We start from the raw sequence: 221687 nt of genomic DNA, 5'->3' as shown, positions 1-221687 counted from the left end.
TTTATGTGTGAACAAAATGTGTAGCGTAGCGCCCGTTCGACAAAGCTACTTACATATTAGCAGAAAGACGGCAGTTTTAAAACTACAATCGCTTTCGAGAGCGGGATGTGGGAATTGTGTGCTGGCGATAATGCAAGACTCGACATAGACAGTTGTGCCACGTACACTCTTTGAAAACAGTCTTGATATAAAACAGCGGGACATCACTATTACTCTCTAGTTTCGTGAGCATATTTCTTCATCAGTCTCTGACAGGCTCAACACAGACTGCATCAAAGTCCGCGTCTCAGCAACAATCCTGAAAGGTGAAAATCTGTGAAAAACATAAGCGTATCAGTTGTTTTCGCAGTTTTTCTCTCCTTTGTCATTTTTATAAGCCAACCAGAAACCACATACACGCGCACAGCGGGAACAGAAAAAAAGCAGGTGCCACAGGTGTAAACCATAACAGGGGTTGGGAATATGAACTTTTACATGTTTTAAAAAGTTTTACATGGTAAATAATGGCTGATTTAAATACAATAGTCGTACATAGGTTGCCAATATCTATATCATGGATTAGCTCTGTTGAAATACATTTTACAAGGAGTATGTTTGAAAGTTTAAGGAAGGTCTCGAAGGGTCTATTTCTGTACACTTAACACCTTTTTCGGTCAGTGTTACCTGTGTCAATGTGACACGGGTAACATCATTGAGATTACAGGTAAAGCTGCACTTTAACCAGCTCATTTTTCACACAGAAATGGCGTTCTGCCACGCCACGACATATACACGTGCACTTTATAAAGGGCGCCTTTCCTGACCTTCAGTCAGGGTGTGTTTTGTGGAGCATAGATGCGTGTCAGTTTTGGGAACAGCTGGTGTCTTCTATAAGTAATTACGGGGAGTTTTAACTGTATCTTTAGCTGTGTCCTTATATAAGTGTGCGTGAGAACAGTTTTACGCCGTTTTAGCATTATTCCAGCAATACGATGCCAAGAGTCAATAAACTTAGTCTTCACGCATGGTGGGGAATCGAACATATCTCTTAGAATTTAAGAGCTTTGCCCATGAGGCTACTTCACTGTTCAACTTATGACAGAAAATAAAAATAGTAATCACAATGTATTGAACTTGTTTCTCTTCATCGTAATTAGTCATGATCATAATAAATAATATCAACATCACAATGCTGATAACGAGTTGAATACACTACCTCAGATTTTTTTTTTTTTTTTTTTTTTTTTTTTTTTTGAGTATTTGTAATGTAGGGGTTTTCTTCCACATTAATCTCCAGCTCGTAATGTGACTTACAATTGAGTGTAACATAACCTCGAATCGTTAGATCTTAATGGCCGCTCCATTAAGCAGACATTCAAACCTCCATTTAAGCCGAGTTAAATTTTTCGTCCAACTTGTATTTGAGAAGGGGTGCGGTATCATGAGTATAGAGGGCTTAAACGTATCACCATGATTCTCCATTTCGTATTAATTTGCCGTACAAACGTATCACCCACACCTGCACTAGCTGTTCCTCTGCCTGCACAGATAGATCAAAACAGGCTGTGTTTGTTTAACACCTGCAGATTCCTGCTGACAAGACCATCCCGCGGTGTTCCGCTTTATCTGACTCAGCAAAAACGTCCAAAACCTCAAACTCCTCTAAAACCAGTTCCTCCGCACCGGGGATGCACATGCTAGCTGAAACACATCCACTGTGACCTTGGGGAGCAGAAAAAGTCTCTAACATCTTCAGTCGACCTTTAGACGTTTCTGACTCTTTAGGAGGCAGTGGAATCCGATCGCTTGCTGCAAGTCACTGGAAAGGGTCCCCGCAAAGCTTTGCACCGCGGGCGGTTCTACAAAGCATTGATCTTTAACTGGCTGCAGGGTCTGTTTTGAAGAGTAAATACGGACGTTTGTCCTTAAGCGATGTGGAATATTGAGAGCAACCCTTTGACTCCCTGGTCGATCATGGTATATACTTTGCAAGGTATCACGACGCTCGACCTACTGTGAAGATATTTTGGATGAGGAAAGCCGGATGGCATTAAGCGTCCTAAAATAAACTCCTTGTACGTCCCCGACTTCACCCTACTATCTGAACTCATTATATATTCTTTTCGAAACGAGTAAATTTTTTCATAGATTTCAGATGAATTTCAGCTCTCCCGACACAAGCAAATCGTAAATCCTTATCACTTGTAAATGTTCCGTTAAAATCATCCTGATTTCGTTGTAAACTTATCAAATGCATTACCTCAAGGGACAGAAATTAGATTGGTTAAAAGCAAAACGTGTGAAACGTGTAATTTTCAACCATTAGTTTTACTGCATTTAAAGTTATTTAACAGTCTGTATATTTGTGCTGTATCCCGGTGGGATTATTGTTTGGATCGGTAAATCTAGAGTAACGTTCCCTTACCCTTGTAAATTGAAAAGAATCCTCAGTCAGATGGGATATTTAGAACCCAAAGCAAAATCTAAATGTGTTTCATCAAGGACCTTGCATGGCTTCCCTACGCGGATTGTAAAATTGTGGTTCAGCGACTGAGAAAGAGTGAGTTAGTGAGTTTTGTTTTATGTCGAAATATACTAGCAGTATCACAGCAACGGACACAAAATGGGCTTGAAGCATTGAAGTCAGAATATTTTGTGACATTGAACTCATATAATGTAATTTTTCTCTTATATTCATCAGAGGAAGCTTTTTTCTAGGTTTCGGGTTTCGGTAGTATTGTAGCAACATCACTGAGGGGGACACCAGAAATGGGTTTCATCCATTGCGTCCAGTGGGCTCGAACCCGGGTCTTCGGTGTGACGAGCGAACGTTTTAACCACTAGGCTACCCCCGTCCCCCATGAATGTACATAATATTGGGCATTGTTATAAATCCACTGACCAATAACGATGTGATATATTTGGGATATCTGTGGAAGATTTACCAAATACTCTCCTACTCGTAACTAGAATCGGATGCTTCTTCAATGCTTGAACCTGTCTGTTAGAGTGACACAGGCAAAGGTATTCCAGCTTAACAGACTCAAACAAACATTTCCAATTACCTCAAGGAATATGCAATAGTTGACTTGTAGGCAACGAGGATCTAGCACCTTATTAACCGTGCGAGTATCAAGGGAGCACTTGGATAACAGTGTATGTTTAGTGATGTATGGCTCTTGCCCCATGGGACAAATAACGTTACGCTTTCCCCCGTACTCAGTGTTGATTTGGGTCTCGGTAGAGAAGATCACGTGTCTCTGTTGTCGATGGCGTAAAACAGTGACTTGTCTCTCAACACTAGAATCACCAGTGACTAGTGACGAAGCTCTATTATATATCTTTATGCGAACAAGCTTGGGTTTATGTTCCACTTGGGTGTTGTGAAACTTTTGTACAGCTGTACCTGGAATCGCGTATTGCCTGAAGAGATGGGCAGATGTCCAGGACAAGTTTGTCCATGTTGCATGTACCGGAACCTTGCTTGAGCGGTCCCAGATAACCCGGAAGTTGCAACAATTGGCATGATTTCATTTTTAGTCCGGAGATCCGTAAATAGCGTAAGGATAAGACCTACTAATTCACAGATTCACTGACTCGCGATTCACTTTCACCGTTTCACTGACTCGCGATTCACTAAACTTGGATTTACTTTCACCGTTTCACTGACTCGCGATTCACTAAACTTGGAGTCGATATTTTATCATGCAACTGGTATACTGATGGACTGCTTTCATCAGTTCGAGTCTATATTCCGTTTATAAGAGCCTAGAGGTAGTCTAGTCGTAAAGGCGTTCTCTCGTCTCACCGAAGACTCTGGTTCGATTCCCAAAATGGGCACAATGTGTGAGGTCCAATTTTTGTGTCCCCCGCCGTGATATTGTAGGAATATTGCTGAAAGGGGTGTAAACTAAAATTCACTCACTCTGTGTGTTTGTGACTGAAATTGTACCTTCGTGTTGTTTGGAAATAGCACCAACACCAACAAGATTTTTTTGTCTAATCTTATACATTACAATGGGGATATTCGCAATAGTGATGTGCGTGTTTGGGTAAATGAAGCCTTGACGTAGACATGTATCGTGACGTACGTATATCATGTCCTCCCTAGTTCGCTATGAATTAATGTTTGTTTGTTGTCTAACACCGCACACGACAGTATTCCAGCTATTTGGCGGCGGTCTGTAAAAACTCAAGTCTGTCCTGGACAATCCGGTGATCAACAGCATGGGCATCGATCTACACATTTGGGATAAAATGGCATGTGTTAACCAAGTGAGTGAACCTGACCACCAGATGCTGTTAGTCGTACGAGATTGCTGAAGACCAATCTATCTGTGATGTTTATGAGTATTATGAATTAATAACGCAGGCCTTGATTAGCAAACATTAATTGTCGATGTTGTCTGGACAATCTTTTATAACGTGGGTACATGCCACAGTCACTGAAACGACGGTATGTTGTTTTGTCTTTTTAGAATGTATTGATTATTGATTTTAGATAAATCACTAGCGACAATTTGACATTCATTGTAAACATAACAATAGTAACAAGTCGTATAGTGCCGGACGTCATTACGAAACATGCAGTGTCGTCTTCACGCCAGTTTTCAAGATTATGATTTACAATTTGTGGTATTAAGCCAAGCAGAAATTAGTGCATTCCGCCCATTGTCTAGAGGAATTTTCGCATCGACCCGTTAGAGGGACAATTTAATCAAGATCTCTTGGCCGTCATAAAATAAATGGCCAGTTTTGAACCACGGAGGTGCATCGCCATGACAACGTATCAGATCTGATGGCATTCCACGAGCCTTGACACCATTGGAACAGCCAGCTGGGCTCAGACATGTTTAATTCAGTGTCGGGCTGTGTGGTATTAGATTAGTGCTTGGTCCATTGTACAGACTGCATGCATGTAGGGCAGAGTTCGACAAACCGGGGAAAATGAATCTTCTTTACCTCGAAGAATATCCTCTGTGATCGAATTAGACAGAGACTGGTGAGACTCTTGAAACGTTCGTGTCGAGCAAGAACTCAATTGACTACGACAATAACGGGTCATGTTCAAAGGGAATTGTTCATCTCTTGGATATTCAGATACATCTCTTTGATTAATGATTCAGAGCCAATGATTAACAACAACAAATCATTCTTGGGTTGCCAAGAACGTTGCTAATCCAACGCCAATTTCTGACACGAACTGCTTCGTGTATCTGAGATATAATTTTACGATGTTTCAGATGACTTTGGTGATATGAAGATGGTATTGATCCTGTGATTAATATGATCACAGTTTATCGGATCTGTTTACCCAAACCCCACGTAGTTCTAAGGTGTAAGCAACGTTTCAAAGTAAATATTCGTACCTCTGCTGTCACACGCGTCATACACATCAGGCATAACAGAGCGGCACGCAAGATTTTAATTAGGTTGCTTCTTTACTACAGCACAGCTGTCTGTTTGTTTTTGTTTTCTAAACGACAATGCAATTTATTTCCTATTTATCACTACCGACCGACCGTTATTATATATTCTTTTCATGCCAAATCGGTTTCGAATCCGCTTTTTTTAATCCCAAAGTTACACCTTTTGGTGTGACCGTTCTTTTTGTTATCCATGCCCTGTTCTATATCGCTGAATCAATGTTGTGCAGTATAAATAATGTTTATGTGCTTGTAATTTCAAAAATAAATTTAAAATGATAAACAAGAAATTGTAGGCTTGTTACGCGGAAAAAATGTTTTACAGTACTGTCACTCCGGATTTGACGAACTCTGTCGTACCCGACACTAGCTAATTACAAGAACAATAACTTTAATATACACATATTATCCTGGTAAATTTGTTGTGGCGTGCAAAGGCCATACCTCCTCTACTGTCGTCCCTGTCGCCTAGTTCCTGTGTGTAATCTATATCCTTGTTTCGAGGCGACGGTGTTTATGGCTACTATTTGTGTTGTTATTTACGACCACTCTGTGTCTTATCACAGGATAACAATAAGGTAATTTAGTTTCAGATGACGCTATAAACATTCCTCAACATAATTCTCTCAACAGTCAGCCGTTCTGTAAAAAGGTTCCACATAAATTGTTGGAATTAACGGGGTTTAATTTTGGTTTTCATACAGTATCGGACAAAAGAAACTATACACCCTTGTTTAGCGGTTCTGAAAACAAACAAGAAATTGTTATTAAATGATGATACGAGATTTATATTCTTTGTTTGTTGTTTAACGCCGTACTCAGCAATATTTCAGCTACATGGCGGCAGTCTGTAAACAATCACGTTTGTACTGGACAGTCAGTGATGAACAGCATGAGCATCGATCTACGCAATTGGGATAACGTGGCATGTGTTAACCCTGACCACGCGGTACTCAGCGATATTTCAACTACATGGCGGCAATCTGTAAATAATCGAGGCTGGACCAGCCAATCCAGTGATCAACAGCATGAGCATTTATCTGTGCTTTTGAGATACGATGACATGTAACAAGCAAGCGAACCTAGCATTAATCCTTTGCTATGTACAAGAATATCACACAATGGACTGCATTAATAATATCATTAAGATCGGCCTTCCCCTTGTACTTTCACACCAGGGTCAATTAAAATGAGAATGATATTATACACAAAAATAAAACAAAGAAATATAAAATTAAGTTAAACTAACCTATACATATTACAAGCCTGAGTGAGTGTTCCACACATACCCCCCTCCCACCACCACCACCAACTCCCACCCCCCTACCTACTGTGGAATATTGCGCTAAAAGCAGCATAAAACCAAAGAGCATCAATGAATACCCACAAGTGACGCACATATGACGTGTGAAGTGACGTCTCTGTACCAGGTAACTTTCAAGGTGAAATGTGTGTTTTAAAGTTTATGAATGAGTGTTGGCCTGATCCAACTAGACTGCCCTAACAGAACTGTCAAGGATCGTTATCCATGTCAAGGATCGTTATCCATGTCAAGGGTCGTTATCCATGTCAAGGATCGTTATCCATGTCAAGGATCGTTATCCATGTCAACGGTTGCAGCTAACAGTTGATCTGCATGATTACTCATATATTAATGGGCGTGAGTGGTCTCAGACGGCATTGTCCACCCGCTGGCCATCACGCTCCCTCGGGATCAGGTAGTGACACCGTGTCAACATAAGAAGATGTACAAGACATCTTACTGGCTGCCATGACAGTTACAAGCCCCTCGGGACTCTAATACAATACAAGAGGATTATCGGTCTGTAAGAGTGTTGCCCTTTCAGTGTTTCCGTCCAAACATGTCCTAATGGAATCCTCGTCAGCGGATGATGACATCCTCGCGAAATGTGTACATAAATGCCTTATCGACTTCTGCAGACAATATTCATCAAGACAAGAAAGTTTTTGCTGAAAAGATTGATTTTTTAATAAGGTCATGTGTTGACATTGCAAACATCTTTCTTTTACATAAACGTCTTTGTGTTTTTCTTGATGAAGCGTCCCTATTAGGAGGCGTCAAGATGAAATATGCAAAAACAGTTTCACTTCAACAAGGGGCTGTGGGATAGCCTTGTGGTTAAAGCGTTCGATCGCTCATTACGCCGAGGACTCGGGTTCGACTCCAAACACGGGTACAATGTGTGAAGCCCATTACTGGTGTGAACCGCCAGGATAATGCTTGGGTATCACTGGGTGTTGCATGCATCGGTCTTCTCTATGCTTAATGTTCACATAGTTAGAGCACCAAGCCTTGTGTCATTAGGCCCACGAGGATTCTTGTCAGTGGTTGGTGCATTGCTCAAGAATGCACGTTGACAGTGAGTGAAGTGCGGAGATTATGTTACCTAATCATGCAAACAAGTGCATTTTGCGAAATACATGCATTGATCATGCCAAATTGAAAATCGTTTCATGATACAAGGCACAATTGCGATTGTTTTATCGTAGTTTCTTGTTAATTTTTCATACACAGATAGCCGAACCGTCAAGTTTGTTGCTCGTTGCACTCCATATGCCAAAAGTAACCTTTGCATCGATGGACGGGCTTCGTTCGCCGATTCATAGACGACAAACTCTTAATAACAACAACTACTACCCGTAGCTTATAGTCTCTGAATGGATCATATTTTTTCCGAAAAAAAACAGTTCATTATTAACAAAAATAAACATAATGAAAAGCAACACCGAGACTTTCTTCATTTTCAAGTGAAAAAGTTCTAATACATACTAGCCACATATCCTAGACTTGCATGGTCTCTCTTACATTTGTTTCAGTGAGTGTATGACAGACCAGCTGATTCACTGCGTGTCAACGTACCCCCATGGTGTGGACCACTGCTAATAACACCGGTCTGTCTGGTCCTGATTTGTTTATTGAAGCCGTGTTGTACCTGGAATATTGCTGAATGTGGAGTTAAAGCCTAACAGCAAAAAGCTAAAACGGAATTGGTATCTTGATCGTCTGGGTGCTTGATTTTACAGTCGGTGTACGTTTGAACACATGTATGTGCCGAAAGTGAATGATTTTAATTGTACGCCACTTTTGGTAGTATTCCAATAATGTCACGGCGGGGGACACCCTAACACTGTACCCATGTTCTGGCGCCTCAGACCAGAACCCTGGTCTGAGGCGGGACGACCGAACGCTTTGACCGCTTGGTTAGTCCGCCATGTGCTGCAAACCTTATATTCTGCTCTGATAATCGGGGCTTCAAACGTCTTCAAACTAGGAGCGACGAGAGACACTCTCAACAGTGCCTCGAGGCACCTTAAACCACTCGGACGTCTGAACCAATCATTATTCCAAACTTAATGAAAGGGGACACAGAATCTGATTTGCCAAAGTAGTTCTAAGGCTGCGATTCATTTGACCTGGAACCCTAACACACCAGGATCGGTATGAGATTAACATCACAGGGGCTTGTAACGCTAAAAACTGTCATCAAGGTATATACATGTATTGTCCCTAATGCAGTATTACTACTGTAGTAGTAATTAATGTAGATTAATATAATGTAAAAGGACACGGGACAATAAACGTGAAACAAGGATGAGATGATCTACTAATTAAAATGATCTACTAATTAAACAGCCTTAGACAGTAAAACGACGGTTGATAGCGTGACCACAGTTTGGTTGACAACAACATTCAAGATTACGGATATTTAAAGCTGAGATCTGCGACTGTCATGGCGCCGCAGTAGCCTTGAGGTAAGCTACCCATATGCACTTGAACACTGCATGAAATAATGTACTTGGCTCGTGCAAACACACATGACACTGTCCTTGACCTCATGAACATATTTCAGTATGTGTGCCAGCCTATGCAACGAGTATCATTTGAGGGTCAAGGTGATATTCATAGATCGCAACACATAATATAAGCGCAATAAAAACTACTTTACGACTTGTTTCATGATCGCGTTGAAATACATCTAATACGTCTCCTACAATTCTTATATTAACTTAGAACTATTAGAAAACATATATATACTGACAGCGAAAAAAACCCGCAACTTTCCAAAAGATGAAATCTCATAAAAGTACATGTTCATGTTGATGCATTTTATTTTAAAACTTGACAAAAACCAGGGTTGTGTTTCTTTTGCTTTTTCAGTACGTATTATTATTTCAACAATTGCCAAGATAATAATGGGGGCTAAGCGATCGCAAAAACTACGTGCTTGTGGTAAGTGTTAACCATTGCTGGGAACAGGACCGTCATTGTACCCCGGGCTGTGCAGCTGCTCATGATATCAGCCGTTGGTTTGTCTTGCCTAGACCTGATTAATTACATTAAAACTACAACGGATCAGTCTGTGGTACATCTGTGGTGAGATATACCTTGAAACAGGTATACCACAAATATAGTTTAGCCTAGTTACCATTTTGTTTCTTGTCATGAGCACTGGATAAACGTGTTTGTTCAGCGCAAACACTCCGGTCTAGACGTATTCATATCACAACTGATACTCTACAACCTCAACGGGCATGCTGAAGGCCAACGGCTATTCTCGGTCGAAGGGATTAGGCAAGGTTTCGTAAAACTCCGCACAGGGAAGAGCGGCGTGGGGAGTAGAGTAATTAATTAGGCGACATGTCGTCTATCATATACATAAATTCTGTTAGGGATTAGTGTGTCGGTCGACATGGCGTGAAATCAGAACATACCGGTTTGAACTGTCACCAGTAGTAGATATAGTGATTACTGGCGAGGAGGAAGATCAGTAAACAGCACATTCAGCCATACTGCGCCACCTGTACACCCAATAAAGCAATAAATGATTCATGAAAACGTGACTCGTTCAGCATGAAAAACAAACATTCTCCATTGTCCAGATACGTCCAATCTGTTTGCATGGGGTTTTCCATTCTGTTGCCATTCTGTGAAAGTTCACGGTGTGCACAAGGAATAACCTGACGAAAAGTATGTCCTGAAATAATTCTGTTGTGAAAAATGTTTGTTTGGTGTAACATGCATCTGTTGATGGTGAGGGTGTGCAGTCAAAAACTCTGAACATATTTGTACGGATCGGACAGGGATCTCCAACTGCAGGTCATGTTAACTGCGTGTTGGCAATCACACGGATATTCTGCCCTGTGTGGAGCTTCCGTGGTAGTTATTGTCGCCAGTGAGTTTAGTTCTTCCCTGCTTTTAGCAATCTTCAAGCAATGTCAGGACGGGCGACACCAGTAACGGACTTCACGTATTGTACCTGTGGAATCGAACCCGGATGATTTAAATACAAGGCTATCCTACCGCTCCTGAATTGTCGCCACTTTATCTGAACTAACATTAAGGGTCAATGGATTGTATCCTGTTAAGTGCACAACTTGGATCATAATGATAAGATAATATAAGAGAGTATTTTGTAAGTGTCACGTGGTGCACATTTCTAAAAAAAAAGTGTCACGCCTAATAACAGTTAAGAAAGTATACCATCCGGCCATATGGCTTAGGAGATACTAACACAGGAAAGTGTCACAGATATAATCATGCATAACACTAAAACACATTTATTCATACGTATGTGGTGCCATACACTTGAGTATTGTGTATGTTCTAACTCCATGACACCGGCGTCATGGCAGCCCAACTCAAATCACGCCCGCCAAATGAGATTGTTTTGGTTAGAGAGTGTTTGTATTATGAGATCGAGTCACATAATACAAGACAAATCTTATGCATGGCAACTTCTTGGTTTAATTTTCCAACGTTTGTAGACTAGTTCTTGTCCCCCTTCGTCGGAGCCATCCACATAACAAGAACTAGCCCAGAAACGTTGGTGAAAATACACCAAGAAGTTGTTGTCCTAGTCTGTCGTACAGAGCCTGAAGCAAATATATCCAAGAAAGCCCATCCAAGTCTAGAAAATGTGGCAAGTCTAGGTTCCCCTAGCAAAATGAAGGAAGTCTCAGGGTTCCATTTCATTACATTATATTATTTACTATGAACTTATTTCAATAAAATATGTTCATTTCAGAGACTAGTTGTTAGTCTATTGTTATCCATAAGATTTGTCTTGTATTACCACACTAATATGTCTTTGAAGAATCTCAAGAGCCACATAATTGGTGGTTCGGCTGTCTGTGAATGAAAATTAACGTGAGAGGATAGCAACTCCTATAGAACAATCGCCTGAAATTACGCCTTTCAGTCATGCATGAGGAAACGATACAATCATCACTTGGCATCATCAATGCATATTTTTCACAACATGCATTCACTTGCATGATTAGGTAACATAATCTCCGCACATGTCACTGACTGTCAACATGCATTCTTGAACATGTACACAGCATCAGACGTTGTCGAGACGTCAAGCAATAATGACTAAATGGCCTAGCAGCGAGTCTTGCAGGCAAATATCGACGTTCTGAGCCGTTCATTGTATTTCCAGTACGACCTTGTCTACACGCATCACGTTTTTAACGTTCTTCAATAGACGATCAATTCACTGCACGCTCATCGCATCGGCCTCGGAGGAGTATATTTCAACCGCCAATCATTGCATACCTTCCTCTGCGCTTAATGACGTTCTCTGATAGTCGTTAAGGCGGGAAACTCGGGAAGATAAGCAGACGTGATGAAGCGCCCAGCAGACGAGAAAGAATATAACGTTGTTCTTCTGGCACTAAGATGGGTATTTGAAGTAGAAATAGGGATATCTAAAAGGCATGAATTGCATGTTATATTCGGTTTATACCGATTGACATTACCGCCCAAGCAAACAAAGCCTAGGGTCCATTGTTAAATGCCAGTGGCGATAAACAGTTAAATGAAGGATGGTACCTTATTTCCTAATGTTCTGATAGTTTATTACACTGAGGGAATTAATGCCATTCTGTGCCTCTGTCAGTGTTATTACAGCTATATGTCATAGCGATCAGGCGATGACATGGAAGTCTGCCAGGTCACGTATTGCATAGACCTAAATGCGCGGATCCTAGAGTAGACCCAAGTGCTGTCTGGTGTATATGGGGTGCGCTACTTCTTTTCCGGTGTTTCAAAGCTGCAGTGAGTGAATATAGTTGTGTGCTCTTTAGAATTGTTCCTGTGTATTAAAAATTGGCTTCCGTGTTGTATCTGTGTGTTGAATCGAACCCAAGTCGTCAGCGTGACGGCGAACGCCTTGACTAGATTACCTCACCATCCCCTCAGAACACTGCATCGAGCATTCACCCAACGCACACACTGAAGCACCACCCCATTTTATAGTAACTGCACTACAATGTGGTAACTGTCAATACATGGCTGATGAATCCTACTTTATGAAGGAAAATCAAGTTCTATGGATAGTCAACTTCTTTATTGCAATGAGCACGACGTTTCGCCGTTATCACAGTGCTTACTGAGTACATACAAATAACAAGGTTGATACCTCTCAAATAAGGAATCCTATTTGATATTTCTATGCATGATATTTCATTGCGTCTTGTTGATATGTTATGCTGATTAAGGGAACACTGCATTAGCACCTCTGACGTTGTGGAAATATCGCATTGTCTAATAATTATCATTATGCTGTCGTGTACAACTTTTACTTGAGTAATCGTTCTGGTCTGTTATCAATTTCAAGAAATGCGTGGGTATTGCATCTTCTAGAGTGCTGTTCATCTTAAAGGTCTGGTATCAATAGGATTTTGCGACCTAGTATGACCACAATCAGCTATTACCAATGGTATGAGAAACTTGTTCAGCTTGAAACTATACAGTGTGTGAATATGTGGGACTGGTTCCTTCTCCTATGAGGGTAGTCAGCCACCAGTAACGAGGACTTCTACAAACAGACATGTTTCCTGCAGCCAAGTCTACGCTTTGAGCAGCGTCACACGATATGTGAGTACGATGACATGCAATGTCCAGACCACCGTGGGGAGCTGAACCCGAGTCTTCAGCGTAACGTGCCAACGCTTTAACCATTAGGCTATAACATCGCCAACGAAAGGTCAATACATGTCCCTCGTAGAAATCATGAACACCAGTCTCAGATTTTAAATCACCCGTCCGCAGATGGTCGGGATCTCTGAACTTGTTAACTTGGCTTTATAATTATATTTCAGAAACAATCAATTATATGTCAATATTAGTAACAAAGGTCGTCTTTACTTGATGAATAGCTTGTCGCCTGGTGCTAGCAACGACCAGACATTTGTTAATAGCATCTGTTGTCTTGTCTTTGACCCTGGGCACGCACAGATGGACTGGGGTCGATCCAAAGATGGTGACCCCACGAACGTTTATACCAACTCGATGTTGTTTTCTTAGAGTCTTGTCTTGTACTTTACATTAAGGCACATACGGCTTGATCTTGACACTGAGCATGGATGCAGGGCAATCCACAACTGCCATTATTAGTCCATTTCAGAGTCCCTGTACTGCTTTGTTCTGCTGTTAAACTACTGTCATTGTGTTCAACAGGGTGAGGAAGATGCATTTGTGTGTGTTGGTGAGGGGAGGGAAGGGGAACAAATACGCTATACGTGCATGAATTCTAACTGACGAATGTCTGTAAGCTTTATACATACGGGATGACCTTCTTCTTGTTATATATGAGGATGGAACAATTTTCCTTAAACAGACCAAGTTTATGTCAGTCTGGCAATTGCCATGGTTCTTTTAATGACAGTCATTTGTGAAATCTGCACAAATAGTGCGCATTATGTATTTTGCATATCCACATGATTAATTAAAAAATAGTATACTGTCTGCATATCAACCTGTTCCATTAACAAACAGTGCACACAATGTATACTGTGTACATGTCCACCTGTTCCATTAACAAACAGTCCATCCAGGATACTGCGTCTCAGTCGTTTTGTTAACAAATAATATATAGTGCATGCAACGGTTTCATTTAACTTCTGGGTGGTGGGGTAGCCTAGTGGTTAAGGCGTTCACCTGTCACGCTGAAGACCCTGGTTCTATTCCCTACATGGGCACAATGTGTGAAGTTTATTTCTTGCGTCCCCGTCATGATATTGCTGGAATGTTGCTAATGACAGCGTAAAGCCAAACATATTCAGTCATTTGTTTCCTTGTACAAGGTTATGTGTAACATGACACTGGTTCTTCTCTAGATCCCTTGATATAAACCACTCTTGGTTAATTACATGGCGTTAGACTCATCGCTTTCATTACCTCATGGTGTTCCGTGATTGTATACAAAGTACAGGCCTTCTGTATACTGGCTTTGAAATCTCAGTAGATACACACACGTGTAATCAACAAGTCAATAATTAACAGTTATCAACACTAATTACTTAGTAGTGATCGTCCTTTGATTAGCATAAGGAGGGGATTGTAATAAAACCTTAACCTGATATACGCGAGTCATCTATACAGTTAACAGGCCTTACGTTTAAGAGTATGGTAGGTATTCATGCCAAGTTTGCGAAGAGTACTAGTATTATTAGTGTTCATTAACAAATTAAATTCAAATGTATTAGGATATGTATGGTAGATATTTTGTCTTTAATAACCGTGACAAGGACATACCACAAAAATTTGAACGCATGCTCAATTACACGTAATAGACAAAACTTACACCGTCTGCTTTCTGTTGGATACCTGGGGAAGTGTGATAACTGGGGCACCCGTGCCTCCTAAAACATGACTTCAAGCCCACTGCACGCTGTTATATCTGGCAACGTGGATATGTTTAAAGTCAACAGTGTATCAGTTCTTATGATCATGATTCTATTCTTCAAAAGATACAAAGTACACAAAAATGGAAAATATAACGGGACGCTAAAATAAGAATATGTGTTGTCCAAAAATGTAAATTCTACAACGACACCTCGTCATTTGTATACCCCCAATAAAGACGTATGTGAAACTGTTAACTAATTCGAGTCATTGGAAGTATCTTGAATCAAGGAGAATAGAAGAACATGTAGGTTATCCCTGCTTGAATCAAGCAAACGTGCAAAAGAGCACAGTTTAGCTACAGACTGTCTTCTTTTCTCGCAGTTTGACTTCCTGTTAGAACTAAATCAATGCACTAATGGTGAGCAGAGTGTAATCAGAGAGCACCCGACTGTAAAGAATGTTTATTGGAACAGGTCACTCGACCATAAAGATGGTTTATTGAAACGGTAGCCAAATGCGCGCAGAAGATATTAAATATCCTGCCGCCCATTACCTCAAGTGTTGTGATGAAACTGTAAAACAACGATAAATATAAAAATCGGATTTTTCTGTAAATGATCCTTGTTTTACGTCTAAATATTGTTATATTTGTAAACGTTTCTAACAAATACCGATTTTTTTCGGCATCTCTTGTCCAAACATCGACCCTATACTCTACAAGTGGCATCGTGAGTATTATGTTGGTACTATAGTAATGATATAATTAAAACTGCTAAATAATATTTCTGTACATTCAGATTAGAACAAATAATTAGCGTTAGAAGCGAAAATCACTCGGTCATATCAGCCAGTATTTCTGATAGTCAAACTTACGTTACTGACTTTACAAACTGAATGTTTGTCAGTCAATTTTACTTACGCGAGATACCTAAAGCGAAATAAATAAATAAATAAATAAATAAATAAATAAATAAATAAATAAATAAATAAATAAATAAATAAATTCGACCAAATAATCAACAGATCGCAATTTCAGCATTCGATTATGGCATTAAAGAATATGAATTAATAGTCAACTGACCCCGATAAATGCAACATGAGTATAAAAAAAGCTATTGATATATATTTTATTTTACTATTTTATTCTTTTCATCTTTATTTACATAACCTCGGGAGTGTAAACGATACGGCCCAATATCTTTAGACGTATTGTATGTTTATTTTAATGTATTCGTCAAATGCTTGTGTTTTACACAAAATTGTCAGTTTTAAACAATGCTTTGTTTCAATTATAGCTCAATGACTAAGACAAACACATGTCGTTCCTTTTTTGAAGATTCCCTTGTCAAACAACAACAAAACATTTGACAAAAATCACAAAGCAAACTTCATAATTTACATTCAATACTCAAGGTAAACCAAGTATGTCGCTAAATCTATCCCTGGTTTTGATTGCTATCTACACACCCAAACAGGTTCGTTACAACATCCAAGTCTAACCAATAATAAAACAGGCATATCGATTGAGCATGAATTCTGTCAATGTGTGTGCTGATTCATTGCACGTTGAAAATGTCGCCGGTTCATTATTTCACCTTTCAAAGCGTCGTGCCCTAATTTCCCATAAATGGAAAATGACGCCATCTTGTTTTTCAAGCTTACAGGTGTCATTGCTTACAGTCACTTTCATTTAACGATAATATTAAATATATACAAAAAACAAAATCACAATTGTAAATTACGTTCGTGAAGGTGTCACTACTCTCTGTTCTTACAAGTTCGATTATTTTTTACTTCCATTTCGAAAGAGTAATCGCACAGGTATGTCACATCAAAGGTGCGCATGACATCAGACTGCCCACGCCCGCATTGGTTGAAGAGAAATATTTACAAAATGGGCTGTTACTGTTACCCCCCTCCTGCACCGTGCGGTCGGTGAAGTCTTTCAGATCCAAAAACGTTTGCAACATACATATATATGTTAGTTTTATCATCATCCTAAACGCATATACTTTCTTCTAGCCTCGTGTGTTACAGTGCGCCTCAAAACAGATTGCTTTGCTCAAATCGCTGTTAGCACACGAAGAGGGAGGGGAAGGGAATAGCCATCACATTCCCTCCGCTACATACGAACAGGAAGCAGAGGACAGATAACAGGAGAGTGAGTAATGGAGTGAGAAAGGTAGATAGATCCGAATCACCACACGAAGAAAGGACAGTGATTGGGAAGAGGTGAATGGATATTCGGAAATCGGTGGATTATTGTACGTTGGGATAACGCTAGACAAAGTGCGAAGCGGAGGGGATACCTCGACTCGTCTGGATATTCTAATTTTCGATTCAAAGGAGAAAACCTCAACCGTTTAAACCAAGATTGTGAAATTACATGTGTGTTCGTCAGTGGATGCTGGCATATCCACGCTAACTACTGACCATGTGTGAGGTTTTTTGTTGCTAAAGGTTGTGAATCTTATAGATTTTTTTAATTGGAAACACCGATCTCGTTTTCTCGGAGGGTCGCTCACCTTGACAAACATGGCGGCTTCCATGAACCGATGCGTCTGCAAAGCGGCGTTTCTCCTACATTCCTTTCTGGTCTTTGTGAGCTCAGTCCATGGATTACGTTCGCAGGACCACAATATAATATATATGCAAGATGTGGATTTCAATTCCGAAACAAGCAGTTATTTGACACACCATCGCCATGCCAGATCCCGACCATTTCACGAACGAGTGAAGCGCGCTGCACCAGTGAATATTCAAAGGACCATCGCCGAAAATGCCACTTTTACCGAACCAATTTTCCAACTAAATACAGAGGTTACTGGTCCCCATTTATTTGAGATTGTTTCTTCCACGGTTGATATGTTCACTGTGGATAGGACATCTGGAAACGTCAGACTGAAACCTGGTAGAACATTTGATTATGAAGACGATACTCAGCGGAGCATTCAGCTCGTAATCAAAGCCACAAACCAAAATAACATCACAGGTAACGTATATACACAAATATGAATTATACTTAAATGCTTTATATAATAAGGTTTGAATTGTGTCATTCACGAGACTTTGTACAATGTCACAAACACCTGTACACCAACCATTGTAATACTGATTATCGACTGTTTAAATGTGAAAGTAAATAAAATCAGCAGCCCAGGAATGTTTTATTCCATAGCATGAAATATTATTAGTTACATTGGCCTTTAGAATTTTTCTGCTTGTGAAAGGGGATTCTTTTTAGAAATGACAATGTTTAATAATGTTAGGCCTTACAATGAAGCAGTTTAAATTATCACTCCACCAAACAGAAGTCTGGGAACATATAATCAGAAATATGGAGTCTGATTTCACACATGACCTAAATATGACACAATGTTCGTTAATGAATTGGCTTTTTGATGATTCACACAAAGTGTGCCCCACCCTTCTTCAGTACCTGTTCAACAACTGCCATTTCACAATATTGATAGAGTAGCATGATAATCTCCAAACACAATATGTTCATTTCACAGACAAACCTTAGCCATTCATTTGTGGATAAATATAATGGCAGTCACGTGATTAGTGTGATATGCAGACAAGAAATGGTCATAAATCAATATTGCTTTGGTTTTCCTTAAGTTAAATTGTCCTCTTTGTTCTGTCCTCTAATAAGACAACAATTTCTACAGTCACTTCTAAGCAGTATGTTTAATGGCAGGTGATTTTCAGTGTTAGTGATGTGCTTGATGATGTGTATAGAAGCACAGGTACTAGCTTAAACAGCAATAGGTCAGGATCTTTTGCAGGTGCCCCTTTCCAGTGAATTGGACATTAAATTTGACCTGGGCAAGCTTTTAAGAGTTTAGGTAAACAGGAAAGAGTTCAGATGCCAGATCTGGTACAAGCCAGAGTCTTGAAGTTCAAAGTTGTCTGATCACGGTCTGACAGATTATCTCCTTGAGGCCATAAGACTTAGATGTTGTTTCCTGTCAACCTGTTGTACTGTAACAAAGTCATGGTTATTGTTATATCTACCCTTAATTAATACATTTGTATTTTGTTTCATTTGTTGCAACTGATGAATACATCCTCTAAAATCAGGATGATTGAATGGTGGTAGGGACAGGTAGGATTAAAAATGTATAGTTTGGCATGAAATGCATGTGGACCCATTTTTTTTTTTTTTTTTTTTTTTTTTTTGTAAATAACTCTTCATTCAATGATCCAGTTGATCTCAACCTTTGCAAGTGGATGTTTCCTCAGATAACCTAATCACATTGTACATCACTGACTTTATGCATTTGTATGACAAAATCTGTCTATGTAACTGTCAATAAACAGCAGAATGCTGACAGCTTGAAGAGGCAGGGAGCCAGTGACCTGTGACAGCAGCAGTTTTGGGTCAAAAAGATAAATGCATGTGCAGTTCAAGAAATAAACCAACAACCAGTAACAAAACCTTGTACAGAAAGGTAGGCATCCAAGGTTAGATTCTTTTGACATCAGGGTCATCAGAGATGTCATTCACTGGCTATTTGTTGGAAATGAACCTGTGACACCTCTGGATACCTGTCATGTGCAGAGCTGACCTACATTGACAAACGTTGACCTTTCTGACCCAACACTGCCACTGCTACAAGCTGTTTATTTTGTTGACAGTTACAAAGATTGTTTCATACAAAGACATAAAATCTGTGATTTACAATGTGATTAGGTTGTCTGACATCCACTTGCAAAATTTGAGATCGATTGGATCATTGGATGAAGAGTTATTTACAAAACACTAGGTCCACATGCATAAAGTATAAAAATTGTATGGTGTGTGACATCGTGACTAGTTTTTTCAACATTAGTGCCGTAAGATGATGGAACATGTCCCCAAAATGACTGTTAAAGAGTTTTCCATGAAGAAAGGTGGGATGGGGGTGTAATGTGATATATGGCTTGTTACAGTACAGTACAGTACAGTACACTACACTACATTACATTACATTACATTACATTACATTACATTACATTACATTACATTACATTACATTACATTAAACATGACGAACACCAGGAAACAAGAAAATGAAGAAAAGGTTAATCTCAACAGATCGAAGTCAAAACCTGATTTGGCTGACTGTTTTAAATTATGGTGAACATGGTACTGCTGGTGATAAAATTATCACATTAAATGTTGGTGAACATATGAAGAATTAGAAGAATGTTACACTGCAACTTTTATTCAGGCTAGACCAAATTATATGCTTTTTTATCAAAACTGCAGATCACTGCTTGAAAAGTAAACAACTAATTCACCATGGGGTGTATTTTTGTTTTCATCTCAATTGAATTCAGTACAGAAGTCTGTTCATTGATGTAATCGATATGATCTATCAACAACTATTTGGATTGCATGTTTGTCAAACTGATGCTCATGTTAGTAGGGTGTTGGTATATGTATGAGAATGGTAACCTCCAAACCCTCCAAACCATGTTTTGTTTGTGACCATTTCGATGGTATTTTGTGGCATTTTATCTAGGAGTAGGATTATTTTAAGTAACAATTATGAAAGATCCTTCAGTGGTAAAAGCTCACAATTGCTTTGTTGAAAATTTGTTTTTGACAAGTGAACAGCAAGAATTATCTGACTGAAACATGTTCATGCAATTGAGGTAAACTGCAAACTAAGAAATAACATTGTTTTTCAATCCATTTTCATGTCTTCGTAAATTTGAGTTTGAATGTCAGTTGTGAATATGGAACTTGAAAACAAGACAATCACTGAATCACTATATTTGATAACCTGCTGAACTTACATTTGATTAGCTTCCTGAGATAATGTGGTGACTATCGTTTTTATAATGGCTTTCATAATCATTTGAATGGTAATGGTGTATGCTTTACCAATGGACATTCAGTGTCTGTTGACAAAAAGATTGTAACCATTGAACAAATCCCTGTTTTTCCTCATCCTTCAGCATCGGTCCATCTCAAAGAAATTCCTTTGAAGCAAGTGATATATTTGATGTCTCTTATGGAATGATGCAGACAGTTTCTCATTCCTTCACACTGTATCGTATTTGAAAAAATACATAGGGTCATAACTAATTTGAGTGAGTTTGGTTTTACACTGTTGTCAGCAGTATTCCAAAAATGATACAACAGGGGACACTTTGTACCAGTGTGGGGAATCCCACCTTGGTTCTCACTGTGACAAGTAAAGGCATAAACACAAGGCTACCCGATCCCTTTCCCATAGCTAGAGTGAAGGTCAAAACAGTCTGTGTAGGAATGTGATTAAACTATGTAAGTGTTAACAGGCAAACCTCATAATGTTCCAACATTTCAAAATCTGAAGCCATCATATCCATGATCCATGAAATAAGGAAGGTAGCAATGCCAACTTGAATACAAGCCACAGTGATGTGTTTCCTGGTAAAGTCTCATATTGAGTATCATTAAGTATGTTTCTTTATCGAACAAGATTGTTGTCATTTTGTATTGTTTCTTGGTGAAAGCCTCCCAGTGGGCAGCTGGCTTTAGATAAGCCCCCCAATGTGAAGAGACGAAGAATAATGTTTCACAGGTTACTGGTGTCACGTTAATCCCAAAGGCTTCATTTTCTCATAATAAATTTGCTTCAGGAATATGCACCGAGATCACTTTCACATGGGGGCCAGATTCATGTGATCAATCTCAGGAACAACATAAAAGCAAGCTGTTTTCATCAGCAAGAACCTGTTTAATGAAATTAATGGCTTGTACATGTTGTAAACGATTATGCTGATACAGTTAAGAGGAAGCATGCTTGTATTACACTAATCATCAGTGGTAGAAAACTAGCTTTCTAGATCTGCTTTATGACAAACATCACTCAGGACCATCAAGTCTTGATATAAAAGGTAGTGAAAGGAACCTTTACAGAGAAAACCTGCAAGATAAGTGCTGTGATTATGTGATTTAGTCTTTACATTGATCAGGGAACATGAGAACAAGGAGGGCACCTGTCAATGGTTAGTTTTGTCATCATGTCATGAGTAGACCATGAGTATTGGTGATAAATTGGAGTAAATTATTTATATTGGGAATTATATGTCACATAAACCTGTCCTCAGTTATTGTAATAAAGTGGGCAGGGACTACTCTCAAGGACAGGACATATGTATTATACTGTTCCATAAATCTAACTTGAGATGAAGGATTTCCATTTTTAAATGCAGTGTCAGTTAGTCATTTATGTTTTACATTTGTAATATGGATGATCAACACTAACAGCACATGGAAAATGTCACTATTGATTCTGTTCCGGAAAAATGTTCCTATTAATATGATTGCTACCCAAGACTTTGAAATATATTAATAAGAAAATAAGCTTCTTTCTGAAAATTGTGCTTTTTAATATATTAATGACCAAAATTTTGTACATGTTCTGTAAGATTGCATTGAAGCAGGTCAAGGGACCTGTAGCAGTTATGTTTTGACATGAATGTGACAGTGGTGTTGTTCAAGCTTGTTGCGTATGTATCTATGACAGACAGTGAATCAGCAGCGCCAGATGTTCCTGTAGACAATGTACGTGTTGTAATTACAGCCGGGACAAAGGAGAGTAGACTGGGAGCAGAGTAGTAGAGCTCTTTCTGCTCTACATAGTAAGCAAGAACCAACATTCTAGTGCGATATTGATCTGTTTCACATGTTTTTACACACTGTAGAGTTTGGGAGACAGAACATCAATATATTTCTTGTGAAGCATGGGGAATCTTTCCTCCTTTCACACCAGGGTGTAGATTGCCTACTGTAGGGAGGCAGAGGTGTGCAAATGTCCTCACACACACACACTCAGGGTGTATGCGCTGTGCTCAGTACAGATTAGAAGGTGTGTCATGTTCAGGTTCATGTTGACTTTGGATTAGTGTGATGGAGGGTTGAAAGTCTTATTGTCTGCATTGTCATGTATATCACGAGGCAGTTTTGCAGCCAACAAGTTACAATGTTCACTTGTCGCATCAAAGATTCAGGTTCAGTTCACCACCTTGGGTATCCATAGCAGGTGGCATCTGCCATGATTTTGCTGAATTATGCTAAGAATGGTGTAAAACCATTCTGTCTGACTCTTTATAACAGAAACAGAAAAGAACATTGGAAACTGAGATGTCAGGTACTGATGGTCAGAGTCTTGTTGCTGCAAAGAAGCCACACTCCTATATCCATCCTTTTAATGTTAATATTGACATCTGTTTCTGAAATCAGTCCCAAGGTTGCAGTTTCACAATTACTTGGCCACTTGATATACGCATGTTAAAATGTATCGAAAGCTTGGTCTGTGAGCCATGATTGCAGTGTTATAATAGATATGTTGGTTGATGTGAAGAGGTTATTGTGCATCTGGAATAGGAAACCCACAACAATGATGTTAAATGTATGAATGATGTGGTCTTTCCAACAATGTTTAAGGCATGTACAGTCTTTGTAATGCAAGCCTCTTTGTAATCCAAGGATTTGACGTATAAGTCTGCTTTGGCTTCAGATTGTTTAACATCTTTGAGAAGATTTAGGAAGTGGTTAGATCTGACATCACTGTTCTGAATTGATTGTTCCAGAATGTTTGATCTCTAATAGTTTGACATAATCATCACACACTGATAGAGTAAGTGTTCATTAATGTTTTCAATGGCTAGTCATAGAAGCAGCAGGTGCTTGTAATTATATGTGAATATGCTGAGGCTCCTCTTTGTGTTTGCATAATGTCTCAGGAAATGCAGCAAAACCTGTTTTAGCATGTAATGAATCCATGGCTGTCCATACACTAGCTCCTTGTTACTAATAAAGGTTGTTAATGTTTCATGCGACAGTCGGACTCTGTCTGGAACTTGGTATTGTATCAGACTGTCAACTATTGATTCTGTGTCATTGACAAGGACAGTAAACCGGAGGAAACCTTGAATGTCTGGTTTATCTTCAGTATACTTTTTTGTCATGTTTAATGATAAATATTTTTAGATTTGTTTTGTATTCATCAGTAGTTGACTTTGATGTTCTGTATCCTGCTCAAACAGTTTTTTTTGTTGAAGTTTTAAATGCAGAATTGTGCAATTTTAAACAGACAGTAAGGTACATGCGGGATTGTACAGTTATGCACACTCAGATAAAAGGGTGCATATACAATTGTGCAAATAATACAAGGAAGATATGAAAGGGCACATTTCTAAGTAGCAGGTATGTCACTATTTATGGATCAAGAAACACCTGTTTAGTTTTTTTTTCTTTTCATGCCAATTTGAAATACATTTTTGTTTTTGGGCTTGTCATTAATGACCTGTGATATTCAGTGTAGTACACGATTTGGCTTAAACACATGAATGTCCTTAAATATAGTGGTACATCACTACAGTATTTGTCCTTGTTTGTCATGGTTCTGCTTTATTCCTTCATGGAATACCTGTGCCAGTAGATTTCAAATGTTGTTAGCAAAGCTTGATAATTGGTTCCTACTCCGTGAGACATGTCTATCTGTGTAATCATGCTTCAGCCATGGGAATTGTTACTCATGCTACCAACCATCGGTTTATTGGAGGAGACTCATCTACCTTCAGGCTGTTGTTACCATGACAATAATATACTTTGTCATTGACAGATTGGAGGATCTGGAACTGATGAAATGAACATTTCAGATTAACCATGTTATTTGTAAACAAGGAAACGTAATGTTGGAATCACATCCTACTTCGCACTATCTGTGTTACTAGTGTTAAAGATGTATTCCAGCGTGCACCACACAAAAGAGAAGGACACCATTCCATCATGTCTGATCAATCTTCTGTTGGCGCTGTCTCCCACTCTGCCACTGAAGTTGAATCTCGGACCACTGCTCAGCTTGGATGGAACCTGTCTGCAGCAGAGCACATTTCATGATTCCTCTAATTCCTGTGCCTCAATGCTGTATTGATCTAGGAATTCCTGGCCTCAGTTTGTCAATGTGCCTGACAGAGGAGGCTGTTTGATGACTCGCATTTGCTGCTGCAACTACTTTTTTTAGACACATGACCTTGCCATGGAACAGATGCACAACCATTTATCAGTGTTTATACGCTCAGTATTTTCACTCATGCCCATTCTTATTGGGATTAGTGACAGTTCAAACCCCAGTTTTTATCATAAACGTTATATTTTGATGTAGAGTTTGTTGATGGGAGAGCATGTTTGGTGTATCTGAGTTGGTTTTTTAGCACATGGAAGAGTCAGTGTTTGCAGTCTTTGAGTTAGAACAACAGAGTATTCCTTGTTTTTGGTGCTTGGCATATTGATCTGTTTTTAAGTGTTGCAGTTGCTTGATGTTGTAGAGGATGTGATAGTAGAAAAGAGGCTGTTCAGACATGCTGTAATGAATGGAGTAACATAAGGTAGTACATAAGATAAAATGTTTTCAGAAAAGCATGGCAGTTTATTAAGCAGAGTTGTGGCCCTTTGCCAAGCAAGGATCTGTTGATTATATTTCCAAATCATAGATTTGCCCTGATTTTATAAATACTTTGTTTGCAAGTACCCTGCCCTTGCTTTTGTCCAAAGAGGCAAATATCTGTCACCTGCCTCACTCTGTGCTGTTATTTTCAAGCTGACATGTCACAATATTTTGAACTACATTTCATAATTTCATCCAACTGATTCTAGGGCAGAGGAAACGGTTGTGTTAATAATGTTTAGGTGATACAAGGCTTCCTGTCAGCCTCACTTGATAAGAAGAGGCTTACCACAAATTTGAAAAGCACCATTGAACAAACATGTGTAAATCTCGTGTCATGTTATCAGGTTATCCAGCATGTTTTGTCATGTCAGACATGCTTTGGATATCTTCTCCATTACAGTGAATATAAATCACTCTTCAATTATTTCTGTACCACAGTTCCTTCGAAACACCAATCAGTTGGTAGGCAACATCATTTGTTGATGTCCCATTTCCATCAATAATTCATTTCAAAGTGTAGTGATCCAAGCATAAGGCGGTTTCAGAAACAGTGGAAATCTGGACGTATCACATATTCTAAATTGAATGGTCCTTCTTGGATTTCTTTCAGAGTCAATGTGGCAGACTAGCATCAAACATGATATACCTTAGCGTGATTAAGGGTTGAGAGCGGTATTGTACAACTGAAAATTTAACATGTCTGAGAACTAATTGACAAAAAAGAACATTCTTCAGATAGGAATCTGGAGGCCATACATATTTTCTGAGGGGACTTATGTGAAATTTTCTGTACACAGCAAACCTTTTGCTCTTTGCATTACAGGATGAATACATCTGAATCAGTCAGGTTACATGTTGTCCAATATATTTTGCAGGTTTAACATGTTAAATACAGACCACTAACAAGAGCATATATGTTTTACAAATGTTGCTCTATCTACAGCCCTGGTAGGGATATGCCAGACTGACAAAAATCTGATATTCACAAACATTAGCAGCATTGTATACGATTGGTTATCACCTTTAGTATCAATCCGGCTGTGGTTTATTGCAGTGTATTTATACGGTTATTAGTTTTATCAGTCATTTTTTTATGTGGTAAGATCCATAGACCTTATGAGTAAGGAAGGTAAATTACTCCTGAGCTGAAGCTAGCGCAAGGCTGTTGACTGTCAACTAAGCAACTCTGGGAATAACAGGTCTAGATAATTAGAATGAATGACAGATACAGCGTGGGATGGGAAGATGCTGCTTCCCTGTAGACAGATGAAGGATGCAGAACCAGGATAATGTCACAGCATCTGTGACAGGCCCTGTTGCGCTGGAAGCCAAGGTTCAAGTTTGATGACTAAATGTACCATTATGCTTTCCCTGTTGACACTGATAAGGTGGATGTGTTCTGTCATAGAAATATGAGTGATGTGTTTAAAGATTTTCAACACATCTAGATTTTCAGACAAGGAAGCAGTGTCTGTACAATGTATGAAATCAAGTGATGGTGTTTATCACATCAGTGTTTAATGATGACTTTAATGACAACTGGTGTTTGGCCCTGCAAATACAACATGGAGGTCCATCCACCGTAAATATGTAACTTTACAAAATTGTATAGAATGCAGTGTTGCACAGCTGACACAATTTTGACACTTCCGTACATTAACCCTAGTATATGCTTAATGCTACAACTTTAACCACAGAAAAGAGAATTTTCCAAATGATGCATGAAATATTGTCATGCTGAACCAAGACAACTGATAACTGATGTGATTTTGGTTGGAGTTCTGCATCAGTAACTCACTGAAATGTTGATGTCACTTGATGCACCCAGTAAATACATCCACTTACTGGGGGTGTAGGATAGCCTAGTGGTTAAAGTGTTCCCTTGTCATGCTCAGGACCCAGGTTCAATTCCCATCATGGGTACAATATCTGAAGCCCATTTCTGGTGTCCCCCACTTTGATATTGCTGGATAGTGCTAAAAGAGGCATAAAACTGTACTAGCTGGCTCGCTCACTCACTCATCCACTTACTATAGACTACCACTTACTAGTGTCAGATAATCTGGCTAGCATAAAACGCTGCTCAAATCCATCCTGAAGTTTATGTGAAGTTATTATAGAACACAAGAATTTTCCTCTCATTAAACCCTTAGGGAAGCTAATTTTCACTGGTAAATTAGGCTGAAAGACTGAGAATAGGAGGTAGAACGGACAGCATGTAGCTCTCATTAGCTGGCCTTCCCATCTGCCAGACATCTTATAGGTTGTAAACTGGTGTTATGAAATGGGATACCCTCACTCAGAGCCTGCTAGTGTCTCCAGGAAGGCTATGCTCAAACATCTGTGATGACAGCAGTTCTTTGATGTGTTGATGTGGGGATACAGTTTTGTGTTGAGACACTTTAGGTATAGGCGCTTGTGCCAGTTAAGGATATATCATTATCAGAAGAGTACACAGAAATGTCTTGTTTATCATGTTTATGTTCTTGTACCTTTGTCCAAGGATATTCACAATAGCTGAGTAGGGTCAGTGAAGTAGACTATGCGTATTAAGAACATGATACATGGTACATCTTCATGATTTTCTAAATACATTGAGAGAGTGGTGTTCCCCTCTTGATAGTGTCTCCGCGATGGTGTTTTGGAAAGTGACGGGTGTCCATAAGTAATACGCTTCTAACTTGACATACCTGCTGCATGGATATTCTGTGTAAATAAACCCTTGTACAGGTGTTCCTGAAATGGGTTTCCCTGATGTAGAGATATACAGCATATCACACTTCATTTATTTAGAAATCCCCACTATCAACCCATGTAGAGGTGTCCCTGAGATAGGTTTCCCTGCTGTAGAGATATACAGCATATCACACTTCTTATATTACACATGCTTTTCTCCCTGGGAATGAAAGGCATGTGTAACAGATCTCATTCATGTATCTTAAATCATGGACTAGTGCTTAGTCGATGAAATACATAAACTATTGATAGTAAGAAATACACCCACTTAAATTAAAAAGGAGCTCCAGTGAGCTGGGAGAATCAGATGAACTGAGCTTCATTCAGGGCTTTAGCATTGTGGTATGGTGGGAGGAGGATCAAGAGAGCTAGGCAGTAGGGAAAATGATGTGGTTATCAACCCCCCTTGGAGGCGTTGTGCCTAAGATGTAGCTTCCCAGCTGTAGAGATAAGCAGTGTATCACACTTCTTGCATCACAGTTCCGGGTGTCCCTTATGCAGTGATATATGAGTAAACAGTGTATCACACCCCTTGTATCTCAAACCCTGCAACACCACCTGTGGTTATTTCCCTAATATGGGAATATAAACAGTGTATCACATCCCTTGTATTTCAAATCCCTCCACAGCACTTTTAGCACTGTATCTATGATTGTTTCCTTGCTGTAGAGCGATACGGCATATCACATCCCTTGTCTCAAATCCCCCCAACAGCCCTTGTAGCAATGCATCTGCTGCGGTTTCCCTGCTGTAGGATATGCAGCAAGTCAAGTTCCATCAGACCAATGCAAGCCAACTGTTTCTCGTTGATTGCCTTTGTTAGCTGCTTGTGACAGGACACAGAGAGGCTGTGGACTTGACATTATGCAGATTACTCTCTGTCAGTCAGCAGAAGAAACCAGATCGACCAAACAAAGATGCACAAAGATGGTGGCCTTGTCACCGAGAAGCCGGCTAGCATGATAGGGTCAACTTGTTCCCTTTGTGCACTTTCTATCTGTAGCCAGTCAGACAGGGAAATGCATCACCGTCTTGATGAGCCTTCAAATATACTTCAAATATATTTTTTTCAAAATTACATGCAAACTTGAACTCTATAAATTTGAAAATGGTTGGTATTGTCCAATCTTAGAGATTTATGCTAAAGTGAACTCATCGATTTGTTTGTAAATATATTAAAATGTGTTACTTAGTATTCCTAAGTTGAAGTGAGAAAAGGGTGTTTGGGGAGATTTGAAATGCTTTGTCTAGTTATGGACAGCAGGGTCATGGTGGGCGAGCTGGCTAAGGCACCAGGCTAGGGATCCAGAGGTTGAGGTGTGAGGATCGAGTCTACCTGTGACTGGGTGTAAAAACCTTAAGTGCACAACCCTTGCACTTAACCCATGAATCTGTTTGTATATGACCAGATGGTGGCCACAATAATGCATTCATACACCTAGTTGTAGGTACTGCAACATGTAGTAAACTTGGACAAAGTACTGTGACTATGTGTCCCAGTCCACCTTATGCAAGCACTAGATGCAATACATCTGTCTTAATCTGGCAAGTTGTAAATACCAATATAAAATCTCGGTCCCATTCGTACATTTATCCTCAGCTTTACAACCCAGCACTTTGTCTAAACCATATTATTCCTTGAGTCCCAATAAGTGTAGTCTAAGTAAACATATCCTCAGTACTTTTCGTTACACTCCACCACTGAGTCTAACTAAACCTTATGGGAGGTCGCATCAGGTAACCTTTGAGATTGACCAATCAGAACACAGCTTACCAAATCGCGAAAGTGCACATCTGCACATCCCTTATGAACTTTTTATCTCGAAAAGGTTCATACCTGAACGATTCCGAATGCTATTTAGCGTACGATCGCTTTCGGGTGATGCACACGGCGTACATACTGCCATGACAACGGTGGGTAAACAGTCGCTGAAAATAGTGTTTTTGACAATATTCAAAGATGTTAATTGGCGGAAATATTAGCTAATGGTAACCATGTCAACAGAAACCCCAAAGCGTATATACTGCATGTCAAATAAGTGTCTTATATGCTGATTTTTGTTTGTGGAGAGACCTGTGTCGGTGACCTGAATATTTTGAAAGTCCCTCCAATCCCAAAATAGTAGCCATTGTCTGATCTAACTAACCGCATCGCATTTGATTGGACCGTCATTGGTGGCCCAAAGGTTACCTGACGCGACCTTCTACTGGGTTTTGTTAGACTCAGTGGTGGAGTGTAACGAAATACACTGAGACGAAGTCTACTTAGACTTCGATAAGTGCCGGTTTAGACAGCTTCCACTATAATACCAAAACGTAATCAATTCATTCAATGTCTGTATCTCACACAATGTTTGGCACATCACAAGAGTTTGCATGTTTGTGGATTGAAGTAGTTTTTCATCATTTACTTGGGTTAAATATCCATGTTCTATATGTTTAAGTATTGGCCCTCATCTCTGCTATCACCATTGTACTGAGATTAGATTGTGTATATCATTAATTATCTCCAAGCTGTAAATGGAATAAACAGGCTTGATGATTTGAATCAGCTTAAGTACTACCAGTGCTCCACATGTCCACCAGGGTTGATTAAAGGTATTAATCCTGACGTGTTACCCAGTACTAGTGAAATCACACAATCGCTAGAGCACTATCAGTAGAGGTGGCAGTATCGATCCCCAAACCATCAGTGTTGGTGATAGTATTGATCCAGTTACATAAGTCTCTTACTGCTCCAAGATGAATTGGAGAGAATGGGAAATTGGCAGGCTGGCTGAGTCGTCCCTGTTCCAAGTTCCTGGAGCCCCTGAGAGTGTGACATTGTCCAGATTAAGTCATTACTTGCCCATGTAACAGCTTGTCAGGAAGGTCTGTTGTTACTTAAGTGGCACTGGATTTGAGTATAGTTAGGTGTTTCTTAAATCATGCTTGTTAATGGTGGTGGTCAGGTTGACTATCAAAAATGAAATATACAACTTTATGGATGCCAGCTTCTTATTTATTGCAAAGAGTGATTTTCGAAGTAGGTTCTTATACCATTTCCAAGCTTGACGTTTGAAGAGCCCCATAATGTAATCCAGCCACAGAAGGGGTGGAAGTAACCCACTTCCCCACGTCCCAGTTAAGTGGGTTTTTTTCTGGTAGGCAAGCTAATTTGTATATCACACTGTACTGGTGTCCAGCTGACTTTCCACTGTTAATTATGTTGTTTATTTAAATAAGAAAATCGGCTGGTATAGTGGGAAAACTATCAGGGCTAGTGATTTTACAAGTTCCACGCTACTGGGGTACATGAGCAATTCAAGAATTATTTCCATCCTTGTTCAGACACTGGTTCCACTTAATTTGCAATGAGAAAGTAATTTCAACTTTATCTTGTAAAACAAATACTTCCTTTGAGAAACAAATAAGGGTAAGTTATTATACAATAGATAGAAATGTGTTTTGTTCTTTTTATTCCTAACTTTCAGGGAACCAAAGTGAAAATTATTCCTGTTGATTGCGGAGACTACTTGAATTTTAGCTCACTTCCATCTGTTCAGTTGTTCTCATGTGATGCCATAAGAGTCTGATCTTGGTGAAATAATTTACTTTCATTCTACATTTATGGGGTCCTGAAGTTACTAATCCTCAAAGTGAACCCCCAATGAAAAATCCCCAGAGCAGCATGCTAACACGGCCAGGATGGTTGATGTTTTATCTATTTGTAATAGCAGTCACTCTCAGTGTACACTTCCAATGATTGCAGGTCTATCAGCCTTGCATTGACCCTGATTATTTCACCAATCAGCTGTGATTTAAGATGTAAATGTAGACCAGATTGAGTTAGCACCATGGTCAGTGATAATGATCACATCAACATGGCTGTGGGCATTTGATAATTGAACTATGGAGAAATCACCGCTGCTCACAGCCTGTCATCTGTGCCAGGCCTTCAAATACATTGCAATGTGGAGATGTGGGGTCCTCCTTTGACAAGTCAAGACAGCCATCCTCAGGGAGTGATTTCATCAAGGCCACATCACTCATGGCCTGTCAACCTTCCATCTTTCTTACACGATCCTGGTCAACAGCTTGCACAGCATTATCAGCTTGTCCAATATGCTGTTGGGTGATTGCAGTGGCCATCGATCTGTCGTGACCCTGCCTGTAGGAACTGAGAGAGTGTGACAAGCAGTGAGCATCTGACCCAGGGTCACTGCGGCCTTGCAGCATGCAGTAGTGGGACGTGGGGAGCTGAAATAGAAGCTGCATTGTTCTGTGTGAGCGCAAGCTCGCTGGAACCTTCCTCACTTGCTCATCCAGTTTTTTTAAAACATCCCAGTCCTTTCATTGTGTAGAAGGGTTTTGGATGAACATGTTGAATTAAATTGTTGAACTTTTTCAGTGTGTTTGTTGCATGTAAACTGAGTTGAAGCGAAGAGGAAAACTAATTTGTTGTGTTTGTTTTGTAAATGTTTTACTATAGAGTGTGCAAATATCAGATAGTTCTAATTCAGACTCGTAAAACAAGGAATGAGTTGTATCACATATTTCAGTAATGTGTAGAACTATTTTCAGCAATTGTAAAATGATATCAGGAGATCACATTATTGTTTGAAGGTCCTGATGGTAATATAATTTGTTTGTGATCTGCATTCACATTTCCAGACTGATATGGCCCTAGTCAGTCTCTGAAAATGATGGCCAGCGTTGGTGATGAAAACCTTGGTGAAGGTCCCAACTCTGTTATCACATTGGCCAGGACATCTCAGAAATGGAGGATAATGTGCTTGTCATTGATCAATGGTCTGGAAGCCATTGTGCTTTTGAGACTTCATATGAAAGCTACGTATTTAAAGGTGTAAGGTGTTGTTTATGGCTCATGAACAATTACACATGAACATTATCTACATTATATATTCAAGTGACAGTCAAAAGTTCAAAAGCACAAAGGTTCCCATGTAACAGTGATTTATGGTAAACCTGACTCATTGTCAGTGCTAGAAAACCTGACAATGCATAGCTTACACAAAATAATAATGTTTAGGGAGTAATATGAGCGTGGGAAAGGCCCCTCTACTGTCAGGCAGTGTCAGACATGACTGTATCAGTCATATGTTCATATTCTCTAACAGGCTCCCGGTAATAGGTAGTGTGTGATAGGATTGACTTTGGCTGGCTACATTGTTGGACATTGCCAGACAAGCAACTGGTGTTAAATAACATTTTTGCAAATGTACATGTGACCAGGATAATATCACAGAACATTGATGCATATTACAAGAATAACTGGCATTGCCAGGGTATCGACCAGGATTTAACAGCATTGTTTTATCTTTCATCTTACTAGCATAACAAGCATCGTACAACTGTGTTTCACATTGCCAGAAAAACACTTGGTAGCACGCAACATAGTTGCTTTAACACACCAGAGGCGGATACAGCTTGAGAATCTGCCTGAATCCACCAATTCACAACATTTGCTCTGCAGTGTTGCGCACCAAGAGATTCATTATCCATCCGTGTTGTGTTTGAGGAATCATCAATGCAACACGTAATCTCAACTATTTTTATGGTATTATGCTGTGAAGACTGTTGAACTTGGTTTTGTATATCAGTATTACTGGTTTATTACAAGAATGATTAATAGAAGCAGTGTTGTATTCTGTATCTCACCCTTGTCACATGTTGCCATTTAATTGCATCAGCAGTTCTGTTCCATCAACATTTTGACAAGTTCATTGTTTGCTGCAGAGCGGGGCTATCGATTACAAAATACAGTAACAGCCAAAACCTCACTTCATCATGTGCTGCATATTCTTTTGGTCCTTTCATGCCCATCTTTGGGACAACTTGGCCATGGGTAGTCATGGTAACATGATTTAAACTATGCATAAACTAGTTAATGTTCAAGCACAGAGAATAATAGATCTATAACATCGCCTCCCCTCTTAAAAGAATGCTGTTATGGTCATGTCACCATGGTAACCATGGTTGCATTGTTGGGTACTTTATAAGCTGCTTCAGTGGACCCATCCTGTCTCTACAGACTTGAACTGATGTTCTTCTTCAGGTTGATGTGCATGTCAACCATCTGAGGTATGTCATTGTCAGCACACTGGTGGAAGTGATGAGGTGGCCTTGACATTCAAACATGGAGGGTTGCAGATGGCACACCCTTGACCTCTGCTGACCAAATATTAGCCTATGACTGATGAACACACTATGCAAAGCAGCCGTCACAATCAGAGATTTGGACTTAATTTTCTGCCCAACTTGCTGCTGTTATGGAAGTGTTGCGAAAATCCATAGTTTTGTTTTAGTTTAAGCCGCCCAACCCAATTATCACACTCATGCCATTCTCCCACAATGGAACCACCATGTGCTGGTTCAGTGTCGTGTTAAGTTAATCCATTAATGGCCTTTGGTAACACTCGCCTTTGTTGCCGCTTTGTGGTCCAAGGAAACTCTTGGCTTAATTCACCATTGTAGCACCTTCTGTGACCACTCTCCATTAAGGTCCTGCAAGAGTCACTTTAGCATAATTCTTTTGTGGAATTGTGAGTTTCTCCTTGCTGAAGACTTATCTTCCCAGGTCTATATGTACTTCTATAAATGCTACATAATTGACTGTAGTACGAGTTTGCTCATAAGTTGACATAAGATTGTGTTTTGTCAATGGATGTTGGGTTTTTTATATTTGTTGAAGGAGTTTATGCATACTGAACCTGGCCTTGGGGTCTTGGAATTCTGTTCTCCATCATTATCAGTAATTTAATACTCAGCACTGGTAATTTTGAGCATGATTGTTGATGGTATTTAATAGGAAAACAAGGGCTTGTGTTGTTTGCTAAAGATCCTAAGTAAATATGAAATGTTTTGGGATGTTTAAATCTGTTTGCTGTTACAGCCCTAAAAATTTATGAAATGATAGATAGTAATATTTGCCTAACATTTCAGACACCAAGTTCATCTTTCCAGGAACTTGGTAATGTCCTACTGGTGTGAGTTCGCTCATGTAGCATGCATAGTACTTGGCATGTTCAGTAGAAACATGCTGAAAATCGTTTCAAAATAGGTCACGTCAGCCATTCTTACCAGCTGTACTAGGGCATGTTTCAGGCAGTAATTTCCAGTTACACCCAGCAGTTCAATCTGTCCATCCACACAGACCTGTCAGTCTTATTTCAGGCAATACAGTAATGGAATAATGTATTTGTTATATTATCCAAATATAATGTTCATACCTACTTCTTGTCAGGATTTATGAAGACAAGTTCACAGTGGGATATTCAGACCCTTATCACCTGCACATGTCAGTTAAAGTCTCAGAATGGCAATTTCGCAATTTCTCCTGTTTCTTTTGACTAATAAAACATCTTTTGTTAATTTGGCACATCTTTCACTGATTACAGAACTAAATAGGATGAGGCAAGGATGCTTAGTTTAGCATTTAATGAAACAATAGTGGCTACAAATATCTCTGCAGTTACAAAATTGGGGACTTTTTAGCCCATCTTGTTGCTATGAACACTTAGCTTGAATACCAGATAAACATTAAGAATACATTTTTGAAAAGATTTGCAGGTTTTTATGGAATTATTTCTTTTATTTTTGGACATACTAGTAATGTTTCATTTTGACTTGAAAGAACTGTCAATGTATCATAGGTGACCTTGTATTGTGTAGCTATTCACAGATGTTAGTCTGTCATACATTCCCCGAAGCAAATATATCCAAGAAAGCCCTCTCAAGGCTTGAATATGTGGCAAGTCTAATTTCGACAGCTGCAGGAGAACAAAAATGATGAAAGTCTCAGGGCTCCTTTTAATATTTTATCTAAATATACCGTAAATATTTGTTACAGTAAAATATGTTCAGTTCAGAGTCTTGCTGTTAGTGTGAGTTGTGTGGACACCAAAGGTGTTTGAATATCAATATTCTTTAGACACAATTCTAATGTTGACCTATTGTTGTCTTCCAGATGAAACACAGATTACAATAACCCTGACAGTAACTGATGTGAACGATGCCAGTCCGGAGTTTAAAAACAAACCCTATCCATTCCTGACTACTGTGGGGCCCAACACTCCACCCAATGAGAAGGTTTATCGGGTGATTGCTGAGGACCCTGACACAAATTCCAATATTTCCTACAGGATTGACTCAGGTATGTTTATGTTGGAGCATATAGAGAATATAAGGATATTGTGCTTGGAGTAAGAAATGACTAACTGGATCAGAGTGCACGCTCACTATCTTGTCAATGCATATTATTGTATCCCTTTTGCATAAAATGATGCATATTATATGAATCTCTGATTGACTTTTCTAGACTTAGTTGTCAAGTGATATAGCTGGACTATTACAGAGTGCAGTGTATTACAACCAACAAATTGAGTTGCTGCTACATCATTAGCCTGCAAAGTGAAGTTGTAGAAACTGGTCATAGTGAAAATTGGCTTTATTATTTGTTCCACATGGGTTAATAGTGTCAAAAGAAATGTGTGTTCACTTATTTGATGATGATATGACATTTACATATTACTCAGACCCTAGTACATGCTCAATAATGGTGTTTGATTTCTTGTGCATTTTATCTTAATCAATGACAGATTATATGAAAACCTAAGAATTAATTCATTATGAACTGTTGCTGCATTGTATGAGGCATGACAGCACTGAACTAACACTGAAACTATTTCAACAGGGGGAAACGGCAGGTTCTACATCAGCACGGAGACTGTGCCTTTGGAAGGTACATACATCAAGGTCGGAAATATCTATACCCAGGGTCAAGGACGATTTGAAGAGAACCGGGAATTCAACTTGGTTGTGTTTGCCAGTGATGACAATGCCACGCCACCACAGTCTACAATGGCTAATGTTTATGTGAAGGTTGGACTCAGACCCCCACAGTTCTACGAAAACCCATTCAGAGGAACCGTCCGAGAAAACAATGGCATTGATCAAACGTGAGTCTTGAAAACTTCATCTTAAAAAGTCTGCTTAGAGTTACATTCCTGTAAAGTACATGGTACCCTCTTGCTTTTGTATCTAGGACTGTATAGTACATGGTACCTGCTGCTTTTTTGTACCTAGGACAGTGTAGTCCATGGTACCTCTTGTACTTGTATCTTGGACTGTATAGTACATGGTACATCCTGCTTTTGTATGTAGGTCAGTATAGTCCATGATACCTCCTGCTTTTATCTTTTACAATATTGTCCATGATACCTCTTGCTGGGCAATGTACATCCTGCTTTTGTATGTACCACAGTATAGTCTGTGATACCTCCTGCTTTTATAATTTGGAGTGTTTAGTCCATGGTACATCATACTTTTGTTTCCAGGGCTGTATTGTCCTGAACAGTTTGGAAATTTGAACTTGGTGACCAGTTATTGGGAATATCTGTGTTTTCAGGTTAAATGGAGAGTTCAAGGTGGAAGCCCTAGCTTTTCAAGGGAACCCTATTTCATATCAGCTGCGTGATGCCACCAACGCCACCTCTGCTCAGTTCTCCATTGACGACAGTGGTGTTGTCAAGACCTTGCAAGTACTGGAATATGATGTGCCACGGGAACAGCGGCCGCCGATCTATGAGCTGAATGTGATAGCAACAGAGAGCATCACAAACCTGCAGAGCATTGTGAAGGTGGGGCAGTAATTTGTGGCAACTGGTAGCTATATTGCTTTTTGACATATTTCAGCTCCATCTTTACTGTATAATTCAAAACAGAAATTGTTGCTCTAATGTTGAGAATAATCGTGATAGGTGAACTTGAGTTATATTTGTCTTGTTGCTCTGTTTGTGTTTTTGTAATAACTAGAATGGGTGTTTTCCTTTGCAGTTGTACATAGAAGTCCTTGATGACAACGACAATGCACCAATCTTTGAGCTGTCCCGATATTCTGCCAGGTTTCCTGAAGATATACCCATTAATCAGACAGTACTGGAAGGTTTGTGGTTCCTGTTGTCAAACTTCTAACACAATCACTAATTGTGAAATGGTTCCTTTTTGTGAGTGAGTGAGTGAGTATAGTTTTATCTCATTTTTTAACCCACTATTCCAGCAATATCATGACAAGGGAGACCAGATATGGGCTTCACACGTTGTGGGGAATCAGGCCTTGGTCTTTGGTGTGATTAGCAAATGCTTAGACCACTTGGCTTTCCCACTGCCTCTCACATGTGATTAACAATAACAAACATCATGAATGTACCTCTTTGGATAGTTGTGTAATTTAATACTGCAGAAGCGAGAATGCTTTTATAGGAAGCTGACTTGATTTTGTTTGGTTTTCTCGTCATAACACCTGTGAAGATCTGAGTTAGAATTAGTTTTAAGCAATCCATGCTTGGCGTAAGAGGCAGTTAAAATGATTGGGTGGTCAAGCTTGATTGAAAAATGTCATCTTCTCCCAATTACATGGATGAGCATGCTGTTGATCACTGGATTGTTCAGATCAGAATCAGTAATAGAACCAATACAAAGGAAGAACCTCAGGGCTTACTCTTCCATTATAACAATGCATTCATTGTTAAAGAACTTCTGAATTTAATCCCAATTGCACAAATAGATTCTCATGTTGTTAATCATTGGATTGCCTGGTCTAGGCTTAATTATTTACAGACCACCACCATATGACTGGAATATTGCTGAGTGCAGCCTGAAACTAAACTCACTCACTCACCCTGAATTTAATAAATTATGACATATAGAAAAGTTGCATAAACAATTCCGAATTCGCCACCAAGGGCAGTTTTGGTTGAATTCTAAGTAAATGGTTATGTTTTGTTTGTAGTGAAGGCAGTCGATGATGACTCGGGGACCAATGCTGAAGTGGTATATTCCATCAATCATGACCATTTCTACGTGGTGACTGAGAACAGAACAGGTCCAGGTGTTGGAGGCATGGAGTATGTCGGCATCATCAAAGTGAAACAGTGAGTAGAGTTCTTGGAAGTTGTATACGGGATCTCCTCCAGCTGTTTTACCATATGGACCATTTCAGTTAGTCGTTGAAGGGTTTAAAAATGGAGTTGCAATTATGAAAGGATTGTGAAAAAATATGTACATTACAAACTGCAAAAATAAAAGTTTCTCTCATTGATATACTATTCTGTGCACAGACTTATGGTTTATCCCAATTCCTGAACTAATGTAATAGGAAAGCTGGGAATACTTCGTGAAATTGGGACCCAGAAATTGTACAAGTAAAACGAGGTAAATGGGACATGGAATCTTTTATTTTATTTTATTACTTTTTGAACTTGCCATATTCCTGTTTGCCCACAGACGCTTGGACTATGATCGTTTACCAGGCCACGTGTACAGCTTCACAGTGACAGCAACTGATAAGGGGTCACCTCCAAACAGCGGGACAACTAGTGTCCAAGTGTTCATGACCAATGTAAATGATGAGCCACCAGAGATGAGTCTTGAAAACCAGAAGATAGATGTGCGTGAAGATGCCAAAGTAGGGGATGCTGTGACAGTCATCCAAGCCATTGATTTGGACAAGGACTCAGTAGAGTTCTACTTCTCGCGTAAGTTCTTAAGCAAGAATTTGTATCTCTGGATACGATGTTGTAGTATTAATGAGACAGAAATCATACCCTTAGCTTTCAAACTTTCTAAAACTTACAAAACACTCACCACTAATTTGCTGTGTGAAATTAGTATCTTTCCTCTACAGTGAACCATGACCTTGGAGTTCAAAATGACAGTTATTTCCCAGTTGATAAACCCACTGATCCTTCTTGGATGTTAAAGGTATGTTAGGTTATATATTTTGGACAGCATTATTCCTTCGGTGGCTTCCTTGCTTGTTCACTGACTCTTTGACCTTCCAGCACGACTTACGGACTTCAAGATCTTCAGGATCTTGCCAGCATCTGGCCTCATAACCCTGTCCCAAACTGTGCCTGCTGATGTTGATGAGTACATCTTGAACATCACTGCTTACGATGATGGAAGCTGCTGCGGTGGTTCTCCAATCCTGTCCAGCGAAGCCTACCTGAATGTAGAGATCGTGGACATCAACACACATAAGCCGTCCTTCCCACAGTGCTCCAGCTACAATAATGCTACCATTCTTGAAGGAAAACCTGAAAATACACATGTTATAAGGGTAGGCTAGAATGGTTTTTATCTTGATTACAAGTTGTAATGAGTTTGTTACAACTGCTGAGGTGTTTTAAAGTTTATGAATAAAGCATGAAAATGCAAGTTTTGCTTGCAGGGACAGCCATTTTCTCTGATGCACAGATTTCCTCCTATTTTATTTCAAGTTCAAATCAATGACACAGTATCAAGTTGTCAGCCTAAACCAGATTTTCCTGTTGCCATCCCTGATTTTAAATAAGAATGTAGATCTGTAGGGCAAATACTATGCAAAAACCCTAATTTACAAGAGGACCTGTAATGTGAACCACGTTTGTTCATGCCTAAAGTATTTTTGCTCACATCTAGGTTCAAGCACAAGACAACGACAGGGGAGAAAATGGAAGAGTCACATACTCCATTCTGAGACCAACTGTAAACCCAACAGTCAACTTCCAGATAGATGAAGACTCTGGGGATCTCAGAAGTGCTGTACAGTTTGATCGGGAAGCTGTGTCATCCTATACAATAACCATCAGAGGTGTTGACCAGGGTCGTCCACCTCTAGATGGGTACTGTACCTTCACCATCAGCATTGGAGACATCAATGATAACAGACCCAAGTTTGACTTAACAAGCTACACTGCCACAATCAGTCAAACCCTGGAAGTCAATAGATCTATCCTGACCGTGAGAGCCAATGATGATGACCTGGGAATAAATGCAGCAATTGAATACTTCATGGTGGACAGTGATGGGGGTGTTTTCAAGATAGACAAAGAGGCTGGCATTATCGCCCTGAACAAGACATTGGGAGTAGTATGTATCTGTTGTTATTTGGAGTTGAAAAGTATTGTCCATAACTGATGTTAAACTGGTCTTCAGTGATAAAGCCTGTTATAACAGCACAGGTTCAGATTAATTTTCTTGACCTGTTTAGAAAACTGTATTTTCCAGTTACACAGATTGTGTGAGGAAAACCTGAATAAGTTCTTACACTAATATGTTACAGTAGATTGGTCAGAAATGATTTGCTTAGAAAGATAATAGGAAATTGGTGTTCTAAAATGCTGAACCATTGTGCTTGAAACTGGTTGTAAAAACTGGAAAACCCAGCTAATTGATCGTTGAAATTAGTGCATTTTTTTCAGTATTTCATTTCTAAGATTGTCTCCACTGAGTATTGAGAAGTGAATTAACCTAAACATCAAAATATGTTCCATTATGGACCTGGCATACATACTGCTTGGTTATTTGGATCTTGTTTCAGTTATATCATTGTTGTATTGGTCAGCTATGATTTAGAGTCAGAAATGACCATCCATACATTCACTTTTTCAGAAAAATCAATATGACCTGAAGGTTATGGCAAAGGACAAAGGGACTCCCCCTTTGAACAGCACAGTTGACGTTAGGGTACGTGTCATAGATCTCACCAGTCAGCCTCCCACCTGGGACCGTTCTGACTACGATGCTACTCCCTACAAGGTGGACGAAACTGCTGAGCCACGCCATGTCATCGCATCTTTCAGTGCCACTTCCAATGTGGATGACCCAACTGTGTCCTTCTCCTTGATTGCTGCAGATGGCAGCCCTGTACAGTCTCTCCCACCATTTGGTATCAACTCTGACGGCAGCACAGTCAACCTCACTGTGTTCACAACTACCATGGACTTCAATGTCAAGAACCGATATGAGCTGCGTCTTCGGGTGTCTGTGAGTAAATAGCATGAATACCTGCTACGTATGACAGAAGCTTCATTGCGTCTAGAGTTTTCAGTAGACTTTAGAATGAGTGACCCTCAGTCTCATTCTTAAGTGCCTTGAATGAAACAGAGATATGTCATAGAGAAGTCATATCGGTACGAGTAATCAAGACAGCGGGGGACTATGTATTCAGCCGTGTCTGCACGCACATACATCCCGTTTCTTATTAACGCAATATCTCATGAACTATTATACCCAATGTCTTAAAAAATTTGGTGACAGCCTACATTGGGGGACTATGCAGACTATAGTCAGTTTCGGTCACCTATAGCTCATTTTCAAGGTTACCCCAGCATTTTGGCCACTTTTCAGATTCTTGTTAACGCAATATCTCATGAACTATTTTATTTGATGTCTTCGAATTTGGTGACAGCCTACATTTGGTGAGTCTGCATTAGGGGATTATGCAAACAAAATATGACCACCACACTTAGTCCACTTTTCAAACTTGTGTTAACGCAATATTCCATACAACTTTGCAACCAGTGTCCTCAATTTTGTTTACATCCTACATTGGTAGATTATCCTGACACCTCATTTCATGCATCTTGTGTGTGAGCAAAAAATAAAGAGTAATGAGTAATGAATATGTTTCTTCTTAAGCGAAAGGGGACCTGTTAGTGGGAAATACTTGTTTGATTCGATTTTAGATAGTGTTAAGAGAACTAAATAACTTTGACATAATAGTCACAACCAGTGCCTGTTTGATTTAGGTTCTGATATAACATTGAAAACACCAGTCAGTCATTTGCAGTCAGAACCAGCAAAGTCTGTGATGTTAACTGTTGGTGGCACTCTATCTTATTTTGTCACATTGTTATGTCATGCCCAATGTTCCTGGTCCCAGTGTTGTAATTTGTCTGCATTTGTGCTGTAGAATAAGGTGCAATGATTTGAGATTCATTAAAGAAATTTGGTGTGTCTGCTCTATGTATGACTTCTGTACTATAAATGAAAAGCATGTTTTTTTCTTTCTCAGAATCGGGGTTCGATACCTCTGTCATCAGAAATACATCCTGTTGTGGAACTAAGAGATACAAACAACAAGGTTCCATATTTCCGAGGTTTGGATTCCTTAACCGGATTCTACCCAGGAAGTATTCCAGAAAATTCACCTCCAGGGCAAACTGTCATTGAGATAAAAGCATATGACGATGATCCAACCTATCCCAACAATTTTGTAAGTTTGGAAAAACATTAAAACATTTATCTTGAATTCAGAGGAAGTAATGTTGCTTAATCGTTGAAGAAACTTGAGTATGGCATAGTTATTGTTATAACAGTAAAGAGACTTTCATAAGGCTTAGACATTGTTATAATATTACAGAAACTTTAGGAAGGTTTGAAAAATGTAATAATATTACTGAAGTCACCCAGTGTAATGTAGGAAAGTTATGACATTGCATTCCTGTTAAGGTCTAGATTAGAATCTTGGCTTTCAGTAACCCATACTTGTCGTAAGGGGCAACTATCGGGATTGATTTACTGACTTGGTTGACGCATATTATCAGTTCCTGATTTTGTCATGATTGTCTGGTCAAGACTCTTTTATTTACAGACCACTGCCAAATAGCTGGAACATTGCTGAGTGCAGCATAAAAATAAACTCACTCACTCACTCTGATATTGCAACAATGCTTGAGACCACATTCATCTAGTCCTAATATAAAGTCATACTGGAAACTTCATTGTTTAGTTTGATGATGTTTTGTTTCAGCTCACCTTTGAGATTGTTCCAAAAGCAAACATCTCTGACAAATTTGCTATCCGCAAGATTGACGACAACACTGCAGTTCTGACATCTACATTCAGCTTTGATCGTGAAGAAAAAAGTCAACTGTTTCTTGATGTTAAGGTTTATGATGGCACAGAGTCCTCCCGCCCTGGCCACATTAAGGGGCAGCCAAACACAGGTGAGTCCTACTGGTACTTGTACTGAAAGGTGACATGCTTGTCGTTAGAGGTGACTAACAGGATTGGGTGGTCAGACTCGCTGACTTGGTTGACACATCATAGTTACCAGTTGCACTAATTGATGCTCAAGCTGTTGATCACTGGATTGTCTTGTCCACACTCAATTATTTACAAACATCTGGAGTATTGCCAAATGTGGCGCAACTAAACTCACTCACTCACTCACTTAAACCCATGAAGATCATATTAGAATTGGTCTTCAGTAACCATTGATTGTCATAAGATGCAGGGATTGTGTGGTCAGGCAGGCTGACTTTGTTGACGCTTGTCAGTATATCGTTAGCACATAGGTCATTGCTCATGCTGTTGATCACTAGATTGTGTGGTCTATGGTTGATTATTTCACACAGCTGCCATGTGGCTTGAATATTGCCAAGCTCACTCTGTCAATTAAGGAATGTTACGATCCACATACCACATTGCAGTAAAAGAGTCCAGCTTGATCCATGTCATCGTATACAAAATGTGTAGTTCAAAGGTCGTGAGGTCAGAAATCCATTACCTTGTCCTTGCTTCTTTATTTTCAGAAACATTTCTAAATATTCCGGAGTGGGGTACAAAGTAACAGACAACAAACTTTCCCTGTGTGGCAGGGCCTATACCAGTTTAATAACTTCAATATTTTCATAGTGTCCACAAAGCCAAGTGTACAAAATAGGTGTTTATGTCAATGCTACTTAAGGAGTTGTGCAGTTAAGGATGTTTTGATTTTTCAGCTACTGTCCCAGTACAAATCCGCATCACCGACATGAACGACAACAGCCCCTACTTTGTAAAGTCCTTTTACAATGCTTCTGTGAGAGAGGATGCTCCAGTTCAGCAGCATGTCCTCACTGTCAGTGCCAGAGATCCTGACGACGGTGAGACTAAAACACTCCTACGTTGTTTTACACTTAATACAGTTGTGGGCTTAAGCCCAAACAGCGTGTAAACCGCGTTTTTATTTCATGGAATTGAAAGTCTCATTAGCTTATGTCATCGTGCTTGGCCGTCATCGGTGTGTTGTAAACATTTACATTTGTGATGTCATCATTGATAATGTAAGGAGAGTGAAGACAAACTTTACTTGTCTTATCACTGGTATGCTATTTCTAACATTTGTACAATGAATTCTGATGAAATTGTGACATGTTTGACTTCAGTTAGATATCAAGAGCAAAATTATGGTTTGTTTCTCTTTATGACATTTGCTAAAAATCATTATGATCATTAATTAATTGTTTAATTAATTATGATTATTATGTTTTGCTGAGATAGATAATTCATATTGATTTATGTTCTTTTAACCATCTGCTTACAGCTGCTGTCTTAACATACACAATTAAAAGTGGGAATGAACGGGGTGCTTTCGGTGTGCAGAGTAAAACCGGCATTATCTATGTTGGGAGACAGCTTGACTATGAAACAGAACAACATGTGAGTTTAAAGATATTTAAGAGGATGTTCTTTTTTCTTAGAAAGCGGGCAGTGGGGAAAGCTAATGGTTGAAGTGTCCGCTTGTCATGCCAAAGACATGGCTACAATGTGTGAAGTCTACTGTCCTATTGGTGGAATATTGCTCCCTCACTCACTCTTTAAAAAATGCATGTTTACCATTTTGAATATTTGACTTTGTTATTACAAATTCTATGGAAGCTATGTGTTTTGCTCCTTTTGTTTAGCTGGCATTTTAGTATATTGCTATACTAAAATTTTGTTTAAATCAACATTACACTGCCCACTGTTTTCTAGCTTTACAACCTCACTCTGGAAGTAGATGATGGGATTTACAAGAACACCACTCAAGTTAATATCCATGTGTCTGATGCCAATGATAACAGCCCTGTGTTCGTCATTGACCCATATATCATTGTGGATGTGGTTGAGGAGGATACATCCATCACTGCCACCAACAAGAGGTTCCTAGTGCAGGTTAGAACCTGTTCTCATTAGATACAAGGCTTTGTAATTGCTGGCTGATCTTTGTAATGCTTCTCATGAAAGATGTCAATATTACATAGAACCAGCTCTGTTGGCTGTTTCCTGTCCCCTCATTGGCTAACTACAGTAGATACTAAAGTGAAGAAGTTGGTGATTGGATGATTTACGGGTTGTTAAGCTTGTCATATTCCCTGGCAAAATTAAAGAATGATATTACGTACTTGTCAGTACTTCCATTTCACCCTGTGAGGGATACTGATACACTTATAAAATGAATGCTTTGATTTCTTTAAATATGCCTCGAAAATCAGATTGATGTATTTTTGGACATGAGGTCAGGAAAAACAATAATTTTGTCATTCCTTGGGGAACCTCATTAAGGGTGTTTCAAGATGGATCAGAATAAAGGGTAAGTCTGATCCTGGAAGCATGATGTATTTTTTTTGTGTCTGCTTGTATTTACTCTTTGTGTAGAACCTGTTTTCAACCAATAAATTGAATGACCCCAGGCAAGGAGGCAAATGGGAACTCTTCTGTGTCACACAAATTTCAATGTTTCTCATTTGCTTTGTTTATACAAGCCTTTGCCAATGAAGTTGATCCGGTTCGGATTACTCAAGTTTGACCATCTTTTTAAGGTGAATGCCACAGATGCAGACATTGATCGGCCGACGCAAATCCGTTACTCGCTGCTTGGGTTTGGCACCTCACCACCAAATAAGTTCTTTGAAATTGAACCTGAGACGGGACGTCTGTACCTTCTAACCAGCTTGGACAGGGATCTGCCCAATGGGAGACCGAACTACCAGTTCAACATACGTGCCCAAGATGAACCTGACCCTTTGCCAGGATCAGGTGACCTTGACCAACCTCAGATCGGATTTGCATCTGTTCAAGTAAAACCGATTGACATCAATGATAACAAGCCATTTTTCATCTCTAAATTAGAAGGAAGTGTGATGGAGCACTCTGACCGAGGTAAGTGCCATTTACCTGATGGAGTTGAGCAGAAAATGTGGCCAGGAACAGTTATGTAGAGTAGAGGTCAAGATAAGAATGAGAATGTTTCTAGTTTTGCTCGTCTATGAAAGTCTGGGTCAGAATTGATCTTCAGCAACACTTGCTTGTATAAGGCCACCAGTGGAATTGGGTGGTCAGACTTAATTGACCTTCTAACAATCACTGCAATCAATAACATTCTGTCAAAGGAAACAAAAAGAAATAAAATTAACCTGACCTGTCTGATTCAATTGAAATGGGAAATATAGGTAAGAATAGTCACATCCTCAAATTTATTGTTTGTTTTCAGGGAGCTCTGTGATGACTGTGGTGGCCATTGATTATGATGAGGGCATCAATGGCACTGTGAGGTATGAAATAGTTGAAGGTCCATCAGATGGATCTGACATGAAGTTCCAAATCAGAGAAAACTCCGGTCTGATAGAAACTAGCACCAACTCATCCGGCTTGGACCGAGAGACCACTCCCCAGTACACAGTGAAGGTGAAGGCCTCCGACCGTGGTGTGGTGGCTCAGTCAATAGAAGAACAAGTCACCATCAATCTGGACGACAAGAATGATCAAATCCCAGTGTTTGAGAAGCCTCTCTACACTGTGACCATGTCCGAAGCACAGACATCAGGAGCTATTGCAAGAGTTAGAGCTACAGACAATGATATTGGAGAAAATGCTCGCCTTGATTACAGACTGAACAACTTCATTTCTTTCTTCGATGTGGAAGGTGTGAATAATGAGGGCAGCATTGTTGTATTCAGGGTATGTATTTAAGGGTACAATTCATCCTGATTGTGCAAGTGGATTGATTATCTGACCTGTGGTGGCTTTGTTGATAGAATGTCATTGTACTTACAGTGCTCGGGGTCTCATTTCTATCATCAGTTTATAAATTATTTCACTGATGTTCAGTAACATGTTCAGTAATATTGATGCTCATGCTGTTTATCCCTGGATTGTATGGTCCATGTTTGATTATTTACAGACTGCCACCATATAGCTGTAATATTGCTGAGTGCAATTATTCATCAATTAACAAGACAAAAATGTGTCCATAAACCATGCTTTATAGAATTGTTAGTGGAAGGTTTTCTGACCAAAAGTGACCTCAATCAATCCTTACCTTTCAGGCTGTGGATTATGAGAATCCCGAGCAGCGTTTCTTCAACCTGACTGTAGTTGTCCAGGACCCTGATCCAAGCCACACAGCCACAACACATGTAGAGGTGACCGTTGAGGACTTCAATGACAATGCCCCTGAGTTTGAAAGACCTAGGATTTATGTGGAACAGTATGAAGATGCTAAAGTGGGAACATTCCTTGCTCACTTCTCCGCTAACGATAAAGATAGTGGAATCAATGCTGATTTTGAGTAAGTTTGTTGCTGAAACTAACTTTCAGTATTAGCAATACGTGAGAGACCATTTGTGGGCAATATTCACGATATATGTCTCCTGAATTGGAAATGACTGAATTCAAATCATCCCAAACTCAGACTAACCATAGCTTCTGTTGTTGTCTGTATGGTGAGACGTGTAATGCTCCCTGTTGCTGTGATTTGTTGTGTCTGTACTCACTCATCTTCTCCATCATAGGTATTCCGTGGACCGGAAGACTGATCCTGATAAAATCTTTGCCATCAACCAGGTTGGAAACGTAACAATCAGAAACATGATGGACAGAGAGAAGTTAAGCTATCACAAAGTCTTCATACTGGCCATTGACAAAGGTAAACCATTTCACAAAGTGAAATCCCAAATATTACATATGTTGCATGTCACAAAGTGTTCTCAATTGTATTACCGCATTTTCTCTAATAAGTGCCGGGTGTATAGCAGTGGTTTAAGAAAGAAGCACTGGACCTCTTTTTATGAATGTTTTCTCCCTTGATTTGTTAAAGAAGGCTCCCTTTAGGCATAACTTAACACTTATGGTAAGGAAAACATGTGAAACTTTGGCTGGGCTGGCTGAGGTTTTATATTTCTGCTTTGTTCTGTAAAGTAGGATTCATGTAGATAGATGTATCAACTTAATTAAAGCCCTCCATTCATGGATGTGTTTTGTATCCCAGGTGATCCAGCTCAAACAGGCACAGCTACTCTAGAGGTGAAGGTACTGGATGTCAATGACAACTTCCCCATCTTTGCAAAGCCATATCACCCCATCGTCATGGAGAATGCTGCAGTTGTACCAGAACTTGTTATTGTCGTCAATGCCACTGATTTGGATGCTGACCCGTTTGGTCCACCATTTGGATTTGCAGAGCCTGTGTGTAGTGATGGGTCCAATTCTTGCCCATGTAACAGCAGACCTACCTGCGCTGACTTCAGTCTTCTTTTCAAACCCGGTAAGTAAAGTTTGATTTTCATGTTTCTCTGTCTTGCTCCCGAATTCTCTCGATCACACAGTTCTACAATGTATTTGTTAGTTCATTTGTAGTTTGTCAGTGTCTCTTTCTAAGAGGTTAACACCCAATTGATACTTTTTGTTCGGCCTCCAGCTGGTGACAACAATAAGGGCAATGCTGAAGTGTCCACAAAGAAGGTGTTTGATCGTGAGCAGCAGAAGTTATACTTCATGCCCATTGTGATGTGGGACATGCGAGGGTCAGGAAATCCTAAGGCTCAGACTGGGACCAACACACTTACCATAGAGATTGGGGACCTCAACGATAACAAGCACGGCCCAGGCCACAAGGACATCTTTGTCTACAACTACAAGGGTAGGCTACAAAGAAATACTATGACTGCAAATTGCTATTGCGTGTGTTGATGTGTTTTTAAAGTGTCACATGTTGTGACATAGTGATGTCTACATCTTTAGCTATGAGGGCAGGCTACAGGGAAATATTGTCACCACAAATTGCTAGTGTCATGTGTTGCTGTGTTTATCAAGTGTCGCACAGTGTGACATAGTGATGTTTGCGCCTGTTACTACAAGGGTAGGCTACAGGGAAATACTATGACCACACATAAAGACAAATGGCTAGTGTCAAGTGATCTTTTAAAAGTATAACATATTGTGACTCATTGAAAAACCTTTATATGATGTTGTTATTGGTTAGGTGAGAAGTCTAAAATAAGATTCTGGGTGACCATTTTCAGGAATGTTTGGCCCACTTGAAATTGGTAATGTGTACGCCACTGACCCGGATGACTGGGATGTGGTTGACAAGACCTTCACTTACACTGGACCGGAATACATGAAGAAATATTTCACGTAAGTGGGAATCAGTGTGTACGATGTTCACTGGATAACTATTTGCTGTTTCACCATCACCATGAATAACTGCCACATTGCTGATGAGGCTTTAAGCAATACTCACTCACTTACCGCTGTATCACTGAACTACATGTTGTCATTTCATTGAACTGTTACAATCATTGTACGACACAGTAACACTGGAAGTGCTAAAGATATGCCAGTGGACTGCGGTAGATACATAAATAAGGTTCAGTCAGGGTCAGAAGTAATCAAAGGGGATCTTAAACCAGTTCTGTTAAGCATGTACCCAGTATGATACCTACATTTCTTCTTTATTCAGGGTGGATACAAATACTGGTATGATCACCATGGCTAAAGGCATCCCCAGCGACGTGTCTTACTCCTTCACTGTCAACGTGTATGATGACATCTGGAAGAACACTGAACAGTGCACAGTAACCATCATGGTTCGAGACATATCAGAGGAAGCTGTTTTCAGCTCAGGATCAGTACGACTCCGAGGTAAAACAACTTATTAGCCAGAAATTTGACTGAATCCTTCTACATGAAAGCCAAGACTAGGTGACTGATGTTGACTCATGACAGGTACACCTGATATGTGATAATACTAGTTGTATAGCTAACATTACTGTCTGTTTCAGGTATAACAGCTGAGGACTTCGTGGCTAGACCCAAGAAGCCCAATAGTGGCATCAGTGAATATGAAAAAAGCAAATACGACCTATTCCAGGAATTTATAGCTGACAAGATTTCTGTGCCCAAAGAGAATGTAGATGTTCTTAGCGTCCAAAACAACGGAGAATTCACTGATGTCCGATTCTCTGCTCATGGTTCTCCATACTACCCATCCAGCAAAATGAACGCAGTTCTGGCAGTAAACAAGGATGCGGTAAGTATTTTAAAAGTCATGGTTTTATCAAGATCTACACTGAAGCAGCAGTGACAATTTTTTCCATGTTTGTCTGCCAAATTCACTAACTGGAATCCCAATAAGTCCTTGCAACTCCTGTTGATATATATATCAGTAGACACTTAGGTGAGATTCTCCATGTATCCCAGTTGCTGGTATCAAAGCTCTTGATGTCAATCATCATGATATCTGGTCTGACTGTCACACACAACTCTGATAGTACTGAGTGGAGGACCAGATATCTGCTTCAAACATGGGGATTTTAACCTGGGTCATCACTGTGACCAGCAAACATTTGAACCACCAGGCTGTCCCACTGCCCCAGATATTGCTGAGAGCAACATTAGGCAATCACAAATAACAAATGTACACACTGGGTTTCTGTTTTCAGCTCCAGAAAGCCGTGAATGTGGAAGTGGACCAGGTTCCCATTGATGAATGTAAAGATGAGAGGTTTGAAGGAAGCTGCTATAACTTCCTCAACGTCACAGGCAAACCAGCCATGGTGAACACCAACGGCACCTCCTTCGTTGGCGTTCAGATGTTTGTGCAACCAACTCAGGGATGTCGCTCTGACTTCTACCCCCCAAATGATGATTGTACTCCAGACTACTGCTACAATGGGGGCACCTGCAATAAAGATGACTGGGGTGAACTTTCGTAAGTATACATTTTACTTGGTAGAATGGCTTGAGGAAGTGTTTCAGTTAATTACAAAGATAAAGTCATTGTTCATTTTATCCTAATTACTTGTCATCCTTTCATTTTCAACATGTGTTTGAACTCTCTGAAATAATAAGTCAAGCAAGCTTAATCTTCTACCTGAGCAACCAATCGAATGACACAGATTTTAAGACGTTACTTTCTAATGAGTAGACCTGACCACTCCTCACTCGCTCAATGATGTTTTCTTGTAGGTGTAATTGCCTGCCTGGCTTCAATGGCCCCCGATGTCAAGGAACTCATCACTCCTTTGACGGAAGCAACTACGCCCTGTACGACCCTCTGGAACAGTGTGAGTTCGGACGGACAAGCCTCTACATCATCACATTGGAAGAAAATGGACTCATCTTGTACAATGGACCTGTTGATAATGTTGCACCTGACTCTGATGATCCAACAGATTTCATCTCTCTGGAGCTAAGTGGAGGCTACCCGAGACTCAGGATCAACCATGGATCTGGAACTTTGGAGCTGTACGTGGATGGCCGAGATGTTCACGGCATTGCAAAGATGCAGAAGCTCAGTGATGGCAAGTGGCATAGGATTGACATTGTCCGGAATGGACGGGTATGTATTTCCTGTTTCTGCACAGACACTTGAAGTTTTTTAATTTTAATAATATTTTCTAACCATTCTTAGTATAGAGGTGGATATGTATTGTGTGTATTTGAAACAATTTTTTATGAAGTCTTTGAATGGCATTTAGAAGTGATACACATTGGGAAGAGACAGGTTTTCTTTACGTAAATTTTTTTATTATGAAAAATACAGCATTTCAGAGTATTCATATTTGAATGACTGAGTAATCATATACTCCATTCTCCAGATAAAGATATAAGGATATACTCCATTCTTCGGATAAAGATATAAGGATATACTCCATTCTCCAGATAAAGATATAAGGATATACTCCATTCACCGGATAAAGATATAAGGATATACTCCATTCACCTGATAAAGATATTAGGATATACTCCATTCACCCGAAAAAGATATTAGGATATACTCTATTCACCCGAAAAAGATATTAGGATATACTCCAAAAGTTTGTGTTGCTCATAATAACGAAATTGACATCCATAAACACTCTCTTCCTTATTTTTGTATGTATCTTATATTTTTCATTAGTTTCTGTTGAGTTAGGTACTGCTTCTAGTTTACATGCCTGTTGTAACTTTTCAGGAAGTTGAAATGATTGTTGATCACTGTGAACGAGCCGTATTGGGTCCTGGAGGTTCAGTCCTTGATGACAAAATGTGCCGTGCAGCTGGCACAACCCCAGGAGAAAATATTTACCTGAACGTGAACACACTGCTGCAGCTGGGAGGCCGGTACTCCACCCCTAATAAACCCACTGGAATTATGCCCACCAAGTTTAATGGATGTGTCAAGTATCTGATGCACAACAGCAGGGTGAGTGCCCCATATTAGGCTTTTTAAATAGTGATACAATTCGATCATGTTGGAGGAACTTACAGAGCCCAAGAGAGGTAACAATATTTTAGTTTCTAACAGGTGCTCAGTAATGGCTGTTTCAACATTTTTATGTCAAATTAGACTAACACCTGAACCTCATGTTGGACTAAAAGGTATCTGGCTATCCTCACCGCTGATCCTTAATCTGTAATCCCCAGTCTACAATACAGTTACATACTTGGAGCAAACCATGCAGCCATGGGTATTGAATTCTTCTTTACACCAATTATATTTCTTGGGTTGGACAGGATATAACCTGTAGGTTTTTTTGTTTCTCCAAGTGGTAAGTGTCTTGCCTCACTCCTGGCCTTCCACGCATGTTGGCATGCTGTGGAAATACTGCACCACTGTTAAAGACACAATTAAACCTCACTCACTCTCTTGTTGCAGCTGTATGACCTGACAGTGCCAGGAAACCCTGGATACCCAGCTGGAGAAAACACATGCAGACGGGAAGATGTCATCTGTGACGAGAACAGCATCAATGGCCCCAAGTGTGGTGACAACGGCATCTGTGAGTCCACCTGGCAGCCTGATACCACCATCTGCATCTGCAAACCAGGCTGGTTTGGTGACAAGTGTGAAAGAGGTAGAGTCAACAGTGTGAGAATGTATGAAGCAGTAATGTGAGATATAACATAGGTGCTATGGATCTGTTTGGCTCCAGTGGGAGATGGTAGCCAGTGAGAGACGGGATATACAGAGCTCCAGATGGAGGCGGGATATACAGGGCTCCAGTGGGAGATTGGATAGGCAGGGCTCTAGAGGGAGATGGGATAGACAGGGCTTTATTATAGATGGGATATGCAGGGCTCCAGAGGGAGATTGTATATACAGGGCTCCAGAGGGAGATGGGATATACATCTCTCCATTGGGATGGAGTCTAAGAATGGAGTCCATCTGTCAGTTTTAATACAGTTTAGTACTTTAAGACTTAAATTCATAATTAAAATCTTCTTTCACAGAGGCGACAACTAAAGATTTAGAGAAGGACAGTTTTATACAGTACCGACTCAAAGACCAGTTCTTCAATAATGTGAGTTCTCGAGTGATGAAGATGCAAATACTGTTCCGCACTCGAGACCGAGATGGAGTTCTCTGGACCATCTCCACTTCCTCAGGGACCTTATCGACCACATTGCAGGTACGTCTTCATCCAATAACAGTGAATCTAACTGCTTACACTGCTTAAACAGCTCTGTTACCAAGATACAACTCATTGTATGGAGATTTATAATTTGAATTGAGCCTCATCAAGTACTCATAGTATGTGATACTCGTTATCTTCCTCGCCTCAGGATAGCGCCATCTGGATCATCTTATCCCAATTTGAATAAATTTGGATTTGGATTTTTTTCCTGCAGGTCGTGCTAAATAGGTTATGCTTGTGTCAAGTGAGCATTAGAGTATTATATAATAAATTGGATAGCTCCACCCCTACCTCACTTCCAAGTTAAAAAATGCTATTTCAATTTGTTTTCATCCAGTTAAAAAATCAGAACTTCTTACTAGTTGTAAATGTTTGATGGCCAAAATCACATTAGAAAATCAAAACTACTTCCTACTCGTATGAAAATCATGACCAAAAGTTGTAACTCGGAAGCTAGGCAAAGCAGGTGAGCAGATTATTAGCAGACAGTACATTGTGAAAACATAAAGCTTGTATTTTTCACTACAATTATGTCATGAAGATGTGTGGCTCTGATTGGTTGAAATTTTGTTTACGGGAGAGAAGTGCGCACTGTTGTCAAAAGAATTGATTTAAGGTAATTAAATGTGGAAACAAGTAGTTTTAGTTCATGATGGCAACAATGATTTATGTATTTGTACCCCCTAGAGTAGATGAGAACTAGTCTACTTCTTGTAAGACATAGTCGACTTCATGTAGCATCACTTAGTCACATTGGAACTGTTGTTTACCGGAATATGTGCATATTGTGGTCTTAGGTTCATGGAAGCTTATTATAACCAGAACAGTTGTAAGTACTAAGATTGCTTTGTGTATGTGGGCCCTGTCTTGTTGTTTATATGTCTAAACATATAATTGTTGCAGATATTGGACGGAATCTTGACCTTGACCTACAATCTGGGCAATGGTATTCGTAACCTGGAGTTGTCTAGACGCTTTGTTAGTAACGGGCAGTGGCACACAGCCCAAGTGGAGCGTAATGGCCGTGAGTTTGTCCTGAAGATGGACAACATGGAAGGTGCCAATTATAATTTCACATATGGCTTTCCCGACGACAAACAGGAGTTCCACATGCACAACATGATGTTTGCTGGTGCCAGCGTGTCATTCACGAACAGCCTTCCTGTCCTGGCATCCGACCTTCAAGATAGTAGGTCTTTTTTCATCACAATATGTTGAACTTGGCTTGAAAGATTATTCCAAGTTAAAACTGTTTTTGTGATTAAGGTTTTAGGGCTGATTACACGAAGTTATAAGTTTCAGAATTGAGACATCAAAAATTTTCTTCTGATTGTAAGGACAATGTGTCATCAATGCATCAGTATTCACAGGTCTTTGTTACTTTATGTTTCTAGCTCTGTCACCACTGTTTTACTTATGGTTGTGTGTTTCACAAAACTGGTAAACGTCTGAGACTTGCATGACTTCAAGCAGTTTTCAGGATGGTGGGGTAACCTTGTGATTTAAGCATTCACTCGTCATGTAAAGACCTGGTACGATTCCCCACATGAGTACAATGTGTGAAGCCAATTTCTGGTGTCACCACTATGAGAAAAATGAAAAGCTAGAAGTCGTGTATTACCAGAATTAAGACAAAAACATTTGGCGCAAATTGTGATCCATATGGCCTTTGTTCTAGCTTGCCTGCAAGATATCCGCCTCAACAATGAGTGGTTCCCTATGGAAATGTCCGAACAGGCACTCAGCAAGGCTGCTGAAATTCAAAAGGTCAGCCATGTGAGGGATGGCTGCGTACGAAACGACTGTGTCGGCCACACCTGCCCTCCAGACAGAGTCTGTTACCCCCTCTGGGGACTCTATGAGTGCAGGTAGGCAGAATTGTTATTTGGAGATAGTTTCTGTATTTTGTAAAAAAAATAAAATCAAGTTGGTGAAGCACAGTTTATTATGCCACTGACATCAGACTTTCATGCAAAACACCTCAGTGTAAACAAAGCTTGATGATGAGCATTCAAACGTGTTTCTTTATAACTTGGTGTGGTAGCCTAGTGGTTGAAGTGTTCACTTGTCCCACTACAGACCTGACTTCAATTAACAGTTTCTGATACCCATTTCCAGTGTCAGACATTGTCTTTGTTGGAATATTGCTAAAACACTCAACTCATTTTTATGCTGTAAAATGAAGCCTGATAAAAAAAAATAATTAGAAACTAATGACTGGCCATTATATTACAACAAAGATGTAAACCATTGTAGGCTTTTCGTCCCCTGGCATGTAATGCAGGGGGATATAGTCAACACCTCATCTGTCCTTCCGTCCGTTTATAATCATTTTGTTTCCGGAGCATAACTCAAACACTGTTCAATATTTTTAAACCAAAATTGATAGATACAGTAATCTCAACCTAGGGTTGTGCCATTTGCTATTTATAGATTTTCATCAATTTTTATTTTTTTGTTTGTCTGTTTTGTTTTTTTTTTGTTTTCATGGAACGTTTTGATCTTAGTCAAATGATGGAGTAGGTTCATTTCCAGAACATAACTCATAAAGCATCCAATATTTTTCTGCAAAACTTGCTAGATATATCAATCAGAACCTGAAGTGGTGGCTTTTGCTATTTACAGGCTTTTGTGATTTATTATTTTCTCAGTTTGGACTTTGTCTCAAAATGGAGGGATGGGCTTCGTTTCCAGATCACAACTCAAAAACGATTTGGTATCTTTCATCAGTGTTTGGCAGATTGATGAGATAGATCTTGAAGTGGTGCCATTTGCTGTTTACAGACATATGGCATTTATAATTTTTAAGATTTCATAAAAAACATAAGTAACCTTCAGATGATTTGTCCTTTCAAATAAGTAGGGGCCAAGGGATATGTCATCTTCTGATGACTCATGTTAAAGTTTCTATCTGTCTAATCACAATCTTGTTGCCTTATTCAGTCAAGGAGTAGAGACGTATTAACAAGTGTAGTTACCTTGGTTACCAGAATTATACAAGCACTAATGCACATGTAAGCCAGTGTACTATTGGTACGAGTGATGCAAGATTGTTGTAGTTGAGAATTGACAGTTGGGTAGCCTAGTAGTAAAAGCGTTTGGTCATCACGTAGAAGACTCGGGTTCGATTACCCACATGAGTACAGTGTGTGAAACCCATTTCTGGTGTTCCCGCAGTGATTTCGCTGGAATATTGCTGAAAGTGTCGTGAACATCACTCACTCTTCTTGTAGAATCCTTTACGGCCCACTTATGATGCTTGTAAGTCCATGTGGATCAAAGGTTCAAATCTGGAACTGGACTGAATTATGAATTAAATAATACAAAATGTCCCATCTATAAAAGTTCTCAAAACATCCCACGTTTCAAACGGACACTAGTATGTCTTACCTTACAAACAGATTTCAAAATGGCCATTTTATTTGGAGGAGATAACAAAGTAGCTCTGTAGTACTGCATATTGCTATGTATAAGGGAAGTTGTTTGTCTCTAAGTTTAAACAAGTTCGAAAGAGGAGTCGCTTTATCCATGGGGTCAAAGATCCCACATTTTTTATCCAGCTGTATCACTTTCAGGTTGCACTAGTGATGTCAGCCCTTCGTCTGCTAGCAAGCGACCATTGACGTTGTTTAGTTGTAAAACTTCGCATTATCTCGCGGAATACTTATTTTTGTATGTGAACACCAATTGTATCTGAATTCCTTGTTCATGATCTATGTTCTCTGCAAATAAAGTTTTAAGTTCGCGTCATTCCGATTGCCAAGCCTGCTGCCTAGGCGCAAAAAGTCCGTCTCCGACGATGGAGGGCCAGAAGTAAGCATGAGTAGTATCATCTCACACTATCTGATACAACTTGTATACAACTATTAACAATTAGTGTGAGCCAGGAAAAGTAAATGATATTTTATCTAAATAATACGTTTTGGATATATATTTTCCCTCAAATCATGGTTTCATTTCCATTGTTAGCATAAATAAATTCATTACCATATGGTTAGATTGAAATATACTGTGAAGTGTAAAACATGTAACCTATAATGAAATTGCTTCTTCTTACTGTAGGATGTTCCTGATCAGTTGCACATGGTACCCGACCGGTAAAGCTGAAATCAATTCCCTTTGTTTATTCATGCATTAGCCAGAGCTTGAAGAGAAACGTATCAGAGGCTATTGAAAAACTATGTTCATACTCAACAAAATTAACCTTGGTAAACTGAAACATAGTTAACTGGTCACTGAACTGCAGGAAATACACTCCTGTGTCTAAACTATTTTCAGCATCTAGGGGTATTAATACTCTAACTTGTCCTGCATCATGTTGACACTCAAAGTTGCACCTTGTGCTAGAGTTCTCTGTTACCAAACGTCATTAAAAAAAATACAACAGAAGAGACAAATTTTGCAAATGTAGGGATTGTGAGGTATATGTGACATGGTTCATTCATAGACAGGATATATGTGTTTACAAAGTGGCAGTGTTACATTTGGGGTCTCTTTAAAGCCAGCTGTACACGGTACTATGTATCATACTATTGTATCTTAGCTTATGGTATAACCTTATATCTCGTGCCATGAGACTGTAACAGTTGTAGTTGTTGCAGGTGTTGCTGTAGCAGTGCATGTATGGAGCTAAGTAACATCACACAGTGCAAGTCAGTTACACGAACATGTACATCCAAGTAAATCAGCTGCATTTTGTTTCCACAGGTGCCCTGAACACTTTGAGGAGATAAATGGCAACTGCCAACGCATCAACTACTGTGCTGATCACCGATGTTTCGCTGACGCTACTTGTGAGGAGAACTTGACCGAGGAGAAGAACTATGTGTGCAAGTGTCCCGTGAACTGGACTGGGGAGTTCTGCGAGCAGAGGCAACCTGCAGGACTCCTTGCAGGAATCACTACTGGCGCCATTGTCGCCATCATAGTTTCCATCTTTGTCCTGCTTGGTGAGTACTGCTCATTTGAAATTTGGCAAAATATCCTGATGGAATCCTTATTGTCTGTAATTAGAAATTAGTTCAGTTTCACAGAACAGATACCCTTGTTTACCAACAAATTGAGATGGGCAAAATGTGTGACAGCTGACTGTGTATCAACATATCTTAAGCCTGCCACATGTTTGCCCTACCCTTATAGGGGTTGTGGGGTAGCTTTTCGTTCGATAGACCTGGGTTCAATTCACAAGATGGGTACAAAGTGTGAAGCCCATTCTTGGTGTCCCCAACTGTGATATGACTGGAATATTGCTAAAAGCGGCATAAACATGCCCTGGCTCAATTTACAGACCACCTTTGAGCAGCTGTGTCATTGCCCACTGCAGGGATTTGTGTCTCGTCTCACCTAGAGGTGGGCATTCTGGTAGTTAAGTGTTCACTCACCACACCGAAAACATATGTTTGATTCCCCATATGGGCACAGTTGTGAAGCCTCTTTCTGGTGTCCCCTTTCTGTAGTATTGGTGGAATATTGCTAAAAGCAGTGTAAAACCATACTCGTGCATGTGCGCACTCATTCACATTTTTTGTTTCATGAAGGAATAACATGGCCTATCTGTATTAAGTTCCCCATAATGTAGGAGTGTATTTGCCATTAATCATTCACCAGATGAAGGGACCACAATATGCCCTGAAACACTTGTAATAACAAACTTGTTTTCCATAATGATATTAATCAAGCTTCTCAGTTCCTGTAAAGTCTGTCATTGTGGTACAATGGTTTCAGTGCTGGCAGTTGCAATCATTCTACTGGTGAAGTGTGGACGGCGCCCAAGCCCAGATGACAAGTACATTCTTGAGGTGGATCCTGAAGATGATATCCGTGAAAATGTCATCAACTACGATGAAGAGGGAGCAGGTATGAGGGCTTACAGCACTTAAGTTCACATATTGGAGTGCTCTCCACTCAAACCAGATTTCTCATCTTTGTGTGGTGATCTGTCTTAGAGTAGTAGCAAGGCCTGTTTGTTCTGTATTTATGACCTTGGGTGTTACTTTCAGGAGAGGAGGACCATGATGCTTATGACATCCACCGACTCCGTAAGCCAGATGCAGAATCCCTCCACAAGCCCCCACTGGACACCATGCCACGGAGGGAAATGCCCAGGAGAAGTGAGTTGTCTGCCCTTGCTGTTTTTGTCAAAATACTGTTGCAGTTTGGTGGTGGTACTGAATAGACAAAGCATGAAAGTGTTGTTGTTCTCTTTTCTTTATTTTTGAACTTTTTTTTAGCAGGGCACATGCAATGTTTACGCCGTGATTATCTGGCACAATGAACTGTCATTAGGGGATACTGGGGTTTCACAAGTAATAACATCTGTTGCCACAGTATTGCTTGGATGGGTATTCTATTACTTAAGAGATCCCTAGTTCCATATGCTTATCTTCTGAGTTTACTAAGATGGATCAGTGTATCACCTAGCTAATTGTGTGTTCCATCATGTGCTTACAACTGAAGCTGTGCTCATGCTATAGACCTCTTGATTAATTGGCTCAAACCTTTATTGAAAAGTCTGGATATGATTTAGCCAAATAGCCAGCTCTTGTATTGAAGTATCCTCTTCGACTGTGACAAATGTACAGACTATAAAGAAACTGTGGAATATGTTTCAGATGCTCCTGGGGAGTCTCCAGATGTTGGCAACTTCATCGATGACAGATTAGTAGATGCAGATGATGATGATAATGCACCGCCCCACGATGCAGTGCGAGAGTTTGTGTACGAGGGTGAAGGAAGTGACGCTGGATCCCTCAGCTCACTCAACACGTCCTCAAGTATCAGTGAACAAGACTATGATTACCTCAATGACTGGGGTCCCAAGTTTGCCAAGTTGGCAGACATGTATGGAGCAGGCATGGAGCCTGGAGAGGAGGATGTATAAAATACGTGTGATGATGCTCGAGAATACCCTCAGGGCAAAGTACCCTATGCTGGTAACATAGAATCACATCTAATTAATGACTTTTGGTGGAGACTGTTCACCCAGGTTGCTTATAAAGGAACAATACTATTGACGAACAGTGCATTCATTCCATCTGGGGAAGACTTCGCCGTTTGATTACAGTGACTCATGAAGTGACATGACGAATGGATTTTAAAATTGCAACAAAATCTGGGCACACTCTTCCAAGACTTAGGTGGCCTTACATCGCTGAATATCATCATATGCCATGCCTATTAATTTTGCAAGCCTTTAGCTATTGAATGCTGTTCCTATTGAATGTTTTGCTTTTAAAAACATATAACCAGTTTGTGACACAGGTGCAGGACAACACTCGTTTCAGCTGTGAATATAATCCACAGTCCAATACAAATTTTGAAGCATATGAGATCATCATTTTAGCTTTTGATACCAGCTTTTTACCAATAACACATCAGGTATTGTCCGTAGTCTCTATTGTTGCTTTCTGAGGGAATCTGTCCTGGAAAAATGCTTTATATTTTTGTATTTGTGGTGTAATATATATATCTTCGACATCCAGCCTAGCTGGTAATGGTGTGAACCACCATTGACGCTGTCACTTCCTGTTGCAGAGTGTTTGTCCAGTAACTTTTTTTTGTCTCAGTCTAGATTTTAGAATACTTGAAACAACTTAAATAAAAAAGGCGGAAGGTGTATAGTGGGTAGTGTTTGCAGGTTATGCTCAATTTGATCTAAACTGGGATAACATATACAGTTGCCATGTGCATTATTGTCTTCTATGTACATAATATACTTTATAGCACAAGCTGATTTCTGAAACCAGGTTTTTGGAAATGTTTCTTTTTTTTCTGGAAAGTACACCACTTATTCAGGTGAGACGTTATTATAATTCATTTTTTAGAATATCAGAAAACACTGGTTTAACTGTTTCCCTGACCAATCAGAAGTCAGCAGGTATAACCTGCTTTCCTGACCAATCGGAAGTCAGCAGTTATTACCACCTTCCCTGACTGATCAGGAATCAGCTTGCGTTTAGTGTAAGTAGCACAGGACTTTCTCATCCCAGCTTTTGCTTTGGTCATTCATTTCAGCTCAATTTTGACAATCTTCCAAAATGTTCAAATTCATTTTCAAAACCTACAGAAATTGGTTCTCATCATTTCCATTTATGTTCATAAAATGTATTTTTCTAGAACACTACAAACATTCCCTACTATACAAACCCCTAGTGATTTGTGATTCATGTTTTATATGTGTAACCTTCTCTTGTTGTGTACAAAGAAAACAGTTTAGGATGCATAGCCTAGAGGATTCCATTAATTATTGTATCTACTACCTGTGGTGTACAGAAACTCCCCTCTGGGGAACATTGAACTAGCATCATACTTGACTTTTGTATATAGTTATCCTCATTTTTCATCCAAGAGAAGCAAGTGTAGACAGCTCAGCCCAGAGAGGCTTTATCCACATACATAGGCTGGGCTATCATTTACCAAAGCAGAGGACCAAGGCCATTAAGGCAGGCTTGGAAGAGGGCGATGTTGTTCAGTGATGCTGTTGTGTTGTAAGGGACAGGGATTTTGGCCAGTGGTCAAGTGTTCGCTGGATTCACCTTGGCTCTGGTTCTATCCCTCTGTTGGTACAATTTGTAAATCTGTCTACCTTGTGGATGTAGAATTACTATGTACAATCTGACAAAAAAATATGTTGAATGTTGAAGCAGTTATACTGATATTTGTTGAAGTGAAATTGTAGGTGGTGTGAAAATGTTGTTTTCATTATGAGCGCAACATCAAGTGTCCCTCTTCACCTGTCAGCCAATCAAGTTACATTTAGCTTTGTCGCAGTGAACATTTTACACAAGTACATCAGTTAAATGCTTCAGAATCATGCTCATATTCAACTGTTTCAAGAGAACAGGACAGGATGCGAAATGACTTCATAGGCCATGTAGGCACTAGTTACCATGACGATGGTCCTTGTGATGTTCTGAAACTGTCCACATAGTTGGGGAAGATCCTCCTGTCATTGGGAACAAGTCTGTCTACATTTGCTTCTTCCATAAGACTATGATTTGACATGTTCATTCATATTTATTCAAATAACATAATTTCACCTCATCTTAATTATGTGTGACATTAATCTGAGTGAAAGGATTTGAGTACTGTTGATTTCACTTCATTTGAATGATTGTGTCCATTTCTGATCAAACCAACAGTCATATTATTGTAGAAATCTGTCAAGACATGCGGTGGTGGTTTTCATGGCTACTGACAAGTTTTCGGAGTGGTTTTTCATGACAACATTGTGACAAAATGCTTACAGTGAACAGATTTCACATGGATCCTTACACATGAGGTTGCATTCTGTTGCCATGATAACTGTTAAAAACCATTCAGTTTCCTTGACAGTGTTGCGAATCATCAGCACCCTTGTCTCTCCATATGTAGTTGTTTGTTATTTCTGTGATTATAAAAGCAGATTAACCTTCATTGCACCTCATTGTAGATGATACGGTAACTGTCGGAGATGTGTAATTATAATGTACATACCTACAGGCTTCTATTGGTAGTGATGACAAGCAAATAAGTGTCATGACCTACATCATGATATGTCTCTGTGATATTGGCACGGTTAATCTAATGCGACAAAGGTCAGCGAGACAGTTGCCAGGACGTCACTTCCATCCTTTACGAAGCAGGGTTACCTCCTAAATAATCACAAACTTTCCATGAAAATATATTTTTTAAATGGATATTTCCTAGTGTAGTTATTCTTGAAAAAATTCATTCTTTTGAACTTAAGTTGGAAAGTTTAGAAGAGTAGATTGTAAAGACATGTAAATACAATCAAGCAAGATTATCTTTCAGTTGACCTGTGTTAGTCTTTGAAATTTGGTTGAAATTCTTTGTGAAAAACTTGTGTGACAGTATCTTGGCACCATCTCGCTGTATCAGCTGCCGATCTGAATTAAGTGGCAGTTGCTGTGACGACGTGAAACATATCAGCTGACGGTGCTGCAGAAAGGTGCCAACAATGGCCAGACTAACACCCTGGTCATGCTAGCCCAGACCATGCATGACCCATCTCAAACCATGGATAGCAGTCCTTGTGATGGTCAGCCATGCCCAAAGGACACATCTTTAGTGTCTAAAGCATCATTAATGAATAAATCACTTTTCATAATTATTCCTGGACCTGTCTGACCATGGTTTGAAAGGGGTCAGTGTTTAGTCCCCAATATCAATATTTAATATTCTTAAATGACTATTTTGTATGATAAAACATCGTGACACATAACAATTGTTGGTTGTGAAAGCATGATCATTTGGCCTCACACAGGTGATTCATGATCATACATTTCATTAAGTCATCATTTTTTTTCAATTTTGAATAAAAATGAGGATCAATTAATACATCATTTGTTTGTTTTCTCTATTTAACAAAAAGTGAGAGTAAACCAAACAACGGTCTGAAGACCTAATCAGATGATAGTCAACCAAAGAAAGACCAAAGACATTTTTCATTTGCCATTGATAGATCATAAAGATGCCAGTCCAAATTTCAGTCAAAGGAGTGATAGAGTATTGTTTTACCCCCCACTCAGCAATATTCCAGCAATTTGGTGGTGGTCTATTTTTAAATAATCAATTCTTGACAACAAGGATGGCAATTATCAGCAGATTTAAATGCAAATGAATTGATCTTGAGATTCATATAAATCCAGGGCAACAATATTTACTTCAAGTACCCACATCTGTGTCTCTTGGGCTATCAAATTTCAGAATTTAACAGTAACTTCCCCATGCCTAGACAATCGAGGGATCAACAACATGATCAATGAGCACAACTGGCAACCGATGACAAGTGAATCAAGTCAGCAAGCCTGACCACCCTTCCTGTTAATTGTCTCTTATGACAAGCACAAAAGTACTAAAGACCAATTCTAACACACATTATCACAAGTATTTAGGTCAAGTTATGCCAAAAACCTGAAAGCGCTGTAAAACCACCTCGCTTGTATCAATCATTCACTCTGCAACATTTTGAAGTAGATTCTTACATCAACGGAAACATCGCTCTATACAATAAACAAGAAATTGTCATCCATGAAGTTATATGCTTCACTTTTGACTCGCCAACTTACAGAATGCTTATCAAACAATTAGCCTAGGGTTACTGATCAATGTCTTGAAACAAATATTCCTGATGGTCCATTGAGAACCAAAATATATTTTTGTAGCTTGAAGTTTCTTCTCACAGTATCTGAACTGGAAAGTAGTCAGTAAAATATGCCCTCAGATTTACTATAACACTGTTAATTACATCAATGGAGGACACCATCACAGGCAAAATCCTTGTACCCATCTGCAGAAAGGAACCCAGACCTTTGGCACAAGCTTGCACCTTTCTCAAGCTTGTACCTTTCTCATATGCAGCCCATCTGCACCTTTCAGTTCAGTGTTGCCACCTGTATGATGAATTACATTCAGGAATTGTATTCAAGAACATACTTTTCTTTGAAAAAAAACAAATTACATTGAAAATTTTACTTTTATCTACATTCTCATACACACACTTGAAACCTCACAATCATGTCTCCTTTTTTGACTTCTTGCTGTAGTCTGGCATTGTCCAATCTATAGGCTTGTCATAGCCCATAAAGTGAATATAGGCCTCTTTGTTGTAAAACATTCGCGCATCTAAGAAGAGTGGCTTCCCTTTGACCAGTACTGTGGTAAACATGCCAGGTATATCTGGCACTACAACATCTTCAGCTGTAAACTGAAGCTCCTTCCTCCTCAGGAAGAAGCTATAGGTGGCTGCGGTGAAGTTGCCAGTGTCTCTGTTCAAGTAGCAGTAGGTAACATACTTCTTTGTAACGAAATGAATTAGAAGCGGGGTGACAAAGATGAAGAAGCTTATTGTTCCCCCTATCATCACTTTACTGAACATGGCAGCCTCGCCTGCATTTATCAGAATGTATGGCTGTAGCCCCAGCCCAATAGCACTTGTGGACATTGAGAAGGCTTTGATTCCTTTAACCATTTTCCACAGAGGTCCTCCATAGATGAGCTCCCCTTTCACAGGGTCCTTCAGGGGCATCTCAGTGAGGACATCCTGTTTTGTTTCAGAGGCGAATGTTCGTGAAACAGAGATTGGGGTTGTCCAGTGTCCCAAATGTAACTTTGTTCTTCCACAGGTCAAGGTCATGCTGTAATGACTCCTGACCTGTTGGATTATCTGACCAAGCAATTTCATGATTCCTGAAAAGCAAATGCAAGTGGAATATCAGATTACATTCTACAAAAGAAGATAGAATCATGATTAAAATTGCAGCAATTAAGAAATCTTGTCCTTGATCAGAAAATGCCATTTTACATTTGGGTTGAATTTGAAACATTATTTTCACATCAATTAGACATGCCATAGATCTTTAAAACATGTAATAACATCTAAGATCATTTTTAGATGATCTGCTCTGTTCTGCATATAGTGAAAGGATCAGGACAAAATGGCGACCCAATGCCAAACCAAAAAGTCAAAATGGCCATACATTATTCCATTTTCCTGAAATGCTTTCTCAGTTGATACTTTGAGGTCATGGATCACAATTAGGTTTTCTTCGAGTGTGCCTCATGGGCACTGTCATGATAATTTAAGTGTGCTATTTCAGTTTCAGGTTTGCCATAACTTCATGGTCTGTTAAACTGAACTACAAAACATTACATGACTTGAAGTGAATGTAAAAGTGGTAATAACATCCTCTTACAAATCATGAGTTACAAAACAATGCTAAGGTGTTTTTGTTTATTTACTGACCTCAAAACTTTCAAAAGACATTGATGAGTAGCTGTCTGTCTGACCTGTCTGACCTGTACACTTTATCATTAATCATTATTTCATTTTAAATCATGAAAGATAATAATGGTTAAAACACACTTTAATGCACTTTCGCCAACAAATCAAGTGTGCCATAAGAGCACACAGGTAAGAATTTAACGCTGCCATTTCAAACTTAGATGTGTCATCGGTACAATGGCACTAATAATTTTGATCCCTGGAGGTTGTTTCTTAAATAATATTTTGAGATGTTTTTCATCCTAAAATTTGAGATGTTTGTTATGTAACAAACAGATGTTAATTACACACACAATGTTTTCCTGATTATTACAAACAGATGTTTGCCTTCATGGATCAAGTCAGCAGTCAGGAACAGTACTTTGTACCAGATATCAATATCAATGCTAGTATTGTAATCATGTCATCATCATTCACTCTACATCAAGTATATAAATGACACTTTCATACAACTCATTTCACAAAGTATTAGAGTTACCATAAGTCACTAAGGTAACCTCAGTGCAAAGATAAAGAATGGGAGGTTAAGCCTAGTAAAGGTTCCTTTGTGAAAGGAGCCTATGGACACCTTTAAAAAGGGTTCTTCACCACACTTCAGGGGCTACAAGTTAAGATAACGGTAAGATGCACATGTATTTAAAAAATGACCACTTATCCCTTAACTGGCTCGTTATTTACTAATCAACATGTGATTACATATATTGTGTAACCATAAATAATATGTGAATCCAGAAGTGCCTCACTAACTAATTAAGCTGTAACTGATAACTAATTGTTAATTTCTGTGTTTATTTCAATTGTTCTTGTACGTTTCGGGTGAAAGAAGAAACCATGTCAAATCTACAACAGTCTGTCCACTCCACTGATTGAAAAGCTGACCAACGAAGTAGCATGCGACAACAAAGTACAATTTTAAGTGCATGTACACGAAGACTGAACCTACTAAATTATATCATTAACGTAAATATGTGTGTGATCAAATAATACTTCCCATACATCCCTGCAGTACTATCAGACTAAACTAGCTGATATGTTTCAAAATGTTTCTCTGCAAAGATGATATTTTTTCCTGAAATTATTTTACGTTCGCTTCTTTCACCAGTTAGTAGCATTACAGAGTCAGTGTTTGGATATTTCATCTATTATTGTTTGACTTTTCTCATTCACTCATCCTCAGTCTTTGGAGATTATATCATAAGCGATCAACTGTCAAACATGTCCGGACAACGGTCCATATTTTACCCTGATTTCGGTGTCTACATGAAGGTCGTCAAGCCACAGCAAATTTCGCTTGGAGTTACTCTCTATGAAAGGAGGTACGAAAGCTTTGTTGAGGCTACTTTCTGATTGTCGCTTTTTAAAATGTAAATCTTTTAAATTAGAGATATAGGTCAGAGAATGCACATACATCCATGAAATTATCAGACACTGTCATGTCAATGTCAATATATCGACAAAACTAAACTAAAATTTTTAAAATTTGTATGTCGTAATCGTAAGGTGGCTGGTATGTCGTGGTTGCAATGACAACCAAAGCTCGCAAGACACTAAACGGGTTCACCCTTTCGGTATCAGTTTGCTGATAACATGAGAATCAATCCATACACATCTAAATAAACATAATTATTCCCCGAAAGTAAAAGAATATCAATTAATTTAGAACGGTAAATGCTAATGTTTACTTACGTGTTCCTTTATTTAAATCTTTTTCTTGAGAATTCGTTTTTCTTGACAATTCGCGTATCTAGTTTTATAGACAAACAATTTCAAAAAATATTTGCAACTCCAACTGCATCTAACAGAGTCCACACAATAATTTTATAGTCTCTGCTATAATATATGCAGAGGGTTTCTTCTCAATCAAACTGATGTGATGGATTAAAGTATTCTGGACACATGTTTTTCATCCCCCGCAACAACTAAGTTGCGGGAATATAGAAAGGAGCTCCGTCGTCCCTGTCCGTCCGTGCGTGCGTCCGAAGCATATCTCCTAAACCGTTCGTCACTGATTAACCAAACTTGGTCCACGTGTCAGTCTTGATCCCTAGATCTTTGTGGTTAGACTCAGATATTAATTTTATTCTTAGCGGTTTTCATGGAAACATGACTGTGGCTGTGGGGATGTCACCTTGTCCAGAGCAGATCTTCCAAACTACACATGCTAGTTTCATCAAACTTGGAACATAGTGATTAGATCCCGATATGAATTTTATCTTTTGCCGTTTCCATGAAAACATGACTTAGGGTGTGGTTTTGAGGATGTCATTTTGTCCGGAGATCTCTCAAACCACATATACGAAGACTGGTCAGTTTCGTTCTGCTGCGCAACCCATTTTGCGCTACACTTTGCCTGTGATCAAACTTGGTACACATGTTGTCAGTGTTCACCATGATCCCTACATGTGCTCTTGGTGGTTTCCATGAGAGCACGTTTAACGTTGACTGAAATTGATGGTTGTGGGTTTTTTTTCACGGAGCCGATCTTTAGAACTGTACACTATTCTTCACCAGACTTTGCACATAGATAGGTCTGGTGGTATGGTGGTGCCTCTTGGCAGATTTAGATTTCTAAACAAAATAATTTCGCATTTCCATGGCTGCAAGTTCCACCTGGACTGAATTTGTTGGTAGTGTTCTTTTTCAGAGCAGAACTGTAACAGGAATAGTTTCCTTTCACTCTGCCACATGCACACCAAAACATTCACATACTGTAATGATAATTAGTAGACACATTCATGAAGAGTATTGTGCCGTTGCGGGGAATACTGATGACTTTGCCTTCCTTTTCTGCAGAATTGTTTTTTCGTCTTTTTAAATAAAATCAGTTAGGTATATTGCTCCTTTCAGCAGGCCATTGAGATATCCAAGTCTATCATTCTTCACATAATCTGGTGCTTTGCTTGTCCTTCCATTAAATCCACGACCTTGAGTGCACGAGACGCCACAATCTTCACCAAGAATCTTTACATATCTTTATTAAAGTTGTGAGGAAGGATCCGATAGGTTGTCTGCGCTCATATTTTCAAACCTCAAATATTCTTGACAATCACAATTGTGCATAATGATTCTTTCTATCGGTTGTAAATGTTGCTTCTATATACTAATTCCGCATAGATTGATTCTTTTTATCGGCTGTATATTATTCCCATCTACTATTTCTGTGTATTGACTCTTTCAGTGAGTTATGTATATTGCTTCTATCTACCAATTATGTAGACTGATTCTTTCCATCGATAGCATGTACTGCTTCCATCTACCAATTCCTCAGCTTCAATCTTTCTGTCGGTTGTATCTTGCTGTCGGTTGTATACACCGCTTCTATCTACCAATTCCTCAGACTGATTCTTGCTGTCGATTGTATCTTGCTGTCGGTTGTATATACTGCCGCTATCTACCACTTCCTCAGATTGATTCTTGCTGTTGATTGTATCTTGCTGTCGGTTGTATACACTGCCACTATCTACCACTTCCTCAGATTGATTCTTGCTGTTGATTGTATCTTGCTGTCGGTTGTATATACTGCCACTATCTACCAATTCCTCAGATTGATTCTTGCTGTCGATTGTATCTTGCCGTCGGTTGTACACACTGCCACTATCTACCACTTCCTCAGATTGATTCTTGCTGTCGATTGTATCTTGCTGTCGGTTGTATGTACTGCCACTATCTACCAATTCCTCAGATTGATTCTTGCTGTCGATTGTATCTTGCTGTCGGTTGTATGTACTGTCGCTATCTACCAAGTCATCAGCTTGATTCTTGCTGTCGATTGTATCTTGCTGTCGGTTGTATATACTGCCGCTATCTACCAATTCCTCAGATTGATTCCTGCTGTCGATTGTATCTTGCTGTCGGTTGTATATACTGCCACTATCTACCAATTCCTCAGATTGATTCTTGCTGTCGATTGTATCTTGCTGTCGGTTGTATGTACCGTGCCGCTATCTACCAAGTCCTCAGATTGATTCTTGCTGTCGATTGTATCTTGCTGTCGGTTGTATGTACTGCCACTATCTACCAATTCCTCAGATTGATTCTTGCTGTCGATTGTATCTTGCTGTCGGTTGTATGTACTGTCGCTATCTACCAAGTCCTCAGATTGATTCTTGCTGTCGATTGTATCTTGCTGTCGGTTGTATATACTGCCGCTATCTACCAATTCCTCAGATTGATTCTTGCTGTCGATTGTATCTTGCTGTCGGTTGTATATACTGCCACTATCTACCAATTCCTCAGATTGATTCTTGCTGTCGATTGTATCTTGCTGTCGGTTGTATATACTGCCGCTATCTACCAATTCCTCAGATTGATTCTTGCTGTCGATTGTATCTTGCTGTCGGTTGTATGTACTGTCGCTATCTACCAAGTCCTCAGATTGATTCTTGCTGTCGATTGTATCTTGCTGTCGGTTGTATATACTGCCGCTATCTACCAATTCCTCAGATTGATTCCTGCTGTCGATTGTATCTTGCTGTCGGTTGTATATACTGCCACTATCTACCAATTCCTCAGATTGATTCTTGCTGTCGATTGTATCTTGCTGTCGGTTGTATATACTGCCGCTATCTACCAATTCCTCAGATTGATTCTTGCTGTCGATTGTATCTTGCTGTCGGTTGTATATACTGCCACTATCTACCAATTCCTCAGATTGATTCTTGCTGTCGATTGTATCTTGCTGTCGGTTGTATGTACTGCCACTATCTACCACTTCCTCAGATTGATTCTCGCTGTCGATTGTATCTTGCTGTCGGTTGTACACACTGCCACTATCTACCAATTCCTCAGATTGATTCTTGCTGTCGATTGTATCTTGCTGTCGGTTGTATATACTGCCGCTATCTACCAAGTCCTCAGATTGATTCTTGCTGTCGATTGTATCTTGCTGTCGGTTGTATATACTGCCGCTATCTACCAATTCCTCAGATTGATTCCTGCTGTCGACTGTATATACTGCCTCTACGTACCAATAATTTATTCCGTAGCTTGATTTTTTTCTGTCGGTTGTATGTACTGCTTCTATCTACCAATTCCGTAGATTGATTCTTTCTATCGGTTGTTGACGATGACCGACGGACCATCCAAAATCGTACTGGAAATGTTCGACGAGTGTCTGGATTGAGTGCAGGTTATAGAAAGGTGGTTATGACTAGCACACACTTATATATATATATATATATATTTCCAATAAAAGGAACCGGGTTGGTAAACAAGCAGAAGCTCATGTGAATACCGCCCCGGAACACAACAGAAGAGTAAACGAGTCTACAAATCTACAATATGAATTATATATAAACGTTACTGAAACTAAAGATAACGTCAGTCATTGTTAAACATTATATTTTTCTGTTGGACACATGCTTGTGAGACCACAGTGAGTGAACTGTTTGAATGAAATTCACAATGTCCACCATGAACACTGATGCATGTTTAAATCTTGTGGCTCATAATGTGTCTGTTATCCATGAGCATTCATGAATGTTTGACACCTGCGGCTCTAGGTCTAATCAAACGTCGCAGGAAGTCATGTGGAATGGCATTCTATATCTGTGGGAGCACCTGGTGGAGTTCCAGGGGACCGGGGAACTTGGCCTATGTCTCAAAATCCTCTCTATTTCGTCCCAGACGTGTTTGATTCGGGAAAGACCTGGGGATTTACTTTGTGCTGTGCAAATAACTGCTGAACTATCCTGGCGACATGATGTCTGGCGCTGTCGTGCTGGAAGATCATTCATGGACCATTCTGTTGGAAAAACAGTACGACTAGACAAATAATTTCGTCTATGTACCTGAGGCCCCTTACATGTCTTCAAAGGTGTACGTCCGGCACTCGTTATCCCAACCAAAACCATCACTCCATCGCTGCCAAAACAGTCGTCCTCATGGACACACTTCCTAACAATGCTTACCACGCCGGTGAAGTCAGGTTCGACCATTAGCGCGGTGCAAGAGGAATCTGGACTCGTCAGTAAAGAGACCCTGTCGCCAATGACGTGCTCTCCACCACAGATGTTGTCCGCACCACTGCAGTCGTATTCGTTGGTGACGTAATGTCAAAATTTGTCGTCTGGCAGGACGTCTAGCACGTATCCCGTGTGCACCCAGACGACTGCGAATGGTCCATAGCGAAATCCTGTTAACGCCAGGAACTGCTCGAGCTGTCAGTGTGGCTGGATGGAATCTTTGGAACAGGTGGGAGTCTCGAATCCAACGACTGCTGCGTTGCATGAGTACATATGACGTTCTGCAACGACGACGTGTTGTTGGTAACACATGCCACAAGCGGCATATGTAGAATGGAGTTCCTGTGCGTGTTAAACTGCCGTGCAACGTTGCCCTGGGATGTTCAGATTTCAAACATTCTAATGGCTCACTACCTTTTGTTTTCAGGTAGCCGTGGCATAGAGAAATGAAAGCAGATTCTTTCATATTTGTGTTTTTCGGACGTCGACGATGTGTTCATTACACTAACGTTTGCTACTGAGTGTGCATATCACATACGGAGCAGACGACGGCCCAAATCATCTTATAACCTTCGCAACTCTTTAAACTTCTCCCTTACATTTATCATCTTTTTCCTTCAGCTATAAGAATGTGGAACAAGGTTCCCATAGAAATAAGAAAAACAGATTCTTTAGTAGGTTTTAAATTGAAAATTCAAAGTAAAATAAATGCTGCCCCATCTTTCTGGTACAAGGAAACTGAACATAATTTACACAAAACTAAGGTACAATACATGTCGATATATTCAGAATTAATTTAAGATCAGATGCTTCTTGTACTTGTGGTTGTTCTTGTGAAAATTCATGACATTGTCTTTTAGAATGTTTTTTTATATAGAACGCGGCATAAATATTAATTTCTAAATGTAAATATTGTCCTTAAACATCGCATATCCATTAATCTAGCATTGTTATTTGGTCCTGTTACACTATCACCATATGAAAGTGAATTATTATTATTAACATGGACATAGACACATTAAACTCACTGAAAGATTTTTGTACTTTTATTCTTATATAAATTATACATATTCTCTTTAAAGACCTTGTAAATTCATTCCACAAATCCTTGTTGTCATGTTTCATGTTGTAAATATGACGTTATGTTCTACATGCAATGCAATGTTGTATATGTCACATTTTGATGACAATACAGGCATGAATGAATAAATTAACTCACACAGAAACTTACTCACTGTCATATCACTTAGTTACGTCATATAAGACTGTTGAATGGAAGGACATCCAAGCCATCACTCCTGAATGGAAGGACACCCAAGCCATCACTTCTGAATGGAAGGACACCCAAGCCATCACTTCTGAATGGAAGGACACCCAAGCCATCACTCCTGAATGGAAGGACACCCAAACCATCACTCCTGAATAAAAGGACATTCAAGCCGAACCTACTGAATGGAACTAAGTCATCACTCTTGATTAAGGACATCCAAGTCATGGCTCTTGATTAAGGACATCCAAGCCATTACTCCTGAATGGAAGGACATCCAAGATTACAGGAAACCAGAACTGCTTCACAACAACATATGTATAAGAAAATGAGTTTATTTCAGATGAATTGTGTGTGAAATACAAAAGTATGAAATGAGTTCTGCATAATGAGATGTAGGCTGTTTCTCTGGTCCCATGTAAAAGCACTGATGTTTGCTGCCCCATCAAGCCAGGTGTTTAAAACATAAAGATAATCAAGTCTGCATACACTTGGTTGCACCCGCAACTTGTGTATAAAATCAAACTTAACAATATTCTTGTTCCAAGACATAGAACATGTCAACGTTTTTTCTTTTTCAACATTTTATACAAAGTATGTAATTTGTAACACACTGTGACAAGTAAGAGAGCAGAAATGTCCAATAATTTGAAATCAAAACTGCCTCAAGTGACAAAAAATGACACAAAATCCATTTCAGTGTGGAATAACCGTCAAATGAGACAGGAAAAAGAATACATGTCTACAGGGAGCTTTTACATCTTACAATATTCAGAGAACATTCTAATTTTTGTAAACATTATCTCCTGTTTCATTCAACAAACAACAAGCTGTTGTCAAGGTAACATATAAATACTTGGTGTGGGACAATTAAAAAGGCACTGAAGACCTATATATGGCACCTACTGCATTCTGAGTAAAACGCTTTATAAAGATACAAAAGTGATACACACACAAGCCACCATGGTATGCCAATGAAATATAACATTTAAATGTGGAATGTTGACAAGAAACACAGGAATGGACAATCTGGTTGACCTCTGTAACATAACACAATCCAGAAAACCAGATATAAACAACTCTATGACAAAATACCTAAAACACATGGGTTCCCATGTGAAAATCCTTCACAGAAACAGCTGTCTAGTAAAACACACAAAGAAGCCCTCACCTGTACCGATAAAGACAGAGGCATCATTGTCCCAGTATCAGGTGCCTAAAGAGTGAACATAAGCATTGCTGTTACATCAGTGCCTTGTGACCTGGTATAATGCATGGCAATGTTTTAAAAAATGTAAAAAATAGTTTGTACTCATGTGTTTAGAACTCACAAATAATTTGTTCCTGGTGTTATTTGAAGTTTAAAAACATTTTAAAATTTGTACTTGGAGGCGGTGATAAAATTATACCATGTACTTTGCAAAATTTCCAGTCATGTAGTCATAGCCATTCATTTCATAAGGAAATAAGCAGATACCTTGATGTACACCAGACACAAATAGTGTAAAAGTGAGTAAAATGGGTTAAATGCTACCAGTTAGATAAAATATTTATCATATAACATTCCATGAAAGAACAGTATTTCAAACAATACCATCAATATCACGGCAGAGAAGACCAAGAAAAGGCTTCATTATATCCCATCACCTCTTTTGCAGGAACATTATACTCCATTTCTATCAATCTCACAAATGAGGTAAACCCTAATGTACACCATTCTCTTCCCACAGAGGTTACTCCTGTCATATCTTCCTACGTATCCTCTGTTCTAATACGGCCCTTTCATGGTGCGAGTGTTCAAGACACCCAATTGGAGGCGTTCAGATTTAGTTGTGCAATCAGAGACGTTATTTCAAGAGTGATCATTCGAGAGATCTCAGTAATTTCCGATTGCATCTGGAAAACTTGCCACTACTAGTTTTTGTTTCTACAAACACATCATGGCGATTGATCCCTGCACTCTCCATTGCCAGTTTCTGATTTTCAGTTAAACATGAAATACCGAATCTTTCCTTCGCACGTTGATGAACCAACTCCATGGGGGGCGGCCATATTGGAGCTAAGTCTATTTAACGCATGTTCTGATTGGATAGTAACAAGGGGGATAAGTCCTGTTGTGATTTTTTGCCGCAAGGGGATTTCTCGATGACCGAGAAATATGGCCATATTAGAACAGAGGTTACGTAGGAAGATATGACAGGAGTAACCTCTGTGGGAAGAGAATGAATGTACACATACGGTACGCAAGTGAGAACTAGTCCCTACATTTCGTTCAGAGGCATTTTAGGAGTTAACACACAAGAGGACACAGTCATCAATATCCCCCACATTGCCTCCAATTTCAGTCTAAGTCAAACTTGTTACCATGGAAATGTAAAAAATATTTTATTAAGAATACCCAAACTACCAAAAGGCACTAATACACCACCAGATTTATCTATGTGCCTGAAGTTGGGTGAAGAAATATTGAATGGCTTTAAAGTTCTGCTCCGGAAAAGACAAATGTGCACAGACGGACAGGGTGCATTTTAATACCGCCTGCAAAATGCATTGCGAGGGATAAAAAGGTGAAGGAGAATGGATATTCAACTTCATTATTGCAATAAGTGTGATGTCATGGTGTAGGTACTAACACTGTATATTCTTGCTTGATCATGGTGTTAGCACCTACACAAAAACATCACACTCATTGAGATACTGAAGTTGACTATCCATACAACTTGGTTTTCCTTAATCTGTTTATCATGGAATATCCTAAACATTTACTCCTTACATACATACATTAATGTCATGTCATGTATTAACGTATAAAATTCCATAAAAACTGACAGAACCACTTTTACTATTTACATTTGAGGCAATTAAAAGCCAAAGAATATGAATAATCTCTTGACAGAAATTCACTTCATGTAATGTAGGCCAAGGATGCTATAACATTCTTTTTGACATACTGTGGTATAAAGTGATATCACCACATCAGTCTCCAATATTAATGGTCTTCATGAGCACTCAAGTGGATCGTTGGTAATAAAAATCTGATGAAGAATAATCTTGTGTATTTTATCAATTGTTCAGGTCTAAAAAACTTTGCTGCTTAAGTAACGAAAGTTATAGTAGTATAGGGAATAGTGATTCTAAAACACTTTACATATAGGGTGTGCTAAAGCTAAGCAAAGCTAAGCAAAGCTAAGCAAATTGCTTAGCTTTGCTTAGCTTTGCTTAGCTTTAGCACACCCTATATGTAAAGTGTTTTAGAATCACTATTCCCTATACTACTGTTATAAATGCGAAAATTGAATAAAAATATCTTTCAGGTAATTGTTTCCTTCTGAAGGATACATTTTGTAATTCTCAGTCAATATCATGCAATCTGACTAAAAAAGCCCACGACAATTCCACTGTTTGTTTGATATGTTTTCTATATTTGTCGTTCAGGAAATATTTTGCATGAGGTAAAGAGATGTGATTAGTGAAACTTTTGTGAAAGAATTTCACGTTATTTTGAAAAGTTTTAGTATTTTGCTGACATCACTGCTCATTGCCAAATACTGCTCAAATGAAGGCAAGTCAGATACTATATTTGGCACTGGCACATACCATATACGGAATTTACAATCAAAGATCATTATATTGGTCATTGTTGCATTTGGACAAATAAGCTGAGAGGATCTGACAGAAGTAACGGCAGTAACTCCAATGTTTTAGTTCTTTAAATCCTCAGGCTACACTGATCTTTACAGCAACAAGGATTCTGGAAAAGATTTTTGAAGATACATAATTATAACTTTGTAATTATAAAACTTTGCAAGCCCTATTGCGCTAAAATGCAGTTTTCTGAACCGAAAAAGGGTCTGCATATAAAAAAGATGAGCAGCCAAGATATATCATGTATATGCACAGTCACTAAAAGGGAATGTAGGCTGCTGTTCCCACACCTATTGTGTGGCCGACACATTAGAGTACAGTACATCATAACTTGATCACACTAACAAATATACCTCTCTGTCAACAACAACTGAGTATCTTCTATCCACAGAAAGGTTGTACATACAAGACACAAATGAACCAACACACATGAATTCATCACTTCACTGAACATACACAAGTAGCTGTCATGCTTTGGGGCATTCAGGCAGACAGGCATTCAGGCATACAGATGTTTGACTAGCACACAAGCTCACATCCTCATGAGGCTGAGGGCATAATTTCTGTACATAGATCTTGCCTGTGACAGACTGAGCTGTTCAGTACAGGACAGACCTATACCCATCGTTGGAATACAATTTACCCCATTGAGACATATCCATATGAGTCTAAAGCGGCCTTGACATGGGAAACTTAAGTTTAACAATTCATGCTGTTACAATCTTAAAAGTCTTAAAACTCTCATTTGAGTGCCATTTCATTGACTCACATTGGCTGTTTCTGAACAACACAAGTATGACAACACTTCAGACATCAAACTCAAGTTGTTGGGAATAGAGACTGATCCTATTTTTCGGTATCAGTTGGACAACTTTGAAATTGGTGTTGGCAGCAAGTTGTTGGAATGTTCACACACTCAAACTTGAGTTTGACAACATGTGTTTTCATGATGAAGGCCACTTGACACCCATCCACATGCATCAATATGCATGTGCATGCTTGCATACGGTAACTAGCTTGTACTGAAATGCTACTCCTCAACATACACACACAGAATTTTGCATGTACACCCACATCAACACATGCACACACTATGCCTGCATTCAGAGACAACCTCCACGTAACATATGTCTTGACACTCTTAAAACCATCCTTGGAATGTACCAGTATAAGACAACGGATAAACCTTCACACCATCACACATCCTAGACAAAGCATTCATGGCCCAATCTCTATGATATCATGGGTAAAAACAGTTGAAACAATGACATGAGCATACAAACACATCCCTAATCCAACTAAGTCTATGGACAAAATACAGACATGTCTCAGGCAGGAACAACTGGATGGACATATAGTCATCCTTTGTAAGTTACAAGCATTCCATATAAAACAAAAGTCTAACTGGAGCAGAGTAAAATATCTTCTTGGCTATAGTGACAAGTTGATGTCTTGATCTTGGTGTCTTTTAATCTAATGACTCACATGACAATGACACACATGGAAACAATACACACTCAGTGATCAATGGCATGAATCATGCATGCACAGTATAGTGTTTATAATTATCTAGGTTACCATGGTTTTGATACAAGCCCCCCAAAAATGTTTTGGTTCTGATTTACAGACATTCCTTATTTTTTATGAAACAATGCAGGCAATCTGTCTTAATTACTTTCAAAATATTTGATGCTTATTACTCATGTGTGAAATCTGATGTTGAAAAACATGGAAAGAACATAATTTCAAAAGATCTATTCTTGTCTGAAACAGGAACCAGAACATCTTCAATAACCTATAATTACTAGAACTATACAGTCGATTCCATGCCTAAATTGACACTGGAGCCACTACTGATGGATGGCATCGACGAATAAACACTATCAGCGCCACCTACAGTTGGGTTATGACTTAATGATGTGGTTTCGATAAAAATGTCTGGATTGGAGGGCATAGTCTGAAAGTACTTCCTAAACACAAAATTATGATCCGATTCATTTAATGAAACACTATCAAACGGATGCTCTTTTTGTTCCAGAAAATCAAGATGGCTACTGACTGGCTCGGATGGTGACTTGACACACTGTCTCCTAAGCTCATCTCTTGTTTTTCCTCTTTGCCACAGAACTATGGCCAAAATTATAAAAAATATTGCAATGATTATACATGGCAGAACTATTGCCAGCTGGGTATTTGTGGGCAACGGGTCTGATGTGGAATCTTTGGTGCACACATTAAGATCAGACTGTTCTAACATTCTTATTTGAATATTCGCTAGCGAGGATGGTGAGTGGCACTTCTCCAGCGTGCACTGATCTCGGTACAGTGTATCTCGATGACAAGTTCTGAGATCAGACCCGTGGCTCTCAAGCCACAGTTTGAGTGGTTTCACATAACAGTCACAATGCCAGGAGTTTTTATGCAAATGTAACAACACGTCCTTTTGAAGTGACGTAAATACCTCTCCCGGAATATTCTTCAGTTTATTCAGAGATATGTCTAACTCATTAAGGTTCTGTAAATTGTCAAACTGATTCTTTTCAATCCTCTCCAAATGACAGTTTGACAGGTTAAGACTCTTTAGTCTGTACAATCCCTCGAAGGCAAATCTAGGAAGAGTTCGGAGTGGATTTCCTGCCATATTTAAGAGTTCTAACTGTGGAGCAGTTGGTCGTAAGAAGTTGTTCTGAATCTCAACAAGCATATTATAGGAGAGGTCAATGACACGAGCATTGAAGTATTTAAAGGTCTCTGTGGTAATCTTGGAGATTTGGTTGCGAGACAGCTGCAAGGTGTCCAGTGTTATTCCTGAGAACTGTGAGTCTGTGAGGGTGGTGATCTGATTGCTGTCCAGGTGCAGGTGTTGCAGCGAGGGCAGGTTACGTAATTCCTCTGATGCAGGGAGCTCTTGGATCTGGTTTTGGCCTAGGTTAAGGACTCGTATGCTCCTCACAATGCTGAACATATCACTAGCAATATTGATCAACAAACAGTGTCTCAGACTCAGATGCTGCAGGTTCTGAAGTCCTTGAAACACGTAGCCATGCAGGTTCTGAAGCCTATTACCATCAAGACGAAGGTAGACTAGTTGTTCTTGCGAACTGAAGGCACCAGTGTGAAGGTCACTTATAGCATTGTAGCTTAGGTCTAGGATTCTTAAATTGTGCAATGACTGTAGAGCACTTGCTACATTTGCAATATTATTGTGTGAGAGGTTGAGGACTTGGAGACTGGCAAGACCATTGAAAGCACCTTTCCTGATTGTGGCAATGTAATTAGAGCTAATATCCAGAGTAGACAGATTTGTTATGTTTTGGAAACTGCCATCTTGGATGTTTTGCAACCTGCAATTAGTGATGGACAAATTGGTCAGGGGTACCTCCACATCGGACAGAAGGTCAGACGCCTGCAATGTGCGGATATTACTGGATGACACCGCAAGAGATTTGAAGTCCACACTTAGGCCTCTCATGATGGTTTGCAAGATACCACCACGGCAAACTGCCCTCCATCCATCTCCTGTATGGTCACACTTGCAATTTGTTGGGCACGCCTGTGACCTTACCAAGGTCAAGAGGACCAAGGTGAAGGTCACAATCAGGGCAGGAAGCGACCTTGACATGTCTGCGATCACCTCCTGTAAAGAGAACAAAAAGTTGAAACGTTGCGTCAGCATTTTAGAGATGACAAAAAATATTTTCAGCTGTTAAAAATGTTACGGAAAATTTAAAGAATCATCAAAATGAAACATTATTTTGAATAATAAAAACAGTGTGAAAAGTGAACAACATAGGTCAAGTCCCACCTGACTCAAAACATATATCACCCTTCAATATATCTTGAACAAATTGTATGAGTAATGGGCACATAGAGAATTTTCAACATGGCTGCTGAAGCTTGCACAAACCCAACTGCACTGCAAAAGTTCATAAATACCACCAGTGTATCACGCATTTAACATGTGTGTAATAAACTAATTGTGATAAAAGCATGCACATAAGGAGTTAGTCCTTAAAAAAAATAATATGTATTTTCTGTGTCTAAAGGCTGCTTGTTGGCAACATGTTGTCTGATACACCCATACCATACACTCCAATGATTAAGAAGCTCGGCAACCATGTATTTTAAGGTCATGCAACTTGTTGAGAGTAGTAGATAAAACTGATAAACTGTCAATCCTTCCTTAGGTGAGAATAAGCCCTAATGACAATATTAGTTTTGATAACCTTATGTTATCTTCAGATACCTAGTCTTTCACTTTATGATAACTACACAAGTATGACATGTTATCATTACACAAGGACAGCAAACACTGTACATAAAGAACAATGCTTTACAAACGGTCACAACTTCAATGTCCTATTGGGACAGTACTGTCAAACAATGTACTTAAAGAACAATGTTTTACAAACAGTCACAACTTCAATGTCCTATTGGGACAGTACTGTCAAACACTGTACATAAAGAACAATGTTTTACAAACTGTCAGAACTTCAATGTCCTATTGGGACAGTACTGTTGTCAGAACTTCAATGTCCTATTGGGACAGTACTGTCAAACATTGTACATAAAGAACAATGTTTTACAAACGGTCACAACTTCAATGTCCTATTGGGACAGTACTGTCAAACATTGTACATAAAGAACAATGTTTTACAAACTGTCAGAACTTCAATGTCCTATTGGGACAGTACTGTAAAGGGATTTACAAGCTTGTCTATGGCAAACTGATCATCTACACTCATGTGTAGGTCAATCTTGTTTCATTGTGTGGTTAAATAGTGTGACACAAGAAAAGAATTTTCAATAAGTATGGGCATTGATATTTGAATTCCTGCATCATATTATTTTCTGCTCTATAAAACATTTTTTGTAAAATTCTCATCCTAAATACAGGCTTTTATGTACAGCTAAAGTCCTAAATACAGACTTTAGTGTAAGATTATCTATTGCCAAAATACTGGCTTTTAAGTGAAGCTATCAGCCTAAATACAGACTTTATTAAGTAAGACTATCTATCACCAAAATACAGGCTTTTGAGTAAGGCTATTGTCCTAGATACAGGCTTTAATGTAAGACTATCACCAAAATGCAGGCTTTTCAGTAAGGCTATTGTCCTAAATACAGGCTGTAATGTAAAGACAATGGCCAAATATTGGATCTTCAGTAAGGCTACCATCCTAAATACAGGCTTAAATGTAACACTATCTATCGCAAAAATGCAGGCTTTTAATGGCAATCGTTCTCAAAAGAGGCTTTAATGTAAGACTACATATCTAGCACTAAGATACTCATGAGTTAATGTTAATGTATGGCACTTACAACTATTTTAGCACTAAGAGAGCTTAAAAAATCTAGGCCCTGGCTTTTATATAAGGCTAAGGTCCTTAATACTGGCTTTACTGTAACACTATCTATTGTCAAAATTCACACCTTTAAGTAAGGCTATCATCCTAAATACAAGCTGTAATGTAAGACAATTCATTCTCAGGAGTAGAGGAAGTCAGACTAAGGGAGTTTCCTTTGAATGGGGCTCCTTTTCAGTTTAAAGGTGTTTTCTTGCTCAGTCCAAATTACTAATTTCATAAGAGCCTTAGTCTCTGGACAATATCCATTTCATTCCCATCTTGCAGCCTATATTCATTTCATTCTGAGCTCAATTCCTAATATACTGAACAAGTCTGCGTTGATTTGGCAAATTCAGTGAGCTTGCCTAAAAGCAGAGCCCCTGACCACTGGAGGCCTCTCCTCTTGATCAGTGGCCAAGTAGACAGTGGATGTCTCCCCATAAGAGGCAGATAGTGCCTCTACTATACGACCATGTACTACATTGTCATAGCATTAGACTTTCACCAGAGACCATATAATAGACGATCATATGGTCTCTGCTTTCACCCATCTCTAGTCCGAGTTACATCACCTGCTAACCTACTAGAACAATGTTCAATAGTGTGTTATCCAACAGGACCAGAAGTCATAAATCACAATACCAATGTCAACGTACAATCTACATAACTTGTCACTTCGAATGTGTAATTTCTATTTCACATCTCATCACGACATAACATATTTATCCAGCATGATACTTGACAAGGCTTTGTCACCTTGACCTCTTGATGACCTTCAAGAGGTCAAGTCTTGATCATTCAGCCCTCCTAACAATAAAGACCCTATAGTTTGGGGTAGCAATCATCAGGGTACTTCCTCCTCACATACATATCACCTGACCCCTACTCAATGGTTTATTGCAGCTCTATAAATCCCAGGGTTCCCTGACAAGATGGAATGTCAGTGAATGGTAACAGTTCTTGGGACTCTTGGACTTCTTGGACTTAAAACTGACAGTTATGCAGAAGGGATCATTGTCAGCACAGGTACTACAGATGTGTATCACAAGTATCCAAGAAATGTACCCTAGTCAAAACCAAAATATAGAAATGTACCCAGACCCCTAAATGGCAGATGAGTCAACAATTGCTTATGAGGCCTTTAATTTATCCAAACTTATCAAAATCTGCAAATGGCAGCCATATGTATGTTATGTGACCATAAAAAGAAATGGTGGCCTACTTCAAGTCATTCATCATGTAAATTGGATAAACTCACTGAAGTTGCCAAACTACACAAAACCATTAATGAACATTTTACCAGGGCTGGGCTCCATGTCTGGTTAACTGGAGTCTAACTGACATCCATCCCTCATGTTGGACTATGTGCTAAATTTAGTTATCCAGTCTCTTTAGTTAAGTAATTTACTTCCGAGAACCCATGAGAAGACCTTTAGTTAAGCAGTGTTGTTTATGTATGTAAGTTTAGTTAACCAGACTCTAATAGTGATAACAAATGAAAAAAATTGCTGGGACTAACAAATAGTGGTTACCTATTCAGTCTGTTTATTTAAGCAGTCTTTACTTGGGCATTTTCCACTGTATATACATCTAATAATTAAAACTAACTCCATTGTTTAGTACTTAGTCTTCTTTTAACACCTCTTCAGCTCAATGTGTCCACAGATATTCTTAGAGCTGTGGATGATCTGCTTGGCCTTGTAGCCAAAGTTTTTATGTCTTATTGCAGTGGTAAGGTAATGCACATGAAACTGTAGGTCTCCATAAAAGTTTATGTGAAAATATTGTCTGCTTGTAACCAGGAGTTATTGGCCTTTCTTGCACAGGATCATCTTCTATATTTCCTGAGCTCACAGTTTAGCAAACATATACCAGCTACTGAATCTATTCCTGGGGTTCTTCCAATCTCAATTTATGTGCACCCAATTTACCTATCAGCCAAGGCAATCAAAGAACATGAGGAGGGTAGGATTTATGACTGCCGGTTTTGATTAGTCCATTAGATCTAGTAGTCTAGTAAATCAAACTGGCTCATGGGAAATCAAAGGCAGGTCATTTGAGATTGCATGGACTCAGCGAATGGACAGTAGATCTGGGGTCACTGCTGAAATGAGAGTCCTACAGATGTATGAAGGATGTCACTTGATATGCTGGTCACATGTCAGTCCAGCTATAATCCTTTGTCAACTGTGCATTGGCACTGACTTATCTTATCTTAACTTATAGACAAGTTCATCAAACATTTTGGGCTCTACATTTGCTCTGTGTCTCAATGTTATGAATCTGTTCATTGCAAAAAAGATGCAGCTTCATCAAGTCAAAAATGACTTAGCAGAACTCATAGCAGAAAAGGCAATATTCAAAAAGAAATACTGTCTCTACACAGTGAGTGAGTCACCTTCAATTTTGCTTCAAACAGTATTTCTGTTTCAGTGGTCTGCAGCTCGAAAGCGGGAAGTGTTGATGTAGATCTGAAAGTGAAACTTTGGAGTACAAACCCCTCCATACGAAAATAATTCTAAGACATTGTGAAATTTGTAGTGTCTGTGCATGCACAGTTGTGTGTGTGCATTTTTCTAAACTATATATCCTTTTAAGGACATATCAGAACTTTTGTATAAGCGAAAAAATCCTGGGCTCACAAGCAGCAATGACAGTTTGCGCAATTAACCTTTTTCATTTAAGGAAACATTCATCTTGGATGTGACAGTTGACACATGACCCACCACTTGGAAAAAATAAGTTCTTGGACCATGCGATGTGACATGTCAGGAAGCTGTCAAGTCTCTGTGACTCTCTGATAAGTCACATGACCAGTATGGTGTAACATCCTGTCAAGCGATTAATGCATGGGAATAATTCATAGGATTTCATAGAACAAACCAAATAGCTAACATTCTAAACATAAAGGACTGACAGGAAAGGCGTGAACAGTTTTACATAATTCAGAGTCTTACAAATGATCTTATATAACTTGCTAACTATTGGCAACTGAGCCAGTGCTCAGTGAAAGGTGACATAACATACTGTGAGGCCAAATGTCAAAACATGCTGACAATGTATTTAGAATCAATCATTATCTCATTTAGATTTTTGTTTGTTTATAACATACCACACAACTCAGCTACATGGAGGCAGCCTGTAAATTATCAAGTTTCAACCAAACATTCCAGTGATCAACATTATGGGCATCAATATACACAGGTCAACCAAGCCAGCAAGTCTGACCATTCGATCCTGTTAGTGGCCTCCTACGATGAGCACTCACACTAAGAAACCAAATGTGGGTACGGTTCGGTCAGACGAGTTCTTGTGTTCAAGAGTGCACCTAGCCTTCATGCACTAGCAGACACCTATGTACTCGCTATAGAGACGGGTGACTGTCACTTGTCCTAGACAATAGTACAGTATGGTCCTACATCAGAAGACTTACACTGTTAATCACTTGCTTTTTAAGTGGCATTTGATCATGTTGATTGTGAGCATCCTCTGCCCTACATGTAACCTGACACATGGAGGACTGAACGTTCACTCATGGAAAAGCTAATACAGTGTCTTCATATGCTGATTCACAAGTGTACTTCATTCCATTCTCTATCTTACATTGCATAGCAATATTGGCTTAACAGAGAAAAAAAACAGAGACTTAAACACTTGAGCTCACAGTCTGGCTTACTTTTCATGACCAAGAATATCCACCTTATGGCTAAAACCTGGGCCCCTTTACTCTTATCCTTGTCATGATGCACAAACCACAATGTATTAGGACACACCAACCATAGGAACTAGAACACACCAGCCACAAGGACAGACCAATGACATACTTGGAAGTAAAACACACAAGGTTCTATTCCAAATGTTTACTAACATTTGTGTTCACGATATACTGAGAGTTACCATTTGAAACTCCTACACTAAACTTGGCATAGAGAATGACATTTGGAATGTCTCAAACGTTTTTTGAAATGTGCACCCGAAATGAACACTAGGACTGCATGATAATAGAATACAGTAAATACCACCCGATCTTGTTATTCACCTCTTACAAGCATGAGTTTCTGAAGATCAATACTAACTGATGCAGACAGATCAATGAATGAGGACAAACCAAGTTGATGCAAATACAAAACAACTTTAGTGCTAGGACTGTCATATGGAAAGCTATGGGAGTCATGGTCACCTTAGTGCTAAGACTGTCATATGGAAAGCTATGGGAGTCATGGTCACCTTAGTGCTAGGACTGTCATATGGAAAGCTATGGGAGTCATGGTCATCTTAGTGCTAGGACTGTCAGATGGAAAGCTATGGGAGTCATGGTCACCTTAGTGCTAGGACTGTCACATGGAAAGCAATGGGAGTCATGGTCACCTTAGTGCTAGGACTGTCATATGGAAGGCTATGGGAGTCATGGTCACCTTAGTGCTAAGACTGTCAGATGGAAAGCTATGGGAGTCATGGTCACCTTAGTGCTAGGACTGTCAGATGGAAAGCTATGGGAGTCATGGTCACCTTAGTGCTAGGACTGTCATATGAAAAGCTATGGGAGTCATAGTCACCTTAGTGCTAGGACTGTCAGATGGAAAGCTATGGGAGTCATGGTCACCTTAGTGCTAGGACTGTCACATGGAAAGCTATGGGAGTCATGGTCACCTTAGTGCTAAGATGATCAAGGCATGGCTTTGGTACACTACAAATAAAATGGAAGTTCTCTAATGAAACATAACTCTACTGATTTATTGCTTACAAGAATGTCCGAACAGACCCTACAGTAATATCACATTCCTGGATTAACAAGCAATGCCATAAGTCTGTCAAACAAGATAACAACAGAAGCATCAGTGAGATCTAAAGTGCTGCTGTGTCACGCTCCGACTGGCTCACGTGTCATGTGTCTGAGCTGCCATCTTTCTGTCACGTGTCTCCTACACATCAGACCCGCTGACTCGCAGCACATTCTCTTCTCATGTAGTTAGTAGATATCACAATTATACATTCCGTTATATCACACAAATGACATAACATTACAAAACTTGAAAGTGGAAGTTTGATGTTCAACAGGATATGAACAAGACATTGTTGCCACTGATTTGTTAGCAATATTTCATTTCTTTTTCATAACATTCGAGTCTTCAGACAACCCCATTGTGCTTATTGGGCTTAACCAGACCAAATGGATAATAAACTCACAAAACTTCATCATCATCTACGTCACCAAATGACCAAAGACAGTGAACTTCTGAGTCACCTCCATGTGACATTGCTGGGCACAAAGTAGACATGATGACAATGCATCCGGGCTACAGAAGAAAACAACCTGTGATTGCACAAGTAAATCAGGAAGGTCCATTAACAAAAAGATTGCTACTTGTTAAAGAATCTATATTATTGGCAGGATTCCTCTCGTATAAAGCCATGCAAGTTTGCTGCCTGCCTCAACAGGTAACATAATGGCAGTCACATGTGATGTCACAGAACCTGGGGCATTGGGATAGTTAGGTTTAAAGTGTTCACTCGTGACACCAAGACCAACATGGGTACAATGTGTGACACCCATTTCTGGTGTCTCCCACAGTGACATTGCTGGAATGTCCCTAGAATCTGCATAAAACTAAACTCACTCTTAATAGAACCTGATTCAGAGTCATCAGAAGAATATATTGTCCTGCAAACCACTTCACCAAATTTTGTTTTTAGCAGCTAGTGACACTTGCTAAAAGTGTTCAATACAAGCTCAGTATTTCGTTACATGGGATATACATAGATGAAGCTGAAGCTGAATGAGATCATCAAATCACATACTACCAAAATATGACTCACAGTCCCCAAACTATATTATTTCCCTTTCCACCCAGCCCTCTCTGTAATGCAAAATCCCCATATGAAGCAATACTGAAGCATATAACTTAATGGACAGCAACTTCAACCAGAGTGATGTTTTGATGAAGATTCTTACACTGTTATCAAGCCCTTTTTCCCTAAAAAAAATTTGAATAAAAAGACAAAGCAATGTTGGCCTACCTCAATTTATTTTTCAGTGGTAAACAGTATGTTTTTTGTCATCACTCCATCACTCGTTGGGAAAACCAAGCATACTAATTCTTCCTCCATCTTCAGTGAAAAACATTTGTACCAGGATCTGGGATGACAAGTTTTCTCCAACAATTCTTTTAAACAATCCCACATACATTTTCTTACCCAGAAACATGTCTGACTGCCACCCTCTTCCCACTTCTAAACATTCCCGTCATAGTGAAAATTTCTTCTTTTGAGCATTTTTTTCATTTACAATGTTTTCAAGTCACCTTCCAATTACCAGGCCCTATGTTTTACAGTGCAGACATGACCTGTTGGTCTCCCTGCCTAACAAACACGTTTCCAATCTGCTCCCAGAATACAAGTCTACTATGGGTAGTGAGGAAACATTTTGTGACGAAACAAAGCCTCAGGTGAACATGTTAACTTGAATATTGGGTCCTAAAAACAAGTGTTTTCACAGTCTTCAGTGACAAAATTAATTGATCAACCTAGACAGCAACTCATACTTTTAGGTCCTCGGTATCGTATGACATTTTCTGGACAAGTGCCAGAATCTTATCAAGCTTGGAATTGTCAGATGGATCTGCAACTGACACAGTCGCCACAAAAATGGCAGCCGTCCTACCTTCTGTGTGAACAGCGCAAGAATGAAAATGTCATGTCACGAGAGTGTGACGTCATTGGTGTAATAGTACACGTTGTTGCTTCATATGACAACTATGTTTTCAGAGTCTTCAATGAGAAAATTACTTCATCAACCTAAACTTCTTTCTTTGTAGGCCGTATATAAAATAGCATGTAGTCAACTACACTTCAAGATCAACTGAGAGTCTTACGCCACATTGATTATAACCATTCTGACAGATGCATGGAAATACTTTCAACTGTATTTGACACTTGGATAAGTGTTAATAAAGTGTCACACTATTTTCAGTGCAACACAGTATATCCCGTAAAACTGAACAATCTGACACCATAAAGTTTTAGTATATAATAAGGCATGCAGTTTGGTTTATTATGATATGGAGACAAAATAAGTTTAATTCAATTGTGCAGTGGTAAGGCTAATTCCCGATGGAGGCACTTAGGTTGGGGTCCCGGGGTGGGCATATCTGCATAATATCCTTGCACAAGATACTTAGTTTGTCACAGTTCAGCCAGCTGTAAAATGTGTACCTGTGGATATGTGAAGGCAATGTGAGTGTTTAGTTCACTGCACCTAAGAGGCAGGATATCTGTATGATCCCCAGGGAGTTGAAAAAGTTTTGGAAAGTAAGATGCTGTCCTATGATAGGAATAGTAATCATTAGTAGTAGTAATTTACATAGCGCCGTGAGCAGGCAGTGCACTTGGATATAATCAATATGGACTCTTACTGACATTCTAGCCACTCACCCATCAATATCCAGCACCAGGTCATCCATCTATGCATACTACTTGACAGTTGTTGACACAAAGAAGTACAGCAGTTCTTTCTGATCACCTAATTATTCCTAATAGTTCATGGTAGAGACCACAGAAATGGACTTCACAAACTGCAATCACGATGGAAGCCAAACCTGGGCATTCACCATACCATGATGACAAACTGCCTAACCACTAGGCTACCCAATGCCCCACAGTGAAAGCTAGCTTTGTACCGACCGAGACAAAGTATTGCACCCTGATGCTGACACATTTCCTGTCACGGAGACATAAATAAGCAATGACAAAGGTCAGGAATGTCTTCACTACTGTTACAACCAGCCAGGCCAGCTACCAGACACCAGGTCATCACCATACATTAGACTCCAACATGTGTACTGAGACCTAACACATTACATTATCATGGTGAGTGAGGGAGTTGGGTTTTATGCTATTTTTAGCAATATTCCAGTGAAATCATGATGGGGGCAACAGAAAATGTGTTTAGGACACTGCACCCATTTGGAAATCAAACACAGGTTTTTGTCAAGACGAGAAAGTGCTTTAACCACTAGGCCACCCTACCTTGTTTCCATTATCATGGTGTACCACAGGGCACACTGTCTTAACATTACAAAAAGTGCACTCAGAGTGTACAGTAATACCATGAAAATCTTGTTTTAGAGAGTTTATATTTGATTATAACACAAAAAATTGAATGACAAAACCTAACACACCAAGAGTCATATGACTCACCATACTGCATGGGCAGTCATTGGTGAACAACTGTTACTATGAAATCAACCTCTGAAACAGGACTCTGTAACTGATCCTACTGTACCCAGTACTCTGCAATAGCACCTGAGTTGTTGATACTGTAACACACCTGTTGCCGTGTCAGTCGTCAAACATTTCAGTCTGGAACTTCCCCAGGACAATTCAATCAAACACTAGGGCCTAGACTTTTTTTTAGCTCTCTTAGTGTTACGAGAGTTGTACGTTAATGTTAATGTATGGCACTTACGATTATCTTAGCGCTAAGAGAGCTTTGAAAATCTAGGCCCTGGACAGTGCCGATTACAGAGCGGGCTGCTTCTGCAGTGATCGACTAACCTTCTATCCTCTGCATATATAAAAACGTGATAGAAAGAAACAATTCATTTGTACCATTTAGCCCCTGAATATATAAAATCTTGATAGACACAATCAATTCATTTAAAACATTTAGTCTCTGAATATAAAAATACTTCAACATATGGGCTGGCAAAGGTTGAGCAAGTGAGTGCTTGCTTAGTTTTATGCCACACTCAGCATTATTCTAGTTATATGGCAGTTGTCTGTAAATCGAGTCTGGACCAGACAATACAATGTTCAACATCATTTATCGCCAGTCTACACAATTGTGATACGATAACTTGTGTCAACCAAGTCAGCGAACATGACCACCCAATCCTGTCAGTAACCTCTTACAACAAGCATGGGTCACTTCAAACCCGGATCTTCATGGGCCCAAGGAAACATCACCAACAACTGTGTATGTTATAAACAGACTATTGGAAGTCTGGGACTGTTACCAATGTTAGAAATCAGAAGATTGGTAACAGTTCATAAATTACATATCTATTTATAATCATTAAACAAGTAAACTATTTTACCAGGTATTATTATACACATAAGTCTTAAGTCTGCTGTTAACTGACAGGGAGTGAGTTTAAGTTTAACTTGCCTTTAGCAATATTCCAGCAACATCACAGCATAGGACACCATGTATAAGTTTCCATATATTGTACCTATGTGGGGAGTTGAACCCAGGTCTTCGGTGTGACAAGTGAACACAGTAACCACTTGGCTACCCTGCTGTCCCTGTGTTAACTGACAACCAGTATTATGGCATCTGATGGATCCCCCAGATACCAATTTCCACGAACCTTCTTGAAAAATACTGTCATTTCTTTTAACAGAATAACTCAATGAAGTAGCAGTCAGTGGTTTGAACAAGTTCAAATAATGCATGCAGAAAATCTTCAAGTGATACATACTGTTCATACACATGATCATCCAATGGTCTCAAACCTACTGAGCATAAAATAGCAAATATATTACGTGCTGCAGAATAGGTGATTCACACATATAAATGCTGCATATATATGATACATTATAACACTGATCAGCTCACTTCAAGCATTGTGACACTGGAAAATGCTCATGCTGTTTTAAAAAGAATGAACACTCAGGCAATGTTATGTTATCAACTTATTCAACAGTATGTAGATTACTCAAAAAATATCCACAAATTTGAAAATGAAACAACACTATAAAACACAAGCATCCTCAGTCATTTTTGAAACTTGAACTATCACAGAGGATGACATCTCAGGCTTTTGTTATTCATGAACTGCCACAGAATGCGGAAAAAAATAACTACATCAAATCAGATATATATTTCACAATCTTAATATTCACTTAACATGGTATCCATTTTATGAAACCATAAGGCGTCTTTTCTAAATTGGGACTCAGAAAAAAGGGGTTTTAATCATATTGAACATAAAATTATTTCATATGAAAACAATCCATGGTGATCATTCTGACACATCACCTACATGTAGTAAGCCAGTCTATAGTATGCATATTCACAGTCATTAATCCATTACTTATACACTAGGGTTGACATCATTCTAGCACATCCACTAGTGTAGAATACCAGCAACAGGCCTATGAAAGTCCATTGGCTGTATACTTTCATTACAGATACTACCATCCTGAGAACAGAATTGTGACTATTCTTCAAGAGACATGGAGCATATAGTATACCATTTTTTGACACATATATAAGAGATAAATCTTCAGTCATTACACTTTCATCCATCTTGTTTTGTGAAAATTTGAATTTACCTGAGAACTGAATCTCTTACAGATGTCCACACAGGCTGATCATGGATTTGAATCACAGATTTATCTTGGTTAAGATTCTTGTTGAGTTTATAAGAAAGTAAGATACTTTACAGATGACAGCTTCTGTAATATATATTATGCAACATTTCAGTTTGTATTCTTATACCATTGTAAAGTAAGAGTGAAATAATAAAGAAGTTGTCATTCATAAAATCTCTTACTTTCGTATCGCTCACCAACTTCCAAAATGCCAGGGAAACTGATGGAGTTTGCATGATACCCTATTCGAGCTTCTATTCCACATATATGTTCAGTATGACCCAGTAAGAGCATTCTGAGATACCCTCAAGGTTATGCTAAAGTCTACCTCTTTTTTTTACCTTAACAAACCAGTGATCTGTGTACTGTTGCGTGTCCCAGTGGTAACACTAGTCCCCCAGCAGGCTCAAGACACAGGTTTGATTCCCAGGCACAATTCAACTTGTCTGACCCATTCTGTGTGCTCATCGCCAAAGTCAATACCACAGTCCCTGCCTTTCAGGCAGGAACTAGTCTATCTTTAACTCAGTCTCTGACTACAAATCACTGACACCACTACTGATTGGTGATATCATCAGCAGGACATGTCCATGTCAGGGCTGTCAAAAGTACTTGCACTCCCTAAACCTGCTCTCAAACATCCCCTTCCTGGAGTAGCAAGCCAGACGTGGTGGTCGTCCTGTTAACTGGGGATGTTCCTCCGTGGTCAGTGATGGTCACTGTGAGGCCATCATCCAGCAGAGAGGACACAGCAGAGAGGACAAGCTCCGGGGATGTGCAGTATCCTAGCAACCACACATACCTGCCACCTCCATTGTACCCTGACACCTACCTGTGGGGACAGCAAGGTGCTTGGACAAGCAGTGATCAGAGTCTCCTACACTCCTGAGGTGATTGGGCCTTATCCTCCATTTCAATCTCAACCCTTAACTTGAGTCAGTTGAAACAGAAATATTATTCCATTATCATTAATAATTACTTTATTCATTACAGGACACCAAGTTTAGATCAGCACACCATATAGATACTAACCAATTTAAAGTTGTTTATTATCCTCACAGTCAAGTGTATCAGTGTTTGCTTCTAACACAGCTCTATTCCCTTTGTTAAACGTTTTCCATGTCTATAGGGGACAGAAACTGCTTACAATGCCTTGGATCAACTAGCACTTGAAAAGTTAATGGTTAGTCTTACCTACAGTTTTTTTATAGCTGCATTTTTCACTTTTCTAGTCTGTTACCCTTAAGCAATTGTGGAAATTTGGGACGGATCATTAATCATAGAGTAGGTGGGCCATTGGAGGGCAGGAGCATTGAACACTGACCCAGTAGTACTTTTCAAATGAAAATGTTATAAATCACAACACTACTTACGGACTGGTCATTTATTTTAGGGAGAGGGGTCAAGGTCATGAAGAAATGTTTAACTTACTGGGAGGGGAGAAGACATGAAAAACAGAGAATCGTGGCAGACAGCAAAATATGACTGTTTCAAATCCTAGGTAGAAAAACTCTAGGAAGGGCATGTTAAAGGAGAAGGTTGAGGAAGTGCAAGTACTTTTTACAGTCATTGGCGCAATCTAAAGAATGATTTTGACCAAAACTAAACATGCTATCTATACCCCATCCTACATGACAGCATCATGCTGACGACCCAGGTTCAGTTTCCCACATGGACACAATGTGTGAAGCCCATAAATATTGCTAAACTCACTAACTCCTAAATGACCAATGAGTCATTGAACAAAACAGCCTTAGAGCGAAGACTACCACTGGACTATGTTGAGGTATAGGACTTATAATCACTAAGATTGTTTTGTACAATGTCAGCCAGTCCCTTACTGATGAAACTAATATTTTTGTATTGACCAAAGTTGCAAATAATGTCACCTACTGACAAATCAGGATTTCTCTGGGGTACATTATGGAGGATTGTCCTCTGGTTCTGAGTCACTAGGTTCTGCCAGTTTGAGACAGTGTTGTATCTTTCTTTTTTCTTTAGACAAGAGAACATCTTAAGACAGAGATTGAAACTACATCAACTCCAGGATCAAATGATGTCAGTAATTTTGCATACATGTGCATGTGCATGTGCACGTGCACGTGAATGAAGTGCCTGTCCATGGAGTGCCTACTGACAAAGATGTCAGACAGTGTGTATATTGTGGTATCAACTTTGAATGCAGACTTGGAAAGAATGCTGAACTGTGTACAAGCTGAGGCACAGATTGAATGTTGTCCCATTGCATTATATCTTCAGCATGAACACTGAGCCGGATGTTATGTGTTTAAACTTCACTACAGACTGTGATGGTTTGTTAACATATTGTGTATCGGACAGTATGCCTGTTTAAAGATTAGCATAGCAACGAACCACGAAAGCAATAACAAATTCCACCATAGCATGTTAACAAATAAAGTACAGGTTCAAAATTTCATTTCATTTTGAAGTTTTTAAATCTTTATCTAGAAATCTGAGCATCACAACTTACAACAAACATGCACCTTAAAATAATACTTGCAAACTGCCACAGACAAAACTGATAAAAAATAAAAATACATACTTAAATATTTACGTTGTGTCATGACATTGGTTATAGTGACATTTTTTCCTGACCAAATTTGTTACTTTTTCCTTGAAACTTTTTGTCCTGTGAGTCTTTCCAATGATCCAGTTAAGCACATGAATACCTGTGTACCTCATCGTATCACACAGATCATCCATATTTATAACACCAGTGTGATAATAACCACCTACAGGTGAGATCAAGTGGCTGACAATGGCCATCTGTTACACCACAGAACAATTCTGTAATTGGTACACTTCCTAAATCTAGGTTAAGTAGGTTTCCACAGGCTTATTCCATAACTCCTATAGAATCATTATGTAACATTATTGGCCGCTTCCAACCAACAACATCTGACCTACTTTCACGAAATCAATTATGACCTTGCTTGTATATTGCCACAGACAGAATTAGTCCGGTCACCAGGTGCAGTGAACCTGTCAAATTCACCCAGCTGTGCACTGAACCAAACAGATCCTACCTTGCTCTATTTCCTATCTTTCCTATACTAACACCACACAAAGGAACAGTATTTACTAAATATTAGTGTGTGGAAACAGACATATCATCTAAGTCCCATATGACCGAAGTTTTAAATGTATGTGTTATCTGGCCATCAAGTAAAAGAGAATTTAGGCTTCTCCCTTGTCGGTCATACCAGAGACCATATAATGGTCTCTGGTCATACTGATTCTGAAACAAATATATCCAAGAAAGCCTAAGCAAGTCTAGATTATGTGGCAAGTCTGGATTCCACAGTTTCAGGACAGAAAATGAAGAAAGTCTCTGGGCTCCATTTTGTTATATTTTATGACTATAACTTTCTTTTTTCAGTAAAATATATGTTCATTTCAAAGACTATGTGTTAGTCTTGAAGCTGCACATTAACAGAAGTACCTAAACTGTCACTGTCTTTAATTTGTTCTTTTGTCACAGCTGATCCCAAAATATATTCATTTCAAAAGCATGGTAAAATCTCTAATCCAACTTGATATTTTACTGAAAATGCACACATCTGAGAAAGTGATTGAGTTCCTTTTGGCAACTTTCCAGCTATATCATGGTAGGGGACACCAGAAATGGGCTTCACATATCCTGCCCACTGGTCTTCATTGTGATGAGCAAACACCTTAACTACTAGGCTGCTGTAACACCCCACACTACATCTGAACCAAGAAAATATGCATGACTTACACAACTGATACATCAAAACCTTTTTTGGGTTGCAATAATACACCGCCCAGTGTACACAATCTTGTGCACAGAAAGGCCACATTTCACACTTACGTGCACCATCAATACGGCAACTGTCAGTGACTGTGTAAATGAAATGAACGTTTTCATTGTTTGAGAGCCTGTTCTACAGCAGAGTTGTGATCCGACCCTCACTAACCTGGACTGAGGTTACCAATGGTCTGGTCTCCATTGACTGACTTGCCACTTACAATTGTACAGAGACAAGACCTTGAATATATGTATGGAAACCTCTGTCAAGCCTGTTGTAGCCTTGGTGTTGAATATGTACCACAGACAGTCACATTTATTCTGTGTCCTTCACTACTGGAGTAAGTCATATTCCTTCGGCAGATTCACCTTGTACATATTTAAGTTATCAGTCAAAAGTAATAGAAATATTTGTTACTTACACTATAATTCATATCTAGTGCCTTAACAAATATCAGTAACGAATGACACTTTCAAAAGATGTCTACAGATCTGTAAAATTACTTTTAGGTGAGCAAGTGAGCACTGCTTAAAGCCGCAGCAGTAATTTGCCAGCTATTCATGGTGATAAAACCATTTAAGAGGTGAAGCAATATTAAATTCAAGTAATCTATATAGTACTATCTCTTAATGTACGGATGGGACATATGAGACATATTACCCATCCTGTTTCTGATCCTAAAGTTATATGATACCTCCAAAACAAACAACTACACATACATAATTCACTAGCGTTCATTACTCAAGGCCACTGATGCTGGCTACACTACTGAAGTCACGTCAAAACATTCATACATATCAAAGAGGGAATGAATGAGTGAATAAAAAAGTGAATGAGTGAGTGAAAAAGTCAGTGAGTGAGTGCGTGCATGCGTGCGAGCATGAGTGGGTTTTACACTGCTTTTAGAAATTTAGAAATATTCCAGCAATATCACCATGAGGGACTCCAGAAATCAGCTTCAAACATTGTAGCGATGTCGAGAATCATACCCTTGTCTTCAGGGAAATAAGCAAATGCTTTAACCACTAGGCTACCCCTGAGCCACGTGCGTGCGTGCGTGCGTGCGTGCGTGCGTGCGTGCGTGCGTGCGTGCGTGCGTGCGTGCGTGCGTGCGTGCGTGCGTGCGTGCGTGCGTGCGTGCGTGCGTGCGTGCGTGCGTGCGTGCGTGCGTGCGTGCGTGCGTGCGTGCGTGCGTGCGTGCGTGCGTGCGTGCGTGCGTGCGTGCGTGCGTGCGTGCGTGCGTGCGTGCGTGCGTGCGTGCGTACGTACGTACGTACGTACATACATACATACATACATACATACATACATACATACATACATACATACATTCTGCATGTGGAATATTGATTAAATTCCCATGTAACATGGTTATACAAGCATGGCACACTTGTCACTTGTGTGCTTGTTATACACAATCTCAACATATGTTAGAAGAGGAATATCTGGGCAGTGGCCTTCACATTATCATCACATCCATGTTTAGGATATCTAGAGACCAAACATTTGGTACACAAGTTCAAACCTGACTTAGAATCCCCCAAGCCAAAGACCAGGTTTCGATTCCACACTCGTGTACAATGTGTGAAGCCCATTTCTAGATTCCCCTGCCATGATACTGCATCCTCACCATAATACATGGACACAGATACACACAACCACACTGACACTCAGACACCAAAACACTCTACCCTTGTACAAACAGAAACAAATGGATCTTTGTAAAGTGTCGCAAACAGTAAGTCAAATTTCAACAGGTGATACAGGACATGTCCTAAAATGTCTCCCCCATAATCTAAGGACATATTCAGAGTAATGCAACAGTGCATGTGTAGAGCAAGTTAGCTGGTTTAAGTAGTTGCATCAGTATTGATCCTAATGCAATAACCTGTTCATTTAGTGTGTTAAACACCTGGGCTATATAACACTCTTCTCTCACACCTGAATACATGCGCTCTTCATTTACATGTACATCCTCAAAAGCAAATATATATATTCAGTAATATCATAGACATTAAGCAAGTAGTTAAAAGTAGTTAAAATGTTTTTGAGGGACGGAATTATACCTTTTAAAGCAGTCACCTAGTCAGTAGGTCGACCCTTTACATAAAAGTTTATCTGTAAACTGCTGACAAATACATCATGAAAAAAAACACCTTATACTTTGGTAAGGGATGTTTCATGCACTGGAATAAAAACCTACATTTAGCATGAAAGTTACAGGACCTAACCTTCTTCAAAGAAATTCAAGATGGCAGGTTGTATTATTTCAAAGATAGACCTGTGCAGATCTTGGTTAGAATTGATCTTCAGTAACCCATGCTTGTCATAAGAGATGGCTGATGGGATTGAGTGGTCAGACTCGTCTTGGTTGACACGTCATCATATCTCAGTTGCATTGATTGGTACTCATGCTGTTGATCACTAGACTGTCCAGCCTCCATTATTTACAGCTGCTGCCATAGAGCTGGAATACTGCTGAGTATGGCATAAAACTAAATTCACTCAAAGACTATTTCGAGAACATGTAATGTGATAAAAAAAAGCAGGAAATGTCATCTATTTTCTGCTGCACCGTCACCGTCACCGTCACCGTCTTCCCTACAGCCGTCACTCACTGGAGATGAGTAAGCTGCACATGTCAGCACAGGTCGTGGTCCACCAGCCACTGACATGCATCAGCTCCAGCCTTAACCTTTAAAGGTGAACATCTCAACAAAACAGCAGCCTCTGCCTTCATCATTCAAGTTGGAACCCTACTGTCTGTCAGATCATAGTTGTACAGAATTTAAAGATCGCCTTAGATGCAGAAAGAATATCTCAATTTAAAATATTGCATTCATTACAAAATATAGTCCCAGACTGACAATTACCACCATTTGTTTCTGAAATTGACACATTTTACAGGAAAAAAAATCTTTATGAAATGTATCAAATGAGATATTCTTCTTTTCAGAAAACAGCAGTTACCTGCACCTGCCTTGTACGAAAGACTTTAGATTATTGTACTTGATTTATTCAATTCCTGGTCTGTATGACAGGCTACATTTACCATTGCTTCCTATTATGGCCCACTTGCCACCCCTCTCTCCCCCCATCCCCCCAATAATTATTCTTATTATTCAATAATGTTTTGTCTAAGACCTGGACAAGTCTACATCAGGTTATCACATGTGATGTATGTCTAGGAAATGAGGGGTGGTAACATTACATAATAGCCAGCATTGGCCCCTGTCTATACAACACTGTCGTGCAGGTCTTGTTGCATGTCAAGTCATGTTGGCCAGTCTCTTTGTAACACTGGTCACTCTCCATGTCTCTATCTTGTCACTTACTGTATATCAGATCAACTGGGCCATTTCTGTACACAGCAATGACCAAGCTCCATGTCACTTACTGTATGTCAGATCAGTTGAGCCATTTCTGTACACAGCATTGACCAAGTTCTATGTTACTTACTGTATATCAGATCAACTGGGCCATTTCTATACACAGCAATGACCAAGCTCCATGTCACTTACTGTATGTCAGATCAGTTGAGCCATTTTATACACAGCAATGACCAAGCTCCATGTCACTTACTGTATGTCAGATCAGTTGAGCCATTTCTGTACACAGCATTGACCAAGCTCCATGTCACTTTCTGTATGTCAGATCAGTTGAGCCATTTCTGTACACAGCATTGACCAAGCTCCATGTCACTTACTGCATGTCAGATTAGAGTACCCGTGAAGATCTAGGTTAGAATTGGTTGTCAGTAACCAAAGTAACAGCACTGGCTGGTCAAACTTGCTGGCTTGGTTGACACGTATCATATCTCAATTGGTGTAGATTAGTGCTCATGCTGATGATCACTGGATTGTCTGGTCCAGACACGGTTACTTACAGATCGCTGTGATACAGCTGGAATATTGCTGGGTGTGGCGTTAAACAACAAACATGCAAGCATATGTCTCAAACTGCATGTCAGAACATCTTGAGAATATCTGTATGTTACATTGACCAGCATCTACATGTCACTGACACATTGAAGGAAAGTTCTTTGCAAATTCTAAAGACACTTTCCAGTACTTTCAGTAAATAGACCAATCCAATTTCCCTGTATTATGTACCATGAACGTTTCAATGCAGATGTACTCATACCTGAATGACTACTTGTTATCATAGCCCTGAATGAAATATTTTAACATAACAATGTCACACACAAATACAATGGCGCTCACTGGCCCTACCCAACTTAAGTGAGGGTTTTATTATCCTCTATCTCATTACCCGCATGAATAATCACCCACAATTGGCAGCATTAATTAACATGTTTTAGGGATTAGAAGTTGACTCCAAAACCTTTTGTCCATGGTAGTTGTGTACAGGCAGTGTTCAACAACTAAGTTCAGTCCTGAAACAAGTCATAAACTGTACATTGTGTTGTGAGAAAATACCAATATTGTTTTCTTCTTTGCCTTTCAAAACTGTCCCCTCAACATGAAGTGTTAGTTTCACATTTTTAATAAATACATGCACTCTTGAGAGAAATGTAAACATCAGTTGAGACAAGTTCAGCATTTCAAAATGTAAACATCAGTTGAGACAAGTTCAGCATTTCAAAGTGTAAAATGTAAGTTCTCCAATTGAAAAACCTCATCCTCTCTCCCAAAGAAGAAATACAATGATTTAACCAACACATAATGGTCTACTTAGACATACTGTGATATACACACAATGATGCACATGGATAATACATCACACAGGAATATGTACTATTTGCTAACACATGATTTACTTTGGTTACACACTCCAGTGAGTGAGTGAGTGAGTGAGTGAGTGAGTGAGTGAGTGAGTGAGTGAGTGAGTGAGTGAGTGAGTGAGTGAGTGAGTGAGTGAGTGAGTGAGTGAGTGAGTGAGTGAGTGAGTGACTTTGCCTTTAGCAATATCACAGCAAGATCAAGGGGGACACCAAACACGCCTTCACACTGGTACATTATCAACATGCAAACCATCATCATCATCATCAGCAGCAGCAGCAGCAGCAGCAGCAGCAGCAGCAGCAGCAGCAGCAGCAAACACGTAATAAAATATTGATATACATGGACAAGTCATATTAGCCTTCAATCAGCTGAAGCGCAATTGTTTAATCTGCAGATACATCTCTACATATCCTTCCTGTCAAAAATGTACATAAACCACTACAAACATCCTTTTTAATATGTATTGTTGAAGTAAGGTTAAGGACTTACCTCCTACCGGGCTGTCTGAACATAAATCTGTAGTTAGCAGGACATTACAGCTCACCTACGGTCATGTCCTCCTGCAACCTATCAACTAAATATAACCACACCGTCTTCCTGACTCCACATATAGAATACAAGTTCATTTTACATCAGCCATTTTGTCACTGCAAATTCTTTCCAAAATCTCATCGTCTGTTTATAACACACAGTAAAGGAGAGTTGGAGACTTTATGTCACAGTCTGCCATAAACCACTTTAGTTAATATTCATCATCTTAAATTTCCAGTTATCTCCGCTGGAATTCTAAACAATATCTGTGAGCATAACCAGTGATGAAATATAAACACATCATCCTACATGAGTGAAGTACTATCATTTTTACCTGAATCAGCAGTTTCTGCAGTCGTTTTACAGGTGTGTGTCTCAGATGTCCAAAAGTGTCTTTGGTATTTTAGATTTTAATGATATTCTCAAAAACTGTAACATATATCTCAACATAGCAGTCAAGCATCTCAGATGGAAGGACAATCTTGTCATCCCAGTCAGTGTCACATCTGATACACTTGATAAAAACATAAACGCTTATTCATCATTGTACAATAATATTTCATCAAAACATTTGCATAACAGCATTCAAAAACAAATGATACTAGTACAATCAAAGACATGGGAAAAGAGTTTACAAATCATTAATAAAGTTAAGAGATGTGTTCATATGAATGAAAATTAGACATTAATAATTCACCAATTGGAGATTCATCTCTAAAAACACATATGCATATATTAAGCCAAAACTGTACTAAACTGTCATTTTTATAACGGCTACACAGGATCAAACATTATTATTTGCTATAATTTTTTCTGTTATGATTAATCCACTTTTTTCACTCATACACTATTTAAGTAAGTATTTAATCAAATTAAAAGAAAATAGGCATGTTGTAAGCCACTTAAACTTACCTCATTATTTTCTCATTATTAATTTTGCAACTTTAAAGATGATATTGCCAGCAGGCCAGGCAGTTTTCTCAATCTCCTTCTTTCCGTAGCATTAAAGGTCACATGCAACGTAAAACATAACTTTCGGTATGCACTTACCGAAACAAATCATAAAAAATGCCAATTCAACCTATAAAGTTGAAAAAAAACGCGATGAAAAAAAGCCAAACATTTCAAACGTTTCACTAAATTCCCCCCAGCGCTGAGGGGAAAACTGATTTCAACAGCTGTGCTGCGCTGCGTCCATAACGCACATTATGTAATTAGGCACGTGTGATACACATGACATGTTTTTATGTCTGTGGGTTGCAAACAAAGTACATTCATTTTTTTTCGGATGACTGGATCTGACGGAAACTGGTGCAAACTCTTGTCAGTTTCAAGTCCTGCTTTGTACTTGGACGAATGACAAATTCCAGCCACCCAGTAGTTTACCATCTCTACTGACATGATTTTTGATTGGATCGAACGCAAATTCAAAGAATGTGTATTTTCAAAACCTAACATCTCTATATACTTCTTCATGGATAACAACTTCTTTTAGTGTATATGATTTTGTTTGACAACAGTATATGAATCCATACTGAAACGACTGAAACGACGCATCAAGTACACAAAAAGAAGTTGTTATCCATGAAGAATCTTACTTTCTTGTGACTGGCTATACCTCTAAAATGCCCATGAAACAGATCATCTTTCTGTACACACAATAAACCCTCAGCATATCAGCAAATGAAACAGCCAATCAGAAGCCGTCGTTACACTTCAGTGCACATTCACCCGTTATGACTAGGTTCTGTCTCCCGAGGGCTTCGTTTCGGGGGAAGTAAGCCCAAGTACAAAATATTGTACTTTTGAATCACGATTGTACGCTTATAATTTTGTTTATTTGTTTTTTTAAAAGCAGCAATGTATATTATATGTCATGAAAAAGTGATAAATGTGCTTTAAATTATGTTTGATTTTTTTGTTGCATGTGACCTTTAAAGGTTTGCGGAGAGATTAATCAACATAATTTATTGGCTTTCCTGACAAAAATATCAGCTGCTTGTGACCCTTTCTCCCCACCAAAAAGGTGGCTAAACATGTTGGGTCGATGGATATCACAGGAACCTCATGAACAATTCATTCTGGACAAAAATATCAACCATAATGTGTCCTTCTCCATAAAACAAATCTAGCTCAACATGTCGTGTTGATGGATAACACAGGAACCTCATGAATAACAATTCCCACAATGCATTTATGTAACACAGAGATGAATTCCATCATTATCCTGATGAGATTAATGTCAAACCTAACTCTCAGCGACATTGTCTTCCTCTGTAAACACTGTGACATGTCATAGGTCTGTGAGTTTCCGTCATCTACGGCAAGACTTGACATCTGAATATATTACCAAGCCTTGTTGCTTGGACTATCTTAAGGCTCGATCTGTCATTGTGAAGAGTCAGGTGCCTATGAAACCACTCACAATTTTTCAAAGCTTTCTCTTTTTGCTGAGTAGTGGTAATTTTGGAAGAACCTTTTTTCTGAATTACATGCGAGATTCTTCCTTCCAGCATAAAGGATGAATATTTTAGTGAGCAAGTGATTGCACTCAGCAATATTCCAGCTATATGGGGGTGGTCTGTAAATAATTGACTCTGACCAGACAATCCAGTGATCAACATCATGATTATCAATCTATGCAAATGCGATATGATGCCATGTCTCAACCAAGTCAGTGAGGATGACCATCCGATCACATTGCCTGATGTGACAAACATGGATTACTGAACATAAATAAAACACAGTTCATAAGGCATCATCAGGGTTTTAACTTCAAGGGAATTTAAAAATGGTTCCACTGTAGGACTGCCTTAAAAGACTGATAGATGAGAATGTTCAGAAAATTTTTAACAATTATGAAAACTGTGTAATCAAAAATATTTCCAATCAATTATTGTGACCAAAAAAAATTTGGACTTACACCCACTATACATAGTCTGCACTTCATTTGCCGACATCTTTTAAATAATGCTTAGAACATTGTTTTTTGTCAGCAATCCATGTATAAATATGTCAGTGCTGACTGGTGACATGAAACATTGATTTCTTTTGGACTTTCATCTTTTTGTCCAAAGTTAATTTTCAATAATTCTTAATACATACATAATGATTATTAATCTCAATGATCTATACTGATAGTCACCCCAAGTCTAAGTATGTACCCATTCACAGTCGATGTCTAAACATTTAACGCTTCAAGTCATCACTACTTTGGGATGTGTCAGTGGACTTGTTTCTATGACATGCTACCAAAATGACTCCAACAGATCACTATCAGTCATTAAAACAGATTTTTAAAGCTCTCCTAGTGGTAAGATAGTCTTAAATGTCATACATTAACATTAACTTACAACTATCTTAGTGCTAAGGGAGCTTCTAAGTCCAGATTAACTATAGGAATCAGTGAAGAATCAGTCCCCCTTTCATTACTATGAACATCTCCATGTTGTATGCAACATTGGAGAGACAAGCTCTTCTTAAGCAAGTCTAAGTCTTGATTTCTGAACTTCGAAATGGTCGCTGGACTTGTTTGTATGATATGCTACCAAAATGACTGCAACAGCACTAACACAACAGATTAACTACAGCTATTTGGAGGAATCGGGGTTTCTAAAACGTCTTTCTGGTATCTTTTGCATAATATAACTACTTAACAACACACATTGTTCATTTCAGAAAACAAGTCGAGATAACAATGATTATGTGGATTATATTGATCATAATCATAACTAGCAATCCAACAATATAAGTTTTGAATAAGTGGAATAAAAAAAGCTGGGCTGCCTGCTGCTTCAAGCATGGCCCCCCTTTAATTATCAATAACATCTCTATCTCCAAATGAGTGCAACATATGGAGACATAAGCTCTACTAGACCAAGTCTATGAGTTAAATGTCAAAAGATATTTAGTTTCAATCTATACTGGTTTATAAGCTTAACTTAATACCTCACTGAGCAAGACATCAACCAGTTCTCTGTTCCTTATAATTAGCCATGAGGTAATGACTTTGACAGCTGTTACACAACATTCACCCAGACATGTTAGCTTGACAAGCGGTGTGTACATACCCTCAAAACACACATCCTCAGTTGAAGGTGGTTTGAGGTCATCAGCACATAACTTCCGAACCACAAGGACGCTCCAATGCTAGGGGCAACCAGCTATACAATCCCTTTCTTAAACAATGATGTGGTTCAGACATCCATACCTACTGGCCAAATTAGATATTTCTGTTTTAAAATTAATGTTTTAATTCAAAAACACAATACAACCTTAATTAAGATGCTAACATGCAACTGATATTGTATTCCAGTTACATTGTTAGACTATAACAGGTGAAAACACATACGAAACAAACATGACACTTGGAGTCAAAGGATGTACAGATGAACCAGTTATCTGAAGGTCTGCCACGAGTTGAGCACAGTTGCCTCCCTTGAGTGCACCAGAAACCGAAGCTTATGCACTAAAAATCCTGATCATCTTTCATTACAGTATGTTATAGTTTTGGTTGCACCATACCCTTGCTCATATGGTAACCATTCATTTATCTTGTAACGCAGCATAAAATGTATCTAACTTGTGTTATCTAATTAGCTACATCTTGAAACAACTCGTATGATAAACAGCATCTAAGACACTTGTGCATTGATCCCTTGGTCACAATTTCCAAGGCTATCAGTTTGAATAGGACAAAATTTGGGGTTTGATATATTTCGTTAACTCTGTGCACTAAAAACACCTGATTACCAAGAGTGAGTGATAGTGGATTCACACCGCTTTCAGCAATATCAGTGCAGTGGACACCAGAAATGGGCTTCTTACATTGTACTCATGTGGGGAATTGAACCCAGCCTTCAACACGTTGAGCTGAGGACCAAGGACAACACAGACAAGTGTTAAGTTGTGAACACAGTCAGACAAACAGCTATTATCAGAGGCACATAATCCAAAAACTAACTGTACGAAGACATGCTGTTCTCCACTTGACAAACACTTTACAGCCATACAGTAACACTGACAAACTGTTCATGACAACCTGTTCTTGTTACACAACTCTGAAGGTTACATCATCTTCATCAGGGACATACTTGGCCAATACATCAGATTTTGTCTGGCAACTGGGAGGCTGAAATACAGCAATAGACTCTGCAAACACTCGTGTATAAATAACCACAACCTGGCCAATTTACAGTGATGATGCAACACAGAAGGACCATTTTTCCATGCAGATGAGATCTCAAACAGACAACAGGGTCAAATTTTAACTTCTGAGCCTAGATTTTCAAAGCTCTCATAAGTGCCATAAATTAACATTAACTTAGTGCTTAGAGAACTTTGACAATCTAAGCCCTGTTGTCTATTGGTAAATAGATATTTCACTTAAATGTTTGAACCAAAGGTGGAAATAGGTGAGCTTGATGCAACAATTAAACAATCAACTGGACAATGATTACTGTATATTACCATGTAAGGTTCTGTACATTTTCTGTGGCTAGGGTACATTTCTGTAGTACCTGTAGTACCTGTAAGTGCTTGTGCAAACAACAAAACAATAGCAATCAGGTCCACTATTAACAGTACTTGTGTATCGCTTGTGTGTCATTACAAAACAACAGGAAGCAATCACCACATGTGAAGTCACAAGAAACAGCTGATCAGATTGGCACATCATTTTGCAAATTTTGCAGACTGGATTGTTATTATTATTGTGTGTAAACAGGTGAAAACTGTATGCTTCCATATGCCTTTTATTGATCATTTATACCAAAGTGGCCGCAAGCATGGTAAACTTCCTGGGAGGTGTACCGCTAACCTGTAAGATCGTCCTGACAGAGTGATAACGACCTGAAAATTACTTTTGTGTCTCATAGATAAGACAACCCCCTTCTACACAATGTTTTTTTGGTCCTCAAAATTCAGCTTAGATACAGTAATGTATGGTATTACGGCATATCATCTGTCATGTAGTTCATCATATTACAGGAAGCTTTTTGGTGAGTTAGTGAGTACAGCTGTATGCCACTTTCAGCAATAAGCTAGCAATATTATGGAACACCAGGAATAGGCTTCACACATTGTACCCATATGGGGAATCAAGCCTGAGTCTTCAGTTTGACAAGTGAATGTTTTAACCACTAGGCTACTCCACCACCTCAAAGTTTGTTGGTTCTTTAAGACCACACTCAGAATTATTCAGACTCTATGATGACAGAGTGTACATAACTGAATCTGGGCCAGACAATCCCCTCAATGATGTTGTGAACATTACAATCTAATTCTTATGATTGCCAAATATAGATTGGCTGGTCTTGCTGGCTCACTGGACATAACTGCTGACCATTGCTCATAATATTAGTCGCGGTATTGTTTGGTCCAGGCTTGATTATGTACAAGATTCAGCCATTGCTGAGGGCAGCATTTAATATCAAGAATAAACTTGATGAAGAAGGTAAAAATTAGTTTTCTGCGAGATCAAACCCAGCATTAGACATTAGGTATCTATACATTATACTTCCCCTCCGAAAATGTTACACGTCACATTAAGGCAGGTTAGTTGTCATTTCTTCCACTGACATACAGGTAAAACGAAAATGACAATAATACCCCTTAATAATTAACAGCAAAATCTAGCATTTTCTCCTTTGAAATTGATAAAGAACATAGTGTCATAATGTCCTCAGAATGAGACTGTGTTTAGTTTTCTACCAGCAGAAACACTTTTGCAAAAAGATATCATCCTTGAGAATATGTAACCATTGAGACCACAAGATCTCATTAAACACACATAACAGCAACCTGTATAACTGAACCTAAAGCATACTGTTTATAACTGCAAATAAATGATCTCATACATGCCACGATCATACCTTTATCCTTAAAATCAGTATCGAAATGGTGTGCTCCACAGATCAGCCTATCAACTTCTCTACCATTCATCCTTTCATCATGTTCATCGTCATCAGTCATCATAAACAGAATATCAACAAATCCATGTTGAATTACACAAATTAATCCTGTTGTTACACATCTCATAGTAAAACGTGTATTTTGCATATCAGAAATTTCATTTGCAATCAAGTTTATTTATTTACTCAACATGTCAAAAATAACATGTTCATAATCATAATAACTGCAGTGAAATATTGTGCCCATTCATTACTTATCCAGGGTAATCTTTCTTTAAGAGTTAGTTGAGAATCCAATTTGTTTCTAGTTCAGTAAATGCTTTTTTATTTCAGAATCAGTTTTTTAATAACTAATTACTTTTCAACATAATAATGACGATATTATCAACACTTTTTTAATATGTTCATATGATGGATTATGACTAAGTATCATCATATGCACACTATATAAGAGCAAGGTATATTTCGAAAGCTTAAAAAATCAAAACACTCATTTTGGGAACTTATTTTACACACAATAGAATGAAAAAAATAGGTTTAATTACACAGACAATGAATACCTGTTTATGATACACCAGCAGTGCTAGTAAAAATCTATATGTATTGTGAATAATGTATGTCCTGCTAGATATTTCTTTACTTGCAGTATCTAGAAGTAAACTCTACATCAAAATGGAAACATATATGTACATGACCATGTGAGAAAGGGTTTAGGCCACTTATATTCCAGGAATATCATGGTAGGGGGACACCAGAAATGGGCTTCACACATTGTACCTATGCGAAGAATTGAACCCTGGTCTTCAGAGTGATGAGCGAACACTATAGCCCATATTCTGCTGCCATCATAAGTAACAACCCTTAATCTAGATTTTACGTTTGTTTATAAATGGCATATTGGGCAAAATAAGTTGGGGCTATTGGTATTTTTTATGATTGATATTTTATCAGTGTGTCAATAAATAAATATATCATTATTTATGATTTCAAAATATATCCTTAACTAATTTTTCCAGTATATATCATATTCTAAACTGAAATGAGAATGTGTGGACAATATGTTCTTCACTCCCCGCTATGTCAATTCATTTAAATAGCACCACATACATGACACACCTGCTCCACTGCATTATAAATAACCACAATGTCAATTCTCCAGGAATTGTTACTCATTCTCAAGATGATTCAAAGTGAAAAAAAGACTCTTTTAACCAACCAGTACACACAAATGAATTCAAAGAGGGTTCAAGGTCTGTTGCTAATTATTATATAGTTTTCAATAGGCTCAGAATATTAAAACATAATGACTGCAGTAAACAAGGTGACAAAATCAAGTCAAACAGATTTGACAGCCAGTTAGGCAACTCTAAATTTCTACATTTATCACATAATTTAGCTCATAATATTTAAAATGAATAATTGCAGTTATCAAGGTACAGTGCATATTTTCTTTAAAAGTCTGTTTTACTATTATGGCAGATTTGTTTTTAAATTTCTTTTCATTTGTCAAAGACAGTGTATTGGCCTAAATAAAGCGTTTGTTCATCACACCAAGTTTGAGGTCAATTTCTGATATGATCACTGATATTGTTGGAATATTGTTAAAAGCAGCATAAAAGCATGGTCACTCACTAAGATTTCATGACCATCAACAAATCCTATATGCTATCAAGTAAAGGTCATGCTTGAAGCTGCAATTCACTATTCAATCATGTCTTTTAACAGTTGACATTTTCAATAGATACATAAAGACAATGATTTGAAATTCAAGGTTTTTTTAATTTTTTTTCATAATAACTGAAGGGTGTGAAACACTGACTGTATGGCCATAGCCTCTTCTTTTGCCACCAAAAGCTGTCATGGGTAAACTACTTTCACGTAAGGGACTTATAAATATCCTTACACATCATTAATATTAGTTAGCAGCAAGATGTTTGTGTACTACATCCACAGAACAGCACGACGATCTTTCTATAACTAAATGACACGTCTCACCTGAAATGCTGATGCTCAGTTACTTGTTTATCAATTGCAGATCAGGGGGCATCACAGAGCTGTCACTACCATACAGTTCATAAATTCTCAGTATCCTCATCAAATACCCTTACCTAACAGTTCTCTCAAGCAGCCCACAACACAAATCCACTGTCAGCAATTTACATCCTACCATCAGCCACCGACAAGCGAATTGGACATCTCACCTGTACGCCATGACTCCTCTACTGCAGGTGCTCGTCAGCCATCGTCCTGTATCCAATCCCCTGAAAGTGTCACGCTTCAAATAGCACGCCCACTGAGAAAGTGTGGGTCGGGTCAGCATTCACCGAAACTTAGATCATCGTGGGTTATTACCCAAATACTTCCTACTCCGGAAACAAGATTTTCATGTTTGTGTAAAGTACAGTTGTATGTAACGGCCGAAACACTTTGTGTGTGACAGTCGTCAAAAATTACCTTCTATTTTCGCCTTTCAGTGGAGCAGTTCATTTCTTTTGTAGGGACCATGGGTTATTTGTCAATGCCGCGCACTCGTAATGTACGCCAAATGACTAAGCGTGCAACTAATTCTACATGTGTGTTAATTTTATCCAGTATTAACTCAAGAATGCGCTCTTGGTTCCTTTGGTATATTTTCATCGCATGACCGCAAGGATACCCAATATAGAAATACTCATAATGGGTTCATCCACAATTCGCGACAATGTTGACACTTCGATCACTGGGTCGGACAACTCAAGGCCCGTGCACGAGAAACACGAAGAAAAAGATTACAGTTAATACCGGTCATATAATTACGAAAGTTTTCACACATATCGCAACTCTGTCACTCATATGAAAAATAAACAAAAAGTTACTAGATTCAAGGGAAGCAACTCTGAAGTGATCTCTCGAGAAATGGACAAGAAGACAAGGTGTTGATGGTTGAGGAATTTTTGGTATGTTGCTGGTTGGGCTAGTTGTCACTAGCATTTATTTGCAGTACCGTAGCTTGATGGGCAGGTGTAGCGTCCCGAACGTGAGTTTATGTGTGTCGATGCAGTCAAAACTCTGCATACGTGGATGATTGGAAATAGAGTTCCCCAGGATGAACGCTGAACCCTGTCCCCCGCTCTCATCATCACCTTATGTGTACATTCAGCTATTGCGACCACGCCCCTTTTATAAACACACCAACTTGCCTAAACAATTAAAGTGGTTACACCGGCGTTACGTGCCTATAATACAGAACAGGTGATCCGCTTTGCGCTAACTGTTGATCCCATGGTCCTTGTGTCCGCGTGGAACATGTTTTTGAAAATGAAGGTATACCAAACCCGGACATGGTTTAATGGTCTGTGGCACATTTATTAGTTGAAATATGTCTGACAATGAATGCATATCTGTCACTTTGTTATATAGTTCTACAAATTTATCCTCCTGTGTGTGGAAAAGGAAGGTGGGGTACATGGTAGCTATACATGCACCCAGCTCAGCCCGAACACCCACTACTCCGGAACTGTTAATGTTTCACTCATTTTTCCAGGCTACCCAAGTTTATGACATTTGTTGAGATGCAAAATTCAGACTTGTAGCAAAAGGAACACAGATGTAACGGTTATTTCAGCCATAAAATACCCCATTGATCCTGTCACCTATTATTAATAATTCTTTTCATGAAACACTGATTACCATTCCAATGTATATTTAAGCACAGCAATGGTGATTGTGCCTTTGGTACATCAGACATTACCAGTTCGAGAACAGCATAGACCCAAAGGATTGTGGACACTTATGTTTGACTTGAATACAGTAACTTGACACTCCAGGCAATGTTGTACTTGTCCATTGATTTCGCAACATAGCCAGTCCTCAGATTCAGTCTAGACTTGTCGCTGTTGTCTCCCTACAGGTACAGTCCACGTTATGATGTTTATTACATGTACTGCGTTTACTCTGTGGAGACTTAGGGTAGAAATTGTCATCAGTATAGGAAGCATGAAGTGGTATATGTTACAAGTGCTAATTAGCGTCATGAGCGGATCAAGGAATTTTAAAAGGAGAGGGGCCAGCGTGTTTGAACCCTGAATCCCCCATTGGTACTGCCAATGCAAATAAATCTCCAATTTGATCACAAGTCATTTTCTAAAGGGGGCAGGGGGGTTCAAACCCGCTGACCCCCACTCTGGATCTGCCAATGAGAGTTTATTTGGTGGTCCAGGGTAAGAGATGTCACCAGTAATTAAGCTAGGAGCCATGAAGAGGTATATGTTACTTTGTGCCGATTAGATTAGCTTGTCAATATTAAGGCAGGGTATTACAGAAAATGTTCATATTGCGATGTGTTGCAATGTATTGTGATCTATTGCAATGTGTTGCAATGTATTGTGATCTATTGCGATGTGTTGCAATGTATTGTGATCTATTGCGATGTATTGTGATGCGACAGCATATTTTGTGATATGTATTGCAGTATATTGTGTGAAGTTTTATCAAGTAAAATACTACTTACAGTTGAGTTAATGCTTGATTTCTAAAAGCAAAACCAGAAAAATCAATATACTCTATCAAGCATTAATTAAACCCTTTATTAATGACAAAATAAACATGTAAATAATATCTGGCACAAATGAAAGGTTATCTGTATTTTACTGAGTGTTTCAAGGTTTTCTGAATGCATGTCAATTGTTCTGGTTATTGATCACCATATCACAATCTGTATCGTTTCATGTTTGAACCTGTTAATACATGTAGCAATAAACCAGTTATATTGCGCAGCCCTAGTCAATGTACACGAAATGATGTGGTCATGATATCAGTCACTTAATTGTTTGGTCCAGACTGCTATCATATTTTGGGGATATCCTTGTGTACTTTCTTAAACAAAATAATACAGAAACAAAGAAGGCAGTTTTTGAGCTTCATGAATATAGTTCATTCTTGTATGTTCAACAATAAAAGATCATTGTGCACACCACTATTGCTCAGACTGACTGTCAGCTGTGTGATAAATATCTTTCAAACGCTCAGGAAACAGTATGGCGTCTCTATGCATAATCATCAACAAAGAGCATATGGCTTCTACCATGTTTCATTTAGCAAATTATTTAGATTAGTCATATTTTATCAGTCTGTAGGAATTGTAGCAATGTCTAGACTAGCTCAGAGGCCAGTATATCCCACCATGTCTGCAGCCACTGTCAGTAGAACTTCCATAATCAGACACTTCATAAATTTTGTAAATATTTTTAAAAAATGAGATGCCTTCATCATTGTGACTATAGTCTTGCTTACATATGAAAAACTGGCTCCCTTCCTGTATGATCTGATTGACTTTGAAATGACTGGTTTGATGTGATTTTGACTACATGTTTTGCTGGTGTTGTACTGCGGTGAAATGTAAGACAGTTGACTAGTGTTATATGTTTTCAGTGTAATGGGACTCTCCCTTCAGCAACAGTAACAGTAACAGTAAGCACTGGGATGAGTCAGAACAATCTGTTGACAAGAAACGAACACTATCTACAATTGAGTTTATGTTTCTAGTGAATGCTCTACTGTATGAATCGATATGTGCAAAGCCCATTTCTGGTGCGCTCCCACCCATGATATTACTTGAATATTGTTAAAAGTTGTGTAAAACCTCCCTCTCTCTCTCTCTCTCTCTCTCTTTTTTTTTCTCTCTCTCTCTCTCTCTCTCACGGAACATTAAGATGTTTGTAGACTGTTTTGTCAGGAAAGTGACCTTGACAATCTAGAGTATCGTTTCTCCATTCTGTGATGTTAAACATCCTGGATCTGTTCTTCTAACTGGCTAGAGTGCACCACAATCGGTAATTGATGACACTTTGAAGAACATGCAGGGACCAAGCTTTTTCTTTGAGACAACAGTAAGTTTGAGATCCTAGTGTTTGGCAGAACAGTGTTTAAGTGTATCTTGATAAGGATAATGGAATCATGGATGATCAGAGATGCCAAGTATGTTCATCTTACTTGACTGTGTATAGCGGCTTCCTTGGATCTTGATACATAGGAGAAATATGTCAACATGTTGAAGAAACGTATTAACACATAGAATAAGCTAAGTGAAAGTTCTAATTTTAATGGGATATAGTTTGGTGGTCTAAATAAGTTTTTTTGCTGATCATGAGGGGTGCATGGGTTGATGTTCAACTCATGGGCCCTGAGGGACCAGTGAACAAGGTGTGTATCTTACCAAACCCCTCAGTGTTAATTTTGAACTGTTTGAAGCATGGACTTCGGATCGTACACTTCAGCAAACCTGTGTGAATCAAACAATTGGAATCTTGCATCTTGCTCTTTTTCCTACAGATATCGTCTTAGTAAAATCACCGCAGCGTAATTCCCCTTCTTAATATTCACAGGGGTTTATTTATTGGACTTCTGGGCAAATCTTTTTTAGCCATCACTGCATTTTGGAGACAACACAAGAAAATGAATTTAGATTTGAATTCAGATTTAGATTCCATTGATTTGCATTCTTAAAACATCAGTAATTTCTGAATCATACATGATTCAATGTTATCTGAGAGAAAGAAGCACTAACACAACATCTCCTTCCTAAAGTACATTCAAACATGACTCAAGAGTCATCTATTTCTCTATTACAAGTGACTTTTAATCATCAGTACCTACCATCAGTGTATAGTTTTAACCACAGGGATGTGTTTCACTTAGAAACAGTGTTGGAAAGACATAAAGGTGTATAGACCCTGCCTTAGTGCTATATAGTGATAAACCTTGGTTCTAAGTGATACATGCCCCTGTGGTTTTAGATTGAGCTCAGGAAGCACTTTGAACTCAGGAAGCACTGTGACAATATAAATGGCCTATTATTTATTTCTATTACTGTCAACTCACACCACTAGCTTTCTTTACTTTAGATGTAATTCAACAAAACTTGATCTCATCCACAAAACAACGTAAAAACTTTCATGATAATAAACAATTCTCTAGGATTTCATACTTCACCTGTCATGAGATGGGAACTGGTCTGATATTATTAGCAGCAGAATGTTGAATGACAAGGAAGGATATCTGATACTCCACTCACTGCTTGGTGAACCTGACTCATACAGGTGTTACACACCCACTTGAAATAGTATCTACACTGTTCAGGAAATATATATATGAAACCACAGTGATCTGAGAAACTAGTCCATGCTTGTACAGTCTCTAATTAAGAAATCTCATACTGTTAATATTTGCCATTATTAGAGTGGTGTCTATTCTATTGAATGCAAACAGGCTATTAACTCATTAAGCCCTGGAGCTGCTCCACTGCCCAACACCTGGCACCCCTCGCTGACTGCCTGATTGCTGCAACGAGGCTAATTAGTGCTAATCATGCCTGATTTCCCTGGCAGGTCTCGGATGTGACAGGAAACTGTCTAGTCTCACAAACAAGTACTGATTATTTAATTGTGTCGTAAAGATGTAAATGGGAAAGAGGCCGATGTGAATACATATATTACAGCATTTCATGTAATTTATTACCTGTGTCTCTCATACCCCTTTGCCAGTGTGTGCTGTATTTTTATCAACACCTACGCGGTCTTTGTACGTACGAGATGAACAAATATACAAATTCCTCCAGTCTCTCTCATCGTATTGACTGACTTATAATATATTATTTATAATAGAGTTTAAAAAGAGGGGGTCTTGCATTATAATCGTTTATATTTTTTGCCAATACATTGCTCATGCTTACTGACTATTTCAAGGAAAGTATCAGTAGGTGTGTAAGTAACATGGAACATATAGAGATTTATAGTTTGTCACTTTGTTCATCTGAACTTAACGCTGCAAACATACATCACCATTCATACACATACATATTGCATGATACATTTATCATCACTCAACGTTAAACAAATGCGATGGGATAAAGTTTTCTGAATGTAACATTTTATATCTCACTCATTATATTGGCTGATACTTTGACCAATCGTATCGTGAGAACCTGTCACATAGGAAGGGCAAGGTGATGGGGCGTGGCCTAAATTTCTGAAGAGCACGTTTGGACACTCAAAGTGATAGGGTACAGATTGATTATTGGCTTCATCGTTGACCAATGGCTATGTTGTGTTTCGGCTGTATCAACTATCATGCAACAATTTGTGTATTGTAAACATAACATCAGTTCTGTAATGATGTATGAAAGAAACACATAAGACATATGGGAGTAGACTGACACTATGATGAGTGTATTCGTTCTCAGATGGTGAACACACATGTCTTAGTATTTTGGAAATGTAACAGAATAACGACTGAAATGCAACAATTGAACAGAATGAGTGAATTTAGTTTAACAGCGATTTTAGCTATATTCCAGCAGTATCGCGCGGGCTTCACACATTGTGCCCAACAACTGACAAGAATGGTATACGGTACCATTTGTACAACACAACTAGTGCATAAAGCGTTATCGTCCTTGGAACAAGTCTTTTTGGTAGGCCTCAAAACAGTCAACGCACAAAAACACATCACAGCTTGAACATCTGCATTTGATGTCTCGACGTTTGCCAGTTCGTTTCATTGTATGTAAGACATACTTAAACCAAATGATGTAACTCTCATATCATTGTGAGAGATTAAATTGTTCAAAACATCTATGTCAATGGCAGTAAAGACGAATTTACGCACATGCATAATAATCTATGAAAGAAGCGTTTTTTGCTGATACATTGCTAGTGTATACTGAATATTTTCAGGAAAGTACTAATAAGCTAGCCTGTGACTTACATATAACAGATTCAGTTTGTCGCTTTGGTTCATCTAGATTTAACGCAGAAAATATACGAACATACATGCATACATATTGAATAATGCTATTCCTTGCACATACATAAGACAAAGGGTCATGGGATGGGCGTCATCAAAGTTCCCGAATAGGACGTTTTGTATCTTAACTGTTCAATATAGTCCCTGATTTGTTATCTATGACCAATCGTATCATGAAATACCTGTCACATTGGAAATGACAGGTGATGGGGCGTGGGCTAAATTTCTGAAGAGTACGTTCGGTCACTAGACAGCTTGGATACAGATTGACTATTGGTTAGATCGTTGACCAATCGATATGCTAGATTTCTGCTTTATCAACTCTAGCTATCACATCAAAAGTTTGTGTATCGTGAACATACATAATCGTGAGGATGCCTGAAATGTACACGTAGGACTAACAAGCACTTTGACGAGTTTATTATTTTTTTTGAAGCGCTCAAAGCGCTACAATCCGAATATTTTTACCCCGGATAACCCAATCCAATCATTGAGTAGAGATAGTACTTATTTGCGTATACTTTTTGCGCGCAATACTTGTACATCAAACATAATGGCTTGCCGAACATTTCAATATAATCTGTACATTGTTACGAATAAATATCATAATTCAAGTACATGTATTATAGAATTAAAAAAGTAACACGATACTGATTTATTGTGATGTATACACTTGTAGTTGAATCTCCCCAAATATTTATGAAGATGGGCATACTCATATTTGTTTTGAAAGCAAACGAGGTTCAGAAGATTGGCAATGGGCGTGACTCCACAAAACAGGTTGTCCAATGATGTAGCAGCGCATAAGTTTGTTTTACACTTGTCACGGGACAAAAGTTTACCTGGACATGCAATCGACCAGAGTCTGTTATTTTGAGGTTGAAAGAGGTGTCCATATATTTAGTGTTGTCTGATTGAATGATTACACGCATCAATCCCGTAACTGATATATTATCCTCCTTTTATTGACTATGGATCTGATACACGTGATCATTACACAGGATAAGATAATTACAGGGATCAAATACAAACGTTTCTTACACAATGCTTATGTAAATTGCATTGAAAAATCACATTTCAAATCAGCATGAAACAGCTTGAACAAAATACCCCAGTTACCTTTGTATGGTTTATGTGTACTATATATGTATATTATGAGTAGATGCAAGAGTTATCACTTCATATTCGATTATGTATTATTGTCAACTTTAAAAATCAATAGTCGCAAATGAATTAGGTCTAAATTAGTAACTTGGTTTATTTCAAATCTACACGAGTGTAATACAGTATTGCTATTTATGTCTACGATTCGTTATATGTACTATTACAACGAATGAATGAATGATTTAATTTAGGAGAAGGCTTTGTAACCTTGTCACCGTTAAACCGTTAATTCAATCAATGTGCAAACATAGTATCTTAGTATTCACTCCCAATGACGAGTAACAAACACATATCTCCTGTAACAACATCTCATAATCCCTTTTCTCGCAGACATGTGTTCATTTGCCTGTATAAGCCCCCGACATTGCAAGAAATTGTTATCAAAACACATTAATAGTTCTTCTGATTAACACAGAAAGTAATCTCTCTCGTAGGAAAGGCTAATCTTTGATCATTACTGCTACATTGATTGAAATTATAGGCACAGCACGAATTTAAAATGTAAAACCCCCAATACGCGGCTCTCGCTGAATGAGATGTGCTTTTCATAACCCCCAATATGCGGCTCTCACTGAATAAGAGGTGCTTTTTATTACCCCCAATACGCGGCTCTCGCTGAGAGAAGCTAATTAATTTGCCGCATATATGCCGCTCTCGGCCTTAATGAGTTAAGAGTAGGATTTGTGTCATGATATAGAAATTCAAACTTTCATAGTCTGTTAGCAGTGTGATATTAAATTAAGCTTTTTTTGTTACTATTTTGCATTAGGTGGATTTAGTCAGTTCATGTGAACTGGGAGATATTTCTGTCTTATGTTGTTAGTCTTATGGAAACCTGATCTTATCAAAGCTGCTAAATGGGGGGTCCCATTTGACTGAAAAGTATCCCGTGGTTTTATGGCCAACATTGTGTATTTAATCGTGCATTTTCATTGTCTAGACTTGATTAATTAAATATTTTTGTGATATAGTAGAATGTTACTCTGATGTATTCAGAATTGTTAAATTGTGAAATGGAGTTTTAGTAATGCTGATAAAATGTCGTTTGAACTGTACAGACATTCACTCACACTGCTGTGTTTCAGATATAGCATGACTAGTATTGGCAGTCCTCTCACCATGGAGACAAGGAGTCCACGTGTTGAGGATGTCCTTCGTTCTGGAGTAAAGAATTCTGATGACCAGTTTGAGCCACTGGTCGTGATTGAGTTTTCTGCCGGGGCAAAGCAAGCATCCATTGAATGGCTCATGGCTCGGATACAGGCGCCAAAGTCTGAGGGTGGTGCTGATCTTCAGCTTAGGATGATGGTCATGCACCACAATAAGGTATGAGTTTGTCTGCAGGGTTTACACAGAATAACACATGACATGTACGATCAGGAAAATTATGTTGAAAGTTTGTAGATATAACATACTGTAATAATTATGTGGAAGATTTTTTTGTGTGTAAAACAGGCCATGTTTGCAAGTTGACATCTTTTTGGATGCAGTAAAGAGAAAAGAACATTTGCGTCATGTTAGAAGAAAGAATGTACTTTGGTGTGAAGATTGTGGAATGGTGCAGTGGTGTAATGCTAGACAAGTGACAGGTTTGTTCTGATACCATGGTTCAAACAGATTCAGATATGATGGTTCTGACACCATGTTGCAGGCCGTGGTTCAGACATGATCGTTCTAACACTGGTACAGCCAGTGGTTCAGACATAATGGTTCTGACACCATAGTGCAGTGGTTCAGACATGATACAGTTTTGATGCCATGGTGCAGCCAGTGGTTCAGACATGGTAGTTCTGACACCACGGTGCAGGCAGTGGTTCAGGCATGATGGTTCTGAAACCATGGTGCAGACAGTGGTTCAGACATGGTAGTTCTGACACCATGGTGTGAACAGTGGTTCAGACATGATAGTTCTGACACCATGGTGCAGGCAGTGGTTCAGACATGATTGTTCTGACACCATGGTGCAGGCAGTGGTTCCGACATGATGGTTTTGACACCATGGTGCAGACAGTGGTTCAGACATGATGATTCTGAAACCATGGTTCAGACATTGGTTCAGACATGGTAGTTCTAACACCATGGTGTAGTCAGTGGTTCAGACATGATGGTTCTGACACCATTGTTCAGACAGAGGTTCAGACATGATTGTTTTGACACCATGGTGTAATCAAAGGTTCAGACAGAGGTTCAAACCTATACTCATTGGTTCAAATCTGAATCCATGGGATTTTGCTGTATGTTTGTCACCACTGTACCTGATCTTTATAGTTTTACTAAAGTGGTAAACATGCAAGACGTGAACCTCCTCAGACATGCCGTGAGATAACTGAAATACTGTTCCAAGCGGCTCAAAGCCAGACTCATTCACTGTATGCCATGATTGTGACTTCCAGGACAGCCAAGATCTGACTTCAGAAGAGGACCGGGTAAGGCTGTTGTAACATGTGAAGGGGTTCCAGCACTTACTGTTTCCCTCCCTCCAGGTTGCAGTACACTCGTCAGTGCACCCTGTAGTACACCATTGCTGTGGATTGTGACAACACTGAATGACATACTTACAGATAGAGCCCGGCATGGCATGATGAATGATTGTATTGTCTCAAATGTAGGCCCACGTTTGGGACTTCGCCAATCATTGTCTGTTAAAGCTCTTAGTGAAAAGCAGTTTTGAAAGAAAATTAAACCAGTGCAATATACTTTCCTATTTCTCATGTTGAATTAGCATACCAAATTGTTGATAAAGTTTATTTCTAGAAACAAAACAACCCTTGGCATAAATATTTTTACAAAAATACAAAATGGCTGTTGTTAAGTCTACAAATTTTCAGACAAAGCAATATTCTCTTATTCCTGTTTATAGAAACAAGGAAGGAAATGCATTGACCCAGTCTTACATTGTATGACTTTAAAATTTTTGATCAAATTTATCATGTGTCAGCTTATATGTGAGACAATACAGTAACGGCAGGAGTGTGGCTAGCTATACATCCCTGCATCCCATGATATTTTATCATGCTGTAGCTCACCTGGGCCGAAATACCAGGATGAGTTATGCACATACCACATTGTTAATGCCATATAGTCAGCTTCAGATACAGAGTGGATATTCAGAGGTATAAGGTGTTTAAATGTCATTGGGAGGCAAAGATTTTCTGTGGTTGTAATGCTATTTTTTACTGCTTATTTTAGTCTCGCGTTCCAACTAATCACCAAAGTTAGTTTGAAAGTATGTTTGAAATTTCAGTGTAATATGGAAACAGTGTTTGGTGCCCAAATCACAGGCGCTAAAGATTATGGTCCAGTTCAAATATTTTCACTGAAGTGAAACGTTGAGAAATGCGGTTATGGAGGTGGGATTCCTCTAGACCGATGGTAATGATGGATAGGTAAAGATGAATGATTTATCAGGACACTTCTTAGTCAAGCGGTTACCAAAAATGGGGGGGGGGGGGGGGGGGGAATTCCTCGTTTAACCAGGTGAGTCACAGTTAAATTTAAATCAAGGTATAGGGATGCTTTTTGACAATAGATAACATGGCATCAACATGATCTAGACATCAAAGCTTGGATAAGACAAGACTACTGTAATATTTTGATGGGTAAGCTCAGTTCAAATGTTAATGGCACCTTTATGTATGAAGTCAAGTCATCAGTGTCCATTACAGCAATTTTCTCCTGCATGAATGTATTTACACCCTCCATACATCATTGTTTATTATTGGTGAAAGGGTTAAATACACCCGTCAGACTATACTCACCCTTTATCATTTGACATTACCCAATGGCGGATCCGGGATTGGTAGTATCTTCCACTGTGACCACTGCATCTATACTGGCTATGATGGAAATAGTTTGGTTTCACCTCATCACTTAATATTGTCACATCATGTAGGTTGCAGTATTGTTTTTCTGCCTGGTATCATTTATTTTATAGAGTAAGTACATGTTGTGTGGATGTGTCCTATAACATGAGATCAGATTAACTCAGTACTTATCTCCACCAACATTACTGATGTATTTCTCCCCCTACATCTAGGACATCCATACTTATCTCCACCAACATCTGGGACATCCAAATCTGTGACATCCATATTCATCTCCACCAACATCTGGGACATCCATACTCATCTCCACCAACATCTAGGACATCCCATACTCATCTCCACCAACATCTGGGACATCCATACTTATCTCTACCAACATCTGGGACATCCATACTTATCTCCACCTACATCTGGGACATCCATACTTATCTCCATACTCATCTCCACCAATATCTGGGACATCCATACTTATCTCCAGCAACATCTGGGACATCCATACTTATCTCCACCAACATCTAGGACATCCATACTTATCTCCACCAACATCTGGGACATCCATACTTATCTCCACCAACATCTGGGACATCCATACTCATCCTCACCAACATCTGTGACATCCATACTTATCTCCACCAACATCTAGGACATCCATACTTATCTCCACCAACATCTGGTACATCCATACTTATCTCCACCAACATCTGGGACATCCATACTTATCTCCACCTACATCTGGGACATCCATACTTATCTCCATACTCATCTCCACCAATATCTGGGACATCCATACTTATCTCCACCGACATCTGGGACATCCATACTTATCTCCACCAACATCTAGGACATCCATACTTATCTCCACCAACATCTAGGACATCCATACTTATCTCCACCAACATCTAGGACATCCATACTTATCTCCACCTACATCTGGGACATCCCATACTTATCTCCACCTACATCTGGGACATCCATACTCATCTCCACCAACATCTAGGACATCCATACTTATCTCCACCAACATCTAGGACATCCATACTTATCTCCACCAACATCTAGGACATCCATACTTATCTCCACCAACATCTAGGACATCCCATACTTATCTCCACCGACATCTGGGACATCCATACTTATCTCCACCTACATCTGGGACATCCATACTTTTCTCCACCTACATCTAGGACATCCCATACTTATCTCCACCTACATCTGGGACATCCATACTTATCTCCACCAACATCTAGGACATCCCATACTTATCTCCACCTACATCTGGGACATCCATACTTATCTCCACCAACATCTAGGACATCCCATACTTATCTCCACCTACATCTGGTACATCCATACTTATCTCCACCAACATCAGGGACATCCATACTTATCTCCACCAACATCTAGGACATCCATACTTATCTCCACCTACATCTAGGACATCCATACTTATCTCCACCTACATCTGGGACATCCCATACTTATCTCCACCTACATCTGGGACATCCATACTTATCTCCACCAACATCTAGGACATCCATACTTATCTCCACCAACATCTAGGACATCCATACTTATCTCCACCAACATCTAGGACATCCATACTTATCTCCACCTACATCTAGGACATCCATACTTATCTCCACCTACATCTGGGACATCCCATACTTATCTCCACCTACATCTAGGACATCCCATACTTATCTCCACCTACATCTGGGACATCCATACTTATCTCCACCAACATCTAGGACATCCCATACTTATCTCCACCTACATCTGGGACATCCATACTTATCTCCATACTCATCTCCACCAACATCTGGGACATCCATACTTATCTCCATACTCATCTCCACCAATATCTGGGACATCCATACTTATCTCCAGCAACATCAGGGACATCCATACTTATCTCCACCTACATCTGGGACATCCATACTTATCTCCATACTCATCTCCACCAACATCTGGGACATCCATACTTATCTCCATACTCATCTCCACCAACATCTGGGACATCCATACTTATCTCCAGCAACATCAGGGACATCCATACTTATCTCCACCTACATCTAGGACATCCATACTTATCTCCACCAACATCTGGGACATCCATACTTATCTCCAGCAACATCTGGTACATCCATACTCATCTCCACCAACATCTGGGACATCGGTACTTATCTCCAGCAACATCTGGGACATCCATACTTATCTCCACCAACATCTGGGACATCCATACCTATCTCCACCAACATCTGGGACATCCATACTTATCTCCACCTACATCTGGGACATCCATACTTATCTCCATACTCATCTCCACCAATATCTGGGACATCCATACTTATCTCCAGCAACATCTGGGACATCCATACTTATCTCCACCAACATCTAGGACATCCATACTTATCTCCACCAACATCTGGGACATCCAAATCTGTGACATCCATATTCATCTCCACCAACATCTGGGACATCCATACTTATCTCCACCAACATCTAGGACATCCCATACTTATCTCCACCAACATCAGGGACATCCATACTTATCTCCACCAACATCTGGGACATCCCATACTTATCTCCACCAACATCTAGGACATCCCATACTTATCTCCACCTACATCTGGGACATCCATACTTATCTCCACCAACATCTGGGACATCCATACTCATCCTCACCAACATCTGTGACATCCATACTTATCTCCACCAACATCTGGGACATCCCATACTTGTCTCCATACTCATCTCCACCAACATCTAGGACATCCATACTTATCTCCACCAACATCTGGTACATCCATACTTATCTCCACCAACATCTGGTACATCCATACTTATCTCCACCAACATCTGGTACATCCATACTTATCTCCACCAACATCTGGTACATCCATACTTATCTCCACCAACATCTGGGACATCCATACTTATCTCCACCGACATCTAGGACATCCATACTTATCTCCATACTTATCTCCACCTACATCTGGGACATCGGTACTTATCTCCACCAACATCTGGTACATCCATACTTATCTCCACCAACATCTAGGACATCCCATACTTATCTCCACCTACATCTGGGACATCCATACTTATCTCCATACTCATCTCCACCAACATCTGGGACATCCATACTTATCTCTAGCAACATCTGGTACATCCATACTTATCTCCACCAACATCTGGTACATCCATACTTATCTCCACCAACATCTGGTACATCCATACTTATCTCCACCAACATCTGGTACATCCATACTTATCTCCACCAACATCTGGGACATCCATACTTATCTCCACCAACATCTGGTACATCCATACTTATCTCCACCAACATCTGGGACATCCATACTTATCTCCACCTACATCTGGGACATCGGTACTTATCTCCACCAACATCTGGTACATCCATACTTATCTCCACCAACATCTAGGACATCCCATACTTATCTCCACCTACATCTGGGACATCCATACTTATCTCCATACTCATCTCCACCAACATCTGGGACATCCATACTTATCTCTAGCAACATCTGTGACATCCATACTTATCTCCACCAACATCTGGGACATCCATACTTATCTCCATACTCATCTCCACCAACATCTGGGACATCCATACTTATCCCTAGCAACATCTGGTACATCCATACTTATCTCCACCAACATCTGGTACATCCATACTTATCTCCACCAACATCTGGGACATCCATACTTATCTCCACCAACATCTGGGACATCCATACTTATCTCCATACTCATCTCCACCAACATCTGGGACATCCATACTTATCTCTAGCAACATCTGGTACATCCATACTTATCTCCACCAACATCTGGGACATCCATACTTATCTCTAGCAACATCTGGTACATCCATACTTATCTCCACCAACATCTGGTACATCCATACTTATCTCCACCAACATCTGGGACATCCATACTTATCTCCACCAACATCTGGGACATCCATACTTATCTCCACCTACATCTGGGACATCCATACTTATCTCCACCAACATCTGGGACATCCATACTTATCTCCATACTCATCTCCACCAACATCTGGGACATCCATACTTATCTCTAGCAACATCTGGTACATCCATACTTATCTCCACCAACATCTGGTACATCCATACTTATCTCCACCAACATCTGGTACATCCATACTTATCTCCACCAACATCTGGTACATCCATACTTATCTCCACCAACATCTGGGACATCCTTACTTATCTCCACCAACATCTGGGACATCCATACTTATCTCCACCAACATCTGGGACATCCATACTTATCTCCACCAACATCTAGGACATCCATACTTATCTCCACCTACATCTGGGACATCCATACTTATCTCCACCTACATCTGGGACATCCATACTTATCTCCACCTACATCTGGGACATCCATACTTATCTCCACCTACATCAGGGACATCCATACTTATCTCCACCAACATCTGGGACATCCATACTTATCTCCACCAACATCTGGGACATCCATACTCATCCTCACCAACATCTGTGACATCCATACTTATCTCCACCAACATCTGGGACATCCATACTTATCTCCATACTCATCTCCACCAACATCTGGGACATCCATACTTATCTCTAGCAACATCTGGTACATCCATACTTATCTCCACCAACATCTGGTACATCCATACTTATCTCCACCAACATCTGGGACATCCATACTTATCTCCACCAACATCTGGGACATCCATACTTATCTCCACCAACATCTGTGTCATCCATCATCGATACTTACCACTACCAACATCTGTGACGAAAGTATGGGTTGCATGGGATTTCGAGCCAATCAGATCACAGTTTTCTTAGAAACTAGACTTGATCATCTTGATTATAAAAATTCAACCTCATCAAAAGAAACTTCTTAGAGTTGCGTTTAAGAGTTGGAGGAAAATAGATGTGATTGTCCTACTGTGATAAAAAATATTATCATCCTTATATCCTTATCCTTGTTCATCTTCATCACACACATGTCTCCATTGGGGGTGTGGGTGTCGAACTCAAGGGAGAATAAAATTGAAAACAGTGTTGTCTATTTGGAACTGCTTGTTTACATCTATTCTGAGACAGAGGAATCAAGCATGCATGCTGCTATGATTGTTACACTCAGTCCTACCATCATTCAGAAACCTCCCCCATGACTGGCTGATAAGAACACTCTGACATGACCTCCAATGAAATGTTTTCCGATATTGATGGAGAGAGGTAAAACATTTGTTTTAGTCAGAGTGTATGGATGTGTTTTGATGTTCAGAACATCGTTTAACCTCCCAGTATTGAGACGATGTAAAGCTTCATTGCTGTGTCAGTAGACATGGTTGTGCATGGATTAAGCTGGATAATTAGCATGTCGCTAAAGTGACAGTTTGCTTAAGTGTGTTACTGTCAGGAATGATTGGTGAACGTAACACTTACTCTCTATTTTTAATTTTACAAATGAATTTGATTTTATTGATGAAATGACCCGTAAAGGTCCCGGGGTAGAATAGGCCTTCAGCAACCCATGCTTGCCATAAAAGGTGACTATGCTTGTCGTAAGAGGCGACTAACGGGATCGGGTGGTCAGACTAGCTGACTTGGTTGACACATGTCATCGGTTCCCCATTGCGCAGATCGATGCTCATGTTGTTGATCACTGGATTGTCTGGTCCAGACTCGATTATTTACAGACCGTCGCCATATAGCTGGAATATTGCTAAGTGCGACGTAAAACTAAACTAAACTCACTCACTTATTGATGAAATTAATTCTTTCTGCACATAATGATTCATTGCTGGTCACAACTGAATGCTTTCAACACGTTTCCACAGAGTTCAGAATAATAGGTTATACATAAATAATTACTTCCAGACCTAAACAGTTTCAGACAAGTAGGATCTGTATTATTTGTTTGTTTTCTGCTTCAGTATTAAGCAGTCCATTAAATGCCATATTGCTGTGTTAGGCTTGATTTCCAAAGAATGACACCAGAACACATTGCAAACATGTCCTCCTGCTTACCAACACTCTCTTCCTTTCTGAAGGCGTACCCTGGCATTTAGAACTTTGTGCTTACAGCTTTATATGTGGTACTTACTGTACTCTGTGATGTTCCCTGTTCACTACAGTTACCTCCCTGTTTACTATAGCTATCCCCCCTTATTGCAGGAGACCATTCTATATATTGGTGCTAGTAGTGAACGTTTGCTGATGTCAGCAGAATTAATGGCTATGAAGAAGGCACATGTAGATGGATTTCTCCACGAGTTTTCTGTTGCAGACTTTGACAACTTTTGTGGTTCAGGTGAGTTTTCCAGATGAAACAGAATTTTAACAAGAAGTGAGTGAGTGAGTGAGTGAGTGAGATTGATTTAAGAGGGTGTGTAAGGATACTATTTCAAAGGTTTTAGCAATATTCCAGCAATATCACTGTGGTGAAAATAGGCTTCCAATATTGTACTCATGTCTAGAATCAAACCCGGACCCTCAGCATGAGGAGCAAATGCTTTAAATCTTAGGCTTCCTCCCCTGCCCTCTTCTTTCTCTCCCCCCCTTTGACATGAAGATCAGGTTAAATTCCATGCTACTATATTGGAGTATTAGTATCAGACAAATCTTTATTTGCTTTTTAGAGTATGGATAAAGTAAAATGTATGTGTAATACTCTCTGCATACTTTACAAAATGGTTCATATATAAAACTCTGCTTGTAATTAAGTTCAAATTTCAGTAGTGGTTATTTTTTCTTATTTAATGAGGATTGAAGCAAAAAATACTAAGAGAGAAAATTTATTTCTTTTTGATACATGTCACTTTTCAAGCAAAATAATGTGTAACTTGATTTCTGTTGTTGCAGGAGATGTTGGTACATTTTTCTCCATGGCAGAAAAACAGAAGATCATCCTGAAGGAACTGGAGGGTATTCGGGCAGGGGAGATGGATGCCCACATTCCCGGATATGAGCAGCACAGACTGTACCCTGGGAAGAGCATAAGTAGGGAAATAATAGAAATATACACCCAAGATCATTCATTTAGTAATAGTAATATATGGAAAATAACAGCTGCCATTATGATTTTTTATTTTATCATGTAATATGTGAGTAGTAACTGAAATATGCAACCAAGACTTGAAAATTATTTTTCAATAATGTGCACAGGGAGTAATGGAAATTTGCAGCCCAGGTAGGTCGTTATATCAGAGGTGCATGTGGGGATAACCAAAATGTCAAGCTGTATCAGTGATGTAGGTTAGGAAAAACAAATGTCGATCAATATTTCGTGGCTAAATGATTTGTCCTTGATGGATGTATAAGTAGTGGAGGTAACAGCTGTGTGTGTTCCATGAAAACAGCATGTGATCTGACATTCCAGTCAAGAAGTACCAGAGTCGACAAATTGTGCTGCAGTTGTTTCCCCTACATGATGAGGATACTTTGAAGAACTTAGCAGACGACTGGTGCGGTGTCCGCAAAGTTTTCAGCAGGCAACCTATACGTTAGTAGAAAAACACTGCTGGTCTGTTTAACTTCTGTTTTGTCTTTAGAGAAGAGGGGTTGATGTAAATGCTCCATGAAGTGGTGGTCTGTCTTTGGGTAGCACAGGGGTTAATGTGACTCTTAGACTCTAGTTTGATTCCTCACATGGATACAATGACAACACTTCCTCAGCCACTCACGTACCTCCTGTCTCTCTCACTCCTTCTCTCTCTTTCTCTCTCTCATTCCTCTCCATATCTTTTTTTCTCTCTCTTTCTCTCTCTCTCTTTCTCTCACTCCTCTCCATCTCTCTCTTTCTCTCTCTCTCTCTTTCTCTTTCTTTATTCACAGTTTTCTAACAAAGTTAGTGTTCAGTAACACGTCCTAGACACTTCCTGGAATTTTTATTTTAAATCATCCAAATCTACAGTGAGTTTGAAATAACTAAACAGACATCATCTTCAACATCATCTTCAACTAGGCAGTTTATGGCATGAAGCTCATAAATGTAGAAAGGATGGTACATAGCACTTAAATACTAATGCTTCATGTTGATGCTTGCTTCCGCTGAATACCAATAAATGTAGGTACCTGTACAGTTTTTGTGCTTGATAATCTTGAATCACATTGCCAATAATCAGGAAACAGTTCCAGCTGTTTCTTCTTCCATATTTTATTACAAACCCTTTCATGTTTTTTTGCAGATCGTATACAAAAATATTTTGGCGAGAAGATCGGTATTTACTTTGCATTTCTGGGCCTGTACACCATTTCCTTGATACCACCAGCTCTGATTGGGGTAATATATCTTGTTACATCATGGCGGAGTATGTACAGGGAGGCAATATTTGCTGTATTCAACCTCATCTGGTCCACTATATTCCTGGAGGCATGGAAACGGTACTGTGCCGAGCTCACATATCAGTGGGGAAGCATGGATTCTGCGTCAGCCAAATTTGAAGAGCCCAGGGCAAGATTTCATGGCACTCTTGGACGGAACCCTGTTACCCAGAAGCCAGAGCCAACTTTCCCCAAATGGAAGCGTCAGATGAGGTTCTATCTGATTACAGTACCTGTGATATCTGTGTGTCTGGTGGCAGCTTTCTTTGTCATGCTGGCATATTTCTGGATGCAGGAGTGGGCGGACAGTGTGTATGAGGCTGAGAAACATTGGATCAACTATCTGATGTTGTACGCACCCACGGCTGTGTATGCTGTCATGATCGGCATACTGAATGGCATCTACAGGATGGTGGCCAAAAAACTGAACGATTGGGGTAAGGCGAAGGCCATATGTGACACATCCGAAAAACCAAAGTGGCTCTAAACTAAGTGTATACAAAAACATATTATGAATATGAGAGATTTTCTTATTCAGTACATTGTAATTTTGATACACGTGGCAAATACTAACTGACATATGCCTAGTCACAGTACACAGTAGCTTCCATTAGATGGCTGACTTTGTGTGCTGGCAGTTAGACGCCTGACTCTCAGAATGTGGATTTGAATCCTGGGTGGGACTCAACCAAACAAAACCAGTAGAATCTGTGCTTTCCTAAGAAAATGTAATCATAAATATAAGATTTGTTACATGTTACCACTTTCTGAATGACATTGTTTATTCACGAATACCTGAAATGATTTGTTTTATTGCAGAAAACCACAGATACCAGTCTGCCTATGACAACCATTTTACAATCAAACTAGTTCTGGTGAGTACCACATTGTAATTAGTTGAACCACCTTATTTTCTCTTGTGACATATTGCCTTAGACACTTGTCTTTGGTTTGTTAACTTGTTTCGGGAAAGAATATGGTATTAGTTAATATTTTGTGTCATTATCATCATCATCATCATCATCATCATCATCATCATCATCATCATCATCATCATCATCATCTTCTTCTTCTTATGGCCAGGTGTTGTAGCCTAGTGGTTAAAGCATTTGCCCACCATGCTGATCCCCCACATGGGTACAATGTGTGAAGCGCATTTCTGGATTACCCCTGTTATATATTACTGGAATATTGCTAAAACCAGCATAAAACTAAAGTCACTCACTCACGCACTTATGGCCAGGTAGTGTTCAGTTTTATCTCCAGAAGCCCGTGAGAAACAGTAGGATGGGAAGCTTGCAGACGAGTGTATCGTCACTATTATTTTTGTCAAGTAAATGAACAATAATTAATTGTCATCAGTGACCTTGATACAATTTTGGACAAGTCTGGCTAAAAATAAACTGAACTTGTAATGACTTATACACATGTAGTTGCCTGTCATGTGTGTAGAGATGAACAGTGGGGTAGCCTAGTGGTTAAAGTGTTTGGTTGTCACGTCAAAGAGCTGAGTTCGATTCCCCACATTATTACAATGTGTGAATCCCATTTCTGGTGTTTTTGACACAATGTACAGCAAAATAGTTCTATGCTGCTATAGACACATTGTGCAAATGTGTGATGAGTGTATTGATATATACTCAGTATTCTGGTGTAGACACAAAGCGTTAATGTGTGACAATTCTCTGTTTCAGTTTGACTTTGTGAACTGCTTCATTTCACTGTTCTATGTGGCCTTCTACATGCAAGACAGAAATGTCCTACACAGTGTAAGTATGAACATGTCATACACTTCTTAAAGGGAGGATAATGAATGGCTTTTCCCCAATGACACACCTTATCTCAAATACCTCCTCTGTTTCCAGTGACACTAGTTTTTTTACATATGAATTAATGGCATTGAAGGTCAAGGTCACTTTAATGAGTCAATGAAATGCATATGTATGCTTTGTCTTGAGTTTTTATGACTGGAGTGAAATTAAACTTAATATATATTATACCTTCAATAATAAAGATCAATGAAAACCTCTGTTAAGTCACATGAGATGAACATACATTTCACATGCAAGCAAAGCATTTGGTGCATCACATACTATTTATGTATCTTGGATGTTAGCAGACAGGAATATTAATCAAGAATAGTGTTATATTATATTTGATAACAACAAGTAGTTCCCTTGTCATTGTGAGAATGCTGAGGGAACAGTAAACATGGCTGAAAAAGGGGTTTAGGATTACTGAACTGGTTCTTGATAGTGTGAAAGTAAATGTTTTGACCAGTTTATAATTTCATGCATTGGCAAGGATCATTGCCCAGGATCGTTGCCATAGGGAGGCAACAAAGACAAAAACAAAACAGGAAGGACAGACATTTTGATCCCAATATGAGTCTCTCTTACAGACACTGTTGACCTGCATTCACTTGATACCTCCATGTAAAGAAATAAGTACACTTGAATGTGACCCTGACTTAATTGTTTCTCAGCATCTGGCGTGCCTGCTCATAACGTCTCAGGTCGTTGGGCAAATCCGAGAGGCAATCGTACCGTTCTTCATCTTCCGGCGCAGAGCCAGACAGCTGGACACTGTGCTAAAGAAGACGGAAGCATTGCAGATGGTAAACGGCCGGAACGATGTGCAGAAGGTGGTGCAGAAACAGGCCAACTTGGAGGCTACCATGGACCCCTATGATGTCAGTGTAACCCCTTTCTGTTTACAGCCATCTCATACAGTGCTGATTGTATAGCTGCCAGTTTGTGGCTTCAGATATCTTCTTAGTACACTTGCCATCTGAAAAGTATCAAATGATAAAACTTTCTTATTCTGTATTTTCTTTATCAAACATTTCACAGCACCACTTCTTTTTATGTTTCATTATAGAAATATATACACAAAATATTGAAAATGGTCACCAATGCAATTGACATGCAGTTTCTCACAATAGCCTTCTGCATTTGCTGGCAGTTGTCATTCAAATTGTGATTAGAGTTTTCTAAACAAAATCAGTATTGATCTTAATTTAATTTTAATTTTAGTTTATTCCATTATCAGTAGACGAAGGTTTGGGGGACATCTCAGTTTGATTCAAGATATATATTTTTTACCAACTAAAACAAATTTTTACAAAAGGTGAAAAAGAATCACTAACTATAAACTGTTTTCTCCACTGAATAGCTGATATCATACACTATGCAGTATGATTATTTTGTAGGGTCCAATGGACGACTACCTGGAGCTGTTCCTGCAATTCGGCTATGTCTACCTATTCTCTTCAGCATTTCCACTGGCTGCTATGTGGGCACTTCTCAACAACATCACAGAAATCAGAACTGATGCCTTCAAGATGTGCAGGATCTTCCAGAGGCCGTTCTCGGAGTCGGTACCAAACATTGGTGCATGGCAGGTAAATAGAAAGTCAGCCTCATTATATTTTATAATCTACAGAACCCCACTCCATGAAGATATAATGCCCCTTTCACAGACGGTCATCTCAGGTGTAATTACATTCCCACCTACCATTCAAGGAAGGGGAACATATATCATCATTTTGGGAACAATAACAGTTTATTGCTTAGTATTGACTGATTGAAGAGTAGCATGGCAATAATGTTTTCAGTCACCATAGTGAGCCTCACCAGGACAATGATATAAATGCAGCTTACGTTTGATTTTTCTACATATTATTAGTGAACCTCAAGCAAACTGTTTTTCCTATGTTCCCGCCTCACAATCCCCATATTGTTTGACTTTTTATCTTGGTAACCCCAAAAATGCAAAATCTGCAATAAGTGCATCACAAACTTCAGGAAACTAAATTTGTAAGAAACATTTTGTGTGTTTTAGATTGGTAGACGTCCGGTAGAATCAAGCTTAGATATTAAAGTGAATAAACAAGCAGTTTGAAAGTGCAATGGCTTGTTAAAGTGACCTCCCCTTCACATATATTGAAAGAGCTTGTTTTGAAAAATCAAAATGGGTGTGTCCTTAGATAACAACCCCAAGAATCAATCAGAATCAAACAATCCAAATCTTTGGGTCTTGATTATGAAGGGAATTCATCCAAGACCATTCTGAACATATTTTATATGATGTTATCTGAGGACATACCATTATCAAAGAGGTCCCTAATGACATATTGTTTTCATTTTCTGCAATTATTTTACAAATATTATACCCCAATGTGTTGTAATGACTCACATCTCGTGAACCACAATATCCATTTGGATCTTACCTTTGTTGATGATCCCTTCATAATAAAATGAGATGAGGTCGTTGTGCCCAGAGGAATCAAACTCAGTGTAACAGGCCAAACTTTAACCCCACTGGGTGTAATCTTCCACAGGGAAATTTTGGCCCAGGGAAACAAATGGCCTACTTCACAGGGATTAACCCCTAGGCTACACCTACTGCCCTTGTTTAACCATGGGTCTTCACTCTGCTTGTCTGAAGGCACCATTAGACAGAAAGTGGGTAACTATCCTTAGAGATATGTGGAGGTTAATGTGCTTTGTGGTAGGTCTGTTAACATCTTGCCACAGGTCTCTTGCAATCACCTATTAATCCAGGAGAGTCGTAACTGTTTATCTGAGGGCAATTTATCAGCTTTAATCAACATTTCCTGTATTTGTTTGCAGGTGGCATTTGAGATTATTGGGGTCATCTCAGTAATGACGAACTGTGCCCTGATTGGGATGGACCCTGAGGTACAGAAACTCCTTCCTTCCAATGTTACAGCTGTCAACATCGTTCTCATCTTTGTTGCAGTTGAGGTAGGGTGAATCTTACATTTTTAGTGTGATAGCATACCATCACTGTGTAAGTGCTCAGAATTTGCTGTTTGTGTGTGTACCGGTAAACCTACTCAAATTACTTTCCGAGTCTCACTTCTAAAGCAATTTGAGATTTTCCTTACAAGATGAAGTCTGAACAATGTCTTTCAAGTGATATAATTACAAATCTATGTGAACTTTGTTTCTGAGAACTTTAGGGCCCCCAAATTACAGATGCCATGTAGCTAAAGTCTTGTGATATGACGTGAATGAATGTTGCAGCATATTGTATTGGCGGTGAAGGCTGCTGTGGCATTCTTCATCCCGGACGTACCCAAGTGGGTGGAGCTTCAGATTGCCAGACAGGAATATAAGCTGAGACAAGATATGCTAAAGGAGGTAAGTGCACATGTCATATTGTTGTACATGGTCAGTTTCTTTATTTGACAGGGCCCTGTTTCAGAAAGCAATCGTAACTTTACAACTACCTTAACTATACTTCAGCCTAGACTTACGATAGTCGTACACTATGATAGCTTTGGGTAACAGGACCCAGAATTGTTTGTTGCACATGTTCGTTCAGTTTCTTAATTTGACAGGGCCTTGTTTCAGAAAGCAGTCGTAACTTTACGACTGTCGTAACTATACTTCAACATAGACTTACGACAGTCGTACACTATGATAGCTTTGGGTAACAGGACCCACAATAACTTACACATTTTTTGTTTGTCATTGGATTAATGTGGAGATTGCTGACAAGAACAGTATTCCCAGTAACTCCATTTTGTCATGTAAAATCTGTGTACTTAGAATCTGGATACCTAATGGCGTTCACACCTTCAAATCTTCTACTAGAGCTTGAAGCTGATTTTGCACAGTCTTCCATAATCTCTTACAGAGTGTTTATTCATATATTTTGTGACAGTAATTTGTCCGAACAATGTGCAACCACAGGTAATGATTTGTGTTGTATTTTATCATGAATGTTGGTTAATATATAACTGTTTTGTTGGTTTCCCAAAACAAGGTTTAGAGTGGTATGTAATTTAAGCTTTCTCCCATATTGCAATAAGATGGAAATATGTTTGGTTTTGTCATTTAGAAATTTAATTATGCCAAAATGTTGATTACTCAGTCTCACAAATTGAGTTTTGTTTTATTCAGTCCATTGGTGTAGGTCACTCCTTCAAGTATCCTGCCTATCTCCCCAGCATTGTACTAAGGCTTTTTCAACTCTTGAGTGGATTTCAAGCATGTTTGTTCTCAGATTAACATAATACATTGCTGTCAATATATATTATAAGCTTTTGAGTCTGCAGACACACTGTATACTTCAGACTGTACTGGCTAGACGCTTATGCCAGTGAAAGGCTTTGACAACTATGCACACAATAATATTTAATGAACCATTCATGGACTGGCTATTTGACATTCTTTGAAGTGATCGTTGCAATAAAAACAAAGCAGAATGTTTTATTTTAAAACTATTTACCTAAATATTGTTTTTTAAAAATGTTTGCAACAAAGTATATTTTTTATGTTTGACAATTGCTCTAATTAATTCATGAATTAGATTAACTTATAAGCTATTTTATATTCTATAGTTCATTGTGCATGTGTGAGAAAGATATGAACAAGAGTCTTATGATGTTTTGTTATTTCTGTAATAACAAATTGTGTAGCATTCATACTTGGAAACTGCTTTCAATCAAATGTATGCTGAACTGGTGACAATGGATGTTTTAGATTACTCAATAACAAAAACTTGGTGTGTTAACATTGAAATACAAAGAAATACAATGGTCTTATATTAAGTAACGACTGTTTAGTATTTTGCTATGAAACTCTGCATATGTAGCAAACACATGCCAAATTGCTGTTTTTAGATGTTTTTGTATTTAGAAAAAAATCTGACATTTTTATGTTTCCTTGGCAACAAACCATAATGCGAGTATACTATGGTCTTTCATTTTTCTCAGAAACTACTGTGGTTGTGTGAATAATACTGAGATGTGTAACAGATACTTCCTGCCCCCAATTTCACCTCCTGAATTTCAAATAGGCAGTCCTTAACCACTCAATGTACAATTGTATGTGTAAATAGACAAGGGTTCAAACCTAGGCCCTAAGCAATACATTAACTCCTCAAATGTGTAATGTAGGATGGTAATATGATCTATCTCCTTGTATAAGCTTCAACACTGGCCTACAAACTGTTTGCTTAAAGGCTGGTCTGTTTAGAGCTGAACAACATTAGCATGAACTTTTAATTGAGGAGTTGGAAAATCCTTTCACTCTTGGACTGGTTTCACCTGTAGTTTGATGCAGCATCACTGCTTCTTTGTAATCAGAGACCATATACTGACATATGGTCTCTGTTTATTATTATCCTTCTCTACACCTATGAACTGAGTATGGATGATCAACAGATTGAAATTACCTAATGCAGGACTACTTTTAGACCATTTTGGAATTTGCGGCCTGTCATAATTTTTCATATGTCTTTTTTGGGGTCAAGATCAAGATACTTATAGCCACTACTACATTATGATCACCATTTTTCAGAAAATGCATTATCAGTATACTTAAAATATACCTTTTTCAGACACATCACTGTTTGGGAATTGTAAAGGTTATGTAAGTCAAGGGTCAAGGTTGCCTTTTTTAATAAAAGAAATTATGTTTTGGTCAGTTCTTGAATATTGTTGGCACCTTGAATTGTTGAACAGTTGGGGAGACAGATGACAGTGATTTTTTAATTACCCAAACCGTCCCCACAACCTCTATCATGGGTAAAGTTTCAGTCGCTACAGCTTGAGACTGCCTGATTGATACAAGGAACTTATAGTGGGACAGTGTTTCTCTGTGCAGCTATGAGAGCAGACAGGCGGCGCTGCCTGCACTATTCAGATGGTGGGGTTATGTCACATGTGTTTAATTATGAGTGCTGCATGCTTATCCGGCAGGAGGGTGTTTGTTTTTATAAAAAAAAAAATTATTTATTGCCAATTTGACAATTCAGATTTATCAGTAGTCTGTCTTGAAGAAGTTTGTACCTGTGTTCAGTTTGTAGTGGAACTTTGCTTACTTTTAATGAGATAGTTTGCTTAATATTTATGATAATGCTTCTCTGACCATATGTAAGTGTGTAGTCACAGAAACAGTGCATACCCATGAAGATCTGGGCTAGAATTGGTCTTCAGTAACCCGTGTTTGGTGTAAGAGGCGACTAACGGGATAGTGTGGTCAAAGTCACTTACTTGGTTGAAACACATGTTATCGTATCCCAGTTCCGCAGATTAGTGCTCATGATGTTGATCACTGGATTGTCTGGTCCAAACACAATTATTTACAGGTTGCAACCACATAGCTGGAATATTAATGAGTGTGGCATAGCACTAAACTCACTCACCCACCCTTAGGGAAAGGTATACATGGTACTCAGTATTAATAAAATGCACCAATTTCCCTATTTCCTGAGAATGTGTTCCTTATCTGACAAGATATGTGTATTTTGTGCTGAAGTTGTCAAGTCATAGCAGATGAGATCGGAAGCAACAACACTTCTGTTTATTTATTATTTACTGATTACTGATACATATTTTCTGAGGTATCAGTGTACATATCAGGACTACCATTCTGTGAGTTTTTTTTTAACAGGGTGTCAGTCTATGGGGTGTAATTCCAAGACATGTCAGTCATTCCACATGGTCAATAACATATCATGTTGTAGGTTTTTATAGGATATTTGGGACTGTTCATAATCTCTCTCTCTCTCTCTCTCCACTCCCACCCCCTCTTTCTCTCTGTTTCTCTCTGTCTCTCTCTCTCTCGTGGGTGTGGGTGAGACATGATTTGAAGGGAGCTCACCCTTTTTGTTCTGGAGAGGTAAGCAATATTGTGCATTTGAACATTATTCTTCATACAAAAGTATGAGAACGGGTTATTGATGTTGTACATCTCATGTATTGGGAATGGCTTACTTTGTACAAAAATTGGTGGGGAAGCATTCTCATTCTACATGCTACTCCATAAAACAAATTATCACGCACACACCTAGCCAAAAATTATGAATGCTCCCTTAGTTATACAATATACATATGCTGGTCTCATTGTAACATTTATTTCATGCAGCAGTTACTGGTGACACAACATGTCCATTTAATAAACGTGATGTTTTAAACTCTCATACTGCTTGTCTTCACAGAAAATGGCAACATCAGCTCGCACAAAACAAATCCTGAAGAAAATGATCAAAACCCGGATGCCCACGACAACGGAAATGAAGTAGACCCGACATCCCATGCAGACACTGCTGAAGTCCTTGTCCAGAGACTATGATGGAGGCTATGCATAGTCATGTTATGGTTCTTTCTTCAAATATAGTCTGTGGGTCTAGGTATACATCAGTTTTCAATAGTTCTCCATGGGCATTGGAGTGAGAGTATGCTTGCAGCTGCTCATGCTATATTCTGATATGTAAGGATCATAGAGGCCAAACCTGCCATTAATGTATAACATATACATACCTGCAAAGACAGCCACAATGGCTGAAGACAATACCACCAATCTGGGGTTGAATAGTGTTTTTTGTTGTCCTTACCTAGTTTTCCTTGTGACAAAAAATTATATTTATGATCAAGGCATACTCACTCAATGATTCGTGATTTGGGCCTAAAACCAACATTGTAATTGCCTTTGCTTAACACATATAAAGCAGTTAGAAATTTGAGTTGTTGAATACTACAGACATGTACCCTAGCCAAAGTAAATGTGTACCTGGGGTATATTTCTGTAGTACCTGTGCCAACAACGACCCCTTCAGCAAAATGATCAGGGCAACAGAAAATGCATAATAATAACCATATACCCTCAAATTACTGGTATTTACATGAAACTGCTTGTGTCCTGTATTGTTGGCAATAACACAACTAGCCAAAGCCTTCATCATCAGTCCAACACTCTTGTCTTCCTGTCATCATGTGCCTGTCAGAACAAATACTATTAACCTAAGTAATGCCATTATTAATGTCAGTAGTTTGCATGAACCCCTGGTGTATCAGTCAGAGTGTGATTTGGACAACCCTAAACTCTCTGGCTCTTAGCTAAATGTGATGATGACATTCAGTGTTGGGTGGTGATTATTTTAGTTTAGTATAAAATTCTGTTCATCATGTTATTGATCCATAACTAGTTGTTAAGAAAATATATTCCCATATATATGATTGCTTAAGTTATGTTCATGGGATACTTTGGCCATTACAATTGCCAGTCTTCTCATTTAGCCGATATTTCAATAGTTTGAAATGATTTGCATATCTCCCAGTATTGTGACCTGATCAGGTTGGGATACAACCATGAGTGTCTCCACCTACCTAGATCTTCGTGTTGAACTAACTCAGTCACCTCTGGACCACTCACTTACAACATAGTTAACTGTAGTGAGCTACAGTCAGGCCGCGTTAATCCGGACACTTCTGTTTGTCATCAAAAACGTTTGGATAGTGAAACGTATGGACTACTGAAACGAACTTTTATGAACACAACTACAGTAGTGTTACTTCCCTTTGACATGGCAATACAAAAACATACAAATGTAAACAAGTTTCAAAAGACTTTATTACAGTTTGTGGACATAACAACTTGAATATTCATATAACAACCAATCAGTGCATACAATCATGTCTGGATAGATGATGCATACACGTAACAAAACTCACTCGTGAAAGAAATCTACATGACGGTAACAGTTTTGAATGGTGGAACTTTTCACCTCGGACCAGGCAGTTTTCACAAAATGAAGTGCTTCTCAGAGAATAAGCATTTGTGGCTGGTCGGCACACTGGATGAAATACTTGACGAGATATTTCTTGTAGTGGGCCTTGAAAGTTCTTATGATGCCAGCATCCATTGGCTGATTGTGCGTTGTGGTGTTTGGGGTCAAGAAATGAACTTTCACGTCGCTCAGATTGACATTGGCACACTTGTGACTGGCAGCACTGTCACAAAGTAAGATCACGTGTCAATCACGTGATCGCATCTGTCTGTCAAATGATCATAGCCACTCACAAAACACTGGCTTTGTTTTCGAAATTGTGCTCTTGCCGACAGGCATTACTCAAACTAACCAAGAGTGAGACCTAATTGATCAAAATCACAAACTAACGACACGTTCAACTCGGAAGTGTCACTTAACAATTACCACTGAATGAGGCTCACGGTTTGAGGGGATTATCCGAACCTTTTTGATGTACCGCAGGATTAATGAAGCAAAACTATGTGTAATTAGCTAATCTGTTACCACTAATTAATCTCTGGATACGGAGAGTGAAGCACCGGATTAATGAATCAACAGGTTGGTTACAGTTAGTTATTGTTCGGATATCGCGGGAATCGGATTGTCGGGGTGCGGAGTAATGCGTCCTGACTGTATTTGTGTGAAGTGTTGTGCAATATCCTTTATTTTTATAAAGGACATATTTTTACTATTTCTGTAGTGTATTTTAGTTACAGATAGTGAATAGTTTATGTGTTGATCTGAATATGACACTGAACATATCATACAGTTTTATTCTCTCCTTCGATAAGTGTATTATCATTGCTTATACCCCTGTTTGAGGGAGTGGGGGTTCTGAACCAGTTTAGAATTTGGCTTGTTTTGGGTACAATTTTGCTACAATTTTGCTGAGCATTGTTTGGTAAATGCATGGCAAAATGTAGCAAAACTGTAGCAAAAACAAGCCAAATTCTAAACTGGTTCAACCCCCCCCACTCCCTCTACTACTTTTCCTCAATGCGTATCTATTGGGGTCTCTCTAAATAGTTTTATGTTGAGACAGAAATTGTTTTGCTGCCTAAATGATAGAGGCATAGATAATTTAGAGAAATCAAATTACACAGAACAACAGGATGTAAAAATATCCACAAAACAATGGTGGCCTTTATTTTATTTTCAATTCAGAACTGTGCGCATACAATTTATTTTTGACACAGATATTTAATGTGCTACTAAATGCAGTGCTGACTTATGCCTAATATTTATGAGGCACAAATCACTGATAAAAATATTCTGAAAATAGAAAGTTTGTTTTGATCCTCATTTAAAGAAGAATCATGGAACTGCACTGGCTCTTTCCTGCCTGGAGGGGTCATCTCACCTGGCAGTGCTCAGTTACACCTGAAGAGAGTGCCAGCACTGTTCCGCCAGCCGTTTGTCATTCGTCGGTGTCAAGCGTTAAAAGAGCGCAACATGACGATTTCTTAAACAACTTTTTCTGTGATCGATCATGAAATATTTCAGATCCTATTGGATACAGAGGTTTCCAGACAATGTGTCTGATTTATATTTTGTGCACTAAAATAGATTCTGTGTTTCATATGGATAACAAGATCCTGCAGTCTTTGGATCAAGTGTGGGCACTCTGCATCAGAAACAGATCAGAAAATAACTTTGTTAAACTGTGAGATAAACCAAATTAATCTGGATTAGTATTGTTAGGAATAGGTTGCTTGTTTTTATGATTTTTTGTCCCAAATTATTTTAAAATGTTGATATTTACATGAAATTTGGTACTTACAATGTGAATTGTTTTATTAATTTGTTTTCAATAGGGTATAGTATTGTTTTTTCTACTTTCCCACTTTTTCATTACATATCTAGTTTACTGTCATGAGTTATTTTATATTTTGTGGCTTTACTGCTTCCTGAATTAGTTTGTTTGTTACAAACTGGTACAGTGGTTATGTTTCATTGAGGGATAGAGTAAGCAGCTCATCTGTAGTATTACTACTGGGATGTATGTCCCAGTTGTGTGAAAATGCTCAACTTGGAAGTACAGCATCCAGGGGAAAGTCTCAGTACACCAAGACTTTTAACATTTATATTTTATATGTGTATATATATATCTTTATCTTACCTTCATGGAAATTACTTTAATTTCATCAGTCAGTGACACATTAACATGTTGTATAGTGGATAGCTATCTGCAGAATGAAATAAAATGATATTTTGTGCATTTAACATGACAGTAAGATAAATATGTTATATGCTTCTCCCTCAGGTGATATGGTCTGATGTACGCCTACTGTTATCCCTTGCCTACCTGTGAATAAGCATCTGTGTACATTCTTAAGGTTTTTATTAGTGTTAAATATCAGAGCCATTTTGCATAATATGGAATATGAGATATGAAAATGACATCTGATGATAGGTTTTCCATAAAGGTATTTATACCTGTGTTAATGTGACAGCCTTTGTGATCTTCAGTGGTAGATATAATAGTTCTTCTATCATCCTCATCACACGTCTTCCAAACAACTTTTGGTCCAACTTTTAATTCTCAAGTTTTGGTGTACATGAAATTCAGGAACTTTCTTTTGTAAGGAATAGTATATGGAGATCCACAACTAGATGAAGAGTATCTAGTCATTAAAGAGTGAAAATCCGGAATTGTTAGAGTTAGCTGCCTTGGGCAAAATCTGACTGGTGAACCGTGAAAAGATAGATGTTTGTCTGATAAGTGTCATGTTAGTGTGTCCCCTTATGTAACATATTTAATTATGCAAAAATGTTGATTTAGAATAAGTTTGTTCACCTGTCATGTGTAAAACCAATGTATTGTCTTATGCATATGTAGCTAGAGCTGGTCATTGCCAGTATTCAGAGCATGGCAGATTCAGATTGATAGGCTGAAGTTAACATGGGTACACTGGAACCTACTGTAAGTTTGAATCCTTGTTTGCTCCGAATATTTTTCTAGGTTTTTGAGCACCAAACGATTGCTCATGGATGTTATTAAAGTGCTAAATGTACAAGACCAGCAGTCTGTCAGGTGTTTGCCACACATGCTGTGATGGAACTCGAATTTCGGTTCAGGATGGTACTAAATACCAGCCAAAGTCATTGTTATAGCGATATTATCATTACAAATTCAATTATCTTTCCTCAACAAGAGACTTTCATTTTACTAGAACAATCACTCTTGTTATGTTGCAGTGAGTATACCAAAGCTATGAATATAAGAACCAGGCAGGAACAATCATAGTTTAGTTACTTTTGTCCATGATATTCTATTTGAAAAGTCAGTTACATCTATGAAAAAGTGATTGTAATGACAAAAATGATGTGAACAACTTTTATCATTGATGAAGTCTGACAATATGACAATACGACATACTCGTTGATAAAGGTAAATATATCCTCAGCAAACCTTGGATATTTGTTACTTTATCGACTGCTGGTGATATATTTGATACCAGTAGACACAGGGATGAGATTCTATTTATCATCCAAAACCATTCTTTGTCAGTTTTCGAATAGGTCAGATTCTCTATAAAATACATAATACTGCAACACTGCATGGCTTATCATGGGAAACGTTTGTGGTGGTCATTAGTCATGAATTATTTACTTGCTTATTTGTGAAGTATATAGGACTTAATACAATAGAGGATATGTTTTACTGTTTCTTCTGTTTAGTGAAGGAATGAGCCCTTGCTTGCATGCTAGTGTTGGTGATAGGTACATATTTTATTTATGGACTTATGTTATAGGGTGTGGGTTGAATGAACTATTGCGTTCTGTTTTCTCAGTAGTGTGGAGAACATCATATTATCATGCATGCATACATATTGGCCATATTTTCCCACCTTGGGTGACAGCAGAAGTTTAGAAAGCCTTTCAAATCATGTTTTTTACAAACATGTTTTATAAATTAGTGACACAAGCATATTATCATTTAGACTTAAATACACTTATTTAAAGCCTGCTTACTTTGCCTTTTAAACTTGTGTTTCACTGGTTATGCTCTATAAAGCAAGTGTTACACTTCTTGTGTCTTCATTTAAATGCCATACAGGTTTCATAATTAGCTTATGGTTCCTTCAACTATGAAATAATTGAACGTGTAAAACAAACAGTAGCTTAAAAGTGAGCTTTGTTTATATCTGATTAACTTAAATATTTATCCATGCAATTTGTGCAGGAAAATTTTTAAACTGTGAAACCTCTGAGATGAACAGAAATGTAAAAGGGACATGGTAGCATTTTCAGGTGATGTCTTTAAGAACCCTCCCATTTTCTTTGTGTAATATGCCTTGTTTTTTGACCGGCATTGTTACTAAAATGTCTTTTAACAAAGAAATTAAGAAGCTACCCTTACTGTTGCATTATTATGATGAAATGTTTATCAGACTGCTCAGGCCCTGATCACAAGACACAAGAAATAGTCTCCATAACATCTTATTAAAATCAGATCTTAGTGCTTGCTACTTTCTCAGATTTTTGTTGACACACGGTCAAAAGTTCTGAAACCTGATTTTCATAGGTTGATATCTTGTGGTCAGTGTAATTTTATAATACTTTGGCTGCTGTGTCTAAGTTTTTGTGATAATTATGACTGTCTGTTATGCTTGGGTCATACTGTGATTCTATAGTGCTTTTATACCAGAGGACTCATATACTGTTTTCTTTCACATTGTTTGTTATAAGTATTATCTACTGTGAACATGTTTTTAGAGCCATTTTGTATTTAACATCTCAGGGTACACGCACTAAATGTTGAAAAGAACAATTTACAATGAGAACTGCCTTAAGATGAACTGTGGTAACTGTTTCTTAGATGCTCCCTGTTGAGCTAGTGTGAATGACTGTCAAGGTCATACCAAGATGGGGTCAAGATGAAATATTTTTATACATCTCAAGATAAGCTAGTAGCTGTTATTAAATGTCGTTATTAAAGTTTCATGTAGATGAACCCATCTATTTCTTTATTTTGATTACTCCTCTTGATTTTATGTACGTATTATTTATCTGTCCTTTTAACATGTTTAAGCATTGTTACTAGTACAATAAAAAAGAGGAATCTCTGAAGTGACTTGTTTGATTTTTCGTGGATAAGCAAAGTTGGTCTGGAGGAACCGCTGAATCATACTATTGTGACATTACACACAAATGTTGGATTCTTATTGGCTAAGAACCATTTCATTATGTTTACCTTAATCCACAAACATGTAAGCCTGTTATTGTTTTCAGTGCTTTTGATCTCCCACTTGCCCAAAATTTTCATATCCACATGAAACACTTGGACGTTTTGTTTTCTTAAGTTTCCTCACCATGCAGGACATTTATAACTTGATGCAATGAAAGAAAACAATTCTTATTCCTGCTCTCACAAAACCCCAGGTCAGATGTTTCTTTATCTATGCTTTCTGCCAGTGTGTTGTCAGTGGGGTAGCCTAATGGATAAAGCATTTGCTCATCATACTGAAGACCCACGTTCAATTTCCCACATGGGCACAGTGTGTGAAGCCCATTTCTGGTGTCCTCTGCCATGATATTGCTAGAATATTGCTGGAAGCTGTGTTAAACCAAAATCACTCACTCACTCTTGCAGGCTTGAAGATGGGGATGAGGCACTGTCTTTGAGGTAATCTTATTTCTGTGTAACTCACACTGGGAGTCGATCTTGAATAAACACATTTCAAATGAATTTCAAATCATTTCAGATTTTGAAACAAAACCAAACCAGGGCAATAATTAAGAAATAATTCAATCTGTTATGATACCAAGTACAAAAGTTACACATAGGTGTTAATTAGTATTGATAAAACATAAAATTCCAAGATATCAAACAGAAAATATTTTTGTTAGTTTATGTTTTTTCAGTTTTAGTGTAATTATACATAAAGTAATTCATAATTAATAGCATTAATAGTGAGATCTCTGTTAGTATGTATGCAGTAATTCAAGTTATACACCATGAAGTACCAGCCACTGGCTTACTTGCCAGTCATGAGAGTTACCTCCCTTGGATTGATTGTAAATGTCAACAAACCACATGTCATTGAGGATTTGCTGTACATATATTCAGTAGCTGTGAAAACATGTCTGTGTACAGAGGAGCCCTCAGACGTTTAATGAGGTTATAAACTACTTGTTGTGAAAGTCAATCACACATATTGCATCAGTTACAGAAAATCACAAGACTTGACTGATTCACTTTGGCTGGTCATTATTCATGATGTAATAGATATTCTCTTACTCTGTGGGAAATAAGTTGATCTGAATGTGGGAAATTATCACCTTGGCCAGAGACCATCAAGGATGTAGGGATTTAAGACTGGAATGACCCCATGGTAATCTACTCAGTGCTTGTCACAGTAGATGCAATATGGTTGACCCAAATTACAGGGAACATTGCCATGCTATGGACAACCAGCAATGGATCCAGTGGTTTGCAGAAGTTGGGGTGCACATAAATCAATAAGACCAAAGGTTAGGGGGCAATACTCTTCAGGGAAATTTAGAATGGAGAAGGGGAATTGCAGAGCCCTGCTACCCTCTCTTGATCCACCCGACAAGTGTTTGGCCTGGCCTAGGTTGACATACCAGGTGTTGATGTGATTAAGTCAGGGTACATCCTGAACGACATTTAACATCATATCCTTTACATACTGCATACAAAGGACATTTTGTGTTCACATACTGACCTAGTAATGGGCAGCTTATTTTTGACAATTTACAGTTTGCAATTTATAAAGTTATTGTTAGTCCTCAAGAGTTCATTTGTGTCAGATAAGTTATCATCCTAACTTAGCGATATATTTGTTTCATCAAGTGTATGCCTAGATTTAAGATCTCATCAAGACAGTTTACAATGGCTGTATAATTTATTTTTTAATAAGGCAATGTGAAAGAGCTGGACTTTTTTTAACTTATTTTGTGTCAATCTAATGTGTGGCAGGGCATACCCAACACTGAACTTGAGAATTGCTGTGAATCCCTCCCAACATGAAGCAGACGTGGTTCTGCCAGGACTTCGTTATGAAGACATTGACTACACAGGTAAAGATCAATTCAATCCCACTTTCACCAAGAAACTTTGAGATGTATATGTAGATATTCCAGGAATAAGGGAATTGTCCAAAAATGTAAATAACTTTCAGTCATAAAGTGGTACGGAGACCAAAGTAATGAGATACCTACTTTGTATTACCCACATGGGGAATTTGGCTAAACTGTATATTGGTGTCTAACTGATCTTGCAAATATGAATATAGGCACTATAATAGTATTAAGTAATGTACTGAGTAATCACAGAGTTAGTGGGATGTGTTCTATTTTGTGAAAATGGGTCCATTCTTTATTTATGGCTTGGAGGGTGATGATAATTTTTATGGAAAAGCATGTACAATGCGAGTGTTCCTTCCCATGCACATTTCATGAAGTAAATCAATGCCTCCCCTCATGACATGATGGTACAAAAGATATTTATTGCATGGTATTTTTATATTTTTATGTACAAAATTTATGACAACTCACCATCTCCCCAGAACAAAATTCATGACCTTCCCCTTCATCATTACCTCCTCATAGCCATAAAATAGAGTTGTCAGATCCAAGATCCAATAAATATTTAAGTAAAGGGCTATTTACGCTCCTCCACAGGACAGCCGGACATCTGGAGGATATATGACATGATGGGGAGAGTGGAGTTTGCTGCCTTCTTCCAGGATTACTCTTTCATAGACTTCACCTCTCTCTACAAGAAGGGTATCGGCGCCTTTGCTAAAGCTGTCAGCCTGGAGATCAAAAAAGGCTTTTACCAGACAACAACACCCAAAGCTCCCCTGCATGTGCATCTGAAGCTCGACCACATAGGGGAGACAACTTTCACGGTCAAGTCTTCCTTATCAACAGGTGGGAAGCACACACCATCGGTAAACATACAGAGTCAGTACACACTGCAGCATGTTGAGAGCAAGTTGGTGGAGAAGATACCCAACTGGTGGAGAATAAAGTTTGCACCTCACATTTCAGCAGATGCTCAGAAGCTTATTATCTATCCTCCAATGGATATTCCAAAACAGGTATTTTCCCACTCACTCACTGTCCCACGGATAGACACAGATATTCACACACGGACACGATGTTCATCGTATGCAAAGTATTTCATGGATAACGCAAGCATTGCTTCACATAGAGCATTTTATCCTAATGTTTCAACATCCTTTCATGAACTGCTTGTCAAGAAGATGAAAATGGTGTATTTTTCTGCTAGCAGCTGGGGGGATACACTGACAGCAGAAACGTGGGAGGATGAGGAGATTCCACGGACATTACACTGTAATGTCATTAAACAGGGACAACACATCTGGTACGGGTCGATGGTGTTTCATTCAGAACCTTCGGACATCTCCGAACCAAGCCTAACAACAATTTGATTATGGCTCGAACTTCACTTCCAACAGTGCTTGTATTGTACCTGTAAAATCAAATTTGGATCTTTCATGTCTTTCCCAACAAACAACTTCAACATTTGAGGCTATTAGACTATTTATTATTATTTTGTTTGAAGGTAACAGAATAGGAAGATAAGGGTAATGATAAATGAAACACATTCTCTAACAGTTCACAAGTGAGTCAGTGAGTATGGTTTTACACTGCTTTTAGCACTATTCCAGCAATATCATGGCAGGGTACATAAGAGATAGACTTCATGCATTGTACCCATGCAGAGAATTGAACCCAGGTCTTTTGCATGACAAGTGAACACTTTATCACTAGGCTACCCTACTGCCCCTCATTACTGAGTATCATAAGGAGGGTGGATGGTGAAAGATACCGGTACTGAAATGAAGGATGTGCTGTAGGAATATCTCTTTGACTGACAAGTTAAGGCATTCTCTTTCCATAAATTAACATAATTTTAGATTTCAGTAATATTATGTTATCCCTGCTCTATCAAACAATCAGCCACATATGATTTATTGTCCCAAAGTCTCTTGTTTCTTTACCCGTGGAAAATGTTCATACAAACTTCTTGTGAATAACATGTTGCAAGGTTATGTACACAGATGACTTGTTTACTTGAAGATCATGAACTTTAAAATGTCTCCAATTTGGCATTAATGAAGTTTTTTGACAACAGATCTCAAAGGGCAAGGCCTTTGTCTTAATGTATCTTCTGCTGATTATATCTTGTGTATAGGAAGGAAGGAAATAAATTTAGCATTGGTGATGAATTTGTGATGCTGGTGTGGAAATTAACAAGTCAGTTTTGAACGATTGTGGTTGAATTACTTGTGCAAATATCTACAAATATGATTTCTTGACAAATTAGTGTACATATCTGGTGTTGAAATGAACTTGTCAGTATTCTTGATGAATTTGTGTGTACAACTGATTCAGTACAGTTCTGGGTGATGAACCTCTTTGTAACTCTTGTGTTTGAATCTCAGTGTGTATGATCATTCCTTTGTACAGAGACCATATATGTGGCAGTATGTTGAGGTGGAATGGGGGGTTTTGTACATGTTACAGTCAGATTGTGAAATCAGTCATTTTGTGAAATGAGTAAACATTTCACTCATTTCATGAAATGACTAAGAGGGTCTGCCATTTCGCATCTTTTTTTTTGCAACATCAATCGACATACTTCAGTCATTTCATCTATATGAGGTGGACAGGGGTTTGTGAGGTGTGGCTGCTCTGAACACAGCAACTGTCAACCAAACAGGTGTAAATGCTTCAAAGCCAAGCTGAAGTGCAACAGTTGCTGTCAAAATTAGATTTTGTAGATTAAGTTATGAAGTGTAATTCCATGAAGTAACTGAAGTATATTGATTGTTGCTAAACAGAATGATGCAAAATGGCTGATCCTCACAATCAATTTCATAAAATGACTGACATTTTTAGTCATTTCACGAATTTCACAATCTGACTATAACATATACATGATGCATAAGTCACAAAAATGTCCTCATCTATCAAAGGTTAGAACAACAGGCAGATGTCTGCTAATTTTGATTACCGTCAAGATATGTTTTACATTTGTGCAATGAACATTTTATGAAATCTGTCATGGGTTAGTATAACTTGAGATTACCTATGCATATGTAGAGGCCTGTTAAAAAATATATGTTATCCATTCTTCTTGATATTTTGCTTTTTAGATTGTCAGTTTATGTTTTCATTCATAGATACAAATTGTAGTTTTAGAGACTGGATTATAATCGCACAAGAAAACAGATTCGACCCATTAATTACAAGCATGAATGGCACAGACATTCCTGGATGACGAATGAGCACATTAAGCACACTTTAAGTGAGTGAGTTTAGTTTTATGCCACATTGAGCAATATCCCAGTTATGACAACGGGACAGTTTAAGTGAGGTAATTTGCAAAGTTATATCTCCGAGAAATTTACATGCAAAAGATCCATTCCAGGTAAACAATGAACCTAGTCACTTCAAGTATTTTGTCTGCATCACTCTGGTTAAGCATTCCAGTCTCACTGAACAAAGGGAGGTCATTCTTTCATATCACCTTGGAGATCCATCCTTTGAGTTCTAGTTCTCAGTAGTTATTAAGTATATGATATATGCTGTATCATGATGCCAGGGATTGTAAAGCATTACTATTTTTGTCTTGTGAATGAATTTAGTTTCCCGCTGCACTCAGCACTGTTCCAGCTATATGATGGCACTGTGTTACAGTGACTGACTTTAGTTTCAAACCACATTTAGCAATACTCCAGTAATATCCCCATGGGGAACAACATGAGCTTTACACATTGTGCCCATGTGAGGAATCAAACCTGTGTCTTCGGTGTGATGATTAACACTTTAACCAGTAGGCTCTCCCACTGCTCCAGTCTTGAATGTACGTATAACATAGATAATACAATGTACATGCAAACTATACTGAACAGCAAAAGAAACATAATTTGTGAAAATATAAAATCTCGTAAAAGTAAGCATTCATGTTGTCTATTTATAAACTTGACATTATTAATGACAACAACCAGAGTTTTGTTTCTTTTTCTGTTCAGTATAGGATTTCTACATAGAACCTTAGTTATGGCTAGAAAGAAATCAAAATGAAGCCTTCATATTTCTGTATTTTTGTTTCAAGTACCACTTAAAGCAGAGAATGCCAGCCAAGTCTAATAAATTTCCCTATAGCTTCTTTATTTAAAGTAGTTCCATCCCACATTCTTTGTAGTAAGGTTTTACCAAGTTGCAATTTCAATATGCACAGGTCACAGTGGGTATGCTTAATAACAAATATTAATTACTTAAATTACACCCAAACATTTAACCAAAATAAAAAGTCATTTAAGTCAAAATGTGTTATATGTGAAATATATATCTTTTTACATAAATCTCAGTTTAGGTATATTAAGGATTCCTTACATGTGTCCTCATATAATTATCTACTTAAGTCAACAGATATAACCTTCATATTTCTGAGTTGATCCTTGCACAGAGAATCATGATACCAAACAACAAAAACCAGACTGCTGTTCAAGTTTTGGTTTGGTCTGATTTGTTGTTCAACACTCAGCTGAATAACATTCCAGCTTTATGACACAGTCTGTAAAAAACTGATTCAGGACCAGTCAATCCAGTGACGAACAGCATGAGCATCGTACTACACAAGTTGGATATGATAACCAAGTCAGCGAGTCTGACCACCATATCCCGCAAGTTGCCTCATAACAACCAGGGTAACTGAAGTCGCATTCTAACCCAGATCATGACAGGTTGGTGTTCAAGTGAAACAGGTTGTGAGATGCAATTGTTCTGCACACACCAATATTCCAACAACCAGATATTCCTGTGATGACGTGGGTTTTCATTTTACAGACTATTCTGTATCCTATATCACTGTTAAAATCGACTGTTCAAGTTCTGTACCAACCCTCGTACAAAATTTCATTAGATTTTGATGCTCAGGGAACATATACTCAGAAGGAATGTTTTAAGATAATACAAGAGCATTTTTGAAAAGTCAACAATGCTTTCAATATAATCCATTGATGATACAACACTTTAGCTTTTTGGTCAGTTTGTTGATGAATAAAGTAATGAAATCAGAGATGAGTTTAATTATGTTCTTTATTCCTCCAAATCAAGAGACTGACAGAGAATATCCCAGAGCTGGTGTGTTTGGTTCTCATTGATATCCCAGCCAAACAGCTAAACACATGGATCGGAATTAAATGCTTTACTGAGAAACTGCACATACTGTTTCCTACACAACATAGTTCCAATGTACCAACTGTAACGATAAGATGTAATACCTAATGTCAACAGCTGTCCAAAGATCTACATAATATGGCATAAATAGAATATTCTTGCTCACATTTGTGCAAGACACAAACAGCCTTTTTCATGTTTATTCGTGAACATTTTTCTGATGCATTACCTTTATTGTTGCTTGACTAATGACAAGTTTTGTACCTGTTCCAAAACATTCAGTTGTGTTGAAGCCTGATCAACTGCTTCCAATGTTTCCATGTATATGATGTAGCCTAGTACTTGTAACGTAATCAAGAACACATACTAGAAACTTATGGTTATCCATGTGAACAGGTTTGTGCTGAGAAGTGGAAATAACACTAATAACACTGAACCTTATACTACCAATAATCATGCTGAGGATAGTACATACTTACAAATGCTGAAATAGAAGAAAAGAAGTTTAATTTAGAAAGGTATAATTTGTTTCTCCGTGATACTGGAAACAGTGTGACAACTATTTTTAATAACACATTCAGATAACTCTCTGATCTGGGGGCAACTTGTTTGTACGTTGCACATCCAACATCATGCAAATAGTAGCAAGTCCATGATGAGTCTCTGGCCTGAATAAACACCATGTTGTATCTTTTCTGACTAGCACAAGACATGGTATTTCAGCTCACAGCATGATCACCACTGCGGGGTGCTGCATTAACACCTGAAAACCTGTACACCTGTGATACGCCAACACCTGTATACCTGTAATACATCAACACCTGTAACGCACACATGTACACCTGTCACAAATCAACACCTTTACATCTATAATACATCAACACACACACATACCTGTCAAACATTGACACATGCATACCTGTCATACATCAACACTTGTACACTCTTCATACACTGACACATGTACACTGTCAAATACCAACACCTGCATACCTGTAATACGTCAACACTCATCATGAACTGAGACATGTACACCCACCATACATTGACACATGTACACCAGCCAAAAATCAACACCTGCCATACATTAACACCTTTACACCCATCATACACTGACACATGTACATTCGTCGTACATCGACATATGTACACCTGTCAAACACTGACATGCACAGCTGTCATACATCAACACTTGTACACTCATCATACACTGACACATGTACACTGTCAAACACTGTAACCTGCACACCTACCATACATCAACACCTTTACACCTGTAGCACATCAAAACAATGTACGCTCATCATGTACACCTGTCAAATATCAACAACTGCACACACATCATCCTTCAACACCTGTACTCACATCAACACCTGTTCACCCATTCATTATTTACTAGTATGGTGTATACAAGTGTAGAAAATAACAGTCATGAATCAGTCTACATGACAATGAGATTATCACATGACTTCTATAAGTTCACTCATAGAATCATAAGTAACTATAAACTGTTTATTGCACATTCCCTGAGTTCTTGCCATCATTCTGGAACTGCAGCAAGTTACATCATGGTAAATACATACAGTAACGCAACCTCTGCTAGTACCTTTAAGAAGGACTGCAAATGATCTATCTATGACTGTAAGTGATACATCTCACTAGCTGTGTAAAAACTTATTTTCTTGCAAATTTCCAAAGTGATTGAGCTGACACAACTGGGAATTGAGTAATATGTTCAGATTCACACATCTGAGCTGATGTGATTCTATTTTGTTGTGAGTGGGATAGTTTTGTGGGCTGAAAACAAACACCCACCACTTCATTAAAGTAAGCAAAATCTATCATTGCAAATAGTACAGAAATCTTTTCAAACTTTCCACATGCTTGATTCCAAGTTATCTTTGTTAAAATATTCCTTCAAAGGAACCAGTTTTCATTGGAACTAGATTCTTCAATTTCCTCTGAGCAAACTTAAAAGCAGTGTTCATATACGTTTGCAGTTACAAGGGACAAAATCTCAGAGTGATGCAGACCACAGATGTTAAGCAGTTCCAGTGAAACTGACAAGCAAGACCATGGAATTGTATGGTGCAGACACACCAAGGATCATCACCATTCCTGGATTCAAACCCATGAGTGCACTCTTCTCCCCACCTCCTTGATTCATCCAACTGTTGAGCTGTTTCATTTGCTTCAGTCCTGGCTCCACTGAAACATTTTGCCAACAGTCTTGTATCATGACTTTTCTGCTAAGTTACAAAGCAAGCATCTAGCATTACTAATAACAAGAACCATTAACTGGGATCTTGCGAATCAATAGTAGCTACATGAAGTATGGCCTGGGCATCCCCTAGTTGGGAATCTTCCTCAAGAAGTGTGTGATAAGTTACATTCATAGTTATATCAGCTACTTCGTAGTTTATTGTATTCCCTTCACTATCTGTGGCAATCACCAACTGCCCATTCTGTAGAGCACTTTGCAACTGATCCCGACTCATATCGGAATTGACAATTAGGTTAACTGTGTCAGGAATATCAGAGACTGGGGTCTGTTTCTCTTCCTTCTTTTCCTCCTCAACTATGGTTACATTGGTGGTGTTGGTGATGCCATGCATGTTGCTCTGATGTCTCTGGAGATGGTGCTTGTGACGGAAGATGTAGCTACACACGCTGCAGCGGTACTTGCCCTCTGTTGTGTGGGAATTGTAGTGGCCAAGACGCATGACCTCTGTCCGAAACCTCCATGTACAGCCTGGGAACGTGCATGGGAATGGACGATTAGGGTCATGGACTAGTTTGTGCTTCTTCAGAGTTGACTTATCTGCGTAGGCAAACCCACATACATCACATATAACACTGCCATCATTATGTAGCTGACGATGGGCGTGAATGACTGCATTAACAGAAGACGTGAAGTTGCACTGGCTACATTTATATTCCCGTGACTTGTGGGTTCGGTAATGAGTCTTCAAATAACTGCGAGTCTTAAAAGCCTTCCCACACTCGTCACACAGGTACTTCTTGTCAGATTTGTGAACTAACATGTGTTTGCGTAGATACCGTAATCTGTTGAACTCCTTGCCGCACTTACTACAACAGTACTCTCCAGGCAAGTCCTGCTTCTCAACACTTCGTATTCTACACTCAACTGGTTTTGTTTTCTTCTGTTTTAAATTTGCAATATAATCTGACATCTTCATGATGCTCTGATCGCCTTGGTTACACTGGGCTTCAGGTGGTTTGATCTGTATGTTCTGATGTATTGACATCATGTCTCTATGCATCTGTTTCATGTGAGTACACATTGAGTTCCTCCAGTAGCTCTGAAACTCACAATGCAAGCACTTAAACCTATCTTTACTGTACTTGAACGAATTCCCATTGATCATGTTTTTCAGCAGTACAAAATGGAAGTCTTCAGCTTCATTGTAACCCTGCAAAGACTGCTGAGCACTCAAAGTCTTTCCGGGACTAGCAGTTGAATCTGTGTCTTTGTTTGATTCTGAAGACACTGCTTCAGCTTCACACCTAGTCTCATCAACATCCATCCTGTCAACATCCCCATCAGTCTGCAGTTCATCGACTTTGTTGTCAATGTCATTCTGAAAGGTTTCTTTTATAATGTCTTCTCTATCACCTTCTCCCAAGTGCTTACTCTCAGTTATAATGTTTTCATTTGAACTACAGTCACTTCCGTCTTGTTCTTGGTCATACTGTGTCTTCTCGTCATCATCTTCCCTTGTGATGACAACGTGAATAGTCTTAGTTCCACTGCTATCATCAGTGTCAGGTTGGGAATCGTTACAGTCTAAACTGAATCGTCTCCCTTGTGAATCCGGCTCAACTAGAGTCAATGCTTGTTTATCCGAAGACTTTGGCAAGGGTGGTTTGCTATTGAAACTGATCCTGTGTTTCTTCTTGTAATGCTCCCGCAACGGGGATGGACGGGAGTAGGCTGTACCACACAGCTCACAGCTCACCCCACTCTGTGGACCTGCATCTGCAACAATATGTAACATCCTGACATTAAAGTCAGATCCTTTACCACCTTCCCACCCCCTGTACGTCAGATTTCAAAAACAACTAACTTTATTTCATTACAGCCTCGATCTGGAGTAGTAATATGATGAATGAGATGATCCATAACTTCTTCAGATTAGTATATGTAGAGGATTCTATATTTTAACTTTCAGAACAGCATGTTCGTATCCATTTTCTTGACACTGAAATCAAGTGTGAGACTCTGAATACTTGGCTTAATGTATCGTAGTGATTGGATGAACAAGCTCACCTGACACTACCATCCTATGCATAAACACTTACGATCTATTCTGTGCTTGAGATACTGAATAAGAAGAGGGAAGCTGGCATTGCAGATTCCACACTGATGAATGCTGAGGCCAGCTGGGGAACATGACTTATCTGCAACAAGAAGACAAAGTCATCAATATTCCCTCCAAAGACAAAATAATCTTCATGAATATGTCAGCTACTTATAATTTACGTCAATGTTTTGGCGTATATCTGAAAGGGGAGTTTTTAAAGGTCTTTAAGTTCTGCTCCAGAAAGGAGCACTAACATCAAAGACAAACATGTTGCCATGGAAACACAAAAATGATTTTATTCAGAAATCCAAAACTACCAAAAGGCACCAGTTAAACCACTAGGCCAACCTACACGCCAGGTTTGGTCAAGAAACACTAAACGGTTTTACAGTTCTCAGCCTCTGCTTCAGAAAAAACGAATGTGCATGGACGCACAGATGGAGTCCATTTTAATGCCCCATAACAAAACCTGTTGCTGGGGATAACATTACAATAGTCATTGAGTTTGGTTGTACCACGCTTTTTGCAATATTCCAGCAATATCACTATTGGGGACACCAGAAATGGGCTTAACACATTATATCCATGTGGAGGAATTGACCTCAGGTCTTCACTGTGATGAGCAAAATCCTTAATGACCCCACCACATTGCCAAAAATAGAATAAGCAGATGACAAAAATGTACCAGTAATTGCTGTGTAGAAACATGCCCTTAAAATATATTCCCATTGAAAAGAGTATAAATACCACTAAAATCATTTCTATCTCTATTAAAAACATAAGGTATCATGTTAGCATGACATTTGGAAGTGTTTTTTTTTAACATATGAGGTTACATTCTAGCATAACCTAGAAGGGTTGTGTGACATTCTGCTGATTTTAACCTGCACCCACCTGTCAGTATGAGCACTTACTGTTTTAGTTCATCGTAAGGGATGATAATTATCTACATATTACCATGATCAAAGTTTACATGACAGTGCAGGTACAAGCACCAATTTTCAAGTTCTGGCTGGGTTTTTGTTTCTACATGCAATTATCAATATTACTTTTTTTTTATTAGGCTGAGCATCAACATCACACCCAATTCAGGCGCTGATTTACTAACATTTTGTCATTTATATGTTGGCTGCATATGACAATGCCATGAAGACTAAATCATGGGTCAACACGGCATGAAAATTTAAGCATATCCATACACACACATGGTGATCGTAACATGTATGTTGTATAATTTAACCCTTTGAGATTAGGGCTAGGGCATGGGGTTAGGGTCTGGTACCATTTCAGATCTTTAGGGAGCGCTAATTAATGACTTAATCTGAAAAAGATATGTGCAGTACTCTCTCTAACCCTAACCCTATCTTCCAGTAACCCGTAAAGTGCAGTCTACCCATGACATCTGCACTTTAAGGGTCCCTGCCTTCAGCAATTAATCCTAGCAATAACCCAAACCTAAAACAGTCCTAACCCCAACCTAACTAGAATGCAGTTTACCAGCCAGAACTGCAGAGCAGTTATCATACTATAGTGCCTCCACCTTTAACAATCCTTAGGGTTAGGGTTAGGGTTAGGCACACTTTATGATCCTTCAGGTTAGGGTTTTGGATCTGGGTTAGGGCTTGAGGTTAGCAGTGTTTGCCATGACACAAAAACATGCATATTTGATGCACAAATTATCTTCAATGGGCCTATCTTTAGAATACATCCCCACATACTTTAAAAACAGGTCATAATACTCTTGTTAGGTTTGGTCAGTTCAGGGTCGGGCTCTAGGTCTGGTCCGGTCCGGTCCAAGCTATGGTGCTGTATTCTAAAGGCACTCCCAAATACGAAATGAATTCAAAAGCCTGCGTCACTGTTGACGTAATGCCACCGAACCCTAAGTTCAGATAATCCAAGCTTGTAATTTGCTGTGGTTTAAAACTGCTTAGTTTATTGTTTGCAAGTTCTCTGCACAGTGCTGATTAAATACCTGGCCTGGTCATGGTGACTCCTAAATTGTCATGTCTAGGGCAAACACTGGGTTAGGGTCTGGTACCCTTTCCGATATTTAGAGAGCGCTAATTAATCTGAAAAAGTGCACCCGGTAAAATGCAGTACTCGGGACTAACTTCCGAAGACCAGTAAAGTACAGTCTAACCTTAACAACTAACACATTATGCTCTTATACGTTTGTCAATAACAAACCGACTGGCAACATCACATTTACTAAATGATTTAGCCAATTTTAGGGAATAATATGGATTGTTCTTAACAGGGAACAGGAAAACCCACCATTGCTTTCTTCAGTGTCGGGTATGATGTCCTCTGAGTTCAGTTCTCCGCTATTAGATCCTTCACTCGACTCTTCCATTGTCTATTTCTCCATTTATTGTGAACTGTATCTATAAATTTTACAAGATGTTGTCATTTTATTATCCTTTTCCTGGACCTCTCTTGCTTATGAGGTTGAGAAACGTTGACGCATGCGCTGAATTATGATACATTAACCGGACGGGAATTAATACATGAAAATATGCGACATATTACGTTTTCATTGATATATTTTTTATTTATTTTTATTTATTTCTTTTAAGTTAAATTTCAGATATGAAGAAGCTAACAATTGCGACTGCACTGCTCTATATCATTGACGTAATTATTGCTTCCGTCTTTTATTGCTGTATTTCCGTATCCGGAATGTTTGTTTACATGGGTTACATCGACAACTATGTTGGGATATTGGTGAAACATAGAATATTCAGACGATAAACACGCCTTGCGAACCAACGTTCCGACAGAAGGGAAATATGGCAAGTTCATCCCGCCACAGACAACATCTGACTGGATACTTGGATAAACATAAAAATAAACAGCACACCAACACTGTTGACAATACTGCCAATAGTGATAAATCTAGTCCAAGGATTGGAGAAAGAAACAGTAACCCCACTAGACACACTTTTATGACTCAAGGAAACGGTAAAAAATCAACAAATCCTGTAGAAAATGCAAGGTATGATATGAGTGAATTTGTACCTTTTACTGAAATACCCAGTTCATTGTAACTAAAGAAGTATTGGTTAGATGTCAGAAAAACAAATGCGCTGAAAACCAATAAGAAGGTCCAAAACATGTCCAAGCATTATTCAGAAATATTGAAAGGTGTGATCACAATAATTATTTATACGTATTGAAGTGTGCCACATGTACAGTGTTTGGTTAAGTTAAACCTTTCTAAGCCAAGTAACTTTCCACTCACATTTTGCCTAATATAGGCACAAATGACATGTACGTTACTGTCCAAAAGGCAATCTACAATTTTTTAAGGTTATCATGAAACATTTCTGATGTTGTGGCAAAACGTTTCATTGCTGCCATGTTGACACCAGCTGATCGTTTGACCTCAATGCTCTGCACGTTACGAAAGGCTTGTCAATGCATGCTTTTCTCACTTTGCGTCGTCACCGAGGCGTAGCGGGTGATATGATTTGCGTAGCGGGATTGCATGACTTTTATACTCCTGCTCGCAGATCGTGATGGATGTACATGGTATTCTATCAGAGTCACGTGAACCAATCAAAACTCGACATTCTTACATGAGGCTAGATAAATATATTTGTAAGAAACACTTAATATTTTTGTGTGAAATAGATGAATATATCCTTTGTCGCTCAAGGTTAGTAAAATATGAACTTTGACTGTGACTGATATCAAAGATTTTGTTTAAATAATGTTTTTGCCTTACATCGTTGAAAACCCCAAACACTGGGATATATCATTATTTGAAAAACATTTAGAACAGAGTCTAACAACATCTCATGTGGATGGTATCTGGCATAGGTCATGTGTCGCTTAGACAAGCAACCACTTTCATGAGAATCCATCAGCCTCAAACCCACGACCTTTGGATTGTTAGCCCAACAGCTAACTAACTGACAGAGTTACGTCCACAGGGTTACAGAAGGTGCAAATTTATCTAATCATTCCTGATAAGTTACAAAAATGAATGGATGACCATGTATGGTACTAAAAATAATGGTAAAATTGATTCCGCTTTCAGAGCAAAAGGTGGAAGAAATACTACTGCAGTCACTAACAGTCAAAGACGACCTCCACCACTGATAAAAGGAAAAGCTACTATAGAACAGTAGGTCTTAATACTCATAACACGTCACACAAATTCCTACAGGGAATAAGTTGTTCCCACTGCACAAATGAAATCAGTCTCTTTATTTGTCTAGGTCATTTCATGAAATGTGGGTGAATTTCATTGTGGGGTTGCAATTAGATTTCCTGGTCTAATGCAGAATCTATAAACAAGGACTTCTGGAGTTTACTTCTTGGTTACATTTGATTTTGACACATTTCAAAGAACATGGCTCTTACCATTTAAAAAATAGGACAAGTTAAATGATTACAAATACATTTACTCATGAAAAACTTAATGTCTGCAGATATGTTAGACATGTTTGGAAGCTTAGAATCACTTTATGATTGAACGACCAATGTCATAGGGTTAATGGATTATCTAAACTGAATTTTTCTGTTTCAGTCTACCGTATGAGATTATGTTGGAGATATTTAGCCATTTGGAAGCTCAGGATCTGCTGAAAGCTGCTTGTGTATGCAAAAGATGGCACAAACAAGCCAATGACAAGTGAGAGATGTACATAAGGGCTAGATATCATTAACAGGCCTTATATTTGGTGACTCAAGTTTTGTGTGAGTTTAACAACACACATCCTGCATAATGCCAGTGATATCACCAGAACACTCCAGAGGAAGACCTAAGCCATTGTGGGATTTGTAAACTAACATAGTCAGATTGTGTCAGACCTATTTTCTATTAGTGGTGATCCAGATTTCTATGAAGAGATACAGTTCCAGGTTAAAATTTTGAATACGAATAAGTAACTTGTATTTTCTTAAGTGATTTCTTAAAGATGGGGTAGAGTAGAAAGAATATTCAAACAGAAATACTTGCAGTGTTATTTTCTTACCCCAAATAACTCTATGCAAGTGTGAATTATTAGATGTGGCAGGGAATGACCCTAGACTGTCCTCAATTGTCTAATCAAGTTTATTGAAGCTGTAAGAAATGCCTTAAGATTATCAAGTGTGGTGATGGTTACTTTTTCATTCCAAGTCTGTTATGGGAGAGGATATTCCAAACACATGGTGCCACAGTGAAAGATGAAGCAGGCAAGCCATTGCGACCTCCTTTGGAATACTGGAAACAACTATGTATCAAACGGTAGGAACATGAGAACAAGCTGTGGCTCCAAGTCTGTAAGATGAACATTCTGCATCTCAAAGCATACTAATCATTTAGTTTCCATGGCGTTTAGGGTGATATATTATTGGAAAATATACAATGTATACATTATTAATTATGATATTTACTTACGAATACTGAGCTACTTCGGGCAGTGGGGTAACCTAGTGGTTAACAATGGTTATGGTGTTTGCACATCACACCAAAGACCCAGGTTCAATAACCCACATATGCACAGAGGCACTGAACGTCAACTTGAATATCTATCCATTTACCGTAATGTAAAATTGTAAAATGTTTCATAATAATTTGAATAAAATTTAAAAAATGGCATGTAAAAGATGCAACCCTCCTTTTTCAAAGTTTGCATAATAAGTATCATGCTACATGCAAATTGCAGTGTAGGTGTAAATGTTCTATTTTGTCTGTTATGCCTACTGAATGCACTGAAAATGTATCATCTATAATTATAAAACTGCAAAGTATTCTCTTACATAGTTACTCTTAAGTAATTGCTAAAGGTATCATATCTTATATGGGAATCTATTCCCATGGAGGTACCAGTACTCAAAGCTGTCATTGTCCGCTAAATCAGTACTCATGCTATCAACCACAGGCTTGCTTAACCCAGGATTGTTGTTACAATATATCTGAGTGTATTTGGCTGTGTCACTAAGCAACACTAAAAAACTATATTGGTGTGAGTTACAGCAATTAGTATGTTTCAGCATGTTTAAGAACATATTTGGAATATCAAGTATGTCCGGCAAATACTTTATCTCGTGTAAAACAGGGGAGATTTCTCATCCGTCATTTTGCAACAGTGATTTTTTTTTTTATGAAATGGTCTGCACTTTATATGATTTGATTACACCTTCTGTATTTCAGCTGCACTGAAAAACGTAACAAGACTTGTCTGAAGTTATTGAAAAAGATGCATCCTTACACTGGATTGCCAAGATTCACAGAGAAAGCTCTGAGGTATATGTTGTTGTCTTTCAGTCAGTACTTGTTCATCGTCCACTCACGTTTTTTCTGTAAAATACACATCTTAGTTAAATCTTAGTACTGTCATCTTTTAAATCAGTTCATGGACTGGTGCATGTGATGAGTATTTCCTTTATCTGGTATATACCAGACTTTGACCAATACAAAGTTATAATGTCCAGTAATTTCAAAGGCTTTTGGTCATCATGTCCAACAAATTTTAAAATCACTTTTCTTATTACCTCTGTCAATTTTATTTCTCCTTGCGAAAGATTACATTTTCAGTTTTGAAAAAACTTGGGCTAAAAATAATGGCATTGACACATTGTGACATCCTCTACATTTCTTATTGGTTGTTAGAGTGCAAGGTCTCACTCAATTAAAAGCATGATCACTTGACTGGTAACACTTACAAATGACCAGTATTTGAAATCTTGGCCAGTCACTATGTCCAGCTGTATAAAATTCAAGCGAAAACACTGGTGATGCTGATATGCATGTGCCAATCAACAAATCAAACATACAATGATCAGCTCACCTCATTATTGTTTGTCATAACATATATGCCATCGTCATCTGAGCTATTAGATGCTTCAGTTTCCGATAACGCTAGACTTTCCACAAAGTTCAAGAGTGAGAGTCATTTCTCTCATGTGTTATGGCTCAATGTCAGTACCTGAGGAAAAAAATGTGTGCACTATTATACATGTCAGGTTTATTCGCCAGGGATGCTGATATATATGCATGCCTCTATACAAACCTCTGAAGTATTGGCAATGCTGTACAATATTATCATGCACCACTTTATGTATGAGTTCTGTCAGAGACCATAATAACATATATCATTTTATGGATTCTCATTTTGTATAAGTGTTTCATCATTCTTGTTTCCCTGTATTCTCTGTACATTGTTAAAAAAGAATAATTATCATCATTTATGACCACACTGTATTATTGAGTTTAGTCTCCAAGGAAAATTGACTTATGCAACATCTTTTTGAATAAACGATTTGTATTTTTTAAACATCTAGGGCCAATAATATATAAAAAATTAGTTATTCTAATTTTATAGTTCCTGTTTCAGAGGTATTAAAACCTTAAACTTTGAATTTCACATTGCATTCAATTCAGTGGAGTAAAACAAAGCAAAGACATGAAAAAAGCCTCTTCCTGTATATTTGATATATAAGTCCTTGGAACGATACCAAATTTTTTTTATTGCAGATGTGCAGGTGTGTGGTTTCAGCTGTGTTTGATTGACAGCGATGGAAAGGAGCACACAAGTATGACAAGTGATGTATTCCACCACAGCATGTCTATAGCAGTGCGCTGGTACAGCCTCACCAATGTTCCCCTGGACAGAATAAAGCAACTCAAAGTCTTCTCTTGCAATCCCCTGTTCTTTGATGACAAAGGTCACGCCATCCAGAATGGGTAAGGGTTCAGCTATAGCAGAGGTATTGTAGATGGAGAGGTCATTTTGATCTCTGTAGATATAGTTCCAGAGAACTCTTGTACTGCATGTCCATGTTTGAACAGACATCCCTATCCTATTCATAGATTATCTTTCTTGGTGAAGATTGTTGACATAACAGAAGAAAATCAGTTCTGATTTTTCACATGAAAATGTAAACATTACAAAGAAAGAATTGCTAGTGTTATAATACTAGACAGAGAATTACATGTTCATGCGGTCTGTTGACTGTCAGTTGTATCTTCCCTCAGACCCTACCAGAGGTCACTAATGACCAGCACTGACCTCAAGTGGAGTGTTTATGTGAAAGACACAACACCCGTAGCATCCACCGACACCATCGTGTTGTATGCTGTGCCTGCATCAGATCTTCTTGTTGCCACATGGAAGGTAGCGAGTTCATCAACCTCTTTAACTGCATTTCTAATGGCTTAAGTTATGAATAATTTGTTCTCAATATTCCATGGTAAGAATCTCTATTGATTTTATAGAATCACATATTCTTGGTCCATGTGATATCGAATCTAAATTCTCTCATGATATTTCTTTTGATCTGATCACCTCATGTTGTTTGAAATTGCCCTTTTCACTTACCGAGTCTGATAGGCAATTTAATATAGTGATATGGCTGAATCATGTTAATGAATGATGTAGAATATTTGAGGCATGTGTGGCAATACATTTGAGACAGTAACTTTTATAAACAGTGACTAGTATAGGTTGTTGAGCTTGACCCGATCATGTGACTACCAATGTATTACATGACCATGTCACAGTTGGTTGGGTCTGTTATCAGTAGAGGATGTAAAATGCGTTGCATCAAAGAGGATAATACATTAATGCAAAATTATGAATATCATTTATATTTTTTATTGTTTTGAAACGGTACACCTTTGTCAGTTGATTGTCAACATGTGATTCAACATGTCAGAACAGCTCAGATGAGACTGCCGTTTGACATCTCAGTGTCGAGAAATTGTCAGCTATGTCCTAACTTTCTTTTAAAAAGAAGCTACAGATGGTTTAATGTTTCGGATTTGGGGTTTCAGGCAGTGAACAACATCAGCAGCTGGTGTTAGCAGTGATAATTGAACTGGGTGTAGAGAGTGATATTGAGAGTGAATCAGATATATATGAAAGTAACTGACACCTGTAAAGTTAGTAAACCGAACTAGAGAGAATATGATGATATGACAATTCCATTAAAACATGAAATGATTGTTTTTTCAGAAGTGTTTTGGGTGACAGTTTCCATAATGAATCCATGTAGCCATGATTCACACGAACTCAACATAACAACATTCTCTGCTCCTCTATGTAATGAAGTTGACTCGACCCAATGTTTGTGCCATTTGACCTCCTGGGTCATGCATATGCAGAGTAGCTTAGGTCAAGCTGAACAAGCAGTAGATTGTCTCATAGTGATGTGATTTCAGTATTATGATGATTATGATGAAATATTTGGTTTGAATGCAGGCAGACAAAAAGCAGCAGCTATAGATCTCTCAAATATGTATTTAAAATCACAGATTGAGCAGAATCCAAATATCTCATTACTTCATGGGTTTTACGCCCCAACAACATCTTGTAACAGTCTGTGTTTAAGAATTAGAGAATGTTAAGTGTGATTTAAAACTGTTTAATTCTTCGTAACCGAAACATCATGTTTTTGTTTGTAAATCTTCTTAGGTAATAATGCCTTGACGTAAACTTACGTGTCATTGTGAATTTACACGTCTTTGCGAATTTACATGTCTTTGTGAATTGTCCCCTTCCACAGGCAGATGGTGAGTTGGCGTTTGTTGCCGTGGGTTACCACCATCTACAGCTGGTACATAGATGCTTACTGGGCACCACCACGAGGTAGGCAAACAAATATAGAGGAAAATTTTATCAGATATTTCAGTAGAGAAAGAATTTAGAAATGGGATTGCTGAACCTTATTGTTGTGAACTGATTCATACATTTGTCCTGGAATTTTGTAGTGAACATGGACTAACATCTCAGGCATTAATCTGCATTACAGCACATGGACTGGTTGATAGTAGGGCTTCAACAGGTCCAAAGTACTTATATGATTTTAAAAGAGGCATGTAAATTAAGCATTCATACAGATCCAAATTACATTGTGTTGTCATTGAGATCCTTGTTAGAACAGGTCCTCTTTTCACAAAGCACTAAGGTGATCGAAAGTCACTAAGGTAACCTTAGTGCAGTGTTAAAGAATGGGAGTTAAGGTTAACCTTAGTAAAGGTTGCTTTGTGAAAGCAGCCCCTGTACTTTAGCAGCCCATGCTAGTCAAACCAGATGATTACTGAAACTGATAGCTTCTTGTGTTCTCTGTTTTCACTGTTCTATTATATGTACTGAGACCTCTCTCTCATCACCTTCATGTTACTCATTACTCTGAGGAATTCTTTCATGAAGGTATAAGCATGTTTGTGACTTGTGTTTCCAGTGCATACCCTCTTCCTGGTCACACCCCGATACCAGATGATATTGATCCAAGTTATGGTAAGTTGATGACATTGACCCTAGTTCGAATCCTGGTGGGTTCGAATTCCGGATGGGACTCAACTAAAAAAAATCTACTAGAATTTGTACTTTACAAAGAAAGTGTAATCCCAAATATAATATATGTTACATTTGACCACTTTCTAAAGCATTGTTTAATGATTGCTGAAACCAACTTAAAACTAAAACCACTCACTCAGACTTAGCTGATGCCTGTAGTTTTGTTGTTGACTAGGTCTCCATGACTACCGATGTACAGTGGATATTCGTAATATGAGAAGCTCGCTATGGACACAACAGTTTCAGGGTCTTCACTGCAGGAAGCAAGATGTTGGTGAGTATTCTGTGGCATCCCTGATCAGCATTCTCTGATGAAGACGATTAACTGTTCTTTGTTATGCTTCTCAGCATGTTTTTATTTTATCACCCAGATTACCTTTAGTTTAGCCTGGCAAGACAGTTAGAATTGTTTGGGCTTCAGACTAGTGGCTGGAGTCACAGACTAATGCAACAGTTACTTTGTTTTTCAGTAGATATTAGTCGATTAGTCAGTGTATTTTATCTACAGTCTATTTTGATCAACATTAACTACTATCACTGAATTTTCTGCCAGAATGGCACTTATATAATGTTTAAATAAGTGTTATGAGATAGGAGCAATGGCACCAGAACAAAAGTATTGGTATTTCAATGAATTGGTCCAGGGTTTGCATGAGGCTGGAATCCAGTAATAACTTGAGTAATAACAATACTTCAGGGCAGCCACAGGATGCATGTCTCAATACTGTGGATGTGATACGATTCATATCCCAATACTAGGAGTTAGATACAATTTGTTTCCCCATACCGTAGGTGTGATACAATTTGTATAAAATAAATATGTGTATGATATGATTTGTATCCCCAAACTATGGTTTGATACTATTTGTATCCCAATACTATGGATGTGATACAGTTTGTATCCCAGTACTTTGAGTGTGATATGAATTGTATCCCAATACTATGGGTTTGATACGACTTGTGTCCCAATACTTGGGGGGTGATTTGTATCCCCACAGTGTAGGTGTGATAGAATTTGTACAAAAAACTATGGGTTTTGATACAGTTTGTATCCCAGTACATGACTTTGATTTCATACAGTCATATTGTCTACATTTTCCAGGAAAATCACATTGCTGAATGGTTTGTTTTAGAGAGCAAGGTGGGATAATGTAGAGGAGAAATATAAATGTTAAGGGCACCAGGAGATACTACAGAATCTGCATTAACAGTTTCTGTTATTAATTAGACGTTTTTGTATCAGTATAACTCTGTAGTGTATTGAATCTTAAATCTTGTAAATCAATGTACAGTAGACGCTGTCAAAACTGGTATCTGTCTAATCCAGCAAGCTGTCAACACCAGCATAAAATCCATGTCATTTTCATGGCTTGTACATTTATCATCACCTCTGCAATCCAGCACATTGTCTTAAACAGATTGTATACTCAGTCCCAATGACTGCCACATTAGACAGCTTCCACTGTATTGTATCATGAGCCAGGTATAGCGATTCAATACCATACTGTTATTTCATTACACCACTAGTAATAACATGCTGAATATTCCATGATAGTGGCGACTTCCATGTTCCAGTTGACAGCTACGCATACTTTCGACTGATTAGGAAGGACCACTCAGGTGACCACGTCATCATCCCAAAACAGTTCAGTCTCCCCTGGAAAACCGATCTCTTCAAAGGCATCATCAAGGTAACACAACCTACCTTGAAAATCGCCATGTTTTGCCCCACTTTGTTTATCTTGAAGTACAAGAGTTTTAGTCCATGATGGTTAAGGTTTTTCAAGTAAGTATGTAAGTGTAACATCAGTGATGGCATGTTACTTGCTTTAGGTTATTTTGAACGTGTTACGTATGCAGCAATTGTCCAGCTCACTCGACTGAATGCTATGAGAATAAACGCTGCACCATACTTGACTTCTCATTCCTTGGTACATATCAAGACAGCTGGATTGGGCACTGTTTGGCCCTTTCTGCTTCAAAAATGTACCGGAACTCACATAATTTTGGATGTCAGTGTTTACTTGCGCTATAACAAGGCGGGTTGTTTTCACACCAGCTGGCATTGAGGGAATACAACAAGGACTGGTTTACTGAGGGTCAGTTTAGTTGTGTGAGTGAGGTATCTACATCCATAGCATGGTATATCACTGTAGAGGTCGACACACCAGCATGTACATGTTGGTGTATATGTGCAATAATCTTGTCACAGTGTTAATCCCTAGTTTACTTCACCTAGGTACAAACTGTAAATGGGCCCAGATGATTGTATGTTGCCACTTTTTTGTGTTATGATCAGCAGTACATGTAGACATGTCTTTCCAGAACATTGCATGGTTGGATCTAACACTGCTTGATGAGAGGGAAACAGTGTTTTGGTCGTTCAGGTATGTCTCATTGTGGAGGTAATCTCATCTGTGTAAGCACTGAAAGTCGGGTTAAAGTTGTAATGGTATAGCTGAGATCCCAGTGCCACAGATGCACAATTAAAACCTAATTTTTAAAGCAAAAATACTGTTCTGAATGTGTTAATTTGGAGTGAGTGATACATGTAAATTTACCTCCCTTTGGCATGTATGAAATGGTGACATTGACCAGTTAATCATAAATTCAGCTCCTTTAATGAAATGGGAATAAATCAGTTTCAGATTTATAGGAATTTGTTTGAAACTGTGTATTTAAGTTCTCATATTGTTGATTAATAAACGTGATAGACAGTATGATTTTTTTTCAGATGATAAATTATAGACCTGTTAATAGAGTAATACATTAAGATGTCTTCTCACATTGCAGTTCACCATTAACAGCTCAAGCAAAAGAAAAAACAAAAAGTAAGTTTGATTTGGGTGTTGTGTGGGTATGTCATGTCAACAGCTTTGGCATGTGTCCTTCTTTCACTTTCAAGTCAAGGTCCATGTGTTTGACAGGTGTTTGTGTGTTCGATGTTCATGGGTCTCATGCATCACATATAGAAATGCTAGTGTATCTGACAGAACGAGATGGGCTAGATCTCTGACAGAGAGTCTAACTGTACAGCTAGCATGTTCAATGGTCTGGTAAAAGTTTTAGATGTTCCATTCATCTGGGTAAAGTCACCAGATCTGGTCTGGTTAAATCCTTATAGGGCGTGTAATATTTTAAAGTTATCAGCCCTGATGTTCGGCTGGGTTTTTGACTTATTTCATATATTGGTATGTTATAGTATTATCATACTATACTGGGTCAAAATGACATGCTCAGTAGATTAAGCTTTTGAATGCAACCAACATATTTGATTTGTCTTGTAGATCTTGACTTTGACTACAATGGAGACAATCACTTGACGGCCATGTTCTCAGGAGAAAAGGGACAAGTGTATATTGAGCTGAATCAGGTTTGGTCTTGTTCTGGATTTACCATGATTTCTAATTTTCTTTCTGTCATGAAAAACACTTCACTCTTTAAGAATTTGTCCTCAGCAATGTATGCATGTTGTAAGAAGCAGTCAATGATATGGGTTGGTTGGTTGGTTGGTGTTTAACGCCACACCCACCAATATTCTAGTTATATGGCGATGGTCTATAAATAATTGAGTGTGGACCAGACAATCCAGTGATTAAAGGCATGAGCATCAATCTACGGAACTGAGATGTGATAACTTGTGTCAACCAAGTCAGCAAGCCTGACCACCAGATCCCATCAGTCATCTCTTACAAGCATGGGTTGTTGACTGGATCTTCACAGGTCCAATGATAAGGGATGGTCATACCAACTCTGTTTGTTGTTACATGTCATTGTAGCGATTGATGTTGATGAGATTTATCTCTGGACTCTCTTGTTTAGACTCATTTTTTACATGCTTCAACTTTTTTGGATGCAGCATTAAATATCAAAAGAACAGACAATATTATTTACAATTTAGAACAGTCACAAATATAGCTTCAATTTGGATACTCTCTCAATTTTTCATAAGGCTAATTTAGAAGTGGATTTCTCTCACACATGACTAATTTCTGACTGAGCTGTTGTTTTTGAATCTACTCTTTCACATCAGGGCTAATGCTAAGCTATAGGTGTGAGTGGATATGTGAAATTTATCATGATATAACGTAGAATGTTTTGTTCATATGCATATTTATTGGTGCATTCAGCAATGTTACAGCTTTGACAGTAAGTACTTAAATCTGGACCAGTCATTGCAGTTTGGATTCAATAGTAAGTGTCAGCCATGTCACCGAGGCTGACCACCCAATCCCGTCTGCCTTTTACAACAAGCACGGGTTGCTGACGATCAGTTCTGACATGATGTATAACATAGATATTACATGCTGGATAACTGAGCGTTGTATACATGTTGGATAACTGAGTGTTGTATACATGTTGGATAACTGAGTGTTGTATACATGTTGGATAACTGAGTGTTGTATACATGTTGGATAACTGAGTGTTGTATGCTGGGGTACAATGGCAGGTAATTTTAGCTTCTGTCCACACGATTCCTGCACTGCAAAGTGATTTCACAATTTAGATTACCTAACTTCCTTGATATAATGCCTTTTTTATGTGACAGAGAGCTCTAAGATCATTTAACAAAAATGGCCCTATTCCCCCAATACCTTTTTGTTGATGAAATTGTTGTACAGAAATACCCCAGCTAACACTGTGTTAAAGGGGAAAGTTCATCAGTGTAAGAATGTGTGTTCTGTGTTGCTGGTACCTACTCACATTTGTCTTGAGTTCAGTGCAATGCATGCAGTAAGGTGGATTGTTTCTCATTTCAGATGGATGATGATCGCACATTTGTGTCATGTTTAGAAGTGAGGGTTGCGCTAGCAGCAATAAACGAGTGGTTCGAGACTTGCTACTGACATGGTTGTCATGGGAGTTTCACAGCTGTTGCAGATGCTTGTCTCACTTAAAGACAGAATGGTTGATGTCATTCCAAGAAAAATATTATCTATGTCAATATTTCATGTTAGGAGAAATGTGTTTCTTTGAATGATTAAAACAAGATTCTTTAGTACTTTCCAGACTGGCGAGGCCTGATAGACAAGGTTTCCAGTCTGGCGGGTCCAGATAGACAAGGTTTCGGAACTGTCAAGATCCAGTCTATCAGTGTTCAATGCAAGGTTTAAAGATAAGCTGTTCAAGACTACAAGGGTCTCCATAGGTTAAGATCAAGATCAGCAGGGTATCCAGGCATGTGGGTGAAGAGTGGCATGGTTGTGAGATGTGTAGGTCCACACTGGAAGGGTTTGAGTTTTGGACAAGTGGGTTGAGATTAGCGATGTTTCTAGACTGGTACCTCAAGATCAGCAGGATTTCCAGACAAGTGGATCAAGAGTGGCTTGGTTGTGAGATGTGCAGGCCCACATTGCCAGGGATTTGACCAGTGGGTCAAGACTGGTACGGTCTTATGATGTGTAGTCAACAGGGTTTTCAGACAAGTGGATCAAGAGTGGCATGGTTGTGAGATGTGCAGGCCCACATTGCCAGGGATTTGACCAGTGGGTCAAGACTGGTACGGTCTTATGATGTGTAGTCAACAGGGTTTCCAGACAAGTGGATCAAGAGTGGCATGGTTGTGAGATGTGCAGGCCCACACTGCCAGGGGTTTGACCAGTGGGTCAAGACTGGTACGGTCTTATGATGTGTAGTCAACAGGGTTTCCAGACAAGTGGATCAAGAGTGGCATGGTTGTGAGATGTGCAGGCCCACACTGCCAGGGGTTTGACCAGTGGGTCAAGACTGGTACGGTCTTATGATGTGTAGTCAACAGGGTTTCCAGACAAGTGGATCAAGAGCGGCATGGTTGTGAGATGTGCAGGCCCACACTGCCAGGGGTTTGACCAGTGGGTCAAGACTGGTACGGTCTTATGATGTGTAGTCAACAGGGTTTTCAGACAAGTGGATCAAGAGTGGCATGGTTGTGAGATGTGCAGGCCCACATTGCCAGGGGTTTGACCAGTGGGTCAAGACTGGTACGGTCTTATGATGTGTAGTCAACAGGGTTTTCAGACAAGTGGATCAAGAGTGGCATGGTTGTGAGATGTGCAGGCCCACATTGCCAGGGGTTTGACCAGTGGGTCAAGACTGGTACGGTCTTATGATGTGTAGTCAACAGGATTTCCAGACAAGTGGATCAAGAGTGGCATGGTTGTGAGATGTGCAGGCCCACATTGCCAGGGGTTTGACCAGTGGGTCAAGACTGGTACGGTCTTATGATGTGTAGTCAACAGGGTTTTCAGACAAGTGGATCAAGAGTGGCATGGTTGTGAGATGTGCAGGCCCACATTGCCAGGGGTTTGACCAGTGGGTCAAGACTGGTACGGTCTTATGATGTGTAGTCAACAGGGTTTTCAGACAAGTGGATCAAGAGTGGCATGGTTGTGAGATGTGCAGGCCCACATTGCCAGGGGTTTGACCAGTGGGTCAAGACTGGTACGGTCTTATGATGTGTAGTCAACAGGATTTCCAGACAAGTGGATCAAGAGTGGCATGGTTGTGAGATGTGCAGGCCCACATTGCCAGGGGTTTGACCAGTGGGTCAAGACTGATGGGTTTTATGATTTGTAGGTCAACAGGGTTTCCAATCAGGGGATCCCAGTTGATGGGGTTTCTAACAGCAAGGTTTTAGGGTTTACCTGCTTGTCATGTTTCAAAACTAGAGAGCCCAGTTAGGTGTGGCTGTACTGAATACTTGCACACTTTTTACACATATCTGCCAGGTTTATGCATGTTATTGTCATGTACTAGTAAGTTTAGTTTCATTTTAAAAACATGTATGATAGGGAACATATTGAGCATTTTGTATACTGCCTTTGGTTACCACAGTGTCACATGACCAATAATTGTGATCTTCATCAATATACAAATTTGCTCAAGAAGTCAAAGATAAATCAGTATTATGTCATTCAATATCACTCATTATTACTTGCCTAAGGAGGATACTGCAGTGTAATGGGTTTTTTTTTATGATATTACACAAGTGCAATACCACTAGACATGTGCAGACATTACAGTGGTTTACTGCTATGGCGTCACAATGCTAATGCCTCTGTCACAATGGTATTAAGCCTTGCCTGACTCCTGGAAAACTGAGAGACATCGTACCATGGACAGTTTCTATTAATTTATGTTTGAGAGTAATAAACAGAATACTAAACTCTCTTCCGTTAAATACCCTTTTTGTTAAACCCGTGAAAGATTCAGTATCTTAGTCATTAGTATCAAACCATTAACTTGTTTAATAAAAATGAAATGGTATTTCACAGAAACGAGTTTAATATCCTCTATTTCTTTTTTATGAGTGTATGAGTGAAAAGGATAAGCTGATAAATGAATTAACCTAAGTCCTATGAACAATTGATCCAGCAAGGCAATACTGCTTCTTATATGAGGGGTGGTTGAGGCAGGGTTGAGCAGGAGCAGGGTGGAGCTGGAACAGGGTGGGGCAGGGTGGAACAGGGTGGGGAAGGCTGGGGTCTGAAGTAACATGTGAGGAGCGGTGTATTAATTACATTTATAATTCTGTGATACATTTCATCATTGATTTTTATTGTAAGATATACTTGCCATGGCATTAGATGCAAGGTTGTTGCCATGGTTACATGTTATTCCCTTATTAACTTACCCTTTACTATTGCACATTACTGGTGCAATATTCAGAATTAGAACTGATGTGAGATATATATTATAGAATTGTTATTTGAAAGTGAGTGCAAATTTAAATCTGAATGTATGAAGGAAATTTGTACTGTGTTAATTTACTGTTCTTACTGTGTTTTCCGTCCAGAGTGTGTGTATTCCCAACAAAATGTTGACATTGTTAACTTTATATTAAACAGTATAAGAACTGGTGTTGTCTCTATTCTGTCTCAATGCCAGGATGATGAATGTACAGGAGCTTATCACTGACGATTATAGTCAGTTGTTTTACTCTTTGTGGGAAATGGTCCAGTATATTGTCTCAAGCCTTTGTGACTAACACTGTGTTTGATAACATTTTTCTTATTTCCATGTGCCTGTTGTCTGTTTAAAATATTGTTTTCATGTAATAATTATTCAACATGGCAGCTAAATAAGTTATAGAAATATAATTCAATAACCTGGAAAAGCTTGGCATAGAGAGACCAAAGAGTAATTGAAATAAATACTCCTCTGAGGTATTACAAGAAGAATCACATCTGAGGTATGTTAGGAAAGAGTGACATAATCCAGCAAAGTATACAAGGCTTTGCCACAGGACAGGGGCTATTGAGTTATGGCCTTGCTTTGCAAATGATGTCAAGAGGGTGGTCCACGCTGACGGCAGGCACTCGCATGGCTGACAGGGCTAGTGCATGACATGCAGGTATGGCCACATTGGCTGCAGGTGAAGATCTGGTCTCGGTTTGATGCTGAGAATTCATGGTTCTTCCTCCTCTGCCTCTTGTTCTTTAAACTTGCCATTCGAGAATCTTCAGTGGAGGAGACAGCCTGGGGGTTGGTGTGATGCCAGACCTTGGAGTTGGCAGCATGTTTTGACCACTGGCAGTGATTGATGTGAACAAGGAATTTCTTCAGGGAATCCTTATACCCTTGCACCTTGTGCGTGGAGTAGCCTAATGTCTTAAATGTCATCATGCCGAAATCCTGAGTTTGAATCCCCACATGTGTGCAATTTGTGAAGCCAGTTTCTGGTATGTTCCACAGTGGTATTGCTGAAATTTTGCTAAGAGCAATGTAAAACTAAACTGAAATACTGGACCTTCATCGTTTTTGTCAAATATTCTGTACAATGAATAACACTGTCGGTGCCTCATGATTCAGTATGTCATGTATCCAATCTAGACATTTGTGCATCATAGATGCATGTTTCTGAATCATGTAAATCAATGAGGATGTGTTGAGACATGGTTTTATAGTCTGGGGAGACTGAAGAGAAGTCATACAGAAGACAACAGCAAAATCTTGGATCTTGGACGAATTCCATGTTACTGTACACCAACATCAATTAAACAAGGTAATGTTAACACTATGAAATTATCAAAAAATACTCAGTACAGTGAATATGATTTTATGGGAGTTTATTGGTTCAAAGTTATAACAATTCACCACAGTTTATTAAACTTGATCACAGGTTATTACCATTCATTTCAGTTAATTACAATTCACCTCAATGTATGACAATTCAATACAGCATATTACACTTCACAGAAATTCATATACTTCAACAAACTCATTTTAATCATTCAACACATTATATTCCATTACTATAGTTACTATTACAATTCAAGGTGGTTTATCAGAATTAACTGCAAATGATTCTTCTCAGTATGAAACTTTAAAAGAGTCATTTGTTTTTATCAAACACATAAAGGTATGATATTATTGTTGTGACAACAGAGAACATCAGTAGAAAAGAATATACTGTCTTGACTTTCCTCAGAAACAAATTCCATGTTATGTGAAAAGGGACAATACAGCAGATGTTCACAGTGAGAACAAGCAAGTCTTGCCCTACCGGTAGTGTTACAGCATCTGATTCTGGACAGCAATCATCCAAATATTTCTTAAGGCCAAAAGTATGTGGCCAAGCCATTCGAGGCTTATTTGTAATTATTTAATCTGCATTCTTAATCCTTATCACTACCACACTGTACATTGTCTTATCAGCCATCCTGTCACTGCCATTAATTACTGTATATCACATTTATGACCTAATTGGTCATCCCCCTTGGCCATCACATCAACTGTACAAGGAAGTGATATTGTTTCTCTATATATCCATTGTTGAGTCTTTGCTTGTTCTTTGTCATAAAAAAACTGTATATATGTTCTCAATATAGATCTGTACAAGGAAGTGCTATTGTTTCTCTGTCTGTCCATTGTTGAGTCTTGCCTGTCCATTGTTGTCAAAAACTGACATATAGATTCATACATAGGTTCACAATATAGATTTGTACAAGGGTTCAGAATATACATTTGTACAAGGAATTGCTATTGTTTCTTTATTTCTCCATTGTAGGGTCGACCATTGAGCAGGATAATGCCACCCTCCGCGCACTTCATTGTTTAATTTCAGCTGGTTTGTGACGTGAGTTCTATGTACACAATCACACGCTAACTTCATCAGAAATAATATGAGTAACTGCGTAGTGTTGACTTCAGAATTATGGGTATAGTACTGCTTCAAACACTCAATAACTAAACATATCCAGAAAATATTATGTTATGTCACCATTAAAAAGTACAGTGTATAGTGAAAATATACAAGTTATCAGATGTAACATTTAGGTGTATTACACACAAATGTGAACACGATGTACAAGTTACCAGATGGAACATCCAGGTGCAATCTACACTTACGTGAACATGATGTACAAGTTATCAGATATAACATCCAGGTGCAATCTACACTAATGTCAACATGATGTACAAGTTATCAGATGGAACATCCAGGTGCAATCTACACTAATGTCAACATGATGTACAAGTTATCAGATATAACATCCAGGTGCAATCTACACTAATGTCAACACGATGTACAAGTTACCAGATGGAACATTCAGGTGCAATCTACACTAATGCCAACACGATGTACAAGTTACCAGATGGAACATCCAGGTACAATCTACACTAATGTCAACATGATGTACAAGTTATCAGATATAACATCCAGGTACAATCTACACTAATGTCAACACGATGTACAAGTTACCAGATGGAACATTCAGGTGCAATCTACACTAATGTCAACACGATGTACAAGTTACCAGATGGAACATCCAGGTGCAATCTACACTAATGTCAACACGATGTACAAGTTACCAGATGGAACATTCAGGTACAATCTACACTAATGTCAACATGATGTACAAGTTACCAGATGGAACATCCAGGTACAATCTACACCAATGTCAACATGATGTACAAGTTATCAGATATAACATCCAGGTGCAATCTACACTAATGTGAACACGATGTACAAGTTATCAGATGGAACATCCAGGTACAATCTACACTAATGTCAACATGATGTACAAGTTATCAGATATAACATCCAGGTGCAATCTACACTAATGTCAACATGATGTACAAGTTATCAGATATAACATCCAGGTACAATCTACACTAATGTCAACATGATGTACAAGTTACCAGATGGAACATCCAGGTGCAATCTACACTAATGTCAACATGATGTACAAGTTATCAGATATAACATCCAGGTGCAATCTACACTAATGTCAACATGATGTACAAGTTATCAGATATAACATCCAGGTACAATCTACACTAGTGTCAACATGATGTACAAGTTACCAGATGGAACATCCAGGTACAATCTACACTAGTGTCAACATGATGTACAAGTTATCAGATATAACATCCAGGTGTAATCTACACTAATGTCAACATGATGTACAAGTTACCAGATGGAACATGCAGGTACAATCTACACTAATGTCAACATGATGTACAAGTTATCAGATATAACATCCAGGTGCAATCTACACTAATGTGAACACGATGTACAACTTACCAGATGGAACATCCAGGTACAATCTACACTAATGTCAACACGATGTACAAGTTACCAGATGGAACATCCAGGTGCAATCTACACTAATGTCAACACGATGTACAAGTTACCAGATGGAACATCCAGGTGCAATCTACACTAATGTCAACACGATGTACAAGTTACCAGATGGAACATCCAGGTGCAATCTACACTAATGTGAACACGATGTACAAGTTACCAGATATAACATCCAGGTGCAATCTACACTAATGTCAACATGATGTACAAGTTACCAGATGGAACATCCAGGTACAATCTACACTAATGTCAACATGATGTACAAGTTACCAGATATAACATCCAGGTGCAATCTACACTAATGTCAACATGATGTACAAGTTACCAGATGGAACATCCAGGTACAATCTACACTAATGTCAACATGATGTACAAGTTATCAGATGGAGCATCCAGGTGCAATCTACACTAATGTCAACATGATGTACAAGTTACCAGATATAACATCCAGGTGCAATCTACACTAATGTCAACATGATTTACAAGTTACCAGATGGAACATCCAGGTACAATCTACACTAGTGTCAACACGATGTACAAGTTACCAGATGGAACATCCAGGTACAATCTACACTAGTGTCAACATGATGTACAAGTTATCAGATGGAACATCCAGGTACAATCTACACTAGTGTCAACATGATGTACAAGTTATCAGATATAACATCCAGGTGCAATCTACACTAGTGTCAACATGATGTACAAGTTATCAGATGGAACATCCAGGTACAATCTACACTTACCTCAACATGATGTACAAGTTATCAGATATAACATCCAGGTGCAATCTACACTAGTGTCAACATGATGTACAAGTTATCAGATGGAACATCCAGGTACAATCTACACTAGTGTCAACATGATGTACAAGTTATCAGATGGAACATCCAGGTACAATCTACACTTACCTCAACATGATGTACAAGTTATCAGATGGAACATCCAGGTACAATCTACACTAGTGTCAACACGATGTACAAGTTACCAGATGGAACATCCAGGTACAATCTACACTAGTGTCAACACGATGTACAAGTTACCAGATGGAACATCCAGGTACAATCTACACTACTGTCAACATGATGTACAAGTTATCAGATATAACATCCAGGTGCAATCTACGCTAATGTGAACATGATGTACAAGTTACCAGTTGTAACACTTAGGTGTATTATACCCTAATGTCAACGATGTACAGGTTACCAGATATCACATTTTGGACCATTACACGCTAATGTGAACCCGATGTACAATTTAACATATATAACATCCAGGTACAACCTACACTAACGTGAACATGATGTACAAGTTACCAGATGTAACATTTAGGTGTATTACACATGTATGTAAACACAATGTACAAGTTGCCAGATGTATGGACTGGGTGTATTATACACAAAAATGAACAGGTTACAGATGCAACATTCAAGTTAATCATTTTATACTTATGTCAACAAGATGTTTGTCAAGTTGCCAAATACAAAGTATCCTATTTATACTAATGTGAATAAGATGTACACGTTGCCAAGACCACATTCATTCTACACTCATGTGGACAATACAATATTCAGGTACATTATATACTAATGTGTACAAGGAAAACAACTTGTAAATACCATGGCGGGGTACATTCTACGCTTACGTTAACATGATTTACCAGTTGCAAAATACAAAGTTTATTTACACTCTGTACTAATGCGAGCAAGATGCTAATCCAGATCCAACTAAACTGAAACATTGTGCTCAATCCATTTCATTAGCCCGGGAGTTATCTCCCCTCTATGATGTGTGTTTCCCCCTTTCTTTAGTGGCTTCACTATGTAGGATACTAATTGAAATCATAATTAGCCATATTGGCCTGATCCGACCAAGCCGAAAATTGTGCTCCATCCATTTCAGTAGCCAAGGAGTTATCTTCCCTTAGCTGGTGACGCGATCCTCCTATAGTCTCCGAACACTCAGGACACTTACCTTCTTGCATGGCTCCACCACATTCACCGATTGCATAAACATGACCTGAAAAATACACAGTTTGGCTTGGCAAAGATTTACATTTCAGTATTTGCAATTTAGCCTATAAATAATTAAAAAATGCCTTATCAATGTTCATGTAAGTTTACTGACCTTAACTGAATGGGCTGCTTAACTAAGTAAGCTCCTCCATATAGTGCTAGGTGTGTGGTTTAAAGGTATTTGTTCCATGAGAACACTGATAGACATGGCCAGACCGGCAAACAAGGAGACTTATTTATTATCTGGATTGATAAGGTCTTAACTTGATTTTGCACGTCAGCCCACGTGAATCTAAGGAAATTAACGTCTTCTTCCACTTATTCATGATTTTGTGGGTTTTTTTTGTTGTCTGACAGATATACAACAGCTGAACATTTAGTCAGTTACCATGCGTTTCCAGAACACGACGACCATATATTTACAAACACCCATGAGGTGTAGTATATTGAATAAATACTGTAATAAGTATGAGCAGTCCTATTTGTCCTCCACAATCACATACATACAATCTTTGGTAAGTAAGAATACGTCAAACTAACAGTTTCAAAAGTAGAAAGTAAGATTTAAATGCTAATGAGTAGCTTTATTTTCATATTCCAAACAAAATGTCAATATTTTATTGATAAGCCTGCCTGTTAAAAATATGTCAAGTAATTACATTTAAATCTATTTCAGATAAACAGTTACTCACCCCTCTTGCACTTGTACCAGTGTCCTTTCTGATTAAAGCCCATTGCCTTAAGGATCATGATACGCTCGTCATCAGTAATGCCAAGTCCTCTCTGAGGATGTTCAGCTTCCAGCTTCTTCAGTTCCTCCTGCAGGACTTCCACGTCAGCCTCCAGCAGCTTGTCCCCACTGCGAAGTCTCTTTGTTGACTCACCCACACGCTTCCGTTTCTCTTCAGAAATGTGAATGGTTGACAGGTTATGTTGCATAAGGAGATATCGGTAGCCAAGTCGTATTCTAGTGAGCTCCATTTTAAACTCTGATAGTTCCTGATCACTGAACCTGACACGTTTTACAAGAACCCATTTCATCAAACAGGATAGCTCATCTCTTATGTCCTGGACCGCGTCTACATCAATGGCTCCAGGCATTACATTGTCCAAATTGTCTTCAGTGCTCCTGACATTCAAATAGAACCCAATCTGATTTGACAGACAAGCTATGCTGTCAGTACTTTTGGTTGAAAGTAGCTGTTTCTTGAATATATCCTTTTGTTTTTCATTGTCTATTTTTGATAATTCACCAATGAGTCTGTCCTTTTCTCTTTTCATTTCACCGGGTTGGGAAAATAGTTTCCCTTTGACTTCATCAATTTCTCTTTGACATCGGCGGATACAATTACCATATCGCTTTGATGTCATGATAGGAGAGGTACATTTTGGACATGTTTTCATTCCAATGCTTTCACTAGCATTGTCCATGTACGTGTCAAGTGATGTAACCTCAAAGATGTGTTTACAGCCTGGTAGTTTGTAGAACACTGCATCTGGTTCATCTTCAGTTCCGAAGAAGATCTCAAACTCTGTCTTGTCTGTACATTCTCTGCAGAAACACTTCTCACAATTCAAAGCTTTGCACTTGTGACCACATGGCATAGTTCTTGGGCAAGGCATATCACATCGGTCTCTGTCGCAGTCTTCAGAGCAAAGCTTTGTGCATGCAAATTTATTGTCACAATCCTTTCTACATCTCCATCGGCATGGTTCTACACATAGAACACAAATATCCCCACATTTATCACAACACTCACTGTGATTGCACTTTTGTTCACATTGTCGTCGACATGGTGGACACACTTCAGTACAAAATGCCCCACAGAGATGCCCACAAATTAATTTCCTCTCGCATTTCTTCCTGCAAGGTTGGTGCAAACGACCTTGATGGCATGCTCCACAGGTGCCCATGCATTGGTGACCACAATCAAGCTGGTCATCGCAACGAATCTTACACACAATTGTTTGGGAACATGCAACCTGACAGGAATGCCCGCATTTTCCTGTTTTCTTCACAAGTTCATTACAATCGGCTGCAGTGTTGCACACCTCTCCACATCTTCTTTGACACACATGGCCACATGATATTTTTTCTGTACATCTTTCTTCACACTGTACATCATTGATGTCTTTGAAACACGGCATCATTGTTGTATGGCCACACTTTGGTAGTTGTACTTCAATGTCTTTTTCACATTTAGCTATTTTTTCACTACATTTCTTTTCCTGACTGTGTCCCATTTTGCAAAGTTTGACAACTACTTTCACACATTTCCGTGCGTGTTCTGGGTCATCAGTGTGACATCTTCTGCTGCATGTATGTCCACAGCCGAGACGTGCATTGCATGCCTGACTGCATCCACCATCTGAGTATTGGTCAAAATCTTTGGCAGTTTTAACCCCCATCATTCTCTCTGGATGTTTGGAGCATTTAAGTTTCATTACATTTCCACACATACCTTTTTCTTCAGCTTTGGTAACTACTTTGTCCCAGAGAGAAGAGGCTTTCCTCAAACATTCCATGTTCCCAATCACATAGAGTCCTTCTTTGGCTCTGGAAAGTGCAACACAAACACGATTTGCTGCGGAAAGATGTCCTATTCGACCTGATTTATTGCTGCGAACAAGTGAGAGTAGAATGATTTTATTTTCTTCACCTTGAAAATTGTCTACTGATGTTATTCGTACATTAGCCTGTCTTGACCTTCCTAATGTAGGCTTGATTTCAGAATTGAGCTGTTCCACCTCCCTTGTGTGGAGCAATAAAACATCCGTCTCTGTTTCCCTGATCCTTTTCCTCAAAGCCTGAACTTGATCATTGTATAATGCCAAGACAGTTATCTCGCTGCTATGATATCCCTGTAGTCTGAGGTGTCTGTACAACTTTGTCAGAAAGTCAGCCTCATATCTGTTTTTGTGGCTCAAGGACTCATCATCATGGTCTTCCTCTATTTCATGTGTAAGGAAATACACATTACTTGCCATGCCACGGACATCAGGGTAGCTGAAGACGGAGTCATCATCTTTAAGTGTCTTGTATATATGTGGAACCAGAAGCTGTGACATTTCAGGTCTCATTCTGTGCTGGTTTTCAAGCTGCTGATAAGCAATTCCACTTCGCACTAAGCGTTCAAACAGTGACACATCTGTATGATGGGACTTGGCAAGAGAGTAATCATTGAATGCTGGCCTTAGTTGTTGGTGGTCACCTATCATTATCAGATGTTGACAAGCGGGTGATAGGGCACCCAAAACATGCTGTTCAGATACCTGTGCTGCCTCCTCTATGATGACAACAGGAGCACCCACTTCTTTCAGTGTACTTGTGTAACGTGCTGCAGCAGTTGTAGTCATGGCAACAAGCGACGCTTCTTTCATGATCCTACTGTCAAGCAAACTGCGAGTTTCACAATATCTTCGAGATGCACTTTCATATTCTTGTTTCCCTAAACGCAGTTTCTCAGTCAACTGATGTGTAGCTTGGCATACCCAGTGCTTGTACAGTCTCCAGCGGTTAGTGATATCTAGGTCCCATATATCATCGATGGTTTCTGCGAACTGACGAGTCATGGAGTCTGGCAAAGCCAAACGCTCTCTAATGCCTGTCATGATCTGTTCCCGGTCATTTTCAGACAAATGTGAGAAATATTGATCGCTCTCCAGTTGCACTGAGTCCAAAGCAATTGTAGGTGAAGGAAAAAGCAAAAAGGTGTGTCTATGCACAAACGAAAAATCATCATCATCATCATCGTCTTCATCATCAATGATCCGCCAATGATCTTCGTTTCTAATATCCTCTTCTTGCACAAACTCCTCTTGAAAGTTGGACCATTCAGCTGTGCACTGTGTGTAAAGCACGCTGTCTGGCAAGTCCAGCCATGACCACAACATGCTATTGTTGTTTGGACGTCCTTCCCAGTAATACATCCATGGTTTAAACTGTGAATGATGGAAAGAAGATAATATCCCACATTCCATGAAACTGTCTTCATGAATCAAAGTACTCTGGTACAATGATAGAATGTCATTCAGTACATCTATTCGCTTTTCAATGTCTTTGAGAACTCCAAAACTTCTTTTATATTCACATGAGGACTGACTTCGTCTGTGTTTCTTCAGGGCAAATCTGGACAGTTCCTCAACTTCGCATCTTGAACCAACTCTGATGATGTCTCGATCTTGGCAACTAGTCATGACTGGAGACTTCAGTAGCAGTTGCAAGAACTGATCTAATGCATGGTTTGTGTAACTAACCAACAGCAAGGGCCCACTGGCATCATCATGATGCATCAGCTCATAAAATGGGAGATTATAAGGCATCTGACGCTGCCACATGACTTTGTTATGAAGAAGTAATTCAGCTATTCTAATCCCCATCATTGTCTTTCCTGTTCCTGGGGGACCTTGAATTAAAGCAATCTCATTGTTAAGTGCTAGTTTAAGTGCCAATAACTGAGACGCATCCAAACCAATTTCTTCACAACATGGCCACGATTCAAGATTCCTCACCTGAGTTGTGTAAGAAGTCTGTTGTTTCATATTTCTGTTTCCATAGAGTTTCAGACATTTAAAGGACACGTCACCACATGCATCCAGATACGAGGGATATGAAACATTTCGTGATTGTCCTGTCAGATATTTTCCCAGAGGAAGAACTTTTTTGTTGGATCTTAAATCATTGGCCAGTATTTTTAATGATGCCAATGAATGAGAATATGCTTCATAAAATGCCTTACACTCAAGCATGACAAATGTCACTTCAAGGAGATGTGACAGATCACTGTCCTCAACAAATTTGATGTCTATTTGTCCATTGACTAGTTTACTTGCATTTCGGTTAGCAACTGTTGCATAGTGTATTGATTGGAAGCCATCGTGTGAGAGACAGAGGAGAGTGCCATACCGGAGCACTGTAGGAATATATGACCCTTTGCGGAAGTTTGACTTGAAACGGATTGTCCATACCATTCCATTGTCTGTCTGTGTGGTAGCGGAAATGACCCGTACATTCTCATAGAGCTTAACATCAGTATTCCTAAATCGATGTGTAGAATGTTTCTCCAAGTGAGATATGTACATCCTTATCCCACTGACAAGGGGTTGTACAAAGTCCTCTCTGAAGATGGCATACATGTGCGCCACATAATGTAGTTCACTGGGAAATGGCTCCAATGTGTTATGCTTAGGAATACTGGTTTTGTCACCTTTCTTTATCACATCAATGCTTGGTAGAATAGGCTGATTTATGACAGGATATTCATCCAGGGCATTAGAGGCAATAGTAATCACTTGCTGTTTTTTGTACAGCTCTGATATATCATCCAACAATTTCTTTAGTCCTTCACCTTTCTCATCCTCAATTTCAGGACTACTTTCTATAAGTGATTTGCAGATCTGAATATCTTTCTTTTCCACTTTCACTTCATGGATCATTGCTTTCATGAGTGTCAGTAACTCTTTCAAAAACACTAAATACGCATCTTTATCTGGAGATGATTCAGGATCTTTCAGTTTATCAATTATGTCTTTTCTTTCAAAGAATTTTCTTGTTCGTAACAAATACATAACTTTCAACTTGTTTTCACGGCAAATTGTTGCTCTGGAACACTTTTCTAAAACAGAAATGAGGCGAAAAATCTGTGGGCATATCTCATTTGTACAAAGATATGTTTCAAGTTTGTCACTTTGACTTGCAAGTGTTGATGCTATTACATTAGGTTCAGGGAAAGGTTTACTTTGAAACAATAAAGTTCGAAGAAGTCCATGATTTGGCTGTCGTTTCTTCATGTGCGGATCTTCTATATTTGTCTGAGTAGTTCCCTTGTACTGCTTTTCACACTGTGGTTCCCATGCTGAGTCAGGATGACTCCGTTTAATGCCTCTAGATCCCTCCTGATGTCCCTGTGCATGCTCAGATCTGGAATTCTGATATCTTGTGGTTGAACACCTTGGATCCTGTATTTCTGATGGTTTACCTCTGCATCTCTCACTCGATCTGTAAGGTCTGTTAACTGTTCCATCATGATACTTGTCATTTTCGAATGATCTTCCAAGTGCACAATCTCGGTCTGGTGAAAATATTCTATCTCTGTCAGACTGGTATGTTCCTTCTCTGTTTCTGATTAATGACCTGCTTCTTGATCTTCCCCGGATTTGCTTGTGCTCTTCAGATTTGTTTGAATACCCCGTTGAAGAGTAGGCGCTTTTTGACATCCTGGATCTTCCTGTTGATATGATTCTGTCTCTTATCTGATGCTCATCTCTTCCTTGTGATATGGACCTATTTTCACCATGATGACATTGATCATGATGATGTTGATGTGAAAGTCCTCCTTGTCTTCTCGTTTTCTCTCTGCTTCTTGATCTCCCCTGGCTTTGCCAGTGCTCTTGGCTTCCGTTTGAAAATGCCACTGAAGGGATGGCTCTCTCTGATGATATGGTTCTGACGTTCTCTTGTAGTCTTGCCCTTCGATCTGATTTTCCTCTGCTTCTCTTATGAGACTGACTTCTTTCAGTATATTGTTTAAGATATTTTGGTTCTCTACCTGGAAAGACCACTTGTGAATGGAAACTGTTATGTGAACTCTGAACATTTTGGGGAGAATGAAGCTCTCTTTCATCCAACTCGCCTTCTTCTAACTCCTCTTCCTCAGAGGTAACGATGTCTTTCTTGGAGTAAACATCATCATAAGAACCAGATTCTTCATAGCTTTTTGAATTATTGCCTTTTGGTCCTTTCTCCATTTCATATACTTTCTCCTTAACAGGGTGGTCAAGTGATCGATCCTCAATCGTCTTGTCTCCAGTCACTTCCATCCTTCTATAGTCCAGAACTCCATTATAACCTGCCCAGTAACAAATTTCTCTTCGGTGTTATAACCTTACAAGCTGTTCCAAGTTTGATTGTTGGATTCTGTCACCTCATTATTTCTTTTTAAATTCAGAAGCCTTTCTACATGTTTAGTTCATAAATCTGTTCTGCCTGTAGTTTGAATTGCGTCTTTTACTTCAGTGTCTTTTACTCAGCTCTCCAGTTTCGAAGCTGAAAACTGAATAAAGTGTGCGTTTAAAATATACAACTGGAAATTTAATAATCACTACCTCATTATAAGTTTCATATAACCCAACATTCTGTTGCACATATATACATGTTAATGTCAGTAGTCTCAAGTTAATACATACACAGGGAGAAATGATTTCTCTGATTTTTAAAACCCATATATCCATTTATATTAATAACATTATTTGGTATGTTCGTATGATCATTTTGACCCTTCAGGTGCACCTTACATTGATTAGCTGCATATTACCTGAGTGAGTTTTCTGCCACACTCAGCAATATTCCTGTTAAATGTCTGCAATCTGTAAATAATCGACTCTGGGTCAGACAATCCAGTGATCAACAGCATGAACATCAATCTGTGCGATTGGGGTATGATGTCAACCAAGTCAGCGAGCCTGACCACATGATCCCGTTAGTTGTCACTTACGACGAGCATTGGTTACTGAAGGCCAATATTCTAACCATATCAGTAAACTGTTGTTACAGCTCGATAACTTGGAAAAAGTCAATTGATTTCGTTGTCGAGGAGCAAATATGACTCCTCCTCGGTTAACACCTGCTTGAGGATAACTGGTTACTAGTATTGAGAATATTGTCATTCAGCTCTTTGGCCATCAACTATCAGCTGTTTATTCTGATAACATTCGCAAACTAATGACGTCAAGAACCCTATGCGGCCAGGTCGACCACGAGTGACAGCTCTTTTGGAGGATAAAACCCTTCTCAGAATCAAAAGACTTCATCCGTTCATTCAAGTTGTGTGTTAAAAAACAGAGTAGCTCCCACAATGTCATTCTTCAGAATGTTCCAAAGTTAGGCAGGGTACAGAGAAAGACGCTCTATCAGATGCCCCTTGCTATCCCAAGAGCATAAAGCAACAAGACTAGCTTGGCTTCAAGCTCAACGTTACTGGAATATTGTTTATTTTTTGCACTTTTACAAAAATTGAAGTGTACTTGTACATAATGGGCTTAATTCTTGTATAATTTATGCAGATACACAACTTACCTGCACCTTTGGTCTCGTCGGACGAAAGTCAATTTATTTAGTTCATTGTTGATGACCGAGCTCCTGTTTAGTGCCAAGGAAACTCTGCATATGCCCAGGAGATTACCTCTGATCAAGTACCATTTGCTGGTGTTCATTGATGGTGTAAGGGTGCCTACACATGACTGTTGACAACACGATCATGTGACAATCGAACCGAATGTGAATTTCCAACTACACATCGCTGGCATTCTAGATACAGTTGTTATACCACATTTTGATGACCATCCTCCGAACACACAGCGATTCCTTATGGACGGCAATGCTGGTCCACCTCGTGCATGTGCTGTTGGTGATACAAATAGGAAAACTGACTAATTTAGGTGTGTGATTACGCAAAGCCTCATATGTATAAGGTTACACGTTGTTATACAGTGATTCAGCAGAGTGGCGCACAAGCTGTTGTATTTAGGTGCTTTGGGGAGCCCAGGGGTCAGGAATAGTCAGAATAGACAGAATAGTCCATTCAAGCTTACAAAAGAACCCCCAGGAAGCTTTTTGATATGTACTTTTACAAACAGAAAAGTGACACATGACGTGACAAAACCTGGTACTTGTAAGCAACAAGAGGTCATGGCAAGATGAAAAGGAGATAACACTAGACATGTTTTCGGCTGTATCTCAGGGAATCCCGGAAACAAGTATACAGGCATGTGATTGACGTGAGGTTGGTAAAAATGTCAGCATTGGCTATGTTGTGAAATGTTCTGCTACTCATGCTGCAGTGCTCAGAGTATTTGAAGAAGGAATCCAGGTGATGAATTCCTCCAGGGTTGAGCCAATGCATTCCATGGATGTTTGACTCGTTACAAATCAGGCAAACAGTGCAGGCCAAGGTAAGGCGACAGAGTATAACAAATATGTGCGACTTATGGTTTGACGCCATTGTCCATCATTAACGTTCACCTATGATATGATGTTGCAGGATCATGTGTCAATACCCAATGCCCGTCAGCTGACCTGTCACTTGCACAAGGGCCATCCTACCAGCATGATGGAGTCGTGCTCACATCAATACAATGCCACCAACAAGACACTCGACTGGTTACACACAGTGTTAACGTTGTTCAAAGGTGTGCCCCCGTCAGACATGTGACAGGACAAAACAGTCCTCTGGTTGGCGCATGTCCATCTGACGGCACACTGCAAATTCTCCACTAAAATACGTAGGGTCAGAACCTTACATCGCAAAGATCTACTGGTGAAAATTTCTGCCTCCCTCATCCGATTATGATCCCTCATGATGGAAATTCTATTTAGTCTTGGATTTGTGTCACTGTGATGTGACTGTTTGTTGTTTAGTTTTGAAAATGATGCACCCGGATGTAAGGAGCACTCAAGTATCGACGTGGGTGCACTGGGATAACCCGACATCTGTCTGTCGTTAAAGCCTTGAATAGTGTTGTGCTAATGCACTGATTAGCTGCGTTCACATGCAAGACTGCATCACAAGGCTCGGGGCTTTCTGCACACGGAACATGTGGAGGGAACAGATCATAGCCTTATATGGAAGATGATCCCACAAAGGAAAGTTATGGCCATCGTTCTTGGAAGAGTTTTATCAACATAACTCATTTACGGATCAAGGGCAATTATTTCTATTTAAAATCAATAAAATTGTACTTAAAGTACATTACACACATATTAAATAAATACCCCTTGTTGCATAAGCCATTTAATCACCCTAATATGCGGTTGTTTTTAAATAATATATGTAAATGACCTAGCAGAGTTTATAACAAATAATTACCTTATGAGGGTGATGAACCAATACATAATCACTGTCAGGGCTATGTGAATACCATTATAAGTTCCTTTGTTGCTGTTACCATTGGTATTATGTTTATGTGATTCTACTGCCTAATTTTGTATTGTAATTCTATTGTTTACTGTCAGTTACTGCGAATAATAATTACCTACAGTAATTTAAACTGACTTGTAATCCAAGTTAATGTATATTTTATTTTATGTTGTATGACATTTCTTTGGTGTGTCGATATTTCTTGGTTTTGTGTTTAACCTTGGCAAAGCCAACAAACAAACATACGAACATACCATGGTTTCGAAAGTAAACATGACATATGCATGCACCTATACACATATCTAAATACCCGAGAAGATCCGGTTTAGATTTGGTCTTCAAGGGTGGTCAGGCTCGCTGACTTGGTTGACACATATCATTCAAACATTGCGTAGATCGATATTCACGGTGGTGACTGGTCCAGACAGACTCGATTATTTAGACTGCCGAGACCTTTCTTGAATAGTGATGAGTGCGGCGTAAAACAAGAAACACATCAAGACGTGTGCACACTGGATGGTACTGCAATATGTAATGAGTTAGTTGAGTTGCAATAAGCACATACCTATGTTGCTAGGAGGGGCGTTACCAATGTACATTCGAACCCCGTTTATCCGGACGTTTTGGTTTCACTCGAAAAACGTCCGGATAGCGAGACGTCCGGTTGACTGTATATACGTCACGTCACTTTTGGGACAGAACGTTATAGTTATAATTAACGTACTATACACTTACCTACTCAAGACTGGTCTTCCCTGGTGGAGATACGGACACCAAGATCTGTCACAGTATCACTGTACCTATCACTTCCAAGCGCCCGCACAACACGGATCGTCTTCCGTGAACAGCAACACAATTCTACGAAATCGCCCGCTTACGTCATTTCAATGCCATATAGATCTTTGTAGTTTCGGTTTAGGTGCCGTGCGCACATTTCGCTTCGTTTCATTACACATGGTCTCGTGATCAAATGGGAAAAAGATAGCAACGCTGTTTAGAAATGAAATTGGAGTATTTGAATCCATATCACTAAATAACTAACTCTACTTTTGAGGGGAGTTTTAGAAGTTGTAACGATGAAGGAAAACCAATATCTATGGATAGTCAACAACTTTCCTTTGAGCAATTTTCTTTAGATCTAGCAACACCGTCAACATTAATCTAAATGTGTATATGTATGTGTTAGATCTAATTGTTTAACGCTGATCTTAGCTGTATCCCAGTTCACAGGCCCGTGATCTGGCATGATCATGTGATCTTGTCTTGTCCTCGAATTTAAATCCACGCATGTCGGAGAGCTACGACGACAAACACCGACCTTTAAGTGGGACACGACCGCTGCAGACCATAAATTTCATTCAACTCATTCAAAACCCCGTTGTGTCAAAGACGTACATATACACACACAGACACATGCTCACGCACAGACACACATACGCACGCACAGACACACACATACACACACGCATGTATGCATGCATACCTACCTACCTACCTACCTACCTACCTACCTACATACCTACCTACCTACATACATACATACATACATACATACATACATACATACATACATACATACATACATACATACATACATACATACATACATACATACACTGAAGCAGCTCACGATCAACATGCATTGAATGTACAGACCCGTGGCCTTTACATATGCTTAACGCAACTTCCATTGACTTACATGTTAATTAAGTTTAGTGAGTGAGTTTAGTTTTACGCCGCACTCAGTGTTAATTAAGCATAGCATGGTAAATTCTCATGAGTGTAATTTTCAGATCAAATTTTGCACATTTGTTAGGGGTCATCATTATCATTTCTGTTTGATTTTCCGTTTCTTATTTGTCGAATGGCAACAAGTTGGTCGAACTACGCATGGTACCGAGAACTCCTTTAACCTGATGACCTGTGAGATTCTACATAGTGGAACAATACGTAAGCTGATAAATGTGATGTCATTAGTTAAACAGAGGTCGGAAAACCGAGCCTTGTATGAGAGCAGACATGATTTCACTGTGGAATTTGACAAACATCCATCCTAAACGTACTTCATGAAAATCATTTATGCTTCACTGACATAACACATTAGTTTGTGGAAATTATATCAAGTGTTCGAACATAACTGGCGCGGGTCTGGGTGAGAAGGTAAAGTGTTAGCTTGTCGCGATGAAGACCCGGTTTCCATTCACCACATAGGTATTTTGTCTGAAGTCCTCACCGGGATAAAAGAGGCGTATAGCCCACCTCACTCACTCACACGTGAAACTCCAAATTGATTCTTACGCTGTATTCTGCATCACGGCATTGCAATATTTACCTGGTACATTTGTTTGACATCTGGACTGTACGTCATGAAAACGTAGAGCCTGAAGAAGAAAATGCAACATTAATTCGCTAAACCAAATTGGACATGGCTGAAACAGTATATTATGGAAAAGAGAGTGGTGCTATCCATGATGTGACACGACTGAATGATTTTCCTGAAACAGTATGCTATGTTAATGAGAGACGCTGTTTGCGATTCACCAAGTACCTTACAAAGCATGTTCACATAATAAATCCGAGATCTACACTCTTCCAAAGGCATCCATAGGTGTTTTCGACAGTTCATTTCGACACATTTTGGCAGCAGTCGTAATATATAGACAGTTCCTGTGTTAGAATCCGTTAATCATGCCCTGGTTGTTGGGTATTGCGCGCAAACGCAAACCAAAATGTTTTTGTAAAGGTTTGTCAACATGAAATAAGTGCAAACCAAATTGTGGGAGTGGGAGGGGAGCGGGAGCGGGAGTGGGAGAGGGAGAGGGGAGAGGGGAGAGGGGAGAGGGGAGAGGGACTTATTATCTCGTACAAGAAAATGCTGATCGTTTGTTAAACACCTTTTTTATTCGGGTTTCCCAAATTATGAGACACATCATCAGAGTTGGTCTGTCGATTTCATGTGGCTGTGCAAAATTTGGTTTTGTTCCAATTAATAAATTTTGTGTTAGTGAGCAATTCATCGGTCTCAAATGGAATCAAACGGAATTTGATCGACGCGTCCGCAAACGCCACCACTGTCATCGGACAGTTGCAGGACTTGGCGAGAAATTTCCAAATCGAAAATCCAACGACTTGTGCATTTCCTTCCAAGGCGGTGTCGAGCAGTGATAGTTGCCAGGAATGGTCTCACCAGGTACTGACGTGAACACCCCATTTTACCCACTCTGTGAGTGAACTGAATTAATTCTGACAAAGACAAGAATACAAATGTTCGTGTCGAGCAGTGATAGTTGCGAAGAATGGTCTCACCAGGTACTGACGTGAACACCCCATTTTACCCACTCTGTGAGTGAACTGAATTAATTCTGACAAAGACAAGAATACAAATGTTCATCCAGACAAGAATACATATATTCATCCGTGTTTCCAATTTTCTTCATCTATGTTCAAGATTAATCGACTTACGTACCTTTAAACACGCTTAACACATTTCCTATACTTTTGTACCATGCGATTCTTATTTTTTTGTGAAGAGTGGATTTATGATATGACAATAATATAATAATATTTATTGCCCAGACTGGATTAGATTTATATTCACCGTCCTTGCACCGTCGATGTTCTATAACTTGCAGCTCATAACAAACTGGGATAAGAAAGCATACTTGGAAAATCATGCTTCCTTTCAAGTTGGGGTCGGTTGGGAGCCTAGTGGTTAAAGCGGTCGCTCGTCACGCCGAAGACGCGCGTTCGATTCCCCACATGGGTACAATGTGTGAAGCCCATTTTCTGGTGTCCCCCGCCGTGATATTGCTGGAATATTGCTAAAAGCGGCGTAAAACTAAACTAAACTCACTCACTCCTTTCAAGTTTGTTTGGTAGTGTTCAGGCTGATCTCACAAACGTTTATTACACTACATGTGACGGTGACTGTAGACCAGAACAAACAGTCATTGGTGTTCTGAGCGGCGACGACCCTAACCGTAGAGAGGAGATAGATGACACTCATTACATTACAAACAGCTCATCACCACATCTATTTCCTCGTATCAAATGAAATGAAAGCATGTGTTGGCAGAAAACATTTTGTTTGTTCTTGTGTGTGTGTGTGTGTGTGTGTGTGTGTGTGTGTGCGTGCGTGTGTGCGTGTGTGCGTGTGTACATTTGGTGTGTTGTTATGCGTAGACATGAAAAAGTGTGGGTTGTTTTAGCTACATTGGGATATGTATGGCCTGCCTACCCTTAATGCGATGTGATCACAATTTTTAAAAAATATAATTCATTTATTAATTTTTGAGAATGGATGTGTGACTACATTGAACATTGGATATTATAAATTTGTGACCACGACTATTTGCCATTCCTTCATATCAGGGCGAAACACTTTCATGTCTGATTCCGGGCGGTGAAGTAGCCTAGTAGTATAATTATTACTTGTATTATTATTACCGCTATTACTTATACTACTAACCTCGTGGTTTTATTATTACCGCTATTACTTATACTACTAACCTCGTGGTTTTATTATTACCGCTATTACTTATACTACTAACCTCGTGGTTTTATTATTACCGCTATTACTTATACTACTAACCTCGTGGTTTTATTATTACCGCTATTACTTATACTACTAACCTCGTGGTTGAATCATTCTCTCGTCACGCCGAAGACCCATGTTCTATTCCTCACATGGATACACTTGTGAAGCCCTTTCCTGCCAACCCTCGGCCCGTCATGATATTGCTGTAATAGCGTTAAAAGCCATACTCACTCACTCACTCTTGTGAGATTCGACACGTAGAGATCGGGATTAGACTTGATCTTCAGTACCCCATGCTTGTTGTAAGAGTGTCCTTCCAGATACCATAAGAAAGTTACGAGTTTCGTATAATTCGTATGTAATGTGACCAGGTTTGGGATTTTATTTATTACTCACGTTTTACACGCATTAAACTGACAAAATGGTTTCGTATTCAAACACGAAAGTGTTTTTGTCCGGTGTTTTCCGAAAATAAAATTTGCTTTCACAAGAACCACCTTTCTGTCAGCTCAACCAGTACATCTGTTGACCAACGCCTTGTGTGTAGACTCCAACAATACCGTTATACAGTTGCAACGCATGGCACAGGCTGTTTCCTTATGGCTGTTAACATAAGACGTACTGTCCAAAATATTGTCAAACCCGCTATCTAAAGATATTTTTTTTGCAACTTCCACGTACTGTTTACATAAACAGATGTCAAAATCAATCTTGAAACGTTGTAGGTTTTACGCAGGTGCTGGTCACGTGGTTTCATGGTGTCACGAAGTAAGCCAATCGCAGTTCACTTAGGGGTGCACGAATTTTGCGTGCGCGTTACTTCCAGACAGTTCGAAGGGTAGCAGACGACGCATTTATTAGAAAAGCGAAAAGAAAATGAAAATTTTCACTTAAACAGGTGAGAATTCATTGCAATTAATTAATTTATTCGACTTAAGACATGATTTAGATTTATGATGTTTCACCTATTTGCGCCAAAACGATGATAGATCTAGTTATTTTGAAAATATTCTTAAATGCATTAGGCAGTTTGGCCTGGACCGTTTTCGACTTTTGCCCTCCAGTGACTTTTGAAGGAGTATTGAAAATAATGAAGGGTGAGTGTACGAATGTGTAATTCAACAATAGGTTTGTGGGTATTTAACGCATAACGTATTTACATATTATACTGGTTGTAGCTTTAACTTTACAGTGATTGACGGAATGTGTGATTAGTAAAATGACGGGAAAGACACGTACGCTAAGACATCTTCATAGAAGCTGCTCATCGTTATACGACAGTTGGCTGATTTAGAAAACGTTTTACGTATTTTATGACCATAATAAATGTGCTGAGGTCTCTTAAACAAGAAATACGCCTACGAGTCGGTTTTTATTTATTTCCTTTTCCCCCCAAACAATTTCAACTAATTTGTTATACTGACCAGGTGCAGCGTAACGAGTGTTATTTCCAAACAGATGTCTACGGTTACATTGTTAGTTCCGTTCACATCCCTAACCAAAGTAACCTTGACAGTGCCGTGCATAACAACTGACATCGAATTAGTCTGTACAACTGCTTATATGCTGTTTTATTTGTCTTGGCTCTGTAAGGATATGTTCTCAAGAAGAAAATAAGAAAATAAGAAAAATCTTTGTAACATCGTCTTGCAATGCTTCTGCCGCATGGTAATGTGCGTTATGTAGCACGGCAAGCGAATATGAAAGGCTACCTGTCTTACGGTGGACTTAAGTGAGCGAGTGAGTTTAGTTTTACGCCGCAGTCAGCAATATTCAAGCTATATGGCGGCGGCCTGTAAATAATCGAGTCTGGACCAGACAATCCAGTGATGAGCAACATGGGCATCGATCTGCGCAATATTGGTCCCGTTAGTCGTCTTAAGTGTTACGCTTCCCGTACTGTAGTAATAATCCCGAAAATATCATTTGCAGGGGACATGAAATGGGCTTCGCATATTGTACCCATGTATCAGTCCTAGCGAACGCTTAAACTACAGGACCCGGGGTAGAACAGGCCTTCAGCAACCCATGCTTGCCATGAAAGGCGACTATGCTTGTCGTAAGAGGCGACTAACGGATCGGGTGGTTAGGCTCGCTGACTTGGTTGACACGTCATCGGTTCCCAATTGCGCAGATCGATGCTCAGTTTATAAGCCCTATTTTATTATGTAATCTAGTGGATTTATGACATATTTAATAAACATATTGATGTTTGTAAAAAATAAATCTATCGTATCCCGGTGTTGCTGTTTTCTTGCTATATGACACGCGGTACAAGCAAATGACTTTTTCAAACGTTCACTTAAGAACATGCAGTAACGAATCTAAATAGTTATTCTTACTAAGACTTCACTAAATACTGGAATCTGATTGGTTAATCAAAGCCATTTACAGGTATATAATCACGTTATATACCTCTTGTTTTCCAACACATTATGTATTTGATTAAAATCTGAATAACACGGTTACGGTAGAATGGAGATAAACGTAATGTGTTGGAAAATCAGAGGTACATAACGAAATTATAATACCTCTAAATTTTGTATGTTTATCTCTTAAGTTAAGAATTTCATTAAGTTTAGCAATATCACATTTTTTACCCAAACCCCCAAAACTTCTGTTCATTTGGATACAAGGTAACAATAACGTAACAAAATACCTTTTTTGCCCGCCTTTAAATGTACCATACAATTTACTGTCGTGTGCAGGATGAAATTGCACAATACGTCACTTCCTGTTATAGCAAACTGCCTGACAGGTGTCTTGGTAACTCTTGAAGAAGTAAGAAAAGTTTCGTGCATGATGCAGTAGGGACCCAGTCACAATGTTTTAGAACTTACTTAAACGATTAATACCTACGGTCAGACATGACAATCGATTGAAATGAATGATTTTTTTTAAGGGCGATGAGTTTGGGTTTTTTTTCTTTTTCTTTTTTAAGGTAAACCAGAGACGATATAATAGATCTATTATATGGTCTCTGGGTAAACAGACGATTTAGGGCGTGGAGTTTTGGCTCCTCCGATGTTTTCACGTGACGCGATATCATGAATGTTGCGATATACCACTTCCGTGTATATGAATTGAAGCAAATTACTGATGCTATTTGCTCTGTATGTTTTGCCCTTGATTATGGTGCAGGGTCATGCAGTTTTTCGGAAAGCTGATTTTTTTCAAACAAGCCGACTGAAATGGAATGGTGGTGGAGTTCTAGGCCACGTGACCTTAAAGTTGCGTATCGTAATGTTCCTCAAGCAGGTAACACTGGTGGACCCGCGTATTCAGAGGCATTGACATTTGCTGTTGCCATGAACTTGTAATATGTCAATGAAAAAAATGTGTATTATCTGGCATAAATAGAAAGTCAATCGACAGGGGCTTTGCAAAAATATTAAAAGTGGACCGAGCTTACTCATGATATATTTTTGGCTAAACAAAAATAATAATGTTTTTAAAAAATCACATAGAGTACAGTATTGTTTGTTAACAAAGCATTACCAATACAGTCATCATGTAGAGTAAACATGTTATTCTTCATATGGGCAATGCTGAATATCCATCCATTGACACTGAGAGAGATAATTTGTTATCTTTTCCTTGCAGAAGAAGAGAAAATGTTGCTCATCTTAGGATAGTTGACATTTAGGTTTCAGTGATACCTCAGCAACTGTTTGAAGCATTGCACTTCATGAGCAGCTTTGAATGAAGACTTCATGTATCTTTATTTTTCATTTGTTTATCAGTTCAGTTAGAAAGTAACCCAGGTACTTGATGAATGGTATTGTATCAATGCAGTAAAACATGCATTAAACAATGTCAAAACATATTTTGATGCGAGCAAGTCATATTTCAATCAAATGATTATTCGGTCTGAATTAATGATAAACTACTCTATGTTCTCCTCGTAACACAATGTTAACTGAATTCACCAAATTATAAACAACAATACATCGGCCCCGATTTCTTGAAACAGACTTAAGTTTTTGCACAAATTTCAAACTGAGTTCAACAATTTGAAACAGATGAATTTTTAACGCAGTTCCATTGTGAAAATAAAATGACCCAAACAACTTAAGTATTCTATTCACCAAACTCAGAATCCTGGATGGGACTCAACCGAAAAGTACCAGAATTTGTACTTTACTACGAAAGTGAAATCCCAAATTTGACATGTTGCACTTTGACCACTTTCTAAATGGCATTGTGTAATCATTGTGTAATTGTCTGCTATGTTTAAGTTAAGTATCAATTTCAGTTCATTCTGGAAAAACAGATTTCTCAAATTTGAGTAAAAACTCTAACTTAGACTTCAGTTTTTTTTCAAGAAATCAGGGTCTGATCACATAAGAACATAGAAGCAAAGCAAGCCCTCTTCCATACTATTCAAATATACTTTGCAATCTACAGAATACTTTCTGAATACAATGAGTGGTGCTTAAAAATATTGAATAAAATATGTTTCACATGAGTAATTATTGAACATGGGGTTGGAAACACAAGATCAAGAGCTCAACCCAGTGAAGAAATGAGTGTGACCCTTTGATGGTGGCGATATTAGATTGTGATATGAAAAATATTTTTTGAATCAGTTTCGTTCTGCTGCACAACCCCACTTGTGCCTCAGTTTGCCTGTGATTGGGCTTACACAACAAAATTGGCTTTCTACGCACCTGGAACTCTCTTCAGAAAGCACTAAGGTGATTGTAAGTCACTAAGGTAACCTTAGTGCAGTGGTAAAGAATGGGAGTAAAGGTTAACCTTAATAAAAGTTTCTGTATGAAAGGGGTCCCAGCATACACATCATATATATCTATATATATATTTCATCCCCAATCCCCACCCACACCAACAGCATTTGTGGTAAATTTTGATGAGGACCTAGCTGTCTAACCTTCGAATAATGGGGAGGTTATCAAACTGTTGCCCAACATTAGATTATCAATCAGATATAACTGATTCTGTCTAGATGTTCCTTTAGGGTTGACTCATTATTTAATGTCATTCTTTCAGCTGATGTACCATTTTTTTCGTCATGCCATATTTGTAGCTGACATTTCCCTGTAAGGTCGTGGTGTGATAGTTACAGTTAGTATTTCATTCTTTCCTCCATGCCATTGCATTATGTTTCAGACTATTATTGGCATACTGACACTCTTTTTTCTCATTCATCAACAGACAAGTGATTGAGGACATTATCAAAATCCACTACCTGCCCAGCAAAATCAGCACAACCAGTGAAACAGATGACTGCATCAAGGCAAGATCAGAAAAACCCAGTATGCTGTTGTCACATTAAGACTGACCTGGAAAACCATTGTCCTATCACTGAAAACCAATCTGCAGGTGTTGTGCTCTGATGTTTGTTCTGTCCTGCTTTATGGGCTGGAAATGTGGAGAGTAACCAAGATCGGCTCCATCAAAATGCAGACTTTCACCAGTAAGTGTCTCCAACACATCCTCTGCATGAAGTGGATCAATAAAAGTTGTAACCATGACTTTTGAGAACCTAGTCTTTGCTCAGACCAAGGGACAGTGGTGGCATTGGATTGTGTATATACAAAGGAAACACTAAACAAATATCACTAGACAGACGCTTGATGTGATGAGGACGTCCTGGAGATGAAGCCTGGACAAGGAACTTCTCCTCAAGGAGTAGGGAGGATCAAGTCAAGTAAGTCAACATTCATTCGTTCATGAGCTTAGTTACGTGCTGCTTTCAGTAGTGTTCCAGCAATGTCACTGTGAGTGACACAAACTATACAATATGGGCTTTACAAATTGTACCCTTGAGGGGAACTGAACCCAGGTCATAGGTGTGATGAGCTAAAACACTTCAACCACTTGGCTACCCCGTAACTTTCATGAACCATTCATTCCTTTATGATATGGTTGATCCAGTTAGTTTCTCTTCACATGCTGTCACTGGTATGAATGCCACATTATTGGTTGTTGCATGATGTCTTGATAGTTGACATACCACTGGTATTTGCAGTCAGTCTTGTTATTCCTTCCGAAATGCCATTATTTGGTTAAAAAGCTATTCCAACTGGTAAACCATGTCATGATGCTACTCTTAATAATGGTTAATAATGGAAGTGTTCTGTTGTGATGTCATTGTTGGTCCTGGCATTTCCACTGACAAACCTATGTCATCCTTGAAGCTGAGATACTATTTGGTCTGTTGTGCTATCACTGGTATGCTGATGTGGCATTGTTTCTTTCATGGGATGCAACTTAACTTTGAAACTTAAACAACTGGTTCTATTACGACACAACTGTTCCAGCAGATATAGAACCGGTTATGCTATATTTGATTATCATTCATCACTGATATTATGGTTTTATAAGTTTTTGTCAGCTCCCGCTGAAATACCATATATTTCTCATATCATCATTCTAATCAGTTCCCCATGATGTCGCTTAGTGACAACACCTAGACAACCTTGGTGCCCCGACAGGGGTTACACACAGTGTCAGTGGTCTTGTGGGCTCCATTCTCAGGAATGACTTGCGGGTGCTGTCCGGACCCAGTCTATGTAAACTTTGTCTCAGTGTATTTCGTTACACTCCACCAATGAGTCTAACAAAACCTTCAAGTTCATAAAGGATGTGCGAATGTGCACTTTTGCGATTTGGTAAGCTGTGTTCTGATTGGTCAATCTCAAAGGTTACCTGACGCAACATCCCATAAGGTTTTGTTAGACTCAGTGGTGGAGTGTAACGAAAAGTACTGAGGATACGTTTACTTAGACTGTGTCCGGACCCATTGACACCCCAGTTTACCGTAGAAAAACGCTTGTTGTGTGAGCTGAGGTTTGTGATACTGATTTGTTGCCAACATAATGTCTGTTGCACTGTCTTCTCTAACAGGCCAAAGTTTTTCTCAATATGTAGGTGTTGTTCCTGACATATCATTGACATACAATTGGTTTCTGTCTTTGATATATCTTAAAAGCTGTTAGTTCTGTCATTATCACCTGGATGAAAGATAGCTTCGGATTGTAGAATTGTCCAAGTAGACTAATATTGGGCCTTTGATCTAAAATTGTCCTTTTTTCGTTATATATATTCGACATTTTATTTGTGTGGATCCTTATGTGACAATAGCTAGATGACCAAGGTGCCAGGACAGGGGTTTCACACAGCTGCCAGTGGTCATGTGGGCTCCATTCTCAGGAATGACTTGCGGGTGCTGTCCACACCCAATGACACCCCAGTTTACCATAGAAAGGCAGTGGTAGTGTCAGCTGAGGTCGTCTTTAAGCTTGATCTCATGTTTACAATGGGGTTAATGCTGAATGGTCACTATTGGATATTTCATTCATTTGGATGCTAAATTGACAACACCTAGACAACCTTGGTGCCTGGACAGGGGTTACACACAGTGTCAGTGGTCTTGTGGGCTCCATTCTCAGGAATGACTTATGTGTGCTGTTCACACCCAATGACACCCCAGTTTACCGCAGAAAGGCACTTGTTGTGTGAGCTGAGGTTGTCTGGAAGCTTGATCTCATGTTTACAATTTGAAAAATGTCGAATAGTTCTTGGCTGGAGGTATATGAATATCACAGTAATAGAACCTCGATTTACAGTAGCCAACAAAATATAGGGTATGTGATGGTGTCATGATTGTAGCTGATATACCATTTGTTGTGTCATCGTAGCATTGTTTCATCTGATCTGCCATTAGTTGACATGGCATGCTGCAGCTTTAAATGCTGTTGGTTCAGTCGCAATATGGGCTTTCTGTCTGATATACTATTTGTACCTAATATAAATACTATGTGAGACTGATTTGTTTCCAGTTCACATAGCATGACGTCTGTTGCACTGTCTTCTCTACCAGGCCAAAGTTTTTCTCAATATGAAGGTGTTGTTCCTGACATATCATTGACATACAATTGTTTTTTGTCATTGGACATCATCTTTTCTAAAGTCTAGTATCTGGTGGAAATTCTGATTTCATTTGGGCAGTAGGGTAGCCTAGTGGTTAAAGTGTTCGCTTGTCATAGTAAGGACCTTGATTCAACTCCTCACATGGGCACATTCTGTGACACTCCATATCTGGTGTCCTCTGCATAATACTGATGGATAAATATTGCTGAAATTAGCATAAAGTCAAGCTTGCTTACTGCTTTTATCCTCATACAGTGCTCCGAGACCAACACTGCCAGTGTTTAGAAATGAAAGGGAAAAGGAACTTACTCTTACAAATGATGGCATTACAGCATCTGGTAGATGTAATAGAGGGGAAAACATGCCTCCAAGGTTTTGGTAGACAATGTAAAACCGTGTAGGGTGGAATTTTGTGATTATTATGGTTTAACATTGTCTATCAAAACCAATGAGAAGTGTTATCTCTGAAATATATATACTGTCAGTGATGGATAAGTACAGTGTAGCTGATCATTTAATGAAGCTACATAACAGTAACTGAAGCACACGTAAAATAAACTTAAGGACTGTACCTATAAATATATAATGACTGTAGATAATTCAACCCCACTTCCTTCGTCGGCCTAGTGGCCGTGTGGTAGAGCGTCTGCCTACAAATCTAAGAGTTGTAGATCCAATTAAGCTAGAGAAAACATTTGCACTTTGAGCTTAATCTTGAATGATGTTTTTCCATTGATTTTCAAACACTCATATGTCATTTGAATATTGATGTTCATATAGTTAGAGTTCATACAGTTAGGAAAAGGTGATTGCAGAAAGTAAAACCTGGGAAGAGGTCTTACTAACAAAAAGTAAAACCTGGGAAGAGGTCTTACTAACAAAAAGTAAAACCTTGGGAATAAGTCTTACTAACAAAAAGTAAAACCTTGGGAATAGGTCTCACTAGCAAAAAGTAAAACCTGGGAAGAGGTCTTACTAACAAAAAGTAAAACCTGGGAAGAGGTCTTACTAACAAAAAGTAAAACCTGGGAAGAGGTCTTACTAACAAAAAGTAAAACCTGGGAAGAAGTCTTACTAACAAAAAGTAAAACCTGGGAAGAGGTCCCTGCAAAACAAAACTTCAAATGTTGTTATTCTGGGAAAACAAGAGATGACCTAATATATAGTGAGAAGCACTTCAGGTTTAAATTCAGAGTCGCAAGTGTGACACTCACATCTTTAGTGGTGTAACATTTGGGTCCCTAACAGAACTAACTTCTTGTGTAATGCACATGCTCCGGGAGCATCCATTATCCTTGTTATAGCTGATAAGCAAGTGGCCCATTATTTTTATCCCCCGCAGCACATTTAGCATGAAGCGGAGGATATAGTATTAAGCTCTGTCCATCCGTCCGTCCATACAAATTGAATTATCTTAAAAACCATTCACTAGATTTTTTTCATATTTGGTACCAAGGTTTATTATAGTAAAAGGTCAGGTTTGGTGGCCTTCGCCTTCATTTCAAGGTCACAAGGGAACTTGAACCTTTGTCAGTGAGATATCTCAAGACTCATTACCAGAATTTTCTTCATATTCAACACCAAGCTTAGGGAAGGTGCAGGGCCCAGTCGATTTTGGTGACCGTCACTTAATTTTCAAGGTCATGGTGACACTTTGAAGAATGGAGCATGTTAAGCAGCAAGTTTGACTTGTCAGCAAGATATTCCAAGAACCATTTAATGGATTGTCTTCATATTCAACTCCAAGCTTTAGATCCTTCACATAATTTTCAAGTTCATGGTAACACTTTGGAGATTTCAGTATATTAAGTTTGTCGGCAAGATATCTCAAGAACTGTTCTCTGGATGTTCTTCACATTCAACATCAAGCTTCATTTAGGGAAGGTGCAGGGTCCAGCAGATTTTGGTGACCTTCACTTAATGTTCAAAGTCATGGAGACACTTAGATTATTTCAGCATGTTCACCTGCATGTCAACACGATATCTCAAGAACTGGTCTCTGGATTTTCTCATTCATCACCAAGCTTCATCTTGGGAAGGCACTTTCAACTTCATCTTAAACTGCTACCTTCATTTTTATTTCTATTTAAGTTTAATTTGATAATTTGCGGCCGGGGATTATGTCACCTTAGTGATAGTGCTTGTTAATACAGACTGTCACAATAAGTATCACATAATGTCTCTCCTGACCATTTGTATGAACTGGAGATAGTGAAGGATTTGATAACCTTGCACTGTCAGTTCAGACATTGGTTGTGGAATGATGAACCACATGGCACTGAACTGAACTGTGGTTCTCATGTTGTTATGGTTAAGAATTTACCGTGGCAAACTATTTAAGAAATCCCCTGTGAACCAGCAAAACAGAACAAAGACAAGTTGTTTATGTTCAAATTCTGTTATTATGCAACGAGAGCAAGGTATACAAAGTCACAAGTCAGTATAACAATGCTGATTACAAGAGAGACAAAATCCAAGTCAATGGGTCACAAAATACAATATAGCAAACTCACCAAAGTCTTGGTGTGAGAGAGAACAGCTGTGGCAGAGTGTCAACACAGCGATCGGTGCGACAGCAGACAATGTAGATTCAGGCATTGACGGGATTTCAAGCGTGGCAGTGATGTAAATGAGTGTGAGTGTCGCCTTCCACACGGCAACCAGCCTATTTATATATAAACTAAGTCATTTCCCGAAAGTTCGGGCACAAATGAACATCGTCAACACTGTAGAATGCACTCGAATAAGTCTCACAGAAGTAAAAAAAGAAAACTAGGAGCAGATAAATTCCGGAAAACCAAAATGCTTAAAGTGTTGACCAGCTATTAAAATGAAAAGTGACCCATCATATTTAATATTCAAAACACTAAATGTTGTGACCCAATAATAATTATTACTTAATTGATAACAAAAACATACAGAAAATACACACTCGTAACGATGTGGACAGACTTTAGGGATCACATGATCCAAAGCACAGTTTCATTGAGCATTGCATAAAGAGTGGAATCATGCATATTAATGATATCAGTCAGACTTGCAACTTGAAGCACTTCGGTGACTGAGTGAAAATTAAGTCATGGGAATAGTAAGTCATGCTCAGTTCGCAAGATCAAGTTGTGGAAATGGTGAGTTATGCTATCAGTTCCTGACTAGCCGAAGATCAAGTTGTGGGAATATTGAGTCATGCTATCAGTGCCTTACTGACTGAAGATCAAGTTGGGGGAATAGCGAGTCATGCTGTCAATTCCCATAAAACTGACTCACTTAGGCTGGAGAGAGCTGACAAGAGTAGATAATCCAACCCTGACATGAAAAACAATGTTGCCAGTGCCACTTTACAAAATATGCATCTGTACTAGAGAAACCAAAAAGAGAAGACAGATAAACCTAAGACATACTGACCAAAATGTGGAAGTGATGTCCACATTTTTAATACACGTTTTGAAATCGGGAAGATGACTTTTCATCATATGGAATGACTGAAAGGGCGTTGTATAAAGTGGATGGAACTGTAAGGTGGAAGACTGTGATTTATAGAAACCATGTCATATATGCTGTATACTCCATCCTACGATATGTGCATATCTGCATAAATTATGCAAATGTGAAAATTCAAATCCATCAAGTCTATTGCATACAAGTACACATGGATTTTCGTAAATACTTTAATAATTTATTTGACCTTATGTAAATGCACAAAAAAAAGACAAAATCTTAGTTTGTGTACTGGTTGATAGAACCTCTCAATATTCCCGAGCTTTTATATCTGTTTCAACAAATGAACTTGGCAAATTGCAGTCTTTGTTATCGTTTCTCATATTACAGATCAAAATGAAAATACTAACATGTAAGCCAACATATAAATTTTATCATATTTTTATAATTAATTGAAAATGTCAGAATATTCAATTAAGTTTGAGTGACATGGGTATTTGTAAGTTTACTCAATTTGGATGCCCAATTGAAATAAAAAAAACAAAACAAGTAAGTACATAACTCACTGACCCAATAAGTTATCTGTAACTTTGTACGATTCTACATGGTCCCATTCATCTCCTATAGGAAAAGGTATATTCCACTAGAGTGAAGCAACCAGCTGCATATCTTGTTCAGCCTTCAAGTTCATGCTCCACAATGCTGAAGGCTGAAGGTTGTTGAAGTTATTGGACTGGGCAGACGCTCATGGCGTCTTGGATGATCGATCCCAGAGAAGGATGCTTATGTCACCTGTTGTGGAGCAACTGGGGTTATCTACAACACCAGACAAGATACTTCTTGTCACATTTCATCAAGAGCCATACATGTGTGCAGGTCAGTCTGTTGACATAAACATGTCCCCAAGACAGAATCCATTGTTACAATTCTTGATGAAAGGAGCTTAGAACTTGCCCTTTCTGAGTAAACTTACTTGACAAAGGCCTTACCAGACTCAGAGGTCACATCTGATTTCCCCTTGCTAGTTATCACCCAAGTCAGATCGGTAATTCTTGTTGTCTCTGAGTGTGCCCAACTGATTGTACCAGTGTATCCAGTGTGGACCCCGAGCAACATCAGGGGCTGCTCATACCAGACTGGGGATTGTCATTGCAAGAGCCATCACATATGCCGCCCACAACAGGGTATCATTGTTTATATACTACACGTGAGCCACACGGGACTTTCATATAGATGTGAAGACACCATGGCAGGTGGATGTCCCACCTCATAGCACAATGGATGCAACCTGTTCACATTAAGATGAATAGACTGTTACGGTTCTTAAATCTGAAATAGAAAAATCAGTGTCAAAAGGGTCATTTAGTATGCCATACTCTTGCTGCGAATGCAAGATGTCACACAGTTTATTTGCAACTGCTGATTTCTTACTATCAACGTTGACGGATTGACAAACAGTTGCAGGGTCATCTAGAATCAGTTAAGATACACAAAAAAGTAATTCACAACGTGCATACTTCATGAGATGTATCTAAGTGGAAGAGGCAAAAAACAGTAATGAATCATGGTATATTCCTCATCATCTTGTGCATCACAGTGATGAATCCACTGGGAGAGCAGAATTTGAATAAGAAGGTTTTACCATGACCCCAGCTGGGATCTTCCCTATTGTGATTATTACTGAGATTTAGATGGAACTCTGTGACAGTCTCAAGGGGTATCAAAGGGATGTTCCATCAAGTTAGGATGTTGGGAAAGGATAAGCCTTATTTGTGTTTCCTATGGTGTGACCTGAAAGAGTATGGTGACCCTGATATCTTCAGTGGAAAGTGCTGCTCTTTGGGACAACATGTAGCCCATGTTGCGCAACATTTGCACTCAGAAAATATGTACATGATAACCAAAGATGTTTACCAATCTGTCACAGAAGCATATAATGTGGATAAGTGGCTTCAGAGTGTAACGACCACATCTGAAGCTACCAACATTGTGAGTGAGTGAGTTTAGTTTTACGCCGCACTCAGCAATATTACAGCTATATGGCGGCGGTCTGTAAATAATCGAGTCTGGACCAGACAATCCAGTGATCAACAACATGAGCATCGATCTGCGCAATTGGGAACCGATGACATGTGTCAACCAAGTCAGCGAGCCTGACCACCCGATCCTGTTAGTCGCCTCTTACGACAAGCTGAGTCGCCTTTTATGGCAAGCATGGGTTGCTGAAGGCCTATTCTACCCCGGGACCTTCACGGGTCCCAACATTGTGCATCGCATGGGTTGTGTAGTGGATGATGAAGGATTTCATGTCAGGCAATGGCCTGGCAATGAGCCGACTGATGTCCCACCTGTTTACTATGCTTTAACTCTGGGTGACGGTGATTTTGGCAAGCATTTCCACGGAGCAGCTGGATCTATCTGAGCTCATACATTTTCTGTACTTTATTCTTATGCCATGTATGGCATATTCACAGTATCTACTGAAGGAATACGGCTGTGAGTATTTACTACAAAATGAAGTATTTTGGAATATGAATTATCAGTATTTTGTTGCATAAGTCAACAGTATTTGTATCAAATTTGTCTCTGGGACACTGTGGCTACAAGCTCATTTCTACCAGCATATGTAACATCTTTTCTCTGTCAATCAGCTACTTGAGCCAATCTAGTGACTGTGAAGTAACAATGAGCTATACCACACAAATGTTTCTGGACATCTTCTATTGTCACTCAAATTTGATTTTGAAATACTCCGGACATGCTCAGACATGGCTACATATAATGACTCCAGGCACTCTCACAAGCTTAAAACTACACAAGGAGGAAAGACGGAAGAAAGACTAGAGTCAATCCTTCATTGAGGTGACTTTCAATTAAAACATCAACCAAATCTTAATGCTCCTGACTCCTCATCAAGTGCTGGTGACTGTCCCATGCCTGATGTAACAAAGTTTAGTATCTGCCTCCCATTCACCAGAGGGACAAGTGGATCCAAGAACAAGTTCAGGTCACTGCTACATACACCCAGTCATTTCTTTTCTTTAAAAATATAGTTACAATCGTGTGCCTTGCCCATTCAAAGCAGTGAAGTTGCCTCAATGAAAATTAAGATTTCCACAATTTTGAGATCTAAACTGGTGGATTTACATAACAGGTTGGGACTGAATGGCGTGTTTGTCTGCCCTGAAGATGCTGGTGTTACTGTTGAGTGTCTCAACCCGTCATTCCCTGTCAGAAAACCCAGTGGAGGTTTTCAGCTCATCACAGACTTTACAAATGTAGCACAGTACAGTGCACCCCAACTACTATTAATGCCTAACATTGACTCCACCCTACAGAATATACCGTCATGGAAGTATGTTGTCATTACTCACCTGACTGAAGCTTACCACCAGATTTATCTGTTAATGCCTAACATTGACTGGATGTGAAGTCTGTGAAATATTGTGGTGTTGTGACACTTTACAAAGGTGTTGGGGGCACATGCGTGATTGTCATGGGTATATCTGTATCAGAAACAGTTCTTTAGGATGTGTTAAGTTTTGGAAGACCAGTTACGTGGCAAAACTTTTGGATGATTTATGCAATGGTGGAGATAACTTAGACAACTTGTACTCATATGATTCTTGGATGGATTTTGAAACAGGGAACTAATTGGGCAGACCCTCATGCTTGCTTCCAGAGACAGAAAGGACATAAAGTGTTCATACACACAGCATCATACAACACTAATCTTCCTTCTTTAAGGATGTTACTGGTGCTCCTACATCATTTCACTGTGATTGGATTAAGAAAGGTGATCACGCTCTGCAGACTGACTGATCAACTTTGCATTCTTTGTTTGTTTTGTTTTTTCACTTTGGCTTGTAATAGATGGACCTGTGAAACTTCATGGACTTCGAACAAATATTTACGTCATTCAAGATAACCATTTACACTAGGCAGGTTTCTTCAGTGCCCAACTGCAAGGGAGACAACTCACCAGAACTCCATGGGAAAGTAGACCAAGATACCTTCTAGTTATTACTGAAAGTTTTGCTCACATCACTCTACATGTGATTGGATCGCAGGTATTCACTGTTGCATTGAAGTGTTTGCTCCCTGAAGATGATATGATTGGCTGTAGTTTCACCCTGGCACTGTTATGTTCTGGTGCCCATCCCTTTACAGTTACATAGCAGTGTCATGTTCTGGTGCACATTAGTGGCGATCTGATTATATTCAAACTCATTCTGTATCACGAATTGCATTGTCAGGAATGTGCTCCCTTATCTAAGACATTTTTAGAGCATAAAGATGCACTTGCTCCTGTTACCTGGCATTCAGAGTTTGTTATATTTCAACAGAACATGGTGAATTGCCCAACATAACCCCTTCATTCAAGGGGCCATATTAACTTCTTGTCATTTGAAGATTCCACTATTCAGAGGTGATGAGTCTATTGGTACACCCTCAGATCTTGACAGTACTCATATGGTACAGTTTCTTGTACTTACGTGTTGGGTCGAGTCCCATGTGGGAGTCAAATCCACACCTATATGGCTTTAGGTAATGAGATGTCTACTCATTGTTTCACCTCATCGAACCGCTCTGTGTTACCAGCTGACCACACACCCAATCTATGTCATCAAATTGCTGAATCGAGTGGCCACACTAAATCTGTTTGCCACTCCAAATGGATTTACCAGACTGAACGGTTTCACCACGGCATATTGGGTCACAACATCGAGTCAATTCACCATATATGATAGTTTCTTATTGTCAAAATGACTCGCATCATGAAACCGATTCACCACACCAAATCTGTTCGCCTCACCAAATATATTTACCAGACTGAACTGTTCCGCCACGGTTTATTTGGTCGCAACATTGAGTCAATTTGCCATATATGACTGTTTCTTATTGCCAAAACAGCCCACATCATCAAGACGATTCACCACCCTGGAACAGTTTTCTTCACCGTAATGGCTCTCTTCACAGAAACAATTCACCTTGTTGAACTATTTCAACTTGGCCGTAACATTTTGCCTAAGTGAACCAGTTCATCTGATCATTCTAGATCTCTCCATCAGCTGAGGTCATTGAAACACCATCAAACCAATCTAAGCCACAATGCCGATCCAGTTTACAGAATGATCCAGATAACATCAATGTTCTGGCTCACCATTTTGAACCAAATCACTAGGCTGAACTGATTTACCAGTCTGTATCACTTCACCATGCTGAACAGCTTCATATCGCCAAACTGTTTCACCTGGCCATTCAAGGTGACAGAACCATCCGCATTCAAATTGTCAGCCTTCAGCAAGAATTCATCTGACTGGTTTTGTCCGAGCCTAACCTATTTGTGTCTAGACACTTAACCTACATCAAATTTTGTCTTTGTTTTCATGGTTTGCGCTATGCCAGCTGCCTTGAAGATGCAGAAATTGTTTTGGTTGATATGACACACATGGTTTCTTGATCTGCCAACCACCTACCGCTGTCTAGAATAAGATAGCTTCTAGCTATTACTTTCAACATGACCGTTCGGGGCTTGTCAGCACTGGGGTTTATGTCCTCGTGAGGGTGTGAACTTGTATCTAGAATTTGTCAAACTATGTTAGTTTTCAACATGATCCTAGTTTTCAGGGCCTTTGTGAAGCTCTGAATTCTTCCCCATGAAGTAGCAAGCTCAAAGTGCGATAGTCTGTTTTTCTTTATCCGGATTACAAATACCAGCACCTTGAGCATGTGCTAGTTGTGTGGATATGTGCACAGCATAAATATCCTGTAATTATTATCTTACAGCTTGTGAAGCGCTTAAAGGTTTTAGTCACACAACTTATCCCACCTGGTACCCTTTTTCTGCTGATTGAACAGAGGTAGTAGCTATGTGATTCACCATGCTGAATCGATTCGCATTTGATGTCATTAGCACAGACATCTAGATATATTATGCTCAGCACTTGATGTTCAAACGATCTCAGATCTGAAGACTGCTCTTTGACCTGGGTTCATCTCATTGTAGATTTAATCTACCTTCCGATTTTCACTATTAATGAATGATTCAGTTCAATAAATAAACCCTTCTGCGAAGATATCAGCTCTACAACCATCCGTTTGGGCATTTCTAAATAAGCTTGCCATCCAAGACTATTCTTCGACACATACTTCACTGAGTCTAGTTACGACAGACTATTCGTACCAGCATTTGGTGTATTGCTTGGTGCATTGCTTGGTGCAATCTTTACCATGTTTGTCATCTTCACCATCCTTCCTTTTACATCAGCAGCAAGTTTCTTGATTGATGGGTCAAGTTTCTGTGCTTGGTAGCAGTGATGTCAAGTAACCATCATCGCTAAGCCCAGATTTTATGAGTTGTGACTGTCCGGTTTGCTGAAGACTGTGTTGTCTGGATTTTTGTCACTGTTGCATCATGTGTAAATGTTCGCCACTCCAAATGGATTTACCAGACTGAACGGTTTCACCACGGCATGTTGGGTCACAACATTGAGTCAGTTCACCATATTTGACAGTTTCTTTTTGTCAAAATGACTCACATAATGAAACCGATTCACCACACAAAATCTGTTTGCCTCACCAAATATACAGTGTTCCCAGAAATTATTGAGAAAATCTTTGTTTTTTTCTAATGATGCTAAGATTGGAAAAAGGGCTTTCACTATGCACTAAGCATACTAAATAAGGGAGACAACTCTTGAAGGCTTAGAAGGCAGCTCATTACGTCAAGAGTTATCTCCCTTGTCTGAGCAGACGGCTTCCTGTGTTGACATGGCAGAATTTACAGCAAGAGAGAAAAGAAAGCTCATTCTAGATGATTTTGAAAGGGGTGAGGCTGATGCTAAAGTGTTAGCTTGTAGACATGGTATTCCTCTGTCTACAGTATACAGAACTTTGAAGAATATTCAAACAGGAACCGGGATAGAGCACAAAGCAGAGGCAGGTCGGCCTAGGAAATTCAGTGTTGTAGATCGCCGAAAACTTGGGCAGATTGTGAGTAGGGGCAAATTGAAAAGTGTTGAGAACATCAGAAATGAAATAATTAGCAGAGGAAGTCCTCAGGTATGCAATGAAACAGTTAGGCAGGAATTACAGAGACTTAATTGGGTGAAAAAACGTGGAATTCCCTCGCCGTTGATGAAAGATGCACAAAAGGAAAAACGTTTAAACTGGTGTCGGGCTCATGAAAATCAAGATTGGGATAATGTTTTCTTTTCGGATGAAAGTTCTGTTTGGCTTTTCCCTAATTGTGTGAAAATTTGGACCAAAGATACTGTCAAACCTATCTACCAGCAACCAAAACATAGCCCGAAGATTCACATCTTGGTGGAGTGACACCATTGTGTGTTTTCACGGGAAACTTGACAAAAGAAAGATACGTCGACATTCTAAATGGTCACCTTCTTCCGACAGCACAAACATTGTATGGAGATGATTGGATTTTCCAGCATGATAATGACCCAAAACACACTGCGCGCTACACAAAACAGTGGTTGTCGGGCGAAAATGTTCAAGTTTTAGACTGGCCCAGTTACAGCCCAGTCCTAAACCCAACTGAGAATGTGTGCGGAGTCATGAAGGACAGAATAATCCAAAAGGGACTGAGAAATATTGAAGATATGAAGGCCGAGGTGGTCCAATATTGGGATACCCTGTCACACGATTACCTACAAACTTTGATGGGTAGTGTGCCTAGACGTATTCAGGCATGCATTGCTGAGCGAGGAGGTCTAACAAAGTACTAAAACAAGACTGTGACTGTAAAAGGATGATGTTTTAACATGTTTATGTAAGTAAAACGCCAGAAGTTAATAAACGTAATGAGTTACATGACGCAACATGATTCTCAATAATTTCTGGGAATACTATATTTACCAGACTGAACTGTTCCGCCACAGTTTATTTGGTCGCAACATTGAGTCAATCCACCAAATATGACTGTTGCTTATTGGCAAAAGAGCCCACTTCATCACATCGATTCAGCACACAAGGACAGTTCACTTCACCGTAATGGCTCTTTTCACTTGAGCACAGTTACTTGGAAATGAATACCTCGATAACTCGAGCAATGGCAATGTTTGTTCACAACAATATAACTCACAATAAACACAACTAAAAGGAGCTGCACAGTCCTGGTGGTAAACGTCTACATGGTTCCCACGAACAGAAGCTCCCTTCTTGCACAGATAAACATGCTCATGTCAAACCAGTTCTCAAGAAGTCAAGTCTTGACACTAATGTCCTGAAAAACTTTCGACCAGTCTCGAATTTCTCGAATTTTCAAGTGTCTTGAAAAGCTTGTTGTTTCTAGTACATGTATTAAAACACATCTTGTGGAACATAATCTTCAGGAATCTTCCAGTCACTAGCCACAGCAGAGACAGCTTTGGTCCTTGTCTATAATGACATCTTAAAGGCTATGAACAGGAAACAAATAATTTTGTTGAAACTACCTGAAACTCAATGATGAGAAAACAGAGTTCCCTACCACTGGGCACTCCCTATCATCTTGCAAAACTGAACCCCAAGCCTTCTATTAATGTTGGAGCATGTTCTATCAGTGCATGTCAGCTCTGTGTGCAGAAGCTGCGTTTTTCATATGCAGAATATTGGAAAAATCAGGTATGTTATTACCTTGTACACAATCAAAAGTCTTGTGAAAACTATTATCAGCTGCCTCGACTACTGTAACTCTTTTCTTGTCAACCTCCGTTAAAAGTTATAAAACATTCTGTCACTGTCATTCTGCAAAGAATACAGTATTCTCCTGCAAGATTGATTACATGCAAGTGGTGCACTGACCACATTGCTCCAGTTCTGGAATGTCTCTATTGGTTGCCAGTTCAACAGCTTATCTTATTTAAAATCCTGTTACTGATGCATCAAGCCCTCTACAGGGAAAACAGCAATCTCTACCTTAAGGAGCTAGAGCCATCGAGAGATCTACAATCCTCTAATCAGTTCCTCTTGCCCTAACCAGTATCCACAAGCAAAATGTGTAGCAGAGCCTTCTCCAATATTGCACCTCAATTATGGAACACTTTACCATCGAACTCAAAGCCACCATTTGGGTATCCATTTTGAAAAGGCTAATCAAAACTTTCTGTTGAGAACTGCTTACAATATTTAATCATTTTCACCTTACACTCTACTGACTCCTACATATGCACCAGTGAGCAACGAGACAGTTGGATACCAGGTGCTGCACAAGTGAATTATTACATTTATTTGTAGAGATCATGTAGAGACTGACTATAACCCTTAAACTGTCTCTCATGGTAGCAAGAGACATGGAAATAATACCAACAGGAATAGGACCAATCTGATCTTTCACATACACAACAGGAAAACAGGTGGAAGAAAGAGCAAGCTGTATGCAGCAATAAGTTGACAGACATCACCAAACTTGATGTGTTGCTTTCTATTGTCCACTACCATCCAAACAGAAGAAACTCTTCCACTGACTTCTTAAAGGAATTCTCGAATTTATTCAAAGCTGTCACTTTAGAATGAGGAAATTTCATTGTACTTGGGAATTTTAACATTCATATGGACAATAAGTCTGACAACAAGGCAAAGGCGTTATCGTGTCTATTGTCCAACTTTGACTTGGAAGCAGGAAATTAACAGGTCCATACACAAATGAGGACAGATGTTGGATCTGATAGTGGTCAAGGATGACTGCACAATGATGTATTCTGTGAACATATATGTTACTGCCTGCTCAGTTAGTCTTCCTAGTCAAGGGCACATCATCAGTTGGTTACTTTTTGAAAAACTAGAACCTTAGATAATGGATCTTTGTCTAGAGATGTTCAAGATACCATTGTGTGTGAAACAGTCTCAAGTATGGATGATGTCAACTTTACTGAATACGCATACACCTCTCAAACCCAAGAGAATGGAACCAAAACACAATGCTGGAGGGTACAACATTTGCATGTGCCCCAAAACAGATTTGCCATTCTATTGAGAAGCAGTGGCACCAGCCAAAGCTGAAAGTATGCAGACAGTTGCACAAGTTGATCAAATTGATGTGCACTTCCTTTCTGATGTTCCAGAAATGGGTATGCTGCTATAGCCTGCCATTGCTAAATATCACATGCTCCTTTGTGGCAGCTGTAACTCACGTGACTCCACTAAACCTGAACTTGTACTACCGAAGTTGTAACTACAGGGTGCAGTGTTAGCCATGCTGGTATATTTAACATTGAGTGAGCTAGGCCATGACTTGAAAACCCTGCTGATCTCTGCACACAAGGACTGTCAGTAAAACTCATAAACATTTCTCATCATTTTTTCAATGCCTGGATTTCTTGAAATGGGAATAAAGCACATGGATGACAGAAACACATACTTCTGACTGGGAGAAGAGTGATCATTAGGAGACAACATGTGCTAAACATGGTGACTGACCATTGATAAACAACTGGGAAGAGTATCTTCAATGAGTTGGAATATAAAGTCTGCTTAAAAATGTCTGCTTAGGACAGATGCATGGCATGGATATTACGTCCTCTGCGGTTGTCAACAGAGCCAAGTGTAGAAAGTGAAGTATAGATCGGACCAAGCATGGATTCCTGAGGTCCCTGAGGAATTCCGCACTGAAGATACGATTGACATAGACCTGTCCTGTAGATGAGATACCAGCTAGGATAAAGCTGAATCCTATATTCATGTTTTGTATCAAGTCTTTGGAGAAACCTCTGGTGATCAATTGTGTTGAAGGCACTGCTTAGGTCAAGCAGTTTGAATATTGCCACTTGTCCTTTGTCAGTACCACAATGTACATCATTCATGATCTTCAGCACAATCCTCACAATCAAGACTTGGTTTCGTCAGTTGTGGTCCAACTAGAGCTGACTTAAGTGCACTTGAGACATGACAAATGAACTCGAAAGAGTAAATAATCAGCACTGTTGTTGGTAAAAGTACATTGAGATGGTCATCTTGAAGGTCAGTAGGAGTCAGATCAAGAGAACAATTTTGGTCTTTTTGCTGATTTCTGTAGTTGACCTACTTCAGAGTCATGAAACTATCAATATGAGTAAGAGGAGTGCCCTCAAACATCTTTGGCAAAAAATCAACATCATCCATCCTCAGAAGACAAAATCTTGTCTTGAATGTCTTTTGTAGAAATAATCTGAAAATGGTTAACTAATGTCACCAGTCATGAACAAGTAATATAAGTGATTACACAATGCCATTTAGTAAGTGGTCAAATGTAACGTATATTATATTTGGGGTTGCACTTTCTTGGTAAAGTACAAATTCTAGTACTTTTTGTGATGAGTCCCATCCGGTATTCGAACCCACACCCTCAGAGTCAGGTACCTAACCCGCTCACCCACCACGTTTGTACTTTCCCAAGAAAGTGTAATCCCAAATATAATATATGTTACAAGTAATATCAGCCTGATCATCTGAGTTGTGCACATCAAAATAAATTTTGAACATTGATCTGATCAGCCAATCTCAAAAGCAAAGTAAACTTTTATGAACAGAACCAAGCGAAATACGCCGTACCTAAGCAGACCAAGCTAAAATGAAATATGCTAAACTGATGCGTAAAGAGCAGACCAATCATAATGTGCATAATGATCTGTATCAAGATTAAGTGAGGTAATCTCAATTAAATGAATCAAATTAATACAAAGCTACTAAAATGAAATACAGTAAAATAATCAGATACTAAAAAACAAAACACCTAAACAAATAAAATATTGAAAGTAATAAAATTAATGTAATTAACACAGTAACTAACAAATGGTTGTTAAGAAATATGTATGTGTTCATTGAACCAATGCATGAGTGTTTCATATATTTATTTTGAAGTTTTTGGAGTATGTAAAAACCAGTGAAATATCAGAATAAATTATGTGTCATCTTGCCACAAGCTAACTCTCATTTGTTTTACATTTTTCATATAAATCATCCGTCAACATGGTACAATGGACGAATCGTCAGGTCCAACTCCAGACACGGGATGTGGAACTATCACAAGGTCTCCAGACAACATCAAGAGACAGTTCACTGGGCCAGGACAAGCCAGATTCCACATCCAGACACCCTAATGACGACAGAGAGAATTTGCTCTCCAGTACCGAAGAGAATATACCCATGCAAATTAGGGAGGTCATGTGCAAATTTTAAGGACTACTTTCACAGTGTAAACAAACATGGAGCCGAGGGTCGGCGGTCTGTCTGGATTGATGGCGGCACTGTCAGTGCTTTGTTCTCAGAAAAGGCACGCCTGGTATTGACAGATAGAGTAGATTACAAAGTGAAGATAGAAATCCATTGGCTTTCAGAGATACCAACATCAGTTCCATGAGCAAATGTCAATGTTAGCGAGAGAAGAGCACAGGAATCCAGGTGCACAAACTCACAAACATTAAATTGTATCTGTTGTTCAAAGTGTTGCTTGAAGGATTCTGGTTTTCCACTTGAGTTTGTGGTTATTTTCGAAATGTAAGCTAAAATTTCTTGACAACCAATCGCACTTTAACATAAAAACGTACTGAGAACTACATGACGTAATGCAGTCAAATGAGTGATCAGTAGAAAACTGCGTCAGCGAGCTTGTGACGTCACGTATTACTACGCACATATTTGTGACGTCAGAGATATGCGGGCACATCTCATGTTTAGTTTCATGATCTGTGGCAAATGAAATCACATTTTTGTAAAATTTTAAAGTAAGAATGACATTGTATGATAAATAGGCTCGCTAAATACAATGTTTATTCCCAATGCAGGATATTAACCATCCCAAAACACACTCGCATGATAACCTATATACATTTTCAGTTTTGGAGGATAGAATGGAAACAAAGACAGCAAAAAGGACATTTTAGCAGATAATTATTTTGGTATGTAATTTCTTAAATCAGCTTAATGTGGGCATACAAAAGCGATGTGAATTTCATCAGATATGTTCTTCTATTAAGAGTCATTGGTTGGCTTTGTCAATCATCAAT

General features: G+C 39.0%; 9 protein-coding genes across 13 annotated transcripts; 4 read left to right on the top strand and 5 right to left on the bottom strand.

Annotated features, from left to right (window-relative positions):
- Nucleotides 1-17170: 17170 nt before the first annotated feature.
- LOC137257359 (neural-cadherin-like) lies at nucleotides 17171-64822 on the top strand. Of its 2 annotated transcripts, XM_067794684.1 has the most exons (35): nucleotides 17177-18052; nucleotides 36202-36387; nucleotides 36928-37192; nucleotides 37642-37873; nucleotides 38070-38178; nucleotides 39025-39166; nucleotides 39519-39769; nucleotides 40076-40353; nucleotides 40695-41144; nucleotides 41667-42041; nucleotides 43072-43272; nucleotides 43810-44005; nucleotides 44783-44926; nucleotides 45367-45482; nucleotides 45798-45977; nucleotides 46625-46964; nucleotides 47296-47762; nucleotides 48131-48372; nucleotides 48596-48729; nucleotides 49072-49347; nucleotides 49501-49722; nucleotides 50105-50219; nucleotides 50545-50726; nucleotides 50867-51114; nucleotides 51527-51795; nucleotides 52053-52425; nucleotides 53041-53271; nucleotides 53725-53923; nucleotides 54300-54478; nucleotides 55388-55673; nucleotides 56163-56352; nucleotides 59192-59433; nucleotides 60209-60340; nucleotides 60484-60594; nucleotides 61096-64822. In XM_067794684.1, exons 1-35 carry the CDS (start codon nucleotides 17596-17598, stop codon nucleotides 61362-61364), a joined length of 8289 nt encoding a protein of 2762 aa, XP_067650785.1. In that variant the 5' UTR covers nucleotides 17177-17595; the 3' UTR covers nucleotides 61365-64822. The 2 variants fall into 2 exon arrangements, with proteins under 2 accessions (XP_067650786.1, XP_067650785.1); XM_067794685.1 differs by lacking the exons at nucleotides 59192-59433; nucleotides 60209-60340; nucleotides 60484-60594; nucleotides 61096-64822 and adding an exon at nucleotides 58060-58234 and having other exon boundaries at nucleotides 17171-18052.
- A 1124-nt stretch (nucleotides 64823-65946) lies between these two features.
- LOC137257360 (transmembrane protein 70 homolog, mitochondrial-like) lies at nucleotides 65947-68581 on the bottom strand. Its single transcript, XM_067794687.1, has 2 exons — nucleotides 68511-68581; nucleotides 65947-66673 (listed from the first exon to the last, which is right to left on the bottom strand). The coding sequence occupies exon 2, from the start codon at nucleotides 66666-66668 to the stop codon at nucleotides 66000-66002; it is 669 nt and encodes a 222-aa protein (XP_067650788.1). The 5' UTR covers nucleotides 66669-66673; nucleotides 68511-68581; the 3' UTR covers nucleotides 65947-65999.
- Nucleotides 68582-70465: 1884 nt separating this feature from the next.
- Nucleotides 70466-73204, bottom strand: LOC137257455 (serine-aspartate repeat-containing protein F-like). The gene is made up of 3 exons (XM_067794784.1): nucleotides 73058-73204; nucleotides 71203-72153; nucleotides 70466-71116 (listed from the first exon to the last, which is right to left on the bottom strand). The coding sequence occupies exons 1-3, from the start codon at nucleotides 73202-73204 to the stop codon at nucleotides 70466-70468; spliced, it is 1749 nt and encodes a 582-aa protein (XP_067650885.1).
- A 4577-nt stretch (nucleotides 73205-77781) lies between these two features.
- LOC137257675 (carboxypeptidase N subunit 2-like) lies at nucleotides 77782-112281 on the bottom strand. 3 transcript variants are annotated; one of them, XM_067795036.1, is made up of 3 exons: nucleotides 112045-112269; nucleotides 85890-85962; nucleotides 77782-81780 (listed from the first exon to the last, which is right to left on the bottom strand). In XM_067795036.1, exons 1-3 carry the CDS (start codon nucleotides 112161-112163, stop codon nucleotides 79954-79956), a joined length of 2019 nt encoding a protein of 672 aa, XP_067651137.1. In that variant the 5' UTR covers nucleotides 112164-112269; the 3' UTR covers nucleotides 77782-79953. The 3 variants fall into 3 exon arrangements, with proteins under 3 accessions (XP_067651137.1, XP_067651138.1, XP_067651139.1); XM_067795037.1 differs by lacking the exon at nucleotides 85890-85962 and having other exon boundaries at nucleotides 112045-112281; XM_067795038.1 differs by lacking the exons at nucleotides 85890-85962; nucleotides 112045-112269 and adding an exon at nucleotides 111952-111997.
- Nucleotides 112282-112699: 418 nt separating this feature from the next.
- On the top strand, nucleotides 112700-141364 carry LOC137257870 (anoctamin-10-like). 2 transcript variants are annotated; one of them, XM_067795356.1, is made up of 14 exons: nucleotides 112722-112779; nucleotides 120874-121114; nucleotides 122182-122214; nucleotides 129822-129957; nucleotides 130509-130646; nucleotides 131026-131148; nucleotides 131834-132406; nucleotides 132789-132844; nucleotides 133664-133738; nucleotides 134455-134661; nucleotides 135181-135372; nucleotides 136604-136738; nucleotides 137021-137137; nucleotides 140946-141364. In XM_067795356.1, the coding sequence occupies exons 2-14, from the start codon at nucleotides 120881-120883 to the stop codon at nucleotides 141027-141029; spliced, it is 2103 nt and encodes a 700-aa protein (XP_067651457.1). In that variant the 5' UTR covers nucleotides 112722-112779; nucleotides 120874-120880; the 3' UTR covers nucleotides 141030-141364. The 2 variants fall into 2 exon arrangements, with proteins under 2 accessions (XP_067651458.1, XP_067651457.1); XM_067795357.1 differs by lacking the exon at nucleotides 122182-122214 and having other exon boundaries at nucleotides 112700-112779.
- Nucleotides 141365-148523: 7159 nt separating this feature from the next.
- LOC137258416 (uncharacterized) lies at nucleotides 148524-154620 on the top strand. The gene is made up of 3 exons (XM_067796091.1): nucleotides 148524-148659; nucleotides 149482-149582; nucleotides 150186-154620. Exons 1-3 carry the CDS (start codon nucleotides 148622-148624, stop codon nucleotides 150959-150961), a joined length of 915 nt encoding a protein of 304 aa, XP_067652192.1. The 5' UTR covers nucleotides 148524-148621; the 3' UTR covers nucleotides 150962-154620.
- Nucleotides 154621-154622: 2 nt separating this feature from the next.
- LOC137258415 (zinc finger protein 616-like) lies at nucleotides 154623-161521 on the bottom strand. The gene is made up of 3 exons (XM_067796090.1): nucleotides 161324-161521; nucleotides 159045-159143; nucleotides 154623-158721 (listed from the first exon to the last, which is right to left on the bottom strand). The coding sequence occupies exons 1-3, from the start codon at nucleotides 161400-161402 to the stop codon at nucleotides 157016-157018; spliced, it is 1884 nt and encodes a 627-aa protein (XP_067652191.1). The 5' UTR covers nucleotides 161403-161521; the 3' UTR covers nucleotides 154623-157015.
- Nucleotides 161522-161838: 317 nt separating this feature from the next.
- Nucleotides 161839-174256, top strand: LOC137258449 (F-box only protein 15-like). Its single transcript, XM_067796132.1, has 15 exons — nucleotides 161839-162044; nucleotides 163092-163178; nucleotides 163584-163688; nucleotides 164178-164285; nucleotides 165195-165287; nucleotides 166518-166727; nucleotides 167019-167157; nucleotides 168548-168630; nucleotides 169226-169281; nucleotides 169517-169615; nucleotides 170917-171032; nucleotides 171667-171728; nucleotides 172135-172172; nucleotides 172629-172714; nucleotides 174102-174256. Exons 1-15 carry the CDS (start codon nucleotides 161839-161841, stop codon nucleotides 174186-174188), a joined length of 1575 nt encoding a protein of 524 aa, XP_067652233.1. The 3' UTR covers nucleotides 174189-174256.
- An 8450-nt stretch (nucleotides 174257-182706) lies between these two features.
- On the bottom strand, nucleotides 182707-193682 carry LOC137258661 (NFX1-type zinc finger-containing protein 1-like). The gene is made up of 4 exons (XM_067796356.1): nucleotides 193569-193682; nucleotides 190233-191318; nucleotides 183612-189971; nucleotides 182707-182923 (listed from the first exon to the last, which is right to left on the bottom strand). The coding sequence occupies exons 3-4, from the start codon at nucleotides 189736-189738 to the stop codon at nucleotides 182736-182738; spliced, it is 6315 nt and encodes a 2104-aa protein (XP_067652457.1). The 5' UTR covers nucleotides 189739-189971; nucleotides 190233-191318; nucleotides 193569-193682; the 3' UTR covers nucleotides 182707-182735.
- Between the last annotated feature and the right edge of the window lie 28005 nt (nucleotides 193683-221687).

Source organism: Haliotis asinina, chromosome 12 (assembly GCF_037392515.1).
Source record: "Haliotis asinina isolate JCU_RB_2024 chromosome 12, JCU_Hal_asi_v2, whole genome shotgun sequence".
NCBI lineage: Eukaryota > Metazoa > Mollusca > Gastropoda > Lepetellida > Haliotidae > Haliotis > Haliotis asinina.
Note: the sequence above shows the minus strand (reverse complement) of the source record. Positions and strands in the feature narration are given on the sequence as shown.

Excerpts from the sequence above, each read along its gene's own strand:
- LOC137258416 (XM_067796091.1), top strand. The coding sequence starts at position 148,622 with ATGTCTGTGTACAGAGGAGCCCTCAGACGTTTAATGAG. Across the intron at positions 148,660-149,481 it reads GCCCTCAGACGTTTAATGAG|GGCATACCCAACACTGAACT; the intron begins GTTATAAACTAC and ends AATGTGTGGCAG. Across the intron at positions 149,583-150,185 it reads TGAAGACATTGACTACACAG|GACAGCCGGACATCTGGAGG; the intron begins GTAAAGATCAAT and ends GCTCCTCCACAG.
- LOC137257359 (XM_067794684.1), top strand. The coding sequence starts at position 17,596 with ATGGCGGCTTCCATGAACCGATGCGTCTGCAAAGCGGCGTTTCTCCTA. Across the intron at positions 44,006-44,782 it reads TAAGGGGCAGCCAAACACAG|CTACTGTCCCAGTACAAATC; the intron begins GTGAGTCCTACT and ends TTGATTTTTCAG. Across the intron at positions 48,373-48,595 it reads GGAATCAATGCTGATTTTGA|GTATTCCGTGGACCGGAAGA; the intron begins GTAAGTTTGTTG and ends TCTCCATCATAG.
- LOC137258449 (XM_067796132.1), top strand. The coding sequence starts at position 161,839 with ATGGCAAGTTCATCCCGCCACAGACAACATCTGACTGGATACTTGGAT. Across the intron at positions 163,689-164,177 it reads CACAAACAAGCCAATGACAA|TCTGTTATGGGAGAGGATAT; the intron begins GTGAGAGATGTA and ends TTTCATTCCAAG. Across the intron at positions 172,173-172,628 it reads AGCAAAAGAAAAAACAAAAA|ATCTTGACTTTGACTACAAT; the intron begins GTAAGTTTGATT and ends TTTGTCTTGTAG.
- LOC137257675 (XM_067795036.1), bottom strand. The coding sequence starts at position 112,163 with ATGCTGACCCGACCCACACTTTCTCAGTGGGCGTGCTATTTGAAGCGT. Across the intron at positions 85,963-112,044 it reads AGAGGAGTCATGGCGTACAG|ATCTACATCAACACTTCCCG; the intron begins GTGAGATGTCCA and ends TTTCACTTTCAG. Across the intron at positions 81,781-85,889 it reads TGTTTGAAGCAAAATTGAAG|GAGGTGATCGCAGACATGTC; the intron begins GTGACTCACTCA and ends TTCTCTTTACAG.
- LOC137257360 (XM_067794687.1), bottom strand. The coding sequence starts at position 66,668 with ATGAAATTGCTTGGTCAGATAATCCAACAGGTCAGGAGTCATTACAGC.
- LOC137257870 (XM_067795356.1), top strand. The coding sequence starts at position 120,881 with ATGACTAGTATTGGCAGTCCTCTCACCATGGAGACAAGGAGTCCACGT. Across the intron at positions 121,115-122,181 it reads TGGTCATGCACCACAATAAG|GACAGCCAAGATCTGACTTC; the intron begins GTATGAGTTTGT and ends TGTGACTTCCAG. Across the intron at positions 134,662-135,180 it reads CTACCATGGACCCCTATGAT|GGTCCAATGGACGACTACCT; the intron begins GTCAGTGTAACC and ends ATTATTTTGTAG.
- LOC137258661 (XM_067796356.1), bottom strand. The coding sequence starts at position 189,738 with ATGGAAGTGACTGGAGACAAGACGATTGAGGATCGATCACTTGACCAC. Across the intron at positions 182,924-183,611 it reads CTGGTACAAGTGCAAGAGGG|GTCATGTTTATGCAATCGGT; the intron begins GTGAGTAACTGT and ends TGTATTTTTCAG.
- LOC137257455 (XM_067794784.1), bottom strand. The coding sequence starts at position 73,204 with ATGGTCGAACCTGACTTCACCGGCGTGGTAAGCATTGTTAGGAAGTGT. Across the intron at positions 72,154-73,057 it reads AGACATGTAAGGGGCCTCAG|CAAGATACAATCGACAGCAA; the intron begins GTACATAGACGA and ends TACAACCGACAG. Across the intron at positions 71,117-71,202 it reads ACTTGGTAGATAGCGGCACG|CAAGATACAATCGACAGCAG; the intron begins GTACATACAACC and ends TACAACCGACAG.
- LOC137258415 (XM_067796090.1), bottom strand. The coding sequence starts at position 161,402 with ATGGAAGAGTCGAGTGAAGGATCTAATAGCGGAGAACTGAACTCAGAG. Across the intron at positions 159,144-161,323 it reads CGACACTGAAGAAAGCAATG|ATAAGTCATGTTCCCCAGCT; the intron begins GTGGGTTTTCCT and ends TTCTTGTTGCAG. Across the intron at positions 158,722-159,044 it reads TCTCAAGCACAGAATAGATC|ATGCAGGTCCACAGAGTGGG; the intron begins GTAAGTGTTTAT and ends ATATTGTTGCAG.